General features: G+C 33.6%; 3 protein-coding genes across 8 annotated transcripts in view; 1 reads left to right on the forward strand and 2 right to left on the reverse strand.

Moving 5' to 3' along the window:
* The first annotated feature begins 14,198 nt into the window (after positions 1-14,198).
* On the forward strand, positions 14,199-148,797 carry LOC143258504 (uncharacterized). Its single transcript, XM_076517559.1, is given in 10 exon segments — positions 14,199-14,287; positions 43,327-43,401; positions 52,332-52,404; positions 97,686-97,753; positions 113,401-113,487; positions 117,108-117,251; positions 120,026-120,162; positions 137,457-144,192; positions 144,194-145,818; positions 146,792-148,797. Coding segments are annotated over 9 exon segments (8,970 nt in total). The 5' UTR covers positions 14,199-14,242; the 3' UTR covers positions 145,799-145,818; positions 146,792-148,797.
* Positions 148,798-152,763: 3,966 nt separating this feature from the next.
* On the reverse strand, positions 152,764-189,000 carry LOC143258503 (glycerophosphocholine cholinephosphodiesterase ENPP6-like). Of its 4 annotated transcripts, none has more exons than XR_013032325.1 (7): positions 188,541-189,000; positions 185,181-185,537; positions 183,056-183,165; positions 172,072-172,236; positions 164,096-164,243; positions 153,710-153,824; positions 152,764-153,215 (listed from the first exon to the last, which is right to left on the reverse strand). XR_013032325.1 is itself a non-coding variant. In XM_076517555.1 (7 exons), exons 1-7 carry the CDS (start codon positions 188,770-188,772, stop codon positions 153,001-153,003), a joined length of 1,338 nt encoding a protein of 445 aa, XP_076373670.1. In that variant the 5' UTR covers positions 188,773-189,000; the 3' UTR covers positions 152,764-153,000. The 4 variants fall into 4 exon arrangements, 3 of the variants coding, with proteins under 3 accessions (XP_076373670.1, XP_076373671.1, XP_076373672.1); XM_076517555.1 differs by having other exon boundaries at positions 164,100-164,243; XM_076517556.1 differs by lacking the exon at positions 153,710-153,824.
* Positions 189,001-201,173: 12,173 nt separating this feature from the next.
* The window catches only part of Cdc16 (cell division cycle protein 16), a 149,799-nt gene continuing 62,614 nt past the window's right edge, over positions 201,174-288,358 (reverse strand). Inside the window, exons 8-18 of one of the 3 annotated variants that reach the window (XM_076517560.1) lie at positions 286,199-286,332; positions 280,256-280,335; positions 272,746-272,795; positions 265,259-265,329; positions 250,009-250,134; positions 244,187-244,339; positions 241,680-241,805; positions 227,562-227,697; positions 208,652-208,742; positions 205,808-205,905; positions 201,174-201,433 (exon numbers count right to left, since the gene is read on the reverse strand). In XM_076517560.1, the coding sequence (XP_076373675.1) occupies positions 201,293-201,433; positions 205,808-205,905; positions 208,652-208,742; positions 227,562-227,697; positions 241,680-241,805; positions 244,187-244,339; positions 250,009-250,134; positions 265,259-265,329; positions 272,746-272,795; positions 280,256-280,335; positions 286,199-286,332 (1,206 nt within the window). In that variant the 3' untranslated portion in view covers positions 201,174-201,292. The remainder of the gene's footprint in view (positions 201,434-205,807; positions 205,906-208,651; positions 208,743-227,561; positions 227,698-241,679; positions 241,806-244,186; positions 244,340-250,008; positions 250,135-265,258; positions 265,330-272,745; positions 272,796-280,255; positions 280,336-286,198; positions 286,333-288,358) is intronic. The other 2 variants (XM_076517561.1, XM_076517562.1) reach the window with 2 other exon arrangements.

Here is a 288,358-nt window from a genome sequence, read left to right on the forward strand (position 1 = left end):
ACGTGCTTGTAAAGATAAGAATACTTTCCAGCATTTAATATATTACTAATAGCTTAGTATTTTTAATTAAGCAATTTTGTTAATGTAAATAAATTGCCAATGTTAATCCATGGCTCAATGACTACAGAAATACCATGACAAATCTCTGATGAATCCATGACTGCTGTAGTGCAGTGTGATTATGATGATCCAATAAGAATGGAGATGTAAATGACTGAGGCAGTTTGAGGTTCAATTAAACTAGTTTGCATATCATCAGTGTCATTATCACAAGAGTATACCTTAATAGTGTTAATCTCAAAAACTTCACATTCATTGCAAGAACCAGAGAAAGGCTGAGATGATGATTGGGTTGTGTCATTAACAGAAAATAAATATATATATAACAGTTTTAAATAGGCAACCAATAAACAGCTTTAACATAACATTGTAGTTTATACATAAAATCTATAGTAAAGATTGTTGTTGTACTTATCTTTATATACATAGACAAATTATAGTATCATATATAGGTATAATGGATTAAACACAAACTACGTAAATTAAAACATCAGAGATGTGCATGGCACAGCACAAAGTAGCTGTTTTAATTGTATGCCAAAGGCTACATTACCTACTAAAACAGTGAAGCTATGTAGCACTGTACCTGGATAATCATGTGCTTTTTTTTTCTTTTACTGGTAAAAACATTCGTATACCACTGCAAACATTCTATTTAAGTGATTTATTCTTTTCATTAGGAAGTGCCATAGGTCGAGCTTACAATATTGTATACTGTATAGTCTCACGAGCCAGACGCTTACTCGTATAGTCGGTAATTTTTAAATTAGTTTAATATAAGTGCAATTTTCAGTTTCTTCTTTGTACAAAAACTAAATAAAACGCTTAAATCTCAAACCCACAAGCACTTTGTAATTGGATATACACGACTGTTTCAGTTTAATAGAAATATATGATTTACATAGTTTATATAACACGGATATCATAGTTACTTATTTTATGTCAGGTTTACTGATGCAATTGTTTACAAGTCAAAAATTATGTAGTTTACCACTTCTGAGCTGGTGATTGTTATTTTATTGCATTATGTTACTAGTACATTCTAGTTTCTTCATTATTTTAGTTGAGTATTATTGAATCATAATATCTCATAGTGGTGTGGAATATTCCAACTTCTTTTAGGTTATAAATATGTATTGAAAATTCAGTTCGAAAGTCAAATAATTGGATAGATATAGACTGTGTATTTATGGATTTAGCTATAAAAAATGCATAATGGCGATTTTTCATGTGAAATTATCTCATATTGCATTGCAATAATAGAGTAGAGAAGAACAATTTGTTTTTGTAAATTGTATTCTAAAGTAGTTGAACCAGGCTGCGTAGACGCTGATGTAAAAAGAGACAATTATTTAAAGCTGTGGATACAACTCTGGTATCCAACAGTTATAAGGGTGAGTTTAAAGTAAAATTATCACAGACTGTGCTGTAATAAGGGTATGGAAGAATAATTCGCGATGTGTACGTTTCTGCAAACAAAATTTTCAGCGAAACAAAAGTCCTTTATGAATGAGAAATGACAAATGAAAACAAAACAGATATATTCAAGCAAATGTTATTTATTCTTTAGAACATTCATGAAACACAGCACTATGTAAATGATATACATACGTCAATTACAAAAGAATCGATCTCTTTGTACACAGAAATCAATGGAACCGTACAAATGATAATCATTGCATTGCTTCAATAAAATCTGCTAGGATAAGTTCACATTGTTTACTTATTACCTAATGGTGATAAGTTTTTTGAGAATTGTTCGATTTTTAACCATTTCCACAAATACGATTTAAGAGGAATGCAAAATGAAATTGTGACTATTTACTGTTTTTTATCATTCTAAAAAAATAAAAGTAATTTTATACCTGCCAAACCATCTGAGTAACTGTTTTCAATATGTTATATGCAGGTAATAACTTGCAATCCGGAAACAGCAAACAATGAAAAGACGTAAGCTGTAAAAAGTTGAGTACCTACAGCGCTTGTTGTAACACATCCAGACAAGTTCAATATGTGGAATAGCAACATATCAGTTCAGTTGTACATCCTTATTGCAAAGGCTTATATTAAGTATCGGAAATGTTGCAAAATATGTCTTTTTTTCTTCTAAATTTATGTAATATAAAATTAAAGCATTTTTAATTTCATTATTTCGTAAAACTTAAAACCCGCGAAAGATTATTCACGCTAAAATTTGGTAAACTATAGTACTCGAATGAATTGTCTTCTGACTTACCTTCAAACTTCTTGGTTACAAGACATTTGCCTATGGTGATACATGGTGTACCATTATTAACTTGTGAATTACAAGTTCCACTCTGGCGTTACGAATGGTTATCATTGTTAGTGCCCCTAAGTAAGTTGAGAAAACAGTATTTGCTATATTGTATATACACTTTATTTTACGCTTTTACATATATAAGACAAATTCTAAATATATTGATACCAGAAATAAACGACCATATAACACTAAAATGTCGTTTTTTTATTTCATTAGACACTAAACGTTTTGCTAATTCATTTTAATTGGCTTCATCGTTTTACTCTGTATTTTAATTTCTGTTTACAAAATGCTGGAACTTCGGAAATTTTTGTACATAATATTTTACCTTGCTAAATATATATATAAATTACAAAGTTAAAGGCAAAAGAATATATGCACATCAAATTGGTAATATAATAAAGTGAAAATTTAAGTAACAAGCAAAACTAAAACAGAATATACAAGAATGTAAATACCCTTCAACCTTTCCTTAAACCCACTGCGGTGAAATAACTTTTATCAAAAAATATATATATGTGAAATAATGCTGTATACTACATATTGTAATTTGTTTTTTAGCTGAATAGAGCTGCAAAGCATAAATGATGACATGAAGACAGGCCTTGAAAGTTTGTAAGATTTAGTGTTAAGTGTTAAGGCATATTCAGAGCTACAGTATAAATATAAGACGGTTGTGAAGATAGTGCAAAGCTTCAAAGTAGAAGTTTTTTTACTGTCACTTTTGGTTTGTGTTTTAGTGAAAACCCCTGAAAAAGCTATAAATCGAACTCTGAATGTATAATTAAATTAGAATAACATTTTGGTCTTTGGTTATTTCTATACACCAATATACACTAAAGAAATTAAATAATAAGTTCTAAACAGTTTGTTTGTTTATAATTAAGCACAAAGCTACACAACGAGCTATCTATGCTTTGCTCACTATGAGTATCCAAACTTGGTTTCTAGCTTTTTTAGGCATTTTCTCCATTTAAAGACCCTGAAATGCGTTCATAAATAAAAAGAAATAAGTAAAGGCATTTGTAAATTATTGCAATTATTATGATTATAAAATATTGTATAAGTACAATTATTATGATTATAAAATATTGTATAAGTACAATTATTATGATTATGAAATATTGTATAAGTACAAGTTAGTACATTGCCATATCAAGTACCAATGTAAAATCACAAATACTAGATTATGTAATTATAAGCGAAATATTAATAAATAAACAATGAAACAAAATTTAACTGATTTCGCCCTGTTTCTTAAGAAAATACAAAATTTGACACGTTCAAATTTACTGTTTGCAGCTTATAACATTTAATAAATAAGAGAAGTAAAACTAAAGCATTCCTTTCAACAAGAGTGTGAATGAAGATTGAAACAAATAGAATTTCTTATTTTATAAAGAAACACCAACTCAAACAACTAGAGAAGAAATATTTTGTGTCAAAGCTCCTTATCTTACTGAGGAAGCAATTTTGAGTGAAAAAAATTGTAACAGTATTTACACTGAGTCGTTTCTATGATAGGTAAAGTTAAATGATTTGTAAATAGAGTTAACAAATGAAATCCTGGTCAGTTACAAAGCTCTTGCCACAAAAACGATCCACCAGAGTTAAACGGAGTACAGTTCCAATCCACGAAAATAGCAAATTATAACAAATCACAGTCTTTGAAGTCTCGTCTGTTTTATATTTTATGTGAAAAGATGTATGCAGATCATAATAAGTTACTTCTGGTTATCTCGCTCCAGAATGAGCTTTAAATATTTGCAACTTCGCACATAAATATCTGTAATTATTGGTAATCCAAGCGGACTTCTCTTATGGATATATTCAGTAATTTCAATGAGCTAAAAATAAGAAAAACGTAAGGAAAAAATAAAAACACCTTCCAAACCATGGATAAATTGGAATGATTTAAATTTAAATTAAACCTGTGGCAGGAAAAAAGTAGTGAATGGGTCAACTGAAATGTTCTTCTTAGCATTTATGCGCACTTCTGATAACTCTTGTTAAAACTCATTTTGTACTTCATAAAGCACTTAAGATAAATTCGAATACTACTTTTCGACAAGTACGGAAGATTTTGATTTGGTTTGGGATACATTTGGTTTATTTTCGTTGGACTCTTAAAAGAAATTGCCACTGATGAGGTTGGGAAAATTTGTGGAACTAAGGATAGACCACAAGTATAGTTCGCAGAGAAGTCCATAGCTTCATGTTGATTGCATGCATTAAAATATCAACCGTTTTTTAGAACGCACTGTCTCAGTTATGTTACTTTTTCTGACAACCTACTTGTACGAGATAGACTTTTCAACACCAGTACGTATTTAGGTAAAGGCTAAAGGGATTTCAGTCCCAGAGTCCATGGCCCTAATGGGGTCCAATTGATAATTTTATTCTATGTAAAATTACATGGGGTGTAGGGCTTACAAACAATATTAGTTCCTAGGCCCGCACAACCTTAAATCCGCCACTATTCAATACAATTCTGTGTGAAAAACAACAAAAGAGATTGCTTGTCATTGAAAATGGACCTAAGAGTTACCTTATCATCTGTTCCAACCTAGTTAAAACGACTCTTCTCAGTAAAGCAAATACAGATATCATAATGGGAGTGAATTGTTGCACAATTTTTCTCTCGTGTGTTTTACTCTGCCGTCTCTGCTTTAACTCGGGAATTTCACAAAATAATGTTTCTGTTATCACCAGTTCTAATTTGCTTATTAAGATTTTATATAATATTTTTTGTTTTTACTTAATAAAACAATTTTAGTTTTAAATTGCAACTTATGTTATTAAATGATACTGACTTTCACACTGAAAAACGCGAAGCTGTTGTAACTTTTGTGGTCTGCGATTTGTAAATTAAATTATAAAAAATGAGTCACTGGATTTCAAAACATTTAAAATTTTACATAAGGATAAAAAAGGCATTACATGAGTTTATTATTTATATAAAATAATGTCCATTGCTTTGATTTCTGGCATGTGACATCAAACAGATTTCGCTGTATGAATTAAATTGGAGAATGGTAGAAATGTTTTAAGAGATTTAAAGTAGAAGCTTTTATTATAGGGCTAATTAATTTTGAGAAAAAAAATAATGCACCTTAACAGTATATACATACATACGTAGAGTGGCCAAAAAATTTACCCATCCTTCAAGTTATGCACCTTCAGTATATCGATACTAAATGTTTCTTGTGTATTTTCTTGAGGAAAAGTTTATTAAATATTATATGTATTGTTTACTCGAGTGGAATATTGGTAAATAAAAATTCAATGTCGAAACTAGGAAGTATATATTGACCTGCATTAATTATTTTATACATTTACTACATAAACTCATTGAAACTAAATACATTTAAAATAGAAACAAGAAAATTAGTCAATTTACAAGTATGAGGACCGATGCTGAATAAAATAGGTCTTAATGAGATATTTTTGTGAACTTAAGTCAACTCAAATTTGTGTGGGAGCCTGAAAGGTAAATGTCTTTAAGAACATTTTTAAAAATGTAATTGCATTGCTTGAAGTTTCTTAAAACTTGCATTTTTCCTTCAGGTTTTATGGTAAGCTTTAACCAATCAACTATAAGATCCTTCATCAAACAATAAAGGTATTTAACGTAGAAAAAATTCTGTGTATAACTCTACATACTGATTTAACTACGTTATTGGTCTTTAACAACAACTTTAAATTTTGTTTTCTCATTGAAAATACATTGCAATTTTATTTATTAAGGAAAACAACATCTGTACCTTTATCATAGAACTTGATTAATGAGAGTTGTGGTTGTAAAATAAATACAAATCAGCGCTTTTTAACCTTGTTTTTACAAGCATAGTTGGTTCTTCGCCAGACTTTACTTTTAATTTCATTTAAATGGTTAATTGTGAGAAACATTACTGTTGAAGTTTCATAGTCATAAGTGTACTGGAAAAGAGAACAAGTAATCGGAGAATTCAAATTCGGGAGAGTTAAATAAAAATTTAGGCCCTTAAGTAGGCGCTTTTCAGGGTTCACTAAATACCTCACTTAAGGCCGGCATGGCTAGGTGGGTTAAGGCGTTCAACTCGTAATCCAAGGGTTGCGGATTTGAATCCCCGTTGCATCAAACATGCCCGCCTTTTCAGCCGTGGGGGCATTATAATGTTATGGTCAATCTCACTATTTGGTGGTAAAAGAGTAGCCCAAGAGATGACAGTGGGTGGTGATGACTAACTGCCTTCCCTCTAGTCTTATACTGCTAAATTAAGGACGGATAGCGCAAATAGCTCTCGAGAAGCTTTGCGCGAAATTCAAAAAACAAACAAACAAAACATCCTTTACTTATATGATCATGCAGTGTTGTTTGGTATGGCTACTGCTTTAGGGTCAGAGTGGGCTGAATTTATCCGATCCTTTTCAGGGCAATGGCCATGTACTGGTTTCATACATTTATAAATATTATTTGCCCTATCAGTAGGAAGTCCAGTTTAATGGTGGCCTCTTTTTTTTTTTCCTCCCTTAGATATATATATATTTATTTATTATTATTAATTTTTTCCATATATTTATTTTTGTGTTTAAAATATATGTTGATCGAGAAGAGGTGTTTAGGACTATTTTCATCATTTGTGAGCTATCTGTCTAGTTAGCATAATAATTCATTTTTCATCAAATTTTTACCAAATACGTTATTGCACTATGTAGGAGCCTATTTGTTATGGTTGGTATGTTTGAATATTTGTGTATGAATTTAGATGATGTTCTGGGAACTCTGTATGCTGTTGTGAGGATTGTGTTTTGTATTGTTTGTAGCTTGGTTTTAATTGTTTTGTCACTTACAGTAATCCAAGCTGGTGCTGCATAGTCAATTACTGGTTTAATGTATGTTTTGTAAATTTTTAGTGTATTGTCTGTTGATGGTCCACTATTCTTGCCAGTTAGATTTCTAGCATAGTTGGTTCTTCGCCAGACTTTACTTTTAATTTCATTTAAATGGTTAATTCATGTTAATTTTGAGTCATAGATTAGACCTAGAAATTTTGCCAATGTGGCAGTCTGAAGTAATGTTTCATTCATATATATTTCAGGCTGCAGTATTTGTGTTTTGTCAGCTTTGTTAAAACAACAAGTTGTGTTTTTGCTATATTTATTTTTATTCTGTATTTTTGACAGCATTCGCTTATTCTATTTAGTTGTGACTGTATGTTTGTGGCTGCTATTGTTGGTGTTGTAGCACTTTTCCAGACTGCCACATCATCAGCGAACTGTGAGGAGAATCCATGATTAGAATCCTTCAATGGCAAATTGTTTACATGCATAATGAAGAGTACAGGGCTAAACACCCCTCCCTGAGTGACGCCAACTTCTAGAGTGAAGTACTCAGAAAAGGTTTCCTCTACATTTTCTCTTTTACAAAAAGTTAGGTAACCAGCGAATAATTCCACGCGGCAGTCCCATCTCATTCATACGGAACCGTATACCATTGTGCCATACAGTGTCAAATGCTTTATCAACGTCAAGAAAACAGGCGACAGTGCACTGTTTTTTGTTAAAGCTATCTATTATCTCTTTTGTTAGTCTGACTAAGTGGTCAGTTGTTTGTCTAAATTTTCTGAAGCCATTTTGTTCTTCTGGCAATTTAGAGGTTATTTCCAAGTATGTGGAGAGTTTATTACTGATTATACGTTCTAAAATTTTGCCTACACAGATGGACAGGCTGATTGGTCGGTAGCTATCAGGTTTATTGGCTGGCTTTTCTTCCTTAAACTAGTATGTTTCCAGTGGGTAGTGATTAGTTGAAAAGTGCTTTCAGGTGGTCAAACAATTTCGGAGTGCCCTTTTTTAGGAGGATGGTTTGTACCTCATCTTTACCCGGAGATTTGTTTTGTGTTTTTTTCTTGCTTCAAGAAGTTCTTTTGTTAGGTTTTGCCTTCGTAATTTGTTATATGTCTTGTGTTTGTCTTAGATATACTTGTTGGAAAAATTGATTAAAATTGTTCTTTATTGTTTAGTAACTTTGTTATAAAAATAAGCATGCATATCTGGATCAGTATGTATTTTAAATGTATTCTGTAGTTGGTGTTTGAAAGCTTAGCCTTTTTCTTTCTTTGTGTTTGCTCTCGTATTATTATACTCAAGTGTAGGATATTTCTTTGCGGCTGAATTGTCGTTGGTGAGTCGCCTAAGGTGTGCCCAGAATTTTCTTGGGTCAGTTTTATCATTTATCAATTGTCTCATTTATCTTGTTTCTGTAGTTTTATTTGTGCTCTAATGTGATTTCTTATATTGTTTGTTTGTGTTTTGGTTTTTCTATCTCTTGTTATCCGTGAATTGTCTTCTTAATCGTGTTCGTTTTTCGATTACGTTTATTATTTGTGTGTTTGGTTTCCATGTGTTATTTGTTGTTTTATGATTTTGTTTTATTGGCCGCTTTCTGAAGGCACTCCCTTATTGTTTGACAGTAGTTATCCAATTCAGTATGGTTTTTTACTTCTTTTAAAACGTTATTTGGTAACTGACTGTCTAATTCCTTTTGATAGTCTTGCCAATTTGTTTTATTATAATCAAATTTTTCTTTTCTATAGGTTGTATTGTTATGAGGGGGCGAGATCGAATACGAAATATATTGGTAGAGTAGGCTGGTTCATGACAATCAGTTTGTTTGTTTGAATTTCGCGCGAAGCTACACGAGGGCTATCTGCGCTAGCTGTCCGTAATTTAGTAGTGTAAGACTAGAAGAAAGGTAATTAGTCATCACCAAGTTTTAGACTATTTTACCAACAAATAGTGGGATTAACCGGACATTATAACTCCTCATGGCTGTAAGGGCGAGCATGTTTGGTGTGATAGGGATTCGAAACCGCGACCCTCAGTTACGAGTCGAGCACCCATAACCACCTGGCCATGCTAAGCCCATGATTTCCTATTAAGGAAGTTATATTCTTTGTGTTTTCTAGGTCCGCTGCAAAGGTCGTTTAATTAATGTGTTTTTAAGATCCCTCTTTTTGAATGTATAAGCTTCCGTGTTTATTCCTTAATATCCAGGTCTAGTTCCTTTGTGTATTTCACGATGTTTTATCCAGCAAAATTCAAAATTAATTTAAAAACTTTATTATCAATATATGTCAATAAATGAGCATAAGAATGGAATTATAATTCAAATTTATATTATTTAAGATTACATTTCTTGAGTTCGAAAGAAGATATTTTAAAAATTCTCGGTCTTCGCTTGTACGGTCATGTGACATGTGAGCATTCCCTTTCACTTTGTATAACTTCAATAATACAGCATCTGTATCATATAAGTAACGTAGAAAGAATCTATGAGTAACAAAAAGGTCAATGTCATGATAGTTTCAATGTGATAATAATTCTTTTCTGAGATATCAATCAACTTTCTGAAGCCACATCTATATTCAACCTTTAGAGCAGTTTTCAAAACGTCGTAAGACGTGGCATACAAACTGTGACCTACACGTTGCAAGAGTATTAACAAATAAGAAACTTCTAACCTGTTCACAGTAAAGAAAAACAATAGTATCAATGTAGTAACAGCATTCACCCATTTCAAAGCAACATAATACCTTAGTGTACCTTTCTTCTTGCTAATAAACACTACTGGAGATAGCTAAGCTGTATCTAAAGCTTTTATGCTCCTACCCTTTAATATACACTGTATTTTTGTATCACACTCCTCTTTCACATTACATGAAAGCTGGTATGGTGATAGTTTTACTAAGATGTGTCGCTTGTATGTATGTACAGACATGTGAAAAGTTTGGACACCCGATGAAAGCCTGTGTATTTTGTAACATTTTTGGACATATAGCCAATTTAGAGGTTATTTCCAAGTATGTATCTCAATTTTAACAACACTGAGAGATTATAAGAATATAACTAAACAATTAAAGCTGAGGAAAAGTATTTTCAAGATCTTCTGTAAATGTAATTCTATAAAAATGCACATTCAAACTGAGGAAAATGTTAGGACACCCTCACATTTATCCCCACTTAAAATCGTTCAACTCACACATAGGTGTATCACATCAGGTGCACATCATTAGAAGATCGTTACCCAGCATTTTGAATGAGGCTTACCCTATTTAAACCTCAGACATTTAGTTTGGTGTGCTCCTGACTGTTGAAGTGAGAGTGAGCACCATGGTGAGAGCAAAAGAGCTGTCTGAGGCCTTTAGAAAGAAAATTGTAGAAAATTGAGTTTCCCAAAAGATTTTGAAATGAGCCATTCCGCCGTCTGGAAAATAGTCAACAAGTGGAGGGCTTTCAAAACAACTGTCAACATGCCCAGGTCTGGTCGTCCAAGCAAGTTCACTCCGAGAGCAGACCGCAAGATGCTAAAAGAGGTCTCCAAACACCGTAACATGTTATCACGGGACCTACAGCAGGCTCTGGCTACTGTTGATGTGAAAGTGCATGCCTCTACAATCAGAAAGAGACTGCACAAGTTTAACTTGCATGGGAGGTGTGCAAGGAGGAAACCTTTGCTCTCTAAGAGAAACATCAAGGCCAGACTGAAGTTTGCCAGAGAGAATGTAGACAAAGACCAGGACTTCTGGAATAATGTTCTTTGGACATATGAGTCCAAATTTGAATTATTTGGACACCAGAACAGAGGACATGTTTGGCGTAAACCAAATACAGCATTCCAGGAAAAGAACCTCATACCAACTGTGAAGCATGGAGGTGGAAGTGTCATGGTTTTGGGTTGCTTTGCTGCAGCAGGACCTGGACAGCTCACAATCATAGAATCCACCATGAATTCTACTATGTATCAGAGGGTTCTTGAGGATCATGTGAGACCATCTGTACAAAAATTAAAGCTGAAACGGAACTGGACCCTGTAACACGACAATTACTCAAAACATACCAATAAATTCACCAAGGACTGGCTGAAAACTAAGAAATGGAGAGTCCTGGAATGGCCGAGTCAAAGCCCAGATCTTAATTCCATTGAGATGCTGTGGGGTGACTTGAAACGAGTTGTACGTGCAAGAAACCCCTCAAACATCTCACAGCTGAAAGAATACTGCATTGAGGAGTGGATCAAACTTTCTTCAGACCGATATCAGAGACTGGTAGATGGCTACATTAGCGTCTCACTGCAGTTATTTCAGCCAAAGGGGGTACACTAGCTATTAGGGGGTAGGGTGTCCTAACTTGTTCCTTAGTTTGAATATGCATTTTTGTTGAATTACATTTACAGAAGATCTTAAAAAGTCTTTTCTTCAGTTTTAATTGTTTAGTTATATTCCTATAATCTCTCAGTATTATTAAAATTGAGATTAAATATCGATATATCCAAAAATGTTACAAAAATGCACAGGCTTTCATAGGGTGTCGTAACTTTTTCACATGACTGTTTATGTTATTACCACAGTATTTCGATTCTAAGGATGTTAATACAAGAAACGATTGCCTCTATTCCTTGAATCCAGTTTCTAGACTCTGGACATCAGCTGCTTTTCCAATGTTTAATTTATCGTCGTTAACCAGAATGAACACTTAATCCATCTTTTGGAATGGGGTTTTTATCTGGAGATCCCTACTTCAACGAGTGTATTCAGTGTTCATTCTGGTTAATTATGATAAACTAGGTATTAGAAGAGCGGTTGATGTCCAGTTTTTAGGTCACCACTCCAATAAGTGATTTCATGCTCATTCTGAGTCCACTTGTTAAAATGGTGGTCTCACCTGGAAGGCTTGAAACATTGTGAAGTTCATTCGTGTTTAGATTGCTTTTGTGTCATCCAAAAATTCGTGCTCTCGCCCTTGTTCCCTCGCAGATAAGTAACAAATTCTTCAAAACTCAGACAGAAATGAATTGGCCACTAAATTGTTCAGTGAAGGTACTCTGCTCTGCTCCCTAGAGTCAGTGTACAACCCTAACTTGGGATTCCTTTGTTTTCCAAAGTATTTGCCACAACATCCACTCTTTGTTGTTGGTTATTTTTTATTTGCTGAAGCATTGGCGATAATGATAACCTTGTCTTTTTTGTTGCATAGCAAAGTACTAACATTGTGAGTTGACTGGAACATGCTGAGCCATCAGCTGAAACTAATATTCTTGCCATCTCTGCAGTTTGACAAAGTGCGCCCCAGCAGTCTACTAGCAAAGTAGTTGTTTTTCTCTTCCCTTCTTAGATAATGTCTGAGTAATAATATCACCAGCATATAGCCCCGGATAAATCTGGATATAGCCCTTCCTATTCACTGGAAAACAGTATGGTTGCATCACGATGTTAAGATTTGTGAGTGGCTGTTTAAACTTCAGTAAAAGTTTAGTCCAGCATGGTGGAAGTGTATAAATTGGTAGATTTGTTTGAGATGTAACCATTACAGTACGCATTTTCCACTCTATCAACCAATCCAATATTTTCTCAAGGCTTTAATATCAAGATTCTCAATTAATTTAAAGTTTGGAAGGGATTTGAATAGGTAGTGATATAAATTTTATTATAAATCTACAATGTTGTGACAAGCTTACGTCATCATCAGGTACAAGTAGCTCACATAGATACAAGAGTGTATATATATACTGTATGGAACAAAAAGGTCACAGGACCGGCAATTGTTTAATAGTTTAGTAAAAAATACTTTTAGGCCTGGCATGGTCAAACGTGTTAAGTCGTTGCGTTATGAGGTTTTTGGTCTGGTAGCTGTATGAAAAGTTTTCCATAATAGATGGTGTGAATGAATGAATGATTTTAATGTTTATTTCTTCTTCTTTGTAGTCAGTTGAGATAATTCTTGAAGCTTTTTTTAAAAAAGTTGTTAAGCATATCGATTTTCATATTTGGATTCCTAGGCAGAATTCACAACAACAAAAGCCAACTTTCTTCAAATACACGGTTTAAGCATCAGTAAACTTGTTTCATCTGCTCTCGCGAACATATTCATGACATAGATCGAAACACAAGAAATGCAATCCTTGCTTTATCTTCCCTTGTTGTGGGACAGATATGTTTAGGCACTTTTACTAGTTTTATTTTCAACACATACACTTCATTCATCTTAACATTAAATTCACCGATGAATACAAGAATGTCAAGTAGTTAAATTTTTAAGAGGCATTATTAGATTTGACACGCAATTCAAAACCCAAATTCACCTATAAATCACTCTAAAATTCTACTCATGAATCCATACAAAAATCATAAATAAAATTTTAAGACTTTGCTCAACTGTTTACATAGATGAATAATTAAATTTTATAAAATATTCATTTATTGACAGTAATTTGACACCAATACATTTCCACCAACTAATATGGAAATATTTTTACACAACTACCAGGACAAAACTTTAAAACTCAACTTCATTACATATACATACTCAAAAGGGGCCCGGCATGGCCAAGCGTGTTAAGGCTTTCGACTCGTAATTCGAGGGTTGCAGGTTCGAATCAGGGTCGCATCAAATATGCTCGCCCTCCCAGCCGTGGGGGCGTTATAATGTTACGGTCAACTATTCGTTGGTAAAATAGTATCCCAAGAGTTGGCGGTGGGTGGTGATGACTAGCTAAATTAGGGACGGCTAGTGCAGATATCCCTCGAATAGCTTTGCGCTAAATTCAAAACAAAAAACATACTCAAAATAAACGTGCTCAAGATAGAAGGTGAGCAGCGCTTTAATGAAGCTAAAAATTCATAGCTGAACTAAACGATAGAAGGAAAAATAACGGAACAGAAAACAAATCTATGATAAAATAAAAATAGAATTTGCCATCTCATAAAATTGTTTTACTAAATGTAACAGAAATACAGTATTTTCAACTATTTCCAAATTTAATTTATTTTTTTGAGAATGATATAATATCTTAATCGCCTTGCCATATCCCCTAACGTTAATGAAGGCACACAATTAAGGGCGACCAAAGCAATAGAGAAAATGGCGGAAAGATTTTCGCGTTTTCATGAGAACCGTGATTACCAAGTAAGATAATTTTACTACAGTTTTAGTATTTTGACGAATTAGTTTGTGTTATTTAACTGAGTCACTGCAAACATCTATTGCTTATATTATAAACGTATTTTATAGTAAATGAACTTGCATTAAGATCCACTCTTAGAAATTGAAGAAATAGGCCTAGGAGTAGTAATTCTAGCAATACCATGGCCATATTAAGCTTACTCGTGCTACCGAGGTAGAGGAAATAAATTGTTTGAGGACAGTTAACATACTCGGTGCGTTTTTAGGGACGTTATTTTACAAGATTTGCCATTTAATAGCCTGTAGACTTAAAATTAAGTTCTTAAACTTAAAATTTATTGTGTAAAATATAAAGGGAGCAGCGAATATGTAAAGATGTACTGTAATTCAACTGAAATTACTAGCAGACTAATCTACTGATCTGTATCTTGGATTCTTTTTGTATACTATATGTTATGATATAAGTGTTATGGTAAAACTAAATAGTTCTAGGCTACTAACTTAGTATAAACTAAGTTATTTTAAATTTAGTGTTAAACCATAACTCGCATCAAATTCTGAGTAATCAAAGAGTAAGAAGTTTTATTTCAAATACAGAGCTAGAAATACTTCATCATCTTCAGATTACCGTGGTATTTTTAGGTAACTCAGAATAGTGATTTTAGGCCAGTTTATAAGGAGATTTTGGTTAGGTTGCCAAACAGTTGAATAAAAAGTTGCTGGTCCTTAGTTACAAGGCACTAGGTAAAACACAGAACTGGCAAAACAGTGTTCAAAACCAAGTGAGATGTACTTGAAAGCTTTTCATGTAAGAGGTAAAAAGTGAAACATTAAACCCTTAAAAAGTAGCATTCAGAATGAATTTACAAATAAAATATAATAGTTTGCTTGACTGAACTTTACAGTATTTCTGTTTCAAAACATTTTATGCTACATTGTGACAGTCTAACTGTAATCTCTCAAGATAGAGCAATTTAAAACACAGGACCATCAGATCTACAAAAGAATGATATTCAAATTTATCAAAAAAACTTAAAAGTAATAATTGGAGAAATAACAGTTAAAGAGTTACAATTTTTCATTACACCAGAAGATAAAACAAATTCCAAAAGCTTTGTACAAATGCATCTAAATTTACTAAATACTAAATATGCACCATTATTTAGCAGTATCAAACATTTATGGAGTAAGTGTGTTTAGTATTCAGTGTTGAATATCAGTATTACAAAGTGTTTAGATCAAGAAGTGTTTTATAATAAGGGATAGAGCATTTAATGATCTTCGCAAATATATGTTTTAATTTGTGACGCAAGGAGTCCATGATAAGTTATGTGCAGTTTCAAAGTTGAGTAATGGTGTGTATTTAGTATTCAGTGTCAATTATCCCTGCACATCCATCCTTAAATTTTCAGAAAATAACCATTTCTTCTTTTGAACTCCTGTTGAGTACTGACATCCACTAATGTTAAAAGTAACTCATTCACATAAGCACCATGTTAGAAATATAAACTAAAACTTATTCTTTCCTTTGTGAAGGTTAAATTTGTTTTTTTAGAATACAGTTGAAAGAAATCAGAGGCATTTATGCTGTTGGTTTTATCAGATAACTTGAACATAAGATACAAGAAGAAATGTGCCAAAATTTGTATTTGTATCCCTTAGTCTGATTGTTTTCCTCATTAAATATGAATAAATGATTCATTTAATGTTAATGAATCACTTTTTTATACCTAATGGTGAGAACAGTCAGATTAAGGGGTACAGAATCAAATTTTGGCATATTTCTTCTTGCATCTTATGTTCAGGTTATTTAAAGGGCTCATGCAAGTTGGACAAAATTTTTAGGGACTTTTGGCTACTAGATTTCATAACTTGGTAGCCAGTTTAAAGTGTAGGAGCAAGTAAAATATTCTTAGTTTCATACTTTCAGTCACCAAATAATGTATTCCATTAGTATTAAGTTAGTTTACATATATTAAGTACCAGGAGTGAATGTTAAAAAATACAAGAAAAATCTTTGTTGATTTTGATGTTGGTATTTAGTCTTTTTTTTTTCCTGTGTTACCTACCAGTTAAGGCTCATTACATGTATGTTATGGTTATGGAGGCTCCTGACATATGTGTGGTTATTTTGCAATGAGAAATTTGAAACTTAATGGACAATTCAAAATGTATTGAGTTTTAAAAGCAGATAAAACTGTCGTTGAGACTAAAAAGATAGGCCTGGTATGGCCAGGTGGGTTAAGGCTAAGGCGTTTGACTTGTAATCTGAGGGTCGCAGGTTCGAATCCCTGTCACACCAAACATGCTCAACCTTTCAGCCGTAGGAGTGTTATAGTGTGATGGTCAATCCTACTATCCATTGGTGAAAGAGTAGTTCAAGAGTTGGCAGTGGGTGGTGATTAGCTGCTTTCCCTGTAGTCTTATACTGCAAAATAGCCCTCATGTAGCTTTGTGCAAAATTCCAAAAAACAAACATACAAACTAAAAAGATATGCCAGCTTTAATCTTTTGTTGTAGTACTATGTAGAAGTGGAGTGTGTGTAGCCAGAGAAACCACATTTTGTATTTAACAATTCCATTCTCACAGCCATTAGTGGCAAATACAAATTAATATATTTATTTCTTAGACAAATTTTGGTCACTCCTGGAGACCAACAACAGATAAATGTGAATACTCCACTATCAATCTTCTTAACAGTCTCAAACACCTCAACCAGATTCACTTTAACATTTCTTTTTTCAAGATAAAATAATTTCAGAGATCATAATTGTTCTCATCCAACATATTTCCTATCACAGGTATTATCATAATAGCTTACCTCTGAAATCTTTCTAAGTATTGAACCCCCTTCTTAAGATAAGAAGTCCAAGACTAATGTATTACTCCATGTGAAGACTAAACAGTGATCTGTATGATGAAAGAAATTGTCTTTAGATTTGTATTTGATATTTTTATAGATACAACCTAAAATCCTTCAACTTACCACTAGCAACAGCATGTCTTGTATGAGTTAAAGAGGCTAATGAAAATAGTTGTGCCTAAGCCTTAAGCATTCTCTAGTTGTGTTACTTCTTTGTTACATGCTATACATATTTTCCTGTGAGTAAACAAGGTGTTTTTGCTGTGACTTCATAATAATTACAGATTTTTTTTTTCACATAAGCTTTTGTAGATATTTCTTTTATTTGTGAGTTGTCAAATTCTTACTTCATCCAGTTATGCTTCAATTTTGTAGCTGTTGTGAAAGCTGTATTTAAATAGTAAATGATGAACCCAGTATAGTATGATTTGGCAAAATTCTGTACTAAAAACTGTTAAATGCTGAAACTGATATATGAAGAAACTGGTAATATATTCTTGTAAGAGTGCTGAATGTTTTTACAGAAGTATTTGGTATGGGCAGAAAAATTCTGTAAAAAAATCAACAATGGATTGTTTACAGGTAAAATTATTCACAGCTATGCAGAAATGAAAATTTCAATTTTCTTTGAGTTACATCAAATAAAAGTCAGAAAATGAAAAACTATCAATTTTAAAATATTTTAGAATTAAAATATAAAACTAACTAAAATGTATAAAGTGGTGAAAAAATAATAAATCTAGAGGATTTCAGGTACAATAATTTAGAATTAAGTTACATATTTAATTTGACATGAAAATGTATAATACAGACAGTCAAGCAACTACATTATGTAATATTTGAAAACAGTGAAAGATTTATTCACTTCTAGAGATTCGTTATTTCAGACAATTCATTTTGTTTTACATGCTCATAAGCATGTTTATGACAGTTTTGAAATTTTAAGTGTTATTTTCATAGACTCAATCATATTGTAAAAAAAGAAAGAATAATCATAACTTGTTTATCAGGCATAACCAAAGTAGAAACTGATAATTTTTTGAATATTCTTCAAGTTGCTTAAATTTAAACTCAAATAACATAAAAATTAATGGATGAATTAGAACAATGCCATTTTATTTTGTAAAATAACACTTTTGATTGGTAAAATTAATAATTTTCAGAATTTAAAAGCTATCAGGGAATGAATATGGATGAAAATAAAGTTCATGTAATCTACTATAACTGTGTTAACAAGTAATATGATGTGTAATGTTATATTAGCTGCAGTAATATTTCATTTTTAGAGTGATAGTATGATACCATTCAGCTGTGTAATGCTGTAACCAAATGTATAGTGGTTTGTTTGTTTTTTATTTACATGAAAAAAGTGATTTGTATAATAGTAACCTTAGTAAGTTGAAGTTAAAAAAAAGTTTTATATATATTTCTAGTAACCTGATTGAAATGAAAATAATATTAACACATTTTAAATTTAGGAGTTAAATAGTTATAATTATTCATACTGATATTTAGAAAAAACATTATAGCATTGGTAAACATGATGATTATTTTCAAGTATTTTTAAAAAGTTATTAGTTGTATAGTCATACCATTTGCATTTACACTAATTTTGGACATTACAATTATGAAAAAAACATCTTTCCAACATAATAGTACCTCCACTCACAAGGTAAGCTACTGATGTTTATTGGTTTTTTGTTCCCTGCAAACTCTTTCTTTATGCATGCCACATGCTTTGCACTTTTCCCCTTGTTGGAATATAGCAATTCCAACATGTTTATCTTGTAAATCATCATGTTTCAACTTTTAATCAATAGTAGTATGCCATACTCACGACTCCCTCTACACTCCTTTACCAAACCTTGACTTCTTGTTTGGCAGCATTTGAGTACAGATATTTTTATGTGCTTATCACTTCCTGTATGGCAGATACTTCAGTTTCCACTGAAAGTGGTTCCTTTTTCTCTTTAATTTCTTGTCGCAGTTTATTATTGTTGCTGAATTTCTGCATTGCAACTTTGAGATTTGTTGAATTATTAATTCCAAAGTTCATTTTACTATTTGGGGGTCTCTTACAACTCCTCTCGATGTGGATCCCTGTATGCGGTGAGGGAACCTCCTAGAGAAGGTTCTGTACTTTCAGTTCACCTCCTCTAGGATCTAAACATCCACCTACGTGTTTGCCGTGCATGGTGACCTGTGAAGGGGAGGAGAGGATCCTGGTGGTTGAGGGGCCCAACTCAAACGCATGACTTTGGCCTTGAATTCCTATAGACAATGGTCTTGGGGTGGCCTCCCCAAGATCAATCGGCTAGTCCATTTGGGCCAGGGTTAATTGAGTGCTAGCGTAGAATGCCGTTAACAGGTGTAGTGGACATTATGTGTGATACTGGTGTTTGGGTATACCCCAGCATCACTGCAGTGACCTTATATGGCACTGTAGTGCATCCTCTTGTAGTGCTCTATGGGGGGTGGGGCCAGTGGGCACCGAAATATTCTTTTTTTATTATGGTTACCCCTCAAATAAAAAAATAAGCAAGAATAACAGCATAAAGAAAAATCCAACTTCTGGCAAACAACAGTGTATTGATAACTCTGTACAGTCAAACTCACAACCTGAATCTGTTCCGCAATTTTTAATTATACATTCTCTAACTGTGAAATCCTTAAGGTAGATGTCTTTTCTACCATGGCTATCCCCAACTGTGACCTATTTTTGAGTCATCTGAGGAAGGCCGGTACTCCTGATTGGAAATGTTGCTCTTTATTTGCTGAACATCTTTCAAATGATTCATCCATTCCAATATATACAGATGGTTCAAAATCAGGTTTTGCCATGGTTTGTTACAGTTTGGTTGTAGCACACAGAATCTCCTCTACAGTTTCTGTGTTCACTGCTGAATTGTATGCTATTTCTCTTGTCCTGAATCATATTGAAACTATGCAATATGCGAATTGTACGATCTATACTGATTCACTCAGCTGTCTATTGGCCCTGACAATATACCATGTTAGTTACCATCCTGTTCTTATCAGTATCCAAAACAAATTGGCCCATCTCTCTCCATCATCTATCTCTGTCCAGTTTCTTTGGATACCAGGTCATGTTGGTATTCATGGGAATGAGCTAGCTGACAGAGCAGCAAAGTCCATCTGCTCTGGCTCTATCACCACTCAGGGCTCACGCTGTAGCTCACCATATTTGCCAATGGCTATTATTTTTGTTTTTTGGCAAAGAAAATATGGCGAATATACTGGCGAAACACTGTTTGTTTACAAAATGCTAGACTGGTTCACTACACCAACATTTTTTTAAAACAAGTATGTAGTAAGCAGATAAAAGTCAATAACCCGTCTGCATTCATGCAAGGTCATGGTCAGGATCGACAAACATGTGAAAAATTGTTCAATCAACAGCGACCTAACGGCTTGACACGAATAACTCATTTATATGTGGTTGATTAGCGGTGCTATAATTAAAGGACAACCACGAAGATTGTGATGGCTTTCACATGTGTAATTACATTATCTAATGGCACAAGTTTAGTTTGGTGATGTTTGAGTGATGATATATATTTTATTAAGCAGGGCTCTCACTAGAGAGACTTGGGAGAAGTGGTCTCCCAGAACAGACCAAACCTCACCCTTTGTAAGCTCAAGGAAAAGTCATCTTATACAGATTATATTATAGAAGAAAAGAATGCTATTGACTGTAAACTTTTCAATAATTTTGTAAAATTAGAGCAAAACTTCTCCCTGGTTTGCAAGTCTAGAGAGACCCCTGTTTACCAGCATGTAATAACAGTTACTTTTGATTTAGTGACTCGTCTTCCCATGTCATTATTGTAATGTTTTGTGTGTGAAAAACATTGAACTTTGTAACTGTGAAACTGTTGTTTTATAATAAATTTGATAAATGATAAATTCATTGAAATAAAATGTATGATAAGAACTTAGTTGTCATTTATTCTTTGACTGTCTTATCGTATGTGACTGGCTGGAGGGTTGGATACGGATCAAACCTATCTGGCTAAAACACTGCTAAAATTGGCTACCAATAAAATCATTTGGCTAATAGCCTGGTTACAGAAAAATTTAGTCCAGGGAAAGCCCTGACCACTGCCCCTGTTCTATACATGGACTATGGTGCAGTTATCAAAACTCGACTCTACACCAGTTGGCAGTTGAACTGGAGTGAGCAACAAATTAATAAGCTTTTTCAAATCAAGCCTTTAGCTCTTTGGTCATTTTGTTTCTGTAAAGATTGAAGGGAGGAAGTTGTTTTGGCTAGGCTATGCATTGGTCAGAGTTTTTTTAACTCACCACTTCCTTTTATCTGGTACTGATGCACCAATGTGTGGTCTATGTGGCACTCAGGTCACAATTGTACATATTTTATATTCATGCCATCGTTACAACCAAGAACAACGATGCCATTTTAAACATATTTTTCAGGTAGGTTTGCCCTTGACATTAGCTAATATCATAGGTGATACTGGCCACCTACTCATATTTTTACATTTTTAAGAGCCATTTTAAACTTTAACTTTTTAACTGAATTTAAGGTTTTTATTAGACTATACACTGTTTTATCATGATTTCTCTTACACATTTTAATTTTATTTTGACCTGAACCCAGGACTGGAAAGGCCAACTTCAGGTGACTGACAGCAAGTTTGAACTTAATGCTTCAGTCAGTGATGACGAGAAACCCACTTGTTGAGAAATTTATATGCAAAAAACGGCTCGAACTTCGCTCTTCTATGTAAAGTGTTTTCTCAGCCCAAACGAGCCGTTTTTTTGCATATAAATTAATGCTTCAGTCTTCCTGGCAGGTCTTAATTTTACATATTTTATGTATTTCTACCTTCATTTCCATATACCATTATAGTGTACTACATCTTGTTTGGCACAGATAGCCTAGTAGCTTTGTGCCAATAAACATGAAATGCCTACCTACCTGCCTCTCACAACTCTCATATCAGTTGCTTTTTGCCATCTTTTCACCATTAGGTTCATCTTGCCCTCTCACTATCATCACTTAATGTTCTTGAAGTTCTGTTGTGTTTGGGGATGTGGTCCTCCATTACTGCACAGGTCCCTTTTCGTTGTGCCCATATGAGATTACTTCAGTGACACTTCAGAAACAGTGGAGCCTTGCTTGGGATCCTCTTTCCATTACTCTTCCCTTCAAGACAATCTACAGTGGTGGATGGACAAAGCCAGTATATCAGTGGGCTTTCACAGGATATAGATCTGCTCATGAATGTATCCCTTCAGGGATGTGGGGCTTGGTTCAATCACCAGGCTATTGTCTATGGGCAAAACCATCTTGCATATCAATGTTCTCAGATTTTTAGCCATCAGTTGGACACTACATCACTTCCTTTTCGCCCATCAATATCTGGTAATGGCTCATTCGGACAACTCTACATAGGTGGCACATAACTATCAAGAGGGCATCTGGTTCAGAGATCTGTATCTTTGGATGTTGGATCTTTTATACTGGGCCTATGCAGATCACATTAGTCTTATTGCATGTCATGTGCTAGGTGCCTTAAATCTACTCATGGATCATCTTTCATGATTGGACTGGCTCTATCCAGCAAAGTAGTAATTAGATCTGCTTTTTTCAGGAACCTTTCCCATTAATGGGGTTCTTCCCAAGTTTATGTATTTGCTATGGGCTTCAATACCAAGTTGCTACTTTTTGGTACCGCATCCTCAGACTTTGGAAGTTGAAGTCTTCAGCCAGGATTGGTAACATAAATAGCTTCACAGCAAGCTTTTATCTGGTCTTTGGTAAAAAGATCTTGTTTCACATGTTGAATTGTCTCCTTCTTAGCTGTTGCAGTACATCCATTTTTTCCATGGAAGTGTACCACTGGAAGTGAAAAGTCTTCCACTGTAGTTCTGCTAACAAATTTCCTACTGACAAGCCCTCGGTAGGTTTAGTGGTGGAATTTCTCATTTTATTGCTCAAATGTGGGTCTTTGGCCTCCTTGCTTTTTGCATATCAAGTGGTCCACCCTTTCTCATACTTTCCAAAGGTACCAGAGGGTTTTTACTTATCCTGTTCTTACTGTGCTAATGCATTCCTTCCAAATTCAGAGGTCTCTAAGGTTTGGGCATTAATGTGGCCTTCCATTTGAACAACTTTCCTTGTGCTTACTATTTCATCTGTCCCTTAAAACATATTTTTTTCTTCTGTAGAGCTATGGACATGAATGGTCAGATTTCTTTGTTCTTAACATTTTAGGTAGTCTTTATCACCATACCTATCAATCATTCCTTTCTCCCTGATACCTTGACAGCTAGGAATGAGTGTACTTAATCTTTACGTACTATCAGACCCATACAGACTCATGTGCCCAGTCAGGGCTCTACATTGTTATATTGTTTGTATAGCTACCCTCTGGACCACGTGACTGCCTTTTTATCCCATGGCAATTCTCCTCACTTCGTGATCTTTACCTTCTGCTCTTATGAATTGGGTCTGCATTTTGATTTGCTTGGCCTATTCCTCCCAACCTTCTTTCTCCCATTCCTTGTTCAATGTTTCTTCCCAACAAATCTGACATTTCACATTTTCCTTTGCTTCTCATCTTTATTGTTTGTTGGAGGACATTCTACAATTTGGCATGTTGACCACCCCCAGTACATTAATCTCCCACTGTCTTCATCATAGCACATTTTCCTCTGCATTGGAGATTCATTTGCCACCTGTGCTTGTGTTTCAGACTTTGGTGCAACTTTAACTTTTTTTTTTTTCTCACAGGGACCTTTCTTTTTCTTATTATCACATAGATCTCGCTCTGTGGGAAGTGGTGCCTGATCAAGTTTTCTTTAACTGTAAATCTGCACGTTAAACGAGCCTTTGACTCAGTCTGGCACCAGGGCCTCAAGTTCAAACTCCTTCAGTTTCACCTCCCGTCCACCTTAACAAGATGGATATGCTAACTCTTGTTCTCTTGTTTATGTCTCCACATGTTCACCATTGAGATAGCGTGTCCCACAAGATCAGTTAAGGAGTTATTTGTCTTGTGATAATTTTTCCATAAACATTCCCATTCTTGATCATACCACCCATGGGTAAAGCAGAAGAGGTATTGCTCTTCATCCCTGTCATACTTCAAAAGAATAAATAAGTATGGTCTGTTTTTTAAAATAGGTTTTGTGGTCACCAGTTACACTATTTCCAGTGATGACTTTCTTCTGGACTCTCCACCACATTGTCACTTTTCTTTCTTGAATGGAGTATGGAGTTCTCTTTCCAGTTCCAAGCTGTTGGGGTTAATGGCCATGGGTGCATCCTCTTGAAAGAGCTCCACAGGAAACTGATCAGAACTATTCAGTTGAGAGTAGAGCAGTGGTGTTCTGGTGGTGCAGATGCAACATGACCTTCACTTGATCTGTCACTTTGCTGGTTGATGTGGCCTCCTTATAACATTTACACAATGGCTAGAGTGTAGCCACCACCTTTCTGGTTGACATGGCCTTCTAATAAGAGAGTTGAGCCACTAACTTTCAAGATGGTGTAGCCTCTTGATTCCTTTTCTGCAAACAGTGGACCACAGCTATTACCTTCCTGGATGACATGGCCTCCTGAAACATATTGCATACTGTATTTGAGTTACTGCAACTGTTCAGTCCTTTGATTGGGCCACTTGCTGTGGATTCCTATATGTGGTGAGGGGACCTCCCAGAGAAGGTTTGTTCTTTCAGTTTACCTCCTGAGATTGAAACATTCACCCACATGTTTGCTGTGCATGGTGACGCGTAAAGGGAAGGAGAGGATCCTGGTGGTTGAGGAGTCTAACCCTAACACACCACTTTAGCCTTGAATTCCTGTGGATGAGCAGTCTTGGGATGGTTCACTTGGACTAGGGTCAACCAAGTACCAGGGTTGGAAGTTTTGAACAGCTGTAGTGGACATTGTATCTGATGTTGATATTTGGGTATAGTGCTTACGAAACCCTGGTGTTGCTGCAGTGTCCTTGTTTGGCATTGTAATGCATCCCTTCACAGGGCTCTGTGGTGAGTGGGGTCAGTGGGCACAGAAATATTCCTTTATTTCTTATGGATCCTCCAAATGAAATCGTAAATAGTGATAAAACAGTCCATAGGTAAATGACCATGTCTTGAAGATTTTGAGCAGCAATCTTTAACATCTGTAACACCTGTTGCAGCTCCGTTTTTGTACTAAATTCTCTTTCAGACAAACCTCTAGGGCAAATGTCTCCCTTTTTCATTTAGAAGGGACTAGAGGGACTTTCTGGCTCTCCAAAGTTAGTAAAGAAGCTTCAATCTGGTGAAATATTGGTGAACTCAACACAGTGAACTCCTCTTGCATTCAAAGGTCATTGCATATATACCTATTGAGGTTACATCTCATGCTACTTTAAATTCATAATGAGTTATTGTTGAGTGGGATTTGAAGAACATCCACCCAAGGAGTTTCTGCAGTGAGATGCATCTCCACTCGCAAAGATGGAATTAAGATGCTGACCAATGCCTCATTCTGACATTTACATTACTGCATTCACCTGCCACCATCAAGGCATGTTATCATAATTGCAGGGAAAGGCCACACATTCCAAACCCTCCCAAATGTTTCCAGTGTCAGCAGTTTGGTCACTCAAAGACATCATGTCATGTTTCCTTAGCGTGTGCTTGTTGTGGTGGCAAGGACCACGATGCTTATGAGTGTGAAATGGACTCTCATTGCATCAATTGCAATAGCTCTCACCAACCCTACTTTCATTCTTGCCCTATGTGGTTGGAAGAAAAAGAGGAGCAGCATTTGAAAATGATTCAAAGCATTACTTACCATGAGGCTCGAAAGTTGCTGTCCACCATTTCATCTTGGACATATGCTCTGTGCCTCCAAAAGAATTGTTCTCAAACCAAATGAAATGTCTTTTGATCTCCATGGTTAGAAAAAGTTGATAAATCAACTTCAACACCCATCTCTGTCCATGTCATAAATTGCAGCATATCCTAAGATCCACTTCATTTAGTTCCAGGTACAGGTGGATACATCTCCCAACCCAAGATATAAAACGATCATTTGTTCATGGCCTCAGTCACTGGAATCCTCTTCTAACAGCAAAGACGTGCTTATTTGACTCAGGGCAGGATTCATGGAGGTCTATCAACCTTCCTCGAATAAAGACAGTAAAGATGTGGCTGTAAAAAGAATGGTTCTCTACCCAATTTGCCTACACATAAATGAAAAAGAGCCAACCTGATACGATGGAACTGTTGAGGTTTACATTCTAATCTGGATGACATAAAAACACTTGATTGCTTCCTACCATCCTGTATATCTTTCTTTAGATGAAACATTTCTGAAACCTGCCTATACACTCACCTTTCGGTGGTTTTATTTGTACAGAAAGGACAGGCTGTGTGATGGAGGAGTGGAACTGTTGCTTGATCAGTATGTGCCTACCCTGTCTTTGTCACTCAACACACCCTTGGAGGCCGTAGCCATCCATGTTTGCTTGAGTCGTATCACCACTGTTTGTTCTCTCTACCTGTTGCTTGGAGACACCTATGATCAATCAGACCTTGATGCACTCATTGAACAGTTGTCATCTCCTTTTTTAATCCTGTGGGACTTTAATGGAATCATCCCCTCTGGGGAAGTGCTGATATTGATGGGAGGGGTTGCTCCATTGAGTGTATGCTCTCTAATCACAACCTTTCTTTTCAATAGCAGTTTTTACACTTATTTTCATGCACCTAGTCAATCCTTTACTGCTATAGATCTCTCAATTTGTTCCACTTCACTATTCTTCCATTTTTTATGGAGGATTGACAATAATCCACAAGGCAGTGATCATTTCCCTATAATTTTGGAAGAGACTGGCCGTGATCAGTGCCACTTGACTTGCATACCCCAGTGGAAGCTGGATCAAGCAAACTGGCCCTCTGTTGCTGCTCACAGAACTTGATTCTGCCATCATCTGTAAGCCATCAATAGATGACTGTGTGGCAACACTAGCTGACTGTGGTATACAGGCAGCTGCTCAATGTATTCCTAAAACCTTGACATGTTTTCCACAATACCTCATCCATTGTGGAATCATGCCTGCCATATGGCATGAAAGGCTTGAAAACAGGCCTGGGATACTTTTCATAGGCCAGGAAGTATCTGAAACCTGGAACATTGCCAATACTCTGGGTGAAAGCTTTTGCTGGGTCTCTAACACTTCTGCTTCTTCTTCCATTTTCTTAGCCAGAAAGACTCGGGCAGAGCGAACACCTATTTCCTTTCGAGCTGATTATCTCCATGAATGACTATAATAGTCCCTTCACACAGGTGGAACTCAAACTGGCTCTTCTTCGGCCTGGCAGTATATCAGTTGGACCTGATGCTGTACACTACAAAATGCTGTGCCATCTATCTCCTGCTTCCCTTGCTGTTCTCCTGATTGTTTTTAACCAGATATGGCAAGAGAATGTTTTTCTGGATGCCGGGCACCAGGCTATTGTTTTACGTTTCTCTAAGCTGGAGAAGGATCCCAAGATTTCTTCAAACTACCGTCCAATTGCTTTGACGACCTGTCTCTATGAGACCTTAGAGAGGATGGTTAATGCTTCTCTTGTTTGGTTCCTTGATTCGAATAACCTCTCACCCACCCAGTGGGGGTTCCCATGACAGAGCTCCACCATGGACCACCTGGTTTGACTTGAAACATCAATCAGAGAAGCCTTTCTCAAATGACATCTTTTATTAATATTCATTGACATTGAAAAGGCTTATGATACAACGAGGAGTATGGCATTTTGTGAAACCTCCATATATATGGGTTACATGGCTATTTGCCCATTTTTATTAAAATTTTTTAACAGACAGGAGATTCCATGTTTATGTGGTTTTAACACTTTTCCATTCTTTTCTACAGGAAGTTGGAGTCCCTCAGGGTTGTGTTTTGAGTGTCACACCTTTCAGTATAGAGGTTAATGCCATCATTGAACAACTCCCTGTTACTGTTGCAAATGGGCTATGTGTTGACGACTTTCACATCTTATGTCAGTTGTCAAACATGAGGTATACTGAGCGGCAGCTATGTACTCCCCTCAATCATTTACTGAAGTGGACCACAGCAAATAGCTTTAACTTCTTTGTCTCTAAAACTGTTTACATGAACTTTTGCCACCAATGGGGTGTTCACCCTGATCCTGAACTCTATTTTGGCAATGTTGTGCTGCCTGTGGTCTCTGAGACAAAGTTCTTGGGGCTTATCTTTGACTGTAAGCTGACCTTTATACCACACATTGAGCAGCTGCGGGTCAAATGTACAAGAGAACTGAACATCCTCCGTGCCCTCTCTTCCACCACTTGAAGTGTATCAATGTTCTATGCTAAAGATATATTGTGCTCTTATTTGATTGAAACTCGACAATGGATTACTGTCTATGGCTCTGAGAAAAGCAGACACTCCCTATTGGAATTACCACTCTGTTATTTGCTGAACATCTTTCGAACCATGCTTCCATTCTTATTTATACAAATGGTTCAAAATCAGGTGACTGTGTGGGCTTTGCCATGGTTTGTTGTGGTTTGGTGGTTGCTCACAGAATCCCCTCTACATTTCGTGTTCACTGCTGAACTGTACACCATTTCTGTTGCTCTGAATCATATAGAAGCTAAGCAGTGCTCAAACTGCACTATTTATACTGACTCACTTCATTTTGAACTGGCACTGGAATTACTTTGCGTTAGTTCACACCCTGTTCTCAGCAATATTCAAAATGGACTGTCCCATTTCTCTCTGTCGAGTTTTTCTGGATACCAGGCCACAGTAGTATTTGCAGGAACGAGCTTGGCGACATCGCAGCTAAATTTTTCTGCCCTAGCACTATCACTACTGTGCCTGTTCCATACATGGACTATGGTCCTGTATTCAAGGTTCGACTCCATGCCAGTTGGTAGTCGACTTGGAGTGAGCAATGTAAAAACAAGCTTTTCCAAATAAAACCCTCTATTTGACTCTGGCCACCTTGCTTCCATAAGGATTATAAAGAGGAAGTTGTTCTAACTAAATTACTCATTGGTAAGAGTTTTTTAACTCATCACTTTCTTTTATCTAGGACTGATGGACCAGTGTGTTGTTTGTGTCACATTCCACTCACAATAAGCCACATTTTACTGTCTTGCCGCCATTGTGACTCTCAACAACAGCACCATTTTAAACATATTCCGTCCCAAGGTTTATCTGTAATGTTAGGTAGTGTTATTGGTGATGGTGTCACTGTCCACCTTGGAAATGTTTTTAGTTTTTTAAAGGCCATTAATCTTTTAAATGCTATTTAAGATTTTTAATTTATGCATTAGACCTTTTTTAATATGGTTCCCTTTTAAGAATCAATGTACATCTAGTTTGATTTGAAATAAGAAAATGGCTGTAACATCAAATAATTCAAAACCAGGACTGGAAAGGCCAACTGCAGGTGACTAATGTTGCTGTTTGAAATACCCCTTGGTCATCCTAGCAAGTTATAATTAAAATTTTGCTAAAAGTCTTTTAAAACTTTTATTACTTTCTAAAAATGGCCATAACATCAAATAACTTGGAACCAGGACTGGAAAAGCCAACTTCAGGTGACTGACAGTGGTTTTTGAACTTTTTTTGATAATTATAATTATGCTACAGGAAGTCCTTTACAATTTGTATTACTGTAGTTTTTTCTTATTGCTGTAGACTATATGTAAACATTGGTTTTATTGCTATTTATGTTGTTTTTTTTAACTTTTTGTTTTACCTTAATTTCCTTTTATGAATTTTACTTAATTTACTTTAATTTTAACTTTTTACTGGATGTTACCAGCAGATAGCCTAGCTGCTTTGTGCCATAAAACACCAAACCAACCAACCAATTTTTGATTGGACGTATTTTTGTTGTTGTTGGTATCTGATGCTAGCTAATCTGGTGAGGGATATAAGTACCATATTGGAAGTTATAATTTTCCTGTACTGAAAATGTATTTTCAATGGATACTTTCTTCTACTCACATTTCTCACTCTACCTCCTCTTTTCTTTGATGCTTATGTCTTCTGCCAGACTTCAAAGTAAAAATTTAAAAGTGTAGTAGAAGTCATGTTCATCATACAAGAATGTTGTACTACTGTTTATTAAAAGTTGTCATATGATGATTTGCAGGAGTGACATGTTGGAATATATTAATTATTACAAGGAGAGGAGTGTAAGACTTGTGGCATGCATAAAGAGAAAGTTTAAATATAGAGTGTAGCACTGAATGAGAATAGTTTATCTTGTAAGAGGCAGTAAGTACCAGTTGGAAATACATTTTCAGTATTGGAAAAGTATATCTTTTGAAGAGAGTTCTAATTATTAAACAAAGAAGAATTTATTCTGATACTGTATATTAGCTTCTCTCACACAACTCACTATTCTCATTTAGTGTTGTGTTTTTTATGTAAAACTTTGTGTGCATAACACAAGCCTTGAAGCTCACATTCATTTGGATTTGACTGATTCCAGTGCATCTCACATGCAAATTGTCATGCGATAGCCCTTCACCAGTAAGAGTGCAACATACTTTCCTGATGCATATGAATCCCTTTATTCAATTCTATCAAAGTATTTTCCAATATAGAACATATTTTAGTTTCTTTGGGATGGTAAAAAATAAAAGTGCAACATACTCTCCTGATGTATGTGACTCTCTCTATTCAAGTCTATCAGATTATCACTTCTTGTTTGGCAGTATGTGCGTTTAGTTTGCCCTCTCTCCAAGTGGGTTTTTTTTTTGTATCTATGTATTTTAATTTATCTCAACAAGTTTACTCTTTGTTATACTGTAGTGATATATGTAACTTGTTGAGTTGTTCCAAAGTGGATTTATTTTACGTTTCTAACTGGTCATGGAAGTTATTACTTCATTATAAATACTTTATTTACTTCTGCCAACACAGTTGTATGTGGTTATTCATTTTGCATTATGAATTGTATGTTACAACTTCACAAGTTGTATGTTTTACCAGAACATTTACACAAGCTTCAGGTAACAGTACTCTGTGGTTAGATGTTCATTGAGAGATTGACTGTCTATTGAGTTGATCTTTGTCGGGCCTCACGTCAATATGGAGACTCACACATTTTTATATACAGTTCTCTGACTTTAAAAAAATAAAACAATATACTGTTCTGGTTAGTAAATAATTTTATTTTTAATATTATTATTTGTAGTTCCTTTAAGTTTTATAACAAGTTTTGTTAAATTGATCAGTACACATAGTATAGTTTAGGTTAGAAGTTGAGCTTAGTTGTATTTTTTTTCTTATAATGCTGATGCCAGAGTCTTTTTTATTTGAGGATTATCTGTAATTCATTTTACTGTTACATCAATCATACATTTATCTATATTATTTTCCTTTCACACATCATGTCTTGTACTCACTTATTTTATAAATTAATATTTTTTCCATTTTCTTATTTATCTTTTATACCTTTTTATTTTAACTTGGTTTATGTGGAACCCTTGATCTGGGATCTGCATTAACTTGTTTTCCCAATATTTTACATATTTACTGTTCAGTTAAGATTGTTATTTTAAAGCCTTGTGATATCCTTTTTCCTGTATATTATGAGTAGGCTTAACACATGTCTGTTATTTTTGGTTTACCTGTGTAGTTCTTCTTGCAGGTTAATCACTAAGTTAAATATCTTGTTAGCTTAGGTTTAATGAGTGTCTGTTAATTTCAGTTTACCTGTGGTTATACTTACAGATTAACTATTCTGTTTTCTTACCATTCATTTTGTTTAGTTTGTGCTTCTTATGCTCATCCTTGTTTGTGTGGGGTCTCTGGGGGCTGGAGCTCACCCCACCTGCTTCCAGTATTGCTCACCTTTCTCCTATAATGATTGAACCCATTTTAGGTGGCCTGGGTTTTGTCAGTTTTCCTTCATCTTATCAAAATCTGTTTGGCCTATCTCAGTTTGTTAGACACTTTTAACATTATATTCCACCTCTCTTGATATTATTTGACAATGTTCTTTGTGTTTCTCTTTTGAGAGTAGATACTTGCAAGCCTTGCTCTATACAATATTTAATTCTTTTTGCCTTAACTTACCATTATTAGGCAGATTCTCTTTTTGAGTTTATGGCCTTAATATCTCTGTTATCATATTTATTTTCTCCCCTACCTAGTTTTTCAAATTGGCATTATCCTTTCCACTCTTCTACAGGTAATGTTTACCTTCCATTTCCTTTCTGATGTGTTCCACTAATATTTAGGGATTTTTGTAGGATACCTCCTCTGTTTTCCTACAGAGTTGAGGCATTTGTCACTTTAAGTTCTTTCCCTCCAGATGTGGATTCATTAATTTGGGTGGGATTCTGCTGTTTGTTTACCATTTATTGCTAATTGGGACTTTAGGTCAGATCTTTTTTCTTCACCTGTTCATTTTTTTGAAGTCCTTCCTGTACATTTAGCATCACATGGGGTATTTTTCAATGCTTTTTTTTTATTATTCTTTTGTTTCATTTTGAGATATTGTCATCATTATTCTTTCACAACTCTTGCACCTTTCTATCCTTCTTATGGGTTTTCTATATTTGTCTTCTATGCTTAATGCTGTTTGGTTTTCTGGATTGGTCAATCTTGTTTCAGTCACTTTTTGGGTCTTTCCCATTTTATTATGCAGTCTTTGATCACTTTTGAGTAGGCTGTTCTGCACTCCTAAGTCTTTTAGTAGCCTGGGGGAGAACTGCAGCCTGAGCCTCACTAGTCCCAGAAACCAATTTTGGTACTCTAGGAGATGTAACTAGCAGGTGGTCTGCTTGTTCTTTTCCAGTGAAGATGCTGAGAAGTTTTTCATCATAATAAACAACTGAGAGTGTCTGTGTGTTTGGTATGAACAATTGCTTCAGAGTTTTGAAAGTGTAGTGTCTTGACAACTTTTTATGTCACGAACATTGGATTGATAAACGATTAACTGCCAAATCCTAAGTACCGTGACCAAGATTCTTGGCAGTGGCAGTAAGCATAAGTGTCACTTTTTTCTGTCTGACAGCTTGGTTCTGTCTATAGTTGCAGCCAACTCGGGGTCTGTGATACTTTTCTTGCCCTCTTTTTAGCTGAGAAGAAGATACTTTTTGTATTATTCTTTTTCTCTCTGCAAAATCATAATCTATATTGTCTTTCTCATCTCTCTTTCAATCTTTTGTTGTTCTGCTTGTTGTCCCCTCGGTGTGGGTTCCTGTACATGGTGAGGGGACCTCCCAGGGAAGGTTCTGTTCTATCTGGTTACCTTCTCTGGGATCTAAACATCCACCCACGTGTTTGCTGTGCGTGGCGACCCGTGAAGGGGAGGAGAGGATCTAAGTGGTTGAGGGGTCCAACCCTAACACACCACTTTGGCCTCGAATTCCTGTAGACAGGCGGCCTTTGGGTGGCCCCCCTTGGGTCAATCGGCTGGTCCACTTGGGCTAGAGTCAACCAAGTACCGGTGTTGGAAGTTCTCAACGGGTGTTGTGGACATTGTGCCTGATAATGGTGTTTGGGTATAGTGCTCACGAAACCCTGGCGGTGCTGCATTGTCCTTGCGTGACTTTGTAGTGCATCCCCTTGTAGGGCTCCATGTTGGGTGGGGTCAGTGGATACCGAAATTTTTTCTTTTTCCTATGGATCCTCTAAAAAGTTTAAATAAAATTGTAAAAAAACAGTCAATGGGTAAGCGACCACGTCTTGAATACTCAGAACAGCAATCTTCAACATCAGTAACACACATACCTCATTTTCTTATATTACATTCTCTTTCAGAAAAACCTTTAGGGCAAATGTCCCCTTTTTTTATTCAAAAAGGACTAGAGGGATTTGCTGGCTCTCCAAAGTCAGTAAAGAAACTTCGATCTGGTGACATAATAGTTGAAACATCCACATCCCAACACAGTGAACTCCTCTTGAATTCAAAGGCAATTGGGGATATACCTATTGAGGTTACACCCCATGCTACCTTGAATTCTTCACGAGGAGTTATTGTTGAAAGGGATTTGAAGAACATTCCCAAGTCAGAGATTCTCGCTGGTCTCTCCACTCAAGGAGTTTCTGCAGTGAGGCGCATCTCCACTCGCAAAGATGGAGTTACACTGCCAACAAATACCCTCGTTTTAACATTTACTCCACCACGTGCACCTGCCACCATCAAGGCAGGTTATCTAATTTGCAGGGTACAGCCGTACATTCCAAACCCTCTCCGATATTTCCATTGTCAGAGGATTGGCCACTCAAAAATGTCATGTCGTGATTTCCTGACTTGCTCGTTGTGGTGGCAAGGACTACGATGCCTATGAGTGTGACACGGACCCACACTGTGTCAACTGAGATGGTTCCCACCCTTCCTACTTTCGTTCTTGCCCAAATTGGTTGGAGGAAAAAGAGGTGCAGCGTATGAAAACGACTCATAACATTAGTTATCCTGAGGCTTGGAAATTGCTGTCCACAACTCCATCTTGGACATATGCTGCTGCACTTCATTCCACAACTACAGTGGGAGTGCAGACAGATCTCTCTGTGCCTCCAAGAGAATCGTTTTCAAAACAAATGAAAACCCTTTTGACCTCCGTGGTTAAAAAGGTTGATGAATCGACTTCCACACCCATCTCTGTTCCTCCCATACCTTCCAACAAACCTCAAGATCCACGTCCTTCAGTTTCAAATACAGGCATTTTTTCTGATACATCTTTTTCTCCCACCACAAGAGACAAAACAATTATTCGTTTGCGTCCTCAGTCACTGGATTCCCCTTCCAATAACAAAAACCTGCCCACCCGACCCAGAGCAGGATCCATGGAGGTTGATAGACCTCCTCCGACTAAAGACAGTAAAGAAAAAAACGTGGCCGTAAACCGAAGGGTTCTCCAGCCACTTTACCTACCCGTTCTTAAAAATGGCCACCTTGATACAATGGAACTGTCGAGGTTTACTTTCTAATCTGGATGATATCAAAACGCTGATTGCTTCCTACCATCCTGTTTGTCTTTCTTTACAAGAAACATTTCTCAAAACTGCTGATACTGTCTCCATTCGGCACTTTTCTCTGTACAGAAATGACAGGTTGTGTGATGGTCGAGTACATGGAGGGGTGGCACTGTTGGTTGATCAACACGTGCCCACCCTATCTTTGTCACTCAACGCACCCTTGGAGACTGTAGCCATCCGTGTTTCCTTGGGTCATACCATCACTGTTTGTTCTCTCTACCTGTTCCCTGGAGAGACATATGATCAATCAGACCTTGATGCTCTCATTGAACAGTTGCTGTCTCCCTTTCTACTCCTGGGGGACTTTAATGGACATCATCCCCTCTGGGGAAGTGCTATTATTGATGGGAGGGGCCGATCTGTAGAGCAAATACTCTCTGATCACAATCTTTCTCTTTTCAATACTGGTTCTTCCACTTATTTTCATGCACCTAGTCAGTCCTTTACTGCTATTGATCTCTCACTTTGCTCCCCTTCATTATTCTCCCATTTTTCATGGAGGGTTGACAGTAATTCACTAGGCAGTGATCATTTTCCAATCCTTTTGAGAGAGACTGGCCGTGGTCGATGCCACCCTACCCGTGTGCCCCGGTGGAAGCTGGATCAGGCAGACTGGTCCACTTTCACTTCTCTCGCAGAACTTTATCCTGCCATCGTAAATCAGCCTTCAATAGACGACTGTGTAGCAGCGGTAACTGAGTGTATTACACATGCAGCTGCTCAGTGTATTCCTAAAACCTCGACACGTTTTTTACGATATCCTCGTCCGTGGTGGAATCCTGCTTGCCACTTAGCACGGAAGGCTCAAAAGCGGGCCTGGGATACTTTTCGTAGATATCCTACACTTTCAAACCGGGTTGCTTTCCAACGGGCCCGTGCACACGCTAGGTGGGTAAGACGTCAAAGCCAGAAGGTATCTTGGATTAAGTTCTCAACCAGCATATCTTCTACCACCAGTTCCAAGATCATATGGGACAGGATTCAAAAGGTTAATGGGCACTACAATTCTGTCCCCCTCTTGATCTTACTCTCTGTTGGTCAGGAAGTGACTGATGTTCGGAACATCGCTAACACTCTAGGTGAAAGCTTTTGCCGGGTATCTAGCACTTCTGCTTGTTCCTCCACCTTCCTGGCCATCAAGACTCGGGCAGAGCGATCACCTCTTTCCTTTCGAACTGATTGTTTCTTTGACTATAATTGTCCCTTTACCCTGGTGGAACTAAAAATTGTCCTTCATCGGTCTGCCAGTACGTCTGTTGGACCTGATGATATTCATTATGACATGCTGCACCATCTATCTCCTGCTTCTTTTTGATGTCCTTCTGATTGTTTTCAACCGGATCTGGCAGGAGAATGTTTTTCCTGATGCCTGGCGACAGGCTATTATTTTACCTTTCTCTAAGCCAGGGAAAGATCCCAAGATTTCTTCAAACTACCATCCAATTGCTTTGATGAGCTGTCTCTGTAAGACATTAGAAAGGATGGTTAATGCTCGTCTTATTTGGTTCCTTGAATCAAACAACCTCCTCCCGCCCACCCAGTGTGGGTTCCGTCGACAGCACTCCACCACAGACCACCTAATTCATCTTGAAACATCTATCAGAGAAGCCTTTCTCAACCGCCAACATCTTGTATCAATATTCTTTGACATAGAGAAGGCTTACGACACAACATGGAGGTATGGCGTTTTGCGAGACCTCCATACATATGGGTTACGTGGCCATCTACCCATGTTTATTAAAAATTTTTTAATGGACAGGAGATTCCAAGTTCGTGTGGGTTCGACACTTTCCCGTTCTTTTGTACAGGAACTTGGAGTCCCTCAAGGCTGTGTATTGAGTGTTACACTCTTCAGTATAAAGGTAAATGCCATCATTGAACAACTCCCTCTCACTGTTGTGAATGGGCTGTATGTCGACGACTTTCACATCTCATGTCAGTCGTCAAACATGAGATATATTGAGCGGCAACTACAAACTGCCCTCAATTGTGTACGGAAGTGGACTCTGGCGAATGGCTTAAATTTCTCTCTCTCCAAAACTGTATGCATGCACTTTTGCTGTCGACGGGGGTATTCACCCTGATCCTGAACTTCATATCGGTGAAGTTTTGCTGCCAGTGGACCCGGAGACCAAGTTCTTGGGGCTTATCTTTGATCGTAAACTGACCTTTATACCACACTTAAAGCAGCTTCGGGTCAAATGCACAAGAGCACTGAACATCCTCCGTGTTCTCTCTTCTACCAGTTGGGGGGGGCAGATCGCTGTTCAGTGTTAAAGGTATATCGTGCTCTTATTAGAACGAAACTCGATTATGGATCAATGGTCTATGGCTCTGCCAGACCCTCGGCCTCAAAGATGCTGGACCCCATTCATCACCAAGGACTTCGACTCTGCACTGGGGCTATCCGTACCTCTCCATTTCAAAGTATATACATTGAATCTCATGAACCTTCTCTACACCTTCGCCGTTTCCAACTATCTTTACAATATACTTTGATACTTCATTCCTTACCAAAGCATCCCACCTGGAAATGTGTTTTCCTTCCTCGGTGGCAGTACTTTTTCAGAACAGACGATCTGTCATTGCTCCGTTTGGCCTTCACATCCGGGCGCAATTGGATGAATTGGGTCTGTCCTTGGATAACATTGCAGATTCCACAGGTTGGCCCATCCCACCATGGCTTATTACAGCCCCCAAATGTGACCTTTCTTTCAGTCACCTAAAAAAGGCAGATGCTCCAGATTGGCAGTAACGTCTTTTATTCAATGAATATCTTTCAAACAATCATTCAGTTCCCATTTATACAGATGGTTCCAAATCAGGTAATTCAGTGAGCTCTGCTATGGTTTGCTATGGGTCAGTTGTTGCGCGCACAGAATCCCTTCTACAGCTTCTGTGTTCACTGCTGAACTGTATGCCATATCTCTTGCCCTGGATCATATTGCACCTGAGCAGTACTCCAACTGCACTATTTATACTGATTCGCTTAGTTCTATACTTGCCTTGGAATCGCTACACGTTAGCTCACATCCTATTCTCGCTGATATTTGAAACCAACTGGCCCATTTCTCATTAGCAGCTACTTCAATCCCGTTTTTCTGGATACCAGGCCATGTTGGTATTCGAGGGAACGAGCTTGCAGACATGGCAGCTAAATATGTCTGCTTCAGCACCATCACTCCTCTGCCTATTCCGTACATGGACTATGGTGTTGTCTTCAAGGCTCGGCTCTGTGCCAGCTGGCAGTCCACTTGGAGTGAGTAACGTGACAACAAACTTTTTCAAATCAAACCCAAAATTGAACTTTGGCTATCTAGCTTCCATAAAGTTCAGAAGGAGGAAGTTGTTCTCACTAGGCTACGCATTGGTCACAGTTTTTTAACTCATCATTTTCTTTTATCTGGAACTGATGCACCAAAGTGTAGTTTGTGTAACACTCAAATCACTATCGGCCACGTTTTACTTTCTTGCCATCGTTACAATTCTCAACGACGGCAATATTTTAAACATATTTTTTCCCAGGGTCAGTCTGTAACATTGGACAGAGTTATTGGTGATGGTGACTCTGTCCACCTTGATAATGTTTTTAGTTTTTTAATGGCCATTAATCTTTTTAATCTCATTTAAGTGTTGCATATTTATTCATTACACCTTTTTAATTGTGGTTCCTTTTTTACAGTTTTAATCTCTCTCCTTCAATTTGACATTGGACAATGGCCAGAACATTAAATAACTCGACACCAGGACTGGATAGGCCAACTTCAGGTGACTAACGCTACTGTTTGAACTACTCGTTAGTCGTCCTGGCGAGTTGTTATTATACTTTTGCTGCATATCATTTCACACTTTTACTACTTAACTTTTTAATACTGGCCATATTGACTCATAACCCGGAACCAGGACTGGAAAGACCAACTTCAGGTGACTGACGGTGGTTTTTATACTTACCTGTTAGCCTTCCTGGCGGGTTATGATCATTACCATTCTGCTACTGGTAGTTCTTTACAACTTTGTTGACTGGATGTCAACATTGGTTTTTACGCCATTTTCTGTTTTAATTGCCGTTTTTCTTTTATCTTCAATTACTTTTACAAATTTTACTCCATTTACTTGACTTTTATCTTTTTACTGGACATTTGGGTACTCATTATTACGATTTTGCTGAGTGTCTTTTAAAACTTTTATTCTTTTACATTTTGATAATAGCTACTATGACACATAACCCGGAACCAGGACTGGAAAGGCCAACTTCAGGTGATTGACGGTGGTTCTTGAACTTACCTGTTAGTCTTCCTGGCAGGTTATGATCATTACCATTTTGCTAGAGTAAATATTTTACAACTTTGAAGACTGGATGTCACCATTGGTTTTTACACCATTTTCTGTTTTAATTGCTGTTTTGTTTTTACCTTCATTTACTTTTACAAATTTTACTCCATTTACTTGACTTTATCTTTTTACTGGACATTTGGCTACTCATTGTTACAATTTTGCTATGTATCTTTTAAAACTTCTATTCTTTTACATTTTGATACTGGTTGCTATGACACATAACCCGGAACCAGGACTGGAAAGACCAACTTCAGGTGACTGACAGTGGTTCTTTAACTTACATGTTAGTCTTCCTGGTGGGTTATGATCATTACCTTTTTGCTAGAGTAAATACCTTACATCTTCTTATACTCTGCCTTTTATCTTAACATTGTAGACTAGGTGTCAACATTGGTTTTATACTTTTTTGTTTTACCTTCATTTCCATCTATGTCTGTTACTACATTTATTTTTTTACATTTTTACCAAATGTCTGGCGCATATATCCTTGCTGCTTTGTGCCATAAAACACTAAATCAATCAATCAATCAATCTGCTTGTTGTCATTGCCTTAATTCACCATTCTTTCTTTTCTTTGCTCTTGATTTCATAGTATGTTGTCCACTAAGCCCATGCATCCCATACATACTTTTTCTTTCTGTGCAAGGAAAAATTATTTGTCCTCTGGTATTTTGATTGGTGCATAGGCATCTTGATGAGCAGTAACAAACAGGTCTTTGATATTCAAAAGGATTCTGGCCTTTTGAAACATTTCCACAACAGGTAGTTGTAGAAACATTCTGCAGAGTTTCATTCAACAAACAGATCATCTAGTTGATCAGTAAAATGTCCTTCATTGGCTCTTTGTTTGTCTAGTGGAATTTTTCTTTAGCTTTCTCTCCAGTTTTCAAAAAGTGTTTCAAGCTGTTTGGTAGCATGCTGTTCAGGTTGTAATGGAATTCCAGGTTTGTTCTAGAATTATGAAACTTCTGTTATGACAGCTGATGCACTTTCACAGATTGTTTTTTTTTCAAAGACTTGTAATTAGTAAACACATTAGTTGCTGCTGCCTATAGCATTTTTGGCAAAACATTATTGTTGGTAAAGTAGTTTTATTGGTTTTTATCAAACTTTATTCTGTAGCACAACTCACAATTTATATTCCATTTTGTTTTCTCAAATTCTGTTGAGTCTAGTCTGCTCAAGTATCAACTCTGTATGTATATATGTTTATCACAGGGCTTTCTAGAATAAGTTTATTATGCAATATTATATAATAAAATGAAACACTATAGAACAATAAGAATATTGTGGAATTCAATGGAATTTTCTAAAAATTAGAGGATAGCAAAGACTTTAAAGAACACTCTGGAAAATTCTAGATTGTGTTAAAATACCAAGTCATTAATTCTTCTGTATTGGAGAAACAAGCAGAAAAATGAAAACAAGACTGAAAGAACACATAAAAAACACCTTCACATGTTTTTGAACACTGCAAATGAAATAAACACAGCATAACCATAGAAAATACCCAAATGCTGAGTAGGGAAACAAACATAAACAAATGCAAAATCAAAAAGTCCTACTTATACAACAACTAAAACCAAAATTAAACCAATATAAAGGAACACCTAATTAATAACCTAACATCTAACTGAAGTGTCACCTACAATCCTGTATGTTTACACACTAATACTTTAGACATGCACAGTTATGTTCAGTTGCAAACTCTCTCTTTGTTAATATGTATATTACCTAAGAAGGTCAGAATGTTGTTCTCTGCTTTATTTTAATAATCATTTTAATACCCATACCAACCATTTTGAGATACATTTTTACAGTTCCCAACATACTTAGTCATACTGTCACATTACAATATATATGATTAATTTTTAACCATATGGTATAGCTTACATTTTAAGTTGTGTGTGTAAATAGTAAATGAACGTAAAGTATATTAAGCAGATATGCCGTTTTTATTTTAAACCTCTAGATTATTTAGCAACCTTTAAATTTTGATACGTATTGTTGAAATTTTGCTCAAATGTTCAACTTATTGAAACATCATTAGTGTGAGAGTATAGAAACTAAAAGTTGCAAAGTAAGAATCACCCTGTTATTGGTGTGGGTCAAAGTGTGCATGCCCCAACATTTTACACTCACATTCTAGATTTAATTAAACAACTTTATCATCAATTTATGTCATTAACCTTTGTTAAAATGTAGTTTATAAATCAAGTATCAGTTTGTAAAGAAATATTTAAATAAATTGTTAATCTACATTTACTAAGTTACCTATAATGCTGGCTTATTATACTGCCTTTTAATTATTCTTTATGTTGTGATTTGAAATCAACATTAACAATGTTACAGTTTTGGCCTGATCAACTGAGTCATATAATACAAGGGCAGAGAAAATAGCAGGTAAAACAATTTTACCAGAGTGATGACGAGAAAACCAACATGTAGAGAAAAATATATATGTAAAAACGGCTCGTTTGAGTTGAGAAAATGTTTATGTAGACCTTCGTTTCGACATTCTTCGGTCATTGTCAGGTTCACAAAGAAAGAAAGGGGTAACTAACTGATAGCTGACCACGTGTTTGAAGGGGGGTTGTGTAACTGAGTGTAGGAATGCAGAGGGCATGCTTAGATGTTTGATTATATTTATTAATAAAGGTGTTCCTTTGTATTGGTTTATTTTGGGCTTGAGTTGTTGTATAAGTAAGGCTTCTTTAATTTTGCATTTGTTTATGTTTGTTTCTTTGTTTAGTATTTGGGTGTTTTCTATGGTTATGTTGTGTTTACTTGACTCACAGTGTTTGAAAACATGTGAAGGTGACTTTGTATGTTCTTTGAATCTGGTTTCCATTTTTCTACTTGTTTCTCTAATATAGAAGTCGTGGCAGTTATCACATTGTATTTTATAAATAATGTTGGTGTGGTGTTTGTCAGTGTAGTTTTTACATAGTATAGACTTTAGTTTCATGCCTGGTTTTTGAATAAATTTGGTATTAACTGGAATGTCATATTGTTACTAGTTTTTGCCAAATGTTGGTTATTTTTCTGCTAATGTTGGGAATGTATGGTATGCAGCAGTATATGGTTTTGTGATTTTTGATTCATGGGATACATTTACTTTTGTTAGTTGATTTTGCTTTTTTGTCTAGGTGTGTGCATATGTTTTGTACAGTTTGTGGAGGAAACTTACTGATGTTGTGAAGTATTGTTTTATTGTGTCTAATTCATCGTTAATTTTATCTGGTGAACATAGTTTTATGGCTATGTTTATTTGGTTTCTTAATATGTTGAGTTTTTGTTTTGTTTCATGTTCTGAGTCCCAAGGAATGTATAGTCCAGTGGTCAGCTGTTGGTCAGTTACCTATTTTCTTTCTTTGTGAACTTGACGATGACCAAAGGTCAAAACGTTGTTCGCTCCTCTACATAAAAATTTTCTCAACCTAAACGAGCCATTTTTACATATATAATTTTACCAGAAGATTTTGTATTAATTTAAGAAGTTCTGTAAATGAAATATGGAACTGCAAGGTTCAAAAAGTTTTTATCTCAATGAAAATCACGTTTTACAGAATATAACTTAGAGTAAGTTCAGAGTCAATCTTTAGTAGAAGTATTTTATTAAAAATTCTGATTTTTTGTGTGTGTGTGTACAACATACTTGTAATTAAATACATTAGTAATTAAAAAATTTATAGTAAACATTATCTTTCTAGGCTTAATCTGATGAACTACCCTGTGCATGTAGTGTTTAAGTTTACCATTAAATAGGAATAAGTAAAAATATTTAACTTTCCTTTAATTACTTGAAAATTGTTTTCTACAGGGCAAAAACATAGATAGTTATGATGATGGATTACTTGAACTGGAACAGTCATCCATGTCTCAACCTATTTCAGAGGTAGGCCTGGCCTAGTTTAAGCATAGCTTAGGAAATCGTACAGGTAATGGTTCCAATTACCAGAAAGGATTCCTTATCAGTTGTATATTTATATATGTTAGGCTTGTAAATGATGCCATACAGTTGTAATTAAATAGTGCTACGTGCATTGTATAGGGCAAAATAGCTAAGTGAGTTTGCTATTTGTACTTGTAGTTGGGTGATTGTAAATTTGAGGCTAACTTTCATCATGCTCCTGAGCAAGACACTTAAACCCACTTGTTCCAGTCTGCCCAGTTGTATGGCAGATACTTAGCTGTTAGCTGGAGGTTAACCTGTTACCATTCTCATCTGCTTGTGCCATTGGAACCTGAATATGAAAGCACTATCATTATGTAGTTTGTAAAAATATGGCAACGATTTAAATTTTGAATATTTTAACATGCACTATATATTCCATCAAATATTTGACATTTTATGAAACGTTAAAACAAGTGCATCACAATTAAGTAGTTTGAATATTTTCATCTTGAAAAACATGAATGCCAAACATCTTAAAAACAATATTAATATGTATGAAGCATTTATATTATTTTATTTCCATAGCATAATAGAAAATTAAGATTTAATATTGTGCTTTAAGCTGATGTACTTGCATATACATAATTAATTAATAAAATGTTAATTTTATTTGAAACATTTAATTAATGAAAATTACACATATAAGTACCGTCAAGTATTTTCTGTTTATTTCTGCTGTATTAATTTATTCTTCAGTATCTTTTTGTTTTAAACTTTATTATACATTTTTGGTTATCTTATTTTGTATATTAATTTGTTTTGTGCTTTAAACTTTTGAACAAAGTTTCCCATTGTTGTTGGGGAAAGGGAACCTACCTGATATTTACCCTGTTGTAAAAAGAGAATTTGATGCTACTAATTAACATATCTATAATTTGGATACATTATTTTTAGATTTTAGATTTCTGTGGTTAAAGTGTTTAGTGAATAACTGATAAAAAAGAGAAATGCTTAGTGACACCACATATAACGTGTTAAGACAGTCAGAAAAATTAAAATTGAATGAACAGTAATTACCTTTTTGTTTAACCTGTTTACTTTGAAAATCATAACTTGAAATTATGTAAATTTAGATAAATAAACATATTTCACTTTCTTTACCAGTTAGTTTCCTAATTCATTGTACATTAATAACACACATGACAGTTTGAAGGAATCAAACTAGTACATCTGAATGCCATTAAGACATAATTATATTAAGTGAAAAACTTATTAATTCATTATGATATATTTAATTTGGTGTTGGTCTTTGCCATTTGCAAATTTATTTCATGGTTTGCAAAAGCTCAGTCTGCACTTATGGCCTGGTAAGCACACTGTAAAAGTAACAGATAAATCATGTTATCTGCTTAGACAAGAGTAGCTTGAATGTTAGTAGTAAAGGCTATTGATTAGCAGTATTCTTTTAGTCTGTCAGTTCAAAATTAGATTGCTATTTGCATATAGTTCTTTGTGTGATTTTACATGGAAATACTGAAACATTCTCAAGAAATGTTTTTATGGTGTATTATAAAAGCATTAAAGGCTTAATTTGTTAGAAGAAATAAATTAGGTCCAGATAGTATTTGAGTTAATATTATTACATTTGTGGTATCACTATCAGCAGTCTTTCTGACATGTAAATGTTTGGTGAAATAATGTATGTAAAATGACATTAGAATAGACATGAATTACTTAATCTAAAATAATCAATCTCATTCATTTAAACAACAGAACGAGTTCCACAATACTTGGCTGTATATGAGAATTAACTTTAAATGTTGTGTCATATTTGTTAATTGTAGAAAAGATGAATTGATAATAGTTATCTATCTATTGTATGGTAATGTTGCTATTTTTTATTAAATATTAAACAAAAACAAAACTCTACATTGTACCATAGATTTAATTTTGTTCATTTTAAGTCTACTCTAGTTGAAAATAAAATTGCAATTCCCTTTCTTCACATTCTATAAAACTTCAAATAATTATCATACATTTGACAGTAGTTCTTTAACAAATACGTATTTCTCACTGTTTGCTTTCTGATAAACTAAAACCCAATAGAACTTTGGTGATTAAAATCTTAATTGTTTATTGGTTTGAAACAGTATTAAAAACAATATATAGTGCTTAACAAGTTCACATCAAATGACTAGTTGCTTTCCTTGAAGATTCATCAATTTACCTTGTTCTTAAAAAAAAAGCTGTAGCATTGTAGGTCCATTATTTTTCTTTCTTCCAACTGATATTGTAAAGTGTATATAAACAATGCTTATCAGAATAGTTACACAAACAATTACTACATTGTTGAATTATACTCTAATCTGTTTTTTCTTCATATTTTAATTATTCTGTAGTCATATATGCAGCAGTTTTAGTGTATGTGTTTTTTTTGTTCAGAAGGAAGATTAAATTGTTTATTATCCTTCCTAACATGCACAAGTGGAGATGCAAACCATCTGGAGTGTATTTATGCTTGTATTAAAAACACTGTATGAGTGTACTATGTACATGTTTCATTTCTTAAAGTTTCCCATGTAATTCTGAGTACAATTGTGTTAATGTTAAATTTGTTAGTCAAGAAATGAATAATTTAATTTTACAAAACATGTTAAATCTAAGGTAGGAGTTTCAGCTTATATTTTTAGTAAAATCTGTTTATATTGTTTGTTGTATTTGAAATTAAACAGGAAGTTGAAAGAGATCTGAAAAATTCTCTTTATTATTAACCTAACTTGGTTGAATTATCCAAACCTCACATCATGGTATTCTCTTTTAATATGTTTGTAGCATCATTTGAGGATTTTTTCTTCATTAAAAAGTTTGAAGCTGAATTACTTGAAAGAAAGATAGCTCACTTTGAAAATACTAAAATTGACTGATCACATAAGCATCATTCTAGTGCCAGAGGTGTTATGGTGGATTTAGTTCTTATTTTTAAAAAATATTCATGTAAAATTATCCTTTTATTTAAAAAAATTATTTATAATTTTTTGGGTTAAATCTAGTGTATGAGTACAAAACACTTCTAGTTGTTTTTGGCTTAAGTGTTTAGTCATTTATGTATGAACACTGAGACAGTTGCCATATGAGAAATTGGATTTGAAAGTGGTGTTAGAAATGTTGTTTTTATTCTTCTTTTGTAGTTAAAAGACATTCAACTTTTGTTACTATGAAAGTTCTGACACTGTAGCTATTTCTTAGGCAAATTCTAATGTGCATAAGTTCTATGCCAACTTCAGAGCACCCTCTATCCAGTCACTATATATAAGCACCTCATACTGATAATGTAATCACTTTTTCTTAAAGAATTTGGTGTTTCTGTCAACAGGAATGTTGTGTTTATTTACTATTTTTGTTGTGAATATGAATGAGGTAGTCATTTCTGTCATTGCTTTTCTCTCTATAATTATACATTATTTAAAATTAATAATACAAAACATTCAACAGGTATGAATTCCCAAGTTTATATTTCTACTACAGAGGTTAATCAGACCTCTTCTCTTCTACCTCTGCAATTGGGTGCTTCTTAGCATCTAGGGGAGGTGTCACACTCAGTTGAGGCTGGACATTATATAATTTGTACCAAGATGTATAGGTGGACCAAGGATGTAAGAGTGTCTCCCTGGGGCTTTTTAGATGGCTTTTTCAAATGACTCAGGAACAACTAGCAATAATTTATGCTCACTCTTTCTGACCCCTTCTTTCACTAAACTAACCTCAACAAATGATTGTTTTGAGCAGCTACTTCTATGGTGGAAAATTTCTTCAGTTGGTTTATAGTTTTTGAGGTGTTGGAGACCTTTCCTATTGATTTTGATACTCTTCATTGTTAGCAGAAAGAGCATTAAGTGACTACTTGTTTTTCTTCTCCTGATATTGCTGTTCATACTGAGAGGTATGTCACTCAGTTACATGATAGGATAGCTATGCTTTGTCCCACACATTTATTGGATCGACATACTTTGGCTTATTATCACCACAGGAAGGCCTATTTAAAGTTTCAATGGATGGATCGTATTTTGGATCTTTGGGTGTCCAGAGTGGAACCTGTGATCACTTTTAAATCTGTTACAATTTTATCACATTCATCTTACACTCACTACTGTCTTGGGGTATTTATCCTCAATCTGTCTTTTGTTGGAAGCTTATTAATATTTCATTTAGCAATTTGTGGATGAGTTGATCGTTTTGCTGACTTAATCTATAGTCAGATAGTCTTCTTATATTCTGTCTTTGGTCTCCTGGTTGGTCTGTTGTTGGTTAGAGACACTTTTAGAAAGCATTCATTTACTGTCTTCTACCTTCAGGAAGTTACAGGGAGCTTTTTGATTTTTTTTTAATTTTATTTGTTGGGGTTCCCGAGATGTTAAAATCCCAAATTTATTCTGCTTGTTTACTTTCTTTATCTTTCTTGGCTTCTCACTTTTTTGGCTGTAATTTAGATTTGCCTACAGAGTTGTCTGGTCTCCTCTTTCAGTTCCTACGTCTGTTGGTTCTCATAATAGGGTCCATTTTGGTTCTTGATCTGTGGTTCACATGAACTGGTGACTATCCCAGGGGAAGCAGTGGGTGCATAATTACATCACATTCTGGATGTTTGGAGCTCTTCATGGGTATTCCAAGTTCTGGCTTTAGGAATGGTTATTGAGTTCATATCACCTCTTCCACCGTCTGCTCATCCTATTGCCTTTTCACCTCCAACAGATCCAGGCCATAAAAGAGTTGTTAATCAGAAATGCAGTAGAAGGGGGTCAGTCCTATTATTTTGGGATTTTATTTCCATTTATTCATTGTCTCCAAAAAAATAGGATATTGACATCCAATTATTGATCTATTTTGGGTCAGTTTGTAGAGTCTCCTTGTTTCACTATAGATTTTTTCTTACCCTATGATGACACTTTGATCAACAGGGCTCTGGATGACCAAGTTTGGTGTTACAGACAATTATCTCTATATTTCTACAGCTGAATCTTCAAGGGTCAGGTGCAACAGTTCTAGGCTCTTACAGCAGAAGCTTGTTTGTTTTGCAGGGTTGTTCAAGTCTTTTCTTTATCACCTGCATTCATCATTGTATGGGTGACTGGCTCCATCCAATCAATTAGCATAACAGCATTCTAAGATTTACCTTTCAGAAGCCATAAAAGTGGCTTCCTTATCAGATTGGAGAAATCACTTTTGTTGCTGATGCAGTATTTTCAGCCATTTAGGTATGTTTTTCAATACTCATTTAAGTTACACTCAACCAACCCTTTTTCAAGCCGTGGAACAGGCTATCAGGCTTGTACTTCACCCTATTGCACATATGGTTCTCTCATTTTAGGGAATGTGGGCATTTCTTGAACCTCTCTTTCCTTTCGTTTGAGCCCACTTGAGACCCCTTCAATGGTCACTGCATGACCAATGAATCATGCATTCCATTCCTTTGAACTATCCTGTCTCATTACTCAGGAGTAGCGTCGTCATTTGGAGTACCCATTCCACTACTTTGTCCCTGCATTTCTTTAGGGCTGGGGAACTTATTTTTTAGGTCAGGAGTTTCAGGATATTTGGACAGGAAATGAGTGTACTATGTATTCAGTAGACAATGGTTCAAAATCTCTTTTGAAGGGAGAAATTGTTATTATGCATTCTGACAGTTCTTTTTGTTTTTGTATCTTGGATCTTTTCTACTGGGCTCATTCCTGTTGTATCTTTTAGCTTATGTTCCAGGAGTGCTGAATTTAATTGTAAATCACTTGTATCAATTTAAACCAGATTTTTCCAATAGAATGAATGTTCATCACAAGGTTTTTCAATGGATTTACTCTCAGTTCTCTGCGACTCATTGTAATTATAAATTGCAGTCATTTTGGTGTCCAATATCTCATCCTCAAGCTTCAGCAGTAGAAGTGTTCAGACCTGTCATTTGGGTTTATCTTTTGAGGTTTCTTCATACTTAATTAAATCTCTCTGTACACCAACCATTATCATTTATCAGTGGAAATGGAATATTATTATCAGTGGTGTATTGAAAGGAGGTTTAATCTTTTTCACCAACAATTATTTGTTGTATCCTGTTTTCTGACTGAGGTATTTGAGAAGGGGCTTGCTTCATCTATCCTGAATTTATATAAAGCAGCCTTTTCCACTATTTTTAGATATTATAAATATTGGAAGGTTTTTCTGAAATCCCAGTTCTGTCAGATCTACTCAAATTTTTTAATATGTTATTCAGCCCAAATGATCTTTTCAGTTACCAAATTGGGATTTAAAGTTGGTTTACATGCATTGGCTTATTATCATTTTGAGCATTTAACTTTATCCTGCTCTTTCCTGATAGGTCTTTTCTTTTGATACTCTGGCAGTCAGGGAAGGGAAAAAATCCTCCTCACTAATTCATTTGCCAGCCATTTCTCACCTTTATGATTGCTCCAATCCCAGTCATTTGTTATGTCTTATCAGGGCGCTCAAGTAATATGTGACTAATACTAACTTCTTTTGAGGTACTAGAAACTGATTATTCACTCAATGGTTTGTTGTAACAGAAGAGAAATCTTTTGTGTGTCGTGTCTCATCAGATTTGTTGTATCTCAATCATTAACTGCCTGTTTCCATTATCTTTTGGAAGACATTGTGCAGGACAGTATGTGGACTACTAATACTTTCCCATCTCATTACTTGCATGAACTGGCAATATCTTCTTCTGAAGGTTTTTTAGTACTCCCTGTAACAAGTTTTACCACATATTTTAGACTTTAACTAGTCATATACCCTTATTTACTGGGTCTCTTTATTTTTTGTTGTATCCCAATGAGTGGTAAGTGTTGCCAAAGCAGGTATGCTTTCTCTTCTCAATTCTGCACTGGGAACCACTTTCACAATAATTCATGTAGGTTGTAACAGGCTCTGTTGAAATGGGGTGTTCCATAATACCATCTATGAACCTACTGGATGCTATTACCATATAATGAATACCACTCATGGACAATCATGAGTTAAGCTAAAAGAATCTTTAGCCAATCTTCAGGTTGAATAAATTTGGATCAGTTTGCTATAAACCTGTAGGGAACTTGGTTCACCTTTTTCACAGTTTCCAGAACACTGTTCTTCAGGACTCCCAATCACATTTACTTTCTCCCCCTCAAGATTTTACTAGTGAAGCTGAGGAGTCTTTACCACCCCTAGTTTCCAGTTGTTAGGGTGGCATACAGAGACCTATTCTCCAAAGTGTTTGAGCATATTCCTTTGCTCTTGGAGAAGCGGGCCAAGTTGGGGGTCCTCCTACTAGAGTCCCTGGATGTTTTTCCCAGATGACAGTTGGAGTGGCACCAACCTCAACAAGAGCCTACTCATAGTTGTTTTTCAGATTTGACATGAAGCTTTATGGCTTAGGAGAGCATTGCTTTTCTATTTGGTCAATGTCATTTTAGTCTATTGGTCATGGAAAGTGGTCCACTATTTCCTTATAATTCTGATCACAATGTGGTTTCATCCTGGGTCTTTGATTGAGTACAGGTTCTGCATTCCCTCTGTAATTTCAGGGATAAGTGAAATATTCCTTGTCCTCTTGGTTGGGAAGTGAGAATGAATGTTCATAATTCTTGTATGGACAAGTTCTGTTCCTTTGGTTGAGTATGGCACACCAATCCCATCATTCCCAGCCTGTAGTGTTGCTTTTTGGACTTCTTCAGGTGGAGGAGAAAGTTTGTCCACTTAGGTGTTGCTTACTTTCTCATTGTGGTGCGAAATGAATCACTGTGTAGCTACAGGTTGAGATTCAATTACAGTATGTGTATATAACATTGTAGGCCAATAACTGTAGCCACCAACTTAGGATATAGATACTACGACTCTTTAATTCCAATCATGAGTTGTGTACTGTGGCTATCCAGTTGGGGCTGAGCTATATCGATGGTTACTTGTATTCTATTTCATCTTTGACACAAGAACTAGCTTCCAGGTGAAGATCATATCTGTTTGGATGTAGTGCAGCTTCCCCATGCTTACACCAAGTTTTCTCTTTGTACATTCCTGTCTCAATGTAGGATATAGATATTACAACCCTTTGATTCCAATCCTGAGTTGTGTACTATGGCTATCCAGTTGGGGCTTAACTAATTGATGGTTGCATGTATCCTATTTCACCTTTGATAAAGGGACTAGCTTCGAGGTGAAGATTATATCTGTTTGGATGTAGTGCAGCTTCCCCATGCTTGTACCAAGTTTTCTCTTTGTACATTCCTGTTCTATGCAGTTATTTTATGTATGGATCCTGCCAGCACTGTGACCCCTCAGCCATTTCAGGGTAGGATTTGAGCTCAAGTGTCAGCAGGTGGTAGGTGCTGGAAGTTAGAATTTTCTTGAAATGAAAATGTATTTCCTGTAATACCTCCACTGACATGCACGTGCCCTACCTCTCCACTAAACACTGGTTTACATCTCAAAAAAGTGTTTACACTATCTAGACTAGGGGCTAGTATACAGTACCTAGACAGAGGGCATATTAAAGTTGACAGAGAAATTTGTAAATTGGAATTTGTCTAAGGCATTTGAGTGGGATATAAAAGACTGGAGCAAGCATTGTCAGTGCATACAGTGGAAACACTGGAGATCAAGAAATAGTTATAGTGTCAGCAGTGTTTAGGAAAGTGTTAACTTTTGTCATACAGGTGGTTATCAATCACATTTTTGTTAGTTTAAAGTAAAGATCCATGTAAGTGTACTTTAAAGATCAAAATAATTTCTTTTTACCAGAAATACCATAAATCTTGCAACACAGGAGCATATTTTTGAACCTATAAACTACAATTTGATGAGGGAAGGGGTGAAATGTAGTATTAAATAATCTACTTAGAAGACTGTTTCTACTTTGGGGTTTTGTTTGGGTTTCCACCTCTTTGCATTAGGATAATCTGGGGTACCGACTACTGCAGAAACATGGGTGGAAGACGGGACAAGGCTTAGGAAGAACTCTACAAGGTAAGACGGTGTTTTCTCTATTAAGACTTTTCCATATCAACTGGATGATGATAAACAGTACCAAAGCATCCCAAGATTCATTGTTTCAGAAATAAATCCTTCATTATCAGCATAATGAAAACTCTAGATAGTATTTGAGGAGAATGTGTCTCGTATAGATTAATATGGCAAAGTAGCTTAAAATTGAAATGCTTTTATTTCTTCCACAAGTTACTTCTGGTTTGATACATACAACATGTGTACAGATAATTATCAGATGTTATTCTCATTTTGAAAATTTACATCCATAGAAACAAGTTTTGTATTATAATCAACTCATGCATTCTAGGCATTAGTGATGCACCTCGTGATGTGCAAAGTTTAATATTAATCTTTGATTGAAAAGCTATACTATTTTTACCAGTTTTCCACTATCATTAATATTTGAAATTCTGTGTTTTAAATTGCAAATAAACTAATTTAAAAACTTTTTTGTAACCATACAACGAAGCGCTCAAATTTTAAGTTATAAAAATATATATTATAAATTAATGATTAAAAAGCTATAACTCACATTTGGTGCTTATATCAGCATTAACATTTTGTAATAATTCATTTCATACATATCATGGATTAGAGGCCATGTCACCTCCTTTGTTGATTTGCATTCAAAATTTTATTAAACAACTGTTTTTGGAACTTATGTCATTAAATTTAGTATCAATCTGTAGATTATAATTTAAATTTTCATATATACATTATTTAATTTCTTAATTTGAATTTTAAAATACACACCTAAACACTGATTTTTGGGTGCTCTGTAGTTTGTTCAATGTAGAACTGGTTTAAATTATTTTCTATGTGCTGAGATATCACTTATGTACTGAATTAAATACAATGAACCCTATCACCTGTTTTCCTTTTTAAAAATGCTCCTAATCAACTAAAAGCTTAGAATTCCCCAGATGGTTTTCTTAGCCATTTTCAAATATAACAGCTTTTTTTGTTTCAAGACATTTTCATGCTGGTAAGTTGAGTCTTTAGCCTGTTCAAAATTTCATATAATATTTTAGACTCAAATACAGCATAATTACTAAACTTGATAAATTATAATGAAATTTTATGGTATCAACTTTTTTGGTTATTCCACTACATACATAAACCTAAATAAAATTATTTTGTTTCACCTTCTCCATGTGTTAAATTTTTCAAGGCTTAGCAACCATGTTCAGATGTCATAAATAAAGAGATAATTGTTTGATTTACTTTGTTTACTGTTCTATGTTTGGAAAAACATAAGTTAAAGATCTTATTTGTAAATTGTAATAATGTATATACATATATAATGTATAATAATTGAAATGTGACAGTATTTTACAAAATACTAGTCCACTAAAGCACATCCAAGACAGGTCACTTTCATACTATTGGATATGATAGCATGAGTGCATGTGAACTGTGTTAGTACAGCATCTGTAATGTTATCCAGGCAAGAATGGAAGGTCAATATGATAAAAATGTATAAATGTTAATGTTATGAATTTAAGCTATTTAGACAAACATCATTGTTTTTCATCTTATAATTTATAGTTATTGTAGAAAGAAAAAAAACATACTTTATATTTATTTCCTAATTTTTAATGTGGTTATGAGATTCGTTAGATCAACTGAATCTTTACAGAGATTTCAAATCTGTAGTGAAAATAACAGATAAAATATAAAGTTTTTTTAAGAAAAGCTTGCTAATCATCAGGAACTTATAAAGATTTCACATAAGGAGTCTGAAAAGATTTTGATGTATAAAAGTATTTTTAATCATAAAATGAAAACTACTTTGCATATTGGATATTTAACATTCTGAAAGAAAAAAATATTCACAAGAAAATTTTTAATTAAAAGAGCTTGAAACTTAATTTGAAAACCAGATATTTTGTGTGAAAGTTTTATAATGTTTACCGGTAACCTGCAAAATTTTGTAAACATGCATATATGATAAAAAATCATGGTATAATTACTTGTAAAGATAATTTCATGGTTATGAAGAGGTTAATAGGTGCTTGAGTAATTTTTTATGGGTTGCTTTTTATGTGAATAGCAAAGAACTTGCATAAAAATAATAGCCTTGAATGTGTTATATTAAAACAATTTTGAATATGCAAATAAACAAATTAGGTAACAACCACAAGTATCATAAAACTATAATAGAAAGGTATGTATCAGAACTACATTTTTACAATGTTAAGTGTTTCGTATGTAGTGCTATCCTTTCAAAAATTGGTCATCTGTGGAAAGGCTATGTAAGAAAATGGTCATATACAGTCATAAAAATATGTTCAGATCATTAATTGCAATGGATATTCTAACATTGAAAACCCAAAGAATATTTATCAACTTTTGGGCATAAGGATCATCCAGACTTTCAACAAGTCATAGCCTAGATGTTATAAAAAAAGTGCAGTTCCTTTTAGTAGGTGAGGATACACTGACTCGAAAGTTGGTAACAGAAACCTATTCATGTGACCCAGGCAATGAAACACAGTGTAAACAACAAGGAACACTGTATGAGAAAACGAAATAAATCATTTGTGTATGCAAGTTTTTTTTTTTCCATGACATATTCATTCAACCATTGTATGCCTTAAAGCAAAGCATCTGGAAGATAAAAGAGGTATTCCTGCTATTCTCTACAAAGCCATATTGGTCAAATTGCCAGATGTAGTACTTACAGCTTTCTGTGCAATTGGACTTTAAGTCAGACACTGTGAAACCAGATGACTAATAGAAAATATACAGTGAAGAAAATCATACTTTTTAGTGAAATGTTTTTAATAAAATAAGTATTTGTCTATAAGCCATATTGGTCAAATTGCCAGATGCAGTATTTACAGCTTTCTGTGCAAGTTGACTTTAAGATGACTAATGGAAAATATGCAGTGAAGAAAAGTAAATGTTAAACATGTCATTTTTATGCTGGATCCTTTTAAAAATGGAAATTAAGTTCCAAGGTTATTGTCAAGATGCATAGGGGTCAGATAGGGCATGACTTGATGAGCTGTAACAACATGTTAAAGGATCTAAAATTATTTTTATATAAAATACTCTGTTTTTATTATTATTTGCTATATAAAATGGGCAGTTAAGTTTTTCTCATTCCTCTTTAACCCTCTTGCCACATTAATATTTTTCTCTGCATGTCAAGAAGTTTTACTGAGTTACATTTCAAAATTTAATAAACTACTTTTACTAATACAATATCATGCCTCTTCTCACAGGATTCTTGCACTGCTTTCTGTTTGTGCACATTTTCACTTGTTGCTATCCCTGATATACCCACTTACCCTTACAGTTTTCATGTGAGACAGATGTGAAATAGCATGAAAATGAACATATGACAACTCTTACACAGCTGTTTCCCTCTATACAGCTTAGCTCAACTTAATTGTCCCTCTGATGAGAGGTTTTCAGTGGTAATTCATGCCCTGTTTACTTTCTATCTTCTTGTACAGTTGTCCTATTCCACCTTTTCACTACTCACATAGCAATTGTTGGGATTTCTTGGGACAGAATATCCTTTTATTGTGTTCATTTGCCTCAACCCTTCTTATAGGTCTTGCACATTGTTTTCTTTTTAAGGCGCAATTGCTTTTGAGGGTCTTTCTGACTTGTTGGAGACCAGAGTCGAATCTGTATATTTGCACACACCTTCTGTCCCTCATTGGCTTTCTATTTCTCTCTAATCCATCCTGAATCTATTCCCATGTTTCATATTTCCCTCATTTAAAGTCCATTTAGATTTAATGCTTATAACTTTCAATATAATGTGTATATGTTCACAAAAGTTTGTAGTATTTTACTGAATATAAGCCTAACATAAAATCATACTTTTTAGTGAAGTGTTTTTGATATACTGAGTATTTGTTTTGAATAGTCTCTGTGTGCAAAGTAATTTTCATGTTAACATTAAAAATACTTTTCCTTGTATCAAATATTTCAAGCTTTCATTGTGTAATCCCTAAAACCTCATATTTTATTATTTTCTCTAACCTAACTCAAAATGGCAGTGGTACATCTGACTGACTTTGTGACCAACAAGAAAAAAAAGTGAAAGTGGGTTTTCTCAGGTACTCCCACTTCCTCCCACAGCAAATTCTGAGGTTTTTGGATTTACATATCCCTATTCTCTTGTGTTTTTGTGGGGGGGGGGGGGTCATTATTTAACCTCTCACAGACCACCAACAGACCTTTGTCACCAGCCTGTAGCATAATCTGGTATTCTTAACATTCTTTTGGTTTAGCTCTTAATCACTAGCCCAGCAAAATTTAACTTCGTAAGTAGGGTGAATAGAAGGTCTCTTCTGAGTGCCCTCGATTGCTTTGCATTTCTTTCTGAGGTGCAAAGTGTTAAATTGGAATACCTGCTGCAGTTCTGATTTGATCTGATTAAGGAATTATGAAAGAGAGAATGTGACAGTTGGGTTCTAATTTTTTGTTTGGTAGCTCTGTAACCATACAAAGTTATAATAATAAGACTATAATAAATGTTGTTTATGTGAGCAATGAAAATTTTATATTGGGTAATTTACCTTTAATTTTGTACTTTTTCAAGGGGTGATGGATAAAATAGAGATGATGACATGCTAAGAAAATTTGTCACATATGTCAAACTAGAGGAAATTCAGGATTTTTTAAATGTTACTTGTATACTATTAAAATATGGATTATTAGCTAAGAATTTTTGTTGTTATAATTGGAATAATATAAACAAAAAGTAGTTCAATAAAAATTTAAATGTAAGACACTAAAACTTTGTGTCATACGTAGTAAAAAATACCCTAGTGGATTGGGTTAACAGTGCCTGTGCCATGGATCTCCCAAGGCTCATTATTAGTTTGTTTGTTGATGGCTTTATCACCCTGGTGGTACAAGTGGGGACCAGGGTTTTGCACTCTGCCACTGTTTATGAGTCCTTCATTACTCTTCCTTTAGTTTTGCAGCTTCTTTCTGAAGGTTTCATTTTTTGTTTCTGCTCTCCCACTCCTCTCATCATATATTCTTCTCCACTCCTTGGGATTCCATTTCCAACCAGCATCTTTCAAATATAGTTCTGGGTCTTTTTCACTATGGTGCTTTACAACAGATTTTCTTAGTCAGATTTCTATTCCTGTTCATCTACAGTCCTCAGTAAGACGAGGGACTGGTGCCCTGTCTTATTGATCTGTCTACCCTTTGTTCACCATGGAACTATGTATCTCTTCGATGGGCTTTCACTGCTGATCTTTGGATGATGAAATCAGATGTCTTAGATAATTCCTTCTACATTTCTATGTTCCTAGTATCCCCATTTGTCTTTGTTTTGCCCATCATGGTTCCATCTACCACTTCTGGTCTCTTCTATTTATGCTAGCTTTGTCTCTCTACATTTTTTTAGGGCTTTGCCTTTGCCAGTCTTTTATTTTGAAGAAGCCTTCATTTCCATCATTATATAGATGATTGGCTGCTTTTAACTCCTTTGCAGGTTTTGTTTTTTTCAGGAGGTTGCACAGGAAGGTTGGCTATTCAAAGTGGAGAAGTCCTTCCTCTTTCACATTCAACATCTTATTCATTGCAGGGTATTTTTGAATTCCTTTTTCATCTGGGCCCACTTTTCTTCTCTTTGCTGGCATTCTATGGAGCTTCTGGTTTGAACTGTTTTCTCTTCTTTCCCAGTTACATGAGAGGTTCTAACTCCTCTTTTGGGGCATGGACTTTTTTGGAGCCCAAATGTAACCTCTTCAATAGACTTCACTATTCTTACTCATCTGGAATCCCTTAGAAACCCCTATTCATCTTTCTTCCCTTTATGTGGTTCCTCAACACAATGACTATTGGCTGGCTGTTTTCCTAGTGTGATTTTCCAGAACTGGATACATTTGCTATCCAACTGTATTCCAGGTTTCCCAGGTTTTGGTTCACAATTCTACATACTTTGGGTGTAGTTATTGATGTCTTTAGTCAGGTTTTGAGGGTCCCTTTACATCAATTCTTATACCCAATCTGTCTCCTTCCATGTGCCCTTTTGGTGACACTATTTTCACCAAAACAGCTGTAGTTTTTCACTTCTGCACCCACTCATACTGACACATCCTCTTCCCTTCTCATCCACTTTTTTTTGGACTTCCTCACTTGGGTGTGCTACTTCCATCCATTCCTACACTCTGTGTGTGACTTTTGTTCAGTCCCTTACCAGATAGGCCAGATTTTCTGTGGAGTTTTCTATCCTGATTTCCCATTCTAGTATAAGTACTATGTCTATTGTCATTGGTATTCTTATTTTTCCTCCATCTAGTCCTACTCTCATGTACTTTACTTCTTTCCTCACCTGGCTTTTTGACAATGAGCTTTGAGCATTCATCTTCATTCCATTTTCCCTTCATTTCCTCTTTCCTATGATTCCACCTGTATTGCAACACATCATTTTTACACACAGAGTACACCTGGCTTATAGAATGTGCAGCTTTTTTATTCAAACTCCATGACTTTCCTTTTTGCACTTTCTGATTAGAGCTCATCCAGATACACAGTAGTCCTTCCATCAGGTCATTGTGTGATTCTAGCTATTTTGTGAGAGGAGGTAAGATATTGTATCATAAATTAATATTTTGCTACTCTGAAAATATATTTCCAATATATTTTTACCTCATACTTCCAACCTTTCCTTCCTTGGTGCCATTTTTTGTTGCTGAATGTTGAAGTTGGGCTAAGCTTTGTGTAGGGAATCAAGTGTTCAAGGAATTTTGTTGTGGTCCTATTAGTAGAGGGTTGTTGCATGCTCATTTGCATACTTTCATGTAGTTGCTTTATATGAAAACACTTGAGGGTAGATGGGAATGTCAAAGCTAGTGGCAAGCAAAAATTGGCTGTACAAGTCAAGAAAAGCTATTCTGTGATTGGAGGTAAGAATCTCATAAATATGTTATTTTAGAGTAGGAAAATGTTAAGTATGTCATGGTATGTGAATAAACTTGGTATAAAAATATAGCTGATAGTCCAAATTTTGATAGTATATGAGTTTTTGGTTTTTAGTTTTAAAAGTGATGTTTAAATAAAAACAATTTGAATATCTCCTAGTATGAGAATAGTTACATTCTCTCTAGGCATCCCATCTTCTTTTAGTTGCAATCCCTCCAAGTAGTATTAAATTTAATGTAAATTTCCCATTGTAATATCATCACTGATGCAATTCACAATCTTCATAGTTTTCAATTTTATTTGGTTACAGAGGCATGCCCACCTGTCATGTTCTCTCTTTCAGAAATTGCCAGTATTTTTTGATGGTGTTTAATACAATGTTATATTATATTGCATTGTTTTCTGTGCAGAGAATTCTCATTCATCCTATCAATTCAAATTTTATTCCCACAGGAAATCCATTAATGAACTTGTGTGAATTTATAACTGCTCTTATTACATTGGCCCCCTGCTAGTACAGTGGTAAGTTTATGGATTTACAGGGCTAAAAGGAGGGGTTTGATTTTCATCAGTGGGCTCAGCAGATAGCCCGATGTGGCTTTGCTGTAAAACACACACTCATTGTTAGAAATCCCAGAAAAATTGTTATAGGAAATTGTCTGATTTTTGCATGTTGTTATTTTGTGCATTATTTAACCAAATAGAAAATTTAGTGCAGTACTACCTTACTAACTGTAGTATAAAAAATATGGTTGTCATTGACATTCAGCAACAAGAAAAAAAAAAAAAGCCCAGGAATTACTTTATTTATTGTTTTTCATTCATATTTATTTTATAAAAGTAAGTAAAATATAAAAATTGGAAACTTTTTAGGCCAGAAGAGGTGAAGTAAAGAATAATAGTAATAAAAAATGTTTTCAACATGTGGTTGTGTGTAGATCATCCATTGTGTACTTCAATAATATATGAGCTGCACATTTAACAAGTTATTTACAACTTATACGACATGAATATTATACATAGTTCAAAGGGCAATAAAATGTAAGTAAAAACAGGTATATACATTTCAAAATTAAAAAAATTTAGAATAAAATATTGTAGTTTCATGTTACATATTGAAGTCACTCTCTAGAAGAGAAAAATGGTGGTTTTAGACTTTAGATTTTTTTTGGTAGTTACATATTTGGTCAATATGATCAACCTTGTATAGAGTTAGAGTAGATAAAATAAAATATAAAGTTTTGCTGAAAGATTTTTTTGAAATTTATTAAGCAGCTTTTAGAGATTATGCAAATGAAATTTGAGATTTTTTAGGCAAGGAAAATATTTTTAATCTTAACATGAAAACCACTTTGTGCTAGAACTTTTAAAAAAAAGACAGTACATTCACAGATTAATCTTCAGTAAAAATCTTATTGTGTACAAAAATTTGTAATGTTTATTCAAAGTCAGCGAGCATTTGTGAAGATACTCATACTGTATCAAAAATTATATTACAAAAACCACAGAGTACAAAATGGTTGCAGATCCTGTCAGTTCTTCCAACCCCATGGAGAGAGAGATAATTAATTTATTGTAGCTCAAAAATAAAGGTGTATAAAAATAGCTTTTCAGATCTGTCTTTTTTTTCTCCTGTAAGTCAGTGTCAAATAAACTTTTCATTCAGTATTAGAATTCATTATTTGGGCTGATCAGTGAGAGAAAAAAGTGTTGTGAAATGTTATTTTTACATGTTGTATAATCCTTCAAAAGGTATGATTTAAATGCAGAAAGTAAATGAAATGTTAAAATATCAATACATCTAAAAATGTTCTAAAAACAAGTTTTTAAACTCCAGACCTCTCTGCATAACAAAATTATTGTCGTGTACCACTGCTGTAACGATTTTTGCATGTGAGAAAACTTGAATGAAGCTCCTATCCTATGTGTATTTCATCAACCTATGATTTAATCATCATTAAGCTATTGACCTCCACAAGTAGAAAGGTAATACTTTCTCCATATGCTGTAACATCCATGAACATTAGCATTTGACAAAGTTTATTTTTATCAGAACTGCTATGATAAGATGTGGTTTTCTTAATCATTTATACCATTTTTTGGGTTTATTATTTTAAAGTTTTGTTACTTCATATTGCATTATATTCTAGAAGGATCTCTTGTCTAAAAAAATGATACAAGTCGTGTAGACGTGTGTTGCTTCCAAGACAAATCCCTTCAACTATAACATCTATGAAATAGTAGTTTCAACATTTTATACATCTCTACTTGATTTTAGTGTCCATTTATCTTACATTTAATTTCAGTTTTCAGCAAACTTATAATTTTGAGATGCATATAATACTGTCATTTGTGATAAGGTTTCTTTGACAGTACTAGATTTCAGTGGTAAAACCAAGCTTTCATTAAATTTACTTTACTATCATCATTAGACCAGTGATGTAGTTCTCTGCAATACTGTTAAACAAGACAAAAATTTTATTTTTAGAAAATGAAGTGATTTTTGTTTCTGTTTTTCTGACATCTCCCTAGGTTCTGATATTCCTCAATGGGATCCATCCAGTATTTTAGGGGGTGCTTTATGCACTTCAATGATCAGTGATATTAATATTTTCACAGCAAGTGTCCTTTTACATGCTTTTCTGTGCATGCCACAGTATTACATTCAAAGCTTAATTAAACACCTTTATTAATCAGCATATGGGAGGAAAATTAGTCATAATCTGGGTTTTAATTTCATCTAAGATTAATTCCTTTATTCAAAATAAATCTTTAGAAAAACTGTTTAAAACTTCAGATGTCATGTGACAAATGAACAATGAAAATTATCTACATTTGCTGTGTATCATCAGTAATAAAGTGGTATTTAAGTAGGAGTGCATTTAGATGCTTGCATAACATTTTGACTTGTACTTTTCAAAGTTCTGTAAATGAATAGTTAAAACATTATAGCACTTACAGTTGTTTCATACCTAAATATGTGATAAAGATAGTTTAAATTGTACTTAGGTCTTACTATTACATCTTGATTATGTATTAGTTACATTTTAATATGCATAATTAAAAGGTTTAAACTTTTTTAAAATATACATCATAATTTGTGTCTCTTCTCAAGGATTACAGTATACTGCACACCGAATGAAAGTTTTGTCAGAAGATTGTGCATCTCTCACAAAGAAACTGTAATATGCTTTGAATGTGACATGTGTCATCCTTTGTTTCTGCATCCAACCTCTTTTTCCCAAACAAGCAGAGCCTATTCAGGTGGACAAGGACTTGGATTGTCTATTTCTACTTCCTAATTTTGCCATGCTTTTCTGTGCCACTTCACAGGATTCACTTAGACCTTATACAATATTTTTGAATATTGTTTCTCAGGTATGTGACATTTTGATTTTACCCCATATTTTATGGGAACGATATCCTTTCTTATTATGTGACCAATCATTCCATCCCTATTTAGTTTCCCCTTTTCTCCAGATATTTCGGCACATGCTAACCACTTTGACTAACCCTTATAACTCTTTTAGAATATGTCTACCATTTATTTCCTCTCATAGGCTTTCCATCAAAATCCAGAGGGGGTTTTCCTGAGGACGTAAACTCCTTTCTTCCACATTGGTTTACTTATTGTTTTTGACTCTGGCTTTATCTATGTGACTTCTCTGTTGTTGGGGTCTTCTAGGTCATGATGTGACCTTAATTCACGTCCAGTTATCATCATTTTATTATCAGGAATTACACATCTCTGACACAATTTCAGAGTTTGGAAGCACAAGCTGCATCACTACAACAATAAGTCTATCCTTTCCAATTTTGTTGCCCGTTTGTCTCAATTACAACCCAGTATGGTATCTCTAACTATTTACCATTCCTCCCATTTTCAACTTTTATGTGTCTTTTCTTTATGGGATGCCACATGTAGCCAACAGTGTCTGTTGTTTTCATGATAAGAAGAAATGTTTTTTGTGTGGTTCTGGTTAGTTTTGCTGCTGGGGCAGTTGATTTGTATTATATAGATATCCTTTCAATACCAAATGTTGGGCCCAAGGATTGATGGATAAATGTTAACATCTGTATCATGTTTAGGAGTTATGTGGGTTCCAGATTCATCCTGGTCTCCTAAACTAAGGTTCAGACAGTGTAATTCTCATCATACCTCTGCATGGATGTCTGTTTTCAGCTACATGTAGTTGACTTGCAGAGTATGGTCCATTGCACTCTAGCCACTCTACACTTAGGTGTGTTTCTATTGTTTTACATGTTTTTATACTTTGTAGGATTAACTTAGACATATATATTTACATGATTAAGATCACTATACTGCTACAGTTCTATTCCACTAAGGTGTGCTTCTCTCTTTTTCCACCTTTATCTCATGGATGGGTGAAGAGTATACCTGATTCAGAAGTGTGATTCCCCCCATCAGATCATCAGAACTGATTGTTTCATTTTCAAACGTATCCTTCAGATTCTTTTGAGGGGGTACTTCTGTTGCATCCCAGCACTGGTCTCACCATCTAATCAATGGAGGATTCTAGTTAATTTTGTGAATAGAAGGAAGTACTGTATTTAAATTTATAATTTTTCTATAGTGAAAATGTGTTTCCAACAGTTACTTTCCTCTTCTCACAAAGATTCCCACCCTTTCTTCCCACTTTGCACTAATGCTTGTGCCTTCTGCCAGATCTTGAGGAGAAAGTTCAGTAGAGGTGTACAGAGAGTCATGTATCATGTATGTTATGTTGTTATTGGTGGAGAAATGAAACATGATGATTTACATGAGAGAATGTTGGAATCATTCAATTCCAATAGGGAAGGAGCAATTCTGGGGACAAGTGAAATCTTTAAGTTGAGGAGTGAGGATTAATGTTCATAATTTCTAACTGGATGAGTTCTGTTTCCTCAGGTTGAGTATGGAATGCAGATTCTTTCATGTTGAGGAGAGGGTTTACCCACTTCAGTGTTGCTTACTTTCTCTTGATGGTTCCAGTGGTTTGGAATGACCATTCTACAGCCAGAGTTACAGGTTGGGATCCACTCGTGCACACACACACATACACAATTACATATTGTAATCCATATTCTCTCATGGGATTTAAAAGCCATGGCACTGTAATCCCAACTGCAGAGTGGAACCTCTGCTACCTTGGTTGGACATGGGCAACAGTGGTGATGAATCCCATGAAAGTCCATCCAGCATGATTTAGGTTTTAGGTGAAAAGCATTCCAGTTCTGAATGTCGGCTCTTATCTTCTTTTGGTATGTCCATGGTTTGTAAAGACACATTATGTAAGGATAATATCCACACTACTTCCTCCACCATATTAGTGTGGAATTCTAGCTGTAGTGTGCCTAGAAGTACAGTGGAGCGCCGTTAAGCCGCGGTATTTGGGGGGGGTCAACCTGCTTAACTGTGGCTTATACCTTTGTGACTGAAAAGCCGAAGTTGCCAAAAGCTCCGCCGAGGAGCCTCATCCGGGCCATTGCGTGATCATTATATCGGATTATCGAATTAAAAATAATACTTTAATTATTGATCACTTTTTTCATGGATTTACCGCGAATTAACTTTAATGTATGGAGAGGTGTGATTCGGTAACAATGGCGGCCTCCATAAAGCTGACATAGAGAGCGGATAAGGTAGATTAACGGTCAATTTCTATTGTAATATATTTTATTTATTTCCCAAATTAAAGCAGATCCTTTTTAAATATCCCCTTGAAGTTATAAAGCCAGGATTAAATTCGTAAGCCGCGTTTTTACACGTCCTTAAATTAGCGGTGAGCCGCGATAATCCTCGCTCACAAGACTTGCTACAGCTACGTAAAGCGATTTCATGGTTTACTGGTCCGTGGCTTAATGGCACTCCACTGTATATATGTTTTGGAAGTTAACTTTTTTTAAAATTGAAAATTTATTTCCAATAATATTTACCTCTTTTCACACACTCCCACCCCTACTCCCCACTAAGAGTCGATGTTAGTGACTGCAAACTGATTTGGTCTCATGAAAGTAATAATATTATCTGCATGAGATGCTTATATAATATATCACCAGATTCAAGGGTGCATTGCATTGTTGGTGAGTGTCACAAGACATATATTGCCAAGAGTAATTAAATGGCTAATAGAAGACTTGAAAAAGTTAGAAAAAATCAGGCTAATACTCAGATGGGCAAAGGAAAAGAAATCCATGCAGTCAACTAAGAGCTGTAGTATGAGAGGAAGTAAGTATTATTGGAAATAATTTTCAATTTAAGAACATGTTAACTTTTATACTTAAAATGAAAATTACTTTTCACTTGAACTATTCACAGTTTGAGTGAATATAAGTACTACAGGTAAATAATCTTTGTGTTAGAAAGATGTTATTAAAGTCATTTTTTGTAACCAGTTTTTATGACACTGAGTTACTGTATTTTTGTTGCATAAGTTTGCTTCTTTGGTCAACCAGATAGTAATCATGTCTTCCTATGCTGAAAGGTTTAATTTATTTTAGTTATCACAAGACATCAGTATTAAGCCTATTATATTTTTAACTCAATGTTCTTTCTATACACTTGTGTGATTTTCAAGAATTAGATGATTGAAAAATAATAGTATTTCAGTCACACTGTGTTTGTCAGATCCATTGCTGATGATGTGTTTTGTTCAATCCATAGCTTATTAAGCCATCTGGGACACCATATTGGTTGGAACACTGTTTATATAAGCCATTTGTTATAAAAACAATTGTTATTGTGTGAACAACTTTTCTAATCTTGCAAAACACTATAATTAATTATACTTATTATAAGACAATAGTAGACAGTGTATCTTTAACAATACATCATTTTTTTGTTTAGTCTCTTAGGAACTTTCAAGAATTAGAAGAATGTATAATAATAGTTACTCAACCACACTACTATGCTTTCCATATGAAATGGCATTAATGCTATGTGCACCAGGTGGGTTGTTCTTCTCTGACCTTGGACCTAAGATTCCCAGTGTCTTGCTTCCCTTACTTCAGCTAAGCCTGTCCCATCTTTCCAAGAGTTTCATGAGTGTTTACATTCCTTGTTTTCCTTTTAATTCCCTCTTCTTGAGAAGGTTCCATTAAGCAAATTTTTTCCATCCCTCAGTGATGACGAGAAAACCCACTTATAAAAACGGATGGTTTGGGTTGAGAAAATGTTTTATGTAGAGGAGCGAACAATGTTTTGACCTTCTTTGGTCATTGTCAGTTACATAGTTGTTAGCTCCTCTACATAAAAATTTTTTTCTCAAACCAAACCAGCCATTTTTACATATATATATTTTCCCTGTTTTAATTGTACAGCTATGATTCTCTTTATTTTTATTATTTCTTCAATTTTGTGCTGCAATTCGGACTACCTTGTTGCATAGCAATTAGTTTAGAGAAATCATAGTTTTTATTTATTTTTTTTTGGTATTTTTATTTTTTATCATTTTCATCCCTAACTTACTCAGCTTTTTTTGCTATCTATCTACACTTTATCTTTTTGTGTCTTTATTCCACAATCCTGTGAACTGTACCAGGGAAACAGGTACATACCTGTTTTCCACCTTGTCCTTTGTTTTTGTTTTCTTTCACTGTGTACCATTTAAATTGAAAATCTTTAATGAAACTATGTAGAATAGATGGCAACTGCCTGTTGTGGAAATACAAGCCTAGAGGGCGACGTTTCAAAACTCTTTCGTCTTCAGGTTAGTGTGTGTGTAGGTGTTGTCGGTCTTTCATAGTGTTCTGGTAGCTTGTGGAGAGCATGTTATGATTGATTGGATTATCACTATTTCTGATTGGAGGAGAAATTTTCTGTAGATTCAACCAGTGATAGCCACAGGTTACTCACCTCTAATTTAGAATCTGTTTAGTGAAGGTTTAGTAGTGTTAATATAAAATGATTCATTGATTTTACTTGTCTTCCAGAATTTGTCTGTGTGAGTGATTCTAGTTTTCTTCCAGTTTATTCTGTGTCCATTTGATGTGGCATGCTCTGCAATGGCTGAATTTTGTCTTTTCATGAGTCTTGTACTATCTTTATGTTATTTCATTCTTGTTGTGAGTTTTCTTTCTGTTTCTCCAATGTATATATTGTTGCAGGAATGCAGAATTTTATAGGTGACATTTTTTAGATTCTCTTTGGTAGGTTGCTGTTTGTTTTTTACCAGAATGGACCTAAAGGTGTTGTAGGATTTCCACCAGACTTCTTTGTTGAATTTTTTGGCTATGCATTTGAGTTTTTCACTGACATGTTATAGGTATGGTAGGTAAATAGTGGTAATGGTGGTGACTTTCTGATCTTTTCTTTCTGTTGTGGTCTTCAAGGAGTTTTTGATGAAGGGTAACCATTCTGTTTAAAACTCTCTACGATCTTTTGGCAATCTGCTTCAATGGATGTCTTATCACAAATGTTTTCTGTTCTCTTTTTTAAGTATTGGATTATTGATATTTTTCTTTCTGCAATTTGCTCTTTTAGGGTGCCTTACTTTTGGGTGTTTGTCTTTTTCAGTCTCATATGAGGGAACTCCACCTGACACTCTTTCTTCAAGATGAGATCTTTTAAGTGTTTTTTGCAGTTGGAAACTTGAACTAATGCTGCTTATCAGCAGTTTATGTAATTTTCCAATTTGCCTAATTTAGGAAGATCAATAGGTTTCTTGTCCTTGTGAGTTTCATGTGGTTGCCTTTTTCCTTTTTCTTGTATTGAAAATTCTTTTCTTAAAGGACTGGCAGTTCATACAAGTGACTTGCTTTCCCTCATTTCACACCTGGATCATCAAGATGCTTTACCACAAACATTTTTCAGTGACCTATTGTTCAGTCCTTGACCTTTATGGCTGATTTGTTATCCTGTCAGATCTGCACAATCTGCAACTAGAGGAAGTTTTGTCTTTGTGGTAATGATCACTGTGGAACAGATTCTCAACCCTATTATTTTTATTGTTCCTAAGATGACAGAAGATTGACACTGTTTCATATATTTCTGATACTTGAATTATGTTTATCCCGCAGTTGAAGATGATAAATTTTCTCAATCTGAGACGGGTGTCATTTTAGAGATGTAGATGATAAAGTTGATATTTTGGATGTTTTTCTGCACACCTCAGTTTGTGTGTCTGTGAGACACTTTCTTTAATTTCACCATGACATTCATATTATTCACTTATGGTCATTCCATTTGGATAAGCTATGACCCATTGCATTTTTATTCGTGCCATGTATGTATTCACATAAAGGATGGATTCATTCACTTCTACTACTAAATGAACAACTGACTTCTTCTGGCTCTGTCTAAATGACCATCCACAGCTGCAAACTTCCTTCTTTTTTGAGAAGCATTTTGTTTGGGTTGGGTGGTCCAAGTTCTCAAAAATCTGTCTTGATTCCAGATTCAGTATCTGCTTTATGTAGAAGTTTTTTATCTTGTTTATAGGTCAGGCTCAGGCAATCTTCTTCATGCTTTAAAAGGATGGAGCATCTCATGTCTCCTCCTCTTCTTGCATGAAAGATTTTGTTGCTTTGGGAACTCTTCCTTCATTCAAGTCCCTTTTTCCTTTTGCATATGTTTATGTGGAAACTAGAAGTTCAATGGAATATGTCCAGAGATTTCCTGCTATTTCCTACATCTTCTCATCTCTCTCTGACTTTTTGACTCGGTTGGTCCCACATAAGTCAGACCTACATATGGTTACTGGTGCTTCTCTTTTTGTGAGGGGTGTAATTGTGTACACTCACTATCTTTCTAGCATTTGGCTTTCAGGGTAGCAGTCCTTTGATATTAACATCAAACTGTTGCCATAATTTTTAGTCTTATCACCTTGTGATGATGTAATGTCTCTTAAGTCAATTGACAGAGAGGCACTCAATCTTGAGATATTTGCTTTCCAGCTCTGGATTCTCTTTTTTAGATTCACAACCACTGCAGTATTATGGGTCTCTTCCAAGTTTTCCTTATCAGTCACCCTCCTTGTGTGGTCCCACATTCAGAGGGGAATCTTTGGTTTATTTCTCTTGGCCTCATGTGTTTCCTATTTGAATGTTTTGCTACCTGCTTCTTGTATCATTGTTCTATCAAGATTTTTTTCTTTTTCTTCCTTGTGGGAGATGTCACTCTGAGAATTTTACTTTTATTTCTTCCCATGCACCTTATCACAGATATAGGTTGAATTTATTCTTGGACTGCTCCTTTCTCTGTGAAAAGTAGGTAGTCCAAGAGGGTGATTGGAATTTTTTCTAGTCTTTTTACTTTCCATTTTTTTAATTCACAAATATTCAGTTCTCTGTCAACTTGTATGTCTCGTTCAGGCAGTTTGATGTTATCTTGCTCATATATTTTCCATTTATGGAAGTGGCCATTGTCTTTTCTTGCTGAGGAATTCTTCATGTCACTTGTTGCCTTCCATTTCGACCAGTTTTTTTATCCTTCGTTGAGAGTGTATGCTTGTGAACTTTATAAAATAACCTCTCATTGGTTTTATCATCTCACATCTTTTTGTGCTCTCAATGTTAACATCCCTTGGAGGAGATTTGGCAGACGGGAGTATAGATAACCCCTTACACATGTGTGTCTTATTACTCACATCTCATGATGATTTTGTCTCCTAGCTACCTTTCCCCAGTATTCCATAAACTTTTTAAGTATGTATTAATTATTTTCTTTTTACAGCCATCTTATCATAACTTTTTTATTCTCTTAAATTAAATCACACAAATGACTGATTTTTCTTCAGAGAATAGTTCTATTTCCCAAAATTTACATAAACCCTTCATTGGCAGCCAGATAAGCCCATCTGTGTCTATCACTCATTATTAGATGAAGTTTTCCATAACATTGCTTCTCCATACTGTAAATGTTTATATATTGTTTCTGCCATACTTCACAAGGAAAAACAAAAACTACATCACTAGGTTCATATTTGTGGTAACCCATCACACATTCTTTTAGCTTATGACCTTATGCAGAAGTTTATATGGAAAGTTTTTCATTGGTTCAGTGTTACTTCATGGTACCTCACTTTACTCTGAATTTAGACATTTCACTTTGGCTAACCAGATGGACCTTATATTCTCCTTCAGATGTACGTCTGGGATATTTTCTCACTTAACCCGATTATTATGTTATTTGATGTAACCATTTTTCCAACAAAGAATTGTATGACTTAATGCACTTGTCCCACTACACATAGTGCTAAGGTAATGTGAAATGATGACCAATTGAACAAGTTTACATTCTATCCATCAATACAAATTTTAACAAAAGGTTATTTTGACAATATACAGTCATGTGAAAAAGTTAGGACACCCTATGAAAGCCTGTGTATTTTTGTAACATTTTTGGATATATAGATATTAAATCTCAATTTTAACAATACTGAGAGATTATAGGAATATAACTAAACAATTAAAACTGAAGAAAAGACTTTTCAAGATCTTCTGTAAATGTAATTCTACAAAAATGCATTTTCTAACTGAGGAAAAAGTTAGGACACCCCCAAATTTATATCCACTTAAAATGGCTCAACTCACACACAGGTGTATCACACCAGGTGCACATGATTAGAAGATCATTACTCAGCATTTTGAATGATGCTTGCTCTATTTAAACCTCAGTTTGGTGTGCTCCTGACTGTTGAAGTGAGAGTGAGCACCATGTTGAGAGCAAAAGAGCTGTCTGAGACCTTCAGAAAGAAAATTGTAGCAGCTTATGAGTCTTATAAGGGATTTAAAAAAATCCCAAAAGATTTTGAAATCAGCCATTCCACTGTCTGGAAAATAGTCAGCAAGTGGAGGGCTTTCAAAACAACTGCCAACATGCCCAGGTCTGGTCGTCCAAGCAAGTTCACCCCGAGAGCAAACCGCAAGATGCTAAAAGAGGTCTCCAAACACCATAACATGTCATCACGGGACCAACAGCAGACTCTGGCTACTGTTGATGTGAAAGTGCATGCCTCTACAATCAGAAAGAGACTGCACAAGTTTAACTTGCATGGGAGGTGTGCAAGGAGGAAACCTTTGCTCTCTAAGAGAAACATCAAGGCCAGACTGAAGTTTGCCAGAGAGAATGTAGACAAAGACCAGGACTTCTGGAATAATGTTCTTTGGACAGATGAGTCCAAATTTAAATTATTTGGACACCAGAACAGAGGACATGTTTGGCGTAAACCAAATACAGCATTCCAGGAAAAGAACCTCATACCAACTGTGAAGCATGGAGGTGGACTGGCTGAAAACTAAGAAATGGAGGGTCCTAGAATGGCCAAATCAAAGCTCAGATCTTAATCCCATTGAGATGCTGTGAGGTGACTTGAAGATGACTACAAGAAGAGTCTCGCTGCAATTATTTCAGCCAAAGAGGGTAACACCTGCTATTAGGGGGTAGGGTGTCCTTTTTCCTCAGTTAGACTATGCTTTTTCATAGAATTTCATTTACAGAAGATCTTGAAAAGTCTTTTCTTCAGTTTTAATTGTTTAGTTATATTCCTATAATATCTCAGTATTGTTAAAATTGAGATTAAATATCTATATATCCAAAAATGTTACAACAATACACAAGCGTTCATAGGATGTCCTAACTTTTTCACATGACTGTATTTTGCTTTATCACTTGTGTTGGGCAAAGATTATTTCCCACTTGAGATGGATTTAGTCTCCTTCTAAGTACTACCCAGCTGTGCTAGGTCTCACACAAGCACACATTGGTTGATGTATTCCACGGGTTTTTCTTTCTGATGCTATATTTTCATAAAGGAGCTAAACTTTGTAAGTTTTTATCAGCATTCACCATTTTTTCAATATTCACCATATTTGTTATGCAGAGCTGAGTAAACATATAAGTTAACAAATTTCCTAAAACTGGAGATGTATTTTAGATAATTACTTACCTCCTGTTCTCCCTCCCCACTCCTAGAATGTTTATTATTCCTCATCAGGAATGTGCCTGTAATTACACCTGTTCCTTGTTGCTATGGGTAGGGATCAAAGGAAACATAATCTTGTTTGTGGACTTTAAATTCAAAATTTAATTCAACTACTATTTTATGAGTATATGTTAGTAAGTTTGCTATCAAATTAATGATTATAATTCAAATTTTTGTGTTATATATTAGTTAATTTCATATTTTAAAAATGAATAAATTTCATTTTGCTCTTGACATTGTGTCTGAAGATGGTGTTTGGATATAGTGCTCATGGAACCTGTATGTTGCTGCAGTGTCTTTGTTTGCCATTGTAATGCATCTCCTCATAGGGTTTCATGGTGGGTGGGATCAGTAGGCACTGAAATTTCCTCTATTTATCATGGATACCTCATTTCATGAAGAAAATAGAAGTAGAACTGAAGAAAACAAAAGATAATTGGAAAAAGACCATGCATGGACAACTGTTGCATCACAGTCACCATCACAGTTGGATTTCACACCTTAATTTATCGTTCTTCATTCATTATCTGAGAAATTCTTGGCCAGTTTTTCTGTTTTTCATTTAAAAGGGGATTAAAGGAGCTTGCTGACTTCCCCAAGTAAGTCAGGAAGTTGCATTCTGGCAACGTTTTGGTAAAACCATCTACACTACAACACATCAAACTCTTCCTGAATTTAATGGCCATTTGCGACATACCCATTGTGGTTACTTCCAATGCTACTTTAAATTCTTCAGAGGAGTTATTGTTGAAAGAAATTTGAAGAACATTCTTGAGTCAGAGATCCTTGCTGGTTTTTACAGCCAAGATGTTTCTGTGTTACATTGTATTTCCACTTGTAAAGGTGGAGTAATGCTGCATACAGGTGTTCTTATTTTGATGTTTACATTGCTACATCCAACTGCTCCTATCTAGACAGGTTACTTTAACTGTAAGGTACAGTTATATATTGCCCAATCTTCTCCAATGTTTATAGTGTTATTGGTTCAGTCACTTGAATGTGTAATATCATTGTTTTTTGAAATGTACTCGTTCTGATGTCTAAGACCATGATTCTTATGAGTGTGAACTGGAACATCACTGTGTCATCTGTAGTGATTCCAAACCTTGTTGCTTTTGTTTTTCCGTAAAGTGTGTTGAAGAGAAAAAGGTCCAGTGTTTAAAAACTGAGAACGATATTTCCTACTCTGAGGCCAAAAAGAACTATTTCCCACTCCATCTCAGACATATGCTGCTGCACTATGTTCTGCTGCTACAGTGGCAGTGCAGACAGATCTCTCTGTGCTTCTGAAAGAATAATTCTCAAACCAGGTGAAGAGTCTTTTACTCTCCATGGTCAAAAGAGTTGACAAGTTAATATCTACTTCTATCTCTGTTCTCATCATTTCTTCCATTGGTACTCCAGATCAACTTCCTTTGGTTCTGGCTTTTGGCACCTGCTTGGATCTGTCTTCTTTGGCCCAGAGATGCAGAACAATTATTTGTTCTTGCCCTTAGTTGCTGGAAGCCATGTTCACCAATAGAGTCCTGCCCACTGAACCCGGGGCAGGATTCATGGAGGTCAAGAGAATACCTTCTACAAAAGAAAAAGGACATGGTCAAAAACAGAAGGGCCCTCTACCCAATCTTCCTTCACCTAAAAAAAAGTGGCCACTTTGTTACAGTTCTGTTCTAATGTGAATGATATTAATGCTTTGATTGATTATTATCAACCTGTGTGTCTTTCGTTACAGGAAACGTTTTTGAAACCTGCTGATAGTGTCCCTTTTTGGCAATTTTCTTTTTGTCAGAATGACAGATTGTGTGATGAATAAATGCATGGAAGGGTGGCACTGCTGGTCAACTAGAGTATGATTGTGCTGTATTTTCTGCTCAATACACCTTTAAACCTGGGGAACTATAGTCGACATAATCCCCTTTGTGGTAATGATAATGTTGATGGGAAGGGTCATTCCATAGAGCATATGCTCTTGGATCACAACATTTCTCTATTTAGATCACAACCTTTTTCTTTTTAGTACTCATTCTTATACTTATTTTCATGCACCTAGTCAGTCTTTTACTGCTGTTGATCTCTTTACCTGCTTACCTTCACTTTTCTTGCACATTTCTTGGAGGATTGACAGTTACTTACAAGACAGTGATGATTTTCCTATCATTTTGAAGGAGACTAGCTGTTGTTGATCTCACCTGATCCACATGTCTCGATGGTAGTTGGACCAGACCAACTGACTCTCTGTCACTGCTTTCTCAGAACTTGATCCTGCCTTCATCTGTAATCCAACAATAGATGGCTGCATGGTAGCAAGGATTGACTGTATCATGCAGGCAGCTACTCAGTCTATTCCTTAAACCTCTTTGTGTTTTCCATAGTAACCTCATTTGTAGTGGAGCCCTGTCTGCCAAATGGCACAGAAAGCTAAAAAATGGGCCTGGGATACTTTTTGTAGGCATCCCACACTTTTTAACCTCATTGCTTTCCAGTGGGCCCATGCCCAGCAGGTAAGGTGTCATATCCAAAAGGAATCTTGACAAGCATTTCTTCTACCATCAATTCTAAAATCATATAGGACAAGATTTGGAAGTTCAGTGGACAGTATACTTCTCTACCCCTTTCAATCCTGTTCTCTGATGGTCAGGATGATGCTTATGCCTAGAGCATCACCAGTACTCTCAGTGAAAGCTTTGCTCATGCATCTAGTGCTTCTGGTTTGTCTTCCTCCTTTTTTTCCATTACATCTTAAATAGGTTACTTACCTCTTTTCTTTTGGGCCAATCTTTTCTATGACTATAATCACCTCTTTACACTGGTGGAACTCAAGTTTGCTCTTCATTGGTCTGGCAATACATCAGTTGAGCACGATAATATTCCCTATTAAATGCTGCTCCATCTCTTTTTCTGCCTTTCTTGCCATTTTTCTGGTTGGCACTGAACTGTTGTCCTCTCTTTCCTAAGCGTGTGAAGGATCCCAAGATTCTTTCTAACTATCATCCAGTTACTTTGACAAGCTGTCTCTGTAAGGTCTTAGAGGGAATGTTAATGCTTGTCTTGTTTGGTTCCTGAAATCAAACATTCTCTTAATGCTCACCTATTGTGGGCTCTGATGACAGCTCTCCGCCTGGACCACTTGATTCAACTTGAAACGTTGATCAGGGAAGGCTTTCTCTCGTGACAACTTCTTGTTTCTGTATTCTTTGATCTTGAGAAGGCTTACAATACTATGTGGAGGTATGAAATTTTGTGAGACCTCCACTCATATGGGTTTCTTGGCTATTTACTTACTTTTGTACAGAACATTTTTATGGACCAGTGATTCCAAGATAGCATTGGCTTGATGCTTTCCCATTCTTTTCCACAGGATCTTTGAATCCCTTAAGGCTGTGTTTGGCATCTCACACTTTTCAGTGTGAAGAATAATGTTATTACTGCACAAATTTCTCCTACTATTGCAAACGGGCTCTATGTCGACAACTTCTACATCTTGTGTCAGTCGTCAAGCATGAGGTTTATTGAGTAGCAGCTTCAGACTGTCTTCAATCTTTTGTTGAAGTGGATCACAGCAAATGGTTTTACCTTTACTTTCTCTAAAACAATTTTCCACCAACAAGGTATTTGCCCTGATCCTGAGCTCTGTCCAAGTGATAATGTTCTTCCTGTGGTCCATAAGGCAAAGTCCTTGAGGCTTATCTTTGTTTGTAAGCTGACCTTCATTTCACATATGAAGCAGCTAAATGTCAAGTGTACAAGGGCTCCGAACATTCTCATGTTCTCTTTTCCACGTTTTGGGGAGTGGATCGATGTTCTGTGCTAAAGATCTACCATACCCTCAATAAGTTGAAACTGGACTACAGGTGTGTGGTTTATGTTTCTGCCAGTACTTCAGCCTTCAAGATGTTGGACCCCACTCACTATGTGGGGCTTCAGCTCCACATGGGAGTTTTCCATACTTCTCTAGTTTGTACACCTGGCTGTCATGAACCTTCTCCACAGCATTTGCAACTGTTTTTACTGTATACTTCAAAACTTTGATCTTTACCATAGTATCCCACCTGAGGTTGTGTTTTCTTTCCCTTTCCTCAGTGGACCATGTTTTTTCAGAATGGATGGTCTGCTATTCTTCCTTATGGGCTTTGTATCCAGGCACAGCTGTTTGAATTGTGACTGTTCTTGGATGGCATTACTGTCTTCATTGGTCAGCTGATCACACCATGGCTAATTACAATTCCCACCTGTGATCTTTTGTAGAGGCATCTGAGGAAGACATACTCCTGATTGGAAGTACCGTCTTCTGTTTGCCAAACATCTTTTGAACCATCCTTTTATTCCTGTTTTTATGGGTGGTTCAGAATCAGGTGACTTTTTGGGCTCTGCTGTGGTTTGTTGTGGTTCAGTGGTTGTTCACAGGATCTTTACAGTTTCTGTGTCCATTGCTAGGTGGTATGCTACTTCTCTTGACTTGGAGAAACATACTCAAACATAGAAGTTTGCAGTACAACAACTGTACTACTTATAGCACTTCTCTTAGCTATCTACTGATCCTGATGCACTAATGTGTGGCTTTGTGATACTCAAGTTACAGTAGCTCATGTTTTATGCCATCATTATGACTTTGAAGGACAGCACTATTTTGTATATGATTTTTCCATGGGTTTACCCCTTATGCTGGACAGTGTCTTTGGAGATGGTGACACTGCACACCTTACTTGTGTGTTTAAGGATCATTGATCTTTTTAATTCTATTTTAAGATTTTACCACTTGCATGAAGTTTCTTTAGTTTTTCCTTGATTAATTTTTACATTTTATAAGAATTTTATATATCTTTATCTCTTGTTTGGGGCATATAGTCAAGTTACTTTGTGTCAGTAAACCCCAAACAGCAATAACAACTACAACTTCCATATGCTAAATTTGACAGAGCTTAGCAAATTGTGGCAAATGTATGCAAACTTCATAATAGTCATATGTAGAAGACATCCTTGTTTTTTAAATTTATATGCAAAAACGGCTTGTTTGGGTTGAGAAAATATTTTACATAGAAGAGCGAACAACGTTTCGACCTTCTTCGGTCATCGTCAGGTTCACAAAGAAAGAGGTAACTGACCGGGAAACTGACCATATGTTTGAAAGGGGTTGTGTAACTGAGTGTCGGAATGTAGAGGGTGGTATTAGATGTTTGAATATATAATTTTATTTATTTTATTATATTAATATAGGTATAAAGGCGTTCCTTTATATTGGTTTATTTTGGGTTTAAGTTGTTGTATAAGTAAGGCTTCTTTAATTTTGCGTCTGTTTATGTTTGTTTTTTTATTTAGTATTTGAGTGTTTTCTATGGTTATGTTGTGTTTATTTGACTTGCAGTGTTCGAAAACGTGTGAAGGTGACTTTTTATGTTCTTTGAATCTGGTTTCCATTTTTCTACTTGTTTCTCCAATATAGAAGTCGTGACAGTTATCACATTGTATTTTGTAAATAATGTTGGTGTGGTGTTTGTCAGTGTAGTTTTTACATAGTATAGACCTCAGTTTTGTGCCTGGTTTTTGAATAAATTTGGTATTAACTGGAATGTCATATTTTGTTACTAGTTTTTGCCAAATGTTGGTTATTTGTTTGCTGATGTCAGGAATATATGGTATACAGCAGTATATGGTTTCGTGATTTTTTGATTCGTGAGATATATTTACTTTAGTTGGTTGATTTTGCTTTCTGTCTAGGTGTGTGCGTATAATGTTTTCTACGGTATGTGGAGGAAACTTATTGATGTTGATAAAGTATTGTTTTATTTTGTCTAATTCATCGTTAATTTTATCTGGTGAGCATAGTTTTACGGCTGTGTTTATTTGGTTTCTTAGTATGTTGAGTTTTTGTTTTGTTTCATGTGCTGAGTCCCAAGGAATGTATAGTCCAGTATGGGTGATTTTTCGGTGGACTTCTGTTTTGAATTGTGTGTCGGTTCTTGTAATTTTGAGGTTAAGAAATGATATTTGATTGCTTTCTTCCTGTTCACATGTGAAGTTAATGTTGGGATGTATAGAGTTAATGTGATTGAAAAAATTAAGTATGTGTTCTGTAGATCTGAATCCCCGCAACCTGTGTCATCTACATATCTGTACCAGTATAGTGGTGGATGTAATGCTGTGTTAATTGCTTGTGTTTCAACTTGTATCATAAAAATATTGGCTAGAACTGGTGATACTGGGTTGCCCATGCTTAGGCCATTTTTTTGTATATAGTTTTGGTTGTTGGACATGAAGTTTGTCTTTATCGTGGTGAATTCTATGAGGGTTGCTAACTGGTTACTGGGAATGTCTATAGTTGGGTTAGGGTCTCAGATATAGAGTTCTAAGGTTATCTTGCAGGCTTCAGTGGTTGGAACTTCTGTAAAGAGGGATATAAAATCAAAACTGGCCATTAAGGCTTTATGATTAAGTTAATTTAGATTAGACTTGAAATTAAAAGTCTTTGATGAATGAGCTGGCTGATGTTTTGTTTTTTTTGTGAACCTGACGATGACCGAAGAAGGTCGAAACGTTCGCTCTTCTATGTAAAATATTTTCTCAACCCAAACGAGCCGTTTTTGCATATAAATTTCTCAACAAGTGGGTTTCTCGACATCACTGATTGAGTTGCATGTGCCCATGTACAACATTTGTAATGTTAGTTATATATGGTTGAAAGTCAACAAAATAAAAATAATAAATATATATATATAGATATATGATGTTACAAGATTGAAGCTATTTAGAATAAACATTTTTGGTTTGCTGTTAAAATATGTAATTGTTTTAAGACAAAAAGAGCAAATAGGACAAAATGAATCAAGTTGACAACTTGAACAGAGATGAGGTAGAGAAAATATAGTTTTTCCTTAATAAACATGTGCTAATTATCTGGAAGTTATAGAGAATCTGCAAGTGAAATTTGATGGCTTTCTTATTTATAAATGTATTTTTAATCTTAAAATCAAAATTACTTTTCACGTGTTCGATAATCAGTCTTCAAAAAGAAAATATGAATGAACAAATCATGAAATGTTTGAAATCCTTGTAATATTAACTGATAATCTGAAATATTTCATGAAGGTACAATTATATTTTAAAAAGTTACGGTATAACTGTTTATGGTTACTGTGGTGGATGTGAGCTGGGTGAAATCCCCTCAAATCTATAGTCAAAGAGTTAGATGCAAGTGCTTCTGTATATTAATCTACATGAAGGCTGTGTCCTTCCGTTGGCGGAAGGTCTAACAGTAAGGTCATAGATGCAATATGTTTTAATATGCATTGGAGTTGAAGCTTCATTTTTGATATATGAATTGCACAAAATATCTTGAAAGCAGTAGAATGAAGTAATAAGTCTTCATTGTATGGAGGTAACTATCTGTAAGACATTCTGAGGTAAGGAAGGTGTTAACTTTCAAGCCTCTTGGGTTCCTTTTATTTTTATATATATATACAGTTTTTTTAAAATGTATCCTTATATTGTTGTTTTACATACAAACATTTGTATATTACAGCAGTGAAGCTGATTTATGTGCAGCTTACATATAAAGCATAAGCAACTGAAAAAAGTGCTGTGGACCATTAAAAATGATTGATTTAGCATTCATTTTTTATGACTTGTGTGCTTTACTTGCATACAGATGTAAGGAGACTCAACAAATGATTTGTAAATAACAATCTGGAAAACAAATGAGAACATCTGGAATATTCAATTACATATGTAAACATGGCTGGTATAGGAAGAGTAAGCACTATGTAGAGGAGTGAAGAAAGTCGAAACATTGTTTGCTCCTTTATATGGTGCTTTCTCTGCTCATACCTGCAGTTTTTACACACATAATTTTCTCTACAAATGGGTTTTCTCATCATCATGGAGAATATTCAATTGAATATGCTCTGTAATAAATTAAAGCAGAGTTGTTTAATTACACATGTGTACTTGTTTTGAAATTGTGAAACTTTAAATTAAACCTAAGAGTTTACTCTTAGAGAAAATTCTAAATGTTACAAAAAATAATTACTTCAGTTCCACCAAGTGCTGGATGAGCTTTGAATGATGAAATTCCTTAGTAAGGTAATTAATTTTTAAACACATTCACAGTTTCACTGGACCTGTATTTAAATAATGTTCAGTTAAGATAGATTTTAACAGGACATATGATATGTATTCTTTCCTGTGATTAGCATCTAGCTTTATTTGTGGTATTTCCATTCAATACTTATAGAGCAAAATTAGATATGAGTGAATACTTGTGCTTGTCTTTCAAATAGTTACACCAGAATGTTTCTGATGCATTGGAATATAGATTATTCTGTAAAATCCATAAAAGTCCTGAAATTTTAAGAGTTTTCTAAAAATTTTATTTTCTCTGCATTTATCATTACTTTTTGTCTGTACAAAGTTCCTCATTACAAAAGAAATGGCTATAAATGTTATATGTGCTAGAAACAAGAAAGAATATTTAGTAGTGAAATTATTGTAATTTGATTAAAAGTGAGGATTTTTCCTAAATGTTATGTAAGAGGTCTAACCCTAGAGGTTCAAGTGGACAAAGCTCTCCAGGTAACTTCTTTTTCCATCTATCTAACTAAATTCAGTTCTGCCCTCCATGTTCAAATCTTTTTTTCTTGCCATAACCTTGAGGATTCCATTCAAATCTCATGTTTTCATGTTATATTCCTGCACTGTTGCATTCAATCTAGCATGTAACAACTGTATATCACTACACCCCTTCCTGTGGATTCCTGTACGTGATGAGGGGACCTCCCTGGGAAAGTTTTGTTATTTCAGTTTACCTCTTTTGGGACTTAAACATCCACTCGTATGTTTCCCGTACATGGTGACCCGTGATGAGGAGGAAAGGATCCTTGTGGTTGAGGGGTCCAACCCTAACATACCACTTTGGCCTTGAAATCCTGTAGAGTCAGTCAGCTGGTCCACTTGGGCTATGGTCAACCAAGTACTAGGGCAAGATGTTCTCAACAGGTGTTGGACATTGTATGTGATTCTGGTGTTTGGGTATTGTACTCATAAAACCCTGGAGTTGTTGCAGTGTCCTTGTTTGGCATTGTAATGCATCCCCTCATAGGACTTGGTGGATGGGGTTAGTGAGCACCAAGATATTCTTTTTTTATTATGGATCCTAGAAATAAGTAAAATAGTAAAAAACCAGTCCATAGGTAAACAGCTGCACCTTGAAGATTCTGAGCAGCAATATTTAACATCTGTCACACCTGTTGTACCTCATTTTCTTATACTACATTCTCTTTCAGACAAGCCTTTAGGGGAGATGTTTCCCCTTTTCTTTCAAAAGGAACTAGAGGGGCTTGCAGGCTCTCCAAAGTCAGTCAAAAAGCTTCACTCTGGGAACATTGGTGGCAACATCCACATCAAAACACAGTGAAATTCTCTCTCATTCCAAGGCAATTGGGGATATACTTATTGAGGTTCTGCCTCGTGCTACTTTGAATTTGTAAAGAGAAGTTATTGTTGAGAGGGATTTGAAGAACATCCCCAAGTCAGAGATTCTCACTGGTTTCTCTACCCAAAGAGTTTCTGCAGCAAAGATGTTAATACGATGTTGACCAATGTCCTCATTTTGACATTTACGTCACCACGTCTACCTGCCACCATCAAGGTAGGTTATCTTAACTGCAATGTTTGGTCATTCGAAGACATCGTGTCTTGATTCCTTGATGTGTGCTTGTTGCAGTGGCAAGGACCACAATGCCTATGAGTGTGAAACAGATCCTTATTGCATCAATTGGGTTGGCTCTCACCCATCCTACTTTTGTTCTTGCCCTACCTGGTTGGAAGAAAAAGAGGTGCAGCATTAGAAGACCAAGGCTTGAAAGTTGCTGTACACTATTTCATCTCGGATATATGCTGCTGCACTTCTTTCCGCTACAACAGTGGGAATGCAGATGGATCTCTGTGTGGCTCCAAAAACATTGTTCTCAAATTAAATGAAAAGTCTTTTCACATCCATGGTTTAAAATGTCTGTTCTTAATATACATTCCAGCAAACCCCAAGATCCACTTCCTTTGGTTCAGGGTGAGGGAATTTCCTCGGGTACATCTTCTTTTCCCACTTCAAGATGCAAAACAATTATTCGTTCACAACCTCAGTCTCTGGAATCCCCTTCCAACAGCAAAGATCTGCCCAATCGACCCAGGGCAGGATTCATGTAGGTCGATAGACCTCCCTTGAATAAGGAAACTAAGGAAAAAAGATGTGGTTGTAAACAGAATGGTTCTTCACCCAGTTCACCTACACATAAATAAAAATGGCCACCTTGATACAATGGAATTGTCAATGTTTACGTTCTAATCTGGATGACATCAAAGCACTTATTGCCTCCTACCATCCCATATGTCTTTTCTGACAGGAAACATTTGTGAAACCTGCTGATACAATCACTTTTTGGCAGTTTTTTTTGTATAGAAATGACAGGATGAGTGCATGGGAGGGGTGGCGTACTGTTGGTCAATCAGCATGTGCCCACCCTGTCTTTGCCACTCGGCACAACCATGGAGGCCATAGCCATCCATGTTTCCTTGGGTCATATCATCACTGTTTGTTCTCTCTTCCTGTCGCCTGGAGAGACCTATGATCAATCAACCATTGTTGCTCTCATTGAACAGTAAACAGTTGCCATCTCCATTTTTAATCCTGGGGGAATTTAATAGACATCATCCCCTCTGGGAAAGTGCTCATATTGATGGGAGGGATCCCTCCATAGAGCATATACTTTCTGATCACATCCTTTCCCTTTTGCATACTGGTTCTTATACTTATTTTCATGCACCTAGTCATTCCGTTATTGCTGTTGATCTCCCAGTTTGCTCAACTTTACTATTTTCTCACTTTTCATGGAGGGTTGGCAATAATCCATGAGGCAGTGATCATTTTCCTATAATTTTGAGAGAGACTCGCCGTGACCTATGCTGCCTGACCCACATGCCCTGGTGGAAGCTGGATCAAGTGAACTGGCCCAATTTCACTGTTCTCACAGAACATGATCCCGTTATTGTCTGCAAACCATCAGTAGATGACTGTGTGGCAGCAGTAACTGACTGTATTATTCAGGTAGCTGCTCAGCATATTCCTAAAACCTTGACATGTTTTCCAAAATACCTTGTCTGTGGTGGAATCCTACCTGCCACATGGCATGGAAGGCTCAAAAACAGGCCTGGGATACTTTTTGTAGGTATTTTATATTCTTCACCATGTGGCTTTCCAACAGGCCTGTGCAGGTGCTCAGTGGGTAAGACGTCAAAGCTAGAAGGACTCTTGGATTAAGTTCAAAACCAGCACATCTTTTAACACCAGTTCCAAATTTATATGGGACAAGATTTGAAAGTTCAGTAGGCAATATAATTCTGTCGTCCTCTTGATCTTGATCTCTGATGACCAGGAATTATGTGATACCCAGAGCATCACCAAAACTCTAGGTGAAAGCTTTTGCTGGTTATCTAGTACTTCTGCTTCTCCCTCCACCTTCTTAGCTATCAAGACTCTGGCAGAGCAATCTCTTTTCTTTTGAGCTGATTGTCTCTATGACTATAATCATCCCTTTACACTGGTGGAACTCAAACTGCCCTTCATCGGTTTGGCAGTACATTAATCAGACCTGACAATGTACCCTATGTAATGCTGCACCATCTATCTCCGGTTGTTTTTAACCAGATCTGGCAGAAGAATGTTCTTCCTGATGCCTGGTGCCAGGATATTGTCCTACCTTTCTCTAAGCCTGGGAAGGATCCCAAGATTCCTTCAAACTATTGTGCAATTGCTTTGACGAGCTGTCTCTATAAGACCTTAGAGAGAATGGCTAATGCTCATCTTGTTTGGTTCCTCGAATCAAACAACCTCTTCACGCCCACCCAGAATGGGTTCTGATGACAGCACTCCACCATGGACCACGTGATTCAACTTGAAACGTCAATCAGAGAAGCTTTTCTCAAACGTCATCTTGTATCAATATTCTTTGACATTGAGGAGGCTTATGATACAACATGGAGGTATGGCATTTTCAAGACCTCCAAATGGGTTATGTAGCCATTTGCCTATTTTTAATAAAAAAATTTTTAATGGACAGGAGATTCCAAGTTTGTTTGAGTTCAACACTTTCCTGTACTTTACTACAGGAAGTTGAAGTCTCTCACTGCTGTGTCTTGAGTGTCATGCTATTCTGTATAAAGTTTAATGCCATCACTGAAAAACTCCCTCTTACTGTTGCAAATGGGCTCTATGTTAACAACTTTCACATCTCATATCAGTTGTCAAATATGGGGTATGTTTAGCAGCAGCTACATACTGCCCTCAATCTTTTACTTAAGTGGACTTCAGCAAACAGTTTTAACCTCTCTCTCTATAAACATTTGCATGCAATTTTGCTGAACTACGTGTCGGTGAAGTTGTGCTACCTGTGGCTCCTGAGAAAAAGTTCAAGGGGCTTATCTTTGACTGTAAGCTGACCTTTATATCAAACAGCTACGAGTCAAATGTACAAGAGCACTGAACATCTTCCATGGCCTATTTTCCACCACTTGATCGATGTTCTATGCTAAAGATATATCGTGCTCTTATTTGACCAAAACTAGACTATGGATCACTGGTCTGTGGCTCTGCCAGGACCTCAGCTTTGAAGATGCTGGACCCTGTTCTTTATCTGGGATTTTGGTTCTGCACTTCCCCAGTTCAGAGCTTAAACATAAAGTCTCGTGAACCTCCTCTTCACCTCCGTCATATGCAACTGTCTTTACTGTATGTTTCAAAACTTCGTTCTTTACGAAAGCATCCTACCTGTGGTTGTGTTTTCCTTCCTTGATGAGCCATGCTTTTTCAGAACAGAACATTGCTCCTTTTGGCCTTCGTATCCAGATGCAGTTGGATGAATTGGGTCTGCCCTTGGATAACATTGCTATATTTACTGGCCAATCCATCCCACCATTGCTTATTACAGTCACCAAATATTACCTATCTTTAACTCATCTGAGAAAAGCAGACACTCCCAATTGGAAATACTGTCTTATTTACTGAACGTCTTTTGAACCATCTTTCCATTCCTATTTATATGGATGGTTTGAAATCAGTAGATTCTGTGGGCTCTGCCATGGTTTGTTGTGGTGTGGTGGTTGTGTGCAGAAATCTGCCCTACAGCTTTTGTGTTCACTGCTAAACTATATGGCATTTCTCTTGCCTTGGACCACATAGAAGCTAAGTAGTACTGAAATTGCAGTATTTGTATTGACTTGTCTAGTTCTCTTCTGGACCTGGAGGAATTGATTCACGTTAGTTCATACCCTGTTCTCTCCGATATTTAAAACAGACTGGCTTATTTCTCTTTCACATCTACTTCTGTCCAGTTTTTCTGGATACCAGGACATCTTGGTATTCATGGGAATGGGCTTGTGGACACTGCAGCTAAATCTATTTGCTGTGTACCTGTTCCATACATGGACTATGGTTCTGTATTCACGTCTCAGCTCTGTACCAGGTGGCAGTTGATTTGGAATGAGTGACATGATAGCAAGTTTTTTTAAATAAAACCCTTTATTGGACTTTGGCCATTTTACTTCTGTAAGGATCAGAAAGAGTTGTTCTAACTAGACTACACATTGGTTACAGTTTTTTAACTCATCGTTTTCTTTTATCTGGGGCTGATGTATCATTGTGTTGTTTGTAACACTCAGGTCCCAATAAGTCACATTTTACTGTTTTGTCAACAAAGGTACCGTTTTAAACATGTTTTGTCCCAAGGTTTATCTGTAATGTTAGACAGTATTATTGGTGATGGTGACACTCTCCACCTTGGAAATGTTGTTCGTTTTTTAAAGGCCATTAATCTTTTCAATGCTATTTAAGTTGTTGTTTTTTTAATTTATACATTAGACCTTTGTTTAATGAGATTCTCTTTTAAGAATCAAAGTACATCTAGTTGGATTTCAAATTAGAAAATGGCTGTAACATCAAATAACTCAAAACCAGGACTTGAAAGGCCAGCTTCAGGTTACTAATGCTACTGTTTGAACTATCTGTTAGCCATTCTGCCAAGTTATAATAATTAAACTTTTGCTACAAGTTTTTTAAATCTTGTATTAATTTACTTTCTGAAAAGGTCCGTAATGTCAAATAACTCAAAACGAAGACTAGAAAGGCCAACTTCAGGTGACTAATGCTGGTTTTTTTTAATTTGCCTGTTAGTCATGCTGGCAAGTTATGATAATTACAATTATGCTATAGAATATCCTTTACAACTTGTATTACTGTAGTGTTCCTCTTATTGCTAGATGTAAAAATTGGATTTAATGCTATTTGTGGTTTTAATTCAAAAATTAAACTTTGTTTTGTTTTATCTTAAACTCGTTTTATGAATTTTAATAATTTTTACTTTAATTTTAACTTTTTACTGGATGTTTGGCACAGATAGCCTAGCTGCTTTGCACCATAAAACACCAAACCAACCAACCAACCAACTATATCACTAGGGGTGTGCAACTGCCTCTTTTCGCAGCTACCTTCCTTTATGCAGATTGTTGAATCAACACTTATTGACTTGGCACTCGCATGTTATGATGTTTTTCTTTTTGCTTGCATGCTATTTCTCACAATTAACATTTAGTTTAAGTATCTGTAAAACTAAGTGTTGTGTAAATATTTTATGTTTGCATTTTCAAACAATTATACTTTTGCAAACTATGTGGCTTATTTTTTCCATATTGTCTATTGTTGAACATCTGGATTTTCTTCACTCTCGGGAGGTTACTGTAATGATGTCTGTTGCTTTTTTGTCTTGGAGAATGTGATGGCTAGCTGTGATTTGTGGCTGGTGGTGGTGATTTGTATGTAGTCTGGGCTTCTTTAAGATCTTGAAATTGACTTCTCTCCTTCTATAATTCCCATTCACGAGGATGTGGGTTCTACACAATCTTTTCCCATTATTTCAGCCATGTTACCTTCTTTCTCTCACTGTGTCTCTTATTTCTTATTATTCTTTACTTCTCTTCAGAACAGTTTCTTTTCTTTTCTTCCCCTAATATTTTAAGTCCATACCAAAAAATGTTTTGTCTCGACTTCACTCTGGTGTTGGTATGACTCATCTTTCTTTACCTGTTCCAGGATCATTTGCTTTCAGAGTCTGAACCTTCTCTATTTGGCCAATTCTCATTGGGTTTGTTTCATTACTTGTTGTGTTGGACACTATGAATCTTCTTGCAGACTGCCTCTAGGTTGGACTGTGTTCTGCCCAGGGAATATTCCTTTCACCTTCAGGTTTTCCATTGATTGTGCATTTTTCTCAGCAGTCCACTCATTGGTGCCTTTGCTCCTTCTGTTAGCTCTGAGCTTCCTCTTTTCTAGTCTCACCACCTTCTATATGCATATTCACATTTTTTTATCTCAGCTTTTTGCTTAGATTTGTGGCAGTCTGATGTGTCTTCTTAGTGGAACCTCTTTGATGACTGGTTCAACCATGGTTTCCTCTTCTACTGCACATGGAAACCTGATCCTTTCTTCCTCTGACTGCAATACACTCTCTCTTGCTTCATCTTCAGTTTCATTGTTCAACCAGAGGATCGTGTCTCTCCACCTTCACATTTTGAATTTATCTGTTCCATTATATCTAGAGCTGGTCTCTCCCATCATGTAGCCATCCTCCTTACTCATTTCTGTAAAAGAGTACCTGATGGCTTCTCCTTGCAATGTATTTGCTTCTGAAATATTTTTGTTCCAGACTGTACTTGCCCATAGATTTCATGTTTAAAGCAGATGGGGTTAGCTGCCCACCTGTGCCGTTACTTACACTGAATAAATCAGGTTTAGTCTTCTTTACAGTTTAGGATTTTGAGGTCAGCCATTGCACTGTCTCTGGTGTGAACATTACTCCAGTCACTTCACTATGTTTTTTCAGCCCTTTCTTCCAGTGGAGTAAGAGAGTCCTTACCACTTTCCAGTTCCAAGTTATCCTATCCTGTGTGTGAAATATATGGAATAAAAATAATATATCCATTCAGTTGAAAGTAGGGTGATGGTGTTCTGCTGGATATGATTGGATTCTTCACTCTACTCCCACCTAGAAATCAGTTCTCAGTGATTGAGTTTTAGTACAGGACTGAACCAGTTATTATTTTGAACACACTTTTGATGTGACGATTAGAATCTCTCATCCTACCTCCACCTGAATCTTGGTTTGTGACAGTTAAATTTGGGATTTAGAGCTGAAACAGCATCATGCCCCCCGAAATGTAGTATGAGTGGGATTGCTCACCATTCCCTAAAGTTGAATTTTGGATTTAGAGCTGAAACAATCAACATCATGTACCTGTAAATGTAGTATGATATGGAATGCTCATCCTTTCCATGCAGTTGAATTTTGGATTTAGATCTGAACCAACCACTGTATATTATCATCCATGTTGTGTGATGGGGATTCCTAAGTTGGGAATTAGAACTGAATTTATTGAACATGATATATTCGCATATCTCGTGTGCTGGCATCAAGGCAGTTAATCCTTTTGATTGGGATCTCTCATCCTAACTCTTCATGGATGTTATTTCCCAGCAGTAGAATTTTGGATTTAGAGCTGAACCAGTCAACCTAAGTCCATGTATGTGTTTACTGTATCTCTGCTCACTTACTCTATTACTCTGTTCATCCTGGGTGCACTTTTCTTTGTTGTAGGTCACAATGGCTGCACTTTATTGCCTCACTTTCTCCTCTTGCACTTCTCTCAGTGGCTTTATGCTGGGGATGATACTGCATTTAGGGTGGTTTTGGTATGTTTGATTTAAGAGGGATATATCTGTTTTTCATTTTGATCTCGTGCCTTGTTCACTGATTGCTGGTGATAATTTTCCTTTCACTTGGCTGAACTGGAGATGAAGACGGTATGATTGGATTTAAGTTGACATACCTATATGGTATGATCCTCATCTTACCTCAGTATGTATGATGGTTCCAAAAGGAAGAGTTTTTTGTCACAGTTGTTGTGTATGGTCCATTCTATATCTTGAAACAACAGTTTCTTTTATCAACAGTGAGATGTTCTCATTTTTGTCCACTTGACTTCATTCTCACCTCTTCCATGTCTGGATAAAGAATATTCCTTGTACAGAAATGGTGTGGTATTCCATACATCATCCATGTCCTTGAGGGCTCCCTCTTTGGTGAGTGTCCTTCAAATCTTTAGAAGGATGCTTCTCTTTTCCACTTTGCACTTGTCTCTCCACCTATTTAGTGTAGGAATTTAGCTGTGTATGTGAGCAGAAGTAAGGTACCTTGTTAGAAGTCATAATTTTCCTACACTGAACATGTGATTACAACAGATACTTATTTCTGCTCACACTTCCCACTTCTTTCCTCACCATTGTTTACTGGTGCTTTGTTTTCCATCTAAACTTGAAATGATAGGTAGAGTAGCATAAAGTTAGTTGAGTCTTGTGTGGGTGAGGAGTATCTGTTAGTGGAGGTTTGTCACATGATAATTTTAATGTATAAATCAATTAAACCATGTGAACTGAGAGGGTACACAGGAATAAAAGGGTTGAGGCATGAGATAAAATGTTTTGCAAATAGAGGGTAGCATTAATTGAGAGTAATTATGCAAGTGAGTCAATGTACCTGTCGGAAATTTATTATCACTAGAGGAAACTTGAAGTTTTGTGTCCTTGGGCGTAGTATATGAGTGATGGTGTAATCCCACAATGTGAATGATTAGAGTAATATAAAAGCTGATGTTGGATGCTGTTGAAAAGTTAATTCCCTCTATATCATTAGTTCATAAATTAGGAATGGCTACCATAGATAGCCTTTGTGTTTTTTTACCAGAGTTACTTTTGTTTGAAAGGAAGAGTACATTTCTTTTGGCCTACATCTGTAATCAGTTAACACTTTTGCCCTTTTGATTATCATGCCACGTTAAATAAGTAACTAAAAATCTTTTTCTGATTGTAATTTTCCACCATTCCAAGTCCATTTCATAGAAATTGATTTTTTGCCCTCCTTTTAATTTTTAGTGTGATAAGTAAATATATATGTCATATATAATATATATATGTATACACACATACACACAAAATATTCAACATAATCATAGTCGTTAGTACTGAGATTTAGCAATTGAACATTATTTTATTCTGTATGGTTTTCATTGTATATAAACAAAAAACTATTTCTTCAACTCAAATTGAATGTATAAAAGTGCAGTTTGACATTGTTTTCTTTGAAAAGTTTCATTTTTTCTAGGGAAAAAACTAAGAATAAAGAGAAGTAGATCAGGAAAGTATTTTATTAACCCTTTCATAACAGGGCACCTGTCAAAGTCCACGTCATTACATTTGTTGACTTGCATTCAAAATTTTATTGAACTACTATTTTATCAATACATGTCAGTAAGTTGGGAATCAACCTGTAGATTATAATTAAACTTTAATGTTATATATGCATTAATTTCTTAAATTAAAAGTGAATATTAAAAGAACACATCCAAATATAGATTCCAGTGAGTCAGTTAGTATGCTGAATGCAGCAGTTTAAAATTCAATGATTGTGATGTCAAAATACTAAGTTTATAGTTTTGTATAAATTAGAACTCAAAGTACTAATATTATCAAGCTAGAATTTACAATAAGAACCTTTGTATCTTTTATTTTGCTGTTCACCTCTTTCCATTTTTAGAAATAGTCCCTTACATACAGTTGCTTCAATATATGAAATGTGAATAACCAATCAACAGCTTGGAATGTCCTCAGTGTGGATTTCTTAGCCATTTTAATATGAGAAAAGGCTACCACATTTTGTCAATCCAAGATTTCAAGAAGATTGGTTGTGTCCTTAGTCTGCTTGAAGTTTCATATTTTTTTAAAATCTAAATACATCTTAGTTACTAAGCGTAATAAATTATAATGGAATTGTATAGTATCAGTGTAGTTATTTGTTTTTTTAAGCTATTCAACTATATATGTATATATATAAAACCTAAAAATAAATATATGTTATTCTCCATGTACAGAAATTTAAAAGGCTTAGCAACCAATGTTCACCAACAACTAAGTACAAAGGTTGTAGTGAGAAGAGGTAATTATTTGCTTTACTTCTTGATTTACTGTTCTGTGTTTTAAGAAAAATAAATTTAATAATTTATTTCTATATAGTAATAATCTGCATACATGTATAATAATGGAAATGTGACTATATTACAAGTTGCTAGTCCACTAGAATTCAACCAAGACAGGGAAAGCTAAATAAAGTTCATTGTTATATCACTGGATACATAACATCAGTGCATGAATGCCTTATCAATGCAAGTTATGTAATGTTAGCTAGGCATGACTGTGGAAGTCAATATAATAAAAAATTATAAATATATAGCATTATGAAGCTTAAGCTACTTAGATAAAACATTTGAATTTGTGTGTTATGATATGTATTCATTCTAGCATGAGAAAACCATAATATATAATTTCCAAATTTTTTATGATGGTTACATAAGTGACAGACCCTACATATTTAAAGTATAGAAAATAAAATACAAAGTCTTACTGAAAATAAATGTTTGAAATGTATTTAGGAGCTTTAAAAGATTACACAAATAATATTTGAGATCTTTGGGATGCAGAATAAGTTTTTTAATCATAACGTGAAATCTCCTTGCATTCAGACTAGTAATGAAACATACTCTATGTTCACAAACAAAACTTTAGTAAAAATGTTTTGTTAAAAATTAATTTTTTGTATATAAAATACTTGTAATCTTTACTAAAACTCTACCAAATTTTGTGGATACATATGCTGTGCCAAAAGTTATAATGCAAATACTTTGTGTGTGCAGGTGTTTGGACACATTTGTATATTATACCAAGCCTGTAGTGAAAGGGTTAAGTGGGCTTAAATCTTGCATGTTGTAAACTTGAAATGTAACTATAAGTAACATGTTTAATTTTAAACCTGAGGCATGGTTTTGTGTGGCCCATGAAGGTGTATTGAAAAATAACCTACTTTTATTTTATTTTTTTATTTTATTTTTATTTTTTTTAGTGAAGAAATGAAAAATTCTGACTTGCTAGGTAAAAATGCATGAAATCTCCAACTGATATTCACTAATGAAATTTTGAAGTTTATTTTGTGTGCACCTGTATGTTTATTATTTATGTCTCTATAATTTTACAGTAATAACTTGATAGTAATAGCTTTTAAATTATATCACATACTCCTCGGCGTGTTATACCATCATTTCCCTGCTAGACAAAGTGGACTTGCTCAGCTATATACTCCCTCCCCTCTGCTAGACAAAGTGAACTTGCCCAGCTGGTGGCTGTTGCCAGTCTGTCCGTTTGCTGTTGTGAAGGTTGACATCAGTGTGTGGTAGCACTTACATATGTGAAAGTGTGTTCTCCATGATGAAATTCATTAAGAACCACAACAGAAGACGCCTCACAGCTTTTTCTCTGCTACACCTCCTGAGAGTAGCAACGACAGAACTCCAAGTTAACATACCCGCTTTGGTCAGTGCTGCTGAGCGACTTCAAAGTTCACATTGAAAATTTTATGTCCTTACAATGTTAAATATCATAGATATGTTTGCTATTTTAGTTTCTTTTATGTGCAGCATTTTTCATTAAATTTATTCCTTATGTAGTTGAACATATTTAAGTTAAATTTTCCTTTTATTATTTTCAGAGTGAAATACATCTTTTTTCACAAATATGCTTGTCCAAATATCATGTAACATAAAGTAAGTCACATTCAGATTAACTCCTTCCCCAATCGTAACTCATTTTACCATGTTGAAAGGAACTTAAATTAACCCTACCATGGATCTATTTTGTTGTGGCACTCGGGCACTCTCAAGTTGGAAACGCTTGACTTGAAACATTAAACATTTTTTTCAGGATGCTTAGATGTAGTGAAAGAAAGATAACATTACACTTAAAGGTGTAGGTAGCAATACTGATAGTTTTTGTGTTTTTAGAAATCAAAGATAATGGATTTTTTTCTCTATATTTGACCAATTATTTGGCTTCAATCCATAGGTAGTATTTTAATTTTGTTAATTGGTTATTAACCTTTTTTGTTGTTTACTTTTAGAATAATTTATTTTGTATTTTCGTTTTGTCTTTACACTGTTATTTTATTTATTTGTCAGTAAACGATTGACAAGAATTTTCACATAATGATAGTTTGCAGTATCTCTGTGCTTAGGTGTGACAGTTGAAGTTTTTGTTTCAAATCACAGAAACAAAAAAAAACACTAGATAAAATAATCTTTTTGACCTCATACTTATTTATACCTTTGTTTTAAGTAAAGTTTTAAAAAACATTTTAATAATGTTTTAGAATAACTTGTTCTTTTGTATTATTACTGAACTAAATTGTATATAGTGGAAAAGAACATATAAGAAATGTTATGTAAAAAAAGTTTATTCACTAATAACAATTGGATCTGACAGGGAAGCATCATTCTCAGAAACAGATTGTTAAACAATGTGGCAAGAGCAAGATGTATTCTGACATAGCCTGTTTCTATAACACTATCCTATGGCTGACCTGGAAATAGTGGCTGGATGTAAGACAACTGTTGACAAAAATTAATGTTCCAACAAAGAAAATTGGTATTGGAGAAAATGCAAATGTAACCAACATTCAGAAATTCAAATTTAATAACTGACATTGACACATAAATGTTGATTGTTAACTTCTGATCAAATCTTTATTGAATTATGATTTTTCACTTGAAAACTCGAATATATTGTTTAATTTCACAACTTAAATAACTTTACAAGTTTTAAGAAATGTTTTAAACCAAAACAGCTTGAAGCTTTGATTTGAACTCTATATAATTGACTTTAGCTGGTCCAAAAGTATAACATTATATAGTGTTACGTGGTTAATTTTCAGCAAGTATTTAATTTGTGGTTAAATTGGGTCCATGTTCAATAGTAGGAATGTCAGATAAGAATTTTAAATTGTATATCTGTGTCTGTCTGGGACATTTGTTTTAAAGAAGGCCTTTATTATAGAGAATGTCATTCTTATCCTTCAGAACTTCATTAATTAGTAATGTTGGATCAGAGAGTAGCTTAGAGGTTGTTAACTTTATACCAATACTCTAATAAAGTTGTTTTGTCCAGGAAGAAATGTTCTCATCACTTTTATGATATATGTTCATTGGAGTGTTTGTTTTGTTGCTCTCCTTCTTCTGGAACTACTAAACCAAGAAATTGTAATTATATGAAACCCAAAGTTAGATTTATAAGATGTTTGACATGTAAATTAATAGGCAAAATATGCTTGAGAATAACTTCATTCATTCAATATTTTTGTATTTATGATTAACTTATGACCTATTCAAGGCTGTATACAGTTGTGAATAGCATTTACTGCATCAGTATTGCACAGAACAGTGAACTTTCTTTCTTTTCATGGGTTCTTCAATTTCCACTAATGACTTTGTATGGATATTATTAAGGGATTTAAACCTGCAAGATACATTGTATTTTAAGTCACTAAAATAGACGAGAAGTATATTTTCTTTTGGATATATGTATATACTTCCTGTCATTTTACTTCATGGAATTATGCTTGTATGAAACAAAAACAGTTAATTGTATGTATTAGATAATTCTCATTTATAATAAAGAGCATGTCTATGTGTGTGATTGCCAAGAGGAATGAAGGAACCTAGAAATCTTGAACTTTGTATGCTTCCTGATGGAATTTTGAGAGAGTACACCTGGATATTATATTGTAGATTTGACTCCAAAAAAGTCCTGTAATGCTGCTTCCTGAAGGTCTGTGGGAAAGTATTGTTATTTTTGTTAATTCTCACTTACTAAATGAACAAAATGTCAAAGTAAAAAGAAGAAGAAGCCAACAATTGAGGGTAAAAATGACATATTTTACCAGAAATGAGCATACAGTGAAATATGGGTTCAAACATTTCTTAGCCAGTTAAGTTCAATAGGGAGGGAAACAAAGTTATCAGGACCTCCCAGGACCCATGGAACAGATACTCAGAATACTAGAAAAGGTTTAAATAAAATTTAGGAAATGACATGAAAAAAAAAACAGTTAAAGAATATTGGTGCATGTAAAACATTCAGACACAAACATGGGAAGAAACAGACAAACCTGACAATTAAAAATAATTGAATAGAACTAAGTTTGGGAAGTGGCATCAAACAATAGGAAGAAAAATATGAATTTCAGAATGAAAAGAGTTCAAGTAAATGCACAAGAAGAAAAAGTCAATCTGGAAAGCTAAAGTAATGCTATTTGCTTTTAGAAATATTAGGTTGAGGAATAATTTGTGAGCGTTTTTAAATAATTTCATTCAAGCATTACATGCAAGACTATACAATACCTCAATGCATGAACACATTACACCCAAAACATTTATTATGATACTTTATTTCATGTAATACCTAGGTATATAGTATGCATTGTTTTAAACGAAATTGCAATAAATTAAATGCGAAAAGCAGATGGTGTCGAAAATGCTCGATTTTGTCCACTTGACATTCAATTTAATGAGCTGAAAATGAAAGCAAATATTAAAGACATATGAAAATCAAACACACCATCTATTAGAGCAAAAAATTATCTACCAAATGACATGAAATATTTTGCGAAAGCGTTTCATTTATGAATATATTTTTTTAACTTGAAAAAACGCTTCACGAATTATTCCTCAACCCAATAGTTGAATTAAGTTTGGGACATGATGACAAAAAAGCAATTGAATAATTAGTGCATTAGAGAAGCTAAGTAATTAAAATATTGGAGTTACTTGATTGGTACATCGAAGTTTATGTGGAACAGTGGTATTTTATGCTAATTGAAAACAAAAGAATGATCATTCTGTTTAATCAGCATTTTAAATCTGATTGATTTTATGGGGTTGAATACACTTGCTACTTCATGAATTTTAGTTAAGCGTAAGTGTTATTAACTGTGATTCAGTGTTGTTTAATATGTTACTAAAAGAGTTAATGTACATAGTACAAAAGTACTATGGTTTACTTGTACATGTATGTGTTCAAGAACTGTTTCAGTGCATAACTCTAAGAATAGGTGTTTTTATAGTTATGTATGTTTGTTGTCTTTTTTACATGTAAGATTTTAAAAAACCTAGAAACTTTCTGATGGACACAAATATTTTACTGCAAAGAAACATAACAGTGCTTAAATCTCTGTCAAACTGATTTAATGTTACAAGGCTCACAGTATTATTAATTTTATTGCAAAGAATAAATTTGTCAGTAACAGGTTTCAATCCTGTCACAAATTCTCTTTGACCTTTCAACTGCGGGAGCATTTAAAGTTACAATCAATCACTTTTTTTTTTTTTTTTGTAAAGAATTGTCCAAGAATTTATGATGGGTGGTTGAATAACTGTTCTCTCTGAAATTTATCACTTGTAAAGGAAGAATTGCTATTCATGTAGCTCTCGAGTAACTTTGCATGAAATTCATAAGTGCCATTACTGCTATCTTGTTTGCATTATTTTTGAAGGATTGATATTAGTCATCTCAAAATTTACTCTTTTTTTTTACTTGTATATTTGGCTGACATGTGAGATAACTAGATTGAAACATTTCTCCTTCTCTTAGATTTGAAAGGGAATACTTTTCTTGCATAGAACATTTAAGTTTTTGTGCACTGATCAACTTTTCATGCAGAGGTTGAACTTGAGCCTAGTAGAAATCCAGAAGCTATGAACAAATTGCATCTCTTATGGGATATATGGTGCTAATTGCCTAATACCATAATATTCCTAAGAGATGTCGATACTTCTCCAAAGTAGCTATGGTATATTCCAGCCATAGTAATCAGGAATTAACGTATTTTATCTTTAAAATTGGACAAAATATTACTATAAATACATTTGAGGGATTTTTTTGCAGCCTAATGTTTCTTAACTTCTAACTTGCTTTAAGTTTGTTATTAATCTGATAATTTAATAAGAATGCTTAAGTATGAAGTAATATAATTGATTTCCTTTTTCATTTTATATAAGCAGATTTTGGATAATATATGAATCTTGGGTTACTAGATCAAAACTTTTAGTGAAAGGCATAGGAGAGTGAAGATGTTATTTTCTTAAATGGCAACTTGGAGTTCATATTTGTGCATAGTAGTGATCTAGATACATTTACAGTAAACCAATTTAGGGAAAAAGTAATGAAGAATATTGAAAATTTTTGAACATACACAGACAGGTAAAACCTTAATAATATTGGAGTAATAATAAATAGGTAAAATTTGATATAAATTTTAAGCTGTTAATTTCATATTTTAGTTTTAGTTAATAATTATATACCTGTTTTTGTACAAATTTATTTTATTACTCCAGTTAAGAAGACATCTTAGGACTGTTTTGAAACTAATATATTAAAGTAACTTTGACATTAAAAAATTTCAACAGGGCGTTTGGATCCACTTCCAATAATAGTGAAAGAAGACATCATGGGATTTGGCCGGTGGGAAATGGAGGTAAGAGCTGTGACAAACCGTTGTGAATTTCTGTTTTATTGGTTTTGTTTCCTGATCGTCTAAACAGTTAGAAAAGTAATATATATGTACTAAGAAGTTTTAATTACTGGTTGTTTGTAAGTAGTACTTAGTATTGAAATCCAAAGGTGAATGCAGTATTTTTACTTTTTCAACCACTGCAAAATACAATTAAAAATTTAGAGATTTCTTGGATATTATAACATTGGCATTGCTATTCATTTAAAAATTGTCATTATTTAAGACAAAAATATCACAAAATCTTTTAATACTAAAACATGATTACCCCTTTAAATCCCTTTTTATGCAAGTCACTGAGGTAAATCCAAAATTTAATATAACAATTTGACTATCAGTGTAAGTCAGTGCAATTAACATTATAATGTATAATTCAAGGCTTTATGTTATCTGAGTTTATTTCATTTATTTGAAAAGAAACCTTTAAAAACAACTTAGCTTTCAGTTTTGTGACCCACAAACTGCAAAAAATCTCAACTTTCACACATAGTATCTTAAGTATGATAACCACAGTGTGGTAAGTGTACATCTAGACAATAAGCGCAATTACTTTCCTTACTTACACACATGTTACAAAATATTTGACTTAATTTGTTGAGACTTAGTTTCACATCTATCTTCTGTACTATTCCTTGAGCTTTACAAGTAATGTGTAGTCATTTGGTATGTATATATATAGTCATTAGAAAGAGCTTATTTCACATAATAATTCAACAATAGTTAATTTGAAATTGGCTTTCAGTTGTCATCATTGGGTAGCTGTAACTGACAGTAGTGCTGATGGCTGCTTTGTACACAACTGACAGCTGTTTCTTACATAAATGTGTTATGATTAGAGAGACAATTAAATTACATTTATGTTTTACTTTTATATGTTAGTTAATTTTGTATTACTTATGATTTAAAATGCATAATTGAAGGGCTTAAAACTTTTAGTTCAAACATTGTCTCAGTTCTCAAGACTTAAGATCCTAGACAAGTGTAAGATAATTATGCCTGAAATTACAAATATCTTCAAAAGATCGTTTAAGATACTCTACCAAAATTTTAAAATATATACATTTTTTTCTGTTTCTTAAGTTTAAACATTTTATTGCAATGTATGTTGATGATATCTACAGTTAGTGATATGATAGGGAAATAAAATATAAATATTTACCTTAAATCTACAATATTCATTTAGAAGGTTTTAGAGATTATGCAAATAAAACTTAAAAATGGTAACATAAAGAGAAGTATTTTTATGCTTAAAATGAAAATCATCATGCACTTGAACTATTCTGAGTGTAAGTGCAAATAACTACAATAAGTAGATACCATATTTTTAGTAGAAAGACTTAATTAAAATAATATCATTTTTTGTGTGTAAGATACTTATAATCTTTAAAAAATATTGCTAAATTTCTCAGAGCCTGGTTTTTGCAAGTTTCTGGAGATCAGAGTGAAAGGGTTAATATTTTACCCATGAAGCAAAAATCTATTTTAATCAGACTTTTACTTTGAAAGAAGTAGGATCCCACCCCCTAACCTAAACAGTTTTATAAAAGAAGTATAAAATATGCAACAGAATTAATGACACAAAGGTATATGTACTTGGTCTGTTTTCTCACCAAGATGCATACTATTTATGTTGGCATATGCATGTTAAATAATATTTGTAGAGATGATACTTGACATAGTTGGGCTGTTTCAGCTCAAATGACAGTAAAGGAACCTTATTGTTATTTACCATGTGTACATAAAACTACGTTATTAATTATTAACTGTGCTGTATTTCTCCATAAAAGATGTAAAGAAATTACTTAGCAAACTTTGTTAAAAAGCATTTTCAACAGTTATGAAGTGGATGTAGTGTAGTACCTCTTTGACTGAAATCAAATTAGTAAATGCTTAATAATCAATATTTTTAACTGAACATTGCTACAAAATGGAGCTGTAGTGATAATGTGGTGTTGGATACTGTCTTGAGTTGAAATACTTCATTTCCCTTTCACTGCCTAAAATAAACATTTGATAACCTTAAAAAATACTTTTCTTACAGAAAAATTACAGTTACAGAACTCTAGCATAATCACTTTCAAAAGGGAGTCATTCCTACCTTCTGAAAGCCCTTGGTTTATAGCAGGTTATGTGTATACGTATAATTGAAATTTGTGTGTTTTTATCTTACATGCTCTTACAGTGTTCGGAATTTCCCATAAAATGATATATATTTATACAACTAAATTTTTTGTAAAGTATTACAAATAATGAATATTTGTTTGAATTACTGAATGCATTTTTGCAGCATGTTTTTAAGTAATTGTTTTTTTTAAATGGATTTATATAAGAGGTGCATATGAAAAATGTACTAGTCAGTGAAAGGTGTTACTTTTTTTTTTGGGGGGGGGGTTGGATATTTTCCATTACAGTATCTGCTAGAAACTTTGAGCCTCATAAAAAATTTTCTGAGCCAATGAGAAATGAAAAGTAAAATGACAAAGTTAACATTAACAGAAATTTTAATGTTAATTTGATAGCTGGTTAGTATTGTTATGCATGTAGATTTTAACAACTATATATGCATGTAAATTATTACTGACTAACTACGTCTCCAGCTTAAAGTGCCTGGTAAGATTTTGAGATCTAACAGTGCAATTCATTTACAAGAAACATATGTTGGGAGGTTAGTATATTTCATACTGTAACAATGCAAAGAGTAACAAAAATAATTCAGAAACATAAATTACAACAATCAAAATTGCAGCAATTACATGTAAGTCAGCTGGTGAATACTATCTGTATTTACTCAAAGGTAGTTAATATTTAATAATATTATTATTATTATTTTTACATGTAGCAAGGAAAGATAGTGGTCTTAACTCACAGAAGCAACTTTCAAACAATGTAATAAGATATGTTTAGATATTTTATACTTTTAGAATTTGGAAAAGTTTGTAACATGCATTCTTCAAAGAATAGTTGATTTCAGATATGCCATTGTTTTTTCAACATTTATAAATTACAGTAAAAAACATTTTATATTATTATGATAGGTGTGTCAAATGTACTTTAATTATAGTATATTTAAATGTAAGAACATCATATAATGGCAGAAAATCCAAATGTCTTAAATACCCATGTTTTTTTATAGATAATTCTAAATAACATAAATATGGATCAGGTGTGATATTTGCAAAGTAATCTGTAAAGGTGTGTCAAATGTACTTTAATTATAGTATATTTAAATGTAAGAACATCATATAATGGCAGAAAATCCAAATGTCTTAAATACCCATGTTTTTTATAGATAATTCTAAATAACATAAATATGGATCAGGTGTGATATTTGCAAAGTAATCTGTAAAGGTGTGTCAAATGTACTTTAATTATAGTATATTTAAATGTAAGAACATCATATAATGGCAGAAAATCCAAATGCCTAAAATACCCATGTTTTTTATAGATAATTCTAAATAACATAAATATGGATCAGGTGTGATATTTGCAAAGTAATCTGTAAAGGTGTGTCAAATGTACTTTAATTATAGTATATTTAAATGTAAGAACATCATATAATGGCAGAAAATCCAAATGTCTTAAATACCCATGTTTTTTTATAGATAATTCTAAATAACATAAATATGGATCAGGTGTGATATTTGCAAAGTAATCTGTAAAGGTGTGTCAAATGTACTTTAATTATAGTATATTTAAATGTAAGAACATCATATAATGGCAGAAAATCCAAATGTCTTAAATACCCATGTTTTTTATAGATAATTCTAAATAACATAAATATGGATCAGGTGTGATATTTGCAAAGTAATCTGTAAAGGTGTGTCAAATGTACTTTAATTATAGTATATTTAAATGTAAGAACATCATATAATGGCAGAAAATCCAAATGTCTTAAATACCCATGTTTTTATAGATAATTCTAAATAACATAAATATGGATCAAGTGTGATATTTGCAAAGTAATCTGTACCTTCTTTAAAGTTCTACTAAACAATAATCTTATTTTTAACTAAAAAGCATCATTATACTCACTTTAAATTGGATTGTTTAATTTTAGTAAGGCTTTTATTCTTTCAAGGTTGTAGCATTATGAATTATATAAATATAAAATGGAAGATAGCTTCCTATAGAGTACCTACCTCACAAGATTAGCTTTTCTAATTTACTGCTTCCTTCTGTGTGTAAACCTTTTTTTAACAGATGCCATAAGCTTTTTTCCTTTTTTCATTGGGATTAGATTATTCCAGTGTGTGTTTCATGCAAATCATCATGCGTCATCTATCAGTTAATAGTACTATAGTGTGCTCATGTGACAAGTTACTCCCTCTACACTCCTCTACTGAACCTTCACTTTTCATCTGGCAGCATTTATGTTCAGATGTGGTTTTATTTTTTTTATTGCTGCATGTTTGACTTTATTTTTCTCACAGAGTTATTCATTTTGAACTACATTTGATTTATTCAGTCAGACTTTTTTGTAATTACTCATTAATTCACAGTTTTATTTTTGCAGTCAAGTTTTGTGAAACTTTTCTGTGCAAGGCATTTTGAAGTTCATCTTACCACTTTGGGAGTTACAACAGTAACTAGTTTTCATGGGCCTAAAGTGTAGGTGACCCACTGATCGATTTTTCTGCTGTTGTACATTGGGAGGTAAAATGTTACATGGTCCAGAATTTACCACAACTCCTACTGAAACTGCTGAGCCTTTGCTGGGTGAAAATTTTGTTCATCTTTTGCTGCCTCTAACATTTGCTTATCTTTCAATTCACAACCTGAGGATTCTCTTAGGCTTAATTTGTTCTTCTTGGAATTTTTGCTCAGGTTTGTGTTATTTTAATTCCTGTCATCTACTTCTTTTGCATCTCCTCCATTTTACAGTCGCTATTTTCACACCTGATGTTTGGGTTATTGCTGTTCTGTTAACGTTGGAGGAGATTGACTTGTTTCCTTGTCTGAAGACTTTTAATCGGCAGTTGTTTGTTCTTTTTATTTTTGAGGGGGCAAATACCAAAACTGCTGTTTGTCTCACACATACTCTTCTCTGATATCTTGCTTCCTTATATATAGGCTCTTATAAGAATTCCATAGATATACTGAAGGAGATTTGCTGATACCCTACACTTTCTTTTTTTCAACTCTGACCTTACATGTGTGATTTTGTTGTTGCTGGGACTTTCTGGCTAGGGACTAAATGTCAACTTGGGTCATTTTACCCTCCATATATTTCAGGGTCTTGCATCTTTCTCCTTTTCTGAGGTTCATGTATTTGTTCCAGCCCATGACAGTAATGAACCACCAGTGATGTTAGTTCAATGACAGTCTATTCTTACAACATTTGTAGCCTATTTGTCTCTGTTGGGGCCTTGTTTGCCATTTATTCCTCCCAACCTTTTCCATTTCATTCAGTTCTCAATACTTCTTTCTTCATTCCTGAGATCTTCTCCATTGAAATATTTTGGTTTTTGGAGTTGAACCCTCTCAGTTGTATCTTGGGGAACTCTATTCAACAACCTATTTTTCATGCAGACATTTTTCTGAAGTTATCATTCTGAAAGACTAGCTAGTTGTTTCTGGAACCATCCTTCAGCTCAGGTTTTGTAATAATTTTGCTGTTACATCTTGTCCATCTGTAGATTTGTTTTTCGGCAGACCCTTGGATCCCACGCTTTCTCTTGGGAGGTTTCTTTGACATGCAGAACTCACATCTGTCCATTTTCAATGAGATTATGAGGGCATCAAAATGGAGGATGTACTTGTGAATCTGTATTTCCACCACTATATGGCTACTGCTTGTCCTTCCCTGGCAGGCATCATCTACTGTGTCTTCATGATTCTGCTCATTTGGGTTGGTTGGTCAGCTTATAAGTCAGTATCAAATATGGGTGGTTTGGGGAACCTGCCACCATCTTTGCTTACAAAAGGTTTTGGCCATTTCAGCAACTATGCTGTTCTGTTGCCTGTTACTTCAACTGACAAGAAGATACTCTTTGTCAGAAACTCAGTTTTCTTGTTTACAAATCCCACTTTTAGGCTAATATCAACAATATTTGTTTATTGGCTATCCATGAGCTGTAATCTTTGAATTTGATACTGGATTGGCTGTGACTCTGCGTGAAGTTTCAATCTTTTTCGTTACCAGCCCCAGACTACATGATCCTGGCAGTATTTCTCTAGGCTCTTCTCATTTCAACTTTTTAGCCATCTCATTCATTTCTGTTTTTTCATCTCTTGAAGCTTCTTTATCTTTCATCATGGAAGTGTGTTTTTATATCAATCTTGGATATCCATTTTTAACTCTCATGTTCTGTGTATTCATATTTACATTTAGCATTTACTGGTCTCTTGCAAAATGAGGAAGTTTTTCATCTCAAAGCTGCCAAATTGCTTGCATTTACCAGTCATTCATCCTTGCAACTTAATATATCACATCAGATGGATGAGTTGTGCATGGTCAGCCAAATTTCATTCTTTTCTTCCAAGTTTTGACTTTTTATTTTTTTACATGGTGTTTGATGGCAGTCTATTCATTTCATTGGTGCATAAGAGCAACCCACCATATGGAGCTCATAGTAGAAAATTAATATTTACTATTATTCTTAATTTATTTAGTGACCCTTCATGAGATTCTGTGAACTTTTAGAAAACATTAAAAGTATGTTTAGAAAAGAATCAGGATATTTAATAAACTATTTCTATTAAGTATTTGTTATTGGATTTACTTTGATCAGTCTGACTTGAACTATGACTATCTGAGTTAAGATGATTCTTTATGTTAAGAATGTAGTTTTCAAATTCTCTTACAAAACATGAAGAACCTCTTTACTGAAAATTTTTTTTCAGTAAAACTATTTTTTTGTCTGTCAATTTGTCTTCCCTAAATCTACGTGTATTCAGCCCATTTGACCAATTTGGTACTGCCAACAAAAATTATAAAATAAGTCTAAATTATCCTTTTCTACAATGATTGTAGTTTGTAATAGAAGATTATGATTATTTATCCTAAACAGCTTCAGGCTCATAACAGTTTACTACATTGATTATCATTAACTTTTTGATTGTATTATTTTGTGTAGCTACAATAAATAGTTGGAAGTTACTAAGTGGGGTAATGACAATTTTAGATTACATCATTTGATGTCTAACAGTGTTCCGTGGGATGAAATAAAAACCCAATTGTAGCTGTCTTGAAAAGTCCACCTTTTAAAAGTACTCAGGTTATAGGGTTTTTATTTAATTTCTATTATTCTTGAATGTATGTGTTTTTTTTCACATCATATATGTTACTTGAGACAGAAAAAAATAATTTTTTATTTAAGTTTTTTATGTAGCCTAATAAATTTGTAATTTGTTCATGTAGTTTGTTTTGTTATGTATATCAGTATATTAAAAAAATGTAAGAATAAGAAATTTAACACTTTCAAATATACATTTCAGTAACTTACAAAGTAAAACAGTGTCACAAAATATTCTCATTCTGGCTCTGTAACTGACCTATAAAAAAAGTTTAAAAATTTTATTACTTACCAAGAGAACCAGCTTTGGTCTTCAAACAATATAATATGCTTATGTAATTCTGCATTTTAACATAATAAATTATTATAAATGCATCATAAGTAAGAAGTTCAAAAATGGTCTATATGTTATAAAAATGTAACATTGATAAGTGAGTGTAAGTGAATAAGTAGTTTAAAATAGATGAAGGATTGGGAGGAGCTTCTATGGTGGGTGTAACACATTAATTGGTACTTCAGAAGTAAAAGAAGGTGGAAAGATCATATTTTGAATATTTTGTAGTTGATGGAAATTCTGAAACCCTTATTGAAGGAAGTAAATTTAATTATGAGAATTCAGAGCTTAGATACATCACATGATACATAGAAGTGAAGAATACAAATTTATGTAAATATTTGCTTTTTAAATTAAAAAAATTAAAATTGGTATAATATTAAAATATGAATTATCTGTTTTTTCAGTGCCAAGTTTATTGGTATATATTGTCAATAAAGTTGTTTATTAACTTCCTCGCTACGGATTCAGTAAATTTAACTAAGTTTGTGATTCCTAATTGACCTTTAAAGTTTCCATACTATAACTTGTAATATATTTTATGTATCTTAATTGTCAGCAAAATATATAAATTTCTAATGACATATTTTCATAAAACTTTTTTCACAAATATGCGGAATCAAAGTGATTTTAAGATTAAGGTTAAAAAAGGTTAAAAATTAGCATGAAAAAAACATGCTAATTCATGATTAAGTGTGCCAATATTAGATACCAGAGGCATGATTGGAATATTATTTTTAGAAACCTCCAGTAAAATATAGTTTCAAATATATTTCATTTGTTTAAAGTTAAAATTTGATAATATGGGTTTTTCATGCTAACTTTGATGTAGATTTTTCATATACATTTATTCTGCTCACAAAGTAATAAAAAGGACATGATCTTGTTTCTAAAAATTCTTGGAAACTTACTTTGAATCTGTCAATAGAAGAATAGGAATTGAATTCATAACTGTATCTCAGGATGGCTGGTATGGGTATTAATGCTTTTACCAAAATAATGCAGAAAACAACGTTTCAACCTTCTTAGGTCATCTTCAGGTTAACAAAGAGAGAGTTTGCTGGACACGTCTTAAGGATGAGATACATGTTTACTTCAAGTGGGTTTTTCATCATTATGAATTCACAACTGCTCTCTTTAGACAAAAATATTAAAAACAACAATAAATACTGATACTGCTTTATAATTTTGAAGTTTGTATTCAAAATAACTTTATAAAGAATTTAGTATATTTCCTAAATAACACTATATCAGTTGTGCAGTAGTGTTATAAAAATGAACTAGTGGAGGTTAAAACTGTGTTAGTGAAGAACAGATTTCTGTTGCAAGCTGTGAACAGTGTAATAAGGAATTATAGTGAGAAAAATGACATCACTAAGCATGGCTGCTAGATTTCAAGCAGAAACAAGCCACTTAAAATCAGTGTAAAAAATCTGTAGTAATGCAAAAATGCAGCAAATATTTAATTGATTATATAAAACAAAAAACCCAGGTCTAGTGAAAAATACATGGTTTTAGCAAATGTTGTTGTTCAGAATGTGCCATGTTGTCCTTTGATCCTTGTTCTACCATATTTAGCTAGTCACACTCCTGAAGAATTATTATTTTGCCTAATCTTACCCAGTAAGTTTCTAATTTTTATATTTTAGTTTCTTTTATAACAATCAGTAGGAAATGTACATGAAAAATAAGAAATATGGTAATAATTTTTTATCACTTTTTTCTGCTGCTTATTTCCAAGGTAATTTTAAACCTAATCTTTTCAAGATGATGATATTAGTACAATAAATAATGTTATGTACTTAAATAATGTATCTAAGAACATTGAATAATAATATAAACAAAGCACATAATATTTTATAGCTAATATGAAAAATTTCTGGCTTTCTGAAACAAAGAGACTCAAAATAATTGTTTGGAGAGACAGCACAAGCAACTTTATCTTTTCCATTAGACTAGGACTGAGTTTCATACATCAGATAGCAATGAAAGACTTGTGTGTATATAATTAGTAGACATGCTGACTTGCAAGAAATGATAATGCTAGGCAATAGCAGCATAGCACTATATTGACTATGTAGATTGCATATCAAACTTGTTGGATTGGAACTTTCACAGGTTCTTGGGAGACATTTTTAAAGTAAAAAGTACATATGTTTTAGGATGGTTGTCATTTGAAGGCAAAATTTCAAAAACCTTCAATCCATTAATTTTTTAGTGTTCAAAACAACATGAAACATCAAACTTCATAATGAAATTGAAATTCTAGACTCCATTGGTGTGGTACCACACATACTATGTAATAATCAGGTTCACGGCTGACAATGACCAAAGAAGATCGAAACATTGTTCATTTCTCTACATAAAGCCTTCTCTACCCATACCAGCCATTTTTACATATATATTTTTCTCTACAAGTGGGTTTTCTTGTCATCACGGAAAAATATCCGTGAAAATTTTGTGGTGCACATGCAGCTCACATTACCATATGGCATAGTGTAAAGCACAAGCTGCTGACACATATACCACATGAAGATTTTCATTATTTTTTGTTGATGATCTTACCTAATAAGTATCTCTTTTTATGATTTCAGTTAACTTTATAATAATAAAGTTATTACATCATAATTACATATCAAACTTTGTTTTTCCTTAAAACTAAATATTGTCTCTTATTTTCTGTAATGTAACTTTATACGTCATTCTCTAGAATGTATAATGTATTTTCTTTAGTAATTTTATTTTTAGGAACTAACTTAGAAACTAGACAAAGCAAAAAAAATAGTACTGCCCTTCCTTTTTCTGTATAGATCACAAAGTTACAAAGTAAATCACCTGAGAATTTCTTCTGATTTTTTTCACACCTATTTCCTGTGTTTATTCTGTGTTTGTGGTTGAAGTAGAAACTTGCTGAACATATAGTAGTGAGTTGCCACTCCATACTTAGTTTGACACTGTGAATATCCAATATGCTCATGAGTTGCACTTCCCAGGACTTTTCTTCTTTGAAAACACAGTGGGGTGGGATTTATCAACTTGTTCACAGTATAATGGTTACAGTGCCAATTGTTTTATTTTATGATTTTGTGGAAAGGGCTGATCCAATAAGTTAATAAATGGATGTATCCTACAGAAACTATTTGAATCACATCTCTGAGAACACGGGGGAGTAAAATTTGCCATCTTCATTACAGTATACTGGTTGAAACAAGGATTATCTACAGTATGTTATAAAAGTAAGAAAAAATATTTATGATGTGGCTTTGTAATAATATATATATATATATAGATCTAATAAATTTGAGAGGTATGGTGTTGGTCTGAAAGTGCATATGAACATTCTCTTTCTTATTTTACCATGCTTATACAATAACTGATAAATGCATAGTGTCCAATATTTTTAATGGTACATTGAGGCTTTGGTTATCATACATGTGTGTGTGTATATATATATATATTTTTAATTCCAATTTGCAAATATTTAAATTTAAGTTATTTTTCTTAAAACATAGAATAAGGACAGAAAATAAAAAGTGTTCATAAAACAATGATAATCATTACTTATGACATTTTTAAGTCCTTTTTTTGCAGTTGTGAGTTATGGTTACTAAGCCTTGTCGAAGTTCACATGCTAGTGCAGAAAAAAATATGTTTTGTAGACTTTATATGTGCATTTTTGAATACCAAAAAATAGAAATGGCTATATTGATACCACAAAAAATTATTGTAATTTATTGGGCTTTCCAGCTGTTCTGTATTTGGTTTAGAAAATTCCTAATCTCTGTTAAAAAAATTTGTCAGTGATGCTAATAATTCAAAGTCTCGAACATTATAGGGGTTTTTCTTCGTAAGTATCTTAGGAAGGCTAACAGAATTGCATAGAAGCAGTTTAGTGTTTTTAACTGGTTATAAACTTTTATGTATAAAAAAAGTAGGCTTAAATAAACAAGTATGTTAAAATGACAAAGTGGCGGATGGAGCCATTTTGGTAGAGTTGATAAATATTATGATTCTCAGAAAATAAAAGAGGTAGGAGATTCTTATTTTATATTCTAGCTTGCCAGTATTGGATATTTGAGTTTATAATTCATGTGAAATTATACACATTGTAATTTGAGCACCATAAAATGTAACCTGACCAAACCCAGAAGATGACATACTAGTGTGACACTCAAAAGCTGATATTTAGCTGTATTTTTGTAACATTTACTTTCAAATTAATATAGTAACTAAATGTATAATATTAAAATTTACAGTTTGATGCCAAATGTATGCACATATACTCATAATATAGTGATTGAATAAAATTTTGTATGTAAGTTACAAGCATGATAACATGTTTTTTGATCCTTAGTTACCCATAACTATAGGGTTAGAAAGCTTGTGGATGTCATTTACATATACATGAAATTCATTGTCAAACTTTCATGTCTACTTGACAGGTTATGAAGTGTCTTCATTCATCACAAGTGTTAAGATACTTTGAATTTACAGCTGGTTAACTGTTTTTGGTTTTTTATTTGATTTAATATTGAGAGTAGAAATGGCCCAAAGATAAAGGTGAATGTAATATGTAATACAAACAGCTATTGATATATATTTTTATTCTGTTTTAAAATGCTGAACTTTTCCAGTATATTTTCAAAATTTTTATCAGTTACTTCCTCTGGTATAGTGTGCAGATATTCTATTTTAGTGTGTCTGTCCTGACTGTATTCTTATGTTATCAGGTTTTGAGAAAAGAGTGTAAAAGTTATTAAATATTCAAGAATGTGGAAGGGAAATAATATCACTAGAGCAGAAAACTTACATTGTGATGTTTTTTGAGCAAGCGTTCTTTTTTGTCCATTCTTGTGCCAAGGGTAATTTATTATTAGTATTTCTTGACTTTTTTGAAAATTCCATACACTTGTGGTCAGGCTATCTTAAGTGTCCAATTATCAGCTGGAAAATGTTCAAAACATTTTTTTCCTATAGGTATAATTTCTGCAGCTTTTGACAATGGAAGTACTGAAAAACCTTTTGCTAAAAATCTAGTAGCACTCGGGCTACGTTTCATCATATATTTTCACCTTCATGAAGATGGCTACTGTTTTTCACATGTTCTGCTTTTTACCTTTTTATTCTACTTCCAATATAATGTGGTAAAGGAGGTTTTCACTTTACTGCCTTTTTTTCTTTGATAATATTTCAGCTGCCAACTGTGTTTACCATCTTTTCTAAAAATACACACATGAAACCCATCACTTAAATACATGCCACTTCTATATATTAGTAAAGACAAATGTAGAAATTGTGATCTCCTTTACATTTTTTACATTACATCCAGCTGTAGCAAACTGGTAAGAATAGTTATTTTGTTTTAGACTACTTTCACACATAATGAAGTTACTTTTATTATAATGTGGTATTATATGAAGAACTGCAAGACATATATAAGGAATTAAAGTAAAATGGTGAACTCTATATACATCTCGCCATGCCCTTTATAATCTGTTTTTATAAAGACTCCTAATTATTGCTCACAGATTTACCTTTGTAATTTATCAGTAATTTAAACCTACAGCTACCAACATTCACACCTATTATGTAATTCTACTTTCAAGGGCTTTTCTTGCAGGAAAATGAGTTGATTTGTGAATAATACTCTTCAAATCCACCCTACCCTAGTCATCTACACATGTTGAAAGCAAAATATGGCAGAAAAAGCATGATGCACTCTACATATTACCCTTTGAAACAAAATTGAGGTAAAGGAGTTAATGTAATTTCACATTCAATGATTTTTATTGAATAATGTAATTTTCTCTTACCCTTTCAGTTATTGATAAGACATATCTTGGCTGTTGTGTATAATGATATAACAAAAATAATTTGAGTACCTGTACTAGATTTATGCATAAAAGATCATGTATTTAAAAACAATGCATATAAATAAATAAAAATGAAATAATTTCATTAGAAGTCCCAAATTGTTATACCCCAAATAATTTTTGATACTCTCTGGTTAGGGTATGATCAAATCAAATTATCTACTACCAAGATTGATTTTAGAGTCTTATGCTTTTATTTACTCAACAGTTTGTAATTATTGTCTTGAAAATAAAGAACAGTGAAGGAGAACATATGATTACAGCAACATACTATTTTGGATATTTTTATATGAGACAATCAGCTAATAACAAATTTTCAAGAGTAAATGTTCATGGCTTAATTACAGTATATTTTTTAGTCATAATTTTAATTTTTATGTTTGTATTATTGCTTTGAATTTAAATTTTTGTGCTGATGACATTCTTCTATTAATACTCCACCAGTGTTTATTTCCTTGATTTGATGGAAAAACTAATCACAATGTCAGCATATTATATATCATTGGAAAGCTCTCTTGATTGTCTGTCATTTAGAAATTATTATATGTTTGTGAATGGTACATACTCAGAGAAATTTTACCCAGAAAATTGGTGACTTCAAACTGTTTACTTAAGAAAACTTGTACTGGTAGTAATAGATTCTGTAGTGCAACAGCCATTTGGAGATTTAGAAGAAGCTGAAGAGCTTATCATCACTATAGTCTTGCAAGTAGAATAACTGGATTACAGTGCAAGTAAATAGATTTTGATAGTTTTGACAAGTATATACTGTTTAAATTCTTTCTTGGGCAAATATTTATTCTTATTCAGATCTCTCTCTCTAACTAACATGGAAATGTAGCTTTCAATTTTGTGCATATGCATGAATGTGTTGTCTTTTCTCATGTTTCTGGAACAAATAACTTTTTATTTTATTGTGAATGTTATGTATAGTTCTTTTCTTTCATGTATTTACTTTGTCAGATTGGAAAGAAGTGATTTTTAGATATGAATTTAAACATATTTTAAGGTTTTCTGAAGTGTTGTACATCGAGGGTTTTTATTTACTTTTTCATGCATTAATCATTTTAAAAGTGGTCAGAATGGCTATTTCAATATTTAATATTTAAAAGATAATTAAATCATTATTTATTTTGGCCATTGTCAAACAAGAAAAGGTTTTGCCTTTGTTTTCCAACTTTGATTTTCTATTTAAAAATAATGTTTTATTGTAGTTTTCAATATGACAAGGAACTTATAAAGAACAAAACTACTGTTTTTATGAAACTATACAGCCAAGTAACAAGTTATCATGCACTTTGTTTGCATTTTGAAATAATGGTTACTGTTATCTTATTCATAATAGAAATTATTATACAAATTATATTATTCACATTTGTTTTTAACCCTGAATTTTCTAGGCCCTTTACAAGTAGCTTAGTTAGGCACTATATGAAAAACTTCAGTTTTTGACATTAAACCTAATTTATAACTTTTAATAAATGTAATGGCTGTAAATGCAAATTTCTATGAGATTGTTGGTCAATATTGTTGTAAATTTGAACAACTTAGACTTATGAAGTATTTTAATTATAATATTTACAGGTATACTAAATACAGCAGTCTGTATTATTTCATATTTTAATGTAAAGTAAGATTAAAGAAAGCAATTTTTAAAATTTTAGATAAGTCAACAGTATCTTATTTCTGGAGCTATTTCATAGAATGTTGTTACTGACTCCCTAAAAGAAGACTAAACAGTAGTTTTGTTAAGGTATACGAAAGTTTCATTTGAAGCTTCGTATATATCATGTGCTGTCTCTCTCTCTTTTTCTTTTTATCATTATTTAAGGACTGTTGTAAGTCTTATGCAATAAGAATTACAGATAAGTAATAAGAGTTAGATAAATGTTCTTGGACTTCTTGTCTATTTTGTGCAAAATATAATTTTTTAAATTTGTAATTACTTTTAGCTATTTGAGTAATTGCAAATCTAGTTTGATTTGCTAAAGAGTTTTACTCACTTTTTGTCAAAAGTCCTGTAAATTATTATTTAGTATATTTGTGCCTTTTGTTTTTGTAAAGAATAATTTGTATCATTGTACTTACCTAATAGAAAGACTTCGAATGTCATATTAATATTTATATTATTCTGAAACATTTGTTAATGCACATTTTTTAAACTTATAGAAAGATGTGGCAGAAGAAACAACAGAAAAAAGGCGGTTAATGGAAATAGAAAAAGAAGATACTGAAAAACTGAGACAAAAATACAAGGTATAACATCTTAATGTATGTTAAGAACAAGAAAAAAGTTCTTAGGTTCCTTTTACATATGACAAAAATACTTGAAAATTTATCATTCTGTGAAAAAAAAAGTGTTATTTTGATTATTGTCAAACTTAAACTTATATTTGTATAGGTTTGATTATATCATATGAAAGTTTAATATTGGTTCTAGAAATATTTTATGCTTTTGAAAATTTTGTGAAATTTAGTGAAGTAACAGAAATTTATCAGTAGACAAATGCAAACCACAACAAATTTTTAAAGCTGTTTTCTTTATATATAAACATAATTTGATCATATACAATGGCCAATGTACGAGAATTTAGTTACATAAATTCAGTGCTTATCCTACTAAATATACTTGGCAGTGCTATAACATTTTGTCTGAACATAACTTGACATTTTTAATTAGAACTGTAATTTTGGCTGGAAATGTGTATTTCATCAATATTGCAGAGTTAGCATTATAATCAATATTTTTAAAGACTTGTGGGAGAAAGATATAATAAACAGATTATCAAAAACTTTGTCCATATACCTTTTCTTAGATTGTACAGGCTTTCCAAAATTGTTTTCTTATGTATAATAATACATAATTATATTAACAAAACATTATTGCTCAGACAAATGGCAGTATTAATGCTTTGTTACATGTGATGATTTGTTTGTTTTTTTCATAGAGACTTAGACCAGCATACAAGGGGTCAAATTAAGGCAGAGTATTAAAAACATTTGATTTGTGTTGTAATGCTGATTCATATTTTTTTAATATTTAAAGAACTATAGTTTTAATTTTTTGTGTATTTTTAATATAATTATTGAATTGCTGAATTTCACTTGAAACATTTGGATATGTACCTATAACTCTTGGTCAAATGAATTAGTTTACAAGTCTTACCTTAGCATTTTAGTATTTACTAAACTTATGGTCTTACAAACTGGTTGGAATTTTACTGTTTGAGATTTCCAACAAGATTATGTATTGTCTAAGATGTGTGAATATAATACATATGAAATTGTAACCACTTATACTGAATAAATTCTTTATGATTGAAGGTGATATTTCGGCATAGTAAAGAACTGCGTAAGAAATGTTAATAGTGTATGAATGGGTTTATTTTTTCCATTTATAGTTCAGTAATTCCAATACGATATCGGGCCTGGCATGGACAAGTGTGTTAAGGCGTTCAACTCGTAATCCGAGGGTTGCGGGTTTGAATCCAGGTTGTACCAAACATGCTCACCCTTTCAGCCATGGGGCATTATAATGTGATGTTCAATCCCACTATTTGTTGGTGAAAGAGTAGCCCAAGAGTTGGCGGTGGGTGGTGATGACTAGCTGCCTTTCCTCTAGTCTTACACTGCTAAATTAGGGACGGCTAGCGCAGATCGCCCTCGAGTAGCTTTGCACGAAATTCAAAACAAACAAACCAATATGATATCTTATCCCCTGTTACAAAATACCTTTTTTTTTATTAGTACTGCCCTCTATAGGCACATTTTCAGTCTCTCCACCAGCCTTTCACCTTCCACATCTGCATTTCCATTTGTGAATGGTTATGCAAGAGGTCTACACCAATAAGAGTTGACACAACCCTTTTCATAACCAATGCATCTCCACATTTGTATTTGTTAATCACTTCTTGATTGGCAACAGTACTGTACAGATGTTCTTGGGTTTACTGTCGTATTTGTTGGTGTTTTCATTTACACTATAGAGTTAGTTTTGTTTTATTTTTATTTTTTGTTTACAGGGGCCTTTCTGCTAGTTTATTGTGGACAAGTGGTGCCTGATGTGGTATACTGTTTTTTTTATCAATAATCCACATTGTCCAATTCTGTGATTATAATTTATATGAGTTGCATTTTAGGTTCTCATTTTTAGTGCTTAAGATGCTGGCAGATGTTGATTGTGGCTGTTTGTTCAATTCTTTTCTATGTTGCAACATTTATGTTACAGGTTTAGATTACACGCACTGTAGAGATGGAGTGTTTCTTAGGACTACTAGTAGTTCTGTCTAGTGGTCTTTTTGCTTCACTTTATAAATATCTTTGCCCCAGACCTAACATTAAATAAAATAAACATAGATTGCTGTCCACTCTGATTCTCCTTCTCCATGGCATTGAGAATCTTCTATAATGTACATATAGCAGTTCCTACTACAGACTTGATGTATGTTTCCAAATATCACAAGGTTTCAGTTGTAGCACTATGCTGTATTAATATATAAATATCTGACAGACTGACTTTTCCCTCCGTGGCATTGCTTGTTTCTACCATTTTCCTGATGTACATTCCCAGGAGGTTTGGTGTTGGTTGAAAATGGCTTGGTTAATATTAAAATTGTGTCAGTGGAGTGATGGTTTTTCTACTACAAACCTGATGTACAATTCCAAATACCACTGGGTTTTGATTGAAGCATCCCTTTATGTCAAGACATATACAGATATATACATATTTTTTTTGTTTGCACCATTTCTCATATCCACCATCTTCCTGATGTGGGAAGTGGGGATCAGGTGTTTGTACAGCTAAACAATTCCTCGTGTGTACTGCCAGGTTTTGGAATGCATATGCACCCCAGGTTGCAGTCCCATTTTATACTATCTGCTGAAAATCATTTCCCAACAAATCTGGTGTTGGTTGTAGCTGGCTGCAGCATATGTGTTCCCATTTGTGATCTTCTATCTACTAAGAAACGGCTGTACTTTTCCAGATACCACCACGTGTTGGATGAGGTCAATCTCCCACTCTGGTCTGTTTTGCCTCAGCCACTCAACACCCAAGAGTCTCATTAAATGGTAACATGTATTGTGTGATTCTTTCACCTTTTTCCATCTTTTATGTTTACAGCAGTTACAAAAGAGTGAAAAGTATACATGGATTAGATGTGGTGCAGTTCTATACTAAGGTGTGATATCTTCTTTCTTTTTATAGTTTGATGTCATACAATTTCTCTTTACATGCATCCTAAAACAGGATCATTTTTTCACTGGCCAAGCCAATATACAGTGTGGAATTCTAACTATTTTATGAGTGGGGATCAGATATCATGCTGGAAGTTGACATTTTACTAAACTGAAAATATATTTCTAATAGATACTTACTTTACATTTCCAACCCAACATCCTTACTTCTGGTGATATGTGCTGTAGGTCTTCTGACCAATCTCAAAGTGATTAATAACTGCAAATGTGGAGGTTGCACTAGTTATGATAGGAGTTATATTGCACTTATATTGGTGGAGCACTACTACTTAATTATTTACGTATGGGTATGCAGAAACAGGAAATGGAAGGTTAGTATTTATACTATACATATAAATGTATAAAATTACTATGATTTAAATGCTATGTTATCACTCATAGAATTTAAACATATTAATGCTTGCACTCTGACACTGCAATTTTTATCAGTATCAACTGTCTAGTTCTAAGGTATTAGTAGTGTGATTTTGTTTAATATATTGTTTCCAACATAAATTTAACTTGTATTTTAGAAAAGCATTAATACCTCGAAGTGAAACTTAAGAAAGCAATAAAGTTTTTTTTGTTTTTAATTAAAAAGATTTTGATTAATTGATGACTTTTTTCTCTTTTTTAACTAGGCAAATCAAGAAAAGGAAAAAGCAGTACAGGAAGCACTGGCTAGTCTGAAAGCAAACTTTTACTGTGACTTATGTGATAAACAGTACTACAAACACCAGGAATTTGATAACCACATCAATTCTTATGACCATGCCCACAAACAGGTAAATTACTGTTATTCAAGGCAGAAATTTTGTAACTTAATCTGCAGCAAACCAAAGAATTTGGTTCAAAGAGAAGAAACTTATAACATTTCAATGAAAAAATATGAAATTAGATATAAATTACTAACTATGAAATTGTTATTGCTTAAATAAACTATAATTTTTGTAGTCTTAAATTTTGTTTGGTTACAGAGCTATTGAATAGAAAATCAGGCCCCCTTCTACCAGATTGACTTGTCACATCATCTCTTTTAGGATTTGTTAATAGTTCTATCTTATATTTAATCATATATTACCTATAACCAATAGAAAGTGAAGGTTTCTATCTATTAAAGAACATATTATATAACACTGTATTTTGAACATATAGGTATCAATTTCATTCCAGGTACAATCTTTGCTCCTGTGAGAAATTTAGTGACTAAGCTTGGATAAATTCCTAATGGATTTTGTTGCATAGTGAGAAAGCCAGAAAATTTTGAGAGATAGGGGAAATTGTTTACTTTTTTGCATATATTTAGTATGTTTGTTGGTGCATTATTTAATTAAATGAAAATTATTTAGTGCATTATTGCTATTAGTATAAGAGTGGGGTTAAGTGACCTTGACAACAAGAAAAAAAGATTGGGTGACTACTTTTCTTAATTTTTATTCTTTATTTATTATTATAAAAGTAACTAAAATATAAAATAGGGATATTTTTAGGTTAGTTAAAATAATACAATAAAATTGTTTCACTAGGCACACAAGTGAGTAGCTTTTGTAGTAGGTCATGGGTAATGTAATTTGAGAGTATGACATGAGCTGCAGATCCCCTGAGTGATTTACAACATATAGTGGCAGGAATAGTGGTTATCCATGTTTCATAGGGCAATAAAATAATAAAATTTAATTATAAATAAATGTATATTGTTATTAGCTTAAGTCTACAAAAGATAAAGAAATGTAGTTTCATGTTACAATTTGAAGTAATTCTAGGAAGAAAAAGGGGTAATTTAGATTATTATTTTTTGGTGGTTATGAAGTTGGTCAAATTGACTGATCCCATACAGAGATAAAGTAGATAAAATATAAAGTTTTTCTGATAAAGCATTTAAAATGTACTCGGGGATTACACAGAGGAACTTTGATATTTTTTAGATGGAGAAAGGTATTTTTAATCTTAACATAAGAACTTTTTGTATATGAAATGTTATGTTAAATGAAAGATTGACAAGTTTCATAAAGATATACACACCATATTGAAAGTTAGAAGTGTTAAATATATAAAGTATTTAAAATGATTACAAAAAGGTCAAATTGGCCAAGCCCATGTTCAGATAGTTAGATTCTCTTGATATTGAAAGATTTATTAGAAAAATGAAAAACATTTAAGATTTTTATTTACTGAAAAAAACACTGATGTTTATAAACATCGTTTTTGATATCATTTTGTTGCAAGCATATGTTTTGCTTAAAAAAAATTCTTTGCTTTTAGAAGTTAGGTAATACATGCTGTTGTAAATCATTGGGTAGGATTTGTTATTTATATCAGTTCATCACATAAATAATATTGTTTGTAACTCTTAAGATTTAAAAGGAGAAGAAATAACACAAATAACTTCAATCAATTATGTATTTTTCATCACTTTCAGTGATGGTCTGCCAAACATCTCAAAAGATTTTCAGTACTATGCTTATAAAAATCAGGTGGTTTTGAGGCAAAAAGGTACAAAGGCTATTTTTTAACTCATCCATAGAATTAAGTTGTTCTTCATTCAGATTATGTTGCAAGCTTCTGAAAAGATGATAATCTGAAGGAGCAAAATCAGAAGAATAAGGGGGTTGGGGAAGTTTCTCCCAGCCAAGCTCTTCAGTTTTTATGGAAGTGATTCTAGTATTGTGAGGACGTGCATTGTCATGGTAGAAAACAACTCCTTTCTGATTCACCAAAGCAGGTCTCTCTCTATTCTTTGTTTATTTGTAGTACAATATTCAGTCAATCCAGTTGCTGACAGTATCTCTCAGCAGTGATTGTTTGGTTTGGTTGTAACAACTCAAAGTGTATTACACCAAACGCTAAGCAAAACCTTGGGTCCAGGTTCACTTTTGGCTGTGGTGTAGCTGTTTCTCCTGTACTAACCCACTGTTGGCAACACTTAACATTTTGATAAGAGTACCCATTTCTCATCTCTAGTTCAAAAACAAAGCTTGAAGTTCATGAGAGTGAAGAGATATGCATATGTCTACTCATTCTCTTAGGTTATGTAGTACCCATTTTCCCAACTTTGAAACTCTACCAAGTTGTTACAAATTTCAATGGACAGTAGAAGGAGATAATGGAGTTTCTGAGCTAATTCTTCAACAGTTACAATACAATACTCCTAAAGTGTTTCTAGAAGCAAGTTATTATGAAACTCAACAAGGTACCCAGTGCGAGCTGCATCTGTCATACTGCAGTTACCAGTTATAAACTTATTGAACCATCTTTGACACTTCCTCACATTCAGAATATCATTGCCATACACCTCTTAAATGCCTTAAGTGCTTCTCTGACACCTCCATGATAATTGGGGCTTCTAAAATAAATAAAACACACCTAGTAAAGAAACAAATGGGCTCACACTTAATGCTATCATGTCATCCTACATAACTTGTATGACTTTGAGAATATCTTCATTTAACCAAGAAATATGCATTTAAACTTATCCTATCCCAAGAAACGACATTACTTATGGGATGACCTGATAAATTGTTGTAATTAAAATTAGTATTAATTTTATTTTTTATTCTAGCGTTTGAAAGAGTTAAAACAGCGAGAGTTTGGAAGAAATGTAGTTGGAAAGTCTCATAAAGAAGACAGAAAACGAGAGAAAGAACTGAAACGCTTACATGAATTGGCAGAAATAAGAGCTCAAGCAGCAGAGTTAAGGTAGGACACTTATAATTTTTCTTTTTAATCATAGAATTTTTTATTTCATGTAGTCATTAACTTTCTAATTACAAATACTGAAATGAGTTAGTACAGTTCAAAAAACATTTCTTAGGAGCATAAAAGGAAGTTAAACATTTCTTGTTTTAGTTCTTGCTAATTAAACTTTCAATGTACAAGGTGAATGTTGTCAAACATTAGAAGATTTGTAATGGAAAGTAGAATAATGAATAAAAAGTTAAGGCACTGTGAAAATCCACAGTTTTATTAACCCAGAATCATTCCAGGTATTTAAACAACTGTATGTATAGTGGAATTAAAACACTAACTTGTTCTAAAGTGATCAGGATCATCTACTTACACCTTAAGTATTTTGCATAATTCTCATAAAGGTTCTTCTCAAAATTAAAACTAGTGGATAAAATTCTTTGAAATCTGACAAAAAAGTTCCTGACAGTTTGTAGTTTCATAAAAATATATATTTGACTTCTTTTACTATTTCCATCAAAAATATATTTAATGTAGTTATTTGCACTTGGACTGAATAATTCACTCATAAGGTGATTTTCACGTTAAGTGTAAAAATATTATTTATTATCTAACAGTTTTTAAGGTAAATATTTATATTTTATTTTCCATCTTTATAATATCATTAACTCTAGCTGTTACCATCAACTTGCAGGGTATTGAAGTATTTAAACTTAAGAAATGGAAATATATTCATACCTTTTATCTCTTTACTGAATAATCTTAAAATATCTTCATTGGGCAATATGTATAATTTCATATTTTTACCTTTTTACTTATAGTTTATTTTCAGTGGGTTACTATGGGTGATATAATGATATCATCATCACAGATGCTTACCTCCAGCAAAATGTTTTTTTTTGTTTGCTTTGGAGTTTAAGCCTTGCAGAGCAAGGCAAAGTTTTGGTTATTGTATAAAGGTTATTAAACTTTTTAGATGTGATTTTAAAACATAAATAATGCATAATTAACTAAAATAAAAACATAAAAAACATTTAACTGTCTGTCAAACTAATATATATATAAATATAGCAAGAAAAAACACATAACTGTGTTCACCAACAGCTTATTCAGTGATATGAATTGCTGTGAACACACAGTCCATGACAGTTTCAAGTTAGCTTCAAAAAATTTGCTCTTTCAATTGGTTATAAGCGTGCCATTTTAAATCTGATCTACTGCTCAATGGCAGCTCTTTATAATTTTGAAAGCAGGTATGACTTTTCTTGGATGGTAGAAGATTACAACTTCATTTTCTGAAGTAAACAAGCTCTATATGTGTACTTTGATCATTACCAAAAAACATACATTACGTAAACACAATAGGGCTGAACTTGAAGAAACAAATGCTGTTTTTAACTGAAGTTTTAATTATTATATTAGACTTCTTTTGAAATAAGGAATAAACATTTGGATAATATAAAACTATGAACTATAACATACTTGATAATGCTAATTTCATTAAAATACTTTGATAATAAATTTGTTTAATTACATTTTCAATGCTACTTAGTAACACTTCTTTTCATGCACTGAAAAGAGTTCAAAGAATGTCTCATCCAGAAAGGTTTTACCCCTCTAAACAATATTCTCTGCAAGTCACTGTGTTACATTCAACATTAAGTTAAATACATTTCTTATCAATATACATGAAAAAAATTAATATTATATTCTATGTAATGATTTGAAGTTTTATGTTATCTAATATTTAAGTCCTTTATTTCAAAAGAAACATTTAAATAACTACTTAAAATTCAGGTATATTGTCAAGTGACTTATGAGCTTAGAAAATACATTTGGTACTCTGCATCTTCAATAATGTAATGCTAGTTTTAAAATGTTTACTTAACCCATTGACACACAGCATTTCAAAGTTCTCTGGATGCATGCAGTTAAATGACTGGTGCCATTTTTGCCTTCAACAAATTTGTTTGAGCTTTATAGCTTACATGTGAAGGTTATATGCACGTGTATATACATTAAAAAGAGCTTGTTTTACACTACAATCCAACAGTAGTAGGTTTGTTTTTTATTTGGCCTGCATTTTTTATCACAGAGTACATGTATTGTTGACTGCCTGATTGACTGTAGCACTTATGGTTGTTTCTAACCTAAGTATGTTATAGTTAGAGATCCAGTTAAATTGTATTTAGGTCTGACTTTTACATTTCAGTTAATTATGTATTTATATTTCAAAATGCATAATTGAAAGGATTAAACATATTTAACTTTCAGAACAACTGTAAATGTATATAAGGCAATACAATTACACACATTTAAATACCTATGTTCTTCCCTAGCTGCTTATTATATTAAATGGTGTGGAGAAATTTTGTTGATCTTGTACATCTCTGCCAGAGACACTAATATATCCAATGGCACCATTAACTTTTGTTGAGATAAGGAGTAAATTGTAAAGGACAAAAAAAGGAAAATAAAACATTAAAATTTAACTATATGTGAAAATAACTGAAATTACAAAAAGGATGTAAACAAAAGAACATCCTTAAAGATATTTTACAAAAAATTAAAGGTATGTACTTCTTTTGAAAAATTTCTCATACTAATTTTGGAGGTTCTAGCAGTTATGCAAATAAAACTTGAAAATGACTAGATGAATAAAAGTATTTTTATGCTTAAAATAAAAATCATAGTTTTAGTGCAAATAACTACTATGTATAAACAACATTTTTATTAGAAATATTTAATATTTATTTCTTTGACAAGATACTTATAAACATTAACAAAATCTTGCCATGTTTTGTGAGTAATGTACAGAGCTACTGTATGTTTGTTGCATAAATGTCCTTCCCACTCAAACTGAAGTTTAACATGTTAGTCTGTACCAAAAGGGTTAAATGACATTAACTCTCTTGCCATACAACTGGCTGATTTGACCAGCTTTATAACCCTTTTATATTTATTATAATTTACAAATGATACCTTTTAATGTAATATGTGCATCTTCAGAAAATTTAAAAGACTTTTAGTAAATATTGCAAGTCTTTTGTACAAAAAATCAAATTTTTATGAAGTTTTTTACTGAATATAATTCCTTTTTTAACTAGTCCGTGAGTGCAAAGTGGTTTCATCTTAAGATTAAAAATACTTTTCTTCACCTCAAAAAATCTCAAATTTCTTAAAACTCCTATATAAATTGCAAACATATTGCAGTAAAACTTCCGTATTTTATGTTATTTTTTTCTACTTTAACTCTATAAAAGTTTGTCAGTTTGACCAAACTTGTAATCACCAAAAGCAATATTTCAAACAAGCCTCTATTACCTTTATTTATTACTAGAATGACATCAAATTGTACCATGAAATTATATTTTTTTATCCTGGATAGCTTTAAATTCATAACAGTATGCATCTACACTTAAATTTTATTGTTCTATTGCTCTTTGAATTGTGTCTAACTTGTGTGTATGCCATGTAAGTGGTAAATCACATGGCAAACATCTGGTTCATTTTACATTATGTAATTACATGTAGTACTCACTAATTGATTGCAAGCATACTGCTTAAAGGAATTATTACACTTTAATTTACAGAAGTCATAAAACCCAAAATGCATTAATTAAGATAGAATAATTCTGTTACTGTGTGTCTGCTCATTATGATTGTAGTGAAAGGGGATGCAAGGGGACCATGAGGTGGGGGATGCCATGAAACCTTATAAGTGTAGTGAGTATTGGTATAAAACAGTCTAGAGCCAAGTGCATAAAATTTATCATGAAAGTAAAAATATCTATTTCATTTTAAACTTAAAAATCATTTCTGACTTAAGCTATCTTCTGTTATAACTCCAATGTTTTTATAAAAAAAATACAACTCTTCAATCAAAGTATACTCTAAACTGAGAAAACTAATATCTTTCCAATTTTGTTATCTATACATATGATTTTATATTTTAGTACATAGAAGGTTGTATTTTTGTTGCTGAACGACATGACATAAAGGCTGTTGTTTGAATGTAGTGCTGCCAGAATGCACCAACTTTTCTGTATGTTAGAAGTTGTTAATCTGATTGCTTTTTACCCATAATTATTTTATGAATATGCCATGAATTAATTTCATGAATGATAGTAATTTTGACTGGCTCACAAAGAAATTTATCAATGTTTGACTGCCTTGACTGTACTTTTTTGTCTCTTTGTTGGTTAAGCTTGATTTTGCAAAATTTATTGATTTCAGTTAGCTGTGAAATGTGAAACTAGCATATACTTTGAGGTAGTAGTAGGAGTGGTAAGTGCTTGCCCTGTTATTTTTGTCAGAAAGCTATACTCTAGTAATAAGCAAAGAATAGACGTAAAATACAAGAAATAAACTGTTTTCCTAGATCTCCTTTTTTATGCTTTGACTGTCAGTGACACTTCACCCTAATTTTTTATACTTATGGTACTACTGCACTAAATAATTTTTTGTTCAATTTAATAATGCATCGAAAAATGTAGATCAATCACATGCAAAAATTAGATAATATCCCATTAATTTCACAATATTTCTTGCTTTCTAATTATGTACAAGAGTCTTTAAAAATTCATCTGTTTGTCCATGTGTTTTCTGTGGGAAAAAATTTTAAACTGTTAGGATGAATGAGAATTCTCTCTTCAGAAAACAATGTAATATAATATATCATTTGTTAGATTAAAACTTTGACTTTTTGTTGGTTGTAAATTATTTGGTATTAGTTGTCAGAGAGAACTATTGGCAATTCTGAAAGGATGTTACAGGTAAGAGGAGTCTGATTTTCTGTTAGATGGCTTTGTTATCAACTGAGATTGAAGGCTATTAAATTATGCTTTGCCTGAATTGTGACAACATTGTAATAAGTTATTTGCTTTAAATTTCATAATTTCTGTAGAGATGGCAAATAATTAGACTAGAGAGAAAATGTCACAATTCTCATGCTAGGGGAAAATTCTGGATTTTTAATTTTGCCATATAAAGTTAAGAACTTAAAACTTGTATATTATTGGAACTTAGATTATTACTTCACCATCAAAGGTGGTATAGCTATTGTTTTCACCCCTATATGTGAGTTGTGTTCAAGATTTATTGAAAACAGCTGAACAGATTTGGTATACATTTGGAATATGACCCAGCTTATTAAAAGTGATTAGTTTTTTGGAAGTTCAAGGTAATGAAAATAAAAAATATGTTCATCTGTTAATATGGAGATTGATTTTTCACACTATTTTTGCTCTGCAACTCAGTCATAAACGATTGTATTTTGATAAATCTTGATGGACATATATAGATTATTATTCCTCATTGTCCTGCCAGAAATGGTCTGTGTCCATTGTCAGTGAAAGATATACATAACACATTTTTACATTATTTGAGGGCCTGTTGTAATTAATACTGCATGCATAGGTATGGGCTTTACTGAGTTAGCTATGTTTTTATGCCAAATTTATTCATACATTGTAATGAAAAAGTAAACTTTGCATGTAACTAAGTAAACTCTTATTACATATGCTGAAAAAGATGCCTATAGCAAAATACTGTTTTTTGTGTTTTACTGCATCAGCATTAAACATTCAAAACATTTTACTTGGGTTGAAATAGTATTTATTATTAAATATTAATATTTTTTACATTTATAAAATCCATTTCTGTCAAAATATTTTAATTTCCAAAGCCTTTACTTATTCAGTCTAATCATTTAACAGTTTTGATTTTTATTTTGCATTATTTCTGGAACATTTGTGAATATTAAAAATTGTTTTCTTCATCTTTTATCTTGTGTCTCATTTTCTGTACGAGGCAGCCTACAAAACTTTTGCAGTAGTTTTCCTGCCCATCACTTGATTTTTCCTTATTTTTATCATTTTCAGGCACAACATTTAAAATTATGTATGTTAGATTGATAAATCCTGGTCTGTTTTTTTAAAAAAATATTACTTTGTCAGACAAACAAGCTCATGTAGAAGTAACTTTGTTTAATAAAACTTCATGTAAACTAAACATTAAAGTATAGTAAGGTATTTATAATAATGTAAAGAGTATGAAACAATATGCAGTATGAGTATGCATTCAGTGCATGACATGTTTGTATGAATTGAAAAAAGAAATTTGCAAAACAAGTGATAAAATTATCCTAAAGAAAAGCAAATAGCCAAAAGGTGTTTATATCAGTTTATGAAATTAACTGAAGCTAAATTATTGCAAAGAAAATTTAAGGTGATAATGAAGCCACACTATGCAGAAATGTCCGAGTGTTCACAAAGAGATCAAGCACATGGTTTTAAATGAACTACACGTGTATTTTAGACCTATATATGTTAAGAAAGCTCATAGCAAATATATTTAGTATAATGTTAATTTTTGTTTAGGAGCTTTTACATAAGTTAAATGTTGTTTGTTTGAAATACTTTGCAAATAATAAACTAAAGTTGAAATCAAAGCCAGTCATCATGTGATAACTATATTGTACCATCATGTAGGATACTTATTACATTGAAAAGTATGACTAAGAAAAAGCTGATATGCAATCCAGACAAATGTATTTCTAATGATATAAGATTTATAACCTTTGATCGAGAATTTGTTTAAGAAAGTTCTGGATAAACAAACACAAGAGTGTTATTTATGTAGATGGTACACTTACTATAAGGAATTCATCAGTGTTCAGTGAAATGAAAAGTTGAAAACATGAAATAAAATTATTAATGCCACATTTAATCATCTAGTGGCTGCAATATTGATTAGCAAGTTTAAAATATCTTGTAGTAAGAGTCTCAGTTGTATTGTATTGATGTTGTTTTAAATTTGTTGTTTTACTTCTGTAATTTGTGTCCACTGGAACAGTAATCCTTTATCACAAACAGTCAATCACAGCATGAGTCCATTAGTTGTTTCTTGTAAGACCTACCACAAACAGCACATGGAAAATGCACATTCTATACTTAGACTTCATCGTGGGAAAATTTTAAGAAATTTTATTTTATTGAACTTCTTTTAGGCGAAGCTGAGAAATTTCGTATTTTCACCCTTTGTATCTGTTGTTAAGTAATTGTCTTCTCCTCCTCCCCTTAATCCTTTGTATGAGGTTAGGGCATCTTGTGACCCTTCTCCTTTTAAACCCATCATTCACCATAGTGAGGTATACTTCACTACTGTTCTTTTTAACACTGTTCTTCCTTCTCATCCTCAGTGTCTTGTTTCACTTTTTCCTCTGCCGTCCATTTCACCAAACTGTCATCACTCATATTTTGCACTTGCCCATACCACCATAGTCTTAATTCCTGCATTTTTTCTGATGTTACAAACCTTCACTTCTTGTGTGGTTTATGTACTTTGTTTGTGATCTCAAAGTAATATCTGTAATGCATCTCAACTGCTTCATTTCTGCTGCTTCCAACCATTTTAGATGATACTGTTTCACTCTCCAAATATCTTAAAACAATAAATAAAAGATATAATAGTAAAACAGATATTTCTAATGTTTTCTGCATACTAGAACCTGTGTACATTGGAGTAAAAGTTGAGACTGTCCTTTCCTAGGTATTGTTGACTCTCATAAATTTTGGTATCCATAAATGAATTCAGATAGGCATTTTAGAACACAAATGTATATATATATATCAATTACTAGAACAGAATTTTCCAAAATTACCATATTTTGGCATTCTAAGTAATATATAAATAGTTTAAATATACTCCATCAGATATTCAGAACATGAATACGATGTTTTCATACAAAGAAACTACAAAAACTTTTTTTCTTTTATGAGTGCTGAAATCAAATGGCCATAATAAGCCATCAGGGGCTCAGTTTTCCTTGGTTGATACAGCAAATAGCATAAGGAAGTGCAAACGTACATGTTCTTATTGAGTACAGATTTGTCCATCAGCATTGTAAATATGGTAAGCAAAACATTTTTGGAAGTCAGAGGAGGTGCTCTCTGGTTATACTAACAAATTTATTGATATCTCAGCAAAATCAAGGGGTTAGGAATGCAAATTTTAGATTATTGCATGTAATTATATTTAGTTTGCATAACTAATTAGTTGGAACTATAGCAGCTTATTTCAAATGTTGGGAAATTCTGAATTGGAGTTCTTGTGCATTACATAAGTTAAAATTGAGATTTTCAGAGTATTGTTTCTTTCTCAGATTAAGAAGTTATAACTTACATAATATAAAAAATATATAAATTTTAAACTATTTTCATTGTAAGTTTATTGAAACGTGCTAATGACAAAGTTTTTTTGTTAATTTTAATGTAATTCTTAAGATCTGATTTGCATATTTTAAACCCACCTAAAACAAAGATCACAGTGAAAGAGTTAAGTGGCATTAAAGACCAGCTTATTAAAGTAAAAGTGGAAAAAAAGTTGCTCTTCCATAATGATGTATAGGTAATCCTGCATAAACCAGTGCTATTATATTCAGTCTACTATACAAATTAAGTATAGCATATATAACATTATAGTGAGATTATGCCATTCAGTAAATTAAAATATTGTCTTTCTACTGATTGTATATGATGTAATAGCAGCCATCAGACATGGTTAATGCCAATTTGTGAGAGAGGATGTAATAGGTGACAAGTAAGTTGGAATTTTTTGTTTATATCTCCATAAAAAAGATTGAGAAATAAAAAATTAGACTACAGTGAATAATAATAAATATTTTACTTACAACATTAGAAAAGTGTGAGAATAAAAACAGATGGGCAATTTGGAGAGAAGAAATATCACAATATACACATAAAGGAAGATTACCAACTTGTTAAAATGTTTCTTTTTAAAATTAAGAACATAAAACGTGTGTAGTATTACATTTTGATTTATTGAGCATCTTTTAATGTCAAAATTACTCATATAAATTGAGAAAATGTTTTTGAATAAATATTGAATGTATTTCTGTAAACACTTTGACCTATCTATAGTTAAGAGGGATCGTGCTTTGAAGTTTAAGTATTTTTAACATTGTGAATAGTATACACCTGAATAACTATTCTATATTTGTTAATACATAAACCTCTGCTTAAATTTTGTATTCTCATGAAAATTTCTTGAGTTTGTGTAATGTGAGAAATGTCCTGTAATGGTGTCTATGACAATTGGTGCAGCTTCTACAGAGTTTTAGATTAACCAATAACAGTTGGCGAAAATATGAATATAAGATAACTTTGTAACAAATAGAAATAAAATAAAGAATTGATTACATTTACACCTACAACAGAAATAAAGTCAAATGAAGGTCTATGAGTGGGAATAAATGTTACATTAAACTTAGGCATAGAAGCAGATTGCAGTAATTATGCAGGTCCCTGCAGGGCAGAACAGACCTAAGTATTTTGCAGATGTTACTCAATTATTACATGGTAAATCATAAGATGTTGGGAGTTTTTCAGGTGCTATAGATGAAATTGTATGCATCTTATACTGGACAAAAGGCAGATGTATTCAGATTATGAATGCTGGGTGATGCCAAGTGGTTTACTAGAACATACGATAAAATCACCTCCAGATTTCGGTCTACTAAGTAATGTATTTCTACAAAAATATATATCAGACATGAAACACCTTAGCTTTTTCTCACAGGAGACAATGGGCCAAAAATTAAGAACACAAAATATTATCACACACAAAAATAGAATGACCTAGAGCTACTGTAAATGGGTTAAGAAAATTCCATTTAACTGGTCTGGCAAAACAACACAAAGATGAACAGTAAAACTAAGACCAAGTATTTCTAAAGCTGATGTTTAAATAATCTTTTTCTGTCCAATATTAAATGTTGGGAAGAATTATTATAATTTTTTGAAAAACAATGTGATAGAATGGGCATATCATATGGGTTTGACTTTCTTCTTTATATATCAGTAAAGCTTGGAAGTCATGAATTTATATTATGGCATAGCAATATTCCAGAGTGTAAATGTGTAATTTGTTTCAAATTCAGAAAATCATTTTGACAAACTTTTTAACTCTCAGTATGGGTTCAGTTTCTGTGACCGAACTTGTAACCATTTTGTGCTTGTTATAGTTTTCATGCTAGAACTTGTAATTTATTAAGTATATGTTCATAAAATTGGTCAGATTATCAGTAAGCATGCTTTTATATGCAAAATATCAAACTTTGTTTTCATTAAGTCTTCAGGTTTGTTAAGAAATTCTTGTTCATATCTTTTTCTTCTTGCATGTTGCTGAGACAACATTTTCATTTTAAGATTAAAAGTACTTATATACATCTGAACATTTTCAAATTTAATATGCATAATCTTTATGACTAGTCATTAAACATTTCTTAAGAAAAACTTTATATTTAATCTATTACTTTCATTAAAGAATCTCTCTATAAGTTCCATCCATTTGACTGATGTCATACCCATCATAAGAAGTTTGGAATTAAGTATAAATTATGGCATTCTTTTTCTGGAATGATTACAAGTTATAATACAAAAAAATAAATGTTTAGACTAAATAGCTTAAATCTCATAACATTATACATTTATATATACGTGTATTATTTTTATTATATTGACCTTTCATCTGTGCTTAACACAATGATATAGCACATATAACTGTATCCAGTAATATGAAACTGACCTTTAGTGTTTTCAAAGAGACCTGTCTTGGCTGTGTTTTAGTGGACTAGTATTTTATAAAATAGTTACATTTCAATTATTTTACATTATACACACACACACACATTATTACTATTTACAAATAAGTTCTTAAGCTTTTTTTTTAGTGTGGAACAGTAAACAAAGAAGTAAATCAAACAATTATCTCTTCTAGTTACAACCTTTGTTGCTGCTTGTCATAGGTTGCTAAGTCTTAAGGAATTTCACACTTGGAGGATGTGAAACAAAATAATTGTTTAAAGATTTTGTATATACATTTGAATAACCAAAAACTATAAATTAGTACATCAGTACCATTAAAATGATCAAGTTTAGTAAATAAGCTGTAGTTGGGTATTTAAAAATATGAAATTTTGAAAAGGCTAAAAGACTCAACTTACTAGCATGAATGCTTGTCTCGAAAGAAATCTCTAATGCCCTTATATTTCAAAATGGCTGTGAAAGCCACTGGGGAACATTCTGAGCTTTTTATTGGCTCTATTGACAGTAAACTTTGTTAATTTACAACATACTACTTATATAATGTAGTGTTTCATTTAACTTCTCTAGAGTTCTATTGGTATATGTATAGTGAGAATCAAATTTCTACATTCTACATAAAATTATAGATAACATTTAGTACTGTGTGTCTGTCAATATGCTCTTTGCTCTCAAGCCTTCATTCATTGGAGTTTATATTACATTTGGCCAATCATTTTTCTTCTTTCAGAATGTTTTTTTTTTCTTCCTATTATGCAAGGCACTATCACTATAATTTCTGCCCAGATGGACTGTACTTGACATAATTCACTGGCTAACAAGGTCTATTTTTCCAGTGTGTTCAGTGAGTTTATTTAATTTACACACTTGATAATTTATGTCATTCATATTTTCTCTAGTTAATTTTGTGTAAATTTCAATTTATGGTTTGATTTTTGCAGTAATTTGGTGAAATATTTTAAATTTTTTTAATATTATTTAGTAATAAGCTTCTTTTTTATATCTTTATTACTAGTCACATCTAATTGAGGATAAGTTTTGAGACAACCTTTGCTTTTGTTAACTGGGTATCTTTTTATTCTCATATTTTTAAGAGTACATTTTCTTTTTATGTCCTCTGTCTTAGTTTCTGTGAGTCGTCTTCAGTTCGATATTTAGTGCCTTTGTACTTTAGGTGTTACTTATTGTTTTTATGTGTTTGGTCAATATTTTTAGTTTTGCAGGTATATTATTTATAATAAGTTTTGTATAGACTACATATTTCTAAGTTTTTCTGTCATTTTTTCACTTTGGCTACACTTTACTCAGTTCTATTCTTTTTATGGATTCTCTACAAAGGTTTTCAACTTCCATTTTGCTCCCCTTTTAGTTACTTCCCAGATTTCCTCCCCTCTTCCTAGGGATTGTGCCTTATCCAGTCATCTTTCTCAGTCTTTTGGTGTCCTGTTGCACAACGGATCTAACAAATATGTGAAGTCCACTCAACAAAGAGTTTACTCTGATTCTTTTTTGTCTATATATACATAAAAGTTTAAAGTTCCTTTCTTGATCTGCATTCAGTTTACTTTACTGTGAAGTCTTACCTCTTACTTTGGTGGATTTTTTGCCACATTTCCATATTAATTTGTTTCAATCCCTCTAGGTGAGTGTTATTTTCCTGTTCTGGTATGATTTGCTCATAACCTTCATGCACTGGGTATTCAGACTCACATTTCATGGATGACAGGCTTCTGTTACCCTATTTCTTTGTGAAGAAGTTTCTCTTGTGTTGTTTTTTTTCTGGTTGGAAAAGTCATTTACCACCCCCTCACAGTATCTTGTTCATTTTGAGTTCTATTCACATCCTTTTTTAGTTGAACTAAGCCTTTTCCACTTCAGCTGTAGGATATTAAGGTTCTGTGTCTTTTGGGATATGGTCTTCCTTGGAAGTGCTCACTCCCTTGGGTGAGTTTTTTGGGTCAGTTGTCAGTCAAGGATGTAATTCTCCATATCCACATCCTAGTTTCTTGGCAATTTCTTTCCTTTCTTCAGGGAAGAATGGTTTTGGTTCTTTCTGCATTTCCACTGTCATCAGCTTTTTATGACACAAAAAGTGGAAACCTCATTCCAGTCTCTGTCTGGGCAGACTCTGGATTTTTTGTATTGGGCCAAGGACCTTGATTTTACTATTCTTATGGGTCACATTCCCCGAGTTTTGTTGCGACTGATATCTTATCATGTCCCCACTAAGTTGCACAGAATGGTCTCTTAATCCTCATGTTTTTCTCTTAGTGTGCTCTTAACAGGGAACACTGCACATTCATTCATGTTTCTCATTCACTGGTTTGCCACACTTTTTTCCTTTCAGTTTTCAGTTCCTCACCCTTCAGCTGTGGAGGTAGATGTTTTCAGTCAAAATTGGAGGAGCCTTCACCTATACGCCTACCTTCCAATTTTGAGTTATCTTCTAGGTCTTTTCCCCTTTTCAAACCAAACATCTGCTCTGCAACAGATAGTTTTGATAGCTTTAACGTTATTACCAAATGTAAACATAATTGTGTGAGATCATGGGTGATTATGATCTAATATATAAACTACAATAATGTCTCCAAAATGCTAATTAAATTATCCAGAAATTATTTTTATTAAACTGTATTATACTTTATGTACTTTTCTTTCAGTTGAAATCAAAAGTCATCACTTCCATCAAAACAAACATAATTGCTTTATCACCCGTTGACATGACTGAAACTTTACTAAGACACTCAACAGGGAGAAATAATAACATAGCTCTGATCCATGAACTTCCTGCTCTGCTGGTTCTTCTATATCGGCTACTCAGATGTGGTTTCCTTTGCTCTAGCCCTTACTGGAATAATACGTCTTACCCTTTTCTCTGTCCTGTCCACTCCTCAGTCATACCCAGTCTGTAATTCAGAGTGATTTTGTGTCCTATTGTGTGCCTTGGTACTGGGGCTTGCCTCCAAATGCCTACCCTCCTTTTAGACTCTTCCTCTTTTGGGTCTTTTCATTTATCTAGATCCCTTCTTTTGTTTTGTTGGTTGCTCAGGACTGGCCTGCTCCAACATAGATTTCTCTACTCTGGCCTTTCATGGAGGAACAGAACCTGACCCTTTCTCTGTCCTTTGTGATCGCATTTCATCCTGATGTCACCTTACTATATCTTTCAGTGTGTTTTTTGTCTGATTCCATGGCCCAGCTCAGGGGGATTGCCCTTCATGTCACATTTTTGATTGCCTACACCTTTATCTTTTCTCTTTATCTGTGTACCAAAAGCACAAGTTTTGCTTCTGTCTTTGGTCTTTTCTTTTCAGAGTTTTCATCCCTCCTGTACTTCTGTTCCTCAGCTTTTTCAGCTCTTCATTTGTTTGTTTTGTCACAGATTTGTCCATTTCAACTGTTGCTCATTATAGAGCTACCCTGCTGAATTTCCTCCTTACTCTCTCCTGCAGTACAATGCTAAAATCAGGGGTTTGGTTCTCCTCTGTGTTCATGTGTGCATTATTTAAACCAGGGGTTCCCAACCTGTGGGTCGCAACCCCCCTGGGGGGTCGCATAGCCTTGGCAGGGGGTCACGAAGCTTTGGCAGGGGAGTCGCGTAGCCTTGTTAGAAGTAGCCTTGGATAACATTAATTTTATTTCATCAATTACATTTTCATGTTGCGAGTGCAAAAAGGTTGGGAACCCCTGATTTAAACGAACAAAAATTTAGTGTAGTAGTACCATCATTATAAGAAAAAACAGTAGACTTAAGTGTCATATGATAGCAAAAAAAAGCTAAAGGTAAGTACCATATTTCATGTTTTTTATTTATGTTTCTTATTTATTGTTAAAAAAGTAACTAAAATGTAAAGGTTATAAATTGAGGAGGTTATATTAGATTAGGTAATATAATGAATGATAATAATAATAATAATTCTTTATGGGGTATGGTTGTGAGTAGCTCATGTTACTTCATTTAATGTAAAATGTGAGCTATCCCTTTGCAGAGTGGCTACTTAAAATAAACAAATGTGTTTTTTTGCTACAATTTGTTATTATTATACAAAGAAAAAAGGGACTAATCTAGATTTATTTCATATTTTTTATGGTAGTTATAAGATTAGGTTGGTAGAGTTTATATAAAGTTAGAGTAGAGAAAATAACAGTTTAATATTTGTTTAGGAGATTTCACATTGTTAAACAAATGATACTTAAAACTTTTCAGATAACGAAAACTATTTTCAATTTTTCACCCATATATTTATGGACAAATACTTAATATGTAATTAAAAAATTTTGATTTTTTTGTGCACAAAAGCCTTTTAGTGTTTATTTAAAGCATGCCAAATTTTATGATGATACATATACCTATTAAAGGGATTGAATATTCTATTAAAAACAGATAGATACCACCATGTAGTTAGTAGGCCAACTTGTGACAGCTGCATTCCTGTTACATCATTTTTGTGATATGACAGTTTATGTTACAAATACCAAATGCAGGTACCCTTAACAGTACTAACTTTGATGAAACAAATTTTTAAGGTCTAGGTATATTGTTGGAGTGTGTGGAAAAGTGCAAGGCAAAAAGAATTATTATTGCAACTCATGAGTGATGTATCTTATTGTATTCACTTAGAAATAATTAGTTATTAGCTTGAGACAATAATAAAATTACTGTAAACTCCAGCTTTGTTGATTTCAGAAAATGTAAAAAAACAAAAAAAAACTATCATATTTAATAGCATGGTTAGTTGTTTATTTTTTATACTGTATTGTAATATAAGGATATCTGGCCATTTTACTGTTTTGTTGTTGTTGTTGTTTTTAATGGAGAAGTATTTTGAATCCACCTTCCTTGATACTGTTATAAGGTAGAAACATAACACAATGTAAGAAATGATAAATTGAAATTAATTTATCACTTAAGTAGCCAGATAATTGCTGGTGTGTGTTGCCAGTTGAGTTACCTCTCTTCTTGTAAGGTTTAAAATTAGTACAGTAGCATATAACATTAATAGCTTACAATAACGGACAGGTTGAATAAGTTTAATGATAATGATAACTAAACCTGAGAGCCTTTAAACATCAGACATTTATTCCTCTTCTTTTTTTTTTAGCTTAACAACAGGCAAACATAATGACAATACTTCAGTTATTTCGGTAGTTGGAGAAATAACAAAAATTATTGGAAACCCTAATTTTGATTAGTTGGGTATTTTCATTACAGATTGTAATTTTGAGTTAACTGTTTACTTTGCATGGGTAATTGATTAAATTGCCCAGCTGTAATTCAGAGGTTGATGTTTCACAACTTAGAAAGCATAAATCTCCTTGGCATGTAGAAGGAAGGAGTATGCAACTGTTTATCATTTATTTCATTACAGTAAGGTACTTCTGATGTACATAAAGTTGTTAACCATTCTTATTTTGGTGAAATTATTTCAGTTTTAATCTCAGCCTACCAGACTACACAGTTATGATCTTTTATATTTAGATTTATGGGTTTAAAGTTTTGATGTAACACAATCTGTTAAATTTGTTATTGGATCAAAGGAGAAAAAAGACATTATTGAAATTATAGTCATTTAAGCATTTCTTCCTTTATAGCTGTACACAAAGTTGAGAAGCTTTCATTATACTAAATAAAAAGATTAGCTAATCAGAAATCATATTGATAGATCCCATTCAGAAGTTTGGACAGCCATATTACTTTCATTGGAAATACATCAAAACATAACACATTTAACCAAAACTGTAGATCCAAAAGAAAAGTACAGGTGATGCCATCCTAACAACAAGAGCATTAAATGTGAAAAATAAGAAAACATTAGCCTCAACAATAATAAGTGGAGTCCCATTAAAGGTCTGTTGCTAAGCTCTGGGTGTTGCACAAACTTAAGTCTGAGTATACTGCTGATTTGCCATCTATTAAAGTATGGTAGGAGGATAATAAAAGCCTTAACTTTTACATCATCAATAGTCATCCATGACATCAAATACAGAAAGGTCGAGAGAAAAGTGGTAATAAAAACTATTAATCTCTTGCCAAAAATTTAGGTTTAGATGTTTCAAACTTTATGTGTATTAAATCATCAAAAGTAAATAAAAAACATGCATGTTTTGAACTTTAATCTGTGGATTTCAGCATCACTCATGATGGAAAAGCAACTGACAAAGTTAAATCATTTCTATTTTCCTGCTCAGGTTTCATTTTGTTTTGTTTTTATTTTGTAAGACTGGAATCCATATTTTTATTCAATTATAGTTGGCATCTGTGTTTATCCCATTCATTGTGTTTTTCTAAAATCGGATCTAAAATTTGTTGTTCAGTGGATGTTAAGGACACTTGTAACAAACAGTGTTAATGTTACTCCATATAATTATGTAAAATTTTCATTCTTGTGTTCATTTCTAATATAAAATGTTTCCAAGGTGACTTATATTTTTTTATTTTAGTATGCCCAGGACTGTATCAATCATTTCATGAGATTTCAGTTATGCAAAATTCAGTAAAATTTTAATCTGTCCTTGCCTTCAAAGATGCAAACTTATGTTGTTACTTATGGTCCAGTGATTTGTGTGAATACACTGCTTGCACTATATTTGATCATGGGTCTGAGTATGCCTTTTGACCAGATTTTACATAGTATGCTTGCCATTTGTAATATTTTGATGAAATTGTTTTTCATTTTTCAGAGGCCCAATGGAGTTGGGTACAGGGGAAAAGTTTATCCCTGGAGGTGGATTTAAGGAGGTTGAAGCCACAGAAAGAGAAATAACCACAAGTGAATCAGAAAGTGCTGAAAGTGTAGATGACAGTTACACAGAAAAGACAGATCAAGAGGAAAATTTATCTATACAAGAGAGTAAACTTATATTAGGTTGCTTAGAGTTTGATGTGGGAACTGGAGAAACAAACTGTGTAACTTCCAGCAGTCCTGATGTTAGGAATACTGAGTATCAAGATTTTGTAGAGCTCAAAGGAAATGAATTAAAATGTGACACCAATACTGGATTAGTAAGTATTATTGAAGAACCCCCACATACTGTACTAAATCAAACTGCAGAAACAACTTCTGTAGAGGCCTCAGATCCTTTTGCATTAAATACAAAATTTTTTACTTACATGGACATGGACTTACCACCTTTACCATCTGAAATTCCTCTACCACCAGAATCACTAAGAAATGAAAATCAAGAGTCTTATAAAAATTCCCTTTTGCCTTCAACTGTATCTGCACACCCACCAGCAAAACTATTACAGACCAAGCCTTTGTTACTTCATCAAGTGATATCTGTTCCACCTCCTCCACTTCCATTTCTGCCTTCTTCTGGAAATTCCCATCAACTTTTGTGTTCACAATTTATTGGCACAAAAGTACCTGCTGCTCCTTTTTCTGTAAAAACATCAGTACAGTCTTTGCTCAGATTGGATGACATAAAGAATGTCCCTCCTCCTCCTCCTCCTATTTCAACTAAGGCACAGGTCTTCACAACAAGTCAGAACCAAGTAAAAGATTTTATTTTAAGGTTTGAAGAACACAACATAACAGGAGAGGAAGCTAAAACTAAAGCAGAGAATATGAAAGAAGCAGCAGTAAGTTCTGTACCTAAGCCAAAAGCAGTACTTGGGAAAGCTTTAGCTAAAAAACGATTAATGGCATTTACTAAAACAATGTACCCTGGAGGAAAGAAACCAGTGTTGCTTGATAGTTTAACAACTTCAGAGGTAAAACCCAAATCATCACTAGATACAGCCTTTGCTGATGATGAAGAAATTGTCGATAAAACTGAAGGTGAAGTTGAGGTGTTTGATGAACCAGCTGAAACATGTATACCTGACAAAAAGTATATTGAAGAAGAAATACCAGAAGAAAACAAAATATTCTATCATAAACAACCTCCTGAAAATTGTGTTATCAAACCAAATTTTGACTTTGTTGTGTTTGTAAAGAGCAATGTTTTAAGAGACTTATCAAACACTGGTGTTGGTGGGAAAAAAAATGAAATTCTTTTGAAAGCAAAGGATTTAAAAGCAATTACAAATATTGATCCGAACAAACTAGAAGGAAAACACCTTAAAGACCACAAACATGACAAAGAAGAAAAATATTTTGAAAAAAAAAGTAAAAATGATGAGAAATATTGTAGTCCAAATGAAAATTCAAGGAAACATCCACAAAAAAATAGTCCTAATTATGAGGAAAGATGTAGGGAGGAAAGTCCTGGTAACAGAAGGAGATCAGAAGAAACATACAGAAATAGAAATCGAAGAGCCAAAACATCAAGAAGCAGTTCTAGAGACAGAGAATATAAAAAGGAGAAAAGAAGCAGACATTCAAGGAGCAAATCACATGAAAAGGTTTATCAAAGATACAAAAGTACTTACAGTTATCAAAGCAGATCAAAAGATTATAAGGATAAAAGATATAGAATAAGCAGGAGTATATCATTGGAAAGGGCATCTAAGAAAAGAAGAAGTGTGGAAAAGTCAAGAAGTAAGTCTAGAGAAAAAGATGATAGAAAAAACAAAAAGGCCATGGAAGCTAGAAGCAAATCAAAAGAAAAAGAGAAGAAAAAAGATAAACATATCTTAGAGTCTGAGAGTAAATATAAAGTAAGTTCCAAAGAAGAACAGTTTTCTGAAAAAAATGCAAATTCTCAAAGATCTACAAACCTAGGAAAATTAACAGAAAAGCAGACATTAGTTTCAAAGCAAAATAATTTGGAGGATTTTACTTTAATGGATTCATGTAAAGTAGGAAAGAGCCATGTAAGTCAAGAAATGGAAACTAGTTTAGTAGATGATAAGAAAACACAAGATGAAAGAGAAATAAATTGTTCTTTGGATCAGATCCCTATTTGTATCCAACAGGAAATCTGCAAAGAAAAAGAAACTACTCAGCAAACAAAAGTGAGAGAAAATGAAGTAACTCTAAGCAGTGAGAATGATGATGTCAGGACATACTCTCTTTTACAAGAAACCTATGTTATTGAAGCAGAATCTACATTAAATGAAAATATTAATAAATATGGAAGTCATTTTGATAAAGATGATTTAACTGGTGTAAAGGTTTCTGGGCAAAGTGAAATAAGAGCTACAACTTTGGAAGAATGTAACACAAATTACCCTAGTCCAACACTTACATATAAGGAAGTATCTGAAAAAGTACTTGAAAAACATCAAGTTGAAAATGAATTTCAAACTTCAAAAGCAGAAATATTGTCAGAATCTATGTCTGACATTGCAAAAGAAAAAATGTATGTTAATAAGGAGGGAAAAAAACAGTATGAAGAAGATATGACTGAGGGAAGGAATTATGTAGAAGTAAAAATAAGTAAAATTACTGATACACTATATGAAGATGGTAATTTAGATCAACAAAATGAAAACTACAAACAAAATCAGTTAAGTAGAGATGTTTTTGAAAAACCCAAAGGAAAAAATAAATCATCTGCCCAAAAAATTGACAAGTCTGAGATACACAGATTCACCGAGAAACATCCAAGTGGGTTTGTTGAAAGATTGAAAAGTGAAGAATTATCTGTAAAGCAACCAAATGTGACTTTTGATAAGAAGAAAGGTAAGTCTTCTGAAAGAGAGAAACAGAACATATCTCAGGCAGAGGATGATAAAAAACATAAAATTCAAGTTAATGAAAAACAAGCTAGTTTTTGTGAAAAGAATGAAAACAGACATCTTGAAGATGTAAGACAAAAACACAAGGATAAGCAGTTTTTGATTAGTGATTTATCAAAAATTGAAAATCAAAATGTATTTCAAGATCAGATCTCTGTTGTAAGAGATTATGATCACCATAGTGAGGAAAGTTTTTTAGATGGAATTTATGAAGGAGAAAAGTTTTCCAAGAAAGTTTCAAAACCAGAAGACTTTAAATCAGAAAGAAAACGAAAGTCCAAAAAGAAACACCATAAAAAAGATGTATATCAAAGTACTGAAGATAATGACAAGATCTACAAAAAACTAGAAAAAGAAAAGAGAAAGAAACAAAAATTAGATAATTCTCTTACAGATGAAAAGTCATTGTTGAAGATCAGTAAATATACTTTAGATGATTTTCATTCATCAGAAGAAACTGGAGGAAACTCAAGAAAGTCTAAAAAAAAAAAAAAAGTGAAAAATTGTTATAATGAAAGTGGATCAGAAAGCAATCTGTTAGGTCATCTAAGTGAGAAAAAAATGAAAGAAAATATAGAGAGTAAAATACAAAAGCACAAAATAAGTCCTAGTTATAGCAGTGACATGTCAAGTAATGGAAATAACTTCAGACATTCAACAATTAAGATGGAAATAATGTCCATAAAAGAACTTGAGCTAAAAGAGAAAGGGAGAGATAGTGAATCAGAAAAAAGTGAGTCAAAGAAAAATATTATATTGCCACATTTCAAGGAATTCAAGAAGGGTAGGGATAAGAGTTCTGACACTTCTGATGATGAACATAGAAAATATCCTGTTAAGTCCAAAGGCAAAAAACATGTTGAGAAAAATGAGGAAACAAAAGAACCTTCAAAGAGAAGTCATAATTCAAAATCCGAAAAAAGTTCAGAAAGAAAAGAAAATGAAAGCAAGTCAAAAAACAAAAGTATCATGTCAAAAAGGTTTTCCTTAAATGAAGACACTTTTACTTCAGAACACCCCTTTCAGGATAAATATTTTACAACTACTTCGGCTTCAACCGACTCTTCAGATTCAAATGTATCTTCAAGTAATCATCAATCAAACAAAAATGTCAAGAACAGGTTTCAATCATATGAGAGAAATGACAGTGAAGTTGGTAATAAAAATGAAAAGCTCACAGAGAATTTGAAGTCCACAGAAATTTTGAAAAAAAAATATATGAATTACCAAACAAAAGAAGAGATTAAGACTAAAGCTGAAAGTGATTCAGAAGATAAAGAGTACAGTAACCATAAAAGAAAGCATAAAATGGCAGAAAATTCCTTTGTTGGATTTTCAAAATATGATGAACAATCTAAAGATGAAGAACATATAAAAGACAACTATGAACCAATAAAATCTAAATGTTGTACAGATCACACCAATAAAGTTAAAGAGAGTGTTGGTCATAAACATACAGATCTTTCAGGAGAATATCTTACAGTTTTATCAAAAGATGGAAACTCAGTATTGAAATGGCCTGTTAATAATGTTCAGTATACGAAAGCAAAACCATCTGTATCTTACTCTTGTAATCTTAAGTTTTGTAATGAAAAATTACCATCTAGAGATTCCAGTAAATGCACAGGTATCATAAACTATAAGGAAAAACAATCAATTTATAAGGAGTCATGTACAATTCAGAATAAAACATTTGAGGATAAATTGGCTTTTAAAGCAGAAAATGACACAGCATTTGTAGGATTGAGCAGTAAGTCTTGGTCTGACTCTAGTGGTCCAGTAGTTGATGCTTCAATAGAAATGATCCAGTTCAAATGTAAATGGGAAACTGATTCAGAAACTGATAAAGATAGTGAAAAGTTATTCCAAAATCAGCCAGAGGCATTTAAAAAAGTTGCTGAAATTAAGGAGAACCAATTAAAAGATAATCTCTTGCTTGAAAGTGTGGAAGGTACAAAGTCCATAAATTCTCCTCAGAAAGAAATTGTTTCAGGACTGAAAGAAGTTAAAATATCCTTAGAAAATTATAAATTCCCAACAGCATGCACTGATGAAAAATATTATGCTAACCAGATGGAGGAAGAACAGTACAACATATGTGAAGAAGACCAAGAGCAAATATCTCTACTTAATGTTATTTCTTGTTCTGGCCAAAAAAGTGAGTTTAGAGACACACACAAAGATTTGGGGAAAGAACAAACACTACCTATAGAAGATTTATCTGTAAGTAAGGCAGATACTGAAAATTCTCCTTTAAAAAAATTTAAAGAGAAAGAAAAGAAGTATGATGATGTAAAAGTGGATAATCAGGATGATCTCACTGTAGAATATGCTAAATTTTTGGAGCAGCTAAATATTGAAAGTCAAGATTCTAATTCTTTAGATGAGCAGTCCTCAAAAGAGAAGAATTTTAATACGAATAACATTGAATCTTTGATGGTCTGCAGAAGTCTTGTAGATTCTTACATTGAAAATGTTAAAACTGACCAGTCTAATCATTTTTCAGTAGGGTTTTCTTCAGACTCAGACACTGAACCCAAAACTGAAGAAATTCTTCAAGATTTGAAAGAAAAACAGCATAAGACTCGTGTAAAAAGGAAACAGTTATTATCTTTTCAATCTAAAGCAGATGAGCTCACAAAAGAAAAAGTATGTGGACATAAATCAAAAGGTAAAAAAGAAAAACAGAAAAGGCAGAGTGTTAGCCCATTAGATACAAAAAAAGAAAGTTATAGAAAATATTCAAAGAATTCTTCTGAGTCAATTGAAAATTCCAGTGAAAGCATTTCAGATTCTGGCTCTGAAGATGTTGAGAAAGAAAATATGACTTCAAACAAATTTTCCATCCCTAAATTTTGTGGTTTCACCAATATTAGTAAAACTAGTATTAGCAGCAAATCTTCCTCGAGTGAAGATGACTGTGCAGAGGATGATGTTAATTTATTAGTTGAAAACCAGAAGTTTTCTTCAGTTACAGCTTCAACTAATCAGTATAGAGATCTATTTCCAGACCTGATAGGTTGTGACCATAATGATTGCATTGATATGGACATTTCAGTAACTGATGAGGGATCTAGAGACACTGTAGAAAATGTTTACCCTAAAGATATAGCACCAGATAAAACACAAGAAAAGACTGATAGCAAACTGTTTCCAAAAAAGGTTGAAAATATGCTGTTCTCATATACCAACCTAGGTCAAACTGTTCAGAAAGTGACCAGTACAGATAGTAAAATAGAAGACCCAAAAGCTTGTGTATCTTCTTGTTCAAAAAACAGCAACATTTTAGAACTCAAAAACTTTAAACAAGTTTGTGGTTTACAAAGAAACATGGTAGAAGAGAATGCTAATAAATTGATTGTTTCTACCAAAATCAGTTGTGAAAAGTATGATAATACTAATAACTGTGTAAGTACAGGTGAATCTTACTTGAAAGACACTATGGAAACATACATGTTTTTTAAAGAATCTGAAGTATGTAAGACTACAGAAATGACTAATTGCTGCAATAGTAAACAATTATTTGCTAGCAATGTTACCACAACTTTAGGAACAAATAACAGTAGTGCTTTAGCTGAAGTAAGTTCAAGATGTAGTGAGGCATTGCCTTCTGGTGCAGAAAACACGAGTAATGAAAAATGTTTGAATGCTAAAACAGTGATACCAGAACCATCAGAAACTAAGTCATTTAAAGAAGAAACACTTGTGCATCTGTCAAAACCTCCTAGCATGTATTTTGGTAAAGAAATAGCACCAGCATATACCCCTTTTACCTCTAAGTACCTGTTTGACTGAAGATAGCATGCCATTGGATATGTCACAACAGTCAAATACTACTTTAACCAAACAAGTTGTGGCAGGAGATGCCCCAAAATTAAGTAATTTGGCAGTAGAAGAGTTCCAAGATAGCAAAGCTCAAAATCTTGAAAGTTGTGTAATGGAAAAAGAATCTGAGGACGTATCAGTGAAAATTAGTAATGACCTACATGTTGAAAAATTACCAGAAAAGGTCATAGGAATAACAGATACCCAACAGACAGATAAAACAAAATGTAGAGACAATTTTAATGCTGGTAATTGTGAGAAAACAGATACCTCTAACAGTAGTCATATGTTTTCACAGAACAATAATCCTAATAAGAAAGAAAAAATACATAGAGGCAGTAATGAAAAATGCTCTTCAGTATATGTGAAAGGTGGTAGCATATCTCATTCTAAGGTTGAATCTGAAGGATCAGTACCTACTATTTCAGTTCCCGGAAAAAAACCTTCAAAGGCAGAACTTTCAGGACTTCTTTTAGAACTTATGAAATCACCTATTTTTCAGCAACAACTCAGAACATCGGGTCTTCTGTTTCCAAGGAGTTCCACTAAAGATAAACGAAAACTTAATGAAAAAATACCTGAAGCAAGTAAACATACAATCAAGGTATCAGAACAGAACCCTTCAGGATGCATAATTGGTAAAACTACAATTGAATCAAGTGAACAGACACTGAAACCTTTGGAACATGCTTCTTCTGCAGCTTTAAAGCATATCCAAACAAAATCATTTGATTTAAAAAATATTCCAGTACCTCAAAGTCCTGATGAGACTCTCTTTAAACTACAATCTGTTAAAGAACAGGATGAAGGCAGTGAATGTGCTGCATGTGAAGGTGCAATTGAAGATATGGAGATTGATATAGATGCAGAGAAGGATTATGGATCCCCTCCTCCTCCTCCCCCCAGGAGTTCATCATCAACCAGTAGTGGTTTTCAAGAGTTTAAAGTTACAGCTGCTTCTCTTCCTCCACCTAAATCAGGTATTCTTGTGCAGTCCAGCCGTGAAAGTTTTGGTGAACTCCAACCCAAGAAATCGGTCACTTTTGCTGATGGTTTTCGGCCAGGAAAAGACTCTGTGGATGGAAAGGAATCCCCTCCACCTCCACCACCTCCTAAGGACCGTAAAGTGAAAGTCAGGCTAAAATATTTATCACGTCACAATAGCGTTCATGATGATGATTCTCCACCACCACCACCGCCTCCTGGTTCTCCACCTCCACCACCACCACCACCAAAAAATTCCATGGTTACTATGGCTGCTGCTCCTGTTGTGTTTGATCATTATCAACAATTTGCTCGAGCTAGTCCACTTCCTGGTCAACCACAGGTACTTACATTGCCATACAGAACAGCTACTTCAAATTCAGCTGCCATTCCCAATGTTGCAGGCTATACTGTGCCTTATGGCTACCCATCAGGTTATCATGCTGCTTACACATCTGCTGGATTACCCCCAGGATATAGTTACACTTCCTCCTCACCCCAACATTTATATATTAGTATGTCAAACCCCTACCACTATTCATCTAATAATCAAGAAGCTATACCCCATCCACCACCACCTCCCAAGTAAAGCTGTGTTCTCTTTCACTGGTAAGATGGTCTTTCTAATACTTTTAATTGTAATATTGATTTTAAAATAACATGTAAGTGACCAAATGAAAACTTTCTTTCTCCATTGTGAGTGCTTTGACAAAATGTGCTGTATGAAAGCAGCTGTGTTTTTATATTTTTTAAATTGTATGTTGTTGTTTTTTAAATTATTTTTTAAAGGATTAAAATAGTTTTTGTACCAAGATCTGTCCATCTGTTGTGTTTCTATCTACAGTTCAAAAGTATACTTACTTTTTGCTTTTACAGTATTGTGTAATGTGTTAAATTTATAATTATGAAAATAAATTTGTATGTTTTTTGTATCTTTAACTTAACCATTATTTTTATATTGTTTCTGCTTCTTTAAATTTCAACAAATTGTTTAGAATAATCAATAAAGTGTTTGAAAGAATAGAGGTTATAAGAAGTTAAATTTTGTGTGTGAAGTGATTCAAACAGGTGTTTCATTGTTTGAATAATATTCTTCTCAAATAAGTAATTTCTTATACCATAATGTTAATAAAAGTTTACAAGTTAACATAAAGTACAGTGTTCGAGTAAAATGATATTTGATGTGATAACTAAAATTCAATAATTTGTCTATTATTTTAGTTATGTAACATCATTATTTAAAAGTAGATCTTTTCAATAAAATATTAAATGTCACACAGTGTTTATTTTTTGATAAATATCTTAGCTATGTAATCACATTTTTGAGCTAATTGAAATTATTTAATTTATAATGTAATTTTAATGTGGGTGTTTTCATATCAGTTTTGTAACCCTGAAATCTGTTTTTAAATATTTTTTGTGCAGTGATATTCACATTTCAAAAATTATTTAGAAAATTTATTGAATGAAAATGAGTATCTTCAGCTTTTGCTCATTTTTGGTAAGTCACAACTGAATATTTTTATGTAATATATAATGTGTCCTATTTATTAAGTGCATATATATTCTCATTGTTAAGCAGGTTAGAAGAAACACAGAAGAAACAAACAGTGGCCAGTTTCATGATTTTACAAATTTGAAGCTTGAATAAGTTGTTTAACTGGCATACATAAAAAGATTTCTGTGTGAATAATATATTTCTAGCTACTGGTCACTATAATTATTGCTTAAAGATTATAATCATTTTATCTTTTAGGAGTGTAACTATAATCTGTATAGTTAGTTATCTTCATGACAGTAAAAAAAAATTAAATGTCAGTATCTCTAGTTTATGTGTGAAGAAGAAACTAGATAATACATTTAATTCCCATGTATTTGAAATACCTCTTTCTTAGTTCACTGTACATAGCTGTTGATTTTCCTCTTGATTTTTAAACAGAAGTTGAATTATTGCTGTGAAATATAATTTCCTAGTAGTACATGAAACTTTTCCAGTTTGGCAAACTAAGTACTTTAAGCTCAGAAATTTTTAATTGAGAATTTGATATTGTATGGTATGAAAAAACTTGTTTATAATTTATTTTAATGTCTCAACACACATTTCTTTCTTCTAAATTTTTTGAATTTTAAAATATCCATAAATGTATTAATATTGCTTAAATATAATAAACATACTTCACTTTTGTATAAATTCTTACATGGTAAGATTGTTTCAGAATATTTTGCTAAATTGAAATAGTTATGTTAGTTAAAACTTTTTTTTTTTCTTTTACTTATATGCTTTATACTATAAGTTTTCAGAATGTGTAGATTTTTGGCTATAGTATTAAATGTGATGCTTACTCAAAACATTTTCACAGTCAGAAATTTTAGAAAACTTTGCAAGCTGTGTGTGGCTGTTGACTAGTTGCTTAGATATTTTTATTGATAGAAAATATAATTTATGATTTAAATATTTTTTGTTCTGTGTATCATTGTCAGTTTGCTAGTTGATAAAACAAATGACAAAATAATGAATATTTTATGGACTAAGTATGGCTCTTAAGTGAGCCTTGAAAAATCAGTAACATCATATAGCTATGAAGTTAGGTGTAATACTAAGTGTAAACAATAATTTCAGTTTTGTTTTCTCTAAGCATTGGTAGAGTTGCTTTTGACTTCTGATTAGTTTTTATCCAGATATCACTTTTCTCATAATGCATGAGCAAGGAATGGTCCATTTGAGCTACATATGATTTACCATCCTGTTGATAATTTTTCCTGCTATCTAGAAATAACTCCCCACCCGTATGTTTTATTGAAAAGAGTTTCTATGTGTATAACAGTAACTACTGAATTTCAAGTTGGATTATCTTGCATTTTGTTAAATTGGCAAACAGCAGTGATCACAGTCCATGACAGTAAATTGCCTGAGATTAATGCAAGTTAGGTGAAAATGCTAAAGAGAAATTTTGCTTTTTTTTATTCCTAATTATGTATAATCTTTTGCAGACTAACTCTTAAATATTATATTTAATTTTAGCCTGAGTGGTTACATTCCACAGACAGAATGTTTGTAATTAATGCAAATGCTTTGTAGCTTGTTGAAATAATTTTTATTAATCAGTATAGTGAAACCCCATTGTGTCATCATATTCACCAGTTTGTGGTACAATTTTATAAATGTTGCAAAACCCTGCAAGTTTGATATAGTGTAAGTCAGTTCCAGCACATATGTCTTGAGTCTATCATTCCCTTCATGCTGCCTTTAACACAGTGGGTAGAATAAGTGGAATTTACCATGTTAAACATCACTATGGAACTGTTATGATTCATGCAGTAGCAGATTAAAGGAGCATTTTAGTTATTTCAACACAAAATATCTTGGCTTGGATATACGTGTTTTGCTAACCTACTTAAATACAATTGGTTTTTGTTCTTAAGTGAGTAGTGACTGCTAGAAAATCTTAACCTGTAACTTGGTAATGGAATTTTTGGGTGTATTTAGCAAGTGATATTATACACTTGGAAGTATGAAGAAAATTGTGTATTGCCAGTCTGTATAGTTAATACTATTATTCAGTTGCAATAAAGTATTTGTCCACAAAATTTGCTTTTGGTTATTTATTATTAAATGTTTTATTGAGTTTCACTTCTTTTTCTTTCTTTTTTTTTTTTTTGTCTCTGTTTTTTTCTGTCATTAGATATTCGAATTGCTGATTTTCAATATTCTCATTATACTGTACAGTGTCATTTTGTATATTTTCAGATTGATAAAACTGTATTTTGTGTATTATGTGAAGCTTTGAATTAAAGTTAATGCTTACTGGAAATGTAATTCACATCAAAATTTAAGTATTGCAACAATCAGAAAAATTTGGAAACTTTGATAAGTTTCTTAGATATATTTGTTCTTACTCTTGGTGGTGCGTAATAATTGCTAGATGTGAAAATGTGTATTGAAGAATTAATAAACAAATTCCACCTGTTTGTATTTCACATTCCCAACTCTACATATTCATCACAAACATCAGGATTATACATAGGGCATTTTATTTATTATGGCATCATGAGAAATGTTACCTCTAAAGTTTTTTACTATTGACTTTTCTTTATGAAATAATTTTAGTGTTGAAGCTCTTTTTCACAACAATAAGCAAACAGATTTATGTGTTAACCATAATATCTTTATGCAACTCTAAAAACAGTGATAAGTAATCTAACAGCTGCTTCTTAAGATAATGCATTATTTGCTGCCTGATTTTGTTATGCTGTTAATTTTAAAAAAATATAATTTTGAATTTCTAGAGGCTAACAATGCTCAATTTTATTATTGGCTCCGAACAGGGCTGTAAAAATCCCTTTTTCCTTTTAATGATTTAGTAGGTTTTCCTGTTTCCAGAAGTATGCTAGTAAAGTTATCTTATTCTGAAACACTTGGTAAGTACAGATTTCAATTAGAAAAAGACAGTGTTAGTAAATGACTCTAAAAACAGTGATAAGTAATCTAACAGCTGCTTCTTAAGATAATGCATTATTTGCTGCCTGATTTTGTTATGCTGTTAATTTAAAAAAAATATAATTTTGAATTTCTAGAGGCTAACAATGCTCAATTTTATTATTTGCTCCGAACAGGGCTGTAAAAATCCCTTTTTCCTTTTAATGATTTAGTAGGTTTTCCTGTTTCCAGAAGTATGCTAGTAAAGTTATCTTATTCTGAAACACTTGGTAAGTACAGATTTCAATTAGAAAAAGACAGTGTTAGTGAATGGCTGCTTATTACTGTTCTTCATTATTCCAAAATCTATGAGTTACAGAAAAAAAGTATGTTCATTGGTGAAAGGAAATTCTTGTGGGAGCCATTAAGATGAAAAGCAATTGTCTCTAAACTAAATTTGTGTCAAATACCTATAAAATTGGCTAGGAGTCAAGATTGATATATGAACAGTAGATATATTGCACAAATCTCTGTGCATTGATGCCAGTTTTCATCTACTATATTAAAAAGTGGTTGGTAAGAATTTAAAGCTGATATTGTAATTGTGTGCTAGTACTTTTGTGATTAGTTGAATCATAAATATGTGACTGTAACTTTCAATTATGTAACTGTGATATTTTGCATGAGGATAAACATGACCTTTTATGGTTGTGGGAATATCACAACATCCTTACCAATCTGTGAAATAAAGTGACTTCAAGTTTTGAAGTTTCTGTCATTAATCTGATAGATTTATATAACTTGTTGACAATTAAGTTAAAAAAAAAAAAAATTTCCTGTAACAAACTTTCAAGCAGATACATTTAATAAGCTCCAGAGTGCATGAGTTTAGGATAACAACAAATTACTGTGTATAGATGTACCAGCCAACTTTTACAATTTTAGGCTCTAGAGCACTGAAGACAAAGTCTTTGAACAATGTTGTTCGCTCCTCTACATAGTGCTTTCTTTACCCATACCAGCCGTTTTTACATATGTAATATCTGACCTTATTATCAACTGTGGGATACCACTCAATAACTGAACATGACAATTTACACCATTTCATCAGTATTTTAAAGAGCAAGTGTGAGCCTCTTAGTATAGAAACTGTATCAACCTACAAGTATCAGACAGACAAGTGAGAGGTTTTCTTGGCGTTGGAATCAAGAAATGTGGCATCAACCTAATGTTGCATATATTAAGCTGAAGCAGATTCACTTATCCTGACACTGATAAGAATATCACCGAGGCATTTCAAATCATTTGTAAATATTGGCACTCAAGTACTTCCAACAACAACAAAAAAAAAAACAACAGAAAGAGCAATAACCAGCTACCTCCACACTGGTCCTTAATGAGTGGGCAGAACATTAGCCCATCCACAAGCTGCACTGAAAGGATATTCTACACAGTTGCTGCTGATTCTCCCACCTTGATACAGTACAAGACAAAACATTCAGTTCTTGACTGAATAGAAGACTCAGTATAGTTTGTAAGTAATGGAAGAAACTCAAAATAACTTAGGGAATCCAAGTCAAGCTTGACCATAGGTTGGAAATACACAGCATTTTACTTACACAAAGGAGTCCATTACTCTGTGTAGGATCTCTGTCAGGATCATATGGGGCTTGATACTTATGTGTACAGTGGCAACATGTTGAGTTCTTGGTCTGAAATCCCTAAAAAATCTTGCAATTTTCCAACTATACAATTAAAGCCACCATTACATCTAGTGAGCACAAATTTCATTTGGCAAGTGATGATAAATTAGATTTCAAAGTTGATTTCTGGCTCAGTCAAGATGTCACCCATAAAATGAAAATGGTAATTTCTGATAACAAAATTGGCATAGACATTCTCTTACAATTTATTTACTGCAGACATTGTTGATCAACTTCACCTGGGATACAGGTGTATTAATGTTCTGGTGGAGAATCATACAATATCACCAAGATTACACCAGATCAGTGAATTGTGTTTATGACCAAAAAAATATTAACCCATAAGTAAATAATTAATTCCTACAAGATTCAGTGCTCAGCAATATAGCTGTAGAAGCCACACAAGAGATAAATTATTTCTTCTCCAAAAAGAATTAGCTTGATCAGTAATTTCAGAAATCAAAATTAAGGGATGATGGATTCCCCTTCAAAGTTTTGCCATTACAGTCAAGAAAATTATCAAGTTCCTACAGTATGATACTATAGCCATAGTGTAAACATTGTCTGAAATATATTATGAAACTTGACTGAAGACCAGAAATTGTCCCAAGAAATTACTGTCTAAGCCAATCCTTATGACAGCCAACAAACTATAAAGGGAAAGGTGATACAAATATTGCAAAAGATAAAAACTACAAACAGAGACATTAAGTTGTTAAAAAGTCAAAAGAAAGAATAGTTTTAATTTTCACTGTTGGTGCACTAGACTTTGCTTGTTCACACATCTTTCTAATTTTTCATTGTTAATGAGAATCTGTTATAATCCACATTTCATCTAAATTCAGCAGGTTCTTATTGGATAGCTTGAATATGGAACATGTTAACTCGTATGACAAATTCTATAAATTATCAGCTGAACATGACAGCTTTATAAGTAAATTGAGCAAGATCAGTAATTTGGGGGTAATATATGAACTTCAATAATTGAAACAATGTTTGTATTTAGTATTTTGCAAAATTTTAAATTTTCAAGAATTCATTAAAAGTTATGCAAATAATAATAAGAGTAGAAACATTTTATAATCTACTTGAAAAGAACAAAAACATTTAGTCATAACTAAATGCTGTTTTGAGAGTTGGTATTTATTCTTGCAGACTTCAACTATATACCAACTATATATACACTTATTTCCATACAAAAATATTGTACATTGAAAAGTATTATTTAAATATTTGTTATTTCAATCAGTTCTTGGTCTTAGAAATTTCATATGCTGTTTTTGAGAAGTTTTTTATAAGAGGGAGTCAGCAGATTATTCAAATAAGGAAATAATAAACTACCTATTTGACACATATATAAGTAGATGTGAAATAAATTCTAACAATGTTATCACAAAAAAGTAATGTATGGTATGGTGAGTAAACAAGAAGTGATTTGAAAATTCAAAAAGTTGAATTTTTATTTCACACAAAAATAGTATTTACCCACATTCTTTAAAATATATATTGTCTTGAGTGATAACCAAGTAACATAAAAAATTATACTCTTCAAAAAATAAGCTCAAAATATCTTGGATTTTATAAAAACTGTGCTTAAAATGACAGAGAAAATTCTGATAATTTTTGCTTACAAGATCTTACTTAAGCATGGGTTTGGACAGAAAAACCACACTACCACAAGTGACCAAGATGCATCAAAGTAAAAAGCACTGTTAATGACTGAAAGAAATATGAAGTTGGAGAAAGACTTGTCCCAGTATTGAGCATATTCTTAACGTTAATCCATGTGCCATTATTGGCAAGGGGCTCAATGTTTAATAGATGACAGAGCAGGTTATAATGGTCCACCATATGTACTGGACCTGACTTGAACCCTTTCTTGAAAGCTGAAATATAAATACATTTTAGATATTATAAATACTAACTAGTTTTTTACTTTGTTAAAAAGACATACATGTTAATTACAACCTTTATGTATGACAGTTTCCTAATTAAAAGCATACAGTTTAAAGGACTAATTATCACTAAGTTCTCCATATTTCTACAGCAATACTAAGCTTTATTTCTAGTGAAGCATTAATTTCTGAGAACACTTTTGTGCTCAGCATAAACAAAAAAACAGTACAGTAGCTGAATTACGACCTTAAAAGATACACTTTGAAAAGTAATAAATTGACCTTTTTTTCTTTACAAATTGATAAAATCAGCAGTAAGAATGAATGATCCATAGTTATCTGTTTCTAAGAAGGATTAAAAACTTTTGTTTGCTTACAGCTGTTTATTCCTGTATTTTTGTGTTGTGACTGTAATGTTTGAACTTGTCTATTTCAGTTTGAACAATTTTAAAACTGCTTGTTGTAACTTTATATTTCAAACATACCTGGGCCTCTGGCAAAGAAAATAGTTCTCATATCTTGTACTTTAATTGGATCATAGCCATGACTACCAAGACTGATTTTTTTAGAGATAGGTTTACTTTTTACTGGGTCCCCAAGCTGAAAAAATCAGAAAAGTCAAATCATTCAGAAGCACTGATTAACAAACTAAAATCACTTAGTATTGTTGAAAAAACCTATACAAAAACAAGAATTTTGCATTTTAAATCATACACAATTTATTATCAACTTTGCTTAAATATGTATATTTCTCTGTAATCATTATTTACTACAAGATTCATGTCAATGTGCTTGTTTTATAAAGCACAGATTATATATAAATATGTTATCAATGTATTTGGTAAGTGTGCATTTTTTTAACGGTATAGATTAATTATCAAGAATAATTCTTGTACTTCAAAACCAAAATACACCTGCTTCACTATCTTCTTTTACAATGGCATTAAATTTTCCTTGCTTATATCTTGATCCAAAATCCATGACAATATTGAAACTAATCCAATTTATTCTTGTGCAAGTGTATAAGAACTTAAAAAGTTACAGGATATGTTGAAATAATGAAAGATATGTAATTTTTACTTTAATAAGTAATAAGTTGGTAAAATATTTGGTCATTATTATGCCAAAAAAGAAAATACTTTAACACCAATGAAAGTTCACATTTTATGGTGAAAATCTACACATACTCTAATTCAGACACAGACAAATTCAAAATTGCTAAATAAAAGACATGATCAATAATCAGAAGCAAGAGTAAGGACCTGTAATAGTATTTCTACTTACCATAATTTTTCACTTCTCTGATAAACTCAAGCTACCAATTCAATTTGTAACTAAAAACTTTTTTCTTTACAATTACTTTTATCAAAATGGGATATCTACAATTGTTAATGTAAATAAATTTAACGTAAATGACAATTATTATACAGTTAGTATACTATCTAACTAAATCTCTTGTTAGTTAATCATATTTTATTGAAATAATTTCAAATCTTGAATAATACTTTTAATTTAATTAGTTTGACTCAGAAACCACCTTTCAAAGATATACATCTAACATGTCTCACATTTCTAGACACCAAAATAACAATAATTCATTTGATATTAGACAACACAATCATATATGATACTGACAGTTACATATTACCTATTAAAACAATAATCATTACGTCTTCATGAGGAGTAGAAGCATATCATGAACATACACTAACTGCAGGTACAACTGATCTTGAAGTTAACTGACAGTAAGAGACAAAACTTGTTAATAATGAAGAAACACACAGGTGACTAAATATAAAACATTAAGCAATTAAAGGCTGTTTTTAAAAAGTCTAGTTTTATGAACAGTAAGAACATGTCCTACAAATTACCCATAAAACCTAAAATACTAGACTATTTCCTTTTGTAATGATACCAAATGTTGGTTGGTTGGTTTGGTGTTTTACGGCACAAAGCAGCATGGCTATCTGCACCAAACATCCAGTAAAAAGTTAAAATTAAAGTAAATTTAGTAAAATTCATAGAAGTAAATTAAGGTAAAACAAAACAAAGTTAAAAAAAATAATGCAAACCAATGTTTACATCCAGTCTAGAGTAATACAAGTTGTAAAGGGCTTTCTTTAGCATAATTGTAATTATCACAACTTTCCAGGAAGACTAACAGGTAAGTTCAAAAACCACTGTCAGTTACCTGAAGTTGACCTGTCCACTCTTGGTTTCGAGCTATTTGACATAACGGGCATTTTCTAATTTCAAATCCAACTAGATGGACTTTGATTCTTAAAAGGAAATCACATTAAAAAAAGGTCTAATGTACAAATTAAAAAACTTAAATAGCATTAAAAAGATTAATAGCCTTTGAAAAAATAAAAACATTTCCAAGATGGACAGTGTCACAATCATCAATAACACTGTCTAATGTTATGGATAATCCTTGGGATAAAACATGTCTACAATGGTGCCGTCATTGAGAGTCATAACAACAGCAAGACAGTAAAATGTGGCATCAGTCCCAGATAAAAGAAAACAATGAGTTTTAAAACTGTGACTAATGTATAGTCTAGTTAGAACAACTTCCTCTTTCCAATCCTTACGGAAGCAAGACGGACAAAGTCCAATATAGGGTTTTATTTAGAAAAGCTTTTCGTGTTGCTCACTCCAAGTCAACTGCCAGCTGTCACATAGCCAAGCCTTGAATACAGGACCATAGTCCATGTATGGAACAGGTACAGCAGTGATAGTGCCAGAGCAGATAGATTTAGCTGCAATGCCAGCTAGCTCGTCCCACGAATATCAACATGGCCCAGTATCCAGAAAAACTGGATAGAAGTAGATATTAAAGAGAAATGGTCCAGTCAGTTTTGAATATCTGTGAGAACAGGGTGTGAACTAATATGAAGCAATTCCAGAGCCAGTAGAGAACTAAGCGAGTCAGTATAAATAATGCAGTTTGAGTACTGCTTAGCTTCTATATGATCAAGGGCAGGAGAAATGACGTACAGCTCAGCAGTGAACACAGAAGCTGTAGAGAGATTTCTGCACGCAACCACCCAGTCTCAACAAATCATGGCAGAGCCCACACAGTCACCTGATTTCGAACCCATCTGTATAAATAGGAATGGAAGGATGGTTTGAAAGGTGTTCAGCAATTAACAGACAGTATTTCCAATTGGGAGTGTCTGCTTTTCTCAGATGACTTGATGATAGGTCACATTTGGGGACTGTAAGAAGCCATGGTGAGATAGGCTAACCAGCAGATACAGCAATGTTATCCAAGGACAGACCCAGTTCATCCAACTGCACCTGGATACAAAGACCAAAAGGAGCAATGGAAGATAATCTGTTCTGAAAAAGTACAGCCTACTGAGAAAGGAAAAGACAATCCTAGGTGGGATGCTTTGGTAAGGAATGAAGTTTTGAAGCATATAGTAAAGACAGTTTCAAATGGCAGAGGTACAAAGAAGGTTCATGAGATTCTGTGTATAAACTCTGAACTGGAAAAGTGCAGAAAGCCCTGGTGCAGAGCTGAAGTCCTCAATGGTGAATGGGATCCAGCACATTTAAGGCAACAGTCCTGGTAAAGCCATAGTCCAGTGATCCATAGTCTAGTTTCAACCAACTAAGAGCGTGATACGTCTTTAACATAGAAAATCAATCTGCTCTTCAAGTGGTGGAAGAGAGGACACAGAGGATGTTCAGTGCTCTTGTACATTTGACCTGTAGCTACGTGGTATGAAGGTCAAAGATAAGCCCCAAAAACTTTGTCTCAGGGACCACAGGCAGCATAACTTCACCAATATGGAGTTGAGGATCAGGATGAATACCCCATTGGCAGCAAAAGTGCATGCAAAGACAGAGAAGTTAAAGCTGTTTGCTGTGGTCCATTTCGGTAATCGATTGAGAGCAGTCTGTAGCTGCTGCTAAATATACCTCATGTTAGACAACTGACATGAGATGTGAAAGTCATCGACAGAAAGTCCGTTTGCAACAGTAAGAGTGATTTGTTCAGTGATGACATTACTTTTTATACTGAAAAGTGTAACACTCAGAACACAACCCTGAGGGACTCCAACTCCTGTAGAAAAGAACGGAAAAGTGTAAAACCCACACGTACTTGGAATCTCCTGTCCATTAAAAAAAGTGTATCATAAGCCTTCTGAATGTCAAAGAATATTGATACAAGTTGTTCTCATTTGAGAAAGACTTCTCTGACTGACGTTTCAAGTCGAATCAGGTGGTACATGGTGGAGCACTGTCGGTGAAACCTTCTATGGGTGGATTAGAGGAGGTTGTTTGATTTGAGGAACCAAGCAAGAGGAGCATTAAACATTCTCTCTAAGGTCTTACAGAGACAGCTCCTCAAAGCAACTGGGCAAGAGTTTCAAGGAATCTTGGGATCCTTCCCAGGCTTAGAGAAAGGTAGGACAATAGCCTGGCACCAGGCATCAAGAAAAACATTTTCCTGCTAGATCCAGTTAAAAATAATCAGAAGAATAGCAAGACAGGACATAGATCGAGAGGGGAACAGAATTTATACTGTCTATTGACCTTTCAAATCTTGTCCCACATAACTTTGGAATTGGTGGTTGAAGATATGCTGGCTGTGAACTTAATCCAAGATTCCTTCTGGCTTTCACGTCTTACCCACCGAGCACGTGATGAGGTACGAGAGTATGGGATATCCACAAAAAGTATCCCAGGCCCGTTTTAGAGCTTTCTGTGCCATATAGCAGGCAAGATTCCACCATAGATGAGGATATCATGGAAAACTTGTCGAGGTTTTAGGAATACATTGAGCAGCTGCTTGTATAATACAGTCAGTTACTGCTGCCACACAATCATCTATTGATGGCTTACAGACGATGGCGGGATCGAGTTCTGCGAGAGCAGTAAAAGAGGGCCAGTTTGCTTGATCCAGCTTCCACTGGGGCACATGGGTTGGGTAGCATCGACCAGGACCAGTCTCAAAATTATAATAAAATGATCACTGCCTTGTGGATTATGGTCAACCCTCCATAAAAAATGGAAGAATAGTGAAGGGGAGCAAATTGAGAAATCAATAGCAGTAAAAGACTGACTAGGTACCTGAATATAAGTAGAAGAACCTGTTTTGAAAAGAGAAAGGTTGAGATCAGAGAGCATATGCTCTACAGAGTGACCCCTCCTATCAATATCAGCACTTTCCCAGAGGGAATGATATCCATTAAAGTCCCCCAGGATCAAGAAGAGAGATGGCAACTAAGAATAGAGAGAACAAACAGTAATGGTATGACCCAAGGAAACATGGATGGCTACTGCCTCCAAGGGTGTGTCGAGTGGCAAAGACAAGGTGGGCACATGCTGAACAACCATCAGTGCCACCCCACCATGCACTTGTCCATCACACAGCCTGTCATTTCTGTACAAAGAAAACCATCAAAAGGTAACTGTATCAGCAGGTTTGAGAATTGTTTCCTGTAAGGAAAGACATACCGGATGGTAGGAAGCATTAGATTAGAACATAAACTTTGACAGTTCCATTGTATCACAGTGGCCATTTTTATTTATGTGTAGGTGAACTAGGCAGAGAACCCTTCTGTTTACGATCACATCTTTTTCCTTCCTGTCCTTATTGGAGGGAGGTCTATCAACCTCCATAAATCCTGCCCTGGGTCAATTAAGCAGGTCTTTGCTGTTGGAAGGAGATTCCAGTGACTGAAGACGTAAACGAATGATTGTTTTGCATCTTGTGGTGGGAGAAGAAGATGTATCTGAGGAAATGCCTGTACCTAGAACCAAAGGAAATGGATCTTGGGATTTGCTGGAATGTATGTAAGGAACAGAGATGGGTGTTGAAGTTGATTCATCAACTTTTTTAACCATCGAGATCAAAAGACTTTTCATTTGGTTTGAGAACAATTCTTTTGGAGGTACAGACAGATCCGTCTGCACTCCCATTGTAGTAGTAGAACAAAGTGCAGCAGCATATGTCCAAGATGAAGTGGTGGACAGCAACTTTCGAGCCTCAGGGTAAATAACGTTGTTAATTGTTTTCAAATGCTGCACCTCTTTTTCTTCCAACCATTTAGAACAAGTTTGAAAGTAGGAAACATTGCAATGAGGATCCATTTCACACTCACAGTCATCATGTCCTTGCCACTGCAACGAGCACAAGTCAAGGAACCATGACATGATGTTTTCGAATGACCAAACTGCTGACACTGGAAACATCTCAAAGGGTTTGGAATATATGGCCATACCTTGCAATTAAGATAACCTGCCTTGATGATGTCAGGTGAACATGGTGATGTAAATGTCAAAGGACACTGGTCAGCATCGTAATTCTATCTTTGTGAGTGGAGATATGCCTCACTGCAGAAACTCCTTGGGTGGAGAAACCAGCGAGAATCTCTGACTCAGAGACGTTCTTCAAATCCCTCTAAACAATAACTCCTTGTGATGAATTCAATGTAGTATGAGGTGTAACCTCAATAGGTGTATCTCCAATTGCCTGTGAATGCAAGAGGAGTTCACTGTGTTGAGATGTGCATGTTTCCACCAATATGTCACCAGAGCAAAGCTTTTTACTGACTTTGAAGAGCCAGCAAGTCCCTCTAGTCCCTTTTGAGTGAAAAAGGGAGACATCTGCTCTAAAAATTTGTCTGAAAGAAAATGTAGTATAAGAAAATGAAGAAGAGTATAAAAAAAAGAGGATATGAACTAGCTGGACTCTGAAACAGGTAATCCACTGTCTAACCTAATGTCTGGATAGTCCAGCCCTCAATCAATTGAGAAATTAAGCAAAGCTCCACCTTTTATGCAACTTCAATTTGCTTACTGAAAAATAACTCAGTGAAACCTGTTATTTTCCAAATGTCCCACTTTAATCATTTTGAAGTCTTAACCAATTTTTTGAGATTTCTTGAGTTCAAACTAGTTTCATAATTGAATGTAGAATCATCATCAGACTTTAAGAGAACTGTAAATATAACATCTGCAAACATCTCACAACTTTTGTATCTTTATATTACATTGCCCTCAATTAACATTTTGTTTACCTTAATCCTTTTATGCATGGCATTTGAAAATTTTACTACAGTAACAATCAAATGTTGAGAAAGTGCCCACAGGATCTAACACATTGCAAACTCTAACAATGTTATTACATTCTATGACTAACAAAAACAAATTTAAACTCAGAGAAAAACAAAAAGAAACATCACCAGTAACAACAGGGAGATGTTAATATTACAATAACATAGGCAGTAAAATTGAAAAGAAACTTAACACAAATTCAATATACTTTTATTCTTTTTAGTATTGGTGCAAGTAACAGAAAATCATTTTATTTTCACTTTCTTTATCTATAAGCAAAAAATATTTATAGGGTTACACTCTCTTATGTTGTTATATGAAATTATGGCAACATACATGCAACTGTGGATCTAGCCATTTGGTTTGTTTTACATTTACACTAAAATGTCACAATATTTTCTGCTTGCACATCTGTGTGGCTTTTTATTGCTATGTTAGAGTATGGAATTATGAAATAAAGATCATAATATAGATACAGATTCAAAAGAAAATCTGATCTGTGTAAAGGGCCCAGTGTATTTAACTTTCTTGCTATGGGTTTAGTCAATTTGGTCAAGTTTGTAACCTTAAAGTGATTATCATACTGTAACTTTCAGTAAACATTATTAAAGTCTTTTGTGCACAAAAAATCCAACTTTTTTAATTAAGTACTTTTACTAAAAATTCCAATGAATATATCAAATCATATGTTGACTGCTGCATGTGAAATTAATTTTCCTGCTAAGATTAAAAAGACTTTTCTTTATCATTTGTATAATCTCTACAAATATGAAACTTTTTGTCTGTAAAACTTTAAATTTTTTCTGTTTTCTCTACACTAACTCAATACACATTTGGTAAATTTGATTGATCTCATAACCTCCAGCCTGGCAGAGCACTCATGCCAAACATTATTGCCCTTTCAGTCATGGTGGCATTATAACTGGTGGTCAATCCTGCTGTCCATTAATTAAAACAGCTAACAGTGGATGACACTGAACAGTTGCCTTCCCTCTAGTCTATCACTGTTAATTCTTCAACATGAGATCAATCAAACTGACCATGCAGCCACATGACCACTTTGAAGTCATTATAGTTTGGATACTACTAACTGTTAATATAGTATGTATTTTGCAGAACTTCAGTAAATAAATTAGAGAAGAAAGAATACCTAGAAAAACATGTCACATTACTCACACTAGGGACAATGAAGATAATACTGTCTTATAAAATTAAAAACTTAAAACTTATATACCATTAAGATATAAAAAGTAGTTTAAATTTTGAATGTAAGTTATTAAAAACCCATGCAGATAGGGTTGAATTAGGGATGACTAATGCATACAACCCTCATGTAGTTTTGTACAGATTTCAAAACAAACCAAATCACAACTACCATAAAAATTATGAAGTCTAAATTACCCTTTATTTATTTCTAGAATGACTGCAAATTGTAACAGAAAGCTACAGTTGTTTATCCTAAGTAACTCGAAGCTCATAACAGTATACATCTGTTTCTACTTAAACTTTATTGTTTAATTAGCATATGAACCATGCTTAACTAATAATCACAGAATATAAGTTGTAAGTCACTCAAAAAACCTTAAGGTTAAGGCTCACATTATTATATTAGGTAGTGCATATCTTGTGGGAAAAAAAAAAAAAATTATTCCTGAATTTACTTTAACCTAATAAGTTTATAATTTATACATTTTAAAAATTTTATAATAATAAATAAAGAATACACATGAAAAACAAGAAATATAGCACTTAATTGGGTCATTTTGGTTTTGGCTGTCAACTGCTAAGGAAACTTAAACCTAATGAAACTTTGTATAATGGACAGCAATTGCCAGTAGTGGAGACACAAGTGTAGAAGACGACATTTCAAAAGTTTTCCGCCTTTCATCTTCAGGTCAGTGTGTGTGTAGATATTGTCGGTCTTTAATAGTGTGCTGGTGGATTGTGGAAAGCATGTTATGACTGATTGGATTATCACTATTTCTGATTGGAGGAGAGATTTCCTGAAGATTCAACCAATGGTAGCCACAGGTTACCCACCTCTAATCTGAAATCTCTGTTCAGTGAAGGTTTAGTAGTGTTAATATAAAATAATTCTTTTATTTTTCTTGGTTTCCAGAATTTGACTGTGTCAATGATTCTTGTTTTCTCCCAGTTTGTTCTGTGTCCAGTTGACGTGGCATGCTCTGCAATGGCTGAATTTTGTCTTTTCATGATTCTTGTACTAACTTTATGTTCTTTCATTCTTGTCACGAGTTTTCTTCCTGTTTCTTCAATATATGTATTGTCACAGGAATACGGAATTTCACAGATGACTTTTTGAGATTCTCTTTGGTAGGTTGCTGTTTGTTTTTTTACCAAAATAGTCTTTAAGGTATTGTATGATTTCCACCAGACTTCTATGTTGAATTTCTTGGCTATGCATTTGAGTTTTTCACTGAAATGTTGTAGATATGGTAGGTAAATGCTGGTAGTGGTGGTGACTTTTTTCATCTTTTCTTTCTGTTATGGTCTTCTATTATTTTACCTTTCTCTAACCAAGGGAAAGATCACAAGATTCCTTCAAACTACCGTCCAATTGCTTTGACATTTTTACTGAATGTCTGGTGCAGATAGCCTCGCTGCTCTGTGCCATAAAACACTAAATCAATCAATCAATACTTCCTAAAGTGTTAATGGATGTTGCTAATTTACCTTGTTATGTTAAAAGTGACTTGTGTAGTTTTTAAATGTTTTATCTTTCTCAATATATCCATTATTATCTGTATTTTGTAGGTGTAACCAGTCGTTGGCACACCAAGAAGTTGCCTCGAAAGACTCACAAAGGTCTTCGTAAAGTAGCCTGTATTGGTGCTTGGCATCCCAGTCGTGTACAGTTTACTGTAGTCTTCTTCAAGGAGGTGTAACCATTTTATTTAAAACTCTCTATGATCTTTTGGTGTTCTGCCTTGATAGATGTCTTATCACAAATGTTTTCTACTCTCTCGTTTAAGCATTGAATTATACCACGTTTTATTGAGGCTGGATGATAGGTCTGTGTGAGTGGGTTTTCTGTATACAGTTGTGGTTATTTGTCTTCCTTGTTTGCTGATGAGTATGTCAAGAAACAGTAAACTGTTTTGTTCCTCTATTTCCATAGTGAAATGGATTATTTTGTCTACGGAATTGAGATGTTCTAAGAAGGCTGGTAAGTGTTCCTGACCATGGGGCCAAATAACGAAGGTACCACTGACATAATGTCTGTAGAAACTTGATTTTATAGGTGTGAATGAAAGGGCTACTTCTTCAAAGTCTTCCATGAAAATGTTTGCTAGGATTGGAGAGAGTGGTGATCCCATGGCTTGACCATCTGTTTGTTCGTAAAATCCCTCAGTTCTACAGACTACCTAAGGTACACAAACCTAATATATCTATAGAGATATATTACTCTATCTTTTTAAAGTGAAGGTTTGGTTTTCAACTGGTTAAAAATGGTACAATATTAAACACCAAATGTGGGTATGGCAAATGTATCTGATTTTATAGTTTATGGTTCCTTAGACAAAAAAATAGAATGGTATAAAAATTATGTTTTGTCTGAGCAATATCTGTATGTATTATAATAAATAATTTATGATAAATTCCATACTTATCAGAAATCAAATGGTAAATAAATTAGAGAAGTAAATACTCACCTAGAGAATAAATGTTACAATTCTCATACTAAAAGAGACTGAAGATTTTAAATTGTTTTCCCTTATAAAGTTAAGACCTTAAAACTTAAATAATATCAAAATTAGATTTATTAACTAAATTACCTACTCCTGCTATATAATATCCATAATCTGCTAGCAATATAATAGGTGCAGTTAAATGGTTGTGTTTGATGTGGTACTCTTCAGGAATGTCTTCTTTTTTATAAACATGAAGTCCATCTATTTTTGCTTTTATTAAGGCTTCATACATCTGAGAAAAAAATAGAATAAGGTAATTTTAAGCATTAGAAACTATTTTTACTAATACATTACTGGAAGATATACACTTTACTTTTGTTCATTCAGACAGTCACAAAATATATACTCAGTTAAACCATTGTACAGAACTTCTGCTTCAAAATAATTTTATGTTTGACTGAAAACACCATTATGTATTAAAAAGTTTTTTAAACACTCACTACTAATTTAGCTAAGGTGATAGTCTTCATTTGTTTTTATGAATTACTCATTTTAAATAAGTAATAAAGCTTGTGGACAAATAACATCAGCATTAATGAAAAAGCAATGACAAAGATAAAACAATTTAATCATTTGATTAATCTAAATCTTTTCAACTTTATACCTTATTTGTCAAATAATAAAGAAACAGCTATTTCAAGTAATTTATTTTACGTTATTTACGAGAAAATATTATAATGAAATTTATTTTCGTAAAACAAGATACTGAGAAAACAAAAGGTCCACTGACTTGCAAACAAATCAGATTATGTCAACTGTATAAATCTCTAAAAAGTTCTAGTATAGGAAATAGTGCAGCCACTGTTTCATGGTGTACAATACTTATGAGCTGATGAAGTATGATTCTTTAAGTTGATCTTGTTTCAAGTTACCTTTTATTCCTTTGTTTTCTTAAAGTGGTTAATACTTTTTTTGTTGCCACCAAGAGAGAATGCTATTTAGTGCGAAGTTGCATAAGAATGTCAACAGTAGTGTTACTCATTGGAAGTTAAGGTGATATAGTTAGAGCCCCACCTATGTTGTTGTCAGGTGTTTATACACATGTCAAATAAGAATTCTTCCACAATAGATGTCTGTGACTACTTGGCAATAAATTCAACAATAAAACAATAAAAATGCTTGGTTATCTCCAGTCATGATTGTAAGAAAGTGGGAAGGTATGCCCAAGTTCTGTACAGTTTTCAAATGGGTGAATGTGGTGACTCATGTTGATTCCTTTCCAATACCCGGATGTATGGATGCCTTTCATCCCAGTAACTTGATACTAGCAAGTCAATCTGGATGTTAAGAAAAGACCAATGATTTCTTTTAGCATGAGAGGTGGCTTATGCAAAGTTCATATTCTGTAATTCAACCTGTGTAATTCTGCTACTACCTCTGAGAAGTTAATGCAGCTTACACTGAAAAAAACTGCAAAGAGAGAAGTGCTTGATCTATGTCTATCACATCTTGATGTTTGGTTTGTACATTTCAATCTATGTTAAAGAAGCTGAAAATGGTATTCTTGTAGGTAAAAAATGGCAGCTTTGAACATGAAATCTGGAAAAAAGATGTGCTTACATGCACTGAAACGGAATTTTAAAGTTATATTGTGGGTAGCAATGGACCAGTCTAAATTAGCAATGGTGTGAGAATGGTCTCAACCTGTGTTCAATCATGAAGTCCACAGTTCCCTTGATTTTACATTGTATTGTTGATGATTTGTGACTAATTTTACATAGTTTGTCTCACTATTATTGGCACTTAAACTATGGCAGAAATGCAAAAGTGGGAATGGCAGTCCCTGAAATCAACTTTAAGTAAAAGCCAAATTTTGGCATATCTACAAAAGGATTGTGAATTCCCACTTGACACTAACATAAATCATAGGGGAATTTGAGCAGTGTTATTGCAGTTGCAGGATAGAACATGTAACCGTATTCAACAATCACACAATTATGACAAGTAAATAACTGCTTGTAGCTGTTATCTTCATGAAATACTTCTGTTTATACTTGTATGGTAGAAATGAAAATACTTGAGTGAACCCTGCATCACTTAAATGGTGAAATAGTTAGTGAACTTTCAAAACCCCAGAAAGATGGATAACACACTGGATGACAGCAATGTAAGTGTATGATTTAATCATAAATTACTGCCCATGCCAATAACAAAGAAATACAGATTAACTGTCCTGCCAGATGAATGAAACCTTATAAATGCAGTGAATGTTTGAATTTTGGCCACCTGGGAGGAATTAAAAGTATTTCTTCTGTAACAACAAGCCATGCCATAGAAGATTCAAAGAACAGATTAATGCCACAATTAATGTTTCTGAACAATACAAATGTAGTGTCAATGCAGCAAAATAAAGCGCATCCAGCTGATACTGAGGAACATGATATGGATGATCATAACCTATGGGTCTTGTACACTCAGTTATGAGTGCACAAAGGTGTTGTATATTGAGGCATTGCTAGATATCTAGATGCCTCAAATAATTATTTTAATAAACATGAAGCATGAGAAAATATGTTTGTGAAGCAATGATGTTTATAGAACAATGACAACTCTACAAACATACCAAGAAAGTTGTCATCACATGATCAAATGATCTCTAGTTTAAGAAGAACTGACACTATCAAGGACAACAGAAGAGTTATTTAAGACAGAGATTCAGTGAAAGCTGCTGATAAACTTTCGCTACGTGTTTAGACTGGAAGAAATAGGCTCCATCAAGGTTAAAAGACGGTATGAAACTTGGATGATGAACCAGGAAGAAACTTGGATAGTGGACCAACGAGCTAATGTTTCCAGTGACTGATTAACTAACAAACTTAGAAGTTTGTAAACAAGAAAGAAACTTTGAACGTTTGAATACACATCCTAATGAGCTTAGGAATTCATAAACCAGAAGCAAACTGGCACTTTGCACTATGAATAGGCCAACAAATCAATTCTCCACTAGTATAAAAGGTTCTAGAACAGATGCCAAAACATACAAAATCTTTAAAATTCTAGCAAGCACTCCAAACTGATCTGATCATTCAAGAGGAAGGAGGGAAGATGTCTCTTAGCATTAGTAGATATGCCATTTCTCATCCAAGCTCTTTGTAAGTATATTATATTGCCATTCCTTCTTAAACATCAGTAATCATGTAAATAGAGTTAAAATGATTGCCTATGATAACCATGAATAAAGATAAATTATATATATATATATACTTGTGCGTGTGTGTGTAAATATTAAGTGTTTGATGACTTAAATAAAAAGTGTTATTGGAGTCTCGAGTCTCATTGTTTTAACTCTAAGGCCTCGAGTTAGTACCTGTGTGCTCCATTTACCCACTGCATCCTCACTTCAAATAAATATTTCATGTAACAGCAGGTAGTATTAGTCTAAATTCCAATGACTAAGCCTAAACAACCCATTCAGTCTGCCTGCAAGTCAGCCCACTACCACATTATAATACCATTGCTACCAAATACTGAGAAGCATTTTTCAGTATGTCTTATAACTAGTTATTTCTAGAGCTCTACAGTACAAGCTTCTTCAGATTTTCCTACAATAAAAATTAAAAATGGCACCATGGTGATACACAAACTTGACAGTGGTTCTTTTGGTAATAAACATTGTATGGTGTGTGCCACTCAGAGAAAAAGTCAACCTAAACAGGGCAAACTCCAACAAAAAAATTTTGGTTGTTCTTTACAGAGAAGTGTCTTGGATGTCGCTAGTCCAAAATGAGAAACATACCAAGATCATTTCTATATATTCTTATATAAGTCTTATCCACTCACTGATATACCTACAAAGCCTACAACTGATAAACTGACAAAGCAGTGGATAGCCCAGTTTGGAGCACCTGAAGAGATCCACATAGATCAGAGAGCTAGCTTTAACATCCAACTATTCTCTGAGTTCTGTAACCTTTTGGGTGTGGTGAAGAAGAACACTTCACCCTATCATCCCTAATCTAATGGTTAGTGAAACAGACTGTCAAGTGTAAACTTACTATATTTGGTAACCCAGACCAAACTGACTTATGTCAAGATGGTGTATCACATAACTGCACAGACTTATACAGGTTGTTTGCCAAACATTTTCATACTCAGAGGAAAAGCTTTTCTTCATGGTGATGCATAGTTTTCTACCTATACTGTATGTCCCACAGTGTCCACATGAATATGTAGAATGGTTTAGTTCTGCATCAGTTGATGACGAATTGCTTGTAATCAAAACCTACACATGAACACACAATACACGTCAATAAGCTGGTCACATATGTTACTGATGAACTTAGAGTGAAACAGCTTGACAAAAAATAAAAGAGGGAAGTAGTAAGGTTGGGTGAAGAAGAAGACATTGTTTTATTTCACCCTAACTCAAAGGATAAGCAAAGAGCCAAGAGTATTTATGTGGTTGTTGAGGATGTCACATCCAGATGAAAGACTTTGCTCTGACTGTCCATGGAACAGTTGTTTATAACAGTTGTTGGAGGTTTCCAACTGGTACAGCTGGGATTAAACCAAAAGATCTAAGCTAGAACAATCATGAAGTTGAAATATCACTGACTGAAAGCTTGTCATGACCTTTGCTTTTCAATCCATTGAATGATGACACAAGACACAGTGCAGTTGCTACTCACATCATATGCTAAAACAGTCATCTAGTTGAACAACCAATGATTGAAAGTACCTGAGTTAGAATAACAGTCCTTCACATTCGATAGATGCTATCACACTGATGTTCAAAAACACCCATAAAACAAGTTTCATGAGAGCTCATTAGAGTCCCCACTCAAAAGTCTGTCATAATCCCCACTGTTTTGGGCCCACTACTGGTCCTTTTACTATTACCAAGAAGCAGATATATTTGAATTCAGATCCAAGCTTTTAAATATATCTTTACAATATAATTGGTAAGATTCTGTTAAAGATTACAAGTATTTTGTACATAAAGAATGAAATTATTTGAATGAAGTATTTAAACTAAAAAGTCATTTTTGTATTGCAGTTATTTCCAATCTGACTGAATATTTTGAGGATTATAATCAATGTAAAGTGCAATGAAATGTTTGAAATTAGGAAATAGGAAAAATGTATGTAAATTTTAAGTTTTTGTCAAATAATCTTAAAGTCTCTTTAGTTACATTCTTAACTGCATTTCTTTACATTTTCATATATAGTTTTATATTTTATTTTCAATTCATATCTTTCAGCATTATTTTTTATCTCAAATACATCACTGGGAATCCTCAGGTAATATTACAGTATTATAAGGTATAGACACTTTACATTTCAGCAGAATGCTATTCCACTCATTTACTAAACTGAACCTCATGAATTGAGGCAAAGTTTGGGATAGTTTTAAAAAAAGATTAAACCTTTCTAATATGCATTTTAAAAAATAGATAATACATAATTAACTAGTACATAAAATTTAAACTCTATGTATAGTTTCTTCATATTTCTAGGTGAGAAACAATGCTAAGTGCTAGAGGACATAAATGGCAACAACACTGAGACCAAATTCAAAACCTTGAATAGAATTCTGTAATACAATTTAAAATATGTGCAAAACTGTAGTATAAAATGTGTTCTTTCTACTAGTTACAAACATCTACAGAAATAAGTGTGAAAAGTGGGTACAACTTCTATCAAGAGTTCACAAGAGACTTATTTTCCTTTCTCAGAATTTGCCCTAAGGAATTTGAAATAAGAATGTGTAAATAGAGCAAAATACATAGTTTCTGTCTATACATTAAGGTCCAGTGTACAAAAAGAATTAGATTGAAAACTAAGACTTGTAAATGTCTGTGCATTACAGGCCAATCAAAATTGAAAATTAACAGTTTTTACAAGTTACTTTTAAAACAAAGAAATTAAAACATTGAATTATAATATGTATTACAATGTTAATTTCATTGGCATACATTGATAGTACAGTTGCTTGATTAAAGTTTGAACATAACTTGGTAAAACATCATGACATATGCAGAAAAGTGACCCTCCATAAGGTAAATACAGTTCAGGATGGTTGGAGCCAGTAGGTATAATAGATAATGCACTGACAGTTTGCACAAATGAAGATTACAGATATGAGTTCAAAAATATAGTTGAAAGAGGTTTGAATCTTTGCCTTATGAATGATTTTTCTGAGGAGAATACCATACAATCCTCACTAAATTATTGTTACTGTTACACCCAAAATAAAACTTTGAGTCTATATATATACGCACACACACACACACACTCCAGTAGAAACATAAATAATTAATCCCGACTTATGAGAAATTGTAGTTAAAATGTCTCAGTTAAGATAAGATTGATCAGTGATTATATATTTTGTGATACTTAAGATTGACAGCTCACAGGTAGTAACACTTAATGGAAGTAGCTACAAACAGTAGTTTCAGAAAATAGCCTGACACAAATGAAATATAATTCCAGTGAAAGCCAAAGGCAACTATTAATGTCTATAGCTAAATTACATGGGTGGCTTTACACATGTACTAATATTGCCTGAAGTCGTATTCAAGTATTACACAACATGAATGAATCACTCAAATAAGTCATGTTAAACCACAAATAAAAGGAAATGAAGAATTTCATTACGGTGTCAAGACTTCACAGTATGAAGTTAAACGTGATTACCAACCTGTAAGGTACTTCTGAACATATAACGTACCTGTTGTTTGCATTAGAAATGGAGAAAGAAAGTTTCAATTTTCACACTGAAATTTTCATCCAGTGGTACATTTTCATAGCAGTATAACAGTTAAGAGAATTTTGCACTAAATCTCAGAGAATGCAGTTTTATCTGTTGTTTTTTGGTGTAGTGCAAGTTACACTGATTGTGTCAAATCAAAATGTTCGAGTAGGTAAGATTATTAGTAATATATAAAATACACAGAAAGTAGCTTAAATGACATAACAAATACACATTTGGTGCACCTGACTGTAATAGAGTATTTTCTGCCATAAATGAAATATTTAATAAATCACACAGTTTCCTAAATCTTTTCTTAACAGTACAAGGAACACTTCAAAATACACAACAATGCAGGTTGCAAGTGAGAAGAAAAGAAAAATAAGAAGCCTTGTTTCTGGCTTGAAATCGAATGTTTACTCAAAATGTCACCAAGAGGAAAAAGGAAAAAGTGTTTAATATATTTTGTCCACAAATGGCTAAATCCTCTGTCACATTCACATTTTTGTCTTCCTGTGAGTGTATGTGTGTATTGCATAAATAGTTATTAAACTTTAGTTACACTGATCTTTTATTTCATGTATCATCTGACTCAACATAGAGTAAAGCATTAAAAAGACAGGAATAAGAAAATGGCATGTTACTTATTAAATAATGAACAAAGTTTTCTACCTACTTGATTATATAAACAGTACAAAGGGTTTTATATGTTGTTACAATAATTAATGTCAAGTACAGAAGAACATGATAAAAGCTTGTAAAAACATTGTGCATTTGTTAGTTGTAATAAAAGTTCTTTCCTTACCCATTCAAGCTGTCTTCACACTTTAATTTTTAAAAGTAGGTTACCCATCACTAAGTAACAAGTAATATCTATAATGGTATTCGTTTGAGATATTTCATTATTTTTCAACAACTCAACAAAATACCCATGACATTCTGTATAACAGAATGTTAATGTTCAAATACTTAATATTAATTAAATTTAATAACCTGTATGTAAAAATGTGGGCAAAATACCTTTTATACTACTATACACTGAGAAAATAGCTTCTATAGAAATTACAATAAATACTTCAACTATTCTGTAAATTGACAAAAGTCCAGAATTTTGAAAAATATAACAATATAACTTATAGTCCAGCTTTTATGTTTTTGTCCTCGTATTGATTGGTGTTTTAGTTTCAAAAGTGCATCCTTTTTAAGAGCTCAAAATCTTGTACAGTAGAATAATCAAGGCAGGGTTAGTCCAAGCAAACTTACAGACCTATAAAGATGATCTACCAAAAATTAAAAAAAAGGAAAAAAGAGAGAGATAGAAATATTTCAAATATAAAATACACATGTAGGACAATAATGGCTTATTCACCTTATCTTCCTGTCCTTCTGTTGGTATTATCATACTTGAAGCTCCAGAATAAATCATGAATTTTAAGTCCCGAAGGTCTATGGTGTCATTAATATTGATAACTTTTAAACCTTTAGCAGGATCAGTGGAAGTCATTCCATGGTCTGAGACAACAACCAGGTTAACCTAAATGCAAAATCAGTAAAGATGTAATTCGAGATGACAAGAAATCCATTTGAAGTAACAATGAATCTCAGACAGCTGGTATGGGTATTAAAACATTTTTATTAAAATAGAGAACAATGTTTTGACTTCTTAGGTAGCCTTCAGGTTACAAACAGTTTGCAACTGACCATTGCCAGGCATTCTTAGGGATGAATGTGTAAACAGGTCTGGGATTGTAGGGGGCATTGCAGCATATGTTAGGTTATTAATTAGCAAAGATATAAATGTATTTCTTCATATTAGTATAATTTTGGTTTGAGTTGTTGTATAAGTAGGGCTTCTTTGATTTTGTATTTGTTTATGTTTGTTTCCCTACTTAGCATTTGGGTGTTTTCTATGGTTATGTTGTGTTTATTTGATTTGCAGTGTTCAAAAACATGTAAAGGTGTTTTTTGTGTTCTTTCAAGTTGGTTTCCATTTTTCTGCTTGTTTCTCCAATATGGAAGCCATGGCAGTTGTTGCATTGTAATTTATAAATAATGTTGGTGTTGTGTTTTTCAGTGTAGTTTTAAAATAGTGTAAACTTTAGTTTTGCCTGTTTTTTTTAAAAAAAATTGGTGTTTACTGGAATGTTGTGTTTTGTTACAAGTTTTTTTTCCAAATGTTGGTTATTTTTTCACTGATATTGGGGATATGTGGTATGTAGCAGTGTAAAGTTTTGTAGTTTGTTGTTTCTTGGGATTTATTATTGTTTGTTTGCTGTTGATCTAGAATCTGTGTGCGTGTATATATAATTTTTTCAAGGATTTTTTAACGAAATTTGTTGATGTTGATGAAGTGTTGTATTATTTTGTTGATTTTATCATTAATTTTAATAGGTAAACATAGTTTTGTGGCTGTGTTTATTTGGTTTCTTAATATGTTGAGTTTTTTGTTTCATGTGCTGAATCCCATTGAAGAAATAGTCCAGTATGGTTGAATTTTCTGTGGATTTCTGTTTCCAATTGTGTATCTTGTGGTTGAGAAATGCTACTTGGTTAGTTTTCTTTTTGTTCACAGGTGAACTTAATGTTGAGGTGTAAGGAGTTAACATGGTTGAAAAAAACTAAGCGTATGTTTCTTAATATGTTGAGTTTTTTGTTTCATGTGCTGAATCCCATTGAAGAAATAGTCCAGTATGGTTGAATTTTCTGTGGATTTCTGTTTCCAATTGTGTGTCTTGTGGTTGAGAAATCCTACTTGGTTAATTTTCTTTTTGTTCACAGGTGAACTTAATGTTGAGGTGTAAGGAGTTAACGTGGTTGAAAAAAACTAAGCGTATGTTCTGTAGATGTGAATCCAGCAATTGTATCATCAACACCTAATACAGCTCAGTGACTGGTTTGAAAATTACTTTCCAGAAGACAAGGTGAAGTTTGCATGGATCCAAAACCTATTCATTTCTGCAGAAAAAAAATCTTATTGAGATGTTTTGTGACAAAACTTTAAAAACAAAATTTGACAGCATGGAACTAACTGAGTTTTGGATATCAGAAAAGATGAATGTCCACTGTTAAGTGCTAAAGCTCAGCTAATCCTAATTTGTTATATCTCTGCGAAGCTGGGTTTTTGGCAGTTGCTGTGGGATAAAGCAAGTACCACGCAAAAATCAATGTGGAACAGGAAATGAGGGTGGCAGAGTACAATCTGATTCCAAGATTTGAGAAGCTGTGCACAGGCAAACACATCTCATTAGTAATTGTGGTAATTTAAAAATGAAATAAAAATATTGTTTTTATTTTCAGTTTATGTGTATTATTCTTTCAAATGGCTACTAAGTTGTTAGAACATAAATACTTATTAATTATTAAGTTATTTGTACCTAACTACTTAATAAATGGAGCTGCTGGGTTTTTCTTTTTGCCTAGGGGTGCTGTAAAAGAATTTCTGAGACATTAAGAGTGCTGTGAACTGAGAAAGTTTGAGATACTCTAACCTAACACATACTGCAATGTCTCCTACAATCCAGTACTTGTTTATACTCTCGTTCCTAAGACGTGTTCCTAGCAATGATGAGTTGCAAATTCTCGTTGTTAACCTAAAGACCTAAGAAGGTTAAAACATTGTTCTCCACATTATTTTAATAAAAGTTTTAATACCCATATGAGCCATTTTGAAATACAGTGAAGCTTTATGTGTAATTAAAAAAATCTATAGTCATTAGACAACAAAAGCTATTTTAGTGTATGGTTACAACATTAATTCTTTTTAATTATATGTATTACAAAAGAAAACATTTATGAATAATCAAACACATAACATTTATTAATAATTACACTGGTACTACCTTACAATTATACTAAGCTATTTACTTGTACCAAAACTAAAAATTAACTTAGTAATGAGTACAGCTAAATAAGAACATAGCATCAGTACAAGCACAACTTTACACACTACACAATAACAATGTCATACAACAAATGAAAGTACATTAAACAGCTTCAGTGGTGTAGCTTTATACTTGCCAAACACCTTGATTTTTAATTTCACATACTTTATAAAACATTTCTGAATCAGTTGTCAACTCAAGAATGAATATCAATTTATAAATTCAAAAACAAAAGTAAATAAAACTATTAACATGTTGAAAAACTAAATTATATCGGAAGAAAACCAACAAAGAAGCCTTTCTGACTTTGAATAAAGACTAAGTTCACCAAATTAACCTGTTCATCAGAGAGAGAGAAACCAGTAGGCTACTCATAACCAAATAGCAGAATTGACTGTCATTTTTACAACACAACCACAACTGAAATTGGGGAGATTGTCAAAAGCATATTGCAGGCTCAAATCTTGAACTTTTTTCTCTGCAACTTGATATGCTAACCATTAATCTGTCTGTCAGGTGTTATGCGTACATATAGACCAAATTCTTTACATCTTTACAGTTAATGTCTACGACTTGTTGGCAATAAATTACAATAATAAACAAACAACACACAGTTCACTTCTTTTAAAAGAGCAAAGTATAAGAAGTAAAATATATATACAAATGTTTATTACACTGTTGATTAACATAGTTGTATCTAGAGCTTTAGATAATTCTTTTTTTTTTTATCAAAGTGAACACAGGCTATTTCAATTACTTTTGAACAGAAGTGAAAAAACAAATTATTCATCTCTACTCTGTTATTAAATTACAAAAACTGCCACTATACACACTTTATGGCTAAAACTTATAATCACACAGTCTAGATTTAAGTAACTAAACTTAAACATTTTGGACATATATTTATTGTGCAACAAAAGCTTAAAATGTTCCACACACTATGAGATATCATAATACAATAATACTCAATTAAAACTTTGAACAAATCTTAGTAGATTCTAGTAATATGATACATTCATATAAATAATAATCACCAACTCACAACTAGTGAACTACATAATGTATGATTCACATAGTCATGTAAACAAATCTGCTATTATTGCTTCTAAAAATAACTGAATATAATACTCACACTACATAAATTATTTAAATAATAACTAATGTATTAAACTTATATGGAAACAGTTTTATATACACATATTTTAGTGAAAATAAATACATTTTAATGAAGTTAAATAGCAAAATAAGTAAAATCACAATGGCCCGGCATTGCCAGGTGGGTTATGATGTTCAACTCGTAATCTGAGGGTCACAGGTTAGAATCCCCATCGCATCAAACATGCTCACCCTTTCAGCTGTGTGGGCATTATAATGTGACTGTCAATCCCACTATTCATTGGTAAAAGAGTAGCTCAAGAGTTGGCAATGGGTAGTGATGACTAGCTGCCTTCCCTCTAATCTTATAATGCTAAATTAGGGACGGCTAGTGCAGATCGCCCTTGGGTAGTTTTGTACAAAATTAAAAAAAAAACAAGTAAAATCACTGCATTAAAAACAACAAACCCAAACCTCTGACTAATCATATTAGTTTGTTATTTTGGCTCAAAAACAAGCCAAAAAAAATTTTTTTTTAAATGCTGCATCAACTGAAAAGATCTAAGGGTACAAGCTGCAATGTAGCATTATAAAATGTACCCACACCATAGCTTGTACCGTGGGATCTTTTTTCAGTTTATGCGTCATTTTTTTGTTTAATTTGTTTTTGTTTCGGCTTGTCTTTAAGTTAAAATAACAAACTAATATACATACATATACATCAAACAATAAGGCTTTCTTCAAGAAAAATAATTCCAACTATTTAATACTATTTACAAAGGCTGTTTTCCATTCATTTACAAAATCTACTCATACAGTCTGCATCAACATTTACAGTCTCCCTTGATGGCTTTAAAGTGGAACTGGTAGTTCTGAAGTACAATGCTTACCTCTTAATTACCATACTGTTAATTTTGCACCTCTAGATGTATGCAAAGGGCTGATGATCTGTCTGAATGATGAGCTCCTTCCTATAGAGGAAGTTCTGGAACTTCCAAATGGCAAATATGATGACCAAACACTCTTGTTCATTCACAGCTTTTTACTGATGTATATTAATGGCAAACAGTAAGATTACATGCTCTTGCAGAAGTACCAACTACTCAAATTCCAATATTCAAAGCATTGACCTGAATGATGAATGGTTTATTGAAGCCTGTTATTCTAAGGATTGGTGAACTTCCTAGCATATTCTTCAATTTCTGGCTGTGGTTATTCCTACTCCATCTTGTTGGGTTGGCCTTTCTTGATCAGGTCAGTCATTAGTGCAGCAACATCGGTATAGTTTGGGATGAACTTCCTACAGTATCCCACTAATCCTGAGGAGCATCTGACTTGATGTTTGGTCATCAGAGCAGGTAGCATCTTGTTTACAGGTTAGATTCACTTCTTTCATGGCTATCTGTCTATCGTCCACCTTTTGTCCAACAAAATACATTGCAGAATAACCAATGTAGCATATAAATGGTCTTATGGTCAGACCTGCTGCTTATAGTTGCACAAGCAGCTTTCTGAGTTTCTTCATATGGTCCTTCCACATGGCTGTGTGGATCAGAATGCTGTTCACATAATGCTTAATGTTGTTGCTTTTGTGCAGCATCTTCCACATCATGTGGTTGAATGTTGCTGCTGAGTTGACTTACCCAAGCAGTTGCCTTCTCTTTAGATTCCATCTCCATTGAGATCCTCCAATAACCTTTACTGAGATCAGTCTTGACAAAGAACGTAGCTTCATCTAGTTTTGTCAAGCCTCTAGATCTTAAGGTTCTGCTTCCAAAAATATATTTCATTATAACAAATATGCAGAAGTAGTTTGAACTGTTCTTCTTCTAGCTCTTCTTAAAAATTACCATTGTTGGGCAGTAGGCTAAATGTGAAGGCTCAATGATTCTGACTTCTAGCATTACCTCAAACTCTTGCTTGATCACATTTCTCATTACATAGGTCATATGGTAGGATTTCACCTTGATTGGATCCCTAGTCATGGTCTTGATTTTGTGTTAAACAATGTCTGTCTTGTTAGGTCTATCTGTAAAAACATCTACATACTGGCACAGTAAAGCTTGTAGCTTTTGTTTGCCAGTCAGTTCTTCATTGATGCTGACATTTTTGTATGTCTCATTTCCCACCTCCAGTCTTAGATCCCCATCTTCTGATTCTGCATCTGTAACAGTCACATTTGCCATGCCCATCTTCATCTCAATAGCTGCACCCATTAGGTCTTCTTGCCTCTCAAAGTACCTCTTCAACACTTTCCACTGCAGGGGAGTTTGTTGTTGTTTGTGGACAGCAGAACCAAGACCTTCTATCTAGCATTAAAATATCAAATCTTGGACTTCTTCTCGCAGCTGTGCTTCTGACCGACTTGAGCAGTAAAGAAACTTTCTCAAGCAAATTAACAGGTCTCTTCCAGTCAGTTTCTGAAGTCTAATACATACATGTGTTCTTCACTCCTGACTTCTCTTCTGCTGCCCACAGTTCTTTCAATATCTGCATTGTACCTCACACAGTTATTCCATATAATGATTTGAAGGGTGAAAACCCTGTACTTGCTTTTGGGGCTGGCATGGTTTCTTCTGGCACATTTTTTTCAGCATACCCTTTAACACTCTGTTGCCTTTCTCTCACAAAGTCCATCTGGGTTTGTATGGGGTGGTAAAGAGATGCTCAGTGTTAATAAGTCTAAACACTTCTTGCATCAGTTCTGAGAAAAACAGGGACTCCCTGTCACTCAAGACTATTTTTTTTAAAAGCCTACCCTGCAGAATACTTCTACTACTCTTTACATCTCTCTCTTTGGGAATGCCATGGCTTATGGACAGCATGTTGTATAGTTGGCTACAGTTAGCATATACTGGTTGCCTTTGTCAGAAACAGGTGCTAGTGGTCAAATTAAGTCCACAGCCACTCTGCTGAATGGCTCATCTTTGAGAGGAATCTCACCAAGTGGACCTTGGCTACCTTCCCTCAAAATACTGTTCTCTGGCAGCTGCCACATGAACTGCAACAAAATCTGATCACATCTCCAATGATCCACAGCCATTTTCATCATTTGAGTCTGGTATTCTGTTTGTACTGTCATCTGTTTAATTTCCACAGTAGAACTGTTTTGTCATCTGGTACAACATTCCTTTCCTTTTATTCTGAAAGTCCCTTTCTTCTTTGTCTTGCATTTAACTTTTTCTCAAGCACTGTCCCAAGGTTTCTGCACTGAAAGGTCATTTTTTTGGATTTCCTTTAGTTCCAGTAGACCAACACTCAGGATGTCACCTTTCAAGACTTGTAGGAGCTTGATGTCTTGTTTGCTTGCTTTTCTTTTTATGAACTCTTAAGATGACTGAAGATGCCCCATCAGTCTCCTTTCTGTCTGGTTCCTCCAAACTTTTACTTCCTGATGTGTAGCCATCACTAAGTCCTAAATGAGTGCCTTCCTAAATATGGCTTCAAGGTCTTCTAAACAAAATGGAGTGTCCATCATTACTCCTGCTGTGGGAAACTTTCTTACTGTCCCATCAATCTGCATACACAGATGTATCTTGCTTATCATCTAGTCAAAAGATACTAAACTATCTCACTGCTGTACTCCAACACTCAGTATCTCTTAGGACTTTCTCATCTCTGACATAGAGCCTTCACCTGCTGGCATGTTGTAGTTTATTGGCATTTCTCAATATCTGTTACATGCTCCAATTGCCACTGGTACTATTGAACTACATGCTAACTTGAGCTGCCCCTCAATCATGCACTGTTTAAAATGAGTCTTCCTATAATCAGGGATCAAAAGGCCTATCATCACATTTGTAGCCTTACAGTCAAATATTTATTGGTCTACTATTTTATATCCATATCACACTATACATTATAACAGAAATATCAGTACTGTACATTTTTAATTTCTTAATTTGAAATTAAGTGTTAAAATAAAATTCCCAAATATCAATTTTTGTGTGTCATGTGGTATGTTGAATACAGCTTTGGTTCAAATTATATGTATGTAATGTCCAGTCTATAGTTTCTTACAAATTAGAAACTCAAATTATCAATACTATCAAGCTAAAGAATAAAAACAAAAACCTCCCATCTCTTCTCTTTTATAAAATATCACTACAAAGACAGTAACCCCACCCACCTTTTTCCATTTTTGGAAATGTTTGCTTATGTACACCTACTTTCCATGATGTGTGAATAACCAATTAAAAGTTTCCGAGATTAGTTCTTTTCTTGAATTATCAAAGGAAATGGCAAGTGAAAATGTTGTCCAAAAAACATTATTTTTTCAGTTAGTAAGCCAGATAAATTACAGTGAAATTCTGAATTATTAACAGAGTAGTTTACAATACTTAGTAATTTCAAAAGGGATGTATAAAACCTTAAAAAAAAATGTTTTACATCTTCCATATGTAAAACTTAACAAGGCTTAGTGAACTGCAGCAAGTGGGCAAATGAGCACAAAGTTTGCAAATAGAAAAAGATCATTGTTTTCTGTATTTATTTATTTACTGTTTTAAGAAAAATAACTGAAATTTAAGAACTTAAATATATGCCTATGTAATGTATTATAATCAAAAATTGACTATATTTAATAAAATACTAGTTCACCAGAAAAAAAAATCAAAGACAGGTCACTTTATAAAGGCCAGTTTTATACTGTTGGAAACAATTACACATCTGCATATTTGCTAAGTCATTGCAACTTTTGTAATGTTAGGCATGAATAAAAGATAAGTGAAATAAAATTATTTATGGTTTCTTGTTATAATTTGTAGTCATTCTAGAAAAAGAAATGTAACATATCTATTTCATAATATTTTATGTTGGTTACAAGGTCAGTCAAATCTACAAATATTCTTAAACAAAAGTTTCCTTATTTATTGGAGGTCATAAAGAATTTACATTTGAAATTTAACAATTTTCTGATGCACAAAAGTATTTTTAATCTTAATATCAAAATTACTCTGCATGTTGGATAGTGAACACTTAAAAAGAAAAAAATGTATGAGGAAATTATTAATTAAAAAATATTAAATTTTAATTAAAAATTTTGATATTTTGCATACTAAAGCCTCATAACGTTTACTGATAATCTGCAAAATTTCATAAAAATGCATTTCCTGTATTAAAGATTATAGTTTGGAAGCTATAACAAGCACAAAATGTTTAAGAGGTTAATCACTGGGACCAAGTCTGTGGTAAGAAAGTTAATCATTTCTTCTTATGACAAAACTAACAAGTTGTCTCTGTTCTGTTTCTTCTGGCAGCATCATTCATGGTAACAGTCACTCTTCTTGTTTCTTGCTGCCACCTCTGTAGGTAGATCCAGCTGCTTAATGCAGATTTCTGCTGTTGCTTGTTCGTGACAGATTTACATTCACTTCAACGTATCCCATTTTATAACAAGCACAGCATTTCTTCTGTTTGTCTATTAACCTTCTGCCACCTTTTTTTCTGACTTCAGGTGGTTATTCTTAGATTTGCCAGTAATATTTCCTCCATGGGCTTCCATAAACTGATTATCTTGTCCAGATCTTTCTGTGGTCTATTTTAGGAATAGTGGCATGTCAGCAGAGTATATAATGATGAAATATTCAAGTACCAATAGATTTCCCAGTCCTTCAAAATTTATTTACATATTCGGCCAAATTAGTCCACCTTAGAAGTGTCATAAACTGAATTTTAGTTTCTTCAGTGTCAGATTTCACTTTTCTGAATTTTCAGCAAAAACCTTCTTCATAACACTCATAGCATTTCAATAATGCCACTTTTAACTTGTTAAAGTCCATGCCATCTTCTGACATCATGCCTGTATACACTTATAGACCTTTTCCAGTGAAAAAAGTGCTGAGACAGACTGTGCAATTGTCTTTCTCCCAGTTCTGACTTTGAGTTAACCTTTCACATCTCACCAAGAAAACATTAATGTCTTCTTTCTATTTATCCAATTTGGGCAGTTTGTGTTGACTGTCTCTGACTCCACTGTCATTTCTGGGCCATCTGTTTTTCTATTGGGTAAGTTTGGCAGTATCAATTTGTGCTTGTACTCTCCCTATTTCCAGTCCCTTCACTTTTTTTTCTGCCTTTCTTTTTCTTCCTCTCTTCTCTGCTTTTCTCTTTCTTCCTCATATCTCTGTTGATGCTCTTCTCTGCAAAGATCTTGTTGTAATTTAACAAACTCTTGTAGATCACCACATTTGAGTCTAAGATATTCTTCTTTATTTACTTATCAAAGTCAACTGACATAATAATGTAGTGTGGTAGTGATTTATACAATATTTTTGCCACCACTACAACTGTATATATTGGCCTCTTTCTGCTGTTTATGTTTTCTTCTACTGCAGCTTACCACTGTAGATTCTGGCTGGCTCACCACTGTTAGATTTTTATATGTATGTAGGGGCCTGACTGTGTTGGTTATTACATTTGTATCCAGATCTTTAAATAATTGTATCTTTTCCATCAAAGTCAACATAGGCTGTTTCAGTTACTTTAGAACATGATTTGACAAGTTTAATTCTTCTCTACTCTATTATTACCATGTAACATGTAATAATTTCACTTTAAAAACTGCCACTATACACTCTATCCAACTAAACTCAAATTACATTTAGGGCACGTATTTATAGCTCAACAGATGCCTTGAACATTCCACAAACTATGATTTCAGAATAATTATTTAAAACAACAAAAATTTACAAATTTCTAGTAATATGATGCAATAATATAATAATAATCAATTCATAACTAGTGAACTATAAAATATATAATTATGGAACAGTTACATAAACAAACCTGTGATAAACTATCACTTCTAAAATGAACTGCATTTAATATTCACACTATACAAGCTATACTATAAATTTCATATTAAACTTAAATAGAAACTGTCGTGTAATATAATGATGTCCAGCCCAATTAATAAAAGCAATTCATTTTCAAACAAAGCAATACAGACTTTCATTGAATTTATTTTTTGAAATTTAATATTTGAAAGATAATAATTGATTATTCTTTCTTTGCAACATACCTCACTTCTACCCTTTCTTAAATTTCTCTCACATCTTTACTTGTCAGCAATCTGTGATACAATTCAAGAATGAATTCATTTAATACTATTTCTTTATATGTAAACAGTAAATATGAAATATGGATATGATATTTCAAACATCAACTGCTTTTATCCTGCCATCATTATATAGTAATGTTTATCAATAGGCAGAATGATGATATAATGACCATAAAGTAATTAGAAATGGTGACACAACTAGTCAAACACAGAGCACACAAGAAAGAATCATAGAATATGCAATCTAGCAGTTGAAATCTGTCTCCTACTGGTCTATTTAAATTAACATTAAATAGCTATCAAGTAAACAAACCAACCTCATCTTTAATATTTTGTTTTTCAATCTCGGTTTGTAATAAGTCAAGTATTCTGTCAATACGGGAAAAGGCAACCTTTCTTTCATTTGAATTTGGTCCATACATATGACCTGCAAAGAAAAATATCAAGGAAACTATAAATGTGAAAATATATTTTAATATCATAGAGTAGAAGTAATACTTTCATCAACTTATTAAAACAACCATTAATTTTGAAAACTGAATATCCAGATACTTATTTCACTACACAATAATTTGTCTTATTTCTAATGGACGTTAAACTTCAAAATTATCATCTTTAATAAAATAACCAAATATAAATTATTCAGTATACAATAAAAGCAACTTTTACAATAGGCAAGTTCTTATTTTAATAATTATAGCATTTCATCTCATACCATTGAACCATCATTAGCTACGTTTTACATCAAAAAAAGACAGCTAAATTCAAAAGAACTCTGCACACTCATTATTGTGAGAAGTTTGCAGTTGGCATTAAATTAGCTTTAATAACTTAAAAAATATTTTTTCTTCTTCTTCACTTTGGAGAGCAGTCACCTTCCCACAACAGTCTGCAGACAAGATGAAGGGTGATACAGATGTGGGACATTATGGGCTTGAAATAATGATTACATCTCACTCTCTTAATTTCTATTTCTAGCTTCTAATAATATTTCTATTGCTTTTCCTTTATTTCCTTATGTGAGACTGGCAAATGGAGGTTAAGTCTGATAGACAGTGTATTCCCACCTCAATATCGGTCCTACTTTCAGCCAACTCTAATACACCTAGGGTACATTTTATACACCACATTATAGCAGACAGAGAAATAAAAAAAGCATACTGGATTGTCAAACTAATCACTGTTCAACCTTTTGGAATTAATCTAGATCCAGGAATTGGTGATCTCCAGCCATTAGATTTTATCTCTGTCAGAAAAATAACTTTACTCTTCACTTACGTTTTCATGAAATAACAAAGGTGAATTATTTTTCCTGTTTTTAAACTGATTTATATAACATATCTTTCTCAATCACTCTCCAGATGTTATCTTTACTTTTTTACTTAAACACTCCAAAGTTAAAATACCACCAACACCTTTTCATATACATTATCACCATTGGCTACATAGCACAGGAAATGAGACGTTTACAACACTACACAGAGAAATAAACAATTTCCAGAAAGTCCAATAGCCTGTACCCTGAGATCCTTTCAATTGATGTAGCATTTCTTTTATGGCTTATTTGTATTTATATATATATACATATACACATATATATCATTTATGAGAATTTTAACAACATGTGACTGATTTTAATCATCTCCAACTTTTGTGTTAATTCCAATAGATCACTATTTTTTTAAAAGATAATTCAGTGAATAAAGAAACAAGAATTGTGCCCTTGGTTTTAAGAGATAAATCACTGAGAAAATACATTTTATAAATCTATTATTACTGTTTCAAAGAAAGCAAAGCCAAACATAGCCCATGTTATTATCATTTGTGATCCCTTACTTGAAAGAAAAAGAACAGTACTTTACACTTTGTAACTGAAGGTGATTTATTCTCTCTAATCTAATGCAGATAGCCCTTGAGTAGTTTTTTGTGAATATCTAAATTTAAATAAAACATTCATTTCTTTTGCATATTTTATAAACATTTGTAAATCAAATGTGTTAGACTAGTTATAAACATGTGTTCCTAATTAATAATAGGTGTTGTTAGATATGCTGTGTGACCAAATATACACTGTAAACACATAAAACAAAATGCTCGAGTCCTATTTGCAATGATCCAAATAGAATGCCTGAATTATTACATTCAAGTGATTCATTGTTATGATCTGTGCAATATGATATGGTTATAAACACTACATTTCATGAAAGTTTATAAAATCAATGAGCTTTTAACTACTTGTACTACAACATGGTGAGACAAAAATATTTCACTTAATAAAATTATTTGGGTATGTTTATTACAAATTATTATTCCAACACTATTCTGATATTTTATAAGTCAGAAACACTTTTGTGTGAACATTGAAAACAAAAAATTTAAACCTACAGAAGAAAATGTTATTCTTAATGTTACCATTGCTTTGTAAGAAACTATAGAACTCACCATTTGAATCAACTGGTTCATAATATAACTGCACAAGGTCAAGTTCATTATTCCGAAATTTTTCTAATGTTTCATTTAGTTTATTTAACACATCTTCATCCAGACTATGCCAGCCATTCAAAGATTTGTACTGAATGCATTCATTTGACTTCTCTCCATGAATTTCCACTTGGCATCCATCCCACCAGTAAAGAGCACTTCTAAGTTTTCTCTTTTTAGCTGTTATCCACAATGGTTCAGCTTGTTCCCACCAGTGAGCTACACTAGCGCTTGGATCAGGTGCCATGAGAAAAAAGTCACCTTTTTCAGGGTCATACAAGTAATTCTGGACAAACCCGTGATTCTCTGCATATAGACCTAATATACAAATAAAAAATTAAAATTATATAAAATATTTCAGTATATTTAGTAGTAGTTGGTTGGTTGGCATTCTATAATGTGAAGCAACTTGGCTCTCTGCACGAAACAACCCGTAAAAAAAATTAAAAGTAATATTATTAAATTTCATAAAAAAGGTATCATTTTAAAACAAAACAAAGTCCAATTTTGAATTAAAATCTTAAATAGTATTAAAAAGACCAATGGCCTTTTAAAAAACTTAAAACATTTGTAAGGCGGACAGTATCACCATCGCCAATGATACTGTCCAGTATTAGGGAAAACCTGTCGACAAAACGTCTAAAATGTTGCCATCATTGAGAGTTGTAATGATGGCATGACAATAAAATGTGGACTATTGTCACCCAAGTGTCACACAGACCACACATTGGTGCATCAGACCCAGATAAAAGAAAGTGATGAGTTAAAAAACTGATCAATTCGTAGTCTAGTCAGGAAAACTTCTCTCCAATCCTTACAGAAACAAGGTGATCAAAGTCAAATAAAGGGTTTTATCTGGAAAAGCTTGTTTTCGTGTTGATCACTCCAAGTCAACTCCAAACTGGAGTGGAGCCAAGCCTTGAATACAGGACTGTAGTCCATGTATAGAACAGACACAGAAGAGATAGTGCCAGAGAAGACAGACTTAACTGCAGTGTCAGTGACCTCATTCCCATGAATACTAACATAGCCTGGTATCCAGAAGAACTGGATAAAAATATATGTTACAGAGAAATGGGCCAGTCAGGTTTAAATGGCAGCAAAAACAGGGTAAGAACTAATGTGAAGCGATTCCATGTCCAACAGAGAGCTAAGCAAGTCAGTATCAACGGTACAGTTTGTGTACTATATAACTTTTATGTGATCCAGGGCAAGAGATATGGCATACAATTTGGTGGTGAATACAGACACTGTAGAGGGGATTCTGTGCACAACCACTGAACCACAAAAAGCCATGGCAGAGCCGACAGAGTCACTTGATTTCAAACCATCCATATAAATGGAAATGGAAGGATAGTTCAAAAGATGTTCAGTAAATAAAAGACAGTACTTCCAATTGGGAGTATCCACTTTTTTCAGATAACTCAAAGTAAGGTCACACTTTCCAAGTTGATATTGGTTTGCTCTTTCTCAACATCAATACAGGCTTCTTTATGCTCAATTTCTTTGAGTTTTTACTGGATTTCTATCTTTCTCATAAAACAAATTTTGTTGATTCTTACTCTCAAGAATTTTCTACAAATTTTGAGAACAGGCAAGACTTACTAATTACACAGTCAAGAGATGAAAGAACACTGAAGTATACAATTTATTCTGAACTGCAAAATTTCACTTCAGACTTTAGAGCACTTAAGACAGGCACATCCACGTAGACCTCAAAAACGTACACTGATACAGAGAAAATATGACATCGATATTTGAAAAGATCGGGATCGAAAGCTATAAACATTCTGAATTATAAAATAACTTTAGCTTTAACACAATGACTGGAGTCACAGGTTTTTGAATACTCTCTTTGCACATGGCAGAAATACTGAATACAAGTTACAATAGTAAACTTTTCCTTAGAATTTTATACAGGGTGGCCCGTAAGTCCCTACCCATCCATATGTTATTATGTTATATTCAATTATGCATGTATTATAAATTTGTTTCTTTTTTTTCAGAGAAATATGGCTGATGTAAGCCCATTTACACTTGAAGAGCATATTGTGACAAGTACATGGATACATGAGCGCAAGAATACTGGTGACACCCTGGATACAATAACTGGCAAATTTAGAGAAAGATTCAATAAGGATCCACCAACACGAAAAACGATGTCAAATTGGGAGACCAAATTGTTTGAAACTGGCAATATTAAGGATGCACCTCATTCAGGAAGACCAGTTAAACGTAGAGAGTCATGTGCTGGTGCGGAAGAGTCAGTAATTAACTCACCATTAAAGTCAACAAGGAAAAGATCAGCTGAACTTGGTATCCCGTGAGCAACCATGCAGACCTTTATGAAAAAGGACACGGGGAGTTAAAGCATGGCGACCTACATTTGTGAATGAACTAAGTGATGCTGATAGAGAAAATAGGAAACTGGCGTGTGATGAGTTACTGCGAATCTTCAATACAATCCCTTCTCGAGGAAAGGTGATGTTTATGGACAAGTGTGCAATTTACCATTCTAGTCAAGCACGAAATGTTTACTTCTGGGCAAAAGAGAATCCTCATTATTGTGAAGAAATTGAATACAACACCTCGCATGTCATGATGTGGGCAGCACTTAATGGGCTTCATGTTATTGGACCATACTTCTTTGACGAGCCAGTAAACCATACCTCATATCTAAACATGTTACAACAATGGTTTATACCGAAACTCGATGAACTTGGAATCAAAGAGGAGGTTTGGTTTCAACAAGATGGAGCTCTGGCTCATTATGCTCTCACTGTGCGAGATTATCTTAATGACACTTTTCCAGACAAATAGATAGGTCGTGGTTCTGTAACATCCCCAGCACCCATGAAATGGCCCGCAAGAAGTCCGAACTTGACAACGTGATAACTCTCTTTGGGAATACATAAAGGCAATTGTGTCTAAACAACGTTATAATATTAATGATGAGTTGAAGGCAGCTGTTACCGCGGCATTTGGAACAGTAACACCTGCTATGTTGAGGAAAATGTATCACAGAACATGACGTCGTATATTATGCAGCGAGAATGAGGGGCAGCACACAGATACACTGCATACATAAGATATATGGATGGGTAGGGACTTACGGGCCGCCCTGTACATACACTTTATGCAAATTTTTTTTTTTTTTTTTGCAGAATTGACTGGAAGTGGTCAAACTGAATTGTAAAAATATACTTAACTGAACTTCATACTTCCAAAATACTTTTCGTAAAAAAACGAAATTTCAGGCCTGAATGTTTTAAAATATTTATAATATACTCCAAAATTATAACTAACGTGAATATTACACACCTGTTACTATCGTATACCAATTTGGATAAGAGTTGCTTGGAAAGATCGGAGTTACATAAGCTGCTCGAACACCATTTTCTGCTATCCTGCGGAATCCTGACAAACTTTTATCTTCATCCGGGTAATCCCACCGACATCCGTCAACTAGTATTAAAAGTACTTTTGTTCGGTTCCCTACTGATGAGCAGTAAACAAACATAAGTACTATAAGAAACAAACTGGGGCGAAACATATCAAATATTTCAAGATATATTACTGAAGTTAAGATGATTTTAAAACTTTTGTTACTTCAACACACTAAACATAATAACTCAAAAACACACTTCCATTCTTAGTACACCAGTACAGTTACAATTGACTCATCCGACGAAGTAAATATTATAGTTTGTGCCTGGCAATCCTCAAAAGTTGCCACTAAGTACCGACATGAGTACGCACACCGAACAGAACGGAGAAAAGGAAAAATCCTGTGAGAAAATCTATAAGTCACAATTCCTTGTTACTAATTGTTGGTTTAGAAATTTCACAGGGTGTTTTTTTTTTTTTTTCAGCTTTCAAGTCTACATAGACTTATCCATTAGTATCAGCTCTTACAACCATTTAAACATGAGTTCAATACCTGTGGTGGACACAAGAGAAATGTTCCACAAACTTGGGCCTGGCATGGCTTAGCGCGTAAGGCGTGCGACTCGTAATCCGAGGGTCGCGGGTTCGCGCCCGTGTCGCGCCAAACATGCTCGCCCTCCCAGCCGTGGGGGCGTTATAATGTTACGGTCAATCCCACTATTCGTTGGTAAAAGAGTAGCCCAAGAGTTGGCGGTGGGTGGTAATGACTAGCTGCCTTCCCTCTAGTCTTACACTGCTAAATTAGGGACAGCTAGCACAGATAGCCCTCGAGTAGCTTTGTGCGAAATTCCAAAAAAACAAACAATCCACAAACTAAGTATGTTATAAAATTACGTTATTAGCCAAGTTACATAATTTTTACGAATTATTTTATTTGCTCTATCCAACTGCTGTAACTTCCCTTTCTAAGTCTTATTATATCTGAACTTTCTCATGGATTATCGCGTTTACTTTTCACCTTTTACTATAAAGATCATTGTACTTTATTTTACTTCCTATTGCTTGACACAGATTTTTTAAGTGACAAAGCGAGAGAAGATATTTTATAGAGTTCTCTAAAATTGCATAGCCAAAGATGTTTAATAAAAGTGTTTTCTTTGGTCACAGAACTTTTGTAGGAGAACTGTATAAAACGTATGCTTATACAGTTATACTTATATTATATTTTCTTCCTTACTTTCACAGATAAGGCTTTATAATTACAAATTAGTTTTTTTCCTTTGACAGCCTCATTGCTTCGTCCGCTCCGTTGGTCCGCGCTTGTTTGGTTTTTTGTGATCCTTATAGTTAAATGAAGCAGTCTAAATGTACCGACCAAAAAATGATTGGAAAATCTTTTCAAAATCTGTCCTACTAGTATCACTTTAATTGTTTGTGCATTCTCCTATTGCAGCATTTTTTTGTTTTGGATACTTACAATCTCGGCGTTAAGGCGTTCGACTCATCAGAAGAGAGTCGCGGGTTCGAATCCCGGTCGCACCAAACATGCTCGCCCTTTCAGCCATTGGTATTTGTTAGTAAAAGAGTAACCCAATAGTTGGCGGTGGGTGGTGATGACTAGCTGCCTTCTCTCTAGTCTTACACTGCTAAATTCGGGACGGCTAGCGCAGATAGTTCTCGAGTAACTTTGCGCGAAATTCAAACAATAAAAACAAACTTATAATCTCTACTTTCCTTTTTTTCATATCAGTAAAATTTATGAAACTTTTAAGCTCTGTACTTTGAATCATTTTTATTGAATGAGTTGCATATGACTAAAGAGCACAATATGAACATTTTTCCCATGCAGTACTTCCCAGAAATAAATATATTCTTTTATAGAAAATGTTCACCTTTCTCTCTCAGCAAATAGCCCAATGTGGCTTTGCTATAAGAAAACACACACACACATTTTTTTCTAAGCTTTTCTATGAGGCATGAAAACTACGATTAGTAATTACCAGCATAACAGCCGCCCGTAGGTGCTAAAAATAAATAAATGTGTTCTTAATCTTTGTCATAAGCATGTTTTATAAATGATTTGAATTAAATGGAGAATAATTAGAAGTAATCTAAGTTACGCCATAACAATTTTTGTCTATCATGATGATAAAAATAGTCTAGATCACTGCTGTGTTTACTTTCTCCCACCCAACTTCATTAGTTTTTGTTCTATGTAAAATAACTCATCTGCACTAGGAGATATAGAGCTGTTGACCTTTTGTTACACATATTTTTCTGGGTTTTCATTTATACGTTTTTAGAATTAATGCACTGATCACTTCCCTACATATTTCTTAACGAAAAATCAACGGTATGCGGCTTCTTTGTGTCTTTATAGATATAATAATATTGTATTTTGTATGTCTGTGTAACTACTTCGCAGAGTGTGGATGGATTTTTACCAAAATTGGCATGTTTTATTAGTTTTGCGGTCTTATGAGTGTTTTTTATCACTACTTGATCGTCTTTATTTGGATCATCACCACATTTGACATGATGGTTTGTTGAGTCCATGCGAAGATATATACAAAACTGTAGTTCTGTATTTTGTGTTTTGCAGGTTGTGTGAGCGTTTTCCTGTTTTTACAGTTACATATAAGAGAAGCAACTTTTCATGTCCTAAAATAACCGTTTATTAATCATAAATTTACATAATTTCTGTCCAGGGACGGGTACTCTAGTTAATATACTTTTCCCAATATAAGGCAGGCCGTAAACACGACCGGGCCAAAAGTATGTGGAGATCACTTCTAATTAGTGGGTTCGGCTATTTCAGCCACACCCCTTGCCAACAGATGTATAAAATCAAGCACATAGCCACGCAATCTTAACCCGACTCCAGATGGGCGCCCTCCGTCGACGGCACCGGCATCTATGGGCCTTGCACCCGCTCCGGGGTATAGCCCCAGTCAGGGGGCTTGAACTCTCTCTTCAAAGTTCTTTTCAACTTTCCCTCACGGTACTTGTTTACTATCGGTCTCGTGGACGTATTTAGCCTTAGGTAGAGTTTACCACCCACTTAGGGCTGCACTCTCAATGGCTGCACCATTGTCAGTAAAATGGCCGTGCTACTAGCTTAGTGGCCGGTGACGTTGATTTTTTGCTGCCGTTTTTGTTACGAGGTTGTAACTGTTTTGTATCGTGTTAAGTTCGTGTGTACTTAAGATTTTGTGCTTTAATGTCGTCTTTTTTTCCTCTTCTGTGTGTGTAACTCGACATCAAGTCGATATGGCTACGACCATCCGGTTCTATTCTGTTCGGCAGCGGTACATCCGCTTTGTGGTGCCCGTGGCCTTGCTACCCTTGACGGTGATAGAAACCCTGAACACCGACTTGGGAAGTAGCCACATGAAGTGTTTATAACATTGGAAATGGGCGTTACATATCGACGCAGGCATCGTCCACACATGCCTAGACTTTGCTGGACAAAGAAGACGTCCCTTTGGAGACCATCATGTGACCAGTCAGAACATTAAATGGATGACCCTCCAATCGGCTCCTTTCGAGCTGGTCCATAACGCCGTGAAGAACGTGTTATCGAAGATTGAGCACGAGGCGTACAAAACATGCTCGGGAGTGTGTACAGGGTACCGGCGAGTGTGTATTGACATGAAGAAGCTGGTTCAAAACATTTTCACCATACACGGCTTCTGGGTAGTGTGTAATTACCCGGGCAAGCAGCGACTGTGGCCTGGAAGGTCACCTACTAAGTATCTGCCAGACACTGCTGTGCGGGAAATGTCTGGCATATGGACATACAGACAGTGACTGTGTTGTTAAGTGTGATGTATGTGATGGTGGCCACAGTCCTTGCCACATGCCTCGGGGCAGTCACGCACCAAGAATGAGAGGAAAGAAGTGGGGATTCCACCATCCCATCCCCAAATTTGACAGCTACCAGAGAAGGGATCTCTGAGGAAGCGCCTGCCCCTACAGCTTTCGCGATTCGGGAGGGAGAGCCTCGGTCCCCTAAAGAGGGCTAGGCCTCTCCAACCCTTGTTGGGGAGGCTTTGGCCCCTGTGAAGGCGGGGGATGCTCTGGGAGCAATTCGGGTCAGTGGAGCCTCAGGCCCATCCTTCTGGATTGGATGTAGTTGGATCCCCTGAGGGGGTTCTGGCCAGCTCGGTTGCCCTAGGGATGACCGCTGTTTCTGTGGAGGCTCAGGCCTCTTTGTCTGGTGAAATAGAGGTTGAGGGCTGCATCGGCGCCCACTTTCATACTGCCCAAGTAAGAGTCAGAGTGGGATCCTCTGAGGAAGATTAGGTCCCCTCTGTTCAGGGTGGACTGGCTGGGGGAGATGTTGCCTCTGGAGTGACCCAGGCTATCAAGATTGGTGGGCAGTGGGCAGATTCTGGCACCCACAGCTGCAAAGAGGGATGGGGTTGAGTACCGTCCAGAGGCCACTCGTCTCCTCCCCTATCCATACAGATCAAGCAGCAGCACCACTTATTCCCCCCTCTGGACTGGTTGATGGGTTTCTCCTGCATCGCACTCAAGGAGATGCGAAGCATTGCAAAGCAATTCCACATTGTTTCCCTCTTCAGCTGCTTTTTGGTTTATGTTATTTTCGTGCAGGAGACCCACTTTGCCTCTCAGAGGAATCATTTTTCGTTTTCTTCCTGCTTTTCAGTTAGACCTTTCTGGTCGTTTGGCACGACCCGTGCGCGTGGTGTGGGGAACCTTTTTCACCCGCATTTTCATGACAATATCCTCGCGTCACACAGTGACGCTGAGAGGTGGGTGGTGTGCGTTGATGTAGTCGCTGGAGATTGTAAGATTCGGCTTGTTAATGCCTATGCGACTGTTCAGCCTTGTTAGAAGGATTCCTTCTTCTTGGCCTTGGACAGGTTTTTGATAACACAGACTGATATGATTCTTGGTAGCAACTTCAACTGCATACTAGATCCTCACCTTGACATGATTGGATGCAATCCTATTTCTGGTGATCAGTGCATGCAAACTGTTTTGTGCAGTTATTATGTCTACAACAATTTTTGTTCAATGCTTATAAGCTTTATAGCCATTGATGTAAAAATAGGTCTTAAAATTTCACTTTAATCTTTTAGCGCAAAGCACACGAGGTTATTGGCCTAAAAGCTGTCCCTAATTTTGAAGTGATAGACTAGAGAGAATACATATGGTCAGCAGAACCTACACAAACTCTTGACTAAATTATGTAAATTGGTTGACACTGTTATAGCGCACCTCCAGTCTCAAAGTGTGCAGCATTAGGAGGCAAATCTTAAAAGCTGGAATTCAGTCCAATGGCACCATTAACCGAGACTATGTCTCCAGCAGTAATGTTCGTTGACTTTATATATATATATATTCACGAAGACTTTATCTTGATTTCGTGTCAAATTCATCCATAAATATTGACATCTATTTTCATCGAATATTTTGGATTGTGATTAATTTGAGTTTCAGCTGTTTTTAGTTTGTATGATATTAGATTTTTTGTTGTTGTCTTTTAAGCACAAAGCTTAACGAGGTTTAAGTAAAAACTGGTTTTTCAAGAAGCTTGTGAACGGGGAAGCAATATCACGTACTTGATTGATGTTTTTGTTGATTATTATTTTCGTTCAGTTCTCCAAATACAAAATTATCTCTTGAATTGAAAAACGAATTTTCATCCTGGAAAAAACTGAATAAAGTAAAATGTCACGAAGACGGCTCTTATCAGCGGAAGGCCTTTGCCGAATGGAAAAAGTTGGAGAGATTATTGAAGAGTCAAGAAAGACTGGACGATGTTTAGAAGCAAAAAGATCACTGGAAAGAAATTTTCAAAAGAATCCCAGATGTGATCAAATTACTATCTTGCATAACCTTGTTCGGTGCAAAAAGACAGTTCGAAAATCCCTTTCAAAATATGATCTAGTCACCATCCAGACAATGTTGGAGAAAGACTACATTCTGCATCTTCCCTCTCACGTAATATCCAGAATGAATTCGTTGGCTGATATAGTTCATGATAAACTCTTAAGTAAGATCAGAAAGGCGAAGTACTTTGATATACTTTTCTACTCTACTCCCATATACATGTAAGAACTGTCCGAATTAATTTGCTATGTTGAAGTCAACTTTTAAATAGGGCATGCAAGTGTAGAGGAAGTATTTATTGACTTCTTAGAGCTTCATATGAAAGATGATGATGGATAGGACAAAATAATTCTTGAAGAACATCAGAAAAACGAGCTGAATATCAATGACTGTCGCCCCCAGATATATCTTCAATGGCGGTCACGTCAAATCATATCAGCAGTGTACACAGCACTCAGTGAAAAAAAACCCTAAAGCTTTATTCATAAACTGCAACAATCACTCTAAATTGTTGAATATCCATCCCACATTTGTAAATGCTAGTGTTTCGGCTATTTGGAATAAGTTTGTGTTTCTGCTGGATCAACAGGTCGATTGAAGAATATGGATATATGCAACAGTTCAGTACGGATAGGATGTTTTCCTCAACCTGCGTACAGCTCTTCAAATTCTTGTAACCATGTTTGTTTCTATAGCTCGTTGTGAACTCTCCTTCAGCAAATTGAAGATGATAAAAAAAAACACAACTGCTTATGCTCCACAATGAAACAAAACCATCTATCTAACTTAGCTGTTCTCTCCTTTGAGAAAAACACGCCTGATTCAATCAATTTTGATCACACAAGTGACAAATTTCCTGTATTAAAGGCACGCAACCACTATATGTAATTACAGGTATTGTATAACATGCATTAAATAAGTGTTTTATTATTAATCAGTGATTGTCTTAGCCATTGTTATTCTATTCCTGGTTTAGCATTTACTGCTAAAATAACGTAAGGCCATGTCGTTTATAATAAATAATACAACTGAAGCAGGAGCGCCGACAGCAGTTTTTATGAAGCTGCCCAATGCCCTCACTCCATCCCTGCAAGATCTGAGCCAAGTTGTTAACTTGTTATATGTTAATCATAATCTACGATTATTGTAAGTTTACCAGAAGGTGGAGTTTATCTAAAATTTGTTTTTGTATCTTTCCTGTTTATTCTTTTTTTTAAAGAGCTTTTAACTTTTAATACTTCTTAGACCTTAAATGTGAATGATGCTTTGCTTTCTCAGTTTATGAGTAAATGTAATGAAGTCTTTGTGTTGTCTAGGTAAACGGTTTTGGACTTCAATATTGTATTTGTATGCCTACATTTAGCAAAGTTTGTTAAAGATGGCTGCTATTGATGTTGCCTGCACATTTTCTATTTTAAATTCGTACTAAATATATTTAGTAGCTGGTAAGTCTACGGATTTACAACTAAAATCAGTGGTTGGATTTCCCTCGGTGGGCTCAGCAGATAGCCCGATGTGGCATTGCTATAAGAAAAACGCACAAATATATTTAGTCATCGTTTAGAATTTTTAATATATCTTACATTCATGTGCTCAGAGCAATTAAAATTTGAACAAAAAAAATGTTCTTGGACATATGTGTATCATCCTCAACGTCTATACTTTTACAGAAATCTGAAAAAGAAATTGTAGAGTCCAAAATATCTGATTAAATATACTACAGTTACTATCGTGGTGCTTATGTTTTGTAGTCTTTCAACTATTCTCTATACTGCAGGGGTCTCCAATCTACCGCCCTCGAGCTCATTTTGTCCGGGCCGCCAGCAGCTAGCCGTTTCGAAATAAAAAGTGACATTTCAAATGTCCGACTGTCATAACAAAATAAATCACACCGATGATCGCTTTAAGCTGGCAAACACAAGACGTTATGATAAAAAGAAACAAGGCTGTCACGCGCATTTTTAACCAATAGGAAAATATTCTTCTTTCGTCCTTGCTGCCCGTTTATTCATATTGAGGCACGTATCTATGAAAGCATTAGGATTTCGAAAACAAGTACAGACTTAACCCTCGTCCTATCGACTCGTCTTGTAAATTCAGCGGTCTAGGGTGACCGCTTCAGCAAGCTCATTTCTCTTAGTAGTCGGATTATGCGCTTTTCTTAACTCGTTCTTTGGTAAGTGTCGTGGCAAACGTACGTTTCAATATATTTTGTTTGTGCGTTCTTGGACCAGTACAATACTTTTCTCGCAGCGTTCCATGTTTTTCATTTTCAGATCGTTTTTTTTTTTTTCACCCATCGTTATGGCTGCTCTTAAAAGAAGAAAAGTGGACTCCGAGTGTCGTGCTTTCAATAAAGAATGTGGAGAAAAGTATATCTTTGTAGAAACAAAAAACCAAAAAGCTACGTGTGTGATATGCACCGAAAGTGTTGCCGTTTTGAAAGAATACAACCTTTAGCGTCACTATGAAACAAAACATCTATCAACATATTTGAAATGTTCAGGAAAATTCCGTTATGAGAAATTTGAATCCATGAAACGTGTTTTTGAATCTCAAAAGAATCTCTTCACGAGAAAGTTTGCTGAAAATGAATCTGTCACTCGTACAAATTACAAAATAGTGCATAGGATGGCAGAGCAAGGAAAATCTTTTACTGACAGCAACTTCATCAAAGAGTGTATGACGGAAGCAGCAAATGAGCTGTGTCCTGAAAAAGCCAATTTCTTTGAAAGTATCAGCCTTTCAGCAACTTCAGTTGTACGGAGAGCAGAAGAACTTGGAGAGAACATCGCATTACAGATACGCCAAAACGCTAGAAACTTCTTCTGATATTCTCTGGCACTGGATGAGTCTACTGATCTCTCGAGTACGTCACAACTTCTCCTGTTCATTCGTGGAATTAATTTGGACTTTCAGATCACGGAAGAGTTGGCATCAGCTTGCAGCATGTACGGAAGAACAACTAGAAAAGACATTTTCATGGAAGTTCATAAAACTTTGCAAGACATTAACCTTCAGTGGAATCAGCTTAGAGGTGTAACAGTTGATGGAGGAAAAACATGGCTGGAGAAAAAAAGGGTCTGATCAGGAAACAGTTGGAAGATCTTCAACTCCCAAGCACACTGTTCATATATCAGCAAGCACTCTGTGGAAAAGACTTAGATATTTCTTGCATACTGAAACCAGTCATTTCTGTAGTGAACTTCATTTGGGGTCATGCACTTAATCATTGCCAGTTCAAGGCATTTCTTGAAGAAATTGATTCGGATTTCTGTGACTTGCCTTATCACACGGCGTTGAGGTGGCTCAGCTGTGGTAGTCTTGTCTCATTTGTATAAGCTGATAAGAGAAATAGATATATTTCTTATCGAGATATATAGAGCCGATTCACTTCTGTTGGATCCAACCTGGTTGTCAAACTTGTCATTTCTGGTTGACATCACATCCCACATGAATGGATTGAACTTGAAACTTCAGGGGAAGAATAACCTTGTCTGTGATCTCATTAAAGGATTTTGGAGAAAGCTGTCATTGTTTGAAGCACATTTGGAAGGAGGAAATCTCTCATTTTCAGTGTTTCAATGAGTTTCATGCTGGAATCACAGAAGATGTCAACCTGGAGTTTCAGAAAAAGATTATTGGTGATTTAAATAAGCATTTTTAAGAGAGATTTTCGGATCTCTATGGTATCCACAGTGCTGAAAAAATACATTTCTAAAGCATAGGTGTATGCAAGACTCAGCATACCTATATGCATCCAAACACATAATAGTAACATGACCTTAAATATTTTTAAATTTCACATTCCTTCCTACTCCTTTAATAAAGGCTGAAACTGAATTTCCCCAAATTTCTCAATTTTTAATCATTGTAACAATAAATTTATAATAATTTTTGTTTTGAATGAATTTTGGACTTGAAGCTATATAAAGGTTATTTGCATTAATTGTCCCTAATTAATTAGTGAAAGCAGCTAGATATCACTACCCACAGCTAATTCTTATACATTATAATGCCCCTACAACTGAAAGGGCATGTTCAGTGGGACAGGGATTCGAACCTGTAACTCTTAGATTGCGAGTCAAAATATAATTTTTTAAATTCACTACAGTATTTTTAAATTTTGCTTTAATTGCAAAAGACAATTCCAAAAGAAGCTAAAAGCCTGCTTAATTATAGAATCTAGAGATAAAACTGTTATCATTGTTAATTTTATTTTTATTTTTCCTAAACATTTTTCATTCCTTTTGATATCCATGAAATTTTAATACTTTTTTCAGTGGGAATTTTAAGTCTTGAAGTAAATGTTTGTATGCTACTGCTAATGATGATAATAAACAAGATTACATTAGCAGCTCAAAGAATTCAAACTCTTGAAAAGTTGAGCAAACTAGAGGTTGAGAATTAGTAGTTAAGATAATGAGTTACAAGAATTTTTTTAAAAAAGTAGAGTGATCAGTTCAAGTTACAAAATATGTGGAAGTGCAGCAGGAACTTAAATTAGCTTGGAAGGTCAGAAGCATGATGTTTGGAGTAGGCTAAAACAAAGGTATTAGCTATATTATGCTGACAGAGGGCAAATTAAAAACAAAACTAAAATTATTAACTTGTCATTTTACCCTTACATACAGTTGAAACTTAATTCTAACTTTTTGTACTTAAGTATTTCTTTATTTGATAATCAGATAACTGAACACATTATAACCATACATCATTTTTGCTCATATATAACTGGCCCATTAAAATAGGTCTATTTGATGACAACCTGCAATGTTATATCTAGTTGATTTTGAGATGATGTCTCCCTGTGGGCACAGACATTTTGGTCTTCTGCTGTGTTACATGTCATCAAAGATAACTGTTCTCAGAGGAAAGTATAATCTTGAAATCAACCAAATGTCAAGTAATTTGATCAATGAATCAGTCAGTAGTAAATGGACTAGTGGTGCTTAATTTTTTTATGAAATTATGATACGCCCTACTTCAAGTAATAAATATTTAAATCATAGAAAGGGAAATTACTGAAGCAATGTAAAATGTTTTTTTCTAACAGTATTTAATACAAATATGTTGTACAAAGCCTTTATGTAAATATTACGCTTACAGTAACCCCTCCCCTGTGACATAACTGAAACTTACATTTTATAGTATTCACAAATAAAAATTTACATAGCTGGTTGAAAATAAAACTAAGATGAAATGGAAAGAAAAACAGATGAAGATCTTAACACACCTATAAATAATTCTAAATTTAAACTTTCTGGCTAATATGTTTTTATTGGTGATGTTTAAAGTAATACATCACAAACAAAGTTCAGGGTTACTATACTTTTTAATTTCATATGATTTGTTTTAGAATTTTTCAGAAAAGTTACACAAAAGACTACCTGTGCATAACTTTCCCAAATTTTGAAATATTATCTAACCAACAAAATTCACTACCAATTATTAGGTTACTCTTGCCTTAGCAAATAGTGGTATTCGACTGTCACTCTTATAACACACCGAGAGCCTCTTATTGCATTGAGAAGCAAACCATGAAACCTAAAATTCAAGATCTGAATAAGTCAACCACTAAATTGCATTATATATGAAAACTAATATAATTTTGAATTAACCCTTAACTGGTAGAGAGGAGTTAGAATGGCCCAGATTGATGTTTCATGTCAATATTCCAATTCAGTTAATGCTATTCTCTACTTTGTCCCGAGTCAGTTCTTTGGTGTTAAGTAAAACATATGTGCTGTTGCAGTTTTATTTCTTACTGTTCTAATCATTTGTTTGTTGTTTATGAGTTATTCTGACTCTACCCTACCACATATGATACAAATACTTCACCTTATCAGTTGAGGATTAATACTAACTGGTTAAACAGCTAGGATTCTTGTGTAAGTAGGTTATCAGAGCAATGTATTTTTAGTTTTCGGAGATAGTGTAGCTAAGGGGAAGAATTTAAATTATATAAGTATTACATCTTGTCATATACAAGCTTGTAAAAGTAAACTTTAGTAAAGCCACAGGTGAATACAGCAGCCATGTGCAGAGCCATAAATTGCAATACTTATTTTGTCCTCATCACCACACAATCTTAGCATTCTGAGCAGACAACAATAATACCTCATAGATATATTTTTTCCATACTGGATCTACGTAGCCTCTTGCAAATAAAATTCAGTGCATTCAGCCATCATGCCAATAAAGTTTAACCTGGGGCATACAAATGTAAATGTCAAAAATTTTTCAAATACAAAATGCAGATTGTGACTTTTCATGTCTCAGATTACATGAGGAATCTTCAAGATATCTAAGTCACAGGTTTTCAACTTGAATTCTAGAAATATTAATTTTAGCAGAGTGACTAAGTTATTCACCATTAAAAGAAGTGACTAATAACTTACTGTTAACAAAACTAATATATTTTTTTAAAGACAGGCTGTAAAAGTATCTTCACTTTATAATTATTTTCAATAACTTTCACAGCAAGGGCATAAGACATAATTTCAGTGCTTAGTAAAATATCATGACTGAGGAGTACCTTTAATACTTTTTTTTTTATAAAAAAATTGCTCATAAGATTACTGACAATGAAGTATCATAATTTTTCTACAGAAAAACAACAACAGTTCAAAGTTTTACAAATATCTCAGAAGCTCTTTTAGATACATTACAGTGAATAACACATATATTAAAAAAATAGAAGAATTTCAATGTATACACAGATGTTTTTAATTTCACAAAACATCAAGCTGTAAGAAAAATGAGTTACAGATTCTGTTAGCTCTTTCATTTTCTGTACAACCACATTTCATTTGCCATACATTTTAAATTTTGTCAGTCAGTTGCTTCCATTTCAATCTCAAAGCCAGTACCACTTTGTTCTGTTGGGATAATGGGGCTGCTATTTGAAAGAGCCAAGTTTCGCTCAGAAGGAAATTCATAAATGGGTAACTCATCTGGAATACCTAAGAGAACAAATATGATGTATTGTTAATATTAATCATAAAAGCATTTTAAATGCAGAAGAAAGCTAACAGTCACATACATCTAATGTAAATATTACATTAACTAACAGTAAAAAAAATGATTGGTATAAGCTTACCCTAAATTAAACATTTGGAGAACACTAATTTATTAGATATTTAAAAACTACAAACATTTAATTGAAGGTTTTTCAACATGCATTAAAAGTGGTATAATTTCACAAATTACAACAATTTAGAACTGGGCAATTTAATCAACTCTGTTAACCTGAAGATGACCTAGGAAGGTCAAAAGTTTGTTCTCTGCCTGCCAGATACAATTTAACTGACTACCCATAAGTAGCAATTACATCAATTAGTATCTTGTAACTAAATGATTAATATCACAAAAATAATCAACTGAAATAAATGTTTCTGATTACTCAAAGAAACAGTTAATTGAAGTTATAATTAAACTGAATATCACAAAAGTAATCAACTAAGAGAAATTAGGGTTTGTAGTTATTTAATGTTTCAAATTATTTCATCCACCCATGTAAAAGATATATTGCCATTATGTTTTTTGTTTCCGAGCAAAATGCCACATAATGGTGGGGTGGGGGAATTGAGGATCTAGAGTTTGATTCCAATTGTTAATAACTTTGCTCAATATTAAGTATTGCAAAGTATTATTAATGCCTGTTACTAATTTTGAACTGCTGACTAGATGGAATTCAATTGGCTGGCTACATATTGTGATTTTTACTGTTTTTTATGCTGTGTCATGTTTTTAATTTATAATTACATAACTCTAACATGTATTTTTCAATGTTTTATAAACAATGGGTCAATGGAAGGGGAAGAAGGTGGTTGAATCATCCACCCAACTCCTCTATTTTTCCAAGAAATTATTAAGAAAACAACCAAACAATTTTAGACTATCATATAAAAAAAACCAGATGCCAGTGTTTTTATTTGATTGGTCTCTTAATGACTGTAAAAAAATTTTCTAATTTTTTTCTGAAGTCAACACAACTGTTTACAACAATTGATTTTTGGCCTCAACCAGTAATTAATTATTCCTAAATAACCATAAAAACATAAATTAAATGTTGCCATGGTAAACTTTCACACCTTAGTTTTTTCCAAAACCTAACAATGTTTTCGATTTTTGAAAATTTTACATCAAAGTTAGTAATGCTTAGGATACCAGCAGCTTTTAAGACATACATTTGTTACAAAATTAATTTTTCCTTGTTCAGAAGATAGAATACTCATTATAAAGCTGATTTTGTATGGTTGATGTCCAAAATAAGTGAGGTGCTGAAAATTGTCCTGGTATTTATAGGCCTAATACTCTTGCACCAGCAGTGGAAAAAGTTTTCGAAGGTTGATAAAAGTTGATTTACAAAGTCATTTAACTAAGTTTAAACTTCTGTTAGATAGTCAGCATGGTTCCACTAGAGCAAAATATTGCTTCACTAAACTTTTGACATTTTTTGATGAGGTTACAGGTGGGGATGTGATATGTAAAGATTTTCAAAAAAAGCACTTGACAAGATGACACAGGCTTATTAAAAAACAACAACAAAAAACTTCTGGATTAATGTTATGATTGGGGTATTTCAGGGCTCCATGTTAGGATCTTTGCTCTTTTTGAGTTACGCTGACATAAATGAAGAAATGGTAAGTAAATTATTTAAAATAGCTGATGACATTAGCGTTTCGGGTTCTTATGTCTTACAAAAGGATCTGGATTATATGATCAGTGGTGTGAATAAATGGCAGATGGCTTTTAATTATAGTAAATTCAAAGTAAATGCACATGAGATAACACAATTTGAATTATTAATATAATTTTAGTAGGAATAAGCTCAACAATGTTATAGAAGAAAAAAATTTTGGTGTTCTGATTGATCAGTCTCCTTAGCAAATCAAGCAATGCACTGTTGCTTGTGTTACTACAAATAGAATTTTAGGTTGTATTTTGTCAAGTTTTTATAGTGCCAGATTCTTTACAGTAGGTGCACATAATTTGTTGGCAATAAATATAAACAATAAAGGGACAGCACACATTCCACTTGTTTTAAAATAATATATTTAAACAAGTCAAACATATGTACAAAACAGTGTTACACTACTGATTATCACAACTATATTCCATGATTTAAACAAGTGTTTCCTTTACCTCAAGGTCCAAACAGGTGGGTTCAATTATTTTAGAACACCCTATGATAGAGAGAGTGCACCCAAATGGGGAATAATCTTCTAAAAATTCTCTTGCATGCCCATGGCAATTTTTAGCAGTGGATTATCATTTATTATTATTCTGAGTTATTTTAAACAAAACAGCTTTAGGAGTAACATCTTATAAGTATAGTAATTCACAATAAATAAAATTAATGAATTAGTAACAATAATAATGACTTCTTTTTAAGAAAAAGGAGGAGCCCTCTTGCTTATTTACATTTATTTATTGTCTTACTATTAACAGAAAGCATTTTGGGAAATGATGAGCTTTGGTTCATATTATGCAACACTGAAAAACCAAGGAAAATAAAATAAACACATTTTATTCTTAATGAGACTTTTGCTGCTGCACCAACAATAACAGATATTTTATATCAGGCTTGTATTTTGTTTTGAGAGCTATGTATGCAGCACTAGTTTCATCAGGAAGTCTATTCCTGTAATTACACTTTACAAAGTTCATCACTGAAAATAATGATTTGTATACTGTTAATACTGCCACTGCAAAATTTTTCAGACAGTCAAAAGTTTCAGGAATAGAATTCCAGAGTTTCAGAACCTCATTTTCTGCAATTTTCTTTGTTATTCCAGTCACTAACTGATCTTTTTTAATATTTTCTAGTGTAGCTCTTAAGTCGACAAAGTTTGCCTCCAAATTGAGCTGCTTTGTAAATCAACCAGTTGCATCTAAAAATTATCCAAGTCAATCCACTGCAATATTTCCAAATGCAGTTTGTCTAATGCTACACTGTATGCATACTTAATGAATTTTGCAGTTTCTTCAAATAATCTGAATTTATTAAATCTTAAAGAAAATTGTTCAAAAGTTGAATTAATGATGCTTGAAAATCCCATTTGCAAGCTCTGAATGTGAAGTTTTTCATGAATTTCAAAATCTGTCATGTATTTTTTTAGGTTTAGGAAATATTTAAAAGTACCTTTGTAAATATCACATTTAAAAATTTTCAGTCTGACTTCAAAACCTTTTATGTTCTCAAACATAACACCAAGTGTTTTGTCAGATCCCTGCAATTTGGTGTTTAAGTCATTTATGTGTGAGGAGAAATCTGCAGAAATCATCAATCTACAAATCCACACAACATCAGATAATTCTTGACAAGAAAAGTTTTCATTTGTTAAAAAGGGATGAATTTCATCCAAACACTCACCAAATCGTTTAAGAACAGATCTTCTACTTAGCCAACAAAAATTGTCGGACACAAGTAGTCCTGGGTATAACGAATTCACCTTTCTCAGTAAATTCTTAAATTGTCTTTTTTCCAAAGCATGCTCAGAAATAAAATTAACTATTTTGGTTACAATTTCCATCACTTTTTCAAGTTCCTTAAAGCCAGCTTTTGCACACAAAGTCCCCTTGTATATAATACAATAAAAGCCTACAAGTAATGTCCAACATATTTTGCAAACAGATTTACAAAACCTGCTTCTTTACCCATTATGTTGGGTGCACCATCAATTGTTATGGAAACTATTTTTGAAAAGTCAACCTGTCAACTGGATAATTTGTGTACTACTGCCTTACATATTTTAGCCCCTGTGGTTTGTTCAGGTAATGTTACCAAGTCAACCAGTTCTTTGCACATTCCATCACTCCTACAAAATTGATCAATAATGGCTATCTTAGCTGATTATGTAATATCAGTGCTCTCATCAAGACAAATGGAAAAGAATTTACAAGAACTAATACCTTTTGTTAGCTGTTCTGCTATGTTTGTTTCCATCTTTAATATTCTATCTTTTACTGTGTTTGCACTCACTGGCAATTCGTTAATGCACTGAATAATATTTTCTTTTTCTGGAAAACCATTAAAAAGAAAAGGAGTACTTTCTTGCTATGATTCTTTAATATACTCCCCATCACCATGGGTTTTCCATGTTGAGCAATAATCTTCGAAATCCCAAAAGTTGCAGTCAAATTTCATTAAAACATTTGATTGCATGTTGTTGTTGCTGACTTCTAAAGAAAATTTTATTTTTGTTCTTGATCACTTTTATTACAAAGCCATTTATGAACAGTTTCATAATGCTACTTTACAGAGGAAATCCTGCACACCACTGTTTCAGAACATAAGATGCATAATGCTCTGTCATAATTTTTGATCATACCAAATCTTTCAATCTATGATTCTTGAAAATTTCTGCTGCTGCTCCTTCCATTTTAACGTTTTTCTTTTTTTTGCTGGTTGAGCTGATATTCTGACAAGCTAAAAAGTGTAAATACAATTTTAAAATATCTCACCAATTAACTTAAATATGATAGTTTAACTTACTGTAACATAACAGCAGATGAAAATTTGTTATTGATATAAAAATAAATCTATAATTAACTAACTGATCACAAATATATGCATGCCATGCCAAATAACACAATTTGAATAATATAATTCATATATTTACTGCAAAAAATAAATGCATATTTATTGTTATTATTGCTAAACATCCAAATTTCACTCACAAACAACAGAAAAAAAATATAAGCAGTGTAAAGCCAATACCAACAGTCTACTTCAATTTTTACTCAAGTACTGATGTGTACACTGGATCAGTGAGAAATTCAAAACCTGCCATCCAATGTCACATGTTCCTGCAACTGCAAAGCTGAAGCCAAGTGAGATGTCTCCTGTGAAGATTTTTCACTACTCCTGGGTTTAACAAGATTATTCGCTGCTGCGTTTATTATGGGTTAGCATTAGGGTTTAAAGAATCAAAAGGCAGCACTGCATAATGCATGCCAGCAAAATTCTTTTGCATGCCACCTTCCTCATGCATGCCATGGGTTTGTCATCAATGCCCTAAGACAAGACAAATTATTCCCCTCTTCTTTCTTATTAGCTTGAAAGCTGTGAAACTCACTTTAGACAACACCCATTATGGCTAAACTAGCAATCATTCAGTCTAACTTCACTTCCATTTCTTTTTACTTGTACCCTTGTATCTGCACATACTTATAACATACAATAGCAAAATCTAAAAATATCTAGCCTTCTAGTGTCAACAATATTCACATTACTAGAAAAAATTATAAGCTTCAAGTAAGAGGATGTCAATGGTATTAATAAAGTACAGTAAAACAATCAAACTGCATACACAACATAAGACTCATTAAGTTACATAATAAAATTTGTCATAAATATTGCTTCTAAATTAATTAAATTTTAACACTCTTATAAGATATTAACTAATAATTAAATATTAAATCACAAATTAATAACTCTTAATTAAACAGGCTGGTATATTCAATAAACCTACAGAGGTTGAAATGTTATTGTATATGTCACTGGTTAGGCCAATTTGGAGTACTGTATTTAAGCTTGGATTCCTTACCTAGGAGAAGACATTGAACTGTTGAAAATGGTTCAGAAGAGTGCTACTAGGATAAGAAAATGTCAAAAAAAGCACACGTCTATAACAAAAACATTTTAAATTATTACCTGTAACGTTTTGGGCAGAATACCTTCATCAGGCAGAATAAACCATGTTGCATATGAGATGGTTTATACAACCTGACAAAGGGCTTCTGCCAAAAATGTTGCAAGTAATAATAAAGAGTTACAGATTTATCTTTTAATACATTTTAACATTTTTCCATGCAGATTTCACAATTAGAAATTGAAATTATAAAGAGCTGTTAAAGTAGCTTCTGTCTTACCAAAAAGCAGCTCAATCTAGAAAGAGTCTGGGGGTATGCTTTCCCCAGAAAATTAATATAACTGTATAATTTACAGTTGCTATTTAAGTCAAATATATAAAAGTGGGGGTGTGCTGCAGCACCCCTGGTTCAAATGCCTCTGTGATGCATTACTGTTTTTTTCATATTTAATGTTGAAAATGTTGACAAGGGGACAAAAATATAAACTGGGCAGGAAAGAAGTTATGTTTAGCTATGACAGCTTTATTGTTGATCTTTGAAACATACTATGGTGGATGCAGTTAATTTAAGGGAATTTAAAAAGAAGATTGATAAATTTCACCTCAAAAAATTTTATAATTTATATTTTGTCATTTTCTAATGCCTGTTTAATGAAATTCACGAAGAAACACTTTCACATATTCATCTGTGCATAGAAGAATTTTGTTTCTATACAAGATAGTCTAATTGTTGATTTCTTTTAAAATTTTTCTCTTTATACTTTTGAATAGCTTTCTATAAATATATTGAATTTTCATTTATTTCTCTTATATCTTGCATTGTGCAAAATCAACTGGTTTGATCATTTACTATTAAAACAGCTTTAAAAACATATGTAAACAAAGTTCAAATATGATTGGATAGTGCAATAATTAACTATCACATATTAAAAGAGTACATATACAGGCTTAAAATGTTTTTGACAATTTATAAACTTTACAAATAATTTGAGATAAGGTTGAAAAACAAGCATAATGGCAACTACATGATGGTATTTAGTTGACATTAATGACAACAATGGGAAAAATGCCCATAAGAGTTCTAGCAAAATATACTGTTTGACAAAAAGCTGTTGTTTTTCTCCACAAAATGTACAAATGGTAACCTTTAGAAATAGTCTATCATATGAGATCAGTTACCAAATCTTGCCATTTGCAACTTTTGTGAAAAACCATAGAAAGATGAATACCATGTCAGAATAAAAATGTGGGTAAAAAAAATTATGATGCTAGAACTCTCGTGTTTTGTGTGTTTTTTTTTACATTAAGAGGTGTGGCACACTAACTGATTAATAGACTTGAATATCACTAATCACCTAACTCAAATTACTATGTGTATTGCAATATTTTGTAAAGTCCAAAGACTATGTTCCCTTGAAGTTTTGTAGAGAAACAGTTGCTTTATAAAATAATGTTTGCAGTTAGGAAATCTTTTAAATTAGAAAACAAAAGCTAATATGACAAAAACAATATTTTTTAAACACTAAATATTTTGTGTGTAGTTAAAGAACAACATCAACAACTTTTATTAAATACTTTTACCTTCACAAGGAATCATTTCGTTCATTAAATGCTCAATTACATTTTTTAACATGGTCGTTGAGAAAGTATCATCACGTTGAAGTCCTAAGGCCTATCACAAAGTGAAAGTAAAAAATGAACATTAGATCACTAACTGAAAATTGAGATCAAAGGTTATCTGGTTACACATGAAAATAATATAGAAATTAATACCTTGAGGTCATTAAGATGGCCTTAGTGAATAACTGATAATTACTTTTTACATGTACAAATATATATGTAAATATATGCAAATATTGTACGTAACTTCACAGCTTATTGTCTCAGAAACGTTGGTCATATACATTTTTTAATATTTTGAGCACATTTACAACTGAAAATCTTTCATTTTATTTATTCTACTTTATAAACTGGAAAACAGCTTAGGTTTATTAAAAAAATATGAAATAATTAATGCTTTGACATTGCATATATAAATAGTAAGGTTTGAAATTGTCACAATATGTTGTGCTTAAAAATATATAAACGTATCACAAAACTCCTGTATTAATTTCTTACAATTTGAAATGCATTATCGTTTAAAAACTTCAATAATTTATTTTGTATCTTATCTGTGCTTAAAATATTTAGTATTATTTTAAAATAGATTACTTTAAAATTCACCAAAGATAAAAGTGAAAATATAATTTGTAACATAGAAGCCTAATTGCATTTCCTGATTTGCAGAACCCTTTCTTGTTTATTACAGTTTCACTTATTCAAAGTTCATCAGCACAGCTTGGGTCAGCAATCAAAAGAAATATAGTTAGGCCTCTTATAATTGGATGAGTATGTAATATTTATGGGTTTTTAAAGTCCATTTCAACTCACTATACAGTAACCTAAATTAATTTAGGCATGAATAGCATTATGGCATTGTGTACCAACTGTTTAATGATTATATCAGATTTCATTTCAGCAAAGGTAAAATGAAAATATAATATGTGACACAGAAGACTAACTCTGTGATTTGCTGTAGGTTGCAATTTTGCTTATTGAAGACTTATCAGTTCAGCAAGAAGTTAATGATACAGTAGAAAGAACACATTAATACAATTAATACATTTATATTTCACAATACAGGATGGAAGAAGTGCCTGTTGAAAAATCAGTAAATCAAACTATACTAGGCAATGTTTAAATATCATACAATGTATAGCAGAATTTTGTTTTTCTTCCATATTCATTGTTTCCTATCTAACATTTAGATATCCTATTTAATCATAATTAAACAGATTAATGACTTTAAGGTATTACATATTTTTAGACTTTTATTAGTTCATGTTTAGTGATTTGTGATGATAGCAGTTAAAATGAGCACATTATTTAGCAATCAACATTTTTTGAGTGAATGAAGAATACTGAAGACAAATGTGGCTTATCATTTTTATTTAATATGATTTTATTTACAAAGAGGTCACCTAGAATCATTACTAATTCCTTTAAAAAATGTTGTATTGTCTGTTTTCTGGATCAGAATATTTTATTTATTTATTATTTTTTTACTACTGAAATATATATTATACACACACAGTGTACATAATACAAATTTTATTACATGAAATCTTAAAAGTTAAGTAAGTTACTTTGAACAAATAATCACTTTATTTAATTTAGTAGTCCTGTGAAAATATGTAGGTAACAATCTACAGGTAGATACAAATCCTATTTTTAGTTTAAGTTTTGTATTAATTTGCATATGTGATATGTTTTCAGGAACAACAGCTTAGGATTGAAAAAGCAAGTTAATCCTATGCTGTTAGACTTCAAGCTATCTATCATATTAGAGAATGGAGAGTCAAAAAAAAAAAAGTTGGAAATAGAAAGATTAATTAATCTCATGATAATAATTGATTAGTTGAATGTAACTAACTAATGAGCCTGATGATTAATTGTTAATTGATTAGCAAATTTCACTAATTGCCTAGTTCTACTTCTATGTAATTCTACACATAAGGGAGGGAGTACAAGAATAAGCTGTACAATGAAAGATTTAAACCTACCTCTATCCTGATTCTTTTCATTATCCACCATTACACTTCATATAATTTGTGTACTTCCAAGATATTTGGATATTTTTCACTTCAGAAGATATTTTGCAACTTGTTTACTGTTCATAAGTTATCCATTTAAAAGAAGCCTTTATATCAATTTTGGGTTTGAATGAACATTCAAGTAGACAAAACATAATTTTTTCTCCTATCCCAGCATTGCATCCCAAACCTATCAAACCTGGATGGCCAAGTTAACAATAGAAATTCCATGAATCTATTAACATGGCAGTTGATTCTCAACCTTGAATATGTATTATAACCACAAAACAATAATTTTGTAGAATAGGGAACAACTGAATGTGTGCAAATAATTTTCATGTGTCTTAATTCAAAAGTGGTGTGTGAATTTCTGAAAGGCTGCAATGATTTTCTTTTTATTCATAAAAATGTATTTATGTACATATATGGAGATTTGCAAAGAGGATAATATTGACGTACACGTACCTTACATTGTAAACCTATGTTTTTAATCTTTGAATTTTCCTAAAAAATCAAACTCAATTTACGTTTTTCATGTTTTATAGGTGGGGATGTGCAACTTATATTTTCTCATGCCAAGAACAACTACATTTGGTTTGAGCATTTGACTAATTTTATCTTATTACTTTTCGGATAAGAAAACTACCTACCACTCCACAAACAATCAGATTGTGCTTTAGCAGAACCTGAATTTTATTAACATTTACTTCTCAATAAACATAATAAATTATTATATCAATTGAAGAACAGTGTTTTGTAAATTAATGTAACAATTTATGCATGATTTGGAAGTCTAATTTGCAGCACATCAATAAATACTGAACGATATTACGTGTGTATATGATAAAATCTGATAAATAATAAATTAAAGTATTTAAAAAAACAACATGATCCTAAATTCTCCAATTATTATAATGCTAAGCACTTTGTTTAATAACTGTGACTCAATATGGGTAATTACACAGGCAATAATAAACTAATCAATTATGTTGAAAAACCTGAAATCTTGCACTAATTTAAGATGCTAGCTATTTAGTTACAAAAATTTTTCTAGAAAAATGATATGAAAATGGAAAGTGGATTAGTAAAAATGAATTTTCCAATTTTCTGGCATCTGTCCCCTATTTAATGACTCATAAAAAGGAACAATAAGTGGCTCACATATCCAATCCTAAACCACCTTATAAGCCCTTGAGTAAATATTATCTGACCCAGAAGCTTTATCATTCTTTAAACTTTCCAATTTTTTAAAACGTGTTCAGAATTAAATTGGTCATCTCTCATAACATAATATAGACAACAACAGATCTATTGGTCTATCTAAGCTGGCCCAACTCGTAAACTAAAACTATTAAATAAAATCTCAAAGCCAACTCTCATCATTCATATGGTTATCAAGCCTTCTCTTAAACTTACTGTCTTTACAACATTTGAAAGGAACCCATTCCAATGGCCAATCACCATGTTAGAAAAATACAACTGTCTGAGCTGAAGATGGCTCCAATTTTGCCAAAATTTATATTTGTGTTTGTTCCCTAGTTCTACCATCCTCACTGTTAAGTATGAAAAAAGATGATGCATCAACACTATCACCTTCCTGACAAATTTAAACACCTGAATCAGATCCCTCTAATTTTTCTCTTTTCAAGATGAATAAATTCTGAAAATTTAACCTCCCCATCCAATTTGATGTCCTTCCTACAGTAAAGAATACAATACATCAAATGTGGCCTAACCACATATATATTATAGCCTTTTAAACTAATATTCAGTACTTCTGTAGATATAACAAAATACCATTTGCTCTACTACAAACAATGCCGTACTGTTTGAATGGCTTAATAAACTTATCAACTATTACACCAAGATCCCTTTCTTTCGTAACACTGTTAAGGTTATTCACATCCAAATTATATCCACAATTCAAATTATTATAACCCATATGCAATATTTTGCACTTATCATAATTAAAACTCATCTGCCACTTATTTATCTAACCTAATAAATGATCTAAACCATTTTATAAATCAGCAGCATCTTCTTCACAGCTTGCATGCCCAAGACTTTGATATCATTTGCAAATTTAGATACATTTCTTTACAAGCCTTTTACGTGCCACCTAGTCAAATGCTTTAAAAAAAACGAGATACACCAAATCTACACTCTTACCTTCCTTTACATAAGCAGTAACTTTTTCAAAGAATATCAAAAGATGCGTAAAGCAAGATTTTCCCTTAGTGACAACATGATGACTATCCAATAAAATTCTAAACTTTGTCACATGACCTTTCAAAGCATCTTTTATCAGATTTTCCAACATTTTTCTCACGTCTGATGTAAGATTTATATATATATATATATATATATACACTGGGAAAATATGCATCACCTCCCTTGAAAAGAATAATAATATTAGCTCTCTTTCTGCATTATCCCTCAATATTTTGCTTAAAGTATTTCAAGAATTCTTTAATATTAATTTTTATATATTTAACCAACCTCTTTTTACATACATTTTTTATTTTCTAATTTATTATCTGACCAATGATTTTGATCATCTATAATTCTCCACATTTCCCACCATTGCAGTCAATTTAAACATTGTAGCCAAAGTTATAATTTCCTTACACTAAAAATGTATTTAAAGTAGGTACTTCCTTGTACTCACTCGATTAGTTATTCTTACTCATTGCTGCTCTCTATATGCAAACTTTTTTTTATTGTGAATGTCACAAGTCTTCACAGTGCCCCTCTACTGAAATCAAATTATTCCAGCATGCCTTTCATGCAAATCATCGTGTGTCACTTCTCTATCAATAGGAGTATATTACACTCAAGCGATGAATGTGACTCTCTCTCTATGCACCTCTATCAAACTATCAATTAGAATTTTGGCAAATAACAGAAACACTGGAAGTGAGAGTGAAGGAATAAGAGGGAAATCACACCACTTCTGATCTAGGTATGCTCTTTGCCAATTTGTGGAATATGTAAGAAATCACGATGGAAAAGAAGAGCACATTTGAGTAGGAGAGAATGTAGCATGAAAATGATCTTAAATGGAGAAAGATATGGTAACTAATTCCCACCATAAGAAAAGTGGGCAAATGAAGATGTGTCCCATGTAAGTTAACTACATCAAAACCTCTTTGTAGGGTATATCTGCACCAAGGGAAGGATGAAGATCATACTGTCTTCACCTCAAACCCAAGAATTGGGGAATTCAGGTCAATTCTGATTCATGGATATTACACAGGATTATCTCTTTGAATTTGATGTTCAGTATCAAAAGGAAGTCAACTGGATGTAATCAATGCCTGTGACTGTGAAACAGATCAGAATTATCCAAAAAGTAAAAACATCCACGAAATAAGAGAAAATGAGGAAGAAACAAGGATAGAATTAGAACAATCACATGTATTTCTTCTTTGACCCACAACACAAAAGGAAGAAATCAAAGGAGAAAAACAGACAACCTGAAACCTGTGTGAGGATCTATATTAATTGGTTAACTTGAAATCCAAAACTAGTTCTTGGGGTATGAACATCCACATGAGGGTAGGATGAGAGCTCCTACTTGAAGGGTTAAACTGTAGTTTCACATCTCACTCTATAGTAGGGTTAATCACAAGAAATTACACACCTACACTGGAAGAACACCACTGCTTTACTCTAAAGTGAATGGTTATAACCATCTGATGTCGAATACATCCAGCAGGGTGCCTCCATGGTCAACCACCCCAGCATTTTGGAATTGGTAAGGACTCACATATTCCACTAAAAGAAAGGGGGAGCTGAGAATGTATTAGAGAGCCAAAAGGAATGTTAATACCAAAGACAGTACAATGGGTGATCACAAAACCCTATTATGAATAGCAGACCATACCAATTATTTACCTACAGGCAATCTTGTGAAACACTTCATCTCGAAGGTGAGTGCATGAAAAGGAAAGCACTAATAAATATGACATACAGTGAGATTCAGAGTTAAAGAATATCTGGTCAGGTACCACTCACCAAAAAGTGGGATCTATATAAAGAAGGTATAAAGAATGAGCCTAAGATAGAAAGTATTAATAAAGACTTACCCTGTGTAATGGGAGATGAACATGTTAGGGTTGGTACATATGCCCGATTGTACGATTTCCTTCAATGTTCATTGAAAATGAGAAGTGAGGGAAAAGAAGTGTCAGGTTTGAACAGAGGTAACACATAACAAAGTATGGTGGGAAGGGAACAAGGAGGAATAAGCCAACTGGATTAAACAATGAACTCAATGGGTGAGGGTAAAAGGGAAGAAATCTATGCCACAGGATAAAGATATAGGAATGGGAACCACAAAAAGAAGCTGTGCAGGCAATATAATAATGAAGGTCATGCACAGGACACAGAAGTCCATCTGGATCTGGATGGGTTACAGATGAGAAACAGAGGGAAGGAAATTAGGCCAAAAGGGAGGTTGGTTGGTTGATTTAGTGTTTTATGGCACAAAGCAGCTAGGATATCTGCATCAAACATCCGATAAAAAGTTAAAAGTAAATTTAATAAAATTCATAAAAGGAAATTAAGGTAAAACAAAACAAAGTTTTAAAAAACAACAACACTTAAATAGCATAAAACTAATGTTTACATCTAGTCTACAACGTTAAGAGAAAAATTACAGTAATTCAAGTTGTAAAGGACTTTCTGTAGCATAACTGTAATTATCATAAATCGCCAGGAACAGGTAAGTAAAAAAACCACCGTCAGTCACTGGAAGTTGGCCTTTCCAGTCCTGGTTTTGAGTTATTTAATCTCACAGCCAGTTTCTAAATTTAAATCAAACTAGATGAACTGTGATTTTTAAAAGGGAGCCACATAAAAAGGTGTAAGGTATGAATTAAAAAATTTAAATAGTATTAAAAAAATTAATGGCCTTTAAAAAACTAAAAACATTACAGAGATGGACAGTATATACGTAAAAACGGTTTAGGTTGAGTTTTTTTTTATGTAGAGGAGCAAACAACATTTTGACCTTTTTTAATCATCGTTAGGTTCACAAAGAAGGAGGTCGAAATGTAGTTAACTCCTCTACATAAAAAAAAATCTCAACCCAAACAAGCCGTTTTTACATATATATTTTTCTCTACAAGTGGGTTTTCTTGTCATCACCGATTGAAGGTGGACAGTGTCACCATCACCACTAACACTTTGTAAGGTTATGGACAAACCTTGGGACAGAACGTGTCTAAAATGGTGCCCTCGTTGAGAGTCATAACGACGACAAGAAAGTAAAATGTGGTTCATAATAATCTGAGTGTCACACAAACTACACCTTGGTGCATCAGTTCCAGATAAAAGAAAACGATGAGTTAAAAAACTGTGACCAATGCTTAGTCTAGTTAGAACAACTTCATCTTTCAGATCCTTACGGAAGCAAGACGGCCAAAGACCAATATATGGTTTTATTTGGAAAAGCTTGTTTTCGCATTGCTCACTCCAAGTAAACTGCCAGCTAACATTATTCGAGTTTTGATCGAATAAGAGCACGATATACCTTTAACATAGAACATTGATCTGCTCCCCAATTGGCAGTAGAGAGGACACAGAGGATGTTCAGTGCTCTTGTGCATTTGACCCATAGCTGCTTTAAGTGTGGTATAAAGGTCAGCTTACGGTCAGAGATAAGCCCCAAGAACTTGGTCTCAGGGACCACTGGCAGTGAAACTTCATCGATATGAAGTTCAAGATCAGGGTGAATAGTTCACTTCCGTACATGATTGAGGGCAGTTTGTAGTTGCTGCTCAATATATTTCATGTTCGACGACTGACACGAGATATGAAAGTCGTCGACATACAGCCCATTCGCAACAGTGAGAGGGAGTTGTTCAGTGATGGTATTTATTTTTATACTGAAAAGTGTGACACTCAAAACACAGCCCTGAGGGACTCCAAGTTCGTCTACAAAAGAACAGGAAAGTGTCAACCCCCCAAACAAACTTGGAATCTCCTGTCCATTACAAATTTTTAATAAACACTGGTAAATGGCCATGTAACCCATATGTATGGAGGTCTCGCAAAACGCCATACCTCCTTGTTGTGTCATAAGCCTTCTCAATGTCAAAGAATATTGATACAAGATGTTTGCATTTGAGAAAGGCTTCTCTGATTGATGTTTCAAGTCGAATTAGGCAGTCTGTGGTGGAGTGCTGTCTTTGGAACCACACTGGGTGGGCAAGAGGAGGTTGTTTGATTTGAGGAACCAAACAAGACGAGCATTAACCATCCTTTCTAAGGTCTTACAGAGACAGCTCGTCAAAACAATTGGACGGTAGTTTGAAGGAATCTTGGGATCTTTCCCTGGCTTAGAGAAATGTAAAATAATAGCTTGGCACCAGGCATCAGGAAAAACATTCTCCTGCCAGATTCGGTTAAAGACAATTAGAAGGACATCAAGAGAAGCAGGAGATACATGGTGCAGCATGTCATAGTGTACATCATCAGGTCCAACAGATGTACTGCCAGACCAATGAAGGGCCATTTTCAGTTCCACCAGTGTAAAGGGACAATTATAGTCAAAGAAACAGTCAGTTCAAAAGAAAAGAGGTGAACACTCTGCCCAAGTCTTGATGGCCAAGAAAGTGGAAAAACAAGCAGAAGTACTAGATACCCGGCAAAAGCTTTTCACCTAGAGTATCAGTGATGCTCCCGGACATCAGCCACCTCCTGACCATCAGAGAATAAGATCGAGAGGGGGACAGAATTGTAGTGCCCACTGATCTTTCAAATCCTGTCCTATACGACCTTGCAACTGGTGGTAGAAGATATGCTAGTTGTGAACTTAATCCAAGATACCTTCTGGCTTTGACATCTTACCTACCCGTTGGAAAGCGACGCAGTTCGCAAGTGTGGGATATCTACGAAAAGTATCCCAGGCCCATTTTTTGAGCCTTCCGTGCGAAGTGGCAAGCAGGATTCCACCACGGACGAGGATATCATGGAAAACATGTTGAGGTTTTAGGAATACACTGAGCAGCTGCTTGTATAATACAGCCAGTTACCACTGCCACACAGTTGTTTATTGATGGCTGACAGACAATGGATCAAGTTCTGCAAGAGCAGTGAAATTGGACCAGTCTGCCTGATCCAGCTTCTACCGGGGCATACGGGTAGGGTGGCATCGACCACGGACAGTTTCTCTCAAAAGTATAGGAAAATGATCACTGCCTAGTGGATTGTTGTCAACCCTCCATGAAAAATGGGAGAATAATGAAGGAGAGCAAATTTAGAGATCAATAGCAGTAAAGGACTGACTAGGTGCATGAAAATAAGTGGAAGAACCAGTATTGAAAAGAGAAAGGTTGTGATCAGAGAACACACGTTCTACAGAGCGACCCCTCCCATCAATAACAGCACTTCCCCAGAGGGGATGATGTCCATTAAAGTCCCCCAGGAGTAGAAAGGGAGACAGCAACTGTTCAATGAGAGCATCAAGGTCTGATTGATCATATGTCTCTCCAGGGAACAGGTAGAGAGAACAAACAGTGATGGTATGACCCAAGGAAACAAGGATGGCTACAGCCTCCAAGGGTGTGTTGAGTGACAAAGACAGGGTGGACACATGCTGATCAACCAATAGTGCCACTCCTCCATGTACTCGTCCATCACATAGCCTGTCATTTCTGTACAGAGAAAACTGCTGAATGGTGACTGTATCAGCAGGTTTTAGAAATGTTTCTTGTAAGGAAAGACATAAAAGATGGTAGGAAGCAATCAGTATTTTGATATCATCCAGATTAGAACGTAAACCTCGACAGTTCCATTGTATCAAGGTGGCCATTTTTAATGACGGGTAGGCGATGTCGGGAGAAAACCTTTCTGTTTACGACCCTGTCTTTTTTTCCTTACTGTCCTTAGTCGGAGGAGGTCTATCACCCTCCATAAATCCTGCCCTGGGTTGATTGGGCAGGTCTTTGTTATTGGAAGGGGATTCCAGTGACTAAGGATGCAAATGAATGATTGTTTTGCATCTTGGGGTGGGAGAAAGAGATGTATCAGAAGAAATGCCTGTATTTAAAACTGAAGGATGTGGATCTTGAGGTTTGTTGGAATGTATGGGGGAACAGAGATGGGTGTGGAAGTCGATTCATCAACCTTTTTAACCATGGAGGCCAAAAGGCTTTTCATTTGTTTAGAAAAAGATTCTCTTGGAGGCACAGAGAGATCTGTCTGCACTCCCACTGTAGTTGTGGAACGAAGTGCAACAGCATATGTCCGAGACGTAGTGGCGGGCAGCAATTTCCGAGCCTCAGGATAACTAATGTTATGAGTCGTTTTCAAACGCAGCACCTCTTTTTCCTCCAACCATTTTGGGCAAGAACGAAAGTAGGAAGGGTGAGAACCATTGCAGTTGATGCAATGTGGGTTCATGTCACATTCATAGGAATCGTGGTCCTTGCTACCACAACAAGCACACATCAGGGAACCACGACATGATGTCTTTAAGTGGCCCGAACCTCTGACACTGGAAACATCGGAGAGGGTTTGGAATGTATGGCCGTACCCTGCAAATTAGATAACCTACTTTGATAGTGGCAGGTGCACGTGATGATGTAAATGTCAAAACGAGGGTATTTGTTGGCAGTGTAACTCCATCTTTGCGAGTGGAGATGCGCCTCACTGCAGAAACTCCTTGAGTAGAGAGACCAGCGAGAATCTCTAACTAGGGGACGTTCTTCAAATCCCTCTCAACAATAACTCCTCGTGATGAATTCAAGGTAGCATGAAGGGTAGCCTCAATAGGTATATCCCCAATTGTCTTTAAATTCAAGAAAAGTTCACTGTGTTGGGTTGTGGATGTTTCAACTAATATGTCTCCAGATTGAAGCTTCTTTACTGGCTTTGGAGAGCCAGCAAGACCCTCTAGTCCCTTCTGAATAAAAAAGGAGGACATTTGCCCTAAAGGTTTTTCTGAAAGAGAATGTAATATAAGAAAATGGGGTACATGTGTTACAAATGTTGAAGATTGCTGCTCAGTCTTCAAGACGTGATCGTTTACCTATTGACTGTTTTTTCACTATTTTATTTAAAATTGTTGAAAAAGGATCCATAGGGAAAAATAAAAATTTCGGTACCCACTGACCCCACCCACCATGGAGCCCTATGAGGGGACGCACTACAATGTCATGCAAGGACATTGCAGCAACGCCAGGGTTTTTTGAGCACTATACCCAAACACCAGCATCAGGCACAATGTCCACAACACCCGTTGAGAACATCCAACACTGGTACTTGAAGGGATCTTGAGTGGATGCCACCTTGGTGATTGATATATTGAAATGTTGGAATGGATCCTTACCAGACAATATCTGGCAATAGAATAAAAGTGATCTACAACCTAACAAACAGACCAATCACCTGAAGCCTCCTGGTGATTGACACATTCACCATAGCCCCATCAATGCATCTGTAAACAGATGTAAATCTGGATAAGGAGGAGGAAGCAGGACACCTGCCAATGTTTGTGTCTTGTTCAACCAAGTAAAGGAGGAAGTGACATGGCATCATCCAAAAAATCCCAAGCCAGTTTCCATTGATCAAGCGAAGTTCACTGAAGGGAGCGTATATCTGTGGCCAAAGGAGATTATTGATTTCATGGAAGACCATATCCCAGAAAAAGTAACAGAACCTCACTTGTAGAAAGTGACAGACCAGACAGAGCATGGTGAAATTACAATTTTATAGAACAGAGTCAGAGAAGATTCTTGACCCCGATTGAGATAAGTGTTGAAAAAGACACTGAAATACACATCATCCAGCCTACCCATGCAGCTTTGAGAAGAATCTACTAAGTATGACTAGCCAACTTCTGTTTGGAATAGACCAGAAGTAGTCAGTCATCCATGTAAAAATGGAAATGCAGTCCCAGAGCTTGAAGATGATGACAAAAGCTCTCACTACCTGACAGAAAACATAAGGACCAGAAATGAGCCTGAATGGTAAGAAGCAATATTAACACAAACAAAAGAAAAGGACATGATCATTTTGAGGTGGAAATATGAAGATAAACATTGGAGACACCCATATTGGTCATCCATACATATGGACAAAATGCTAACTGAAGAGTAATATAGTATTCCATGATGAAACATGGGAGGCGAACAACTCAATAACAGGTATCCAGTCCCCAGTCATTTTGGGAACAAGAAACATGTGGGAGTAAAAACACAGTGAATGATAGCTTGGTGAGTAAGGAGGGTCCTCTACAGCTTCTGACAGATGCTAGCAAGTTATGTAACTTTGAGGAGAAGGGAAGGAAGGAAGTACCTGAGACAAGAAATGGAATTTCAAGACCCTTTGATAAAACATGAAGAACCCAAACATCAGTGATGGAAGTACACTACTTACTGACAAGTGTCACTAGGGGTTAAAAGCCAAATTCAACAGTTGTTGGTTGAGATATGAAAGCCCGTAAGGAGCAAGCCATACTAGCACCACTGAGAGGCAAATTGTTCAGCATGAACCCGAATGTTGGGGTGTGGGGAAAACAATCAAGCAGAGTTGGGATATATATTCATGCAGTAATGACAAATACAGGTCAGAATATATCGGACCAAGGGATAAAAAAAAATCACATACCCAAGAAAACCATCGAAGTAAAAAAAAAATCTTAAATGGCTAATTCAAAGATGGAAACAGGCAATCAAAATCCTTGTGTGCCTGCCCAGGTTCAGGAGAAAGTGGGGGAAATGTTTGAAGATAGAGGCTGACCCATATAACGTTCAATCTCCCTGTGAATACAAACAATACCCAATTTTCCTGATAAGTCACAAACACCTGAAGTCCGTGATAAAGTGTCTACTGAATGTGAGACACCCAAATTTGCAACGTTAACCTACAATTTTCTGTTGTATCAGTTTACAAAAGCAACTGAAGTAAGAAATAAATATGACTAGAATATGAATACTAAGAAAATAAAAAAAGAGTATGTTGTATTAAACCACTCTGAGAGCTACTTCACTCTCAAACATGAATCAAGACAAAAAAGAATAATGTCCTAGTGCAAGCACTGCTAAATGAAAAGTGCATTCGGGGAGTCACATGCATCACGATTGTATTATGCCCTAATTAAATTTTAATACTGAAAGCTGTATCATTCCCATATTCTTCTTTGCCTTCTTGATTGTTGTCACCATTCCTACTTCATTTTACACTTGCAAAACTCTATTACTTGTACTGTGACATTTATCTCTGTCTGAAAGTTAGTGTATTCTATGACTATATGTAATAAAGTTTAATGTTATTCAATTTCATTTTTTTATTTTACTCCTCCACTGTTTATATAGTGTACATAGCACTGGCTATTCTACATGTTACAGTCATCTAATATTCATCTATTATTGGCTGGTAATTCCCATTTCATTTTGTGCTTATGTTTTTTAAAGAAAAATCAGTTTCTGGAAGAAAAAAAAAACAAAAAAAACACACACACTAACTTCAAGGTTTAATGATAACATCATTTTCACTAACATCTTGATTTTTAAAAATTAAAAATGATTGCTGGTTATTATGACTAAGTGATGACATCATGCACTGCCAAGAAACGTAGAGTGGAATTATGTTTAAACTGATATTAGTTATAAATTACTGGTAATGTGTTTTCAACTGAAATAACGAGAAAGATGAAGAATTTGGTGTGTTGGTCATTTTCTGGTTTGGTGTCTTAGTGATGGCTTTTTGCCTTACATTTTGGGCTCGCATGATAGAGGAACAAATCAAAGTGAGTGGAAATCACTTTTTAAACTAAAATGTTTTGTCACTATATTCATATTATGCCTGCATATACAGTCTACCAACTCTGTGATACTTCTAAGTTCTAAGCTTTACAATAATAACAATTTAGCGTGTAATTAAAACTACTTTTCTATTCTGTTTCAACATATTTTTCCTACAGTTAGTTTATTCTACCCCCACCACTAGTTCTAGTCAAAGGTTATTCACACAGTTGAATTAGTAGACTTAGCAAAAAAATACAGCTGCTTTATGATACCTTTCCTTAAATGCCTTTATCAATGCTTTGCACTCAACAGTTGGTTCTTCTGATCCATCCTTTCCTGAATCAGTTGATCCTCTGAACATTGTAAAGAGTGCATAACTGCAAGTACCCTTTACTATATTACTTGCCTTGTTGGTTATATCCTTCACCCTCGATTCTGGATAGCATAATTCCTTTCTGTGTATCTAAGCCACAGAAAATCTTATCTATGTGCTTTTAACAATCTCTTTTGTTACCATTCCCTCCCTACAAACACTATAGTCCAATTCAACTGATTCTATTGATTGAAATGGTCTCTTATATACTCTTTCTACAGTATATGTGAATAACTTATAGACAGCTTAAAGTGTCCTCTTTGTGGTTTTATCAGCCATTTTAATCTGTGATTGCATGTTTGGCATTTATTGACACAAAGCAACTAGGTTACCCGTGTCAAACAACCCATAAAAAATAAAAAATTATTAAAATACATATTAAAATGTCCATTAAAGTGCTCCAGGGTTAAAGAGGGAGATGGCAACTGTTCAACAGGAGCATCAAAATCTGATTGATCATAGAAACCAGGAAACAGATAGAGAGAACTGACAGTGATGGTACACCTCAAGGCAACCTGTCTGCAGAAATTCAAGGCTAAAGTGGTGTGCTAGGGTTAGACTGCTCAACATCTCAATCCTCTCCTCTCCTTCATGGGTCGCTACACACGAAAAACACAAGGGTGGACGTTTAAATCCCAGAGGAAGTAAACTGTAAGTATAGAACCTTCTCTGGGTAGTCCCCTCACCACATACAGGTTTTTAATCTGTGAAAAGGCTACCACATTTTATTTTGAACCTAGATATCATAAAGGTAGATTGTGTCTTTAATCTGCTCAAAGTTTCATATTATTTAAAATCTAAATACATCTTAGTTACTAAGCTTAATAAATTATAGAGGAATTCTATGGTATCAGGCTTTAAAAGGCTTAATAACCTATGTCAAGTAGTAACTGAGTACAAAGGTCATAGTGAGAAGAGATAGTTGTTTGCTTTACTTCTTGATTTATTGTTCTATGTTTTAAGAAAAATAAGATTAATAATTTATTTCTAAATATTGATAATCTAAAAACATACATAATGAATAATAATTGAAATGTGACTGTATATTACAAGATGTTAGTCCACTAAAACGCAGCCAAGATAGGGAAGACTAAAGGTCTTCATGACAGCATAGACTTATGTTTTACTTGTTGTTTTAGATGTTTAAGATACAGAAATGAAAATTTAGATGATATAAAACTCTTAATTATAATAATGTCATTGTTTTGGGACAATATGGAATCTACTAGTCCATCTTGGTTATTCCACACTCTAAACTAACTTAAAAAAAGCAACAAAAAGAATCTTAAAACCAGCCTTTATTGTTCGTGTACTTATCAAGCTTTCTATTAAATTAATTTAAATTTACTGCCTTTACAACATCTCAAGGCCACCAATCCCTATTTGAAAAATAAAATTGTCTTTGCCTTAGCTGAAGATGGCGTCTATCTTGCCTAAATCTAGGTATGTGTTGCCCAGTTCTATAACTCTCACTTTTAAGTATGAAAAATGTTGATGCATCTACATTATCAATTCCTTTTACAATCTTAAACAATTCTTCAAATCCCCAAAACTTTTCTTTTTTTCACGATAAAACAATTTGAGAGATTTCAGCATCTCTGGTATGACAATCCCTTCATCCCAAGCACCTTTTTAGTAATCTTTCTCTGAACCTTTTCTAACAATTCAATATCTTTCCTTAGGTAAGGAGCCCAAAACTGAACACAGCATTCTTTTTTGCAGCCTAACCAATGATCTGTACAAGAAAATTATTACCTATTCAGACTTGTATTCAGTATTTTTGTAGATACAACCTAAAATCCTATTTGTCCTATAGTTATTTCCATTCAAATTATAATAACCCAATGCATTATCTTGCATTTATTAAAACTCACCTACCATTTATTTGCCCAACTGAATAAATGATCTAAATCAACAGCATCCTCTTCACAGCTAGCAACATCTAAGACCTGATATCATCTGCAAATTTAAGTATCCCTTCATCTGTCATTGATGTCAGTCGAAAAGAGCAAAGGCTCTAAGATTGAGTCCTGAAGTACCCCACTTGTGATATTAATCCAGCTTTTCTGAACTCCATTTACAACAACTCTCTGATTTTGTCCACCCATCCACTCTTTTATCCAATTTGTTAACTTATCTCCTATACCCATAGAAACAACTTTTTACAAACCTTTTAAGAGGCATCTTGTCAAAGGCTTTGGAAAAATCCAAATACACCAAGTCTACACTCTTATCCTCATATACATAAACTGTAATCTTTTTATAGAAGGTCAAAAGATTTGTACAGCAAGATCTTTCCTTAGTGAAACCATGCTGTCTCTTCAATAAATTTCTAAACTTTGTTCAAGGACTTTGCAAAGCATCTTTTAACAGACTTTCAAAACCTTTTCCCATAACTTATATAAGACTAAGGGTTTATAATTACCGGGACAATTTTTATTACCTCCTTGAAAAGAGAAGTTACATTAGACAACTTCCAATTTTTTAGTACCTGCCCACTACTCAATGACTAACAAAAAATAGTAGTAAGTGGCTTACATACCCAATCTTTAATCTCCATTAAAACCCTTGGGGAGATATTATCTGACTCAGGAGCCTTACAATTTTTTAAAACCATTAATTTTTTTTCTTAACCAGCACAGAATTAATGCACAGATCTTGTTTCCATTTATCAACTGTTCAAGATGTGAATACTGCTTAAATCTTTGTTAGTAAAATCTCTAGAAAATGCAAAATTTAATAACCTAGCCACCCCAATCATCAGATACTAGCCTTCCTTTTTCATCACTTAGGGTCAAATCACCCTTCTAATATTTTGTTTACTATTAGCATATTTGAGGAAATCCTTACTGTGTTAATTTTTACATTTTCAGCCAACCTTTTCTCCCAGATCCTTGTTAATATTTTAATTTCTTGTTTCACCAACTTTCTTGATATCCTATAATCTTCTAAGTCTTCTTTCATTTCAATCAATTTATGTTTCTCAAATTTGTGATGCTTTTCTTTAATTTTATCTTTCACACCCTTTGTGAGCCTGTACAGCTGTATTTAAAAGAAATTTATGTCACCAAGTTCCTCTACGTTTAACCATGTTTCAGTTATTCCTATCAAATCAAAATCATCCATTCCTACCATTGTTCTAAAGTTATCTATTTTATTTGTTATACTTCTAACATCATAATAGTAACAATTAAGCCTATCCTTATAATTATGCTAATCTTTTCTGTGCCTCTTATTCTTTTTTAATTTAGTTTATCTTGGCCCTCATCACTGTCTAGTTCTAGTTTAAAACGTTCCTTACAACTGAGTTAATAGTCTTAGCAAACAAGCTTTTTCAATGTAAACCATTTATTACAAAATGTTCCTTTCTTATACTGAACTGATCCCACAAATCCAACCAGCCTATCTTCTAACACTTACAAACTAATCTAAGCCTAGCATTTAGCCCTATTTACCTACTTATAACTTCAACTCCACAGTTAATGGTGAACAGTATTCCTGACAAAAATAAGTTATGACCTTTTACTTTAAACGCCTTTATCAATCCCTTGTACTTATTAATTAGCTCCTCTGACATACAATTCTCTATTAGTCCCTATATGCACCACTAAAACTGCAACTCTGTTAGCCCCCTTTCTTATATCTCTTTCTATGACAATTATATCCTCCACCTGTGTTGCTGGATAGCATAATCCGATTCTTTTTTCCTCATTTACTCCACAGATTATCCTATCCACATGCCTTGTCAAGGAATCACCTGTAACTATAACCTTTTATCATTCATATCCTTCTCTGACTCTCGTTTCCTTTCCCTCCAATAGTTCCTTATCTGCAGAAGCCAAGGGCTGGGAATTTGTTGCTCAAGAGGATAATGGAATTGATAATAATAATTTCATTAAAATACATTGATATTAATATTATAAAACTTGAAACAATGGCATCCGTATTTAAGGGGTTAAAACTCTAAATAAAACACGATGATTAAGTGTGTAATGAACATTTTTATGCATATTTGACTTGTTTTAATATATTTTAAAAACAAGTGAACTGTATGTTGTTTGTTTATTGTTGAAATTTATTGCCTACATGTCAGAGACACCAACTGCAAAGAACCTGGCACACACGTATGTAAAAGCCTGACAAGGACTCAATGTATGCAATATTAAAAGTGCATATTGGTAATAAAAGTTAATTTTTTATGTTTATTAACTAATATTTATTTATTATTAGTTGTAATGTATATGTACTGTATTACGTTGGTTGGAAAAATAACACATTTAAGCTTAATTATGAGTTAAATAGGCTTTTGTGAGTTGGTACATGATATAACCACCATTTATAACATTAGGTCTATAGAAAATTGAGTTGTGAACACAGAACAAATGCCTTAGAAACCATTTTTGGGAAACAACTCATTTGTAATTTGAATACTACCTTTATAAACAATAAAACCTAATATATAGACTATACATAACCCCTATTTAGATATTAATATAAAATAAATCACTCGTACGTAAGTCTTACCACTTATGATTTTACAAAATTAAGAAGCAGTTTCACTTTGTCACAGAAACTGTAACTTCTGCTATAGTTTAACATAGATAACTTTTAGTTCTTTTTGAGAGAAATATATAATTTTCATTTTTACTCTAAATGAAATTTTGAAAAATAATTTTAAAAGAAAATCATACAAGCAAATCATAGTTTTCAAGACTTAAACAGAAACACACCTTATGAAAATATTCAACTGCTTGTGCCCAGTGACACATAAGACTGTGAACATAACCAACTGCTGCAAAAGATGCTGGATTTTGAGGATTCAAAACCAAGGCTTGTTGGTGAAATTCTAGTGCTTCTTCATACTTCCTAAGTAAAAAATGATTGTATAATATGCTTTAGTTAAAGCAGATAACACACCAGGTACTTATAAAAACTACATAAAAGTTACATTTAACATCTATGAAAAGTGTATAAAAATAGCATTTCCTAATCCTGATATAAAAACCAATATCAATACTATGCTGCTGTAGTTAAGTAATTCACCTACAATCATCCATCATTAAACAATAATTTTTTTTGCCTATCACAGATGCAGTAGTTTTTAAATAATATTTATGATACATGTACATATCACACAGTTTTATACAATCAGATCCAGTGCAAGTTAAGTCATCACATCTTATAGGTAAAAGGATGTATTTTAAAGTATAAGCTATTATTTTCAACCAACATTTTAGACTCCTGTGCAGATGTTTCAAAACATGCATGTTTAAAATAAAAAAATAATAAAAAATTAAAATATATCAAAACAAAAAAAAATTTGATTTTTGTAAATATTTGTATGTAGATCTATGAAACCTTTATTGTGTCAGTCAAAGTAAAATGTGATGTGAATTCATGTTAAGAATAGAAATACTTCTATCTTATACTTTTCATTTAAATTGAAAAACCTTTAGAACATCAAATATTTTTGGGTAAAATGCTATACTTTCTTTTATTTTTTTATATACCTTAGCATTACATATAGTGAAAGTTTAAAATATTAAATAAACTAAAAATATATTTGTTTTCTAGAATAACTGCAGACCATAACAGATAATTGCAATTATTTATTCTTAACAGCTTGAAGCACTAGCAGTTTTATATTTAAATTCATTGTTCTTTGAGCTCTGTCTAACTAGCTTAATACAGAAATAAATGCAAGTTATAGTAAACAAAGTTTTGAGTTACATCATGCAATAGCAGCCAATATTCAGCCCCTACAGATTAATTGTTAAAATATGAGAATTTAAGGCCTTTTGCATTCATATACTCAGTTTAGTAAGTTTATTTGCTTCTCATTATTTTGCTTGTCCAAACACAAGTAATGTAGCATTCAAATAAGAATTTTAAAATAATACAAAAAGTAAAACACTAGATTATAATGTTTTGTTTTGTTTTCTAAATAGCCTGTAAATAAGTTACTAAAATGTACTTACTTATTTAAGCAATGTTTAGAGTAAAAACACACAAAGCTCTTTTGGCATATTGCAGTCTTTTCCAGCTAAAACAACAAACAATTTGCAGCTTTATGAAGAGTAGAATTTACACTTTCTGTTGGTTGTAAACATGTTCAATAACATCATCAGAAAGAATGATAGACATTTCTTAAGAGACAATGGATACAGCAGGAGCATGTCAATGGGGGTTGAACAAAAATAGTAATATCTCAGTAAAGTGAGAAGATTTTGAAATTTTACATACTAACTTGTCAATATCTTCAGTATGGGTTTTTAATTGATTAAATAACCCAATACTCTTTTAAAAGAAGAGAAAAAGTCTATAAATGAGAGTCACACCTCCATTAATTCATGTGGCTCTGACATGCAGACTGAAATAATATGAAAATTTGAATTATAAACTGTTTCAATGCCAAATTTACTGACATACATTAATAGTAAAGTACAGGGTGTTCGGAAAGTCGCTGTGCACTTATATATTTATTAAAAGACAAAACTGCACAGTAGCTTTCCGAACACCCTGTAGTTTAATCAAATTTTGAATGCTCCTCTTTAAATAGGTTATTATGTGCTCACTTGATCTATCCATATTCAGTAAGTTAATAATTAACCTTATCACTGCAATGAAAGAGGGGTTATAGAACGTGTTGTTACATTTATAAACTTACGTTCAAAATGTTACAAAAATACTATTTTATGAATGCACGTCAGTAAATTTCTCATCCAATTATAGTTCATAATTCAAATTTTAGTATTATACACTGCTTAAATTCTTACTTTTAAAGCAAATTTTTAAAAATAATTTTCTAAATAATGATTTTTGTGTGTCATGTGGTACATTTGTCTTGAGATTACACCTCAAGATGCCCAACATACAAAGTCTATAGTTACCTTTGAATTAGAAACTCAAATAATTAATATTGACAAGCTAGAATATAAAAGCCTACTACTTTCTTGTTTGCTGTGATATCACTATCTTTAGTGAATCCACCACAGTGGCTCTACACAATTCTTCCTGTTTTTGGAAATACTAGTTTACAAGTTCATACTTCTTTTTATTACATGTTTATAACCAAACAGAAAGCATTTATTTTGTGCTACATAATTTTGCACGTATTTACAATGTATTTATGCAGGTAAAACCATTTTTTCCACTGCAATTCTGAAGAATGGTATCAGGACAACATGGTGATCAAGAATGAGATTTTTTTACATCCAAATGCAGCTAAGTGAAGTGCAATATAAAGTCTACAAAAATCAGATTTTTTACATCCTCCATAAGCAAACTTTCACAAGGCTTAGGAACTATGACAACCAAGTAAAAAAACACACTTTGTAACATCAAGAGTAGTAAAAATCATTATTTTCCATATTTGTTTTAATTACTCTTCTTTGGTTTAAGAAAAATAACTGAAGTTTAAAAATTTATATGCAAATAGTAATAATAGATACACAAACATAATGTATGATAACCAAAATATATGTTTTACAAAATAGTGGTATCCCAATACGAAGCAAAGACATTTGTATTTTGTAATGGTTAGTTTTATGCTATTCATTATATGGTAACATGAGCTGCATGAATGACTAATAATAACTTGTAAACTGTGTAACAGTCATGGTTCAAAGGTTAATAAAACAAAAAAATAACAAATGTACACTGTTACAACATTTAAGCTATTTAGAATAAACATTGATTACAATCCGTGGTCATTCTAGAACAAAAAAAACGTATATTTTAGAATTATTTCCTTATTCTTATGGTGGTTACAATGTCAGTCAAGTCAACTAGTCTCATATAAGGCAAGTTACAGAAAACAACAAATAAAATATAAAGTTATCTAAAAAAACATTTGATAGTTGTCTAGAGGTTATATAGATTAAGCAAATGAAATTTACAACTTTGAGATGAAGAAAAGTATTTATAATCTTAAAATCAAAATTATTTTTCATGATGAAAAGATGATTTTCCAAAAGAAAAAACATTCACAAGCAAATTCTTAATAAAAAAAAGACTTTAATTGCAAACAAAAAAATCTGATACTTTGTGTACAAAAACCTCATAATATTTACTGATAAGTTGCAAATGTTTGTGAAGATATGTATACATGATAAGAAGCACGATTGCTCTTTTGGTTGGTTCAGGCTCTAGTCAGATTTTATGAAGCATTTTGTTACAATGTATAAATACAGTATCACTTAGTAGTTACTGGCACAATCAGAAGCTTTCATGGGTGTGATATGAAGGCACATCATATTTTCTATTTTCTTTAGTTCAACCAGAACTTTTTGAAAATTTTCATATATTTGGTTTGTTCTTTTACCATAAATATGTGGTCCAGAAAGTATGTGAAATTGCCTTATCTTCTGGAGTAGATAATGTCTGTTCAGCACAAGAGGATTTTGCAGTATCATACAGCATCCAGGTTAACTTTGTCTGAATGTTACAGCCAATTAATGCTGTGAAGAAACAAAAGATCATGAAGTGACACAATTGACTGGACAAAGAAACCAAGTATGCATATCAATTCATTTGTGCTTCCTTTGTTTCTATATACCTGTACTTCTTTGAGTAAAGACCTATTTTAAGACTGTCCTTTTTAACTCTTAAATGGCAGACATCATCAATTGATGCTGCTACCTACAACATTCCTGCTGTTTAAGGGTTAAGCTGACATAGACCTAATGGATTTTTTTTTGTGTGCACTACATTTTCTTTTTTGTTTGTTCTATAACAAAAATTATGTTCACTTTGTCAGACTTATCCAATCTCATTATTTCATATGTACACTCAAAAAACTCAATCAAGTTATCAGATTAAGACTACTCTCCTTATATCCTGAGATAATCTGATCTGTTAGTGGGTCTAACTATCTGATGCTTGTCAGGAAATCAGTTCAGCAAAATCCATTACAGATGCACTGACAGAGCACTAGATGGTACAGTTTAGAGCAGCAAAAGAAAAACATACAGATTAGGGAAAGAATTAACAGTAATTTGGTCTCTTAGTTAAGTCTTAAGTGTGGTGAAGTCTTAAGTCTTAAGTTTTGTCTTATCACTTCCACTTCAATGGTTTGGTAGAAAAGATAAAGAGATTACCAGATGTTTGCCAAGTTTGTTAATTCTGGTCAAACCAAATGAGATGAATACAGTCTATGTGTTTATACCATTTTATTTAGTTATAGCAGCAATGCATAAAGTACACTGTTTTTTGTCCAGAAAGCTGGTAGAATTGGATTGAACAGTCATCTCTACAAGATAATTTTCATGTTAGGAAAAGAAATACTTCTTTTCATCTTAAAGGTTTAATATTTAATTTGTATAGTCTCTAGAACCTCTTAAATGAACACCAAAAGGTTTTTGTTTATGGTGAAACTTTATGCCATATTTTATTCTTGCTATCATAAAAATAACTACAGTGAGAGCTGAAAACATTAAATAAAATCTAGAATAATTACAGGCTGTAACAACTGCTATAAACCAACAATTCAAGTGGCGATGTGAAATACTATATATGCACAACACTGATTGGCCAGGTCAATAAGGTCCACCTCCCAACTGATACGAGTGAGACTGACTCATTAATAGCTAGGATGGGTGTTTGGTTGAAAAGGAAAGTGGCTTGACAAGAAGTGTTGAATCATACCAACAAGGGAGAAAGAGGTAAAAGAGGTGTTGTGATCTTTGCTTTCCAAGTCCTTGTGTGGTGACATGGAACATGTATATACTATACTGACAACCAGCTGGACCACTCAGGTCAACCTTATGATAGCTGCTTTTATACCAACAACTAGGGTAGTTGAAAGATCCTTGTTGTCTGAGCCACTGAGTGATAGTTTAAGACACTATTTATATAAACAAGATAACATATCAATAAGCATCAATTGATGTGTTACAGCTTATGCATTAACTACAAAGCCAAAATGTGCACAAGCACTGCGGCTGTTGCTTTTCAAGCCCTTAAGTAGTAATATGAAATACTGATTGATAGATGATAGGGTGTCATGATCATTGTTTTCCAAGCTGTTAAGAAGTTATTCTGACAAACTGTAAGAACTATATTGTATGTATACCACTTGATCACCACAGTTAGGATAGTTTGTTAATTGTACACTTAACAGGTCTAAAAGGGTTCAGTCACCTTTACTTTTTGAATTATTGAGTTCAATTTCACTGAACAAGATCCAAGTCCTATATCAGATGATAGCTGCTTCACTATCATCAACTAGGGTAGTCAAGTAGTTGAATGGCTACTAACTAAAAATATGAGGTTTCCTTGCTTTCTGAACCAGTGATAGTATGAGAGACAATATACTGTATTAGCCTGGTTATAAGGTGATCTCAAATATAAGGCAACCATTTTCAAAAACCATGGGAAAGAAAAAAATTGAATGTCATAACATCATTTTAGGTCTGCAAAAATCACTGCTACATTTGAACAGCCTACAAGTGGATTAGTTGCAAGAATTAGTGATGACCATAACCAAACATCTGGCATGCTATCTGGCATGTGTGTGTTTTCTTATAGCAAAGCCCCACTGAGCTATTTGCTGTGTCTACTACAGGGAATCTAAAGACTTACTGCCATCCTACTAGGGGACAATGCTACCTGGACATTTAGGGATGCGACAAACTAAAGTAAAGAGAAGGGGTCTGTAGTTGGTCATGATTATGACTTTACAGTCTAATTATTAATAATAAAAGCAGTCTTATAATTGGACCAACACAGTATGTCTTACATTGTGTGGTTACCACTTAATTACTAGTAGTTAAGACAGTCATTCAATTTGGCAAACAATGACTGAAGTAGAATTCTTTGCTCTTTGAGCTATCAGACAGGATTTTCTGTCAGAACATACAGACTACATTTTGAGAGACCATGTGACTATTGACAGCTTGGACAGCCATGTGACTTAAAAAATAACAAGTAAAAAAGTGTTGCAACTCTTGCCTTTGAAGCTACTCAGTGAACTTTATGAGGCAAAATGTTGTATTTTTTGAAAGGGTATCTTCCATAACGTAGTTGAGTGGTCAGAACTTAAGCATAGTACACCTACATATCTGGAAGGATGCCAATTCCACAAGCAGTAAGGAAGCTATGTTTCCTCTGAGTATATGACTGATTATGCTTTGATTTATAAGTTTGTTTATTTGGATTTTGCCAGATAATATTTATTTTGTATTACCTGAAATAAAAACTAATTTGGGTTTGATGGCAGTACTGCTCCTGCTGACATACAGCTTCAGAAGGTAACCTGAAAAGGCGACGTTCGTAATTTATTTACGAGCTGGATGTAACTTATCATAAACTACTAGCATATTTGAGAATGTGTAATGGTAATATACATATAAAGCATTAAATATATATGAACAATACACAAAATTATTTGTCACTGTCAAAAACCACAAATGAACCAATTACAGAATGGACGCAACAATGACCAACAAGGGTATAGAGATAAAAGATTTGACTTGGTTGTTCAGAACTGATTAAAAGGTATTATTTGAAAACGTACTGTTGTTTAATTACTATCAGAAAGTAATAATTTTCCTACACAGAAAATATATTTCTGAAAGATACTCATCTCTTCTCACATAAAAGCTTTTTTTTTTTAACTATTACTGTCATTTATACACTCAAATTTTTCATTTACAACTAACTTTAATACTCCCACCAATCCTATTTGTTTAACCTGGTTCAACTGTGCTGTAGCAAGTAAATAATCATGCAAAAACCTACACCAACACGAGCGTGATAGATTCCCCTCTCTTAATTAGTCTAGCCTCACCTTGAAATTAGTCATCAAGATAAAAAACACTAAGTGGAGAGGAAGGTTGGGAATAGGTAAATATTTATCAAAAATACATTTTTGTGTGGGAAAATCAGAACTTCCGATAGGATACCTTACCACCATTCATATAAAAGCTAGAATCCCACATTAATCTGGTGTAACATTACCAAAATTAAGACACTGAAGAAATTTAAGCAAAATTTGAAAACTGAAAGTGATGTAAGCAGTTTAGTCTCAACATTTGAGTGCCACACTACGAAATGCATTAGATCCGATAATTCAGGGAGTGTTAGCAGTGTAAGGAGTGTGTTGTATTTCTATTGGTAGAAGGATGTTGCACGATTATTTACATGCTATAGTGCAACAGGACCACATTACAAATGTAAGCGTATGTGGGAGTATTGAGGCTAATAAAAAATTTTAGTACAACAAGGACAGCAGAAAACAAGAAAAAAGCTTTTATGTTGAGAGGTGGTAAGTTATTGTATCAGAAGTGAACTTTTAAAGGTGAAATAATTAGTAGATAGTGAGCTTTCATGGAAGAAATGAAAGTAACAAAATTTTATCTGGAGTTTTGTCATAAAGATTAGTTCAAAATATATTTCATTTGGATCAAACTGAAATATCTATGATCGGATGTAATAATCAGTAGCAAACAATATCCAACAATATCAGACAATATCTGAGTTTCTGCAACAAACTGTGTACACAGTATTTTATTTGATTATGACAGAATCTTACCAATCATGTTAAATGAAATACATTTAATTAGCACACAATTTTTAAAATATTTTCCCAACATTACTTTAGTACAAGGGACAGTAATAAAGCTTGAAATTGTTTACTTCAAAAAGGTGAAAAGTGACACTTATATGGTCAAAATTTTGTTAATCATACTAAAACCTAATACTAAACTAGTAAAGTGAAGAAAAGTTCCTGCAGAAGAAAATTGAATTGAAAATAGAAAATGAATGACTGATATGAGATGCTGAAGTCATTGACATGGAGCCTGTTTTCAATGGTAGGACAAAGTTGTTCAGTAAATATATTGAAAAGTGTGATATTCAAATTCCTGTAAGAAAGAATGGGAAAATGTCAAACCCACACAAACTTGGGATCGCTGGGCTACTAAACATTTTTTAATGAAAATGGGCAAATGACCACACAACCCATATGAGTGGGAGTCTTATGAAATACCATAGCTCCATGTAGAATTGTAAGCCTTCTCTGATTAATGTTTCAAGTCAAATCAAGTAGTCCATGGTGAAGGGCTGTTATCGGAACCCCGACTGGGTGCGTGAGAGAAGGTTGTTTGATTTGAGAAACCCAACAAGATTAGCATTAACTACCTTCTCTAAGGTCTTACAAAGACAGTTTGTCAAAGCAATTGGATGGCAGTTTGAAGAAATCTTGGAATCCCTTCCAGGCTTAGAAAAAGGTAGGACAATAGCCTGGCACCAGGCATAAAAAAAAACATTCTCTTGCCAGATCTAGTTAAAAAAATCAGAAAAAATAGCAATAGCAAGAGAAGCAGAAGAGAGATGGCACAACATATTGTAGTATATATCATCAGGTCAAACTGATGTACAAACAGTCTGAAGAAGAGCAAGCTTGAGTTACACCAGTGTAAAGGGGCGACTACAGTCCTAGAGACGATTAGCCCAAAAGGAAAGAGGTGATTGCTCTAAGTCTTGATGACTAAAATGATGGATGATGATGCAGAAGTGGTAGATACCTGGCAAAAGCTTTCATCGAAAGCATTGGTGATGATCTGGGCATCAGCAACTTCCTGGCCATCAAAAAGTAAGATCAAAAGTGGGACACAGTATATTCCCCACTGACCTTCTAAATTTTATCCCATATAACTTTGGAACTGGTGGCTAAAGAGATAATGTTTTTGAGCCTTCTGAATGAAGGCAGAATCAACTTTGAAGAGAGAAGTGAAAGAGGACCAGTTGGCCTGGACCAGCTTCCACTGGGACACCAGGGGTTGGTGGCCAGTATCTCTCAAAATGAAAGGAAAATGATCACTGCCCCATGGGTTACTGTCAACCCTCCAAGAAAAGTGAGGAAAAAGTGAAGGAGAGCAAACAGAGAGATCAATAGCAGTAAAAGACTGACTAGATGAATAAAAATAAGTATAAACAACAGTATTGAAGAGAGAAAGAGAAAGGTTGTGATCAAAGAGCATATGGCTCTATGAAGTAACCCCTCCCATCAATATCAGCACCTCCCCAGAGGGGATTATGTTCATTAAAGTGCCCCAGGATTAAAAAGGGAGATGACAACTAGGAGATAGGTGGAGAGAACAGACAGTGATTGTACAACCTAAGGAAACATGGATGGCTACAGCCTCTAAGGGTGCATTGAGTGGTAAAGATAGAGCGGGTATATGCTGATCAACCAGCTCATCCATCACATAACCTGTCAATGCGGAATAAAGAAAACTGCTGAAAGGTGGCTGTATTGGGAGGTTTCAAAAACGTTTCCTAAAAGGAAAGGCATAAAAGATGATAAAAATCAATCAGTGCCTTTATGTCATCTAAATCAGAATGGAAACCTCGAAAGTTCAACTGTATCAATGTGGCCATTTTTGTCTATGTGGAGAAGAGCCTCTCTGTTTTCCACCATGTGTTTTTTCTTTATTTTCTTTAATGGATCTTGCCCTGGGTCAAGTAGGTAGGTCACTGTCACTGGTAGAAGATTCTAGTGACTGAGGGTGTGAATGAATAATCGTTCTGCATCTCCAGGCCAGAAAATAAGATGGACCTGAAGAAACACCTTAAACTGTTACCAATGAAGTGGATCTGGGGAGCTGTTTGAAGAAATTGTGAGTACAGAGATGAGTGTTGACACTGACTCATCCAGCTTTCTTAACCACGAAGAGCAAAAGACTTTTCACATAGGTTGAAAACTCTTTCGAAGGCACAGAGAGATCTGTCTGCACTCCCACTATAGCAGTTGAATGGGGTGCAGCAGTATATATCCAAGATGAAATAACCTTCAAGCCTCGGAGTAAGAAATGTTGTGAACTGTTTTCAAAAGCTGTACCTCTTTTCCCTTCACCCACCTAGAGCATAAACAAAAGTGAGATGGGTGAGAGGCACAACAATTAACAAAATGAGGGTACATTTCACTCTCATAGGCATTATCATTCTTGCCATAGCAATGAGGAGATGTCAAGGAACTATGACATAATATCTTTGAGTGACCAAACCGCTGACACTGGACACATCTGAGAGGGTTCAGAATACACAGCCATACTGATGTAAATATCAAAATTAGAACACTGGTCGGCATCATAATTCCATTTTGGCAAGTGGAGATACTCCTCATTGCAGAAACTCCTTGGGTGGAAATACCAGCAAGGATCTCTGACTTGGGGATGTTCTTCAAATCTCTCTTGACAATACCTCCTCATGACAAATTCAAAGTAGCATGGAGAGTAACCTCAATCAGCATATCCCCAATGACCTTCAAATGCAAGAGGAGTTCAGTGTGTTTTGCTGTGGATGTTTCCACCAGGATGTCCCTAGAACGTAGCTTTTTGACTGACTTAGGAGAGCCAGCTTGCCCCTTCTGAATAAAACAGGGAAGCATCTGCCCTAAAGATTTGTCTGAAAGAGAATGTAATATAAGAAAATGAGGTACAGGTGTTAAAAGAAGTTGAAATTTGTTGTTCAGAATCTTCAAGATGTGGTTGTTTACTTATGGTCTGTTTTATCATTATTCTATTTTTATTTGGGGGGCCAATATAGTGAATGAGTACAGGAAGGTCCACAGAAATGCTGTTTTACCAGTGTCTGACATCAAAGTTCATAGTCTTAAATACATAATACAAATCCCCTTAACTTAAATAATTAGTTAAATTTCATCACCCCTTACCTTTGAATATGGACTTTCAGTATACAAGGTCAATTTTAAGCCCCAGTCAGCTTCTCTAACTGATTAGACAGCGATAACCCTTTTTGTGATACCATTTAAATGAAGTCTTTCTTTTTGCTATGGATTTATCATTCTTCCAAACTTTTGAGCTGCTCAGTATGTCCAGGGTGTTTTATAAAGTGAAGGAATTGATGATGTTGCTAAATTTAGGATTCTAGGAACCACAGTGATGTTAATTACAGTTATAGCCATGGATGAAGATATATTGCTTGTAAACACATCTATCATGGAGAGTTCCCTGTAACTGTTGTTAATTTAACCTTAAGATTGCTTAGAGTCAAGCAGTCCCATTCTGTAGCAGAGGTTCTTGCCAATACTGAAGACATCAAGGTTGGTAATGTCAACAACACTGATATGAAGAGTAGCCAAACCTGAAGATGGCTCAGTAGTTTTCCACCTTGACCCTATTAAGGCCACCTAATTAGATGCCACTGAGGAACTCAGTGAGGTTTAGTGGTCAAATATTCAATGAAATGCTGTATCATCACTACTCAATAATGCTGCAAGAAGTATTTGTACCTTTAATGATTGCACTATAATTCTAAGTTCAAGAAAACAAAACTTTTCACAGCTTGGGTTTTTAAGTTGCAATGGACAGGATGGACTTCCTAAAGATGTCAGCTACCACAGTTGTACCAAACAACTGGTCTAGCATTTCTATCATGGCTTACTTGAGTCTTCTCCATCACCATCATACTGGGAGTTCAAAGTTAATGAATGAGCTTCTACCTCTACTGCAAGAGTGCCAATGGTAAAGACAACAAGAGGTATCTATGTTTTGGTAAGTGCTGGTCAAGTGATTCCATGAGAAGTTTCAGAGAATCCTAATGATGAAATTCCCAACCAAACTACCAAATGTGATTATGAACCACCATGAGTTAGGGTAGATTCTAGCACTGAAATGACACTGTTAGGAGATGACCACTGTTTGATCAAGGCTTAGGCTCTTTACAATCATAAAGAAAACCAAGTGAATTGGAGGCTGCTGCCTTTAACATGACATGAAGCAAGCAACCTGTGAAATAATCTAGATGACATAGAAATATCTCTTGCTAAAGCCATGGATGATCTAAAGTTCATGACTGTGGCCCTCAAGAATCTACTTGTGCAGTTAACAAGACAGCAAATGAAATATCAACTAGACTCTGGGTAAGTGCATATTTTATTTTGTACACTTTTTTCTTTTAATTTCATGTCTAAAGGGTGTTTCTTCATTTTTATCTTCATACTCAGTATTTCTTTTTCCATGTAGATATACATTTTACCACATGAGAAATGTGGGTTTTAAAGGTATGATGACAAGAGTCTTACCTATCATTTTGATTTTTTAAATTAATTTCATACATAGTTCTTTCATTACCAAATTAAAAAGTTTTCTTATGTAAATGTAATGACTAATATCTTTGTTAATGGATTTCATTGGTGTAATAAAGCACTAAAGAAAAGCTTCTACTTTTTTGTACATTTGTAGTTTTTCCTTTTCAGTGTCAGATGACTTAAGAGTACCATTTTAGCATTTTGAAAAGTTCATTTTGTGTTACATTTCTTTTTGTGGAATTTGATGTGAATAAATTTGTTTTAATTAACACACAATTAAGCAAGGACTCACATTAACCCCATAACAAGAACGTCCATCAAACTGAAGGATGTCACATGACTTTTGTTAAATGTCTTTCCAATAACAAAACCAGTGAAAAACTTGTTTAAAGCTTGACAAGAACTTTCATAAAAATAAGTAGTTTGAAAACCATGAAATACTTAATTTTGGTTTTTTCTACTACCTGTGACAAAAAAATCATTGTTCAATGTAGTTATTTGCATTTAGGTTCTTAAGTAGTTCACCTCCACGGTGATTTTTGATTATAAATATACTATTTATAATCTTATAATTTTCTCATTTCACTTGAATAATCTCTTTCCAGAACCACCTAAATGACTATCAAAGTTTTTAAGATAAATGTTTATATTTTGTTTTTCATTTTCTCTACCATATCACTAACTCCAGCTATTAATATCAACATTCAGTGTAATGAAATGATTAAAATCAAGAAACAGAAATATGCACAAACCTTTTGACTTTTGCTGAAAGATTTTAAAATATGTATTATTTCACATTTTTACCTTTTCACTTGTAGTTTATTTTAAATGTTTTACTTTCCTTTTATATTCTTTATCTTTGATTATTTATGTTGAGACACATCAACTGATGCTCATGGGAAATATAACATTAACATCAAAAGAAGTGGTTTAAGCCTCCAACAAAACATTGTTTGCTCTTGCTAAATTTATGAAAGCTGGCTGAGCAAAGCATAGAATAAATTTTTAAAGAATTATTAATCCTTTCAAATATAAATTTTAAAACACAATAATATATATAATTAACTAAAATTTTAAAGCCAACTTGTAATTTAACTGTCTATAAACTAATATGTATATGGCAAGAAAAAAAGAGCCAAGCACTAGGGAGTATGCTCTTTCTATTTGTTATAAATGTCATTCATCTTAAAGCTATCACCAAGCAACAGAGCTTCCATTTTGCAAGTGGGCATAGCTTATTTGAAACTAAGAAAATTTTAGAACATTTCTAAAACATTTTTAGAATAATTTATGCATGTGTTACTGAGTTACACTTATATTTAATTAAGCCACTTTACTCTCAAAGTATTTTAATGAATACATTATCAAGCATGTTATAATTCAAAACTTTTCTTATCTAAGTTTTTATTCCTTTCTTTCAAAAAAAACCCTAAAGTATTATTCAAAACTTGAGTTTTGATATCTCATTACTCACTCACAGTTACAAATATCAACTTTAAGAGCTAATATTAAAGTGACTGTATATTTAAAGGGGAGGATTCTGTGCAGATGTCCAAAGCACAGTATATAGTTTAGGAGTACTTCAAGTACAACTTCTGGAGGAGAAGACTATGCTCTTTCTATTGGTTATAAATATGTCACTCAACTTAAAGCTATCACCAAGCAACACAACTTCTATTTTGCAAGTGGGCATAGTTTATTTGAAACTAAGGAAATTTTAAAACAGTCTTCTCATAGTTTTTAGTCATAATGAAAGTTGTTATAAGTAAAAAACATTTGGATAAAAAACATATACCTCAATTTGCGACAAACATGACCTAGGTTGTTGAGAAGAGCTTCCCATTTTTCTGGCAATACTGTTTGAGAGCTGTTTTCCACCTTGTCAAGACCATCTCTAAAGTATTTTTCTGCTGTTACATAACTAACAGAAGAAAGTGCTGTTTAGAAATTTTTAATTTTTTAATTACATTTTCTGTTATGTCCAGTATGCAATACAATTGTCGTTAACTAACTTATAACTATAAGGCTGAAATTCAAGCTAACAAAGCTGTATTGAATGTAATCAAAATTTATAAAAATTATATTCCAGATTCCATGATGCTCTTGGAACTGTTTATTGCTAAAAGTGCAATTCCTTTATAATAAGCTTCTGGGAAGGACAAGGAAACTTAAATAACACATCTTGAAAAACTTTCCACAGACCCATGTAATCATACCACAGAAACAGCAGCCAAACAAAGTTGTTCTTAAGGGTTTAAAAGGCTTCTGAACCAAAAGACTTACTGTTATTCCAGTTTTGCAGCCAACTTTCACAGAACAATATCCAACAATTCTGAGGCTTGTCTGGAAACTTGTGGACTCATGACTTTTCAGCCTCTTCCTCATCTTAAAAACTTTGTTTATTATCTTGTTACTTATATTAAGTATATATCCAGCTTCATCACAATGATTTTTAATATTAGAGGGTTTTTATTTTGTAATCACAGTCTTTACTTTGCAGAAATGGCTATGATCCAGATTTTTGAGATACTGTTTTGGATCCTAATGCTGTGCTAAATTCTTTGCTACGTATGTTATTCATTTTCAGGGAGAATATTAAAGGCTCCTTTATTTCATATGCATTCTTTTATTCTTTTAACATTTAACAATCTTCCTATATGAATATCATGAATCCACCTATGAGAGTATTGCACTGTTGAATGGCTGGAACTATACTGTGAATTAAATCTTTAAGCATTCGATATGTCAAAAATGGCAATATACATGACTCAAATGATGCATGATAAACCCTATGATGTGTTATCCTTTGTATTCTTTAATGAAAAAGGGTATCAGTATAATTAGTAAAGGTTTTTAATATAGTACCATTTACTTATTTCAGATTCATATATATATATATATATATATATATATCACTCAGCTGTACAGTTTAAGAATCCATCTCTATTAATGCAGTATGAATGCATATGCCCTTAACTTAGCCATTCCAGTTGATATTATTTTCTTTTTATTTTGCACCACTACAAGAGCAGAATGAAATTAGCCCCTTTGGGCAGGAAACTTGCTGATGATATCACAAACGTAAAAACTGACAAAAAAAAGGATTTCAGAAATTCTGACCTTTCTGATGAAAATGGAATTCTTTAAACTAATAAGGAATAAGAAATGTTATGAAAAAAAGCATAGTAAAGAACAAGAAGGTAATTATATGTAAGCAAGTAATGATTTACAACCATAAGAAAAAGTTTTATTGATAGTGTAACATACTACATATTTGGACATCTTCTTCATGTATGATCAATATCAAGCAATACAAGTTTTATATATCATTACAAATACAAAAGACATAACAATTAAATGTAATATAAATGGTGTCAGCCGGTGACAGAATATACGTGAAGGTCAAGTTTATGAAAGGTGAACAAGACTTCTGCCAAATACAGATGCTGCTGCTCGGGCCATTGTCATGGTTTAATAAGAGGTGATTTGCTTTGATGATTTTTATAGTTTCTAAACAGTCCCTTTCTTTCTTAATTGTGATTTGGAGTTGAAAGAAGATTTTCATCTCAAAGTATTTTGTGACCATTTCAAAGAGATGATAATTTAAGGCAGATATATGACCTTGGTGTCTTTTGCATCTTATTTCTAAGGAACATAACATTTGTCCTATCTGTTTCTTTCCTCATTCACATGGGATACTGTATAGGCCCTGTTTTTGTTCCTTTAATAAGGTTTTTCGATTGTGTAGTTAGATGCTAATTTTATAATTATTAATATGGAATACAGATGAAAAACAAGAAAAAACTACATTCCTAGTTCTCTTTTTCTCTGCTATCAACTGTCAATGACACTTAACCCTACTTTTTTATACTAATGGAAGTAGTGAACTAAATAATTTTTATTTAATTAAACAATACACCCAAGAACATAAAATAATAATATTTAAACAAAAAAAGACAATGTCTTATAACTATCACAGTTTTTATGGCTTTTAACTATGTGACAACAGCCATTACAAAGTCTTCCATGGTAGTCAACAGGTTTCCCCAAAACAAAGATTCTACTAAATGAGGTATTTACAATTCTCTATACAAATTAAATCATTAATGTAAAAAGAGTTGTTTGATTTTATGTTTCAAACCTAAACAACCATAATAAAAAGAGTTCTGTACATTGAATTACTAGAAATATTTCACATTTTAATTCTGTTACAGTGAACTTTTTCTTCAAAAAAATTAAAATAAATATTACTGTTTGAACTGCAATAAACAATCTTATAATTTAAAAAAACAAAAAACTTACTCTTGACTCTGAAAAGCCACTACTCCTAATTCATGCAAAACAAATGGGTCTTCAGGTGCAATTTCCAGGGCTTGATTAAAAAATCGTTCAGCCAAACGGATATTGTGAGTAAGCCCATATTCTAGACCGATGTATAGCAAAGGTAGATGGCAGCTTTTGAAAATACATAAAATGTCATATTATATAGATGAAATACAGCTTACTGTTAAAGGATGAATCATCCCACTGTTAAAAACTTAATTTAAATAAAGATTCCTGGAAAACAAGTTAAAGCATGTTTGCATCACAATCAATTAAGCATAAATAGTATTCATTTAAAATTTTACAGGGCTTGCAACTAAATGGAAAATATCTGCCAATTAGTTTAAAAACTACAAGCAAAAGAATCTGTCTAGATATAACTTGTCCACTGACACGACAAAGTATCTCATTTTCAATTCCATATTTTTAAATTATCAAAATTTGGATCTGTGTTTAATTTTAATTTTGTGCAATGCTACATGAGAATTCTCTGTACTATCTGTCCATAATTTAACAGTGATAGGCTAAATGGAATGCAGCTATTCAACACCACTACCACCAACTTTTGGGTTACTCTTTTGTCAAAAAAAGGTGGGATTGACTGTACATTATAATGCCCCCATAGTTGAGAGTGCAAGCATGTTTGATGATGGGGATTTGAATTCACAACCATCAGACTGCAAGTCAAGAGCTTAAAACACCAGGCTAAGGCTGGCTTTAAACTATGTAATATTAGTACTTTCATATCCTAACATGAAATGAATAGTAAAGTGAAACACTGCTTGAATATACTATTTTCGTTTGCTATTTTGAACTTAAGGAAATCAGAAGAAGAAGCTACCAGTAAAATCTTATCAATCAATTACTCTGTAGTTTTTCCATAAATATTATGTTTGCAACCAGCCTTTTCTGGTTGTTAAAACAAACAAAAAAGAAAAAGAAAAAAGCCCATGCTGTTGAATTGTCACTGGCTAAACACTAGAACAAACTGGTTCTCTACCAGCTAGTGACTGCTAATTTCAAGCACTGTTTTAGAAGCGACACACTTTTTTTTTATTAAAATAAATATATAAAGGATGGATAATTATGAAAAGAAATTTGCTCAAATTACCTAATTATTAATCCTCTTCCTCTTATAAATCTGGATTAAAACATGCACTAGAGACTCAGTACATACATATCTTATGCTATACAATATATTAATTGTTCATAAGCAATTGAAATCAGAACTATAAAACAATAATGAACTTAATATAAACCAGAAACAATAAAACTGAATTAAAACTTAGAATTATGCCTATGTTATCATTCATTGCTGTTGCCCTTAAGTCATAAAGGATAATGCCTGTGGTTATAGCACCCAAACGAGTTGGGAACATTCCATCCATCAGGCAAATTCTAAATGCTGATGTAAAACTTGCCAGCAACTAAGGAGAATCAGATAAGAGTTAGGAGTTAAGTGCCTGAACCTACATCTCAACTCAAACTACTTTTAGCTGTCTGCAGCCAGTTGGGTGAAAGCAGTTACCCTTAATATTTTGAAATAACTATAAAGTAGAATTAAATCAAACCAGTAACATTCTACAAAGTAAAACACCCAAGCTATGCCCTTTCAATTGATGTCACTAATTTTTTTTATGATAATAATATTCTTGTAACAGAAAAAGTTGTGCCTTTACCTTTAAAATTTAAGTATTTTAAATTTTTAATTCTAAACTAGATAAGTAGTGTTAATTGATTAATATCAATCTGAAAGTTGTTGATAAAATACTTTAATTTTCTATATACAGCTTTTTTCTTAACAGAAAAGTATCATAACTTCAATATTACTGAGATTTTGTAAAATTTGTAATAAATTACAAAATTTCATTGTAATATTGATATGAATATGCATATTTAATAGATCTAATAAAGAAACATTAAATAAAATGTTTTTTGGTAAATATAAAAATGTGTTAAATAAATATAAAGTAAAAATTAAAAACATTTTGCTTCAAATTTTTAAAAAGCATTTCTAATTTATAATAAGATAATTTAAAAACTTGAGACCATTTTTATATGGATAAAAACCAATCATTGCAAGGCTGAAAAATTATAGTTACAGTAGACTCAACAAAAACATTTAATAGGTGGTGGTTAAGAGTTCAACAAATTTAGATAAATTGGTTGGGCTTTCATATTAGTATAATTTGTCTACTGCACTACTAATTAACTTGATAACTTAGGACTTTACTACTATGAAAGGGGCTAGAATGCTAACACCAGGAGGTAAGTTTATCTTTCTTACCCCTGGTGGTAAAACTTTTTCTTTCTTTTTTTATTTTAGAAAGCAGTCTCCTTCCCATAACTGTCTGCAAGCAGTGAAGGGTGATATAGATGTAGGATGTTGTGGGCTTGAATACCTACGTTTTGCTCTCCTAACATACTTGTTTGATGATTTTGATTTCTTCAAAATATGAGACTGACAAAACAGAGGTTGAGACTGGTAGTTGCTATATACCCAAGGTAATGTGGGTTCTATATCTGCAGTTATCTCCAAAACCCAGGGCACATTGTCCTGTAACCTGGAGATCCTTTCAATTTATACAGCATTTCATTTCTCGTTTGGGCTTGTTTTGTTCATTTAAATGTCATTTATAACATACTTGGACTTGTTGGTTTCAACACAGTTCTTCTTTATGATCTTCATCTTTGTTTGACTGTTTACATACTAATTTTCTACACACACATGCACATCAGTGTGTTTGTTTGGTAACAAGTTACAGTATACATTTTTTACTCAACAACAGTCCAATATTTTCTTGGTAACAACTGTTCATAGGAACAAAACTGTAGTAGTGGTACAAAAAGGTTCAAAGAAAAAGATGTCAATAAAATACACTTAATATAAGTACAATACTTACAAACAATAACCACTGGTTATTATTTTCTAATTAATCTGTACAGCTTTAATTTACAAATTTTCTATTATATATGTTACATAAACCAGAACACATACGTACAATACACAATTCTATATTCATAGAAGAAGGAAAATTCAATACACTGATTGACCTTTCAAGTCAAATCAGGTAGTCAACGGAGGACCTCTACTATGGGAACCCACACTGAGTGGGTGAAAGTAAGTTGTTTGGTTCAAGGAACCAAACAAAACAAGCATTAACCATCCTCTTGAAGATCTTACAGGCTGAAAAAAAAGGGAGTACACAATAACATAGTGTCATGCATTAGGAAAAACATTCTCTTTTCAGATCTGGTTAAAAGCAACCAGAAGTATAGCAAGAGAAGCAGGAGAGAGATGGCACAGTATCTTGTAATGAATACCATATCATCAGGTCTGAAGTATACTTTCCTTTGGAATCTTGTCCCATATGACTTTAAAACTGGTGGTAGAAGAGGTGCTAGAGGTGTATTTCATTCAAGATTCTTTCTGACTTTGATGTCTAAATTGCTGATCATGGGCACAGGTCTGCTGAAATGCAATGTAATTTAAAAGTGTGGGATACCTATGAAAGATATCACAAGCCCATTTTTGAGTTTTTCTTGCCATGTGGCAAGCAGAATTCCACCAAGGACCTATCATTTCTGTACAAAGAAAATTGCCAAAGGGTGACTATATAGGCAGGTTTAAAAATGTTTTTACTGTAAGGGGAAACACGAGGGATAGTAAGAATCAATCAAATCAAATCCTTAATGTCATCTGTATTTGAACAAAAACCCCGACAATTCCATTGGATCAGAGTGGTAATTTTTACTTACCTGGATGAGAACATGGCAAGAGCCCTTCTGTTTTCAACTCTTTTTTTCTTCTATTGGACAAAGGTCTATTAACCTCTATGGATCCTGCCCTGGGTCGAGTAGGCAGGTCTCTGTTTGTGGACAAAGATTCCAGTGACTGAGGGTGTGAATGAATGGTTGTTTTACTTCTCAGGGCTGTAAAAAGAGGATGGACCTGAGGAAACATTTGAAGTCAAAGGAAGTGGAATTGGGCAGTCACTGGAACGAGTGGCAAGGACAGAGATGGAAGCAAATGTAGATTCATCAACTCTTTTAATGATGGAGAGCAATCAGATGTTTTGTAAAGACTCTGCTGCAGGCATGGAGAGCTCTGTCTGCACTCCCACTGTGGCAGTAAAATGGAGTGCAGCAGCATATGTCCAAGATGGAGTTGGGGACAATAATTTTCAAGCCTCTGGGTAGAAGATATTATTTATAGTCTTTAGGCATTGAACCTCTTTCCCCTCCAACCATTTAGAGAAAGAAATAGCGTAAGAGGGATGTGGATCACAGCATGGTTCTAGTTTGGATTCGTATGTGTTGTGGTCTTTGCCACCACAATGAGCACATGTTAAAGAGCCATATGACATGATGTTTTTGAATGACAAAACCATTGACCCTGGAAACATTTGAAAGGGTTGGGAATATATGGCTGTACCTTACAGTTCAGATAACCTGCTTTGACTGTGGCAGGAGGATTTGGTGATGTAAAAGTCAATATCAGAACATTAGAAGGCACCATAATTCCATTTTTGTAAGTGGAGATTTGGAGCACCACAGAAATGCTTTGGCTGGAGAAACCAGCAAGTTTCTTTGACTCAGGAATGTTCTTTAAATCCTTCTGGAAGAATTCAAAGTTGTACATGGAGTAACCTTGATGGGTATATCCCCAATGGCCTTCAATTTTGAGAGAAGTTCAGTACGTTGTGGTGAAGATGTTTCCACCAAAATGTCTCCAGAGTGCAAATTCTTTATTGACTAAGGGGAGCCAGCAAGCCCCTCTAATCCCTTTTGAATAAAAAAGGGGGTCATCTGCCCTAAATATTTCTTGGATAAGGAATGAATAACCAGAAATCAAGATACAGAATCTGTCTGCGATATTGACTGTACAGCAGAGTCGTCCATGCATGGTTGTTTTCCAATTATCTGTTATTTTTTTTCTTTCATTTTTATTTATTTTCTCATAAATGAGGGTATCCATAACAGAAATGCTATATTTCAGTGTCCAATGACCCCACTCACTATGGAGCCCTACAAGAAGATGCACTACAATGCCAAACAAGAACACTGCAGCAATGCTAGGGTTTTATGAGTACTATACCTGAATACCAGTATCAGACACAATGTCCACAACACCCACTTAGAACGTCCAAAACTGGTATTCGGTTGGCCCTAGCCCAAGTGAACCAGCCGACTGACCCAGGGGTGCCATCCCAATGCTGACGGTCAACAGGAATTCAAGACCAAAGTGGTGTGTTGGAGTTAGACCCCTCAATCACCAGAATCCTTTCCTCTCCTTCACTGGTCACCATGCACAGCAAACATGTGAGTGAATGTTTAGATCCTAGAGGAGGTAAACTGAAAGTACAGAACCTTCTCAAGGAGGTCCCCTCACCACATACAGGAATTCACCTCAAGAAGCATTTTTTAAATCTGAAAATGTATGGTTGTAAAAATAATTTCAATTATTCTGTTTATAGCTGTAAGGCTAATTGTGAGTGATTAACAACATATGCTGTATATGCATCAAAGAAAAAGCACAAAGAAAATTTTGCTCACTCCATTAATCACTTTTGACCAAGTAAAGCATAGACATTATTCTTTGTTTAATACCACTGTATTTGCAAATTTTAGGACACATTTAAAAATTAGTTATATCAGCTTCATTAACGTTTCCTCCTCTCTGATTAGCATACGTTTGCATATGGCTGAAGGAATTAGATTACCAAATGAATGTAAAACAAATATGGGCATAACAAGTCTGCAAATACATAAAATGAATATTTACACATAAACCAACCTACCCTTTCATAAGCTGAGATGCCTTAAAATAGGCAGCCATTGCTTGATCATGTTCATTCTCCACAGCAAATGAATGACCATACACTAGCCAGGCTGGTCCAAATACTCTATCTAAAGTTGTGGCCTTACTGTAATGAAGAAAAGGAACACAGTTTTGTTTTATAAAACACTACAAACATTTTATGGGAAAATGTGCATTTCTATTTCTGAAAAATGTGAAAGGTGACATTTTCTTACCCAGCACAGCTTAACTAGTGTTTTGATTACTTTAATCCACACCCACAGAGAGGGAGGGGAAAAGTCTATTTCTTTATCTAGTATAAGTATGTAACGTTTTACCTGTGTTCTTCATGATATATTTCATTTCCATTGATTACACATGGTTTACAAAAATATAAACAAACCTTACATTCATCTTAAAGACAAAGAAGCAGAATTTGTTTAATTTGTAAAATATCTGAGTTCATAGTAAATAAATTTACCATTTCATTGGTCATCGATATTCATTTTAATGTTAAAAAATTATAGTAAATCAATTAAGAATTATGTAATTGATCTATCAATACTGATTAAAAATGAACAGCTAAGAACCAGTTACATGTTTATGATTTTTTTTTGATTAAACACCAAATACTGTAATGATGCACTTAAGTAAAGAAAAGGAAAACAATGGTCTTTTGTTCTTCAGTAAAACTGTGGGAAAGCTTACTTAAGTAAATAGTATGGTAACATGTACTTTTAAGCAGATTGTGAAGAAATATTACAAGCTAGATGATCTCTCAGTTGAAAAAAATCAGGGATCTTTCTTTTTTAAACATTAGGTCAATTTCAATTTCATGAAATTAATTAAAGTTGTGAAAAAATCAATTTCATAGATTTTTTTACTTATTTATTAAGTAAAATACAAATTCTAGCATTCACATTTTACAAGTATCTGAGATGTACACCAAAAGCTACAGAGTAACACACTGTTTTTCAAATCACCAGTAAACAAATAAATGTTCAATAAGTAGTAGATGGTAAGATAATGCACAAACTCAAGGATTAAAAAGTAAGTCTCACTGCATCTGAATAGTCCTTGGAAGTACATTAAGTTAATATGGTTCAGAAATGTGATGTTACTTAGGTAACAATGATCTTAACAACCACAAATCAACAAGTGAATGCACATAAAACCCTATCAAGCTCACATACTCTTATTAAATACACAAAATCATAATTATTTCTCCAATTGTAGCTATTTACATTTCCATCAATTACATTAATGTTTTCTCGTTTGTAAACACAGCATTATAGTTATGGTCTGGTTCCATCTTCATATAAAATGAACTGTTAAGAATCCAAAACTACTGTGTATCACAGTCAATTTTGTATTTTAAGGCTCAAAATTTCAAAAAGGCACAACTTTCACTTGATTTTGATCTAACGTGTTTATTAAATAAAATTTTACTGTGATCTTGGAATTCTTTTCCCACATTTTATAACTCATATAATCTCTTAAAATTAAAAGTCCTCAAACCTTCCTTCTGTAATTTTGTGTACAAATGTATTTTTACTAAAAAATAATGACAATGTAAAGACTTATTTTTTGGAGAAGACTTTATCAAACTTGAATAATGTAATGAAATTTGTTTATTGTTTCACAATAAGTAATAATATACTATATACTCAATACAAAACATCACTACAAGTTGCTTTTGGGTTTATAACTACTGTATTACCATGCTATTGTACCTTACTTTTATCACACTCTCATCATAACTTTAGTTTATTATGATCCATTCATACAGTCTCCAGAAAATTTTTAAGATGTAGTGAAAGGTAGTCTGAATTTTCTGCATTTACACTGTAAAGATGAAGATCTAGTTGTGCAACAAGTAATGCATTGCATAAAAGATGTTGGAACAGAGGAAAAAGACAAAAATGTCTGTTTTATGTAACAGTCTATTACTTCCCATCATATCACAGTGATCAGTGGAAGAAGTAGATGTTGTTTGTCAGCTTCTTGTCAAGTTAAAGCTTGGAGATAAGCTCTACTGATATGCCTTGAATAATCTAAACTATTTAAATAATGTAGTGCTCTCAAATCCAAACACAGGAAATGGAGTTGTCATTCTTAACAAACAAGTCTATCTTGACAGATTCGATGTCACCTTAAATGACTCCAGCAAGTTTAGAGTTTTAGATAAAGATTCCACCCATCAGAGAAAATATAAACTTCAGAGACTCCTATTAAAATAAAAAAAAAGAGAATACTATTTCTGATTAAGTGAATAACCACATTAGACGTGGTGGATCACACAGTGACATTACATAAGGTCTGCCTAAACTCCATAAAGCAGAAAAACCGATCAGACCTATTGTACCTAACATAGGAACACACATTCATAAGCTAGCTGTATTTTTGTACAAGTTCTTAATTCTGTTTACTATGAATAACTTACCCTTAAAGACTCCTTTGATTTCTCTAAATTCATCAAACATTGGAATTTGATTCATCTGTATACATAACAAGTTTTGATATTAAATCATTTTATGCTAAAATTCCACTTGATGAAGTAATCAAATTAAGTCATGACTTAAGATTTCCTGATAACACTAAATTCAATGGCTTAATTATAAACACGTTTATTAAACTACCTTAAATTATGACCAAAGAATTTCATTTTGTCTTACATAATAAGACACATGATCAAATTGACAGTGTAGCCATGAGCTCACCACTTGCTTCCATACTAGATAATTTGTTCTTATAAAATCAACTGGATACAGTCATATCCATTCAAACCTCTAATTTATAAGATATATTGATGACACTTTTATTGTATACACAGAAAGCAAAATCATGTCAAAAAGTTTCAAGATCAGTTAAATTCAAAGCACAAGAAAATCAAGTTCATGGTTGAAGAGCAATAAATATTCAAACTGCATTTTTTTTAGATCTAGAGGTTATTAACCAGAACAGCAAGCTAAAACCTAAGTACTACCACAAACCAACATTTTCTCTCCTGTATTACCACTTCAGCACATTTATACCTGTTACAAAATTAGTTTAATGAGTATTTTAGTTCACAGAGCATATAAACTTATCAGCTCTTATGGTTATTTTCATGAACTTAACAATATTAAAAAATACTTAATTAAAAATGCCTTCCCTGTAGTACTCACCAACAAAAGTATTTTTCAATACACAAAGACAGTTTACATAAAGAAAGATCGTTTGTGCAATGTTACTGAAAAAATCCCAGACCAAATCAAAACTCTGATCCACTAACAGCAAATAATAAAAATTTTGATAGTACTTTCTTTTTTCAGGCAGACGAGCTTTTGTTCAACAAAAACTTTTCGGCCTTCAAGTGAAGGTTAATAATTTGCTACAAGTGTAAGAATCAAAGTTTTGATTTTTTGCTCTGGGCCAATGGCTCTGGAAATCTTACATAAAAAGACATACTGTCTGAAAATTAGCCAAAAGCATTTGTTTTTAATGTAACTTGACAATGCACATTCACATATTGCAACTATTTTGACTTTTTTTTTTGTTAGGAATGCAGAAAGTTTTTCTGCAACAGAAAGGTTCTTCTTCTTCTTCTAAACAAATATTTGTCATTTGTAAATGAGTTTCAGCAGGAAGTTGAAAATGAAATGGTTGCAAAATATACTCCAGACACAAAGCACATGCACTAGACATTCAGTAACAGACACTGAGGTTCACAACAGTGTTTAAAGATAATAATTGTAAAACAAAAATTTATATAAATTTCATTCACCTTTCTTCTAAAGTGATCAAATTTAAAGTAATAGAAATTTACAAAAAATAAAAGACTTTCAAGAACTTTGCAAGGAAAATGTCAAATAAAAAGGATTTTTAAGGTCTTGGATGTGCTACTAAAACAATTGAAAGACTTTCAAAGTTTCCAAGAACCTTGATATACCCTGTATTAATAACTATAGATCAATCATGAAATGATTTAATCTTCTGTATAAATAACTAAGAGAATTCATGTAAATAATCTACTACTAATTGTTCTCAAAGTCCTAAAAACTTTAAATTAACATATATGAGTTCATGTTTGAGTAAGAAAAACATTTTTTAAACCATATGTGAAATTTTCTGCACAGTAAAAGGTAACTGAAGATGAATTTATATAATTTCATCTGAATTCAAAAAGGTTATGAAGTTGATGCCGAAAAGTTAAATATGAAACAAGTGAAATTAAGATATTTTCCCCAAATTCCAGCAGAACTGTATAATATTATTTATATGTGGTTAGTGGAGAATTTATTGAACACTTTACCTTTTTTTTTCTTTCATAAAAGGTTAAGTTATTTTTTTCAGATGTATGACATAACAAGAAATATGATAACCTTGAAGTACAGAAGTCTAACTTTTAAATGTGCTCAGGTTATCAACTATGTTTTTGTGGTTTATCTAATTATTTATACTACATGATTTTCTACGGTTATCCATGTCTCATATTTAGTGAGTATGGATGTACAGTTTCGAGTGTTAGAGACTTCAAAAACCAGGTTGATTTACTTTGCAAAATAAAGAATTCAGATGCAAAATAATTGATTTCTCGCATATTTTCACTTTAGGAAGTCATCTGCAGTCCGAAAATATTCCCAATTTTTGTCATTAACATAAGAAATAATGTGAAAGTTAAACACTTCAACACACTGGGCAATTAAAGATCATGTTTATTCAGTAACTTTGTATTACATTCTGACAGTTTTTCAATTTCCACTTTAGGCAAAAACTGTTCTCCACTTAAATCAAATATATGATCAACAACTCTCTAACTTGACTATTTATGAGGAAATCTAAATACTATTATCAAACTTAAATATACCTTGTCTTACAATGACAGTTTAGAGAACCAGTTACACTTATATGACCTTAAGCCTCATTATAATTCAATGTTATTTTTCTCTTCTTCCCCCTACCTAGTTAAATTTAGTTACATTAACATCCTTAAAAACTTGACATTAACTTTTACACCAGAATTGCTATTCACTTGTTCCAATAACCATAAACTAAGTAGTCTACAAATGTATGGGTAAAATGTTATACAAATAAATGGCAAAGATAACTTGGATTTAAAGAATCAAGCTAAATATTAATCAATTTTCAGTTTGTTTTAAAACCATATAATACATATTTGTGTAGTTTCAATATGTCTATGTATGTGTGTGTGTGTGTGTGTTCTCTTGCATTTCCTGTAGCTATTTTAAATAATTAAGTATTCTTTAAAGGTTATGAAACTTTCAATGTGAATGTTACATTATGTAGTATATGGGCTAAACAGCTGGGTCAGACATTTAGGTATAACATCCTTAATTTTAAGCTAATAGACATAGAGAAGGCAACCATTTACCAGAACCCTCTTCCATAAAAGCTTTGCCTGATTCTTGTCACTTTATAATATGTTCAACACTGAAAATGCATAACATGTTCAGCAATATCATAGCTTGAATCTTTGCTCATTCAATCTGCAACTTAACATACCAGCCACTAAGACATGTCTGCTACACTGCTTTAAAATGTTTAAACAACAATGAATTTAAATAACTGAACCAGAAAGCTGTTTAAAGGCCAGTTATAAGGGATAAAATGAAACTATAAATTCATTAGCAAGTTTATAAAACAAGTTAAATTATAACAGTTAAAAATAAATTAGTAGGTTAATCTATGATTATCCTCTGGAGGGCCAACCAAGTCTCATGAAGATAAAAGCAAGAGTTTACTATAAAGGAAAGCTGGTGCTGGACTTTGATCATAAAGATGAGGTCTACCTGACTGCTCTAACCATAGAGATGGCAATAAAGACTATCTCTAAACATAGAGAACCATCTCTTCTAATGGCACCACCATATATGCAGTAAATGGGAGATTGACTTATTGATCAATGTCAAGACAAAGAAATGTTCTTACACCTTGGCAATTACTGTGGCCCTACTAGCTAACTGACCCACGAAGCAATCCCAAAGAGAGACAAGGGTAGAACTTGTGCTTAAACCACAAAAGGTGATAATGAATCATATTATGTTGGAGTATGAAAGATAATGTCACACAATGGCTGCAAACTGGATCAAAATGAAGGCTCTTTATAGCTGTAAACAAGACAGACGTCATTTAAAGAAGTCTGTTGTCCACTGGGCAAAATAACAGACAGGGACAGGGTCTTTGCCAAATCTGGGGATGATCTTAAAGACCACAATGGTAGACAACTGCAAGAAAATAGTTAAAAATCTGCTAGTGTGGTTAACGTGGGTAAGAGTGAAATCTCAAGCAAGTTCTTTGTGAGTTGTACATTGTATACTTATTCTTTTACTTATGAAAAGGTGTTGTTTTGATTAAATGTAAACATTTTGATTTTATCATTTGAAAAAGGATTTATCATACCGATATTTTTAAGAGTTGTAGTATACTTTATCCTGCTAAATGGTTGGTTTGTTGGTTTGGCATTTTATGGTGCAAAGCAACTAGGCTATCTACACCACAAATCTGGAAAAATGTTAAATTTAAACTAAAATTATTAAAATTTGTAAAAAGGAATTAAGACAAAACAAAGTTTAATTTCTGAATGAAAAATATAAACAGCATTAAATCCAATTTTTATATCTAGTTTAAAGCAGTAAGAGATAAACTACAATAATAGAAGTTGTAAAGGACTTTTTGTGGTATAATTATCATAACTTGCCAGAATGACTAACCGATAAGTTCAAACATCAACCTTAGTCACCTGAAGTTGGCCTTTCCAGTCCTGGTTTCGAGTTATTTGACATCACGGCCGTTTTCAGAAAGTAAAGTAATAGAAATTTGCAAAGACTTTCTATAAAATAATTTTAATTACTATAACTCACCAGGATGACTAACAGGGAGTTCAAACATCAGTGTTAGACACCTGAAGCTGGCCTTTCCACTCCTGACTATTATCTAATTTCCAATAGAACTAGTTATACTTTAATTCTCGAAAGTGAATAATATTAAAAATAGGTGTATTTTATAAATTAAAAACTTAAGTAGCATTAAAAAGGTCAATGACATTTAAAAGCTAAAAAACATTTGTAAGATGGACAGCATCACCATCGCCAATGACACTGTCTAACATTATGGATAAATCTTGGGACAAAACATATATAAAACAGTGCTGTTGTTGAGAGTCGTAACCACATCAAGACAGTAAAGTGTGGCTTATTGTGACATGAGTGTCACATAGACAACAAATTAGTGCATCAGTCCCCAATAAAAGAAAACAATGAGTTAACGAACTGTGACAAATGCATAGTCTAATTAGAACAACTTCCTCTTTCCAATCCTTACAGAAGCAAGAAGGCCAGCATCCAATATGCTGTTTTATTTGGAAAAGCTTGTTGTCACATTGCTCACTCTGAGTCGACTGTCAACTGGCATGGAGCCGAGCCTTAAATACAGGACCATAGTTCATGTATGGAATAGGCACAGCAGTAGTAGTGCCAGAGCACACAGAATTAGCTGTTCCTGTGAATATCAACATGGCCTGGTATCCAGAAAAACTGGAGAGAAGTAGATGTTAAAGAGAAATAGGCTAGTCAGTTTTGAATATTGGCTAGAACATGGTGTGAACTGATGTGAAGCAGTTTCAGGGCCAGTAGACATCTAAGAAAGTCAGTATAAATAGTGCAATTTGAGTACTGCTTAGCTTCTATGTGATCCAGGGCAAGAAAAATGGCATACAGTTCAGCAGCAAACACAGAAGCTTCTGCATGCAACCATCGAACCACAACAAACCATGGCAGAGCCCACCCAGTCACCTGATTTTGAACTATCTGTATCAATAGGAATGGAAGGATGGTTCAAAAGATGTACAGCAAATAACGAACAGTATTTCCAATCAGGGGTGTCTACTTTTCTCAGATGATTTAAAGATAGGTCACAAATGGGGACCGTAAGAAGCCATGGTGGGATGAGCTAACCAGTGGATGCAGCAATGTTATCCAAGGACAGCCCCAATTCATCCAACTGTGCATGTTGTATCATAAGCTTTCTCAATGTCAAATAATGCTGATACAAGATGTTGTTCTTTGAGAAAGACTTCTCTGATTAACGTTTCAAGTCAAATTAGGTGGTCCATGGTGGAGTGCTGTCGTCAGAACCCACACTGGGTGGGTGAGAGGAAGTTGTTTGATTTGAGGAACCAAACAAGACAAGCATTAACCATCCTCTCTAAGGTCTTACAGGGACAGCTTGTCAAAGCAATTGGGCAGTAGTTTGAAGGAATCTTGGGATTCTTCCCAGGCTTAGAGAAAAATAAGACAATAGCCTGGTGCCAGGCAACCTGAAAGAACATTCTCCTACCAGATCTGGTTAAAAACAATCAGAAGATACAAGGTGCAGCATTACATAGTGTACATCATCAGGTCTGACTGATGTACTGCAAGACCAATGAAGGACCAGTTTGAGTTCCACCAGTATAAAGGTACGATTATAGTCATAGAGACAATCAGCTTGAAAGGAAAGAGGTGATCCCTATGCCCGAGTCTTGATGGCTAAGAAGGTGGAGCAAGAAGCAGAAGTGCTATATATCTGGCAAAAGCTTTCACCTAGAGTATTGGCAGTGTTCTGGGTATCAGCTACTTCCTAGCCATTAGAGAGCAAGATCGAGAGGTGGACAGAATTATATTGCCCCCTGCCTTTACGAATCTTCTCCCATATGACTTTGAAAATGGTGGTAGAAAATATGCTGGTTGTGAACTTAATCCAAGATTCCTTCTGGCTTTGACATCTTACCCACAGGTCTGCTGGAAAGCGATGCAGTGCTAGAGTGTGGAATACCTAAGAAAAGTATTCCAGGCCCGTTTTTGAGCCTTCTGTGGCAGGCAGAAAACATGTTAAAGTTTTAGGAATACACTGAGCAGCTCCCTGTATAATACAGTTACTTATTGCTGCCACACAGTTATCTATTGACGGCTTACAATGGCAAAATCAAGTTCTGAGAGAGCAGTGAAAGAGGGCTAGTTTGCTTGACCCAGCTTCTACCGTGGCACACAGATCGAGTGGCATCAACCATGGCCAGTCTCTTTGAAAATTATAGAAAAATGTTCACTACCTTGTGGATTATTGTCAATCCTCCGTGAAAAGTGAGAGAATAGTGAAGGGGAGCAAATTGAAAGATTGATAGCAGTAAAGGACTGACTATGTGCATGAAAATAAGTATAAGAACTGCTATTGAAAAGAGAAAGGTTGTGGTCAAAGAGCATACGTTCTATGGAGTGATCCCTCCCATCAATATCAGCACTTCCCCAGAGGGGATGATGTCCATTAAAGTCCTCCGGGATTAAAAAGGCGATGGCAACTGTTCAATGAGAGCATCAAGGTCTGATTGATCATAGGTCTCTTCAGGAGACAGGTACACAGAACAAGCGGTGATGGTATGAACCAAGGAAACACAGATGGCTAAGGCCTCCAAGGGTGTGTCAAGTAGCAAAGATAGGGTGGACACATGCTGATCAACCAGAAGTGCCACCCCTCCATGCATTCATCCATCACACAGCCTGTAATTTCTTTACAAAGAAAACTGCCAAAAAGTGACTGTATTGGCAAGTTTCAGAAATGTTTCCTGTAAGGAAAGACAAAGGATAGTAGGAAGCAATCAGTGTTTTGATGTCATCTAGATTAGAATGTAAACCTCAACAGTTCCATTGTATCAAGGTGGCCATTTTTAGTTAGGTGTAGGCAAACTGGGTGGAGAACCCTTCTGTTTATGACCACATATTTTTTCTTCACTGTTTTTATTCGAGTGAGGTCTACTGACCTGCATGGATCCTGCCTTGGGTTGATTGGACAGGTCTTTCTTGTTGAAGAGGATTCCAGCAGCTGAGGACGTGAACAAATGATCGTTTTGCATCTTGAAATGGGAGAAGAAGATGCATCCGAGAAAATGCCCACACCCAAAACCAAAGGAAGTAGATCTCGGGATTTGCTGATATGTATGTTCGGGACAGAGATGGGTGTTGAAGTTGATTCATCAACTTTTGAACCTTTGAGGTCAAAATACTTTTCATTTGGAGGCACAGAGAGATCCGTCTGCACTCCCACTGTAGGAGTGGAAGGAAGTGCAGCAGCACATGTCTGAGATGAAGTGGTGGACAACAACTTTCGAGCTTCAGGAATAAGTAATGTTATGAATTGTTTTCAAATGTTGTCCCTCTTTTTCTTCCAATCATTTAGGGCACGAATGAATGTAGGACGGGAGAGCCATTGCAAATGATGCAATGAGGGTCCATTTCACACTGATAGGCATCATGGTCCTTGCCACCACAATGACCACATGTCAAAGAACTATGACATGATGTCTTTAAGTGATCGAACTGCTGACACTGGAAACATTTGAGAGGATTTGGAATGTATGGCCTTACTTTGCAATTAAGATAACATGGTGACTGGAGGATTCAGTGATGTAAATGTCAGAATAAGGACATTGGTTAGCATCGTAATTCCATCTTGCGAGTAGAGATATGCCTCACTGTAGAAACTCCTTGGGTAGAGAAACCAGCAAGAATCTCTGACTCAGGGATGTTCTTCAAATCCCTCTCAACAATAACTCCTCTTGATGAATTCAAAGTAGTATGAGGCATAACTTAAATAGATATATCCCCAGTCATCTTTAAATGCAAGAGGAGTTCACTGTGTTGAGATGTGGATGTTTCCACCAATATGTCACCAGAGCAAAGCTTCTTTACAGACCTTGGAGAGCCAGCAAGTCTCTCTAGTCCCTTCTAAATGAAAAGAGGGAGACATTTGCCCTAAATGTTTGTCTGAAAGAGAATGTAGTATAAGAAAACAAGGTACAACAGGTGTTACAGATGTTGAAGATTGTTGCTCAGAATATTCAAGATGCAGTCGTTTACCTATGGACTGTTTTTTCACTATTTTATTTAAGTTTTTATTTGGAGGATGTATAACAAGAAAAAGGAATATTTCGGTGCCCACTGACCCCACCCACCATAGAGCCCTATGTGAAAATGTACTATAATGCTAAATAAGGACACTGCAGCAATGCCAGGGTTTCATGAGCACTATACCCAAACACCAGCATCAGATACAATGTCCACAACACCTGTTGAGAACATCCAACACTGGTACTTGGTTGACCCTAGCCCAAGTGGACCAGCCGACTGACCCAAGGGGGACCACCCCAAGGCTGCCAATCTACAGGAATTCAAAGCCAAAGTGGTATGTTAGGGTTGGACTTGTCAACCACCAGGATCCTCTCTTCCCCCTCACAGGTAATCATGCATGGCAAACACGTGGGTGGATGTTTAAATCCCAGAGGAGGTAAACTGAAAGAGTAGAACCTTCCTTGGGAGATCCCCTCACCATGTACAGGAATCCACACTTCCAGTTCTTTGAGACAGTAATGAACATAAAACTTCAATAACAAGCCAGCCACTAAAAGCTAAATAAGGTTTTAAACACTCTGAAGCATTTAGAAAGTGATAATAGCAATAGCTATGAAACTCGTACATCTATTACATCTGATAGAATTAGTGGTGGAAATACTCTTCATATACTTAGCTTGTTAAAACTGAAAAGTTTAAAAAATGATAACACTCCTGAGCCAGATAATATTTCCCCGAGGGTTTTGAAGGAGGTCAAGAATTAGATATGTGAGCCACCTGCCACAATTTTGTGCAAGTCCTTATGCAGTAGACAAATATCAACAGATTGGAAATTAGCTAATGTCATCTCTATCTCCCAGGGAAGTAATAGAAATTGTTCCAGTAATTATAGGCTTATTAGTCTTACAACAGTTGTGGAAAAAGTTTTGAAAAGTCTGATAAAAAAGTACTTTGCAAAGTTTAGAGTTTTATTGGATAGTCAACATGGTTTCACTGAGGGAAAATCTTGCCTTACAAATCTTTTGACATGCTTTTTAAGTGTGGAGAATAAATTAACTAACTGGATAGAAGAGTGGCTTGATGAAAGATGGCAGGAGGTGGTTGTATTTGGAGTTCAGTAAAAATGGATTAATGTTCCAAGTGTTATACTTTAGGTTTAGGTCTTAGAACCTTTGCTTTTTTTTTAATTTACATAATGGCTTGATTAATTGATTGATTTAGTGTTTAATGGCACAAAGCAGCGAGGCTATCTGCGCCAGACATTCGGTAAAAATGTAAAAAATAAATAAAAAAATAAATAAATGTAGTAATAGACATAGATGGAAATGAAGGTAAAACAAAAAAGTATAAAACCAATGTTGACACCTAGTCTACAATGTTAAGATAGAAGGCAGAGTATAAGAAGTTGTAAGGTATTTACTCTAGCAAAAAGGTAATGATCATAACCCACCAGGAAGACTAACAGGTAAGTTCAAGAACCACCGTCAGTCACCTGAAGTTGGTCTTTCCAGTCCTGGTTCCGGGTTATGTGTCATAGCAACCAGTATCAAAATGTAAAAGAATAGAAGTTTTAAAAGATACATAGCAAAATTGTAACAATGAGTAGCCAAATGTCCAGTAAAAAGATAAAAGTCAAGTAAATGGAGTAAAATTTGTAAAAGTAATTGAAAATAAAAGCAAAACGGCAATTAAAACAGAAAATGGCGTAAAAACCAATGTTGACATCCAGTCAACAAAGTTGTAAAGAACTACCTGTAGCAGAATGGTAATGATCATAACCCGCCAGGAAGACTAACAGGTAAGTATAAAAACCACCGTCAGTCACCTGAAGTTGGTCTTTCCAGTCCTGGTTCGGGTTATGAGTCAATATGGCCAGTACTAAAAGTTAAGTAGTAAAAGTGTGAAATGATATGCAGCAAAAGTATAATAACAACTCGCCAGGACGACTAACGAGTAGTTCAAACAGTAGCGTTAGTCACCTGAAGTTGGCCTTTCCAGTCCTGGTGTCGAGTTATTTAATGTTCTGGCCATTGTCCAATGTCAAATTGAAGGAGAGAGATTAAAACTGTAAAAAGGAACCACAATTAAAAGGTGTAATGAATAAATATGCAACACTTAAATGAGATTAAAAGATTAATGGCCATTAAAAATTAAAAACATTATCAAGGTGGACAGAGTCACCATCACCAATAACTCTGTCCAATGTTACAGACTGACCCTGGGAAAAAATATGTTTAAAATATTGCCGTCATTGAGAATTGTAACGATGGCAAGAAAGTAAAATGTGGCCGATAGTGATTTGAGTGTTACACAAACTACACATTGGTGCATCAGTTCCAGATAAAAGAAAATGATGAGTTAAAAACTGTGACCAATGCCTAGTCTAGTTAGAACTTTACAGAAGCTAGATGGCCAAAGTCCAATTTTGGGTTTGATTTGAAAAAGTTTGTTGTCACGTTTCTCACTCCAAGTGGACTGCCAGTTGGCACGGAGTCGAGCCTTGAAGACAACACCATAGTCCATGTACGGAATAGGCATAGGAGTGATGGTGCTGAAGCAGACATATTTAGCTGCCATGTCTGCAAGCTCGTTCCCGCGAATACCAACATGGCCTGGTATCCAGAAAAACTGGATTGAAGTAGCTGCTGATGAGAAATGGGCCAGTCGGTTTCGAATATCAGCGAGAATAGGATGTGAGCTAACGTGTAGCGATTCCAAGGCAAGTATAGAACTAAGCGAATCAGTATAAATAGTGCAGTTGGAGTACTGCTCAGCTGCAATATGATCCAGGGCAAGAGATATGGCATACAGTTCAGCAGCAAACACAGAAGCTGTAGAAGGGATTCTGCGTGCAACTACTGACCCATAGCAAACCATAGCAGAGCCCACTGAATTACCTGATTTGGAACCATCTGTATAAATGGGAACTGAATGATTGTTTGAAAGATATTCATTGAATAAAAGATAGTACTTCCAATCTGGAGTATCTGCCTTTTTTTAGGTGACTGAAAGAAAGGTCACATTTGGGGGCTGTAATAAGCCATGGTGGGATGGGCCAACTTGTGGAATCTGCAATGTTATCCAAGGACAGACCCAATTCATCCAATTGCGCCCAGATGCGAAGGCCAAACAGAGCAATGACAGATCGTCTGTTCTGAAAAAGTACTGCCCACCGAGGAAGGAAAACACATTTCCAGGTGGGATGCTTTGGTAAGGAATGAAGTTTCGAAGTATATTGTAAAAATAGTTACAAAGGGCAAAGGTGTAGAGAAGGTTCATGAGATTCAATGTATATACTTTGAACTGGAGAGGTACGGAAAGTCCCAGTGCAAAGTCGAAGTCCTTGGTGATGAATGGGGTCCAGCATCTTTAAGGCCGAGGGTCTGGCAGAGCCATAGACCATTGATTCATAATCGAGTTTCGATCTAATAAGAGAGCGATATACCTTTAACATTGAACAGCGACCTGCCCCCCCAACTGGTAGAAGAGAGAACACGGAGGATGTTCAGTGCTCTTGTGCATGTCACATGTTTAGTGCTTCTCAGCAAAGTTTAACCGAGCTGTTTCGTGGTGTAGAAAGAGGCGTGCCCTTTGAAAACGTTTACGGTTTTTAAAGCCTTTCTCTCGTAGATGCCGTCTTATTGTTCTTGAGCAGCATTCTGCGTCTGTAAAAGCCTTAATCTGGTTTGACGATCGGCTGGTGTCTTGCTGGGCAACCAGTTGAATCTACCTGCTCAACGCAGGCAAAATTTTCTTGGGCCAACCACTTGAAATTCTTGTTCTGTATCCCTAGAGGGTCTTTTAAGAAATTTGCAACAGCAGTTTTACTATGCCCAATCTCACCAGCAATGCCACATTGAGAGAGAACTTGCTTTCAAAGCTCGACAATTCTGCCACATTCAAACTCTGTCAACTTTTTAGCCTGTACCATATTTTCACCCAATGTAACACAGATGTCAGTGGAAGATGTTAACAACGCTAATGCTTGAACACAAATGACTATATTTCATTACGTGTTTATCAATTAACGCTTCATTTCAGTATGGTCTTAAACTTTTGACCAGCTGGTATTTAGACTAATTTCATAGTGTTCATATTTTCCCTATTAAATGCTAAAAAAGTTTTTTTTCCCCCTTTTCTTATTTTCATCTTTAGAAGCTCAACTCAAATAAGTGATTGAGTCTAACAATGCACAATACATATTTTTTCTTTATGTTCATTGGCCTTAAGTGAAAATATTGTGTATACTTCATTCTCACCTCTTCAAGGTTTTACTAGCACTAAACAAAGTTGTTTAGACATGAATAGCAAATAATCACATGGGAATGACACTGATTCCAGTAATCAGGAATTTAAGGAAGTAAATCATACCTTAAGTACCTTCTAGCTGCATCCGTTTTACTGATTAGCAAGTAGTAACAGCCCACAGCAAACCAAGCTATCTAAAAAGAAATGTATAAAACACTAAAACTGAGTTTGATGTTTGCTTAATTTGAGAACAAATTCAATAAAATCGTGATAAATTTCATAATTTATTAATGATTGTCATAATGAGGTAAAATTTAGTATAATTTTTGTTATTTTAGAAATTATTTTTATTCAAGCCCTGTAACAACTCAAATTATTATTTAGCTTTCCTTACAAAACAAAAAACAATAAAAAATTAATTTATGGTTTTATAATACACTTCACTTAACAGTTAGAAAGATATAATTGACTAATTTAGATTTCTGAATTAAATGTACTATTACTTGGGTGTAGAAACATTTAAACTTTCTGCATAAATAGATACAACTTGTCAACATATGAAACAAAGCTGTAAATAAGTCGTCTCTGCACATATTTGGCCTTATTTCTACCCAAACTAATAGAAAACAGAGAAATGTTTATTTGTCAGTGTTAAAAACATCAAAATTAAACTGATCATAGTTTTTGTTTAACTCTCTAAATACTACTCACACCGCTGTAAGTTGCAAGCCACTCAGTGAACATGTAACTTATGTTACACTATCATACTACATTATGCAGGAGCTAGTCACAAGCATGTCTCATGAAAACGTTTTATTATATCATGTTTCTTAAAGTTTTCATTTCATAATTTTTAATACAGTATATGTACCTTCACAAAATTTAGTAGATTTACATTTAAAATACTTTTCTTAATCTCAAAAATCACAAGTTTTATTTGTATGATCATTAAAATCTCCAAATCTCAAATTTTTTTCCGAAAAAAAAAATTATACTTTATCTATTATTTTCTGTACCTCAGCTTTATACAACTGTTCAATTTGACTGAATTCATTCATGACCATAAAGAAAAATTAAAATAAATCTAAATTACCATTTTCTTTCTGAAATAATGTAAGATTGTAATATGAAGCTATATCTGTTTATTTTAAATAACTCAAACTCATAACAGTATACATTTATTTACACTTAAATTTTATTGTTTCATTGCACTTTGAACTTTGCGTGATTACTACTTGGATCATTAAGTTGTAAATCACTTAGAAAATGTACCTCATATCAAACTATTGAATTATACACAAACTGCTTGCAAGCATATATCATGAAAATGTTTTATTATACTATTATTTATTTTACATAATCTGCCTATAAATAGTATAAAAGCTTCCTATTTTTACATTGTAGTTAATTTTATAATAAGTAAAAAATACACATGAAAAACAAGAAAAATATTTACTTAGGTTTTTTTTTGCTGTTGACTGTCACTGATACTTTACTCTCCTTTTTTCATATATATTAATGGTAGTAATGTATTAAATAATTGTTTATTTAATCCTTTTGTGATGGGTTCATACAATTTGAAGAAATCGAGTTACATGTGGTAATTCAAAGATTTTCAAATGGATTCTTTCAAAAACTGAAGTTAGTAATTAAGTGCTTTTACTAAAAAGCAACATTTCTTTTGTGATTACTTGCATTCACACTATTAACAAATCTTGTGCAAAATGATTTTTATTTCAAACCTAAAGATACTTTTTGTCATCTTACAGTTTAATATTTCATTTGCAAATTCTCATAAACCTCCCAAACAGATATCAAAAGTGTTTAACGTCGTTCTCCATGCAGTCCATGAATCATAGATCATGTCATTGCATCTGGGGATTAGCATTCAAAGTTTAATTGAACTACAAATTTATGAACTTATGTCAAGTTTTGTATCAAACTGTACATTACAGCTGAAATTTTACTATTACATATTGTTTAATTTATTAATTTAAAAGTAAATATTAAAAAGTGCATATAAACAAAGATTTTTGTGCATCATGTGGTATGTTGAATGCAGCACTGGTATGAATTAGATATCTGTGATGCCCAGGTACAAAGTCTATAGTTTCTTACATATCAGAAACTCAAATTACCAATACTGAAAAGCTTTAATATAAAATAACAACCTTCTATCTTTTCTAATTACTGAAATCTCATTCATTATAAATTAAACAAAGTGGCCTTGTACACCTCATTCCATTTTTGGAAAAGCTTCCTGATATACAATTACTTTTGTCTAAGAGATATAAATAACCAATCAGAAGCTCAGAATGTCCCCTAGTAGCTTTCTCAGTCATTTTCAAGCATTCAGACACCAACTTGTTCTTTTGATACACGATTTCAAGTTAGTAAATTGAATCTTTATATGGGTCAAAATTTCATATTTTTTCAGATATTTTTCAAATACAGCTTAACTACTAAGCTTGATAAATTATAATGGAATTCTATGGTAATGATATAGTAATTTATGATTTTTTTTTTTTGGCTATTTCAAATGTATATAAAATGCAAGGAAAATTATTTCATTCCAATCTTCCATGTGCAAAATTGTATAAGGCTTAGCAACCCATAATGTGCAGCAAAGAAGTACAGGGTGTTCAGAAAGTCACTATGCACTTATATATTTATTAACAGACAAAATCGCACAGTGACTTTCCGAACACCCTGTACAAAGGTCATCATTAGAAGATATAATTATTTGTTACAGTTATTTATATATTGTTCAATGCTTTAATAAAAACATGTTTAAGATGTTATATGTAAATAGCAAATATGTATTGTAACTGAAACCTGACTATTTTACAAAATACTAGTTCACTATAACACAGACAAAACAGGTCATTTTCTAGCCAAAAAAATCAGTTATGGTAAATTTTTTATTTTCTTTTTCTCCACCATATCACTAACTCTAGTTATTATCATCGATGTGTAATGCAAAAAAATAATTAAAGTTAAGAAATAGAAAAAATTAAACATCTTTTATTTTTTTTTTGAATATCTTTGAGAGTTTCATTTTGTTAAATTCATAACTTAATCTCTTTTTCCTTTTTAAATATAGTTAAATTTTTGATGTTTTATTTTCATAATTGTCTTTTACAACTAATTATGCACCTCAATCCAAGTAAAAATGCCCTCAAGGCACATTACAGTCTCTGAGAGACATGCATAATCCTTCAGATGTGAAAATATGTATTGAAAAACATTTAAACCTTTTAGTTATGCATTTCAAAATATAACTGATACACAATTAACTCAAATATAATAGTAAGACCTACAAAAATTTAAACTGTACCTCTACTTCAACATATTTAGGTAAGAAACAACCATAAATACCATGGTAGATCAATGCTATAGTAAATTTCATGTTCTCTCTGATATGAAGGCTTAGTGCCAATTTCAAAATAAACACTGTTAGGTTATCCTGTAAAATGAGCTCTTTCTAACTGTTATATATAAAGGTGTATATAACATCTACATAGAACAAATAAGGTCCAAACAAATTTGTTACACATTTTTACTTGTTTTAACTGTATTCATTCATTGTACCTTGAAAAGAATGTGTCAAAAAGTTACGTAAGCATCTAAGTAGCTAGACCTACTTCTACTCTATTACCATTGTATTGTTGGAGAGCGAAAGTGAGAACTGTCACAGCTCACTGGTCATTTGACAATACATCTGAAGTTTGAAGTAGTTTTTTAAAGGTTTGTTTTGTAATAGACTTATTAATTGGATAAACTAAAATTTCCAATCATTACAATCATTATAATATTAAATTAATTCACATACACCAATATTAAAGTGTATAGCCCTTTTATGACAGGTCATAGGCCAAAGGCCATGTGATCATATTTGTTGACTTGCATTCAAAATTTTATTGAACTACTAATTTATGAATGTATGCTAATAAGTTTGAACTAAATTGGAGATTGTAAGTTTAATATCATATATGAGTTAATTTCTTAATTTAAAAGAACACAATGTTGAATGCAACACTCGTTAAAATTAAATGTTTGTGATGTCAAATTCTAAGTCAATAGTTTCATACAAATTAAGAACTCAAATTACTAACTGACAGTTCAGAATGTTCCCACACTGGTTTTCTCAGCCATTTCAATCTGTGAAAAGGCTACCGGATTCTTTCAAAACAAGATTTCAAGGACTTTAGACTTCACAAAGTTTCATATTTTTAAACCTTAATAATTTAGTTACAATGCTTAATAAATTACAGTGGAATTCTATTGTATCAGTATAGTTACTTACAATGTTTTGGTTCTTCATCTGCATATATAAAACCTAAAAACAAATTTTGTTTGATATCCACTGCATGTAAAAGTGTAAAGACTTAGCAACCTACGTTAGCAGCTAGAAGAGATAATTTACTTCACTTCTTTATTTACTGTTCTATATTTTAATAAAAACAAGTTTCGTAACTTATTTCTAAACAATAATAATCTATATACATATGCAAAATTGAAATTTGACTGTATATTACAAAATACTTGTCCACTAAAACACAGCCAAGACATGGTCACTTTGTAAATACTAAAGGTCAGTTTTACATTATTTGATATGGTAACGTAAACATATGTTCACTGCATCAATCAAATATAAGTTATATAATGTTAGCTAGGCATGACTGGAAGATCGATATAATGAAAAGTAATAAATATATAACATTATGAGACTTAAGCTACTTAGACTAATAATTTGTATTTTTGTGTTATAATATGTAGTCATTCTAGTGTGAAAAAAGCATAATTTATATGTATTTCTTAATTTTTTTATGATTGTTACAAGGTCAGTCAGTTGACAGACCCCACACAGTTTGGGTATAGAAAACGACCTGATGATGATCTAAGAAGGTCAAAATGTTGTTATGTACTTTATTTTAATTAAAGTTTTTATATCAATACCAATGTCTTCAGAATAAATTTTTACTTCAAGTGGGTTGCTTGTCGTCATTATTTCATTGTATTATATGTTGATGATAATAGCCAGAGGTAGTAATAATGTAGAGAAAATTGAATATAAAATATAAACATTTATTTCAAAAACTGTAAGTTTAAGAAAACAATTTTTATATTTAAAATGAAAATCACCTTGCACTCCAACAAATAAAGTGTAAGTACAAATACCTATAATAGATGAATAAAATATTTATAGAACATATTTAAAACATTCCTTTTGTAAAAAAATACTCAAAATACTTAACGTCTTACTATTTTTTGTAAAAATACATGAAGTTTACAATCACCATATGTATTGTTGTGCACACATCCCTGAATGTATTTGTATCAACCCATTCTTATAAGGGTTAATTTTAATAATATACAAAATATGTTATTGTAAATTGTTTCAATAGATTGGACTAGTACCAAAAGTCATTAGGCCTTTTGATCATAACACTGCTAATAAGCATATGAATACTGGCTTTTAAGTCAACAAATATAGAACATTTCAAGACAACATAGGACCTATTGATCAATCTTGGCTGTTCCATCCTCTAAACTAAATCTATTAACAAATAAGTAAACAAAAAAAGTCTTAAAGCCACCCCTTATCATTCATATACTTAACAAGCGTTCTCTTAAGCTCTTAAATATACTGTCTGCACAACATTCAAAGACAACACTTTTCCAAAGACCAGTCATCCTGTTAGAAAAATAAACTAACAACTTAACTAATGACAACACCCACTCTGACAAATTTTATATTTGTGTTCCCTAGTCCTACTATTCTCATCGTTAAGTATCAAAAAAAGATGATATATCAACACTATCAATTCCCTTTACAATCTTAAATACTGCAAACAGATCCCCTCTAAATCTTTCTCTTTTTTTTCAAGAGAAAACAATTTTAGAGATTTCAGCCTCTTCTGATATGACAATCCCACCACTTCAGGCACCATTTTAGTAACTTCTTCTGAACCATTTTCAACAATATAATGTCTTTCCTGAGTAAGTATCCCAAACTTGAACACAATATTCCAAATGTGGCCTAACTGGTGACTTGTACAATGCAATTATAAACTCCTTAGACTTGTGTTCAATATTTCTTTAAATATAACAAAATTATTTTGCCCTACCACTAGCAACAGAAAATTGCTTGGATGACTTCAGATGTACAAGAACAATAACTCTTTCTTTCACAACACTGTTAAGGCTATTCTCATCCAGACTACACATATAATTCAAACTATGATAACCCACATGTTATACTTTGCATTTTTCATAATTAAAAGCCACCTATTAATTATTTGTCCAACTCACCAAATGATTTAACTCCTTTTGTAAAGCAGCAGCATCCTCTTCACATTTAGCAACAGCTAACACTTTAATATCATTTGGAAAGTTAAGTAATTTGTTGACCATTCTTTCATCTGTCACTGACATAGATCAAAAAGAGCAATAGTCCTAAAACTGAGCCATGAGGTACCCTACTTATGACAATAATTCAGTTTGACTGAACTCCCATTTGTAACAACCCTCTGCTCTTTTCCATTCAGCTACTTTTCTATACAACTTGCTAATATATTCTCCACATCTGTAGAAAAAAGTTTTTACAAGCTTTATCAAGCCTCAAATGGTTACATTTGAAGCATCTGTTTCAGGTATAGTGACATTTATGAGTTATTTCTATGAATAAAAATACAGAAATGGCTAGCATAAGGTCATTGAGGTTGAAAAGAGTTAGAAAACATATTAACGTCAGCTCTTGTAGAACTAGAACTGTGCTGAAAGTACATTTACGTCTGAACACTAATGTGTTTTGTAAGCCAAACCAACAAGCCCTTTAGCAGTTGATCCAAGTGTAATACTAATATGAAAGTCAGCCTATTTAATATTTTATATATCAAGAGCAGGTTTAATTAGAAATTCCATGAGAAACAATATTTTTTCTATATCATCTTAAGTCCAAAAGAATTTGATTTTCATAGCTAAAATGAACTTTGTGAGATGTAAATATAACTAAAGTGTGTGTGTGTGTAGAACATTACAAGTAAACAGGAAATTATTTGTAATGAATGTTTTACACCCAAACATTTCTACAGATGTTCACAAAACTTGGTCTACTTGTACAAACAATTTTGTGATCCTTAATTCTTCAGAGAGAATTTTAACTAACCTCTTAAAATATTTAATTGGCAAAACAAACAAAAGCAAATGTGTACTTTTTATACATTATCTTTGTGAGTGCTTTTGGATATCAACATACACACAATAAATTTACAGAAGAGTTAGAAATCAATAATGATGGATTGAATTAAAAATTTTACTTTTGTCTGAAAGCAAGTAAAATTTTACAGTTCATTGATTAGGAATAAGTGCACAAAGTAGAGTGTACTTAAAATATCAACACCACAAAATTTTAATTTCAGTAAACTTGTTAATTTTGAGTAATAAACAAAATAAATATTTGGTAGAATAGCTGAATATTTTCACTGAAATTATAAAGAACAAAGTAAACAACTAATAAATTGAGTTTGGATCTTAATATCTGAAACAGTAAAATTTGTATAATGCTTAACTAAAAAAATAATGAAGCAACTGTGGGTGTTACTTACAGCTTTTTCAGGATAAAGATCCACTAGTTTGTGAGCAAAGTAAAACAAATCTGAAAAGAAAAAGAAAAGAAATTTAGAAAACTAAGATTGTTTTAAGGAAACTTTTTAAAACTACAAACAAACCATTCATGTCATATCATAATAATCATATTGACCTTCTTCATTAAATTGTAGTCATCATACAATTCATTAAAATGTTTATTCTCTTGTTGCTGAGTGACTGGTATAAAAACATTTCACAATGTATAAGAACAATAACAATCTCAAGAAGATACTGACAAGCATGTTTTTATGAAATTTAAATTTAAATTTTTATTCTAATGAACATTTCATACATTTAAGTAACATCAAACATTATTGTTACTAAACAACGTTTTAGAAATGCTCCACATTTTAATAAATCTTCAGAACATACTATAAATTAACACCAGTTACAGAAACCTTTGCAATTAGATGTCAAGTGAAGCAAGTGATTTAGAGGTATTGAGTTGATGTAAACTATTTCATCAAAAATCCAATGTAGCTAATAACACAGAAAAAGTAGCAAGTTATCAAATGTAACATAACTAAATTGACAGTGCTCAACATAAAGGTAATATCCTGTTAACACAAAATAAGAATACATTAAGTTGTGACACACCTCAAGAAATACTGATGAATTAATTACTCTTATAAAGAAAGAAATCAGACAACAATGAATGCAAGATAAAAAGCATTTACACAAAAGACTAGACGAAGTTGATAATTATCAAAATTAGCCATAACAGTCTGTCTAATTTCAGTAGTGAAAAACTATTCATTTCAGCAACCTGCCAAGATGTTTAAAATAAATGAAACATTAATTCAAAACATGTAAAAACTGAGTTTTGGATATTCTGAGAAGTGCTTGTTACAAAGGAAATTAGTGAACACTTGAAAAACACTAGACCTCTCATGGTACAATGTTGATGCCAGTAATGCATGTGTAAAGTCAAGGGTTAGTTGGATATGGATAAACCTAGGAAGTTTTTTATTTAACTGGCCCAGAGTTATATTTCTTGTAAGTTACAATCTTTTTGTACTAAGTACAAAATCAAGTGTATTATTGTGGTTCTAAAACTTTAAAAAACAAACTGTATAAGAGTTGGGTTGAAGTTATCACAAGTGGATCTCTTTAGCTTCCTCAAGAATTTACAGTCTTTTAAGTCTTTAGAAATGTGTAGCCTGGTCTTATGACCATGGAGAATTTTTTTGTATTCAACTTTCATGTAAGTAAATTAACCAATATCTAGAGGTATAGATTAGTAAATACAGAAATGTGTGGCGAGACTAGGATTAATTTTATTGAAGTACTAATAAAAAAAACATTTCAAGTACTTTAAGGCATACTGAAGAGTGTTGGTAAAAACAACTTATTTTGTTTGTAATGATTTAATGACATACCATTACTCTACATTGTCAAAGTAGTAATAACACTAAGTGTTTTATTTTATTTGAAAGTTTCTTCATAAGTCCTCAACTGTTATATACGTTCTTCAGATAGGAGACCTACATGTATATTCATGAGTACATATTCCAGTACTTAAACAAATGCTATTTATAACATGTCTTTCCAATGCCCATCACAGATTCAGAAGTATTCAGAATGATCATATTTATATTATCATAACAACCTACATTTCACACACCAGATACATCACTTTAAAGAAAAATATTAATAAAATGTCAATATTATAAACCATTTCATCAAAAGATAAAATATTTTTAAGACTCAATTTTATGCATTGTGTTGTGAAATACAGCATTCTGGTTGACTGGTTGATTTAGTGTTTCATGGCACAAAGCAGCAAGGCAATATGCACCAAACATTAGGTAAAAAGTTAAAAGTAAATTTAGTAAAATTCATAAAAGGATATTAAGGTAAAAAAAACAAAGTTCTAAAAAAACAACACTTAAATAACATAAAACTAATGTTTACATCTAGTCTACAACATTAAGAAAAAAACTACAGTAATTCAAGTTGTAAAGGACTTTCTCTGGCATAACAGTAATTATCATAAATTGCCAGGAAGACTAACAGGTAAGTGAAAAATCCACCGTCAATCACCTGAAGTTGGCCTTTCCAGTCCTGGTTCCGAGTTATTTGATGCTATGGCCATTTTCAAAAAAAAAAGTAATAGAAAGGTTTTAAAAGACATGTAACAAAATTATAATAATAACTCGCCAGGATGACTAACAAGTAGTTCAAACAGCAGCATTTAGTCACCTGAAGTTGGCCTTTCCAGTCCTGGTTTCGAGTTATTTTATGTTACGGCCAGTTTCTAATTTCAAATCAAACTAGATGAACTGTGATGTTTAAAAGGGAGACACATTAAACGAGTGTAATGTATAAATTAAAAACTTAAATAGCATTAAAAAGACTAATGGCCTTTAAAAAACTAAAAACATTACCTAGGTGGACAATGTCATAAAGAAAACAATGAGTTACAAAACTGTGACCAATGCCTAGTCTAGTTAGAACAACTTCCTCTTCAAATCCTTATGGAAGCAAGACAGCCAAAGTCCAATATAGGGTTTCATTTGGAATAGCTTCTTTGCGCATTGCTCACTCCAAGTCGACTGCCAGCTGGCACAGAGCCGAGCCTTGAATACTGGACCATAGTCCATGTATGGAACAGGCACAGCAGTGATAGTGCCAGAGCAGATAGGCTTAGCTGCTGTGTCATTGAGCTTATTCCCACGAATACCAATGTGGCCCAGTATCCAGAAAAACTGGATAGAAGTAGATGTTAAAGAGAAATGGGCTACTTGGTTTTGAATATCGGCGAGAACAGGGTGTGAACCAACTTGAAGCAATTCCAGGGCCAGTAGAGAACTAAGTGAGTCACTATAAATAGTACAGTTTGAGTACTGCTTAATGGCCATGTAACCCATACAAATGAAGGTCTCATAAAATGCAGTACCTCATGTTGTATCATGTGCCTTCTCAATATCAAAGAATATTGATACAAGATGTCGTCATTTGAGAAAAGCTTCTCTGATTGATGTATCAAGCCAAATCAAGTGGTCCACAGTGGAGCACTGTCGTCGGAACCCACACTGAACACTGGGTGGGTGAGAAGAGGTTGTTTGATTGGAGGAACCAAACAAGACGAGCATTAACCATCCTCTCTGAGGTCTTACAGAGATAGTTCGTCAAAGCACTTGATACATCACTTTAAAAAACTAGGCATCAGGAAAAACATTCTCCTGCCAGATCCGGTTGAAAACAATCAGAAGGACATCAAGAGAAGCAGGAGATAGATGGTGCAGCATGTCATAATGAATATCATCAGGTCCAACAGACGTACTGGCAGACCGACGAAGGGCCATTTTTAGTTCCACCAGGGTAAAGGGACAATTATAGTCACAGAAACAATCAGCTTGAAAGGAAAGAAGTGATCGCTCTGCCTGAGTCTTGATGGCTAAAAAGGTGGAAGAAGAAGCAGAAGTGCTAGTTACCCAGCAAAAGCTTTCACCTATAGTATCGGTGATGCTCGAGGTATCAGCTACTTCCTGTCTACCAGAGAGCAAGATCAAGAGGGGGGGGCAGAATTATATTGCCCACTGACCTTTCGATTCTTGTTCCATGTGACTTTGGAACTGGTGGTAGAAGATATGCCTGTTGTGAACTTAATCCAAGACACATTCTGGCTTTGCCGTCTTACCAAGCATGTGCACAGGCCCACAGGAAAGTAATGAAGTTCGAGAGAGTGGGATATCCACAGAAAGTATCCCAGGCCCATTTTTGAGCCTTCTGTGCCATGTGGCAGACAGGATTCCACCACAGATGAGGATATAGTGGAAAATGTGTCGAGGTTTTAGGAATACATTGAGCAGCTGCTTCTATAATACAGTCAGTTACTGCTGCCACACAGTCGTCTACTGATGGCTTACAGACAATGGCAGGATCAAGTTTTGCCCGAGCAGTGAAAGAGGGCCAGTATGCCTGATCCAGCTTCAACGAGGCAGTGATCATTTTCCTATAATCTTGAGAGAATAGTGAAGGAGAGCAAATTGAGAGATCAATAGCAGTAAAGGACTTTACTGCTTACATGCCTTGGTGCATGGAAATAAGTACAAGTACCAGTACTAAAAAGGGAAAGGTTATGGCCAGAGAGCATATGCCCTCCTATCAAATCAGCACTTTCCCAGAGAGGATGATGTCCATTAAAGTCCCACAGGATCAAAAAAAGTAGACGGCAACTGTTCAATGAGAGCATCAAGGTCTGATTGATCATAGGTATCTCCAATTATCGAGCCTCAGGATAGGTAATGTTATGAATCATTATCAAACGCTGGACCTCTTTTTCTTCCAACCATTTAGGGCAAGATCATAAGTAGGACAGGTGAGAGCCATTGCAATTGATGCAATGAAGGTCTGTTTCACATTCGTAGGCATCATGGTCCTTTTCACTGCAACGAGCACACGTTGGAGAGGGTTTGGAGTGTATGGCCATGCTCTGCAATTAAGATAACCTGACTTGGACGTGGTGAAGTAAATGTCAAAATGAAGACATTGGTCGGCACCATAATTCCATCTTTGCGAGGAACTCCTTGGGTGGAGAAACCAGTGAGAATCTCAGACTCTGGGATGTACTTCAAATCCCTCTCAACAATAACACCTCATGATGAATTCAAAGTAGCATAAGGTGTAATCTCAATAGGTATATCCCCAATTGTCTTTGAATGCAAGAGGAATTCACTGTGTTGACATGTGGATGTTTTGACCAATATGTCACCAGATTGAAGCTTCTTTACTGACTTCGGAGAGCCAACAAGTCACTCTAGTCCCTTCTGAATGAAAAAGGGAGACATTTGCCCTAAAGGTTTGTCTGAAAGTCAGTGCAATATAAGAAAATGAGGTACAACAGGTGGTACGGATGATAGGGATTGCTGCTCAGAATCTTCAAGGTGTGGTCGTTTACCCATAGACTGTTTTTTCACTATTTTATTTAAATTTTTATTTTGATAATCAATAATGAAGAAAGGAATATTTCAGTACCCACAAACAAGGACACTGCAGCAATGCCAGGGTTTTGTGAGCACCATACCCAAACACCAACATCAGATACAATTTCCACAACACCTGTTGAGAACATCCAACACTGATAGTTGGTTGACCCTAGCCCGAGTGGACCAGCTGATTGACCCAAGGGGGGGCCACCCTTAGGCTGCCCATCTACAAGAATTCTAAGCCAAAGTGGTGCACCCCTCAACCACCTGGATCCTCTCCTCCCCTTCACAGGTTGCCACGCACAGCAAACAGGTTAACTGAAAGAACAGATCCTTCCCTGGGAGGTCCCCTCACCACGTACAGGAATCCATACCAAGGGGACAGTATTCTGATTAAAAAAGTTGTTTCCAAGACTTACAGCACATCAGGTGTTATTTTTAAACTCTTTGAATTCACAAGCAGTAGAAGTTAACACTTTCCAAAATGAAAACATATTTCTGATAAATATTTAACTCCACTCACAAAAAGCTTTTATTGACTTATATTGCCCTTTACAGGTGCAAAGATTTGCTCACTGCTCACCTATCCTAATGCTTACCCATATGAGACATCTGCAATCTATTATGCAAATGATCATGTGGCAACTCTCCACCAATAAGAATGTAACAAAACTCCTATCATCACTAGGTCTCTCTTCCATACAACTCAAAATCATTGAGATTGGGCAGAAACTGTTTATAGGTCTTAAAGATATTCAAAACCAAAACCACACAGAAGCTAAGAATACATAAATTGCACACAATCATAACTTTCTAATGAAATTCTGTTAAATAAAGTATCTGCTATTTTAAAGCATCAAGATTAGAAAAAATAAAATAAAAACAGAAAATAGGTACAAACTTTGTTTATGAAACAACAATGGTTCCAAAAGTATTAAACTATACATTTAAATCCTCTCAGTTAACTTTGCTTTTTGATCCATGACATATCTAGAATCTTGTATGTAGTACCTGATGTATGAACCATCTATCAGTCTTGAGATATCCTTTCCACAAGATCTGGATGGACATACAGGGACAAACTGAGATGAATTGTTCTGTAGCAAAGGAATAATTAATACAAGTTTTCTTCAAATTATCCTTTAACTTATAGAACCCCTGGCCAGGAGTTGGAACAAAGAAAATGTGAGAAAATGAACAACCACAATCTCTGATAAACATACATGACTGTTTCAATTTAAGATTGATGTGAATGTTCAATTTAGTTATTTTTAAACACGATAGTTTAATGCAGGTTTGTTTACATAATTGTGTACAAATCATATAACTTAACTATTGTGAGCTAGTGCTCTTTGTATTATTGCATCATAATATCTTGTAGTGTGTAGAACATTCTAGGCCTTGGTCAGCCTGTAGATACACACAAAGAACATTGATTAAGTAAGACAGGGTTAGTAAGATATAGTTAGATCTGAAATGTCTGATTTCAAGTTTAGCCATAACGAGTATTTAGTGGCAATTTCTAAAGTAAAATTATCACAGATTGTACTGTAATAACAGAAAATGAAATAAATAATTTGTCTTTTCAATTGTGTACTCAAGTAAATAAACCAGGTCATGTGGACCTTTGAAGAGACAATTATTCAAAGCCTTGGAGACAGATGTGGTAATCAACAGTGTAATGAATATTTGAATATGCATTTGTTTTGTTTTAATTTACTATTTCAAAACAAGTGAACTGTCTTACTGTTTGTTTATTGTTGAAATTTATTGCCAACACCTACTGAAAAATATCTGGCTCATACATATATATATATATAACCTGACAATCTCCAAGTGATAGGATCTGATGTAAAATTGAAAGGTCTGCAGGATAACGAGATAAAAAATGCCATCAAAATATAGAACTGGTGTTGAGTGACTATAAATAAATGAAAAGATGTACATTTGCAGACAAAAAAGAGAAACCCAATTAATATGTCAAGAGGTATATGTAATGAAAAGAAAATTGGTTGAAGTATGTCACAATAAAAATGTAAATTCATACAAGAAAAGGCACTAAATGACCATAATACAAGATTAAAATGAAAACCAATGCCATTAAATACAGAATGTTTAAAGGGCACAAAAAAGGATGTGTTTCACAAAACATCCCCAGGTTTTCTGTTACAAAATATACAACAAATATTGTATGGTATTTATATTGATATTTTCATACACCTAAAAGAAATAATTTGTATCGTAACTACAGTTAGATTATTTAATCAGTGTAACATATTACCTATAAGCAGCAATTACATCAGTTAGTGTCACATAAACTAATCAATTAATCAAATACTACAAATGAATTGATTAACTGAAATAGTATTTTCAGGTTTGTTGTTTTTGACTATACCAAGAATTTTAAAGAAATTACAGTTAAATAAATCTATAACAAAAATAATCAAATTAAAATTAAAGTCCTAAATTATAATCATTTTTTATTATACCAAATAGTTAAGCCATCAAAATGAAACTCCAAAGACTGTGTTCTCACCATTGGACTTCTGCAGTTCCATTAAACATGATATATGAATTGGCAAGCATCCACTATGGAAAGAATCCTTGTTTAAAACTCTGAAAAGCAGATATAAATCACTAGCATTTATTAACTACATTCTATTGAGTTGTTTAATTCCTGTTCAGCTTGGGCAAGAACAAACACTATTGCATTTTTAATACACTGTGACAAAAATATAATAAAAATTTAATCCACAAATATGATACATGAAGTGGTTTAGTCTCAGCTGGTAAAGCATGCAATTCATTTAGATTATATATCTCTTATGTTTTCCCTTATTTTCAAACACAAACAACTAAAACATTATAGAGGATAACCAAATGCAACCTTTTCTTCAGTTAAAATCAGACTGTGTTCTGCCACTTTTTTAAGAAACAAAATCAACACCTTTTTACTTTTCTGTAATTTTATTAAAATATATATAACTATCTGGAGACAGCTTCTTTCTGAGGTCTTATACATTAAACAAGCTTTGTTGGAAACATAGTTTTGGTTTTCATGTATAATCTTATTTCATTTATTAAGTGAGAAAAATGGGGCATACAATTCTTCTTATTCAACATTTACACCAATCTCATATCCTTACTCAATACCACATATTTTTCTCAATTTTTCTTTGGTCATCTTATATAAACAATTTTACAGCTACAGCACAAAGAGAAAATCAGTACAAAACCAACAAATGTAAATGTGTTTATGATACACCAATACATTAGAGCCTCTTAGTAGACTGGTGAATGGCAACTGAAAAGAGGTGAAAACTCCAGACACAGGAAATCACCCAATGATGCAAGTATTGTGATACAAATGTGTTGGATCCCAGCCTAAAAGATCTTCAGAGGCTGGGACAAAATGAGGCAAGACTAATATGGTGGAATGAGTCACAAAACAGTACATGGTAAAATTCATTCACACATGAGAAAGCAAGATGAACCTAAGAACTAGTAAAAACAGACACTACTGATTCTCATAAAAAGGTAAGATCCTATCTCATACAGGATAGGAAAAATAATCAAGACCAAAATAGTTGTATAATGAAGAAACAGAGATGAAAAAACAACAACATCAGATTACCAACTTGGGCAGCCCTATGATAGGGAACATGGGAAGTGTCCAAGATTTAAACATCTAAACAAAGGTGACCACTAGCAAGGAGAGATGTTTTAAAAGATAAATGGTACAAAAAGCAGAAAGTCAAAGGCATGAAGGTCCCAATCATAAAAAGGCCTTATAAAGATCTGTGAGAACAGTTAAAAACAAAGGATTATTGCTTGGTAAGAGGTGAAATAGCAGCTTGCAATGTTTGAGACAGACAGATATTAGTTGAAAAGCCAGATAAAGAAAAATGTAAGGTACGGAAGAGTAATATAACTAACTAATGACAGCAGCAATGAGAGATAGCCCATTTACAATGATTGAGGGAAAAAGTAGAAAGCCTACAAGAATGAGAGAGAAAATGGGTTACACTGCAGGAAAACCCTGGATGTCTCCCAAGAGACAAGTCCAATCCCAGACATTAAAACAAGGACAACATTTCATCATAAAAAACAGATGACTGAGGTTGACAGAGGTGGGACCTCCACAGACTAAGTGGTTCTCCAGTTGATAAACAAAGCAGAACGGGAAACTACAAATGCATCAGCAAAAGAGAAAAGCAACCAGAAGAACATGGCAAGGGGTGTCTCTAACAAAAGACAGAATGCAATGAAAAAGGTAAAGAGAAGGAAAAGATTTTATGAATCCCACCTGGCTCAGAGAATTGACAACCATAATAGTCAAGTTAGGGATAAGTATTGAAAAAAATAAAGTTTGGAAATTAGAGGAGTCACAAGACCATTGATTTGACAGGTCCCAAAATGGTAATAAATCCAACAATAAAACAAAGGATGTGAGGACCACTCTGTGGGTGGATCCAATAGATGCAACAAGAAATCTACCATGAGGTTCAGAGCTCCTGGAACAAAGCATGTTGTAAGATGAATATAATGATTGTAAGCCAAACAGAGGAAGTTCAGAGTATAAAAAACAAACAATAAGATCAGGTGCTTCCTAGTAGGTAGATGTAAGATATGACTGTAGAGACAAGAAACCTACTTGAAATAAAAATGTATCTCAAAACCTGTTAACTTGAAAACGAACTATGAAAATTGAAATGTTGTTATCTGCTTATCAATAAAAGTTTTAATACCCATACCAGAAGTTCTGAGATACAAATGACTGTAGAGTTACCACAAGAGGATCAAACAAGACAGAAAATTTGACATGCTCAAAAATCTGTAGTTATCTCCAGAACATAAATAACATTGAACATTCTTTCCAAGCTATACTCACAAGTAGCATGTACATTGTATAATTCAACAAAGTAATAAGCTTCATATTTACCAACTGATTTACTAATTTTTTGTGAGAATATTTATTCTGACATGGTTCAAAGGGCAATGAAACAAAAACATTTGAACATAAACAGATGTATTTGTTAGAAACATAAAGCTGTTTAGAATAAACAGATGGTTTCATGTTACAAATTAAGTCATTTTGGACAGAAAAAGACGGTAATTTGAATTTCTTTTTTTTTTTCTTTTAATTGCTTATGAGGTTGGTCAAATTGGCAAAGCTCATATCAGGGTACAGAAAATAGAAGATAAAATATAAAGATGTTGTTAAAAATAATATGATATAATTATTTAGGAGGTTTTAGAAATCATACAAATGAAATTTGAAAATTTTCAGATGAATAAAGTATTTTTTAATCTTAACATGAGAATCACTTTGCATTCAAACCAGTAAACTACTCAATTCATTCACAGACAAGTCTTTGTCAAAAATACTGAATTAAAAAATCTAATTTTTTATTTACAAAATTTTATTGAAAGCCTACTAAATTCGATGAAAACATATGTACTGTATTAAACATTATAGTATGGAAACTGCAATGAGTATAAAACATTTATGAGCTCAGTCAATTCAACTGAGATTGTGAAGAAAGAATTAAAAGATATTTGGAAAGCTTGACCAGCCAGCTTAAGCAAGATGCCTTCTGAAAAAAACAAACAAAATTAATGATTGCCAAAGCCAGTCATCTGTATAGGAATGTATGACTGAATTGAAAATATAAGGGGCTATCACCAAACCAAAGGATACATCCACTGTGGGAAAACCAGGGAATATGAAGGAAATGTCCAAAATGTTGACATTTGCCACCCACAGCCCATGAGAGTGGGCTCATTGCAGACTATGAAAACTGTCCTTCCAAAAATGATTCAGAGATTGTTGGATATTTGAGGACAACAAAAAGAAATAAAAGACCAAAGAGTAAAGTGAGAGACAGGTTCTAAAACCTCTAACAAAAAAAAAGATAATTTAGCATTCTTAAGATGCAAAGAATTAGCATGTATGTGTTTTCTTTTAGCAAAGCCACATTGGGCTATCTGCTGAGCCCACCAAGTGGAACTGAACCCCTAATCTTTGCATTGTAAATCCATAGACTTACCTCTGCACTAGTGGGGAGCACAGAGGATTAGTAAGAAAGGAATAAGAAAGTAGAAAAAATAAAGTAGAGAGAGGGACAATGAGAAAAACAAACAAGAAAATCAAAGGGATACTGCATAAGGGAGACCATAAATGTACAAAGTGAGCACTGATTGAACCAGAACCATGACGGGCTTTAAAAAATTGTCACTATTAACAAATAGAAGGCAACAAACAGAAGTGAGATAATGAGAAAAAGAGAGAGAGAACCTGGAATGATTCACAGGTATGGCTAGAAGAATGAGAAACCTGCACAAAATAGAGGCAAGAAACCAAAGAAAACTGTTGGTGAGCAACCTCCATTTGGGGTTCACAATAGTCAATCATGTCCCCAAAGTGCAGGGGCTGACACAGATCACAGAAATAATAGGAAGGTAGACATGCATCTGAAAGGAAAGCATCCTGATGAAAGAAATCTGAAAAACAAAGCAACCAGGTTAAAAGAGACATCAGAGGAAGAAATAGGAGTAAAAGTGAAAAACAAGTAGGTTCAAACATACACAACAAAATATTCCAGATCATGACAGAGAACCTCAGTGAGATGCAGAAGAGCTGAGATTTAATGAAGCTGGATAAAAATAAAGCATAAATGAGTAAACTGTTGAAAACAAAGGAGATAAAGAAGAAATAAGAGTACCCAATTGGACAGGAGAGATTCACAAGACTAAGTTAACTTGTATGGATATCAACTGCTCAGGCAGGAATATGAGTGAACTGATGGGTTCCAGAATGGAAATAAATGCAACAAGAAAAATAAACATAATGTAAGAAAAATCACAGCAAAGGGTGAGCAAAAATAAGAAAGTTGGAACTAAGTGAGAGTTAAAACATACAAAGCTTGACCAGCCAATCCAGGCAAAAAGCTTCCTGAAGAAGAACAGAAGTAGCATTGGATGACTACAAGCAAAGAAAAATGTATAAGTAATGATAGATTATAAAAATGGAGAGGGAAATAATTGTTCTCTTGCACACTACTAGAAAAACAGGGATTGGTTGTTGGTTTGGTGATCTATGGCACAAAGCATCTTGGCTATCCGCACCAAGCATTTGGTAAAAAGTTGAAATTAAAGTAAATTTAGTAAAATTCATAAAAGGAAATTAAGGTAAAACAAACAAAGTTTTTAAAAAACATAAATAGCATAAAAAGTGTTGAAAGTGTTGAACCCACATGAACTTGGAATCTCCTGTCCAATAAAAAAAAGTTTAATAAAAATGGGCAAATGGCCACGTAACCCATATATATGGAGGTCTCGCAAAATGCCATACCTCCATGTTGTATCATAAGCCTTCTCAATGTCAAAGAATATTGATACAAGTTGAATCAGGTGGTCCATGGTGGAGCGCTGTCATCGGAACCCACACTGGGCACTGGGTGGGTGAGAGGAGGTTGTTTGATTGGAGGAACCAAACGAGACGAGCATTAACAATCCTCTCTAAGGTCTTACAAATACAGCTCGTCAAAGCAATTGAATGGTATTGTAAATGTCATATATTTGATACATATTAACATTTAATTAACTTCTAATTAAAATGAAAATTTCTGGTTATTTGAAATTGTAATATGTAACATGCATGCCATAATAAATTGGAGACACATTGTAAATAAATTATAATACATAACATAGTTATGGATAGTTAGAAATAAGAAATATCAAGATATGAATTACTGAAACACAAAATTGAATAATTTCTATAAATAACAACTAAGAAAACATACAAACTGATTTAAAAACTATTACAAATATGGTGCTTTAAGTTTCAGGCTAATAATAAGGATCTCTGCATTAGAAGAAACAATTTTACAACATAAATTAATTGTAAATTGAAAATAGATCTTGTAATTCTTTGAAATTATCATTTTCATCAATTTAATTTATCAAATTAAATTTAGTTTTCAGAATTTAAAAGAAATGAACATGATTGGTTCCTGATCTTTAAAAAACAGCCAAACGTATAGAAGTACTAATCAGCAAGACTAATTATTTTGAATAAATCATAGTTTGGATACAGAAATTACCATAATATTTGTGTGAAAACTACATTTCTTCTTTATTTTAGAAAAATTCTCACTTCGTACTGTCCAAGTCATCATTCAATGAAACTGACCAGTTTTGCAATGACTCGTGAGTAGCAAAAACAGATCTGTCACATTATTTATACACCTTTGATTTGAATTATAAAATATACAAACTATGAGGAATGTGGAAAAACTAATCATCTGCAGTTTACATGATTTTTATCACAAAAGCTGAGCTGTAAAATTTCAAGTCCATATATTAATTCATACTATTAACTATGAATTTTTTTCCCATATAATCTTATTTGATTATATATGATAATCAAACATTAACCTCAGAAATTTAAAACAAATAAAATATAGTTTATACTTACAAAGATGTAATTTTAAAACATTGTTGGTAGTCACAGTTATAGTAGCAACGTTCAGCCTGGGCTGTTTTTATATCTAGGTTGTTCTCAAGACTTTCTAGTTGTGGAGGGAAAACTATTTTTGATGGCTTATCATACTAAAGAACAAATTAAATATATCTTGTTTTAACAATATACATACATTAACCTCTTGGTTTGTTAATAAGCATGTATTTTTAATAAAAACGCCTTTTCTTTCTTTACTTAGTGATCCCACAATCAATAAAAAAAGTCTTAGAAAGCATACAAGTATAGAAATATCAAATTAAACAAAATTTTAATATTACTATGCTGATAAACACTGTTATCAGCTTGTATAATTTAATTCAATTTTCAGTCATTATTTTATATAACTTCACCTGCCACTCATTAATATTATTTTCCTTCACTGGCTTTCAAGCACAGACATATATTTATCAAAATTGAAATAATGCACAAGAAATCAAATTTTTCTTTTTTCATCTAATGTTAACAGGTCTTGTAAAACTACTGTTGAACTAATTTAGGAAAAACTGAAAACAATGTGTTGTTATACATGTTGTCTTATGTTACCAAAACCAGTACTTACAACTATCTAACTCACCAAAGGATATCCAAGGAAAGATTAGAAAAAGCTGCTCTTACGTATCTTTCAGTGATAAAAGATTTATGAATATGAAGATCAAGATAGCAAAACTTCACAAAGGTCACAAATAAACTCAATTAAAAATTGTGATCAATATATTAATTGGTGAAGATAAGAAAGTAGCATCCAAAAAATATTAAAGGAAAAAAAACAATAACAACACCATAAAAGAACTTAGTTTTCTTCTGATTCCAATTTGACCACAATTTATCTATTGAGTAAGAAACCAAAGTATGGAAAGTAGCAAGAATTTTAGGATTCACACATATTCTGATTAATTTTTATGACAAACTTCACACTGTTTTACTGCTTTATTATTTGTGAAGCTATTTATATCAGATAAATGCATGCATGTTTTTATTTCAACTAGAAGATTAACTTCAAAATCTCTTCACTGAAGATTGCAAACATTTTGATAGCTATTTATTAGCTACAGTAACTGACAGTAAATGTATTACACACCATTACAAATACAATTTTTGTTGTTAAATGACTCTACATGTGTCATGTGTTACTGTTATGAACTTCTTTTCTATACTATCGCTTCAAGTTACCCGACAAGTCTTCAGGCATCCTCAGTAAATGTCTGAGATATGGTTTCTTTTATTATACTATTAAGCCATTTTTTGAAAGAATTATCACTATCTTGTTTTTAATTATTTGTTGAAATATTTTTTTCCCTTTATCAAACTTCTTGACTGTCAAGTAGGCATTCATCAGTATCAAGGTACGGATATGGGATTGCAGGTATATAACTTGGCATAAAGAGAAAAGTAGAGTCAATGAGGAAATGCAGTTGTAACACTAAACTATAAACACAAATGGTGTATGATCTTAGAAGAAAAAAATACTGTTAAAACTTGAGAAGAATCTTTTTGTTGGTGAAGTAAGCATAACTGGTACAAAAAACAATAATTTCAAATACAGCATTACTAGCCCAGTGATGTCTGAAAAAAATGTATTTCTGTGAAGCAGAGACTGTATGGTAAATATTTTAACTACATGTTCAAAGAAACAAAGAAATGTTATAAACTCAAAAGACTTCTGATAGCATGATGTATTCAGTGTATGAGAAATATTGTATCAGTTTGTGTTTTTAGTGTCCAAGTTATATTTAGTTTCAAGTGAAGAGCTACACAAACTATTATGATGCATTTCTCCCCTTATGTTTGTGCAAGTTTTAATGCTTTGTTCTGCTTTTTACCAGAAACATAACATTAAACTGGAACTATGTATACACACTAAATTTGTTTCCCTTCTTTCCAATTGCAGGTTACATCCAAATCTATAATCACAGACTGCCCCCACTTAAATAATGTTGATCATATATATTTCCTAGTCTACTTTCACAGGAACTATAAGATTATTAGATGACATGCACAATAATGTTAAACATAGAAGTTAAAAAAAAAAAAAAGAGTCCTGGATCTACAAATTGCAATTAAACAATCATAAATCAAAGTTCCTATTTTTTTTATAAATTCTTCAGGAAATGTAAA

The sequence above is a fragment of the Tachypleus tridentatus genome, chromosome 8 (genome assembly GCF_004210375.1).
Source record: "Tachypleus tridentatus isolate NWPU-2018 chromosome 8, ASM421037v1, whole genome shotgun sequence".
Classification (NCBI taxonomy): domain Eukaryota; kingdom Metazoa; phylum Arthropoda; class Merostomata; order Xiphosura; family Limulidae; genus Tachypleus; species Tachypleus tridentatus.

What these genes read in the sequence shown, in the direction of transcription:
- LOC143258503 (XM_076517555.1), bottom strand. Translation starts at nt 188,772, where the DNA reads ATGTTTCGCCCCAGTTTGTTTCTTATAGTACTTATGTTTGTTTACTGC. An exon ending in TGAACCAGTTGATTCAAATG is followed by an intron (nt 183,166 to 185,180) that starts GTGAGTTCTATA and finishes TTTTCTTTGCAG; the next exon opens with GTCATATGTATGGACCAAAT. An exon ending in AACAAAATATTAAAGATGAG is followed by an intron (nt 172,237 to 183,055) that starts GTTGGTTTGTTT and finishes TTTTGCATTTAG; the next exon opens with GTTAACCTGGTTGTTGTCTC.